At 40.9% G+C, this 288,358-nt stretch overlaps 1 protein-coding gene across 4 annotated transcripts; it reads left to right on the top strand.

Annotated features, from left to right (window-relative positions):
* The first annotated feature begins 50,137 nt into the window (after positions 1–50,137).
* On the top strand, positions 50,138–273,391 carry APP (amyloid beta precursor protein). 4 transcript variants are annotated; one of them, XM_065862653.2, is made up of 17 exons: positions 50,139–50,354; positions 92,648–92,815; positions 121,736–121,865; positions 151,390–151,502; positions 152,988–153,181; positions 171,051–171,253; positions 182,308–182,475; positions 196,310–196,443; positions 204,212–204,286; positions 205,386–205,544; positions 218,172–218,300; positions 220,291–220,390; positions 240,849–241,070; positions 247,934–247,987; positions 258,569–258,669; positions 264,324–264,470; positions 272,426–273,391. In XM_065862653.2, the coding sequence occupies exons 1-17, from the start codon at positions 50,298–50,300 to the stop codon at positions 272,525–272,527; spliced, it is 2,256 nt and encodes a 751-aa protein (XP_065718725.1). In that variant the 5' UTR covers positions 50,139–50,297; the 3' UTR covers positions 272,528–273,391. The 4 variants fall into 4 exon arrangements, with proteins under 4 accessions (XP_071666310.1, XP_071666313.1, XP_065718725.1 ...); XM_071810209.1 differs by lacking the exon at positions 247,934–247,987 and having other exon boundaries at positions 50,138–50,354; XM_065862654.2 differs by lacking the exon at positions 182,308–182,475.
* Positions 273,392–288,358: the final 14,967 nt, after the last annotated feature.

The raw sequence follows: 288,358 nt of genomic DNA, 5'->3' as shown, positions 1-288,358 counted from the left end.
TTTATCTCATTTGTCATCTTGGAGCACATGCAGTGTCTGAGGTCTTTTTTGCTGCCTCATCCTCAGTTGTAGCCAACACGGAAAGTCTGAATACTGACGCAGATCTTGGGTAGCACCCAGCTGAGGCTTAGGGTGTGTAGAGTCTCCTGTTTCCCCAGCATACAGCTCTCTACCATTTGCACAACTGGATCCTCGTCTCTCTCAGGAAAATCTCACTGCTCTGTTTCCAGATGCTCCTGCAACAGCTCCCTCGCTGCTGCTGCAGATGCCCAGCTCTTGTGGGGAGCAGCCCCACCAGCACCAGGTGTCAATGCCAGCAGTCTTGGTCCTCTTCACCCCTGCAGCCTTTCTTTCAATGTGGTGGCCGGAGGGGCACTGAGCTTCACACCAGCCCCAGCGAGAAGTTTCTGGATATGACCACAGGAGTTAGGGTGGACCAGAAAGCTCATCTACAGCCTGGCAGCAGCCAGGGGCTCAGGGTGCTCTGTGGCTGCTGGCCCCAGCACCAGGGGACAGTCATGGATAGGTCTGAGTTTCTAGTACACCTCCAAGCTACATGTGTTGGTGCTGATTTCAAACATTGCCATAGATTTCAGGTCTGTAGCAGGCCTTTTCTCTGGTGTATATATGCAGTGGAGCAAAGAGGGACTTTCGTTTCTTTTCTTTGTTTGAAAATCTCCACAAAATTTGAGATTTATGTACGCAGGGATGTATGATCACAAAAATCTGATTTGATACTTGGTAGCAGAATAATTGGTTCCTGCCTTTTGTTCGGGCCACTGTCTATTTGCCACCTTGCTTTTTTTTTAAAAAAAAGCCAATGAAATAGCTTTCATGCAGGCAACTTGTCACTCTGATGTCATTAAAGTAAACAAGAAAACAAATAAAAGCTATATCTGTCAAGTTGCCTAAACTGTATTGATAAGAAGGGAAACCAGACCATAGACATGATTATGTGTACCAGATACCTGACAACCTGTGCTGTCATTGTTCTCTGACTTAAATACTTTGCTAGAAAGAGGACAATACTGCCTATAAAAAAGATTATCTGAAAAATAAGTATGCCCTGCTTTTTTGAGGGTCTGGGCTCTTTTGCTTAGGCATTTTTGTTCTTTTTTTCTTGTTACTATCTTTAAGGTAGAGAAATCTGAAATCTACTGATCCTTCATAGCAATAGCAACTATTGGCACGTCTCTTTTTAAAAATGCCTTATTTAGGTTGGCTGAGACTGAGCTCCTAAAGGAGCTACCCATTACAAAAGGGATGTTAGATAGCTGTTGAATTAGACCAATCACCTGCTGAAGACACCTCATTCTCTTCATTGCCTGCAGATGGATCCTATATAAAACATGTAATCTGAACATCTGGGACAGATTCAGCTGCTTAAATATTAGTCTTCATGTTATTTTAGTTTCTTCATGTGCCTTGGAAAGGCAGTATGAGGCTGGCAGAGGTGACCTGGAGCTGGTGGATCCATACATCTTCTGAAGTAGCAGATAGGTTAGGCTGAGGGCACCCAGATGATGTTGGATGTTTATGGTTTTGTTATGGAATTATACCTAGAGTGCCACAGTAGAGAGGAGTGTTCCCCTGGTTTCTCCCTGCATGCTGTTGGGTAATATGCCTTGATAAGAGAACTGCAGCTCTTGAAATTTCAAGTGAAAGACAAGAGAAGCAATGTAAATCTCTCTTGGCTATTTCAATGCAGAGAAAAGGCTTTCATTATGTGATAAAAAATAAGCTTTAAGCCACAAGGAATTATGGCAACTTCAGGAGACATTCTTAACACACCCTGTAACTCCGGGTAACATCCATTGAGCTCTACTGTTGTGACAGCATTGAAATCAGCTGAAGTCAGGGGGGACATATCTGTAAGTTGTGGGGGTTCTCTGGCATCATTTTAATGACAAGATTTTCAGACTAATGAAATTATTGAGTTCCCAGTCCTGTTTTAAAAAACCAACAAATTCTTTTTAAAGTCTGTCCCTTTGCTGGAGCAATGGTGCTAGGGGTATCCTGCCAATCCATACTTTTGTGTCTGGAGTTCCTCAGCCATATACCCTCTGGCTGCGGTATCCATTAAGATTTCTTATTTACACACTAGTATAGCACATCATTCATTTAGCTTTAGACCTAAAATTGCCTGCCAGGTTTTGTTTTTTGATATGTAACAGAATCTTCCTGCTTCAATGCCACAGGAACAAGACCTGCTTTGTGTGTGAGCACATATTTGTATACATGCATGTGAGCAAGCAGGTACCTCTGCGTATGAGTGGGTAAAAATCCTGCAGGGAGAATGGAGGGAAGGAGGAGAATAAATGATTCCCCATCGCAACACCCTAGTAATGCAAACAGAAAAATCCTTACAGCTGGGAGGTGAATTTCTCACCAGAACAATCCTCAGCCTGTAAGACACAGAACGTAATACAAAGTCTGCTCTCTCTCCAGCATGCAAGGGTAAGAAAAAGTTAAAGGTGTGGAGAAGATAAAGGTGTTTTGTTTTTTTTTTTTCGCTGTGTGCTGGTTTGACTGAAAATGAGTTAATTTTCTTCATGCAGTTAGAAACACTTCTTTTTCCTAGCTAGCATGTTTGTTGTTTGGGTTTAGTTTGAGAACAAGAAGATAACACCATGGGACAGAGTTCATGGTTTTAATTACTGTAGTCTGGGAGCCAAGGACACTCTGAGTGCTCTGCCTACAGGTGTGAGGCATTGAGGAAGGGGGGCATAGATGAGGCAGAGCTTGACTGACATCCAGACTGATCAATAAGAGTATTCCATCCCACTAGCATCATGCTTCATATTTAAGGAGAGCTGGGGTTCTCCAGCAAGCTCACACAGAAGTGCTGGAGCTGGGATGGAGACCTGTTCTGGGGAGTTCTGTTCAGGACTTCCTTTAGTTTGGCCTTTTGCCATCCTGCTGTTTTACAGAGACCTCTGGGCCTTTCTGCCTTTTTCTTTCTTCTCTCCCCAGGATAGGCTATTGGAGACCAGGGTGCTGCTGTTTAGTGCAGACGGAGTTCATGAGGAATTGCATTTAGTACCTTTTTATTTTATATTCTATTTCCATTTTATATATATTAGAAGTAGTATGTTAGTGTTACTTTGTTATTTTATCAAACTGTGTTTATCTCAGCCTATGAGTTCTTCCTTTCCTTTTGATTCTCTCCCCTATTCAGGGGTGTTGGGGCGAGTGAGCAAGCAGCTATTGTGGTTATATTGCTAGCTCAGGTGAAACCACGATATGCTGTCAGTACCTTTTCTTGCAATTTTTTTTCATGTTTTTGCATTTCTGATGTAAACAATGCTAGTGACAAAAAGAGCAAGCAAAAATCACAGGAAGGGATAACTGTGGGATAAATCCAGTACTATCTCAAAAAACACAGGGCAAGAAGATGTGTGCTGTGAGAATTCTTCCTCTCCCTCCTTCCTTAATTCTTCAACTGCCTAGTATTGCCCCTGAACATCCTTAATACACTCATAGCCCAATTTTCATAATTAAATATCTACTGTGTGGCAAAACTCTGACGACCTCCAGAGAGCTCAAGCACTGTGCCCCATTGCAGACAGGCAACGTGGATGTGAACAGGGACGAGTCCACAGCCATCATCGCTTTCTGCTTTATGGATCTCTGAAGTGCTGGGTAATTCAGTTCCCTTTCTGATAATCACATTTTGTTTGATGTAACTTCTTAATTATACCATGGATATGTGAGGAAACTGCTCATCTGTTCAAAGTATGGCGATTAAAATTAAAACTCTCAGTTTTCTCTGTTATTGTGTGGGTGTTGGTTCAACAAGTTAATATGGAGCAGACAACTATCAACTGAGATGTCAAAAAAGGCAGTCATTACAGCAGCTGGAAAGGCTGCTATTGACTTTATTGCTGAAGGAAACATTTGCTTAGTCTATGTCTGCAGGTAACAATGAATCTCTTAAAATAAACTCTGGATTAATTTCCTGGCACTTCATGTTTCTCAAATGCCTAATCTCTCTGTGGTAAACAGAATTATTGTTTGGATTTCAAGGATGAAACATGAATAGTTCTCCAATACATGTGTACTTTTAATATTATGTTTATTAACGGTGGCGATGATGGAAACCTTTCATCTTCCACTTAGTATTCTTCTGATGAGCCAGGAGGTCTAAGGTCTAAGGGCTGCAGATCTGTCATGTTTCAGGAAGCCAGTTAGTGCATGATAACTGCTGTTTTGTTGTTTCTGGTATGTGTGGGATGAAGAGGAAAAAACACTTCTTGGCTTTAATCGTTCAACCAGAGGCAACAGCATGTTAATTCAAGTAGAAAAGTCATAGATAATAATTTTATTCACCTGCTCATTAGAGCACAAACTGTTCTTCCACGGTGAGGTTTACCCCCATGAATAACAAAAAAAAGGGGCAATACAATAACTGTCGGTGTATTTTGAGGCATTGTCTGGAGGGTAAATAGGACATATCTTTGTGTCAGCTGCCATTCAGCACCACCAGTTTTAGTAATGCTTACTGATTAGTGTTTTGCACTTTATTTCATGTAAGAACGTGGCCTAATTATAAGATTGATTAGGAGAAATACCAAGTATTTTGTTAGAGATGCCAGATGTTCTTACTATAATTTGTCTTATAACTAGCCAAACCTCTTACTGCTAAAACTCTGAACTACCAGACTGTGCTTACTACGGTATATCTCAAGACCGTTCCTTTCCTCCCATGCTTGACAAACAGCTGTTTGTCCAGTGAGTTCTTCTAAATGACTACTGGAGTACATGAGTCTAGGTTATAGCTTGTATTACTAGAAGGTAAATCTTCCAGAGATGTGAAAATCATACTTATTGAGTTTTCTGTATTGGTGGCTATTCTGGAAAATGCATGAGCAGCCAAGAGCATCCATCTTATTCCTGTCAAAGTGCTGACTGCACCCTGAAGGTGCAGGGTCACAGTCCTGCGGGTGAAGGAGGAGGAGGCAGCCTCTGCTATTTTCTGGTCATCCTTCCAGGATGTTTTCTGGTTAAAGGTGGCCTTTTACTTCTGTGTGCCTGTGTTTGGCATTTCACTGTTTCAGCCCTTTATAATGACTAGTTTGGGTATTAAATTGGCAGCAAAAGTCTGGATTAGTCCAAAGGTATTTCTAATTTGAAATCATCTTGAAATGGGCTCTGATGCACAGATCATTAACCAGCTTTAAACACACGAAGTCCAGTCCAGGCCCTCACTTGCTGTAGGATGTATCTCATACATAGGCATAAAATACACAGGTACAGAGATCTCACTTCTAACAACTGTAGATCAAAAATTTTATGTGACTAGATGAAAGAGGCAAAGAAACTACTGCAATGCAAATAACCGTTGGAGTACTTAAATAAGTGGGAATACACCCTCTAAATACTACCTATACACAGTGCTGATAATCATGGCTAGATTTAAAAAGATGTGTATTGTGAGACTGAATTCTATCCTAGCACAAAAACTAAGGATTCTACTGTATGGCTGGAGGAAAAATCTGTTCTTCTCTAAAAATAAACTTCCAACTGTACATCTTGAAGTGTATGGCATCACAAGTTTGTGGTGGTTTGTTAGTTTGTTTATTTTTCAGGGTTTTTTCTTCTTTTGTGTGAGTGCGTGGGTGGCTCTTTTCCCAGACACTGGTTAAAGAAGTCACATGGATTCAGTTCTCACAATGCATGCAAAGAAGACTTTCTAAATCTATATCTCTTATGATGTACTGATCAAATGTACTTCATGACATGCTGTCTTAGAAGCAGAAGAGAAGCAGCCAATATGCTGGTTTGAAGGACTTAACTAGGAAATATTCTGAGCCATTATCTCTATACAGAGAAACAGACCTTAATGAGACTTAATAATCTACTCAAAGTATATGCTTGGATGTTGACCTGGCACTGTGGAAGGTTTCCCTATTTTTTCCCCATCCAACCATCAAGACTTTTGTTGTGGTTTAACCTGGCAGGCAGCTAAACATCACACACAACTGTTTGCTTGCTCCCTTTCAATGGAATGGGGAGAGAATCAGTGGAGGAAAAAAAAAAAAAAAGGGGGGGTGGGGAGGGGAAGGTAAAACTTGTGGGTTAAGGTAAAGATAGTTTAATAGGACAGAAAGGGAAAGTAAGAATAATAATGAAGGAATGTACAAAAAACAAGTGATGCACAATGCAATTGCTCACCACCTGCTGACCGATACCCAGCTAGTTCCTGAGCAGCAGTCCCTGGGCTGACTTTCCCCCTAGTTTGTATAGTGAGCATGATGCCATATGGTATGGAATATCCCTTTTGTCAGTTGGGGTCAGCTGTCCCAGCTGTGTCCCCTCCCAACTTCTTATGCACCCCCAGTCCTCCCACACAGGCAGGGCAGTATGAGAAGCTGAAAAGTTCTTGACCTGGTGTGAGTGCTGCTTGGCAACAATTATAACATCAATGTCTTAACAACATTATTCTCATACTAAATCCAAAACACTGTACCAGCTACTAGGAAGAAAATTAAGTTTATCCCAGCCAAAACCAGCATGACTTTGAATCTGAACTTGAAGCTTACCCTCCCAGTGCAAATGGGGCTTTGGAAAAAGAGGAAATATAAGATTAGGCTGAAAGGGCTATTAAATATTGAAGAAAACTTTGAATTGCATGTGCCTGGAGGAAAGCCCAACCCTTTAGTAGGACAGTCATTAGAGAAAATAACACATTACATCCAAGATAATAAATCACTCAAAATAATCTTAGAGGCTTGATCTTCTAGAAGCACATTAGAAGCAGGAGTTTAATTTAGACAATCTGAGTCCATCTTGGATGACAGATATATTTCTAAAGATAAAAGTTTGCTTTTGAATACTCCCAAATCAAGCTTTGGCATCATTGTGGTTATATTCCTTAACCTTGGTATAACTCTTCACTCAGGAATGCTACTGTTTTATTTGCTCCCAAGTTTCCAGTTGCTGGAAAGGAGATGGTGAATTTTGCTATTGTAACATCTGGGTTCTGGGTTAAAATATTCAGTAAATGGGGCAGAAATTGAGCATGGCATATGTGAGGCTTTGATACACAATTGAGCTGTTACCCCAGGCTTTCCCTGATGTTAGATGCTGTCTTTGGGAATGATAAAAGATGGCTAATTAATGTCTGATTTGCCTTCTCTCTCATTATGTGTACCGCAGTGCTACATTAAGTGTACTTGTATTTCATCTTAATCCACTTGGGATATTCATATTCTATGAAAAAAAAAAAAATGCTTCTGTCTGTCTACCACTATGACTTATTTTATTTTGCTCAGCCTTTTTTCTGTGGGAGTTGATAGTAGGAGGGGATTCTGTGACTTTGATGGGCTAACATATTTTTAACTAGAGGCAAATTAAATCTATGTTGATACAGTGGTACAGCTGTGCTCTGCAGTTCATCCTCAAGCCTTACTCCTCAAGCCGAATGGAAGGCTAGGGGGAGGTGAGGGAGCACAGAGCAGTTGTTCTGCCTGTCTTCTCAGTCATCTACACTGAGGTCTAACATATGTGATGAACATGGGATGTAAGTGGGGCGAGCATCCAAAGCCAGGGCTCAGCAGATGCTCTTGGTCCCTCCAACTTGGGTGTAGATCCAGCTGACAGGGCCTGTAGATCAACAGGTTCAGGGGGGTCCACAGGCATGTAAGTGTATTTAATACTGTTCTGAGACATTCTTCTCTTGAGATGTAGAACTATCTCCTCCCCACTTTTGGGTCCGTGTTACATCATCTCCCACATGGACTGCATGGGTGATATTAAAAGGCACAAGATACAGATAATGCACTTTGTGTTCTGTGAAAGTCAAACCAAATAGCCAAGTAAGGCTTGGAAAGGGACTGAAGAATAATTTCAAGTTAGAATAATTTGCCATAATTGCTGGTTTGACTTTGTAAAGTTATTTGGTCAACGCTTGCTTCTTACCCTAGGTAATTTACAGCCTCTCTACAAGCTCAGAGGAATCGCTACATCTGTTTTTACTATTCCATTTTAAGTTTACTTGACACCATATAGACAAGAAACGTAACTTAAAATTAAAGCCAGCTTGTGTACTACAGTGTATTCCTTTGGTAAGAAGTAAAATGGATTTTGTAGTAAATTTTACAAGCATGAAGTCTCATGATAACAGGCATTGAATATAGCATCCCCCCAGATTTGGTAACAAAGTGTGTTGTTGGGGAATGAAAAGGATACAATAGGTAGAACTCAGAAGATAAAAGCAGTTATAACTGTGTTTGGGGTTTTACTTTACAGGCAGGAGAGGAGGCAGAGCTGCTGGTTTTAATTCGTCCCTGAAAGATAAAATGTAGTAAATGTAAAATGGGGGTGGCTGGATGACTGTAAGAACAATAATGTGTAAGTGTTGAAATACATTAAGTATTGGGGTAAAACAGACTGAATCTTAGGAATAAATCAGGACACCAATTTCTTTTTTATGATCTTCCAGAGAATACTAAGCCAGTCTTAGTGATTTTTTTTTTTTGCCCCACATTCAAATGAATTCCTCTGTGTGTGTCCAAGTCCTGCCAAGCAGAAATGCAGGATTGCTGGTGACAGCTGTAAAGCTCCCCATCACCTCCTTTTCATGGGCCACTTGAAATGTTGTGCTACACATTTGCTGCCGTCCCTTTGGCTAATACCATGAGGAGCAGCTCTAGTGAAACAGGCATAAACAACAACAAATTGGCTTTCAAGTGGCTGTCAGTCACCTAAAAACCCACAGCTTCAGTTTAATGGAAGCACAAAGCCAACTGTGAAACCCTAAAGGCAGCTGGAGGTACAAATGTGACTGATGCAGATATTCCACTGAGATACAAAAACACTGTATTCAGAGCCAGGCTTACCATCAAACTCGCAGCAGAGCTTAGTGTTTCCAAGTTTTAATTCAGAGGATTTAATCCTCCTGAAGGAATATTTGCATGATCACAGAGAAGAGAACCTCTTACCTTCATTGCAAGATGTTATAAATAGCTCCCCAGAAAAATGAACCTTTGCTACATCCATGAAATCTAAGAAATGTAATATTTTAGTCTTTTTGACACAGCATGACTTCAGCCACTGATTAGATCTGTGTTCTGCATGTGCATGCATAGAAGGCAGTGACAGAGACGGATATGCTTTCTCTGTTGAAAAAAATCAAGTTTTCTTAACACTAAATTCTTCATTTGAAGCATATGGTGCAATAAGCTTTTGTTCAGTTTATCTTAATTGTTAAACCAAACAGATACAAAATGTGTGCCGGTATCTTGCCTTATTCCTTTTAAAAATAAGTCTCTTGGAACATTAATCTTCGCACTGACCATGTCTACAGCTTTCCTCCTGAGCTCAGCTGGAACGCGAGATGCCCGGTAAGGGCCTTGTAAGATCCAAACCTGCATGTTTTGAAAATGTCGGTTTTACTGAGAGCTTTCTCTTGTGAATTCTCATTGCAAATAAAATGATCCTGGGGAAAAGAGGAAACACCGAGGAGCTGGAAAATAACAAAATCATAATCCAGCTTTCCAGTGGTACACATAAAACTGAATAGAAGAGGAATTCTATAAAACAACACCTAAAAGAAGTATTTAATTACTGTGTTAACCCTTCTTACACTTTTTTTTTAATCTATTTGATTAAAATTTGATTAAAAAAATACTCAGAATGCCAAACAGTCTTACACAAGCTGATGTTACTTTATATAACACTTTATACCTGCTGTGTTGCACAGAAAACCTACTTTATAGGATAAATGTTTTACATTTAGCATTTCTGATTTGTTGACATCTCCCTGCTAAGGGCCAAAGACTTTTCAACCCATTATGTTTAAGGAAAAAAAACAAAACAAAACAAACAAACCCACAAAACAAACAAACACTAATTCAGAATAAGGGTGAATATATAGTGTTTTCACTAGTCTAACTGGACTAGTTTCAAGACCTACTTCGGCTTGATCCATGGCAATTTGCTCTCATAGCCTCAGATACCAACTATTTCTGGAAGTGATCAGGCAAGAATGTTTTCTTCAGGAAGGCATTGTATTTAATGGTCTGAAAATTATTCCTTCAAATATGCGTGCTCAGCCTCCTAAAAAATATGTTAAAAGATGTAATATACCCATAATAGTGTTATTCTTTCTCAGTGTTTGTTTCTCTTGGCTTAACTGTTAACTCTTTACAAGCTGCAGCAAAGAAAAATCTGATATGCATGGAATTAGGGTTGACACAAGCTGAGCAAAGTTGCTGGGTACTTTTGAGGGAGGAAAACTTCATAATACCCATTTTCAGCTTGCATGAACTAACTTGCCGCACATGTATGCCTTCTGTTCTGTGACTGAAAAAATCAGTTTAGTTTCTCACTGTTCTTGTGAGGTGGCAATTCTTGACAGCTTGTAGTGAATAAAGTTCAAGAACCAAGAGGATATGTGACTTAATGTTCCTGGAAATCTGTATTCATCAGCCATCAAAAAGAGACTCTCCAAACTTGTAGTCCTGTACCTTAAGAGAAACCTGACTGAACTTTTATGAACGTTACTTCATTGATCTTTTGTAACACTTGAGTAAAATATTTTTTCTTTATGGCCAGTCTGTGGGATGTTCGAATTTCCATGATGCTTTTATAGGACATCCCTGTATTAATATGTGAGCACGGAGTTAGGCTGATTCTGATGTTGTCCTAGTCTATACTGATGGGAGGACAAAGTTGGGTGAAACCTTGCATGTTCAAAAAATTCCTAGATTCCAAAGCTTTCCATGCCTTCGCTGAAGTTGGACATTTCACAACAAAGTACTCTAGTTCTTTGCATGATGGCATGGTTAATCTAGCTGTAGGGGGGCATAAGGCTTCCAAAATCCATAGGTTTTCTAAGTAGCAATAATGATTAGATAATCTCGATTTACCATATTGTAAAGCAGTATGGAATCCACAACATTCTGTGATACATTAATTCTCAGCCTACATAGTTTTTCTGTCACTGTTATAGCCAAGGAAACATCGTTCACATCTCTCTCATTCTGTAATTTCTCCCAGGCCTAAGAAAAAGGTAGTCATTAAAAACTGAATGGCAAACCGTGCTATAATTTTGCACGAGAACTTGATGGAGAAAACAGAGTAGCAGTCCTCACTCAAATTTTGAGAGACAGAGCTGTCTCTTACAAGAGTGAGATCTTCAGAGTTGTTGGAAGATTTACCTAAATGAAATCCCAGGTGAAATGGATAACTGAGGAATGCTACTTCCTGCTGGCAAGCAAAGCTGCTTCAGCATGTGGCCTGATGGAAGAAAGAAATGAGGAGAGAACCATGAAAGCTTCAAAGAAGGAATTTCAGTTTGGGCTTTGGAGGAGGGGCTGGGGAGAAGAAGCCAAAGCACATCAAAAAGCTGGTCTAGAACGGAAGTGTATTGTAGCAGTGTCTAATCTCTCGTCATATAGTATATAATTTTACCTATTAGTTATGTCACTAGTCCTGAAAGACAAGTCCTGGATGTGAACAGTGTCACTGAAGTGCAGTCAGGGACAACTGGAAGAAGCCCCTGCAGAACCTCAGCTTCCTCTGACACCCAGAGGTCTGCAGACTGAAGGAAATAACTTTGGTCAGTCTGCAGCTAGGATACCAAGATCCTTCATGGCTCTCACCTGCTGCTCAGATAGACCTGCTGCATGGCCCATCAGAGTGTTCATAAGAGATTTTATGGCATTTTATGCACCATTTATTTCCTGACTAGACCTCCCAAAGATGCTGCGATGCAGCCAAACATAAAACAAGGCTGGAAGAATGCTGATAGCTTGTCAAAAAGAAGAAAAGACAGATTCTGTGACTTGCCACAGGGAGAGCTCCTGGCTACTGAGATGCACCTTGCTGAGGGGAGGTTTGTCACAAGCATCATCTGTTCTTCCTGGGAGATGCTCAGGTTGTCACTCCAGGATGTTGCTGGCTGTTGATGCCTGGTCTGACACTGCCCTGCAGGAAATGCAGTAAATCCATCACTTGAAGCTGGGGATGAAAACTTCACTGCAGCCCACAAATACAGAGAACTGGCATGATCAGCCCCTCTGTGTTGGCTTTGGGAGCCTGCTTTTTTTAGCTGCTGAGATAGCAGCTGCTCTTTGACAGATGTATACTGAAAATGGAAGTATGATTAAGGAGACAGGATGTAGCCAGAGATGATAAAGGGCTTTATTTACTTCTCATCAGGTCTTATTTCATGAAGATTTTAATCTTCTCTTAGAGTAGATATATAAGAATTGAGACAGCCAGCCTACCTACAGCCTACAATTTTAAAAGGGCTATGAGAATGAACAGTTTTCTGATCAGTGCTTTTCCTTGCCACCCTTGAGCTTCTGGTGCATTGCTTACTTCTCTCATGAAGAAATCTAGAGCAAAATTTCTAGGCAAAGTTGGTGATCATGTTTGCTGAAGTGCCATTTGCTAATCAAGGGTAATTGCAAAGTTAGAAGGGTTTCACTGATAATTGGTTAAATGCTTTCACAGTCAGTTGATGTTCTGCAAGATCATTCTCATTAGGATGGGGGAAGCTCACTAAAAATGGAAATGTCAGACTTTCTGTAAAGTGTATTTGTTCTTTTTTATACAAACAATTTATCCTAATCCCAGAGCAGAAAACCCAACTCTTATGCAGAAAGAACGTCATTTATGTTGAACATTTGATGCTCAGTAATCAGATTGTTGATATTTGATGATGGGATTATGTACCAAGGGTATCTCTAAGTTAGAGCAAGAAAATTTCAAGTGGTGAATTTCCTGTTTTTCCTTCAGCTAACACTTTTGACATAGAAATTACTTCCAATATATCTGACTGCACAGAGGAACTAGGGCTGTTCCACAACTATTTTAGCCAATTATAGAATCATGGAATGATTTTGTTGGGAAGAGACCCTCAGGATCATTAAGTCCAACCATAACCTAAATTTGGCACTAAAGCATGTCCCTAAGAACCTCATCTACACGTCTTTTAAACACCTCCAGGGATGGTGACTCAGCCACTTCCCTGGGCAGCCTGTTCCAATGCTTCACAACTTTAAAACATGTAAGAAGCTTTTAATCAGATTTTACTGAAATAAATCAAAGAATTACAGGGTTATGATGTTTGAACATATTCCTGGCTTAACATATGTAACTTTGAGATTTGTTTGTAATTTGCCAATTTTTGTTGAAACCACCGCTTTAATCATTTTCAAATTTTTAAAAAAGGTAGCACTAGGAAAAAATGTAATTATTACAAGGGTGTGTTTTCTTACCATGTAAAGACCTAGCATATGTTTTTAACTTCTAGAAAATAATTAGGAAAAATATTACAAAACCTTTGCAACTCACCTTTGAAACATCAAGCTGCTAAGGTTCTCATTGGGATGAATGTTTCTGGGAGGGCAGAACAGTGGCCTAAGAGCATATTTGACATCAGACTCCACCTACGAAGGCATAGTATGGTTGGCTTCACAACGTGAAAATCACACTTGCTTCATAAGTGAAGCTCATTAGATTGCGTTTTTCCTCTTTTTTTTTTTCATGAAGCATAAGCATTACATCTTTTTAAAAAAGAAATTGCTTGCTTGGATGAATTCAAGTGAACTATTTTTCATTTTTTAATTCTGTTCAGTGCTTCCAGACTTCAGGCTGCAGGTTATTGTTATTCAGTGCTTTAAACTTGAGCTGCAGAGTTTAGCTGTGATTGATCTCCAGACTTTTCCCTTGTTTCCTGACTGACCAAACAATGCCATTTTATTTCATTTGCCAGCTGCTTGAGTACTGCTTCCTGTAGTCACAATGAGGATGCTGCTGCTGTGTTTCCATTGGGGAGAGTATCAGGTGATTAGAAATTCTTTTAAAATCGAAAATCACTTCCTTTGAACTCCCCCACGTCTTTTTTTCTGTGCAGGTTAGGCTACTTTAAGACTTTTTGGTTTGGGCACAAGTTTAAAATGTAAGCAGGGGTCTCGTCACATACAGATAAAGACCCTGGTGTGTGTGGAGGGGTGCCTGGAGGAATCCCCGGCTGTTTCGGGGAGCTGCTGTGGGGTTCTGGCAGGAGACCTGGGCTGAGTGTCCTCTGCAGCCAGTCATCCCTGGCTGAAAAACCCCTGCTGCCCCAGTCTGGCTTTGATTTTTCTGCAAGCATAATATGCAATTTATTAATAACAAAACTGACCAGTTTGCACTGCTTAGTGGAGGTAAGTCAGGAGGAGAAAAACAGCAAAAAGTCACCTATACATGAATTCCCAGATTTACTCTTTGGCAGACATAAGTGCCCACAAACATTCCTGATACTGGGATTACATTGACTAGGTTAAATGCACCCTCAATCACCTATTCTTACAAGACACAGTGAGGTGAAGAGCATCAAGCACAGGGTTTACTCTTATAGCACAGTCATGGGTCTGTAACTCCAGAAAGTCCCAGACACAAATATGACTCCTCCATCTCATGAACAGAGGATACCAAGCACTGGAGTCACAATAGTGCAACAAGAACCATGACAGTGCAACTTCCAGTGCCAGGTTTGTACCCTGAAACCTAATGACTTGTTTCTGTCTTCTGAAAACAGGCTTTTGTTCTTCAAAACCTTTTATTTAAATAGTGGAAAGTTGACACTACACTCTAACAGGTAAAGCACAAAGCACAATATATTGTCTCTGTCAGCAAGCTTAGAGTATTTCTCTTTCATCACAGAAAACAGTTGTCTCAACTTCAGTTGATCTTGGTGATATTTTGTTAGTATTTCCACAAGTTTATACATTTGGGAAACCATTTTGAGGCATGATATAGCTTAACACTACCAAGATTTCCTGCAGGTGTATTTCACATTGACATGGTTTTTAAGTCTTTATTGTGAAGTTGTTACCAGTTTAGTGGTCGGGGCTGCTTTGATAGCCCCATGTTCTTTTACAGCAAGTACTCAATGGATTTGTAGAGCAAATAAAAATAAGTATCATACATCAGGCATTCTCATAAAACCACCCCAAAATTGTTCTGCCTGCTAACCAAACTAAGGAGTGTCTCAATTACTTCCTCTTAATGCACTAGTTGTTCTTGCTGATTTTGCCTATCCTAATGTCACGCAGACATGGATTATCAAAGTTTATTCCAAGTTGTATTCGTTTGCAAAGCAGAGCAGTAGCCTGTCCACATTTGAACTACCATTCCTTGGAAAACTGCTGTATCTGACAGAACAACATCAGTGTTATGCAGCACCAAGAAATTTAAGAGGAAGGAAACAGCCATGCTAACAAAGCTTTGCAAAGTTGTTATAATTAGTTACAGCTTCCAGTTTCATTAACATTGTTAGACATTGCTGACCTCCTCTGTAGTCACCAGTTATTCAGTTGGGGAAGCTGGGTGTGCATGACAGCACAGCTGAGGTCAAATTCAAGGCTTACATTGATGCAGCGTCACTGACTTAACTAGATATGACTGCAAACAGCATGTGGCCAGCTAGGTGACTCAGAAGATAGGCCAGGCCCATTCTTTCAATGAATAATTGTAGACCTCTCCCTTCAGAAGCTGCTTGTGGATTATTAACAGAAGAAAGGGAGAAACCTCTCTGTAGTCACAATTCAGGGATGTGAAATCCAGAGGGGGACAGGAGTCAGGCACACAAAGGTTTTCTGCTCTGATCTTTAGACCACCTTTGAAGGTTCTAAGTTGCCAACAGGGCAATGTACATTGGATTGGCAGATGATTCATCTGTCCTCACTTCATGGAGGCTGTGCAGGCCTGAAACAGTTTGTGTGAAGGTTTTGTCATGTTTCCATCTGCAGTACCAGAAGCTCAGAGGCTTCATGAGCAGCTTGTCCTTCCCTGTAGTGGGAAAAAAGTGGAAACCTGTGAGAGAAGGGTATGTGGGCAGTTGGGGGCATCCATCTGACCCACTACTGCAACCATTGGTAGACTTGGTGCTTAGCTCTGGATCCTACTTTGGATAATAAGCTCCTAAAATCTGTGGGTATGGATATAGATGCTGGGCTCAACCAGTGATGATTAACAACAACAAAGGCAATACAGTATTATTTTTTTTTTTTTTAGAGATTTCTGTTCTTCTATAGCTTAGATAATAGAATGGCTTGCAAAATAATTAGGGTTTGTGACCTGAGTGTTACACTACTGTGAAACCTGTGTAGGATTAGAGGAAAACAAACAAAAAAAAAAAAGTATCTAAAATTGTGCAGGTACAGAATGCAATACACAAAGGCTGTGTGTGAAAATCTGTTTGCAGCACTGTACTGTTAATGCACCTGCTTGGGTTCTCAGGTTAAGTTTTCCAAGTTAAAGATGCCACAGTGATTGTAAAAGACATGCTGTGTTTTATATCATCATTTGTGGTTGTGGATTTCCTTCCATCTCTGAACTGCAATTAAATGTTCCTATCATCCTGTAAATTAGCCTTTCTCTTTTAAACATTCCATTTACAACTCTATGTTCATATAATCCTGTAATTATGTAACTATTTTCATTTCAGCACTGATTCAGCAATGTACTTAAGCATATGAATAATCTTATCGAACCCAATGGGACTCCTCACACGTTTAAAATTAGGTATGGTTTAATTACTTTGCTAAATCAGCAGCTATACTGGTATACAGAAATGGTGACAAAGGAGATGGCTTGCATCTACTGTAAACACCCTTACTGAAATGGACATTTCTAAACTCTAATTTTACCTTATTTTCAATGTTTTCAGCTGAATCATAGTATTGGAGACACTATATGTGAGGTATTCAGATTCAGTCACACCTTTTAAAACTCCATTTTCTCTGGAGGCAAAGCAGTTTGAAGAGGTTTAAGCTTTGCCTTGCCCTGTGTGCTTTCTTGAAGCTGACTGCCCTTTCAGGTATGCCATGGCAACCTGTTGGAGACCAGCATCAGAGATGGTTTTTTTCCATAAGAAATAGATTGCTGTGTCTGTCAGGATTACAACACAATCTTGTATTGCATAGCTATATCTGAGACAGTGGTAAACCATGATTCATGAACAGGAACTGATAGTGGAGATGAGAAGACTTGGGGCCACCTCAGACCACTACACTACTGAAGAAAATATATGTATATGTCTACATCCTGAGAAATTTCTACTGTGGTTTTTCTATACTAAAATTGCATGTTGTCTAGGACCTATAACATTAACAGTTTTAAACAAAGCATATCCATGAAGTTTCTAAATTTTAGCTTATGCTATATGAAGTAGGAAACTCGAAGCATAGCCACTGAGCTGGACTTACAATTCTTTCATATTTAGAAGAAATGGGACAGCAGGAAGTACCCTTGAAGGAAGTAGGAACATAAAAGAAATAAATGAAACATTGCAGACTGCCTTTTGTAACAGAACATGAAAGGCTGTACCAAGTATCTCCGGTTTTTACATTAGGAAACAGAGACACACAGGCTAAGTTCTTCAGAGTTAAGTACAAATGAATGATTATTATGAGGCCAAATGTTGTGGTAATTTTAAAGAATTTTTCTTACTGTCATAATGTCTCTTCCTAGCATTGAAGAGTTTTCAAAGAGCAATGGTCTTACCCTCAGTCAAAACAGGACTGATAAGTTTGATATCTTTGGTACTTACACAGTGATTGTTTTACAAAAATAACAAGGCACAATCAAAATTCTCTACAACAGGGCAGGCAAGGACAGAATTCTGTCCCACAACTATAACTTAATCTTAGCACACAAAAGTGTCAAAATATGCTAAGACTATTTTAGAGAAACAGAATCCATACAACAGTTGTTAAAGTTCCTGTTTGTGGCTTAGAAGCCACTAATGGAGATGGACTTACCTGAAGCTGTGAATAATGAGAGGTTGCTCAGGCAAACATTTATGGAACAAGGTGACAGTCTGCAGGGAGTCTGGATCTCAATTAAACAGCCAGCGCACAGCCCCATAAAATAGAAGACGAAAAGAAGAGGAGGGATATTTGTACTCCTTGGCTAGGAGATCTATTTAGAGATATTCATAGAGTGAATGTGAACGGACACCTTATGATGAAAAGAGGTTTTAGAAAGGATCAAACAGGAGGGGATTTGATCTATTTGTTTCACAGATTAGGTTCTGAAAAGCAGATCAGTCTGTGAAGAAAAGGCCTGGTTATTGGTTTCTAGTTGAAGGTCTGTTTCATGCGGGTTTTAATGGTAGGGGCCTGGTGGTGGTAACACTGCTGCTAGCAAAATGACTAATGCTCTGGACGGCATTACTGGAATAATTTGCCATCTTGCGGAGCTCAGTCCATAACTTTACGAAATGTTTTTATGTCAGACCCTTACCTTTTGCCTGAACATATCTTCTAAACATTTAATGTTGATTTACAGATTTGCATCTCACATCTAGTGAGATGTGGGGTTTTTTGGATGAATTTCTCTAGGTTCAGCTATCAGATGTGATATGAGTCTGTTAAATAGGTCTTTTTATATCTCATTCCACCAAAAAGATCACTGAGGGTACTATATATTATATAGAAAAACTGCTTTACCTTCTGATGTTCTAACAGCAGTCACCTCTGACTCCAGAGCTAGGCTGCTGTAGCACAGGGAATCCAATTAAACCGTACAGCCTCTGTATAAGCAAAACATTGCGATGTTTAGCACTTCAGAATGTAATTTAGCTGCCTAAAAGCTATTCTATGCAACCTAAAACTGGGATTATAAAGCTCCTGTTCTCATTTACCGATGCATACTAGAAATGAATAAATAAATGCTATTTTAAATTGAAGAATGTTTTTTGCAAGTGAGAGGAAGGAACAGACTGAGACTGCAGTTTCCTCACAACTTGGATACTACGACAAGGAATTTCCAGGCACTTGGCCCCAGTGGAGCAGTGGTGTGTGCTGTCTTTTCACATGATGCAGCAGGAAGAACTGGGTACCACGGAAAGGATCCAAAAACAATATAGTCTATATTCTGTCTAAATACAGCCTTTAAGAAGATGAGGACAGAGGCATCTCACATTCTGCCACTTCAGGACTCTGGAGTTTACTTGTGGCTCCATGTCTTCTTCCAGTGAGGATCCCAAGTCCAGTACCTGCATTTAATAGTAGTTTTCTTTGTTCCCTTGCAAGGATCGATCAAGAACTGGTTTCTCTTTAAAAACATCACTCAGGAACTGGTTTTGTTTATTCCATTCCAAGTTTTAATTGACGAGTGTAGGAAGTCTTTGGTAATGTACACACACTGGAATGTGAGTCTTCCTCATTCTCTGTGAGATGACTATTTTGAATGTATTATTTGCTTTCTCAGATCTTTCACAGTTTCCGCAAAACAGATATGGATTATGACTCTTTGTTCTTATGCTTCCTTTTTAATGGGATCTTTTGGGAGGGAAGGGCCTTCAGGACATCTCTGGTTCAACCTCCTGCTTAAAGTAGGACAGGCTCTGGGATCAGACCAGGCTGCTCAGTGATTTTTCCAGGCAGGTCTTGAAAATTCCCATGGAAGGTTTCTTTTCCTTTCTTCTGACATGGACAATAGCCATTATCCTGGTGGTCAGACCGTTCCCTTGAATTAGACAGGCAGAACAGGTCCTAAGAGAACTGGAGGCTTGATATTTCGTATGACAAAGGATGGTAGCAACGTCACCTCTTCTACCAAGCTTGCAGCCACTACTACAGTCTCTTAACACATCTAGATCTGCCAGTGTTTGTCTGGTGCCTTCTTAGAGTGTCTACTGGAGTATGGGTTTCAGAAGGTGCAAGTAACAATTGACTTCGTGTTGATTTAATGGCAGTAGGTAAAATAACTTGTATTGATATTTAACTGTGCTTTTATTTACAGAGAGACGTAGCACCTCTGTAACATGCTCTTCCCTTCTTGTCAATGGTCTCCTGATTCAGCTCTTTGGCATTCTCAAAACATCTTCAAAATTTGTACTCAAGTTACATTGGGGACAAAACTCTTTCTAGAAATTAAAGGACAAAAGGTTCATTAATATTGATGAATAATGAATCTAAGATATTGCCCTTTGATAAACCAGCTATGAGCATTAAATGCAAGTGACCTTTTACTATAAACACAAGTATGATGTTCTAATTCATTTTCTATTTCCTTTTATTTGCTAATTCATTGATTTATTAAATTGCTTAACTGGAAAAAAAAAAAGACTTTGCAAATAACTGTTTCATTTGTTACACACTTCTAAATGTTTAATATTAATAGCTTAGGAATTGAAGAGTGGAGGTCTATTGGAACGATGCTACCACCTGTGCAACATGATTTTTCCAGTTTGCCCTTACCTTCCCATTGCTCAGGATTTGCATCAGCACAGAGCTCATTATAATCTTGTGAGTACACTTGTTTGTACTCTATCTGTGCAGGACAAGGATGAAACAGCTCAGAGGAGCCTCCTACCTGCCATGTGTCCTACCATCTACATGAGTAACCAGTGTACTGAAGGAAAAAAAATACCTCAGGCCCCCTGTATGCTCTTGGACTAGCAGATAGGGTGAGACACAATAGTTTTAAGGGCTGTATACATCAGAATCTGTTTGTTCTGCTGAATTGTATGCTGTGCAAGGTACAGAAATGTTATGCTTGGTGCAGCTGTCGGATTCTTACTGGTATTGCTCTGATTTCTCACTGCTTATTAAGAAATTATTCACACGTGTGATGAGCACCATACAACAATGAGTCATACGATAGCTTTTTCATGCTACATCTTTCCAACGTTCACAAAGCTATTTGTTTTTGCTTTAAGAAAGGAAAGTGAGTCTGAGTAGCTGTTCAGCTCCTGACTTCCACTTTACTTAAATTTCTCACGATCTAAGTTTTCAGGTGTTGGGCATAAAATTATTGTGATGTAACTCATAATCAGTAACTCATGATCACATTACTGCAATGATTCATTATGGATTATAACCTTTGACAATAGGAGGATGCCTTCTAGCTGAGTAGATTCAGTGTAGCTAGACTCCAAGCAACCACCTCTGCTTTGCTCTGCTTTTGGAATACACTGGAGTGGAGAAGCTGCCTAATGAGAGCTCATCGAGGCTCCCCTGGACACAGGGTTTGTGAAGCATAAGGAAGCACATCGTACCAAGACCAGTTCCCAGAATTAATCTGTTTTCCTATTCGTTCAATAGAAAAGAAGCAATAAGCTTTTTCTGCTCTTAACTTCTTTATTCTGTTCATTCTTTACTTAGAATAGTCCACTTTTTTCTTTCATTAAAAAAAGTGACCTCATTTTTTCTCATAATTTCTGTTCAATTAACCACTCCGTGATATGACTCAGTTGATGTTAATAAAGTTATATTCATAATTCATTTGATCTAGTGAGTTTTAAAACAGTACACCACCCTTATTTTTTCCTACATGCACTTGTTTTGTCAATTTTTTTCCTTACAACTGGTGATAACATTCCTATTTTTGTATTATAAATACATGGGTATTTGTCTTAATGGGTGTTGAGGATGGTTTGTTTACCACATCCTAATAAACAGCCTGATTTCTTGCAAGAAAGATTGAGAGAGACTTTTTACCAGCATCTATGGTAGTAATGATTTCAAACAAAAAGAAGATAATTTCACATTAAATATAAGCAAGAAATTACTTACTATTAGGGTAGCAAGACACTTGAACAGGTTTTCCCTGAGCTGTGGATGCCCCATCCCTGAAAGTGTTCAAAGTCAGGTTGGATGGGGCTTTGATAAACCTGATCTAGTGGAAAATGTCCCTGCCCAAGGCTGGAGGTTGGACTAAGTGACCTTTTGTCCTGGTTTTGATAAAAACAAGACCAGTTTCTCTTTTAGTGAATTTTCCTTCCACCTAAGTTCTTCTAAGTAACTGCACTTTTCTGAAGTTGGATACATGTTTTGGTAGACGTCGCAATGTAATGCAAGGTCACTGATAAGAATGCATGTCCTGAAAGTGAGAGGGGCAAGGAGGAGCAAACTTAACAGGTGACTAAAACTGATCAACTAAGTATTCCATCCCATCCATGTCATAACAGCATATAAAATGGGAGATCACTTTCTTCAACTATGGCCGGTATCTGGGGAGGACCCTATCTGCTGTCCCTGCGATCTGAGGCCTAGTGACAGACCCTGCATCCCTGAATCCAGTTCTGATTTGCTGCAGAGTCCAACCCAGGACTTCTGAGTGGCTGCCCTGCAGCTGCCAGAGCAGTGCTGAGCTGTGCCGGCGAATTTGAGATTGGTTTTGTATATTTTGTATTATTTTCTCTATTTTATTAGTAGCATTAGCAAAACATTTTCAACTTTTTCCAATTTGCAAGTCCTCTCTCTCTTTGCTTCTCTTTGTCCCTCTTTGCCCTCCTATTGCCTTTCCTTAGTGGGGAGGGAGAGGGCTGAGGGGGGGGAAGGGGTGGGGGTTAACAGGTTCATTGTCACCCTGCAATGAAAAGGTGACACCTTTAAATGTCCTTTCCAATGCAAACCATTCTATGATTCTGTGAAAAGAGTCAATTCTTGTATTTCATACTACCTACAAGAGAGGCAAATGACTCCATCATTTATATAAATGCACTGGTATATGAAATCAAGGAAAATGTGACTGTTTACTTTTGTTCTTGTGTACTGTTTAATTCTTAACCTAAGAAAAACTTTTGGAAAATTCTATGCTAGTTAGCAGCTGCAAAACTTACCTTCCTACTTAAAATTTTGTTTTAATGAATTGAAACCTGCCTTTACAAAATTGTGGCTGCTGCTCAGGCCTTGTAAGTAATATTCTATTTACTGTCAACACTCCACTGAAGTTCAAAACTGCTGCCTTGTAGCATAGCCACAGGGGTCTGGGTTTTCAGACTAGGTATGCCATACATTTTCCATGAAAAATAATGGAAGTCTAGTGTCTTTTGCCTAGAAAATCTTAGCCAGAACATTTATTTCATAGACATACTCAGCAAAGCATTTTAGGCATGTAATCATCTGAGATGTCTCATAGACAAGAGATAAGTGCCTTTACACGCAAGTGCGTTGCTAATATTGATGGGCAGATACCAATCTCTTTACGATTACTGGTAGTGTGATGTAAACTTAGATATGCACCCAGAGAGCAGAAAGCAGGGAATTATGAATTTAGAAAGATAGTTTTGATAACATCTTTACTGTTCTATTAAATTATTAGGGGCTGACTCGGTTCGAGCACTCCAGGTGTCTGTCACACAGCCTCCAGGAAGCACCAGGTGTACTTCAGTGAAGTAATCTCAGGCCACCACCCCTGCCCCAAATCCCCCCACAGTTACCTCCAGGCAGGCTCCCCCTGCCTTCAGCTACTGCCCTTGGGTTTGCATTTCCCTGCCAGCCTGGCAGCCCCATGGTGAGGGCCCCACAAGGACCTGACTGCACCCCACTGCCCATGTACTGCAAATCTTTCTTGCTCTCCCTCCTCGCCTTCAAGCAGTTGGGGGTGAGGGGTCTAGTAGTGCCCAGGACCATGCTGTGGTATGTGCCCTGTACTGGTGGCCATCTCTCCTAAGTGGATAGGATACCCACAAAAAAAGTAGACACTCATTCCTTCAAAGCTGAGATACTCTGCCCTCCAAGCAGAGACCTGAGGCCTCAGAACAGCCCACTCCTGCCTTTGCTCAGGCTATGGTCTCCAGATGCCAGCTCATGGATCACTTAAAGCCTCATATCCTACCAGGATGGTTGTCAGAAAAAATATCAGGCAGAACAAGGAAAACCTCTCCTGAAGCTAGTGCTGTAGTAAGCATGGTCCTTCCTCCAGGATAGCACAGCCCTGGCATTGCTGAGCCACACGGCCACTGAGAGTGTTGAGATCCCATATCTCCATCCAAGCAGGGTGGCCACCTCTGCCAGTACTAGTGCTGAGGAGACCCAGACTGTCAGACAAAAGCCTAGAGCTGCCACATCTGTTCTGCACTGGGCTCAGATGGCAAGCAGGAACCAGATGATGTGGGCAGGAGGCCACAGAGAAGGATGCTCAGAAATAGTGAAGATGGAGGTACCCAATAGCCCTGCAGGCAGCGTTCTCCTTCTCTGCACAGACTATTTCCAGAAAACCTGTGCCGATGTCCTGCGGGAAACTCCTGTCTGAATCAGAGTCCTGCAGTGAAAATATCATAAACCTGTTTTAAAAGCACGGCTCATGTGAGAGAGGATGACTTTTTTTACATGAGCCCTTGCTCCCCCTGCCCTGGCAGGGGATTGCCATTCTTCCTAGGTACATAAATTTGTGCTGCTTCTTTCCCCTGATGGCAAACTCTGCCTGGATAAGTGTGGTGGGTGCACTCAACCCCCCCCAGCCCTTTGCACTGGCTGTCAGGCTGGCTGCCACACTCACTATTTTTTTTAACCAGTATTGGGAACACAAATTGAGGCATATGCTGCATCTGCTGTTTCCTGTTCCTCAAGCTGATCTGTAGCTGTAAAATCAAGGCATTTAGTATTTTTACTTCTGTATCCAAGCAAATGATGCTGAGTCTGTCTGACAAGGAGGCCCCTCTTGGCACACTGCTGTCCAGGAGATGCTGAATATTTTCCAGCGAAGAATGAATCTGGTGAAATACCTGGGTTTTGTTATCCCAAATGAACTGTGTGTTACAGCCAAATCAAAATAGTTTGCTTGTTGCAGGAAGAGGGAAGGGATAGAAATGGAAAACCGAGGAACTAAATTCACAGACCAGAGGGAAATAGCAGTGTTGCCTTTCCCTCCAGTGCCTCAAATTTCCTTCTGAATGTTCTAACCCTGTGCTTCTAGGTAATAGAGTCAGTGGTACCATCCACAGCTGTCTTGGGATTCAAGCAGAATCCAGTGGCATCTTTTAAATGAAATTAAATTTACTGCAGAAGATTTTCATTCCTGTAAAGCAAAGATCTAAAGATCTTAAATTTTATCTGAATTATATGTGCGTTCAACTTTTTGTTTTTCTCATTGTCCAACTGAAAATAAATCTAGCTTTTGAACATCTTTGCTATGGACTAAACAGAAGAGGGAGGTGTTGCTAGAAAGACCTTAGAACCTTGGACGCTTCCAATATATTTCAATACCAGACTCATGGTCTGTCTCTTCATGCAAATGTTTATGAAGTTATTTCAGTATAACTTCAGTAGGGCTTCTATAGATGTTTGGCTCAAAGGAAATCTTGTTGAAAACTGTTGCCTTCAAGCAGCATTCTAGTTGCCTTTATGTATGTAAGAGAAATACAGAAGAAGAAAATATGAAAAAAAAAAAAAATGGAAAAAAAAATCTAGTGTAAACACAGAGCTTTTGAGATCAGGATAAAAACACCAAGAAGGCATCTTCATGCTGAGTTTTCCGATCTTCATGCTAGAACTTTCAGAAGATACAGTCCCTCTCTTGCTGATTAAGTTCTGTTCAAAAAGAAAGAGGATTCAGTTTGTTCTTTGCAAAATAAACTGATGGTGGCCCATCAGTAAGGATGGACACAGACACTGGGCACCACACAGATGACAGCAAGTTTTCCCCTGTTCTAGAAGCATGATGATTTGAAGAAGGCTTCAGTGTTAGCCTTCTTTGCTCCCAAGAAAACAAGACTCTCTTTAATTATCAGACTGCACTTATAAAAACTAAACCACAAAAGTGTGGTAAAAGTGAATAACTTTAGATTATTCTCGACATTCAAACAAAAGCCTAAGCCAAATTTAGGAGTAAAAGTTCTGCCATTCCATTTAAATACACCATAAAAAGTTCCTTTTCACTTAAATAAATGGTTATGATCATTGCAGGTGCTACCTGTTCCCAGGTGTTGTGCCTTAGTACCTCTCTAACCTAAACCTGATGCTCTGGAGAGCAGGTGGCAGCAGGAGACCAAATGCTGAGTTTATTTCTAAGCATACACATGCAAACATGCTAGAACTGAACTGGCTGAAAATGTTGTTCATCCATGTGAAACACTGAGGAAGAAAGGGTTGCTTTTCACATGGATTTCATTTCTCCTTTGGGATTACTCTAGCAAATTGTTTCCAGTTCAGATGGAAAAATCTATCTGCCCTTCATTCTGGTGGTTTTTATTCCCCAATCACCTGCTGCTAGGAAAGTGGCAGATAGGTAGGGCCTGGTGAGGAACGGGAAGCAGAAGGCGAGGAAAACACTGGTTTTATCCGATACTACAATTGTTTCCCTAACCCTGTGCTTTGTGTGTGGATGATTGGTTTGGAAGGCACACCAGAGGGAAGAAAAATCAATAAAAGCTGTTTTCACATGTTTGAAATTAAATAAAGCACTGACTGATAGTAAGCAGGTTTTGTCTTTACATTTGTTCAGTAATCAAAATTCAGTGGAAATTTTCACGAGACTTTTTTCAACTTACTACGAAAGTTGGGGTTTTTTTAAACTTCTTTGTGGTTCTAGATATGACTTTCTAAATTTACCAACTATTTTGACTGAGGAAAGATTTTGATGTGCCTTCAGGGTAAGAGTTAAAGAATGATGAATTCCCATATTGTGAAGATCCAGATTTTTATTACTGTCACAAAGCAGATAATTTGATGATTGTTCTTTCTATGGGATAGAAAAAGTAATGTAGGCAATATAGCATTGGAATGCATTTCCTTTACCATCTGTTAAATGCCAATTAAAATGTTTTCATTAATGCAGTAACATCTTTTTATCATGTGAAATGTATTAAGTCTACTTCTGATTAACTTATGAAATATGGTCATTAACAAGAAATCTGAGGGCCTGAAGATGAGAAAATATTATTTGATAAGCTGTTCTTTGAGTCAATCACAATTATTCCATTGGCAAAAAGTGTTTCAAACCAGCAAAAAACAAATGTATAAAAGCCAAAGGATGGATGTTATTGTAATTACAGTTAATAAATCTGGACAAAAGGCCAGTTCCACAACTGCCTAGGTCTCTGTTACAGCTCACTTCTGCATGACACAAAGGGAGAGACATAGCTTTAGGCATCCCTGCCACAAGTCAGAATAACTTCCCTGAAAGAGAGCAAATTAAGAAGGCAGGGGTGTGAGGATAGCACTAAGTCTCAGGGTGTGAGCTCCAGGCTGTGCAGGAAATTATTTGTACCATGCACATGTTTGGCCAGCAAAAACTCCTCTGAAGGGAAGGCAAAGACACAGTGCTGAGCTTTCCTCTGGGCACTAAGGCTCCTGGTGTTATGCCATAATGATGTGTGAGGTGGAGTTGCCTGACCTGATCCCCAGCAAGGAAGCTGCAAGAGGGGAAGCATTAGCACCCCAAACCACGGAGAGGAGGGTCCCAGTGTTCTCCAGCTTGTCCTTGCTCTCCTCTCCCCAAGCCTGGTGTTTCTGTACTGTGCTACCTGAACTTTCTGTCTCTGTTGCTCCTGGCATTTGTGGCTCTCAGCTGATCATCTGCATGCTGAGTGTTTCTGCAAACCAGCTGGGCATGAGGGAGGAAGCACTGGTAAGAGAAGCAAAGGAAGAAAGGTGTCCTTCAGGGATGCTGCCTCCTGAATATGGTAAGGAAGCAGCCTAAATCAGACAAAAGGATATACAGCATAAACTGCTCTTGTCATCCAACATGCTACTCGCTGCCTCAAGGAGTCGAGTTGCTTTTATTTTGTTCCTGTTTTACAGAAAACATGGTGTTCAGTATGCCAAACTGAATTTGGGAGAATTTGGGCTAACAGTTGTTTTCTCAAAAAAAAACCCCTCTCATGCTATTTATTGAAGTTGAACTATCACACTTCTGAGGAGAACTGGCCGAAGAACAAGCATCTGAAAACGGGATATCCTAAGGCTGCCTTAGCAAAGAATAGCAATGCTTGGAGAAAGAAAGCCTGTGCTGGTTGTTTTTCCAGGAAAGGTACATTAAATATATGGTAGATGGGTAATAGTACAGTTACTGGCTGTAAAGAGATCTTAGATAGATCATCAGTTGATTTAATTCAGAACAACTGTAGCATTTTCATTTTCTTCTGTTTATTCCAGCTGAAGATCAGGTCTCTTGACCTTGCTAAGTGGATACAAATATATGTTTGCACAGCACCAATACTTTAAATTTTATTTTGACAACAGAAGTTATAAGTCATATCAGCATCAGGATGAAAAGCACTCTACTCAGGCTTGTTGATCAAAAAACAGATTTTCACTAGGTAACAAAGTACAAGATGAATCCTTGAGGCATCTGGTTACACATAAGAAAATAATGTCCTATGACTCAGTTCCTTTGACTTTCAAATATGCAGCCAGGTAAAAACATCCCCAAATTTACTTTCATTGGCTCTGCTGCTCTTGATGTTCTGATTCTAACGCTGCATATGCATTCGTTTAAAAATTGTATCTCCCCCTATTTAAAATTCAGCCTTGGGTTTGGGTGCAAACAGGTTGAAATTTGCTTACATTTAGGATACAGAAAACAGCTGTGGTAACAGATCTATTACAGTGTCTAAATATTAACTGTATAGACAAGTGAGGAAGAGCAGAGAAGATGAAGGGTTAAGTGATGATGTGAGCAGAAACAGAGCTCAAGATCGAAGCTACTATAAATCGAGAAAACAACATAGCTCCAAGGTGTTTTATGACTTGAAAAGCTATTCATTCTTTACATAACATTACCATTAGTTACCTGTGTAGGCTGTATTAAAATAAAGCCAAGAGTTAACTGAACCTTACATTTTATAGGTGCACGTTTAATTAAATTGTATGTTTTATCTGTAGCAATAAAATACGAGACTCATCTGAGTTAACACACAGTTTTACGGTTTTAAGGTCTGAAACATCTCCAGCATCTCCATTTAGGGCTGTTTGGTATATGAGCCATAACATCCATTGAGGGAAAGTTCTAATCTCCGAACCTTTTCATTTGCAGCTTGAAAGTTATCCTGCTCATCATGCTGATGCCGTATTAAGCAAGTAAATAAAACGGCTTCCTGTTCTGGAATGAAGTGAACCTACAAACTCAAAAGAAAATTGTCTTAATCCTTGTAGAGTACTCAACTTTGCATATGATTTAAATCTAAAAGCACCAACGCAGGGTAGTACTACAAAAATGTATTCAAGCCATGCTGAAGGACACAACTATTTCCTGTTCATGTTGGAGGACAAAGAAGGACACTTTTACATAAGGCAGCCTTACATGAGAAACCCTTATCTAACCATCTGCACTGTTATTGCAGTGTTTGTTTTGAGACTTTGACGACAGTGAATAATCTTTCACATTGCCCCCTATTACAACAGGCTTATAAGCACTTTATTTCAGGTATAACTCAGGAAAAGGTCTGATTCAGTATGTCTTGCTACTTCAGTTTTGTTTACAGAAGAACTGAACTTGCTCAATGTGTACTTCTGGACTATGATTTTGCAAACTGAATTTCCAAAACTTTAGAAGAAAAACTAGTGACCTGATCTGTCACTGCTCCCTTATGGTAGCAGAGTCACTTGTCCCTCACTCTTTTTGAAAACTAAAAAGCCTCCAACTCAGTTCCCACTCAAATCAGCACAGAACCCCCATCCAGAGGGGTGGCTAATGAGGTTATCTCCATTTGGCAAAGTTCTGCATTCAGCTCTACAAGCTGTCTAGTGGCGTTGCTGTGTTTAAAAGGAGGAGGCTGGAAGTTATGTGCTGTATCACAACCATGTTCCTCCTGCGTATTGGAGGAGGCTGAGCTGAGCAGACACCTGCCAGGCCCTGTCTACCATTCCTCAGGCACAACACCTGCTCCCACTGCCAAGAAAGGTTTAAAACTAGAATATCCACTAGTGGGCAGTTACAGCTTGTGGAGGCCAGTGCCAGGCCTTTTCTGTCCAGGCTGCGTGACAGAGAGGTGGGATGCACCACACGTACTGAATGTCTCTGTTTTAAGAGCATGCTGGAGTTTGACTTATTTTTGCTAGTACCTATGTAAGTCAGGATTCATGAATGGATTCAGATTGCTGTCAGTCCATCCTGGCAGATGACTCTGTGTGATGCATCTCCTGAGCTCTGGTAACAGAAACCGTGTGAAACTTATAAGGTAGAATCCGATACAGTTGAAAGTTATTTACCTTTGACTTAGCCAAACTTGTGTGAATACAGAATGATCTGGACAAAACAGACCAAGAAACATTTCTGCTGAGATTAGGCACAAAATTTATCTGCAGTAGTTTAGTGTCCATGGAAAGTCTGAAAGATTTTCATGTCCACTTCTGTTGTTGAGGTCCAAGATGATTTATAGGAACAAGTTGTTTAAAACAAATCTATCTCATTTTCTCTATGGGGTTTTCTGTGTTTTGGGTGGTCTCTGAGATGAGAAAGATGGAAATAACTTTTTTTGTTTCTTTGTTTTTATTGCTATCTTAAAATTAATTTTCTAACTGCGGTGGATTTGCAGTGGATCCTCAGCACTCGTGTAGGTGCTGAGTTCCCCAGAAGCCAATGGAGTCAACAAAAACCTCTGCAGAAAGCATCTCTACCCCTATGCTGGAGATTATTCTGATTAGTAATGGTAATGATTTGTGTTCATTAGAGGGCAGAATACATTTATCATATAGACAAACAATCTGTTCTTCTCTAAACACTGCTTGTAGGTGTGAGATCATTGAAGATTCTGTGTTTTGGAAAGCTTGGGCAAGCCTCTCTACCTGAAGCATAAGCCTTAGTCCCTCAAATATAAGTTGTTGTAGCCTAACAATATTTACTGCACAGGTATGTAAAAATGTATAATGCTACCCCCTTGATAGTAATATATGTTGGAAATGTAGCTTTTGATAATTCTTTCTAAGGTTATTACCTTCATGAATTCTTAGTTAAACAAAACTGTAAGCTGACTTTTAGATAGCTACCTTTTATTAGCAAGCAATGCCTTGCACAATCGTTCCCAAGAGAAATAGTATTACACTGGTAAAAAGAAATAAGAAGTCAATTATATTAAGGTTTGTTACTTGGCTGTAAGTTCTCTTTGAACAAAGACAGCATTGTTTTATGTCTCTGTAATAGCACCCTGGGTTTGAATTTGAGACTTTGGTTACAGGAGCATATGTCTGTAACAATGCATTGCATGCACATTTAGTGGGTAAATTTGCATCCAGGATTTGCATGTTTTTCTGTTTAGTTTACACCCTAGAAGAAGAGAAGAAGCAAAGATTATTTGAAGAAGAAATATTTTGTTATCATACCTGACCAGCCTGGCTGCTCTCTATGATGAGATCACTGGCTGTGTGATGAAAGAGAGAGCAGTGGGTGTTGTATACTTTAACTTTAGTTAGGTCTTTTATAGTGTTTCCTGCAGTATTCTTGCTGCCAAATTGGTGAGATCTGTAGTGGATAAGTGGACAATAAGTGGGTGGAAATTTGGCTGAACCAGTGGGCTCAAAGGATGGTGATCAGCAGTACAAAGTCCAGCTGGCAGCTGATTACTAGTGCCCTGCCTCAGGGATCAATACCATGGCCAAGGCTGTTAATGGCTTTATTTACAACATGGACAATTCAGCTGAGTGTGTGCTCAACACACCCCTTCCAGTGTAAATTATTCTATGGTTATTTTCATCTGGACATTCACAGAATAGGTAGGGTTGAATACAAGGCACAGTGAATGTGCTAGCTTTACTTGCTTATAAGGAGCACTTAGTTCAGAATAGTGCTTGACAGTGTAAATGTGGATTGAGTAACATGCTGGCTTCATCTGTACCACAGCACAAAGGAATTGGCATAGGACCATGCTGGAATATTGTGTCTTATGTTGGTGTTACCCTTTTCAGTTGAGTTACTACTCCTTTGCACTGACTCTTACATGCAAAAAAAAAAAAAAAAATCAGTAAATTGTGGTATTTTCTCTTTAATCTGAAGTAGTATGAGCAGACAAGGTGGATGGCCTTAATGTAGTTTCAGATGCTATCTTTCTGTGATTCAGCATCGCGTCCAGAGCTCTGCCTACTCTCTCACTGGCCAATGCATGTTTCTCTAGGATCTGCCCCAAAACCTAGATCTGCCATTCTTTCTCAGGACAAAAGTGGTATAAATACCACTGTTGTAGGCATTTGTATGAGAAAAAAATATTACCCTGTGGTAGACAAGAAGTATAGTATTCGGCTGGAGAAGAAAAACATTCAATGTCCAGGAGAGAGAGGGCAGCTGGTTTATGTTTTTAATGGTTTGAGGTTTGGAAATTTTTATCGGTCATTTTTGTGGACCTCTGTTACAAAATAGCTGTATTTTATGTAGTAAGCAATATATGATTTGAGGGGAAAAAAATCCCTTATCATTTTATCCATTGGCTAGTTATTTCTAGACACCTATTCCCACCTGCTGTTTTATAAACGACAGATTTAAAATGCTTCAAATAGACCACAAGACACTCATCTTCCTATTTTGCTGTTCCTATCTTCTGTTTTCAGTGTGCTGATGTACGTGATATGAGTCATCCCCGTCACTTTTACATTTCCCGACTACCAGCAGTTTGGGATGAGACACTATTTTTTTTCCCTCTCAGCTGACATTTTCTTTCAGAGTTAGGGGCACAGAAATATTTAAAGTAAATCTAGTGTTTTAAAAGATTGCCAAAATAGCATGGGAACTTCTCAGTGAAATCTGAAAAGGCACAAATTTCATCCATTTCCTGATGGAGTTCTATCCTGACCCCAAAGGAAAGCCTTAAGTAATAAGAGGGCTTTTCAGTCTCCATACCATCTGGGTTTCTCCATCCTACCTTTTCCTTGTCTTCACCCTTCCAGGTTTTATGACTGCTATTTCTATTTTTTGTATTTCTTACTCATTTCTTCCTCCCACTTATTTGCCTCCCTCATGTAACTTTCCCCCATCTGCATTCCATGCTCATGTCAATTTCTTAGCTTCCTTTTGATTTCAACCTTCTACATGCCTCTTTGAATATTTCTTTTCTGTCTTTCTTGGGTACTAAGGATCTAAATTATACACCAAGAGAAAGCAAACATCTCATCATATCTCATAACATTGTAGAACCATACAGTCCTTGATGACTACTGGCAAACAAAACAGAAACAAAAACAAAACCAACAACAAACAAACAAAACAAAACAAAACAAACTACAAAACCTCAAGTGCTTTTCTCTTTCATTTGGTTTTTGGTTCTATTTCTGGAAGGAGTTAAGAAAAAACAAACAAATATAATCTCCAATATAAAAAAATGTTACCACTACTGTAAAAATGCTACTGCCCCAGAGATACAAATCCACAGGGTCAAAACCTTGACTTCTTGTTGAGTTTTTCATGCTCACTTTCAAGAACAGCTGCCACTGAGACGAGATTAGAACACAAAACCCACAGCAAAGAACAAACACAACTCCAAACACCATAAGGCTGCCATGGTTGTAAATCTTTATGACAGACAGTAAAAAGTAATTTTTATCACCCCATACTTAGTCAGCCCTTTTGTTTCACTTCCAGAGACACAGTCCACAGCAAAGATCATCACTTGTGTGATTTCAGAGAGAGCACATTAAGTACAAACACTTAGCATCCACCTAAAGAAAATTATATCATAAGAAGCTTTGATTTACCACATCTAATAATGCCCAAGTCTTATCAGCTAGTTAAGTAATGCATAGTGTTATTTCAGAGCAACACTTTTTTTTCTGTAAAAACTCCTTCCTCATTCTTACATTAACACATATACATTTTTTAAAAGAGCAAGACTGGGGGTTTCTTTTTTTCCTTGAGTCATGATTTATATTCTCAGATTGGATTTTTTTTCTGAGTAATTTCTTCTTGTAGAGGCAGAAAATCAATAATCACCTTCAAAAAGAATGCATGTCAGAACCTGACAAAGTAAAATGTATCCCTACCATGCATATGCCTCTGATATAAGTGTCCCTTGTAAACTTACTTAAAAAAAAAAAAAAAAAAGAAAAGAAAAAGGTGAGAAAGATTGAAGTCCAGGGATTTTCACTCTGAATATTGGTCTTCTGATGTACTTGGAAGTCAGCAGCTCTTTAAGTTTGCCATTCTGGTACTGGAACAACCTATAAAATATTTACATTCTCTAGCAGCATTTGTCATGTATTGATAGGAACAATGAAATATGCTCATTTTTAGAATGCCCTAAAAGATCAGTTTCCACTTCAACACTCAACAACAGCAAAGTTTTATGATACTGATGGTCCTGACTCAAATAAGGACTTGCCAAATAGACAAAGATTTGTGACCAGACTGGATAAAGGATGATTTGATTTGCCGGGGTAGGAAGTTCGGGTTTTCAGCTGGACTTTGCAATTGATTATAAACACTCTGCAGGGTCATTTCAGTCATGCCACTGATCTAAAGAAATCCAATAGCTAGATAAGTTATGCAACCTCAAATGTTTTTATTGAGAGAGTTCCTTATGAAAACTTTTAAAATGTTAAATCTATTTTATTAACTGTGGGAGCTTTGGGGGACTTTTACTAAAACAGTTGTACTTTTACAAGCTTGGGAAGGGGATTTAACTGCCTCTCCTCCAACATACAGTCTTACTGAGCCCAGCAAAGCTCACTGTTCCATTTCTCAGAGATAGGTACTTTCTTGTGAGCAGATGCTGTTCTTTTTGGTGGGTTTATTCAAGTGCTTGGAGTTGTGCACTTCCTTAAATGTTTTCCTGAATCAAAACTCTGAGATGACATTCTTTTGGTTGACTCAGTCATTTCCTATTTGGCTGCACTCCTCCTCACAAAAATGATTGGACTTGCTCTCCAGTGTCTCAACAAGCAGTCAGAAATGTCTCCACAAATCTTCAGATGCCAATACAAATTCCAAAAGTGATGAAACAAGGGTACTCCATAGCACTTTAGATAGGCATTTTGACTTTCATTGTCAAAACTTTGTTCAACTGCATTTGTCCATTTTGACTTATTTTTATATACACAGCTTTTAGCATCACAACAAAATATGATTTACAAAGTTAGATCCAACTAGCTGTAGGTGGGAATATCTAGAAAGCAGGAGGATTGTTCAAAGCACTGATTTTAAAAGATTCATTAGCTGTGAAATATATTCATTCTTCTTGGCTTGTTTCTGTTCTGTCTGTTCGCTTCTGTTATTTAGCTCAACACCGCACCTGCTTCAGTGTGAACTCAGTCTGTCCTAAAGTAAAAAAAAAGTTTGATTGCTCTAAATCATATCTCAGTAACAGTAAGAGATAATATCTTCAGTTTGTTATGCCTTCAAAAATATCTGGGCCAGCAGGACTGCCAAGACTCATAAAACCCTTACGTCACTACTACTTTATTGGTATGAATCTACCATATCTTCCTTTGATGTTTGCTGGCTCATGCCAACATTAACTTCCTTTGATTTTAACTCTGTGCTTGGGTATTTTTGGTAGGGGATTTTTGTTTGTTTGTTTGCTATGTTTACACCTTTTTTTTGGTAAGGAAATTGATGTACAAGATTATATTCAAATGTGGTGTTCTCAGAAAGGGAGGGTCTGCTCAGGTTGATAAGCTCTTTTCTTTTTGAATATTGAGATTAATGTGGACTTGAGCCTAAAAAGATATGTTCCAATATTTTCTTACTTGACAAATAACGTTTAAATGTCATTACTTCAGACAGTCTTTTTTTTTCTTAAAAGGCACTGAATCTCCTGCTATGATGAGACCCAGCTCTTTATAGTACAAAATGTAATCAGCCACTTTCCATTATTACATTGTATGACAGCATGACTTCATTCCTAACGCAATTTACTTAAATTGAACATTTTGGCAGATGTTTGCATGAGACTAGAGAAGCAGAACTTCTATTAAATCGCATCCTGGACAATAACAGATTGTGCTGTAGATCTAGCTACATAGAAGTTTCCAGTTCTGCTCGTAACCTACCGCACATTACAGGAGATATTAGGAAAGAACACCCAGTACAAGACTGAAAAACACCCCATGATATGGCTAGAAATTACATGCATAGATAAACAATTTGATTTGTGATGAAGAGGTTTACATAGCACTGCTACCTAGTCAACAGAGATCAGTAAACGGGTCCCCTTGTAGTGAGTCCAGTGACACTGATGAGAGGAAAAGAGCAATTCTTTAGTGAAAGACACCTTTTTCTTCCATTCTGCTGTGCTCATATACTGTTTTCCTTAGGACAAGTTACAAACACAAAATGTGATTCTTTCTGCAGGCTGCAAACTGTGCAGGCACTGGAGAGCGTTTAGGAATGATTTGTGTGTGTGAATGCATTACTGGTTGCTTTATAGTAATGAAGACAGGTCAAAGAGATTTTTGGCAATTCTTAGCACTTGGAATAAAATCACATGAGTGTCTGAGGAATCTCCATTAACAAATTGAGAGCAGCCTCTGAGATCTGTGTCTCCTGCCTAAACACGGGGGTACTCAAATGGGAGAATGCTGTTGAGGCTGAAACAGGATTGTGAGCCACAGAATTCAACTACAACACCAAGGAACAGTGGGGTAACTTATAAGATATGTTGACTTGAGGGACAAGTTCTAGAACTGGAGAAAATATTCAGTGGAAAGTCAGAGTGACTAAAGTCTGCATCAATATTAATATTTCACCCTTGTACTTTCTTCTCCATTCTCTCAATGGAGTTGTGTGTTCGAGATCTAACAGCTTTGACTAGGATAGTTTCAACTTGAATTAAGTCAACTTTAGACTGATCACAGGGTAAAAATACTCCAAGTGAAGCATTAGATATGAGGCTTCCCATACTTGGTGGTAGATATCAATTATTAGGACTAACCTGAAAGCAGTATTGGTTCTTTACAGCACCAAAAAAAAAAAAAAAACAACAACAACAAACCAAAGTGAAAAAAGCCCATAACGAAACTAATTCCATTCTGCAGACGTTGACTTTGGAATGAGCTTCACTGATTTTCTGAGACCACAAATAGAACCCAATATGCTCAAAATGTGGGATCATCAAGCTCTGAGTGCCATGGGAAGATGCGCGTATCTTCTCTTAAGCACTGTTTCCTCTTTCCTTGACTTCCTGATTTTCTTTAAAAGACCTAGTCAAAGAAAAGAAAAACAAAAAACAAGACCAACCAAACAAACAAATAAAAAACTCCACATTGGATGTGCCACTTGGGTTGGCAAATCAGTAAAGGAATTGGGTAATATAACAAAGTACACCAAGGATTTCAAATCTCTGATCAGAAAAACAATTAAAACATTCCAGACTTTAATGACTTTGAATAATCTTGTGTTTAAATGCATGTTTGGATACTCGTGAAGTCAGAGGTAACACAGGGCAAAAAACAACTCCAAGTAAATTCAGAAAACGTCTTACCAAAACTGAACAGGAATTTGCATTGCAAATCTAAACAGAGAAAATATGACTTTTCTAAGTAGATAATAGTTAACCTGCAATAAATAACAAAATGGCTGCAAAAGCAATGGGCAATAACAATTACCGTCCTGCTTTGGGTGGAACAGAGACACGGTTTGACCTCCCAAATGTTGAATGTCACTGAGTAGCTTTGACTTTTTTCTTCCATCATTGGGATCCAATTAAAGCTTAAGGATGGATTCTTAGTCTCTGAGCTTCTCTCTCTTTTGCAAAAGATGAACTTCAACAGGCACTTCTCACTGACAAAACAAACAAACTCCCTCCAAACCAAAATCAACCAAACAAAAACCAAACAACCCCCCCCAGACCAAAAACAAACAGACAAAGCCCACAAAGCAATAATTAAATGTAAAGTTACGACTGAAAAAAAAAAAAGTAAAGGAGAAAGAAAACAAATAGAAGAAAGTGTTATTTCCTCTATTGCCTGGTGTATTTTAAGCTTAAGAATCAGAAATCAGGAGACTGTGACTGTACTTGGCTTTCGTTATTTAGGTATTACTGAGAAGATTTCCTGGGGCCGTCTTGCACTGACTTTGGAGTCTTTGTTTTAGAGTTTACTGCTTTGTCTACTCAGAATCTGAAAGCAAGAGAAAATAGCTTTGGTTGCAGGGCTGCACCAACCAGTCTCACTCCTTAGACAAGAGGGAGATGAAGAACCATCTCCCTTAGACACACCTTCTTCTTACTCCTTCCAGAGGTCCGTGTCGCATAGGTACTCCTTCCCACACCGCACTGCTCTTCAGAACAGAGCCTTCAAGACTTCAAGAGCTAACTTTGCAGCTAGTAAGGCTCCTGCTCCTCCTTTCCAATATATATCAGCTGAGCCTCTAGCCCACGGGATCTCTTGCACATAGTGGTACACAACAGAGCAAAAACCCAAGATGACCTTTCAATCAGGAAAACCCTCTGAAAGCACAGTGAGGTCAGAAAGACCTAAGGGGTCCAAAGTTCAGAGGACCTAAAATACCAAAAAGCAGTATTGCAACATCTCATCATGAACTTTGCTATTTCCTGCAGCAGTCAGGCCTTGAGCCAACGAAGTCTTTGTATAGCTGTTTAAATTAAAGCACACAAGCAGCTGTACCGCAGTCAGTAGGATCATTCATATGTTAAATATTGACTGCAGTAAATGTGCTGGATCGGAGCCAAGAGACATTTGTCACAAAGGGCTATTCCTTTAAAGAAGGCAACCACATCTAGCGAAAAAAAAAAGAAAAGAACAGGGGAAGTACAAGTCTACCTGAGTATAAGAAAGGGTGGGTTCTACTGCCTGGTCTGATACAATAATTTCTTCTAGGGGTGTTGACTACCCAGGAGTAACTTATGGACAATTCTATTACAGTCCTCATCTGCCCAATGGAAGCATGAAATGCCATTACTAAAGAGTTGATGGTGTCTAATGACCTCAGAAATCCTGGGGCTGTGTCACCTGGGGCAGTGGAACTATTTTCCATCCATTCCTGCCATAAATGAAAGAAAAAAAATGTTAAAGTTTTGTCTGGGTATTTCTTGTGGTTTAGTTTTCTGGTGTAGTAACCTATATTTAACTTTTAAAATTAAAAGCCTGATCTTTTCAGTTCCTATTTCTACTGACAGTCCCTATTCATTTAAATAAATATACAGATGGAAAGCTATTTTCAGAGGTGCTCAGCATTGGCTTATATTCCACGGAAGTCAGCAGTAAAACTCCTACTGATTTTTACTTGGGAGTAGAACTATGTCAACTCTGAACAGTTTTGAAAAGCACAACTTGAGCATCATTTTGACTAAATGCTGCCCAGGTATAATCTTGGAGAAATGAAGTCAAAACATGTAATTGAATATGTCACCATATTTTCCGTCCACATTTTCTCCTTAACATGGGTGCCTTGTCTGCACAGACAGAGACATACCACAGAATAGTCAAGTCCTTCCTAGGGATACTGCTGCTTTATTCAAGCTGCTATTATTACATGTTATATAGCTCACAAAAGTTACCTGAAAAGTGTTGGAAATATGCCAGCTATTTGCATCCTTGCTGCTACACATAACTCCTTTCCTTTATTTCTTTTTTTGAATGCATATAGTTAAAGAAATTTAGGTAATTTACATTTGAGCTTGAGCAGTACACCATTAACTAAAACAGTAGATGATGCAGTTCTGCCAGAATAGAAAAAAAAAAAACATCCTTAATCATGGTAATTCCTATTTATTCCTATATATTTACATCCATAGACACGTATATGGACATATGTATTTTGGTAATTTCAGCACGCTGATTTTTAATGCCCCTTTCACACTAGATTCAGGATGTTTCCTGAAGAATGAGGCGGTGCTTCCATTATAATTGAAGCCCATAGGCTTCAATAGGATAATTGGGCAATTGGGATAATTGCACAAACAAATCTTAGCAAAAAATGTGTACTTCAGCCAAGTCAGTTCTGAGTGGACTCACTATCTGGATACTGGTGCTGAAGTAAGACAGAAGGTAGAAAAGCCTGGCTGAAGGCAGAGGCACAGGCCACCCTCACACACATTGGTTTAAGTGGCTGTGGAATTGCACCAGAATATTTTCAGTATTCCTTGATGTGGACTGGAGAATGTAGGATGGTTCCCTTCAAATTCTGTCTCATATCTCCTAGTTAATAGAAGGGCTTTTGTTGATCACGATGAGACCTGGATCAGCCCATAATCATGTAAGAAGAACAGTAAATGTCCTGCTTTCTTAAGCATCTTTCATGAGATAAGTGATTAGTGATGGTTTGGTCAGTTTTGAATTGTTGACAATGCTGTTGCAACGCTAATGTGTTGCTTCCACCAGCTCACATGATTAATGGGAGTCAGGGCTGTTTTTCTTGCCTGGACATAAAGTTACATCAATAACTACCTTAATAATGTATACCTAAAAAATACACCATAGTGAGTGTACCATATTTTTAATATATATCTTTATATGTGTATATGATATGTATTTTTAAAAATAGTTATGTATAAAAATAATTTCTGGGTATAGATACAATGTTTAGGTGCCAGGTAAGAAATAGATACTTTCACATTGTGACAGTAAGAGGTCTACTACATTTGGCGTAAAAGGCATTAGAAACTGAATGAAATTACTTAGAAATTAGACCCACTAATGCTGCATTTATCGGCTTGATTTTCTGCTTTTTTTTTATTTTTTATTTTATTTGGCGCTTTAGAGGCAGAACATCACAATTTTAATCTGTTTATTATTTTCAATATATTTAGTTTAAAAGCCATGGTTTAGTAGATATACTGTACAGCTATTATGATAGAAACATTTGTCCATTATGTTTTGAGACGCTGCAAATTCCACTATAACTTTTCATTCATTTCCTCTGCCATAAGAATTTCTCCTTCTGCCTCTTAAAACTGAATTTGCTGAGGTTTTCTGAATGTATTATGTTCAAAATTCAGAGCAACTGACAGATATATTTGCCACCTCAGCTATGCTGTACAACCCCCTGCCACCTTCTCAAAAACATGGTTTTGGTTTTTTAATTTGAAAAACAATCGAGGCTTCATTTGGGGCAATGAATGTGTAAGTAAAATACGTGAGGTGATGTATTTGAAATAACTTCAGTGATTTCAGAGTCATTTCACACATTTTCAAAAGGGCCTTTAAACGGAATTAAGCCAACTTCAAACAAATCATTTTCAGAAGTAGGACTCTGTGAGCTTTAACTGGATATTAGATTTTCCAGCATGATCCGATTCCCCCTATGATTATGCAGTGCAGTAGCTCACAATAAACTGAACTGGGAGTTAGTTCCCAGGGAGGTCTTTCTTTTGTGAACAAAGATAGGCTTCCACATGCAGGTATTGGAATATCTTCTCTCTAGTGCACTGTGTTGATGTTTTGAAAAGAACAGATGGTTCTTCAAATATCTAACACAACACTGACCCTCTTCAACTCTGTGTATTTCCATGCTCTCATAAAAAAACAGCCACATCACTTTCAACGCTTCACTAACAGCTCATTAAAAATATGCAAAGAATAATGTCAGCATCTCTGTTACGCTGAATATTCTGATGTTCACACCTCTGCCGATGGGCACCTGAATGAACAGGCCGTGTGAGCTGGAGTGGTGCTGAGTGGGCTGGAGGGGTGCTGGGTGCCTGTGACCCAGCCCCAGCCCAAAGACAAGGAAAGGACAGCCCTGCATCTCTCTGGTCCCGTTGGGTGACGAAGCGGAGGGCACAGTGTGCACCAGCCTCCGTGCCCAGTGTGAGCAGGTTGTGATGCTGGATTTGTGTGGTAACAGCTGATGAGAGGAGTCTTGCTTTAGCTTGTCAGTATGCAAAGTCTAGTTTTATCGCCTTTTTCAATGAAGCCTGCTTTGTCTGTACCAGTGGGCGCCTTTCACAAATCCTGCTATGGGGGAAGGAAATTTCACCTACTCTCATTATGTTTTTGTGTCTCTGCTATAAGTCGAGGAAAGATATGTCCATTTTTGTGTGTGTGTAAAGGAATAAGGCAGATGTATGCCAAATCGACTTGAACAAATATTTTAAAATCTTTTTGTTGAGAGAAATTGCAGGGTGATTACAAAACACGGATGATCTAAGGATGGCATTATTCTTGTATACAGAACAGTCTGCAGTTCTTCATTGCAATCCCCCACCCCCACCCCCTTCTTCAGCACAAAAACATCCATTACAAGGCTCCTGCAGTCACTGATTTATGTGCTTGTGATCAAACTTTCCTGCTTCTAATACTGTGAGCATTTTATAAAAGATGGTTGCAATTCCTAGATGGACTGAGCATGTCTGTTCCTGTGCTGTTGTGCAGCTGCTTTATTATGCTCCTGGCCTCCCATCAGTGATTTCAGTCTTACTATGAGACTCTACAGAAATTAATCTCTTGGAAGAGTTCATTTATATTTTGATGATCACACAATCTGCATAGCTGCACTATGTACTATGCTTTGTGATAGCACAGTCCATGATCCCAAAATCCCAATGGCTAACCTTACAGCCAATTTTGGAGGCCACATGAGATGATACCTGTCCTTATCCCAGAACAGTATAAACTGTCTCACCAAGCAATCTGATCAGTACTTCCTCATGCATGCATATTAGCCTTCATGCATTATCTTGAGCACCAGCTAATACAGGAGAAAATGCCTCACATTCCATAGTTGTGTGCAAATTTCTGAGAAAGATACCAAGTTAGCTTGCCTGGCAAATGTGAATTAGAGCTGCGTGCAGATTTCATAATAGGAATCAACAAAGGATGTAATATTTTGAAGCTTCCTCCTCTTCCACGTTTTTACATTTTATTCTGTGAAATAAATTTACTTCTGGATGATAAGCATAGTAGACATTAGCAATCTCTGCAGCATGTAAAAATACAGGAAGCCAACAAGAAGCAGTACTTTTAAAATGAATGTTTCCTTTATTTTCAGGTCTACCACTTGATTTGAACTGCAGATCATGAGGACAAAACTACCAGATTTTGCCAAAAGAAATAAAGGAAGATTACATTTTTCTTTCCACATTAATAACAATCTTGCACATACAGGGACTGCACAGGCTGATCCATGACACTCTTTCACAGTCTCCCAACATGAATTTACAAACAGCAAGGTAAAAGAGTAACAGAGGCACACTTTAACCTCTGCCTCTCACTCCTCCCATCACAAATGCTGCTGCAGGGTGGCACTGGGAATGCAAATGTACCAGCACTGTGGAGGGTGACAGCAGTTGTCAGCATGAAAGCCCCAATCACTTCCAGAGAGAGCATCTGGGGCCGCAGCAGTGTCACCATTGTTTGTAGCTCCCATTTCTATCTTAGCAGCTGGAGCCACAGACTTCCAGCTAACCACAGAATCACAGAATGGTTGGGGCTGGAAGGGACCTGTGTAGATCATCTAGTCAAACCCACCTGCTAAAGCAGGTTCACCCAGAGCAGATCGCACAAGAATGTGTCCAGGTGGGTCTTGAATGTCTCCAGAGAATGAGACTCCACAACCTCTCTGGGCAGCCTGTTCCAGTGCTCTGGCACTCTCAAAGTAAAGAAGTTTCTCCTTGTGTTTAGATGGTACCTCCTGTGCTTCAGTCTGTGCCCATTGCCCCTCATCCTATTGTTGGGCACCACTGAAAGGAGTCTGGTCCCATCCTCTTGACACCCACCCTTGAGATATTTATAAACATTGATGAGATCCCCTCTCAGCCTTCTCTTCTCCAGGCTGAACAGACCCAGCTCTCTCAGTCTCTCCTCATAAAAAAGGTGCTCCAGACACCACAGTACTCCAGATGCAGCCTCAGATATCTGAAGGTACTTGTTCTGTCTCTCTTCCTTTGTCTTAATCAGTTTAATATTCTGTATCCACGGTTTCTAAAGACTACTACATATTCTCTGACTTAAGTACACATTAATGAGATGAAAGTATATTTTAACTTGCTTTTCTTAGTTCTTAGTCCAGAGGTCTGGAGACTGAACACAATGCTCTAGGTTTTGTATTCTTATCTACATCACATGCAGGTGGAAGGGTGCATAATGCTTTTAGTCCTTCAAATGGCTGTGTAGGGAGTGAAGAGACACAAACAGCCATCTGCTGCTGAAATCACCACACCCATGTAACAGTTTCTTGGATTGGGTGCTTTTTGTCCACATTTGAAGTGTGGGCTTTTGGCTCAAGAGACTTCCTTGTTGCCTGCTGAATATTGGTGGAGTTGTGTCCCTGCTGAATTTGTCATTTTATAACATAAAGCCCTCAGACTTCACTTCATCTGAACAGTCTCTGTTGACTGTTTCAGATTTTCACAGCCTTCAGAAAAGCTACTATTTTTTTCTCTCCAGGGACAGTTGAGGAAAGGCTAAATTATGTGGTGAGTTAAGCCTCCTATGAGCAAACTGAAGAATGAAGACGCTTTTGTTAAAGTTTCCTGACAAACAGCTGTCCTGTATTAAGTGGGGTCTGCTACAGTTGTTGAATTTATAAGTTTTAATTTCACTATTGCAAACTAGCTGGGACTTTCAAAATAGAGTCAAGCATTGTATTTCTAGCAACAGGTGGTAGGACAGGTCTTTGAGCATCTCAACCTGCTGTGTTAACAATTAAGCAGGTATTTTAAGATATGAGACACTATGCTGGAAGAATCAAAATAACAATGTATTTTCTTATTCTGTACAAAAGGTTTCAGTAAAATGAACTCAGAATCTATTATCTATGTTATGTATATACATACACACTATGTGCTAAATTTCCTGTTTCTATTTTTTATTTCAGTTCCAAGATAGTGTTGAAACAAAGCACCATGTCTAACTTTGTATAGACTGTTCCTCTTGCCCAGTTAGTAACCTTGTTTTATCTTGGGGTCTATTCAGGCTCCTCTATTCAGAAGGCTTGTGTGGCCTGAAAAAAAAAAAAGTGGAAGCTTATTCAAAAATACCAAGATTTTTGTTTAATAACTTCACTTCCTCAAAGTATAGATCATTCATTTATCGGCAGCACCCTTCTTTCGTGTACAAGTCTTTAAAAGAAATTAGGTGTGTATTAACATGTTGCATACTATAGAAGAGAAGGTGACAAGAGCCCAAAAACTGAGAGAGGTGTTTGTGGAGTTCTGGTCTTTGGGGTGGGCTGGGCAGATGTCAGACACAGGGCAGCTCTGGGCAAAGCTATAGAAAAGCCAGGTCCCATGGAGGGGAGCCTGATGTGAACAAAGCTCGAGAGCCATGTTTGTGGAGAGATGGGCAAAGCTTATGAGGGAAAAAAAAAAAAAAGGAGGGGGTAAAAAAGAAGCCAATATTAAACAGCAAAAAATATTACTTTATGACTTTTGAATAGTGCTGAAAAAACTTATTAGGGCATTCAGAGATTGAGAGAAATCAAAGGCATCCCATTAGTTGCCTCTATTTTTGTTAAATGTTAATGATTTTGGATATTCACACCACAAACTGCAATGTTGTTTTATCTGGGAGGACAAATCATACTAGAAAAAGGCTGAGAAGACTGTAACCATTTCATCTGGTGGCCTTCACAACATGTAAAAAACATATTACAACTTTCAGTTAGAAGGGTGCAAAAAGCTAAATGTCATTTGCATAGTTGCCCTGGAGTTCCTGTGGAGTTAGATGCTCTTAATGGTTTGCTTTAACCATTCAGAAATGCTGATTGTTCTCTGAGTAATGCCAAACATGACTTGCCTGAAAAGAAATTGGCCTGTTGTACTATAGGGTGACATTTTTATTTGTTGGGAGAAGCATGTTGGTATTGAGATGTTTGCATATAGGACAGTGAGAAAAAACGACATAATACTTTACTAACAAATTGACCACACAAGGCATGAGGCCAAAAATATCTAGGAGGATTCAGTACATGCAGTAGGAAAAAAAATAGAAAAAATGTTTAAACCTGATTCTGCTAGGAATATTTGCATTACGTAGTAATTGGGCAATCCAAATCAGGAGAATAGAATCACACAAAGAAGCAGCCATTCTGAAGATCTCTTCTCTGCTGGCACTATCAGCAAGCAACAACAGCTTCTGTCAACAAAGAGAGAAGCCATAATAATACCGGGTTTTTCTTGGTACAGAGTGATGTCCATGTGTGCTCACATCCTAATCACTGGAGCAATTACTGTTTTTCGCATCTCCATTTCCATTTCCTTGGCTGAGCACTCCGGGGATTTTGGACTGTGATTTCATTATTCACTTGGCTCTGCCGTTTGTATTGTGTACCTGCTCCAGTAGATATCATCAACTCTTAATACTCCTGTGCTATGCAGAACAAAACATTTGCATTTGAGAAGGTCGCTATGGCTACTGGCTACCTAACTGTGTACTGCATCTGTAAAAGCCCCAAACCGAAGGTGCTTCGCAGAATTCAGACAAGGATCAACTGTTCACTATTTGAAATCATATCCACACCCATTGTTGTTGCTAACAGCACGTACTTGTGTAGGGTTGATTAGGTACAATCTCCCTCTTCCTATTGTGGATTAATATTTAGAAAGTTTCTTTCTCAGGGCTGCAGGCTGACTCCAAAGGAAAAAAATATCTTTGGAGGACACTTGCATGACAGCGAACAGATTAATTATACCTGCAGTAGTTCAAGGTGTAGCATAAAACGTAAAGGTTTTCCATTAAAATTAATTATGTGCTATTCAAAAATACAAATTAATGCTGGAGTTGTCTGAAACAAATCTGGTAATTTACACCGTAGTAGTTTTCAGAGTACAGAAAAACTCCGTAACTGGGACTAACACAGAAGGTGCCAGCTCAGTAGGATCCAAGTCTTTAACTTGCAGAGGTTCATTCAGAAATACCAGCCCTAGTGCTTTGTTCTGAATCACAAAGGCAGGGAAACAGTATTATCCACGGTAAAGAAGAAAATGATGAACGGTGAAACGAAGCGACTCCAGAAGGAGACAGTGAGTCAGCATCAAAGTCTGGACCAAAACTTAAGTTTGCCAACTTGGAGACCTCTCCTCAGAGCTGAGAACAAACGGAGAAATCATCTCTGTGAAAGCACTGGGTGTAGAACTGTACCGAAAGAATCTGCCTGAAGAATCATTGTTAAGAACAACAAAATACAGCTGAGAATCGGACTAATAACAATAATTTTCTTGATGTGGATGAAATAAACCTCCTTGATCAGAAATTCAGTGAACATTGCATGTATTCTATAAAACCTCTTCCACATATTTGGAGACATCTGGCAGTGTCGTAATCGCGGCAGTGCTGTAATTGTGTCCATGCCACAGGTTGCCCACCCCCTTCAGAAACTATGTACTAACCCCATCACAACTCTCTGCTGCGATATTTACGGGAATAGCAAGGGAAAGTTTATTGCTTGAAATTAACTGAAGATTGTTCTAACTGCTGCAATTCAGCTTTTCCTCCCTCCTAGCAAACATCTTCAATTAGCTATTATTTTGGGAGGGGGGCTGGAGGATTAAAAAATTTCCCTCTCTCCTCCTCACCAGAAGAACAGACTCTTTTTGAAAACAAAATATACATCCGACTCAACAACATGCTGCTTTGGTAACATAGGTGGAGTGAAATATCTGTTCACTTATTTACCACTGAAATTTGTCAGGTTATGAAGAAAGCTGAGGTGTTTTATTGACTGTTGTAGAACAACATCAGCATTTCTGGATAAAGTCTACTTGCTTCATGAATGTTCAATGAGAAATTGTGTGGCTGAAAAATGCTTCCATATATGTAATATATTACAATGAAAAGGCTGTAAAATAATGATAGACATCGCTTGCGCACAAAGATACATAGGCGGAACACAAAAGCAGCTGAAAAATGAAACTGGACATGCATGCTTGGTTGTCACTTTGAAAGTTATCACATTAAGATGGAACAACGAAGCTCCGCAATTAAAGGGAAAATCACATCTGAACATAGTTTGGCATTATTTCCTTAAAGCATTTTATTAGATTCTAATGTCAGCCCTATCATTTTGTGATCCAACCTCCTTCTTTGGGAAGATGACTTCCATTATTCACTCTGTTGTGGGGTGGCAGTGGGCTTTGTTGTGTTCCAGCTATGACAGCTTCCTTTGGTAAGACTGAATTTCAGTACCAAGACAACAGGTAGAGAAAGCAAGGAAGAAAGAATTTCAGACCTTCTATACAGATCACAAAAGAAGATAGAGTGTGGAAAATAGGACACAATCAGTCTTTTTTTTTTTTTTTTTCCTAACAGCAGGACGTCTACAAATTTTGTAGACCTTACAAACATCTTCCAAAAGAGTCCATAGTTATGACTTTTCAGTATGGCTAACAATGAAATCTTAGCAAGTATTGTCACTGGTTTAGATTAACAGACAGGTTGTAAATGGAAACACCTACCTGACAGGTCCTTCTGTACCTTTGTCTTATCCCCTCCTTTTCAGTTTAACCTTCCCTGCTCTTCCTCAAGGTGTGTAATCCCATTGGTTTTAGCCACAGGTAAAAGGGGCCTCCTGCCTGCCCACCATCAGGAAGGAAGCCTGCTTGGCTCATCCAGAGAAGCAGCTGTTGAAATACTGTTAAATTTTAGCACTAGGAAGAAGTGATTACAAAGAACTACCAAGCCAACTTATAATAAAAGGGCTACATAAATCTATTTTGGTCTTCCATCCACCCCATCTGGAAGCCAAATTTTTTCTGGGAACTTGCAAAGAGCTTCCTTCTGATTGCCTCCATTGTTCCTGGAAAGAATTGTTTTTGAATGACCTCCATCAGCTTTAGCAGGAAGTTGCTTGTTTGCAGCCATCGCTGCTGAGTTTAGAAGCCAACTGGTTAGAAACATTTGCACAGCAAATCCTTCCCTAACCCCTCAGAGCTATGTGATCATTACCCTGACAAGCAGATGACAGTGTTAAATTATTGCAGCTAAGCCTACCATTGTTGCTGTTTAACTAATTTTAATTTACAGGTTGTGTTGTGTCATGGGTGTGTGTTTCTTAACAGCACTTACTAAGTGCACTTGTTGGATGTACTTCACATCTGTATTTTGAGGGAGAGGGAGGGGCCTCATCTGTTATCTGCCTGTCAAATTCTGCATCTGCCTGTCTCAAATTCAGTAAGTGTGACTCAAGTGATTCCCCAAAGCCTTCATACATTCATACATACATTTATTTGTTTAGGAAGATTCATGTTTGCATAAGGACGATGTTCTGGGGTCTGGCTGTTGGGGTGCAACGCACCGAGGTCTCTCACTACGTGTTACAGCCTGCCTGACCCAGCAGCAGCCCCGGTTGCTGTCACCCGGTAAGTGTCCCCCTGCGTGCCTTGGCCAAGTGTCTCAGTGGATTACGTTCTGACTTTGGAAGAAGATGAGGGTGAGAGCGGCAGGGAGGACAACACAGCCCAGGTGTCTGTTACCCAGCCGTATGGTGAAGAGATGTCCACCACTTGCCCCTGACAGGGCCTGGCTATGGGTCCCTGTTACAGGGTGGGTCTATTGACTGCCGTTTTGGGGGCCGTGATGGGTACAGAGACACTGCCACGGAGTCTGCAGGTCCGAGTCAGAATGGGTCAGGCTGTGTCACGCTGCATTTCAGCTGCAACAGCAGCTGTTTCATGATACTCTGTTAATGCTCATGTTTAGCTCTCCTTACAAGTTTACTATACCAATGATTACAATGCTACTGAGAAGACGAGAAAGTAAATTTGCTTCGGCCTCCTGATTACAAGCTATTTGACAAAGACCGACATTTTAATTTGATTTCTTCCTTGTTCAACTGTCACAAGCCTCAGCTCTGCCGATGCTCCTCCGTGCCTTTGCTATCAACAGCACTCACACAGATTTCGCATTCATCTTGCCATCAGCAGCGGGCAGAGCTGGACCGCGGGGGCCACGGCTGTCTCCCCAGGCTGGCGGCTGCCGCTTTGCCCGTGTGCACTGGTGTGCCCGGCACGGCCCCTGGGCCACGTGGCTGTGCTTACTCATCACCTTCCACCTGGAGAGAAACCGCAGGTCTCAGGTTGGCGTGCAACCTGCAAAGGCAGAATTTGTTAAGCAGCCTCTAAATCACACGTGTTTGGGTTCAGGGTGTTATTTGTGAACGCCTTTCAACGGTGGGGCTTGCATTTCTGTACACAACACCACAGAGAGGCAATGGCCCACCGAAGTCCCAGGGCTCCCGAGGGCGTGGGGGCCTCCTGCAGCGGCGGGCAGGGCGCCTTTTGGGAACGGCTACCCAGGGTGCCCGAGCGGCTGAGGGGGCAAGTGATGCAGCAGGGAAACACCCGCACAAGCGCAACCCCCTCCCCGCTCTAAGGCTGGCCGGGGTAGCCGAGTCCCCGAGCGGCCGGGACTGGGCCTGTGGAGCCGCCTCACAGCTCGAGCCTCCCCGGTGGCCAGGCCCAGAAGGAACCGGTGGGGTGGGCAGCGAGGAAAACGGGCGGGCCGGGCACGGCAGGACGCGGGCCGCGCTCGGGTCGCCGCCGCTGAGGCCGCCCGCCGGGGCTGCACCGCTCGGGCGCTGCCGCTAGGGGTCTCCGCCGGGCGGGGAGGCCGGGCCGGGCCGCACCGCCCGCTCGGGGGCGGGCCGGGCCATCAGCTGACCGGCCCCGCCGCGGCGCTCGGCTGGTGCCGCCGCAGTTCAGTCGCTCTCCCCGGCAGAGGTGCAGCCCCGCGGATTTACAGCCGGACCCCGCCGCGTCTCGCCGGCCGGCGTCCCTCTTTCCCTTCCTTCCTCCCTCCCCGTCCCCCGCGATGCTGCCCCACTTAGCCCTACTGCTGCTGGCCTCCAGCGCCGCCCGGGCTCTCGAGGTAAGCGGGGCAGGGGGCGGCCGGGAGGGGACTTCCCCGCCGTCCTCGTCCGCTTCCCCGAGGCTTTGTCTGCCCGCGGCCGCCCCTGTGGCGTGGGGTCGGCCGCGGCGGGGCGGTCGGGTGGGGGTCGTCGGCTCCTGTCACGCAGCCGGGCACAGCGGGGAGATCCTCGCCCGGCTGCCGTCGCCCTCCCGCCGCTGAACAATAGGGCCGCTCCCGCCGAGTGGGGCGATGAGGAGGAAGAGGGCTGGGAGCAGCCGGGGCGGGCGCCCCCGCTCCCGCCACGCGTGTCCGCGGCGGGCAGCCGGGACCGTCCCTGTCGCCGCGGCAGGCTCCCTTCGCGGATCCGCCTGTCGCCGGGGTATTTCCCCGTTAACTTCGGCCGCCGCCCGCGGAACTGTCTGGCGCGGCGGGGGGCGGTGGCGGGGGTCCGCGGGGAGGGGCGGCGGCGCCGCCAGCCGGCGGGCCGGGCAGGGCAGGGAAGGCTGAGTGCGTCCCGCGGGGGTGCCGGCCCCGCCACGGGGGTTCCTCTGGCGGGGGCTGGGAAACTTTCCCTGCGGGGGAGCGAGGGGCCCAGCAGCATCCCCCCACGGGGCGGCGGCTGGCGGTGCGACGCCGGGCTGCGGGTACCGTGCAGCCGGGGGCGGGCAGGGCAGTGCCGTGCCGTGCCTCCGCCGTCGCGAACACGCAGGTGTGTGGGGTGATGGTGCGGAGCTCCCCGCGCTCTGGCGCAGCAGCCCTGCGGGGGCGGGAAGGCGGTGCCCGCGGAGCTGCGTGGGGAGGGGGCGGCGGCCGTGCGGCCTTGGCCATGCCCCCTCGGGCGGGCCGGCGCCCAGCGGCGCGGAGGTGCGAGAAGATGGCGGCTCTGCAGTGCAGCAGCGAGGCGCCGCCGTGCGCGCTGCGGTCGCCAGCAGCCCGCGCCTCTCCGCGGCCGCCCCTGCCCTCCCCTCCCCTCCCGGGGCGGCTCCCCCCGGCCTGGCGGCACTTTCCGCCGGCCCCCCCCGCTGGGTGAGGCGCGGGGTGGGACGGGTCTCTCGTATCCCGCCTCTGGTTGGGGGTGTGAGCACACCGCGGCTCCTGCCGGGGTCGGGGAGAGCCGGGGGGACCCTGGCGGGGCAGCGCAACGCAAGCCCGGGCCTCGAAGGAGGAGCCGGCAAGGGTGGGTGTCGTTCCGCCCGCCCACCCGCTTTCTCCGAAAAGAAAAAAAATGTGTGGGAGGGGGGAGTTACCTCCCGGTCTCCCTTGGTCCCTGGTTGTCAAACCTCGGCCTTCAGAGCTTTTGTCCTCTCGTAATAACCATAACCTTCTGCCAAGGGGGCTCAGGAGGTGGGTGGGGGTGAGGTGTGTGACAGTGTTTGGTCTAAGGAGAGTGTGGAGCTTGTCACTCACTCTTGGGCATGGGGCTGCGGCTCAGGTGCTCTTCACAGGAGAGACCCTGGTACACGATAGTTGAGAGCAGACAACTCTGCATCCTGGCTCTCCATCCCCACCACCCAGGCAGCCGACCACCGGTTTGCACTGCCAGCAGCAGTCTTGCCAATGCTCAGTGGGGTATATCAAGCTGAGCAGTTGTAAAGGTGCTCAGAGGTTTAAAGCTTCCAGTTACAAAGCTCGTTTGGGTTTTAGCAGCTTAATGCGATGTTTTGTCTTCTAAATGCAATGTAAGGAAATCTCTGCCTTGGGTGCGTAGCTGAAGTAAAAAAATGAGGTTTTATGATTGAGACCATGTTTCAGGATGGACATTGCTGTTGGATCCCTGTAGCCCGGCCTTACCTATAGGTGCGTAGGTATTGCTGCTGTCCAGATGCTTCCAAGAAAGGGGGCTTGGATTTTGCACCAAAACTGTTTGAGGGAGTGTCTGTATTCAGAGACCTCTGCAATGGTGTCTGCCTTAGCGATATCCAGAATTTTCAGAGACGTTCTTTGCCTCAAAACGCTTGCTTAAATGGGCACTGTTGTTTCTGCAGAAGCCTTCAATCTTGTTCTGTCATTCCATATGAACATTTGAGGTTTTGAATTTATCATTTCTTTTGATGTTTGATAGCAAGGTAGGTTTTAACATCTGGTCTTCTTGTGATCAGACATTTATCAGTCTTGATACTCTAAGGTTGATGTTTTGAAGAAGTAACTACTTTTATAATACTAAAGTATTTCATAATAGGATTTGCATGCATGCATTTACTGCACTTGAACTGTCTTCATATGCTCAAGTGTGAAATTTTGATGTTTGAATTAGGCTCTCTTTAGATGTCTTATGAAATGAAACATTTTTCCTGCCATTTTAACAAATGGTTTCTGGAATGCAGCAAAGAACCTGTAGTTGCTTTCAGAGCAAACACTTTAAGGAAGAGGAAAAGCAGGAACAAAACAAATTCTTTCCGTATTACACATGGAGAATTCCTTTTTGAAATTACAGGTAGATGAATATTTATTTGTGGAGCTTTAAAGGAAATGTTCCATAGCAATGCTGTGGTGATGCCATAATTGCTTAGCATGTTGCTTCTGCTACTCAGGTGAATCATAGTTACTGGGGTTAGGAAATCCATTGGCCAAGAGCTCTCATAATCTGCAAAATCATTATATTCTTCAGTAGCTTATTTTCCTTTTAGTCTCTTTCCATTCATTTACTGATTTCAGAAGATAAATGCAACAGAGAGTAGCAGTCCTTGTGAATTTGTGTGAACAATCTTGGTTTATAAATTAAGATTTCTTCTAATTAGCACACTGAGGTTATCAGGACTTCAGCCGTGCTTGTTCTGCTTGCTGCTCTACTTCCATAAGAGACTCTTCACGCCACCTTACTGAAATTAAGTTGTTAAGACATTGACATCATATGCTGACCCTCAGAAGGTTAGTTGACAAAAAGTATGTTGCCTGACAACTTTTTTTTTTTAACTTGGTAATGTAGTGCTTTATAGGTGTTTTGTTTGTTTTTATTTTTTTTTAATGGAAGACCCCAAATACTTGTTTCTTTGCAATGTGAGATGGGGAAGGAAGCCTCTCCTTCACTTCCATTAGGGACTTTCATTTCCTTTTCCCATTAGTTCTGTTCCCAAATTTCTTTGGCAAAGGTTCAACATTTTTTCAGGGGTCTCTTTTGCATTTCCTATTTAAAATGCTGCTGTGTAGGGGTGGATAAGTGGGACAGGGCAGGTGCTGTGGGTACTGTTCCCTTGCCAGGATCCTTGGCAGTCAGGTGAACAAATTAGGGGAGTGAAAAAAGAACATCTTTCCAATTTTTCTTTTGTTTGATTAACAAAAAACATACAATTTTGAGACTCACGTTCTCTTCAGAAGCATTTTCTGGAGGGGAAAAAACTGATTAGCTGTTGTGCTTCTTCACAAAGTGAGTATGAAAACGTGAGGGTGATGACAAAATTTAGAGATCTTTTTCCGTGAGCTGTTCATGTGACAGACATAAGTGATTTTTCTTAATAATTTCTAATTGAGCAATATTGAGTTGCATGCAAACCTGCAAGAAGTATAGATCATCTTTGATGGCTTTTTATGGCTTTCTCTTTGCATGTGTTTAAACTGTGGAGGGTAAAACTTAAAACCAAATTGTTTTCTGTGAAGAACAGGTATGTTGATTTATTTTGATTGGCAGTTCTTTTCCAATACAAAGCTCAGCAAATACCTTCAAGCATAGTAACTTCATGTAACTGCCTGATGAATTTGCAGGTGGCTCTCTGGGCAAGAATCTTCCTTTTTTTTTAATGACTCAGTAAAATAATTAACACAAGTTGCTGGGTGTGGAGATGAGGTCAAGAAATTAGTAGATAGGATCACAGGATCCCTCATGAGGTCTGTGGTCTGCCCCCCCTGCCCAAAGCAGGGCCAGCTCTGGATTTTCTGCGGTTGAGTCTTGAAAATGCAGCTCCGAGGACAGAGCCTGCACAACCTTGCTTCACAGTCTGCTCCATCCACAGTTTGGTTGGTTCACCCTCTGACTTGAAGCAGGTCTCCAAGCTGTTATTTGCTTAAGGTGGTGTCTCTAGGCTTAACTTACATCCTCAATCCTGAATACTCTGAATGTCATTTTGACATGTCGCATCTTCAAAAAATGTGTGTAATAATGGGGAGTTGAAAAAAATGTATTTGGATTTAATTAAACAAGTATTTCCTGTCAAATGTCCATGCATATGTTTTAACGTGTGCATACACGTAAGGCATTAAAATCACCTAATGTGTCAATATAATGTATGCAAAATATTGAAATCTCCAATTTTATATGTGGCATTAAAATAATCACGTGTACATATGTGTATATACACTATATTCATGTATAGGCTATATTAAACACATAGTCACTTACCTCCTTATATCCAGGTAACAAAGAGGTGGAGTTTTTGACTGCTACTGATAAAAATATAATTGGGTTTACATATGGTAATAGATTCATTGAAGTTGTTAGGTGAGCTGTCTGGTGTGGTTTTAACACAAGTCTAGAGCTGTGTGTTATTGGATTTAAATTCTGAGGATTTTGAGAAAAAGAATCCTGTGGTGTAAGAAGATTAAAAGTAAAGCAAATTGAAAAAATACCGAATGACTTTCCATAAGCTTGGTTAACTGTTCAAGCGTGCTTTTGTGATGAGAGTTTACAACAGCTACTGCCAGGCTGAGGATTGCCAGGAGCAATGTTGATACCAAGCTTGAGCATGGAATAATTTGGAGACAAAGGACTTGTCTTCAGAGAAGTCAAAACTTTTGCTCTGACCTGTTTTTAGTTTTTGTTTAAAACTGAATGAAGTTGGTCTCGTGAGCCCTTGTTCTCACAGCTTGGTCTGGAATCTGCCCTCCTTCCCTGACTCGCCTTCAGAAATACCTACAGTTGAGGTTTTGAAAATGTGTTTTCTTCTCTTTTTGATGATACCAAACCACCTGGGAATATCAGCCACTAATGGCTGGTGTGAGGTTTTGAGTCTTCGGCCCTAGATAAGTCACTTGTCTGCCCTTGATTGTAACGTGACATTGGTTTTGAAACCTGGTTATTTGTCATCTTCTTTTATTAATTTTGATTAAAAACCTTTAGAGAGCTACCTGACTATTAAATCCTGCTGTGCTCTACTGTAGATTACAAAAGCTCTGGAGTTACCTCGTTACCAAAAATAGCTACGTTTCCTTGTGACAATTTAGCCGTATAACAAATGAGAAACAAAATAAATGGGGATAATGGCCTCTGTTCTAGGGGATCAGTTTGAATGACAGCCAGTTAGTACATGTGTATATACATGAGTGTTTATTTAAAAAATAAACATGATGCCTCAAGCACCTTGCTGTATAGAGGATATAGGATTGTTTTGATACTGCACTTTGTATTAGAACAAATACTTGAAAATTATTCAAGTTAATTACAAAACAAAATTTCACATGATGGAAATAATGGGTAAGGGGCAATACACTTTGCAGTGTGTAATTAATGCCAGTGTCTTGCAGTGGCCCATAAAATGGACCTTCTAGATGACAAGCACATGTTGATGTGTGAATGTAAAGATATTAAAATAAGTGATGCTTTTTAGAAGGGTGGAAAAGCTTAAACCAGCTACTGATGGTAGGGACACTGCTCTCCTACAATTGTGTGTTGCAGGTTTCTTGCCATGCAGTGACTAATAGAAACAGAAGTCTCATAGATTACGGGTATTGCTAGTTTCTTTACTTTAGCTTCCAATGTAACAGCATTGTAAGCACTGTGACTTCTTCAGCTGAGAAGCAGGACCTTTGACTTGCTGGGCTTCCAGCAAGTTCAGGAAAACTTGATCTTCTCTTGAGGACTTAATATTAAAGGATAAGTGAAGATTGCAGTGATTTACAAGGCTTTCCAAAAGGAGCAAACCTTCTGGTCAACTGATGGCATTCCATGGACTGGGACAGCCAAGCTTTCAACAGAGGAGCCAGCGTGCATTGTGGTTTTGTAATCTGGCTGCTTTTCTCAGGCGGTAGCTGAACGCTGCTGTTTGGCTGCAACCCGCCTAGCTTAGGAGCTGGCTGCCCAAAGCTGCTCTTGCTGCTTCTGCCAGTGGCCACACTCTGTAAAGTGAGCTTTTCAGCTCTCTTTGACACTTCTCTAGGTTGGTTTTGTGATCCTGTGCCTTATGAAAGGAAGGAGCTGTGCCATTTTTTCTAAGTGTCATCTCCTGGCAGATTCTTCAGAGACGTGAGTCAGAAAATGGCCACAAGCAGTCGAACTGGCCCAGCTAAAAGAGCAGGCAGCTGCTTTGAGGAAGAGCACCAACCTCTGAAACCACGTTTGCTGAAGTTTACCTTAATAGTGTTTAATTAAGGTGCTAGTCTCTTTGCCTCACTCTGGTGACCTGCAGCGCAGGGCGTGAACAGTCTTTTCACACCTGACTCCTTGGTTCTGGATTGTAAAAAGTTGGCATCTGGTCACTGCAAAAGGCAAAAATCCCCAAGGAGCTGCATTCAGGGATGGATAACTCCATTCAGTTCCCACTGACCCATTTTGAGCTAATCCAGGTAGGAATTCCTTGATCAGCCTTTACTGGTCTGTCTTCCCCTAGAGCAGAGCTTATCTATTCAACCACAGCAGATAACATATGACAGGAGTGGGGCAGAACTGGCTGCACCTGTTAGTAAAAGCATTTAAAATTACTCCTTTTCACAGCAGACTACTAATGTGATCCAGTATGGCAGTCCGTAAGATTTATGTAATTTCTATTTGGAGTTGCAATCAGTAAAACAGAGTTTAAGGTGAGGGTGAGAAAAAAAAACCATAGTTTGGGAGCTGTATTAGTTCAGGGCTTCAAGGCAGGAGTTTATGCATACACAGCTCAAATTCAGGTAATACAGTTACTTGGTGCTAATAGATTTGAAATACACCATTAATTTCTTTTTTCACAGTGAGGGTGAAAACTGCCTCCTCACTCATCTCCAAAACTTAGGAACAATATTTAATGGACACCCATTGGAAAAATAGCAATGGGGCAGGATTTTGGAGTTATTTCCAATCTGTTTGTCAAGTTATCACACTATATTTGTTCCTGCAGCAAACCACCTCTTACCTTATCAGCACATTTTTGAAGTAGAATTGTTCATTCTGAAGATGTGACCCTGTAAAATTGATTTTTCTCTAGATTATGGGCTCTGCAAAAGGGAGTTTTGCAGTTGGAGTTTTGAAGCTTTTTTGATATTCCACAGCTCTGCTATGTGTGCCTTGTCTCTCCTCTGCCCAGTTCTCTTAACTAAGAAGTGCAATAAAATTGCTTGTAATGACGTCTCTTTCAGCATCCTAATTTCATCGGTTTCCTTTTGCCAGTTCTGTCTTCAGTGCCATTAAATCTTGGAAGGGTAATATTGATCTGAAGTTGCTTAGCAGCAAACTTTTTAAAACAAGAGTTTTAGAATTCCAGCTTCTCCTTCTTTCAGAGTTGCTTTGCTCCTAGAACTTCATTGCAAGCAACTTGGTGGTGGGAGCTTGCCTGTAATCCCGGTGTCCAGAAGAATGTAATTTACCATGAGAAAGTCAGCTTTACATCATTTAAAAAAAATAGCAAGCCAAAACCCTCTCAAACTTAGCGTTTATTATTTAAATTTAATTCAAGAGAGTAAGGGGGATTGGAAAGCCTGAAAAGTCAAAGATCAAATAAGAGACTGACAATACATGTGAGTGGTTGAGAGAGTTTTGAGGACTTCTAAATGTTCCCAAGGGGACCTGGACACTGGCACTTGGTTTTATATTAGTTTTTACTTTGGTGTTGTGTTTTTCTGTTTCTCATAGTGGTAATACAAGCTGTGGGGAATTTTAAAATTTTTCCTGCTAGCTTTAATGCCTGAAAAGCCAGTTTCTTCTTTTCCATGTTCAGGATGTTGTTCTAATCGTGGTGCCGTCTCTGAGTTGTTGAGGTGAAGTGTTTCATCTTTGCTGCCCTGTCTGGCCTGTTTGAGTTCAGGCTGAGGTACGATCTCTGATAAAAATCAGCACTTGTTTGCTTGGGCCACAAACTGTGTTATTTTGGTGGACGGCCAAGATGAGATGGGTAGATGCCCATGATGGGCAGTTTCTGCTGTGCGGTCAGGGAGGGTTCTGGTAATTATCAATGTTGATAGCAAGCACTGGCACTGTGCACTGACCTGCTTCGTTAAGTCTCTGCTCTGATTATGGGGGGTCTTTCCTTTGGGCAGAGGAGCTGACACTTTTCTGAACGTATTTGCAAGACAACCCTGTGAACAGCTGAGCTTGGAGAGAAAATGTAATCTCTGATACAAACAGCACATTAAAATGAAATCAAAGCTTTTTACTTAGAAGTCACAGTCTAAACTATTTCTAAAAATGTATTTGCATGAGGTTTAGGTTTTGTCAAACAGCTTTAGATTTATGTAGAGCTATAATACAAATTAAAAACTACTAAGTTCCTTTTTAAACCAAACAAAAAAGTTTTGTGGGCAATGGGCAAAAAATACAGAAGAGCAAGACCAGGCCCTGAAAACTGAGGCTCATGTATGTTGTCCAGCTCATGTGAACCATCCTCCTTCATTTCAGTGGGGCTGCACATGCTTGAATATAAATGCATACCTAAGTGTTTGTAGTTTTAAGGAAATTGTGTCTCTTAACTGATAAGAGAAAGAAAGCTTTAATTAAGCTGTCATTTCAAAGAGAACTTCTGAGTTACAGTGCTGTTTTGTACTATTTAATAAGCAGAAGGACGAAATGTGATTTAAACAGTGCTGTTGACTTGTAAGACTCAACAGTAGTGGGCAGGAGGCTCAGTTGCTTTCTGCTGCTGTGAAATCAGGTGTTTAGGCTGGTCATTAAGTGCCCTCCTCACTTCAAAGAGGGATGTTGAGTCCTGGAGCCCATATGGAAAATGGGCCATGGGAAGGATTAGTCTTGGGTGAAGCCAGGGGCGCTGACCTTGTGCTCTGCGGGTCTTCCCCCCCGCCCTGGTCTGTTCCTCTGCCTGCACCTCCTGCCCCCTCCCCACTGAACAACTGGACTTTGTTGCACTGTGAGCTTTGGTAAACTCAGTGTGGGTTTGACGTTATCTTCTTGTGTTCTAGATGTGGCTTTGGGAAGCTGAGCCCATCCTTGAGAAGGGCTCAGGGAAGAAAGGGCCAGGACAGGAATTAGTACCTCTGATGGACAGAATCACAGATTCACACAGAATCACTGAATGTTAGAGATTGGAAGGGACCTCAAAAGATCACCTAATTCAATCTCCCTGCCGAAGCAGGAACACTTAGATGAGGCTACACAGGAAGGTGTCCAGGCGGGATTTGAATGTGTTCTGTTGCCCTTACTGAGAAGAAGTTTCTTCTCAAATTTAAGTAGAACCTCTTGTGTTCCATTTTATACCCATCACCCCTTGTCCTACCATTGGTTGTCACCAAGAAGAGCCTGGCTCCATCCTCGTGACACTCACCCTTTATATATTTGTAAACATTAATGAGGTCACCACTCAGTCTCCTCTTCTCCAAGCTAAAGAGCCCCCGCTCCCTCAGCCTTTCCTCATAAGGGGGATGCTCCGCTCCCTTCGTGATCTTTGTTGCCCTGTGCTGGACTCTCTCCAGCAGTTCCCTGTCCTTCTTGAACTGAGGGGCCCAGAACTGCACACAGTATTCCAGATGCGATCTCACCAGGGCAGAGGCAATTTGAAAAAAAAAAAAAAAGTTTTTTAATTCCAGCTCTGGAGGTAAAACCAGATGAGAAAACAACCTGTAATTTATCACAAGGAAGACTGAACACTGCCTTAGTTGCCTCCACAAAAAGAAAATACTGGCCATGGAAAAGCATGCCAAGTACTACTGTCTGGAAGGCATTCAGGTAGGAAACTAGGGATGTGTTTGTGACAGTGCAGGCTTGGGGCAAGCTGAGAAAGGAAGTAATTCTTTTTTCCCTCCAGATGTGAAGACTGTGCAACTATTTTTCCAAAGAGGTAAATATGAGATGTTGGGCTCTGGCATGGTAAACAGGAGAAATGTAATAGCCTGTGGTGTGCAGGAGGAGGTCAGATCAGATGTTCTCTGTTCAAATAATTGGATTTAAATTCTGTACCCACGGGGAACTTCAGGGCCTTTAAACACAAACCCCGAGGGGAATACAGCGGTGTCTGGTCATACAGTGTTTTGTAGACCATAGCAGTCTTTGCAAATGCAGCATAAGCTATTTGCTTGCTGATTTTAGGATATGAGTTTTGATATTATCAAAACATAATTAAGCCTTAAATTTTGTTTGTTTGTTTGTTTTGTTTGTGTTTTTTTTTGTTTTTTAATCTGTTGTGAGTTAGCATTTTCTGTCACAAGCTGCTTAGTATGGTTTGGGATTTCACAGATAAAAGTGCTTTAATATTTGCAGAACTATTCAAGGAAACAGTTGGAAAGTGTCTGTTCTTAGTGTTAAATTGTGATTAAAAAAAAAAAAAGAGAGTGCTAAGTTTTCTGAGCCCTTGAAAAGTCTTGTATTTTTTTTTATCAGTCATGCTGAAACAAAACACGCTGGAGCTGGCAGGCTGAGCTGTTTGGGTGTGTTTCCCATGCTGCTGGGTAGTGCCGAACATGTTTGGGTTGTATCTGCTTACAGTTGTCTTTGCTCCACGCATTCAATCCAGCTCCCTGGCTCTCTGAGACAGAAATTTTAAAGAAAGAAAGAAACAGTTTATGAGGAGTTGGCTCAAGTTGTAAATGACCTTAACAGATAAGGAGTCCTTATACATTTTTAAGTGTTCTCATTTTTTAAATGTTTGAGCCTGCAAAAGAAAAATCCTTGGGAGGATGATAACTAAATAATGTATCTTAGGAGCAAAGCGATAGCTCCCTGGTGTATCTGTAGCAGCTGAGGCTGGTGTAAAAGGCCACGTGAGCCTTCAGGGAATGCTGCATTTAAGCTGGAGCACAGGCTTGGTTTATGTTTCTTACTTACTGATTTTTTAATTACAGGGAATAATTTGGGCAAGGAAAATATTTTAGATTTGAGGAACTGGCCACATCAGAATTCTCCAAGTTAAATTTCAGTATGGTACTGTTGCCCTTGCTGCCAGCAGCTCTCCTTGGAATTAGGCTTCTTGCAAGGACTGAGCTCATCCTGGGAGGTGTAAGAAATCTTGAGAAATTGTGGGTCTCTTTGCTTGTCTCACCTCTCTAGCAGAGTATAATTTTTTGTTGTTGTTGTAATATGCTTGTCGGAAGTCTTAAGACTTGCTTTGACTTCTTGACTTTACGTTGCTATTTACAAAAGGTTGGGTGGGGAGACCTCTTGTGTGCTCCCTGCCCTTGCTAAACACAGTGATTCTGGTGCTGCTCCTCCGCAGCTCTCCAGCCACCCGGCTGATGGATGTTGTCAGGAGCCATCCCTCCGGGGCTTGAGGAGCTTTTGGGTGTTTTCCACACAAATGAAAATTCCTGTTCTTATTTACTGTGCAGTCAATAAACTCTTTTGTAATTCTAGGTTTGTCTTTGGGTCAGGGCTGCCTCTGCCAGAGCTTTTTTGATACTCAGCTGTTTTTGTCTTGCTCTAACAGTTTCAATTCTTGTTTCAGGGGAAACGGTGCAGTGTAAGGTTAACCTCAAAAAGGAAAAAAAAAATCAACAAAAGAAAACGAAAAAACACCCCAAAGAAACAGCTGCCCCCATCCCCCAGTTCTCACTCTAGCTGTCTGTCTTTGGGAAGCATATGGTGTCTCTGGCTTCCTAATTCAAAGACTGATTTTAATCATGTCAGCAGCCAAATTGCTGGTCTGCCTGCAGGTGATCTGCAAGGGAAGAAAAAAAAGATTACCTTTTATGCTTCTCTGTGGTTTATGTTGTGAAAAACAGACTAAATGGTTTTCCTGAGTTGCTGGAAAGAGGCAATAAACAACTTATTGAGTGTTTTTTGGAAAATTAATGAATCTCTCCCAAGAATCAAGTGGAAGACTAGGGAGAAAGCCTTAGAATTACTAATTAATCTTTGGTGGTTTAGTACTTCCTAATTAAAATGCCTATAAATTTTAGGTAACATGTACGTTGAAGATTCAACCTTCCACTGCTTTGTTTGAATGAACAGTATATGTTGTAGGGATACTAAGTCTTCTGTTTGAACCAGGTGATACAGAAATCCAGGACTGATGTTTTTGTTTATTTGTTTCTTTGTTTGTTTTACTCAGAATGTTCAGAAAAGAAAGGAGGAGTGTTTTCAGCCAACCATTCCCATGACTTCAATTGCATGTCATAAAAAAGCACATAAAAATTCCTTTGGGAAGTGTCTCTGGGTTTTTAGTCCTATGCAGTCAAATCATTGGGGGCATGTAAATTGGTACAATGTTGGGAACATCAAAGGCATTGAATCGTGTGTGCTATGTCCCCCTTGTCATTCTGCTTGTGCTTTGAAAGAAAAAAAACATATCTGGGACACAAACAGCAGGCAGGTTGTGCATAGCATGCCCAGCCTGTTGGGATGTGGCTCATTAAGTCAGGGAGAGATGCTTTGCTATGTATGATTTTTACTTTTCCTTTTAGGAAACCGGGGGAGGCACAGCTTTCTGAAGAACTTCCTTTAAAATAATGTTTGTTTCTAGAAATGTTATTTTGGAGAAGTTGTTTAAATTGGAGGTCGGGAAGGGGTGGATGTCACTAATTGCAAGTTAGGTATTCTGGATACACCTTTCTGTCTTTCAGAGAGAGTTTAAAGGGCAGAAGATGCAAAGAGAGTAGAAGTGAAATAGAGACTTAGCACCTACAGTTAAACTGAAATGTTTTATGTCTTTTAAAATGTATTTGTACAAATTTGTGCTAGTGTTTTGTTTCAGTCTGCTTAGAAACTTGCCTTTCCTCTCTATCTTTTCCTCTCAGACTTGAAACGATACCTTAAAAGTTTCTTAATTAAAAACAAACCCCAAACCAAAACAATGGCAAAAACCCCACAAACCCCAAACCAACCAGCCAAACCATGATTTTTTTATTTCCTGGGGTTCTTTTTGGATGTGGTGGTTTTTGTTTTGCTTTACTCAGCACTTGGTAGCTCCCTCTCTGACATACCTCAGAAATACTCTTGACAGTTCTCAGACTGATTCTCCCATCTTTGTTGAATCATGTGTATTGTACTAAAAAGTGTTTCTGATGCCCAGAATAGTAAATGTTGTTGGTCTTTTTGTTTTCAGTCTTAGGCAGATTTCCCTGTAACAAAAACGGGCAAGTGGCTTGTAAACCAACAGTTGACAAGTAAATTGCATGAGTTTCAATATACGTTTAAAAAAAATTTGAAAGGATATAATGGTGTTGTTTTCAAAAGCAGCACTCTGGTTATGAATTTCTGTTTGCAGAACAGAGTAAATAATGCAGTTCTACAGCTTGCATTGTTTTGATTAGGTGTTCAGAAATGCGTATCGTAATTGCTGGATCATTGGCACTTGCAACAGGCAGCTGGTAGTTTTTGAGAAATTGCTGCCTTACAGCATACCACAGGAGTTTTGGAAAAATGAAATTTCATTTTTTCATAGTTAAGAATGCAGTATTAATCAAGGAGAGCCTGTCATTTGCAATAAAAGGGCTTCATCTCAGTGAGGCTCTACTGTCCCCTCAATTTTCAGTACATTTTTAGGTTTTAGTTGGTGTCCATGTTAATGCAAGGGATGTTATGATTTATGTGAGGAAATAGGCTGCTTTAATTTTGTGGACGTGGGTATAGATACTGCAGTTGTCATACACATACGTTTATTTCTTTTTAATAAAATGGTATGTTTTTACGTAATGGTGGTGGGGTGTGGTTGTTTTGATTGTTTGGTTTTCTTCCCCTACATGAGTTGTTAGATCCATGTACATAAATCCTTAACACCTTCCCCCCACTGAGACACTTAGTAACTTGAGTTAACTGCAGAACTAATTCCGAGTTAGAGAATGGGTTTGGTTGCCTGAAACTGGTTGAAATATGCAGCCCAGTTGTACCTGAAGGTGCACATAGAACAAATATTTTATTAATGCTGGGTTAGTGGACACACCCATGTCTATGGGTGGATTTCTTTCTGTTCCTAGTTCTTAATCATGGGAGGAGATGGGAAAGATGCGTAAAAATTACATGCTTTGCTTGTAATAGTCGTGGTTATAAAAGGTGATGCTCAGTACATGCCTGCATTAGCTTTGGTGCTGGAAAGTCTTACTAACTTGTGTTGGTTCTGCTAGGCATGTCCCTTGCTCCGTCATTGCTACACCTGCCACTTCTGCTGCTTGGCTTCTGCCTCCCTTTGTTCCTCACCCTCAAAGGTGGGCTGTGGGCCATGGAATAGAATCATAGAATCATGTGGGTTGGAACAGACCCTCAGGATCATTGAGTCCAACCATAACCTCACTCTAGCACTAAACCGTGTCCCTAAGAACCTCATCTAAATGCCTTTTAAACACTTCCGGGGATGATGACTCCACCACTTCCCTGGGCAGCCTGCTCCAGTGCTTCACAGCCCTTTCTGTGAAGAATTTTTTCCTAATATCCAATCTAAACCTTCCCTGGTGTGACTTGAGGCCACTTCCTCTTGTCCTGTCACTTGCCACTTGGGAGAAGAGACCAACCCCCTCGATGCTACAACCTCCTTTCAGGCAGTTGTAGACAGCAATGAGGTCTCCCCTCAGCCGCCGTTTCTCCAGGCTGAACAGTCCCAGTTCCCTCCGCTGCTCCTCATCAGACTTGTGCTCCAGGCCCCCACCAGCTTTGTTGCCTCCCTCTGCACCCTGTCTGGGTTTCTGCTATGTGCTGTGACAGTCTCCAGGAGCGGCTCTCTTGAGCCCTCTGCAGGGCCAGTGTTCCTGCCATCTTGCTTTAATTTTTGGTTTGCGGTAGCATGTGGGTGTACTTGACTCGGATTGTTGTTTTCCTTTCTCCACGTGTGAGCACATACAGTTCCCACACAGATAATTTTTCTGAGATGTCAGAAGGAAACAATTTTCTCTGGATTAAACTTATTTCTTAGTATGATGTTCTTCTGAATTGGGGGTGAGCGAGTGTCTACCAATTCCGTTCTTCTGGGAAAGTGATGCCAGACCAAAGAGTAGGCTCTGGCAAATCACTGTTGTTCCCCTACTAGCTGCATCTTTTTGTCAGATTTCCCCATTCTTTTAGGAGGGAAGGCACTCCTGATAGTTGTGAACAGTTGTTATGGCTTTGAGGGCTTTTTTTCCCAATAGCGACCAGTTCTGAATGAATGGCAGTGGTTATCAGTTTGTCAGCAGGTCTCATAGGTCTGTGGACTGTTCCTGATAACTTTGCAAAAGTAAGCTAAGAGACCAGCTGCCATAAGCCTAACTGTTTTGGACTGGGATGGACATTTCCTCAACCTATTTTTAGAGCCTTTTAGGAGGCAGAAGCAATTGTGCTGAGCCTCGTCTGGCAATGTGGCACCTGCTGCTATCAGCTGATAAACCCCATTGAACAGGCATGTTAAGCCTCGAAGAGGAAAATGTTGTTACACTGAGCACAGAGGATGGAATAGGTTTGTGTTGAGGTACGGAGTGGTTTGGTGCAGTGCTTTGGTTTCAAGAAACCCAGTGAGTCAGATGTTGGTCTTCCCTTTTGATTAAAGCTGGTGACTTTGTGCTGTGCCTATATTAGCATTTATGTTCAAATCACAAGCACGTGCCAGGAGAAGGTGCAGATGGGCTGACTCACTGAGCTCAACGCTGCTGTGGGGTGGCCTTGGGGCAGAGGGGCTGGCTTCTTCCATGGTGGAACCCAACTGGAAGATGTTCTTCAGGGGCAATATGCCTGAAATGTGCAGGCACCCATGCCACGTAACTGATCGAGGTATGGTTGGAAGTGAAACGTGCCAAGGACTGGTGGAAACGCAGCTGTTCTGCTCTGCAGGTCCTCTCCATGTCTAACATAGTTGTAGCTGCAGAGGTGACAGGAAGGACAACATCTTCCAGCTGTGACAGCTTGTAGGGACACTCAATTTGTTTAAGGTAGCGTAGTCACTGAACCATAGTCAGAAATGTAACAGTGCATGCTGAAAAGAAAAATGTGAGTATCTAGCTGCTTTGGAAAGGTCCTTGTGACTGGCTGGTGCAATGCAAGGAGTTGCTGCTTCTCCTGTCTCCCAGTGTCACCTGTTTAATAAAGGCACTGGGGCCACTGTGTCCATGGCCAGAAGCTGAGGTTACACACCACTGTCCTTCTGTTTAAGGCTCCAAACAAAGGGGATGTGGGATATGATCTTAAATAGTGTTTGCAAAGAGAAAAGTTCAGCTTGAAGTTGATAGGTTTTTTTTACACCTCTCCTCCTTTTATAGGGGCAAAAAATGGTATGCAGCCATTTGGGAAAGACTGATGAAAGCAATCCATATCTCTTACAAAGCGCTTAGTGACTCCTTGGTGTAATCTACAAGCACATTCCTCTGAGAGCACAGTCACATCCGCTGTCATCAGCACTGCGGAAATGTGCTGAGCAGGCATGTGGCTGGGACCCAGGCTCCCCAGGCATCTCTTCCCAACCTCAAGGGGTTTGTTGTTGTGTTTGTCATTTAAATGAACAGTGCAAGGGCAAGAAATAGTTTCCTGCCTCCTTTTGGGGTAGCTGCTGCTGGTGTTTGGTTTTTTTTCTGAGTCATCTCCTGTGTTGCCTGTATTTGGTGAAGACATTAATAGTTTCATAGATAGGAAAATAAGACCCTTGTTTTAGGTAATGACCATAGGGTAGAAGTATAAAGCTTATTGTAGGTGAAATCCAGACAGTCTGAAATGACACTGCAGGCTGTAGGGGTTGCATATTTGTGCTTGTGTGTTGACGTGTGTATATACTAAAGATAACTAATGCTAATTATGGCTAGCTGTAGAGTGCCTATCTGAGGAAGGAGTCAGATGGACAGGGCTTATTAGTGTCTCAGAATTTATATTTGCTTGCTCAAGTAGAAAATATAAGCCTGGGGTTACCTTACCTGCCCCCTCCCATTCCTCCCAAATAAATAGTACGTTGCCTCTTATCCTATGAAGACGTTCCTTAAATTAATCCTGCTAGTAGTATCTTAAAATTTACCTCTAGAGTAATCAAATGTGGAGTGTAGCAGCTCAGATAATAGTGAGATGTGACTCTTGCTCTGATTGTGTTTACACATGTAAATGTAATATCAGCTCCATGGCATCAAGCAAAAGCATAAGGAGTGTGGCTGCACATGTGTAGGGTTAAATGCTCTGACTCTCAGTGGGAAACCGAACAAACAAAATGTTACCCAACTGGAAAAATAAATAAAACCTACCATGACTTTTTCTTTTATAGGTCTGTAAAGGTTTTCAAGAGTGTATCTGTATTTTCATACTCTTTTGCTGAAAGTTGTGATGCTGTTAAATTACTTTACTATCCAGTACTATGCTCTTATGCCTCCTTCACTGAGCACATGAATTATATTTCTGTTTTCATGTTTCAGTTCTTAAGAATAACATGGTTAGGTTTAGCAACACAGCTCAGATATTATGTTTAAGTTGAGGTAGTTCTTAATCATCTTTTATTAAAATTGCTCATGTATAATTAAATTAATTTATGGTTAGATCTCAGGTGGCTTGCAGAAAAATTGATGATAATGCTCTACCATCATATTTTTCAGAACTTTCAGCAAACTAATTAAAGTGCTACTTATCTGTTCTTGTGTTTTTCTTAAACTAACTGTTAATGGTTTCTAGCTGTCATTTAGTATTTTTTTAGATTTGCTTAATACCTAAAACTAAGAGGGAACATAGCTGTCATAGTTCTTGTAATTTCAAAAACTTTTAGTAAGCAGCTTCCTTGTGCCCCTTTACGAAAGTGTTTAGTAGCGTTACATAATTTGACAGTCAAAGGTCTTGAAAGGACGGATTTGGACAGAATTGCAGCATCAGTTGCTTCAGTGACTGCTGTAGGTATTTCCCAACATGATGCTTGGGAGTGCAAAAGTAATCAAGCTACACAATGTAAGATGAGTAAACGATGGTCAGTTTTTGTCACCTAGGTGATAGTCCCAGTTTGATGTTTCACTGGTGAGTATGAATTTTTTCTTAATCACCTAGAGACCTTCACTTTTTAGTCTGTTGTGAATAAGGTATAGATGTGCATTATGTACAATCTGTTCTCTCGATGCAGAATATTTCTCTGCTAATTATATATCAGGTGTAGCAATGGTAGACACTTAAAACAGTGAAGTTAAACAAGTGTCAGTTGTAAATCTGGTCTTGCAGATAGTATATTCTTCAGTTATACTTGGTCATTTATTCTGTGTTGACTATGTATGCATTGCATATCTTGACTCTGAACGCAGTTACAGAGACTGGGAATGTGTACAGCATGCACTTGTCTCTTATGCACTGTAGCACCGGTATCCAGCGTGTCTTCCTTGATCATTGTTATTGCTGGAAGAGATGTTCTGTCTTACCTGTAATTGCAAATAAATTGGTCTGACAGAGATGCTGCTAGGCTGGGCTCTGCTGTGTGTCAGGACCTTGGAAATGAGAAAAGACTGGAGCTGGAAGAATATGAAGAGGAACAGCTGGATGTGGCAGCTCGCATCTGAGTGGAAGGGTTTTCTTTTGCAGAAAGAAAGCAATGTTTTCAGAAGTATAATAAACCTTAATGAATGCAGTAATATTCTCATCTAAGCATTACTTTTGCTCACGGTTTTCAGACATTACGAGTTGCGGTTGTGGTGTGCTAGGTTGGCAGTGGAGGGGAAACTTGTGGAGGTGACTGACAAAAAGCAAATGTTGAGTTGCTGCTCTTGAATGAAGATGAAAAGTCAAATGTTCTGTCTGTCTTGGAGGGAAATGTCTTAACTCTTCAATTCTAAAAGCTGGGCTGCTGGCTTTGGTCTGGAGTTGGTTCTCTAGACGTGATCTTTTGTCTCTGTAAATTCATGGGAGCAGAAATTTTGCAAACCCAAGTTCATGTAGTTGCTGTTATGAGTAGTATGAAGTTACTAAGGTTCGATATTGATAGGCACTGATGTATTATTGCAGGGATTAAGAGGCTGAGGCAAGGGCTTCATGCAGTAGTCATGATCGGTTTATATGTAAGTTTGTGCCACTGTCCGTCTGCCCAAATTAGATTTTGTGTAGTCTAGTGAAACTTAGACTGAGGTTGTTTGTGATCCAGGATACAGAAAAACCAGATGTGAAATTTGATGACCTAGAGGAAATGTTTGACTAGATAGGTGGACTCCTAAATCTAAATACATTGGAATCTCAGCACTCTGAGATGAAAACACTTCCTATTTATATTTGATTTTAGTTTTGGATGCATCACACGAAGCTGTTTGCTCGCAACTTCAACCCTTTTGATTTAATGAGGGTATTGCTCCATATTTTATGATGTCAAGTGAGGCAAATGGCATCAGTCACGTGCTCTGATGGCACAGGCCTGGTGTCGGAGCAGGGTGTGTGGGGCTGAGGCAGCCCCAGCCCCTCTGACCTGCGCACGCTGCTTCAGAGCCTTCTGCTGCTCGAGAAGCATTCATGTCCACGCCATCAGGGATAGCAGTAGTCACAGCCGACTAGTTTTGGGGGTGTGGGATAAATAAGCATGTCAGCTTTGGAGAAAAGGGAGGGTCCTGCCAGCCTGGAAGTCGTCCTTCTTTTTCTGCACTTCTGCTGTGCCAAGTTCATCCTGAAATGGAAGGAAACTGCCCTGAAAATAAACAGCACATTTGCGTGTAAGGTTATATGCGGTGCTTAAGCTTGGGACTTTTGGGGTCCTGTGGGACGCAGTTATTCTGTAAGAAGTAAGAACTGAAGATGGTTTAAGTCTTGAGGTTTTAACTAGCAAAACTGGTACGGTAGGCACAACTAGTAATTTTATTTTTCTGCCATAGCTGAAGTTAAAATGTGTGTAAACAAGAGGTATTAAGAACATTTTGAAGTTTTCTGTCTGCCAGGCACTCAAAATTATCATCTTCCTAGAGGTGGATGGTGTTTTATATGGCTGCCTGGTGTTTATGAATCAGCTTGTTGGAAGAACATCTATTCTTGCTGCTGTGTCCTTATTTTTATCCCAGCTCAACAGAAATCATAATCTTAGAACCATATTTATAGTCAAGAGCAATAAAAAGAGCAGCCAAAATCCAGCTTTTTTCTGTCACTGACTTTGCTTTCAATGCTGTAGGTATAAAAAAAAGCAAAAAGTAGTTGTTTCCAGTTGTCATTTTTAGGGCGGTAGTCAGTGTTGCATCTGGACAAGAAGACAAAGAAGTTTCTTGTTTACTCTACTGTGAATTTCTGTGTATGCCTGCTAAAAGTCCCCGCAGAAATGGCTGACAATGTCACCATTATATGTTTCCCTGTGTTCGAGCAAGAAAGACCAGGAAAACATCCAGGTGAGAAGTGAGCCTTAAGTACATGTGAGAGACTGGGTGGCTTTAGTGCCTGTTTACTTGCTGCATGAGGATCATCTAATATAAGCGCTTATCATTTATACCAGTGTGTTAAGGGATGATGCCACAACCAGTTAGGTGTATCACTGTCCTGAAGCCTGTCCTTAGATTAATTTAGTGGATTTAATTAATTTCTCACACATTCCCTTTTCCATAGCAATATAAGAGTAGAGTCTGCATACTCGCCACCACTGTGTAAAACATTCCAGGTTTTTGAACACTTTGTTTGCTGAAACATGTTGAAACCTCAGGTGATAACACATGGGACCACTGCCAAAAAAAAATGCCTGGTTCAAGTGGAAATTTCAGCGCTGGAAACTTCATTGCAGCGGCTGCTTGGAGATGGACTCAGGCTCCTCTTGGTTCAGTTGTGGGGTGGCTGGGAAAGCCCCAGTTTGATGCTGGGGTGCTGCCTGTGCAGGCTGCAGTTGGGGGGGGGCGGGGAAGGCAGGATGGGGTGCAGTTACTAGGAGACACAGAGGTTTGCTTGATTCGTTGCCTCAGGTTTGGCTTTGGTTTTCAGATGCCTAATTATGTTTTCTCTGTGTGAGGCATACCTGTTTGTTTGGGTTTTTTCTTCCCTGTATTGTCCTCTCTGCAAGTTGGTGTTAATTAGGCCACTGCTCTATGCCACTTTTGCTGACAGACGGGTTTTGCAGAGGCTCTTGCAGCGTGTTGCTGTGCTGTGGCTGCTCCGTCTTGTGTAGTGCCACCTCAGGTGCTGGAGGATGCCTCTTAATCGATTTGGCCTCGGTGCGACCAGATCAGATATTGCTCTGCGTGATATTGTTACAGTTGCATGCTGTATCTTATGCTGAGCGTTCTGATGCCTGCCTGACCACAGACAAGTTTATTTTCTGCTCTTTCTAATTTGTTTGTGATAAACTGAGTGGAGAATCAGAAAACGGGATAACATTTCTGTAAAAAAAATCTCTGTGATCTGTATGCAAGTGTACGCAGTTAAGTTTGTGTGGTAGCTCAGAATTGGTTGTCTCAGCTCCGGCCCTGCGGGTGAAAGAAGAGCGGGCTTCTTGGTTGGGTTGGTGGCTCACTTCATCACTGGCCTGACCTGAAGAAGCTAGTGGTCCCTGAGAGTGTCTAATAGTCAACATTGTTCTTCAAAACAAGAAGTCAACAGAAAATCTGCTTGGAGTTGGTCTGTCTTGAGATGAGCATTTTGGTTTATAAGTGGTTTTGGTAGCTTCAGTGGCAGCTGGTTTCATGGGGAGCATCGTTCTACTGTGGGGAAGTGAGGGATGCTCCTCACCTGTGTGGTGATCTGGTCAGGCAAGGAACATTTCACGCATCACCTGTGGGTTTGTGTGGGACGCCTCTCCTGAGGTTACTGTTTGGTTTGTTTGTGAGAAAATAATAGCACCTTTTACCCTTTAATTTGCGTCCTTGGCAAAATGGCTAGAGGTCTGTGTGCCCCACTGGACTTAGGCTGGTGTATGAGTTGGAGCTGTCATTTCTGTGCCAGTGTGTACATTATAGCAGTCTTGTTTGTGCAGGAAGAATACAAGGTTGTCTTTTTTTCTTCCTTTTCTTATATGTCCCGTCTCCTCTGATTTTTTTTTTTTTTTTTTAAATGAGTAATATTGCCTTTGATTCTCCAAGTTTATTATTAATAAAAATAACAAACTTTCCTAGATCAGCTAAGATGGCTGTGGAGGGAGACTACAGATCCAAGAAAACAAATGTATATTTTGAATTCCTTTTTTTTTTCTGTGGCTATTTAGTAGACCTTTTGTGTGTGTTTTGTGCTTTTTCTTAAAACTTTAAAGCAAGGATATATTGCTGGGAATTTCAAAGTAGGTTCAGTTTCACATCCTCAATAAGTTTAAGTGCTCAGTTTGGGAGGGAAATTATTTTGGGTAATTGTATTAAAGTCAGGTTTGATAGTTGAATTAATGCAGAACCATGTCAGTATTGACAAAAATATGCTGTTCCGTTCTCATCTCTTGATTGTGAAGGTTGATTTGGGAGAAAAAAATTAAATGGAACATTTTTTTGCAATGTACTCCAATTACAGTTCCTGAAACTGGCTCTTGACAGCTACTTCATTCTAGATTTTGCATTTATTTCTGTATTCCTTGAAGCTTGATAGACAATTAAATTGATACTGTCTTTGTGTTTGCTCTGCCTCAGTATATTTGTCCATAATAAATGGTTTCTAAAACTGAATTCAGTATGTCATACTGCCTAGTAGCAAATGCTTTCCGTGATGATTTAATCATATATTTCCGCTTTTCCATAGTCAACAGAACTGCCTGGGTAAGGCTCGAAGGTGGGCTAAAAGGGGAAAAAACTGTTTTGTTGTTTTTTTTTTTTTTTTTCCCCTGTCCCCTCAGTCTTTTCTCCCTTTTCCTTATCACATTTTCTCTCTCAAGAGCCTGAATTGGTTTCTTCTGAAAGGACCTGTTGTTGCAGGGCGTACTTTTGTTGCAGCTGAGATGATTTTACTAATGGCAAGAAGAGAAACCTCCTGTCGAGGTTCAAAGGCTCCACTTTCCATCCATTGCAAACTGTCCTTTGCAAAGAGTGAGGAAGAACTTCCTGCATTTCCTTTGCATACATGCATTTTTTTTTAATATGATGATGCTGTGAACAAGTGATCCCTTCCAAGAATAAAAGCTTGGTTTTATTTGTATTGTGCTGGGATTCACAGAAGACTGAATGGCATCTGGGGAAATGCAGGCGTCATAGCCATGTACTGGTTCCAGTAGAATAAAGAATGAGAGAAGGAGTGCTTGAATGATGATCCAAAGAAGCGATTTTGTAAACAAAATTTATTTGGGGTGTTTGCTCTTAAAATAGTTTGCTGATAACTGTCGACTGTACTTCATATCGAATTTTAACAATAGTAAATTGTGTCGTAACTCTTTTTTTTTTTTTTTTTTTTTTTTCCGGCAGACTTCACAAACTGTTTAATAAATAGATAGTACAGTAGAAATAGTTCTATTTCCCCAAATCTAGATTTACAGAAAGAGTTTTATAAGTTGTGTAGTGGTGGTGTTTGGTTTTTTTTTTCCTCAACCCTGCTGATTAAAGTTTCTGTCTTCCTCAGCATATTTTGACTGAAATGCCGATATTGGGTGGGGCAAAGGAACCCATTGTTTTGTAACAAGCTTGTCGCCTTAATGCAGAAAGCAGAGTAAGGTACTTACTGTGCTGCGACATAATGTTTGAGCATTAACGCTGTCTGTTTGCATAGCCGCATCCCCAAGTGATGCCCGTCCTGGGAGGGAGGGTGCGCTAAGCCCTTCTGGGCACTGTGTCCCGCCCGCCTTTGCCATGGCCCTGACTCTATGCTGTCTGGACTACTTATTTTTTCTAGTAAAACACAGTGTTGTTTTGGGGGAGCACGAAAGACATCCTTTTGAGGAATCTTCCTGTGGGAACATTTATAAATCTGTCCACCTTGCAGCTCTCACCCAGATTTTCAGCATACTTTGGTAATACACAAGCACAGGAAGTATGATCTAAACTCTTGCAGGTCTTTAATTCACTCTTCTCTTCAATAGCAGTGGTGGATTTTCAGTGGTTCCGGAGTTTGTTTGGACATCTCTTATTAAAGCTTCTTGAGTTTCGCTCAGTGCAGAAACCAGTGGTCTGAATGGTCCTGAACCTGGAAAAGAAGCGTAATGGTGGTTTTGTCTGTCCCTTATAGCAGTTTCTGAAAACATCTTAATGTTGCTGGTCCTGTACTTCATTTACTTCTCACAAGCCCTAATGCAGGAGATCAGACAGGTTTTTTTAGTGCTTCAAATGTTGCTGTACATATAATCATATGTGTCCATTGTGTGATGTTTGAAATGGATTTATGGTCTCTGTTTATTCAGGCCAATTGGTTTTGACAGATTTTAAGAAATTTTTTTGAATCAAGAGTGGGTAGATGCATATTTGGACAGCTTTGTCTTAGAAACAAGAAAGTTGTCTGAGCTAGAGATAGAACGTAGTATCTGTGTGAAGAAGAGAGTTTTTACAAGTCCTGTGAAAACAGGCTGAAAAGGTCTGGTGGCACAGCCAACCTGAAACCTTGCAAAAATGGTATAAAATTCCTTACTTGTTTGAAAAGGCTAAGAACTGATGGTTTGACATTTAAAACAAGCTTGCATTTAATTCATTCTGCTATACAGTGTGGGAAGACATGTATGTTATGGATTCTAAATTTGTCAGGCAAACATATTGTGAAGATCTACCAAGACGGTGAAAGTCATGTATATGGAATCCAGTTCACTGTGAATATATAAGGTCATGCCTGGTGAAAACAATAACTCTCTTTTTCCTATTAAAAGCTGAGAAATTGTTGTAGAAGAACTAAAATTCTCACAGTGGTTTGCATTTGAAAACCAATAAGGTGAACAGATGTTTACCAAGAGATGGTGTGTGTGGGGAAATCTGTATGTGATAATTTACCAGTACTTCATGCTCTTTGGAGCTTGGGGTGAACTCATTGCTGTACTTTACTTCTGAAATGCAGTAAATGTTGTTTTATTGTGATTGGACACAACTGAGTTTGCTTTCCAAAAACATTTGGTTATGTTGATGTGGATTAAAACACTTGAGTACTGTCTGTATCGTGTGAAGAATTACTTGACTTCATATGCTTTTCATGTTTGAAAAAATAGGACGTTTTATGTAAAATCTGTATATGTTTTCAGTTGACAGTAAGTGAGGCTTTGCAGGTGCTGAGCATTCCTGCAGGCAGTGGGTCTGTGCAGAGGTCAGTACGTGAGACCGAGGGCTCTGCGCTGGAGGCTGCGAGGTCCCCAGGGAGCATGTCTGGAGAAAAGGACGTGCATCAAGTCATCGTTCTTATGGCTTGTCTGAAGTCTTAGCAGTCCTTGGCTGTTATCATACTGTCTCTTAACCTTATTTTATTAATTTAGATTTGATGCTTATTTTCTGCTTTTATGTAACAAAACAAAATAAAAGTATCTAAAACTAAGTATGTGTTCTTCTGATGATAATCTTGGTTACCCTGAAGCAACTTTAGCTCTCCTCATGGTTGTAATAGTGTGAGTAGAAAACAATGCTGGTGTTAATTGATAGTATTCCCTATTGCATTAGCAGAGGAAAAACCCACAGAATGTACACTGACTGACCCCAGAGTTGAGAATGAAGGAAAATGTGGCCATGCCAGCAAAATGGAAAGCTGTACTGTTGGTTGGAATGAGCTGAGGGACTCTTAAATTTTTTTCTGTTTTCAAAGTGATGTGGTTGTGGGTGATTTGCTGATATAGAACTATACCATCAATAAACGCCCATTCTTAACCAGGTACATACTGGGAATGTAATACAAAGTCTTGCCTTATTAATAAATCCTCAGTTTCGGGTTCTGCGTTGTGCGGGGTATCTCACCACTGCAGACTAAACATGATGATGAACTCTCAGCTTGGCTGAGCCTGCATTGAATGCAAGTAAGGCAGCTGCTGTATCCACTCATGAGTGTTGCCCAGGCTTCTGGACCCAAACACTGTTCAGCTTCTGTGCTGTTTTAAGCTGAACCCTCCTGACATCTCAGCAAATGTTGGGAAACTATGCCCGCCTTCCTGAGCTTGTGGGCAGGAAGGTGAGAGCTGGAGGAAAGCTGCTTGCTGATAGCTTGCTGTCAAGCTTGTCTCTTGCTGGCAGGGTGGTGGTTACCATCTGGAAGGAGAAGAACCCTAAACTCCAATGTAAGTCTCTGACCTTTTCAGCTAGCTTGGGTTGAAAGCACTAAGCAATTCTTGGTCACTTTCTGTATGAAGGTAGTGCTTGGTGTCAAGCAAGCTGGTCCCAAGGCTGACATTAAACTGGATACTACCCTGCTTGGACGTTTCAGCTCTGTGATGTGCTTTCAGGTCATCTTTTTACTGTTTTCTCACTTTCCCCTTGGCATGTGCAAGGAATTCTGCCAAAGTGTTATTGTGGCTGGTATTCAGAGCTGCTGCTTCCAGAGCTGAACAGGCCTGGAAATGGGAAGGAGAATGAGAAATGAGTTTTCCTATGGTGGGAAACAGGAAGGCAGCTGTAGACTGCTCTAGAATTTCATAGCCTGTACATGGAATTAGAGCGGAGTTTTAAGGTAATACCCAATGTTAGCTGTATTTTCTGCTGTATTTTTAGTGGTACAGTTTCTTTCAGCATCTCAGTATAACAAGTGAAGTGTAGTTGTGTAAGACATGTCAGATTTAAAGGTTTCTTGCCTTGAGATTGAGAGCGTGAAAATGAATGTGCACAACTTTCAGAGAGCACATTCTTCAGAACAGGGAGAAACATCCAGAGAAGAGACTGTGTTGCAGCTTGGGTCAACTGTTTTGTCAGTGTAGGTCAGAACCAATTCTTAATACCTGCAAATAAATCTGTGAGAAGAAATGATCTGTTATGTTGCAGCTCCATAGTGCTTGGATCATGGATAGCTTGTGTAGAGCTTGTGCTGCTACATCTACTACTCTGGTCATGTTCCTGGTGAGGGATCAGCATCCCTGCTTAGAGTCCTTAGGCACAGCATCAAGTGAAAGAAAATAGATGTTATTTCTACTTTCAATGCACATTGAGACCTAGCTAGTCTTAAATAAAAGTTGACAGCCGTCGTGCTTGTTTCTGTATTAGTGAACAGAAATAAGGTTTCCTGTACTCTCCTTACTAGGCATCATTAGTGCTCAGTGGGACTTTTTGTAGTAGAGCTCCAGGCTCAGTAACCAAATACGAATGTTTTTTTTCTTCCTCTGTGGTTGGAGAGTGTGTGAAATCTTTCATGGTGTAGCTTGTTCTTACTACATCTCAATAAAACAAGTGGGAGGTGGGAAAGAAAAGTATTGTTTCTTTGTGATGATGGTTATCAGGATGCTATAGGTAATTAGTTTTAAAAAGCAAGATGTTGTATTAATCTTCCAGATTATCCATTTAAAAGACAAAAAGCCCCCACAAGCCACTGTTTGAAGGATATATCTGTTCAAAATAGCAGTAATATTGTGGGGCTATTGGAAAAGGAGCACTTTTTGTCTTGAAGTATGTGGTTCCAACATGATTAAAAAAACTAGACATTTTTTTTCGTAGGAGAGGGCTAATGCTTTGGGTTTTTTTATACTTAATGATCTGTGGTGATTTTAGTCTACTTATTGCTAAGGAAACAGCACTTCATCTTTATTATGTCCTCTTATTTGGATCAGTTCTCTCATCTCTGATAACAATGGTTAACGATGAATAATCTCATTTATCTGCATCATTTGAGGATCTGAAAGTACCTCAAAGTTCATCTTAACCTCTTTCATTAAAGTCTGTTAAATTCAATTAGTATGCATTTGAAACAGTCTTTTTAAGGATGCTCCTTTTGAATGCGATACTTCTCAGGAGCCTTAACAGCAAATGCATGTGAGCATCTCCTCTTCTCACTCTTGGCAAGATTGAGAGCAGCTGCTGTTAGTGACTGGATGTAGCGGAGGACTCTGGGAGTCCTTAGTATAGTTAAAAAAACCAAAACCAAACAAAACATAGAAACCACCTAGACAAAACAAAAAAAGCCCAAAACAACAACAAAACCACCCACACTCCCATTCTGAATTTTGGCATCTATTTCACCTCTTTGATCAGTTGCTTTCTCCAGCCTTGTCTGAATGCGAGACGTTTGTGCAAGCACCATAATAGCAGTCTTCTCATGGAAGAGCAAGAGCTGCCAGGCACAATTTTTGTTGTGTTTCAAAGTTTTGCATAACTAAACTCATATGAGGCCAGACTTTCTTTCTAAAGTGCTACATGATTATTATGAAAAAAATCATGACACTTTAAATATTTATAATGAAAACCTGTACTGAACACAGAGTAGATGCTCAAAAAGAGCAACTGGGTGCAGAAGAAAGCTTGTGTCTAGTGGGATAGTAGGGTGTGCAGTGGTTTTCTTCGTTGTCTTTTTTAGTAGCAGATGACTCAAGTACCCTACAATCAGATCCAGGGCAGGATCTGTTTCAGCATGGGATGTCTAGTAATGCTGTAGTAATTCCCTTCCCATCACAGTATTGATGTTATGGAGAGGTAGAATCTAATACATTTTTAGAGAGGAAGGATTGGACCTTCAATTGAACTCAGAAAGAATCAAAACCTGTCAACCATCTATTTGACTCTGTCGCGTGGCAACTAGTATCAGGCTTCTGTACATCCAGGTAATTTGCTGTGTTGTTTAGTCCTAGGGCTGACAGAGTAATTCCTTTGAGTTTGCTCATATTGGTGTTTTTGTGAGCTAAAAAAAGGTTTGTCTAATTAGAGATGTGTTGGCATCTTGGGTAACACAACTAATGTCTCAGGAAGGATCTTATGGACGTGCTCTTCCTTGTAGCAGTCAATGAGTCCTCACCTTGCCAAATGCTAATGGTTAAAGTCAGTGAATGCCAGAAATATTCTGTTAATTCATCTTCACATTGTTTGTGGAGTGAAATTGTGAAATTGTTATTTTTATTAATAAAATAATTTTAGTAAGCCAACCAGTCGGACAACTTTCAGAGAAGACTGAGAGGCACAGAGAATAGTTCTGCATGAAATGAAGATTAAGACCTTTGATGTATGGAATGCTATAACAGTACAAAATAGCTGAAACACTTCATTTTAAAACTAGTGAGTTACATCAGACTTCTCACATGGCTCTGTTCAGATGTTTGTGGTTCACCCAAATGGCAGCAGAGGAGGATTCCATTCTGCATCGTTTGAAGCATAACATGAGCAAGGTAGTCTGTGGAGCAGTTGCTTTAGCAGCGTAGGTTGCGCCTCTGTGTTGAGCGCAGATAACGAACTGTATGCAAAATAAACAACGAGAATAAAATGTCAACCTCAGAGCTTCCTTTGAAATTGAGTTGATGCAGGATGGAGGTCTTGTTTGAGAAGCAAAATTTCAGCTCTTCTGGCCGTGGTGAGCAGATGGGTTGCAGCTTCTGTTCCTTCTTGGAGCAGCTTGCAAAGTGCACTGTGCATTTCTTCCACTGCAGTAATAATAATGTAGGCTTAGAGTAATTAGTTTAGTAGTTCAGTGTTGTCTTTCTGCGATAGGAAAACCTGTAAGTCTATGGGATTTTCCAAATCTGGTATGTATTTTTAGGGAAGTTTGTTTCAAGAAAGCTCAGATGCCTTGTATACTTTAGCTCACTTTGTCTAATTGCTATATTGTCAAAACCAGAGGATGTTAGTACTGTATAATAAATCAGCCATGTAAGAGTCATGCTTGGAAGTGCGGCGTGGGTGTTGTGATTTTTATACTGTTCTTAAAAATTTGTTGTTATTATTTATTTATTTATAAAGTTATAAATCCACACATTTAAACAGTGCTGTTAGTCATGTTTTCCTGTGTGTTGGGACTGTACTGTAAACAATGTCTGCTGATTTGCCCGTAAGAGCATCCTATATAGGATCTAAAAAGAATAAAAACAGTACTGAAGCAGTAATTTAAATAACTTGTTTCCTTCCTTTCTTCCTTCTTCAAAATGCTTCTAAATGAAAGATCTAATTCTGTGAGAGGTTGAGTATGAATACATTTTATGCAATGGAGGTAAGATGTAAGCATCCCTCAAATGGAACAGCATCCTCTTACAAACTATCCTTTTGCAGCCCAGTTTAAGCAGGAAAAGTTCAAAAAATAACATTAGAAAGGAGTGAAGATATTATATTCTTCTTCCATGAGATGTTTAAGAGAACAAGGTGCTGAAAACATGACAAATGAGATGTGAAGTTGTCTTAAAGTCAGCAGCTACTTCAAATGAATCCTTGAAAACTGAAGACGGCTATTCTGTTTAAAAATAAAGTCAATAAATTACAGAGCACTGACATTTGAGTAATACAGTTCATTTCAGAAACTGACATTGCTCAAATGTTAACCTGTTTATCAAATTTGTTGAACTAGGATTGTTCCTCAATTTTTGATTTGACAAATATAATTTCAGTTTGTTTCATTGTATGGAGTTGGGCTCTGCATATAGTAAATTTCCTTTTCACGTCCTTCTCAGATACACATGCATTGAAACAAGTTTAAAATATATCTTACAACAACTTGAGGTACCTTTTTTTGCAAGGAAAAAGTGCTTTTATATAAATGAAAACTAGACCTTATTTAGGGCTATTTTGTTTACTTTACCTTGTAGTTTCAGTTTTACAAGAGTGATTTTCAGGGGTGTAATGGGAACCAAAAGGTTACTACTGAGCTTGGAACAGTTCCGTAGTCTATGTTGCTGTGGAATATACTGGTTCTTAAACTTCATGTATTCATTTAAGATAAAATAAGCACTGGTGGTTCTGAGCATTGGAATAGAAAATAGTATTCTGGAATTACATGGATTACAATGAATGTATTTCAATGCAAAACTTCAATTTGATGCTGTAAAACAGTGTCTTATGTTTGTTTGGGGGTAATGAAAGGCTTCCAGGTGATGAGATTTAAGTGCAGTATCAATGCATTTCTGCACGTGTAGGTATACCAAAGCAAATTATAGCACTTGTCATATCTGTCGGTATCACTAAACACTTCTTTCATCGAACTTGCACACCTGCTCGGTTGCATCCTTTTTTTTCTTTTTTGCCAAATGAGACAGAGGATATTTGATGCTGATAGGAATTTTCTTGTTTCTTGTTTACCCTGCTGCTATTAGTCAACACATTATATAGCCATGTAAATGACCAAAGACTGTTTCAAAATCTAAATGAACAGCTTGGCAGCAAGACTGACTTTTTTTTTTACTTCCACCTTCTTAATGCACTTTTTATTCAGCCTGTGAAATCTTGATTTCCCCTGCCTTCCCCCCCAGCCCTTGTTAAGTGCTAGTTGCTGCTGCACTAGCTTTAATACTTCCTGAAAGTAATTCCAGTCACGGATAATTTTGCTCAACCCACTTGGCATCATTTTTCTTCCTGCCCAAGCAGCGGTTTTTATATTAAAATGTGACTAAACCAGGCGCAAGTATGTTCAGGCTGGTGTCATCTGGTAAGAATGAGTGTTTCCAGTTACTGTTATATTGATGGCTAACTGCAAAATCCCTAAATTTGACTATGGGCTCTTAAGTAACTCCAAAAGAGACGTGCTTGGGTCTGTCTGTGTTGTGCCCATTTCCCTCATTGTCCCCCCACCTTTGGTGTTACACGTAATTAAGCACATCAAACTGCTTCTGCTTGTGGTCTGGTTGTGACCAAAGTTAGGCAGGCATTAGAGTAGAGTAGAATATTTTGGTTGGAAGGGACCTACAATGATCACCTAGTCCAGCTGCCTGACCAATTCTGGGCTCACCGAAAGTCAATGGATGTTATTAAGGACATTATCCAAATGTTTCTTCAACACTGACAGGCATGGCAGATTGATAACCTCTCTAGGAAGCTGTTCCAGTGTTTGACCGCCCTCTTGGTAAAGAAATGCCTCCTAATGTCCAATCTAAATGTACCCCAGCACGGCTTTGAACCATTCCCATGTGTCCTGTCGCTGGATACCAAGGAGAAGAGCTCAGCTCCTCCCCTCTCCAGGTTCCCTCTTCAGGAAGATGTACAGAGCAATGAGGTCACCACTCAACCTTTTCTCCAAACTAGACAAACCCACAATCCTCAACTGCTTCTCATGGGTCATGCCTTCCAGTCCTTTAATCAGCTTTGTTGCCCTCCTCTGGATACATTCAAGGACCTTTACATCCTTCTTAAATTAAGGTACTCAATTTGAAGGTTGAGGGAGTGTGGGTTTTAGATTTTTTTTTGGAGGCCGCCATGTTGCTGGTAGGGGGCTGTCTAGTGTTGGCAGTGGGTGAGAAACTCTTGACCCTGCACTTAGTTTTAGGTAAGTGTTCATGTAGCTGACACAAAAATCTTACCTGACTTGCTAGGAATACTGCTCCCCCCACCTCCTCGCTTCCCCTGATACCTTCCTCACATTTATGACCATGTTCAGAGATGTTGATTTTTGTAGCTAAACTTTAGTTTTGAGTTTCTCTTGCAGGACCATTTTGGTGTGGTAAAGCTGGACAGGCTCTGCACGAGCCGGCCTTTTGCTGGCCCTCCTCTTTGCTTGTCCGTATTTCCAGGGGCCCTCGTTGGGGAAATCCCTCCTGTCTTGGGCGAGCGTTGGCATGTGTGTGTGCAGATCTGTTCTTCATTACAGATACGATAGCGAAATTCCTGCTGAAGTCTTGCAAATATCTCTGCTAAGCACTTGGTTGCTGGGTCGCTAGGCCCTTTGAAGGGGGGGAGCGTTTACCTCCCGGTTGCTCTGTGAGACAGCTGTGTAAAATCAGCGAATTTTTGGTTTGTTTTTGATACATTTAGGTAAAACAGGTTATAGCCAGGGTGAAATAAACATCTCTGATCTTCCAGAAGCTTTTCAGCAGAGGTTCTTACTCAAACAAATTTCAGGTGCTCCCTAGTTCACCTGAGTACTTGAGCTTCTCCATCGGTAATGACTTTTTGTAAAGGAGATGTGGGTCTTCCCAGGGTTTTCTGTAGTTTAGAGACGCAGCCCTTTTTGTTACTGTTTGCCATATACTTTTTTTTTTTTTTCCCCAGGAGGGAGCAGCTGTGCCGAGCAGTTTACTGAGCAATCCATGAAATGTTTTTTGACCTATTTCTGTAGGCTGTTGACAATGATAACTACTGCTGTTGTTTCTATATTAACATTATATTATAAACCACTGTTTCTAAATTATTCATGTTGATTTTGCCAACTTCTTACTCTTGTGACACTGTTTGTTTCTAAGAAGTTGGGAGATGGAGAATTTTCCTTGGTTTTGACAGACAGCCATCTTAAAGTTGTGGGGAGACAGTAATTTGTTATTTCATCCTTTTTAATTTGGGTGCTTTAATTTTTTTTCCCTGATTGCATTTATAAGAAAGGAAGGGATTTTTTTCATTGCTTATCTACGTGAGCCAGTTTTTAATTTTAAATGTTCTTTAAAGCATTTGTGGTGTGCATAGATACCTAATAAAACTAGGAGGAGGACTAGTATTTTATGGCTTAAATATGAAGTCTGGCAGTGTGTATTCTGTTACAGTCTGCTATAAAATTGACGGTTAACCAACGGGCAAGAAGCCATGGATTTGTCTGGTGACACAAGCCTATATTAGCATGGCATTTGCCCGATTTGAACCATAGACTTCTGGAATTGAGCAGTGGTCTTCACTTGTAGGGTTCAGCAGACCAGAGATAGACCAGTGGAAGAAACTCGATCTTTCCACGGAGAATAAGAAGGTTATCTCATGTTTTACTTGCTGAATGTGTAAGGCCAAGCAGAAGGTCCTTTTTACACTCATGTTATTTTTACCTCTGTTCTTTTTTTGGAGAAACGATCTATGAGCAGCCCCACTTCAAAAACAGAATTTATTTAATTTTGTTAATCGTCCTAGGGGAAGTAAACTGATTGCATGCAAATTGATGCTGCTTTAGTTAACAAGAAACCTCAAATTTCAACCTGAATGAGCTATAAAAGTTTGGAGGAAACACAGGCATGATTTGGAAGGATGACGTGCTACTTGGCTATGTTTAATTCTTCACAATATTTGAAACCTCTTTTCATTGTCAGCAGAAGTTGTTAAACCTTTAAACTGTTGTCATTGAATGGGAGGAACTCGTGTTAGCATGAAAAATGGAAAGCAGGGAGGGATTACGTTAATAATCTCCTAAAATAAAGAGGGCATTTGTTTTTCTTGATTAAGTTGTAGATATGGAGGCTGTTATTGATTGTCCTCTCCTTGAAACTAATTGCAAATGAAGCAATTAATACAAATAAAATGCACTTTGAAGGCATATTGTCACGGAGGCACCCCGAGGCTAATTTAAGGGACAACAGGGTCCAAAACAACTTTTATTAAACCGGTGAGAAACAGGGGTTTAGCACTCCAAAAGTGACTTAAATATAGGTTCGGGTATCAGTTGAGGAAAATTATTAAGGGGCAGCAACTGGTACAACAGCCGGTCCACAGAGTGCATGCACGTGGCTTCACCCAAAACAACGCCGGAACCACCCCCGAGTCCCAGAGGAGTACACACTTGCCTGAACACGGTGCGGGATTATTCTTAAAGAGATACAGGTAAAGCGTACGCTCGCGATTCCGCGAGGGTAAATTTATAATACACTCGCAATTCTGCGAGGGTTAATTTACTTACACGTGCAAATGTGCACGGAATACTACACGTGCTTATGTGGAAGCATGGGAGGAAAATACACTCGCGATTGTGCGAGGATAAATTTATAATACACTCGCAGTTGTGCAAGGAAATAAAGTTACACTCGCGATTGTGTGAGGAAATAATTTAAAGTACGCGTGCAAATGTGCACGGAATATAAATACACTCGCGATTGTGCGAGGAAATAATTTTATACGTGCTTGTATTAAGCACGGGAAGTTACACGTGCATATGTACATGGAAAAGATAAATACACTCGCAATTCTGCAACGGGTTTTACTCACACCCCTGGCGGCAAGGCAAGCGGGGTCTCTATCCCAGGGAGGGGGGTCTCGGCGGCAGCATCTTCCTCGTGCTCCGAGAGACCGGCGACAATGGGCGGAGTCTCGACGAGAGAGTCCTGTTTTTATACTGGCTGATCAGACCTGACTGTAGGCATTCTAGAAGCTTCTCTGCACCCCCACACCGTGTGTGGGGGGTGCCCCTGAAGCCTCCAAACATCCCCCACACTGGTCACAGGTGCCCAGCGGCTCACTGGCCCTTGGCAATCCCTTCTTCTAATGGCCCTGGCCAGGGTACTCTGGGCCAAACAAAAGAAGCTGTTAGCTTCAAGTAGCAGAGAGAGGGAGATGTGCCTACTCCCTCCATGATGAAGGAGAGGGGGGGAGAGAGGGGGGTTTGCATTCTGCCACAAATATGAAAGTGGCTTCAGGTTGGTGTTTGCAGAATAAAACAACCTAAATCATAGAAGTGACCTTAGGGACCTCTGAGGAATGTTTTTTGGTGCTTCAGTGTTTAATAATAGCACACATAAGGTCTGATGCTTATTTTCACATTAAGTTGTACTCTTTAATTATAAGTTAATAGCTGAGCTATCTGGAGTGGGGTTGTGTTACTTTTGTCCCGTGATGAAAAACCTTTAGAAAGTAAAACCTTGCAGCCTATGTGAACAAAGCCAACCCTTGTTGAAATAGGCATTATAAAGAACTGTTAGCAAATACACTAATTACTTTTGTAACTGCAGAAAGCAATGACAGAGAGAGTGGATGAGGAGAGGGCTGCGCTTTCTGTCTTAAATTATGGTGTTTGATAGGAAAAAGTCTTTTGATGTTAAGATTAAATGATAATGAGCTAAAAAACTCCAAACGCTTTTTTTCGTCAAGGTGAAGTATTCTTTTTTGAATTAGATAAGCTTCTTTTGGTCTTCTTGAGTGTCTCCAAAACCACATAAATGGTGTCCACCATGGCGTGTGGACATGGAGTGCACCTCTCCTCAAATAGATGTGTTAAATTGCCAGGGCTGGAAGAGGGGAAAGCAGAGGCATCTCTGTACTGCATCTTAACATGGGAAGGAAACAGATTCCCTGTGTCTTAGTGTTTTAATCCTTGTGTAACTTTATTTTTTTCTTTATTGTATTGACATTTTGACATCAAATAAATGCTTGGAATGACTGTTTCACCTCTCAAAACAATAGAAAAATAACATGGAATGCCAATTTTCAAAGACAGGCTCCAGTAATTAAATAATATCATTCAGGTGGCTTGGCCAGGACTTGCCTTGTTTTGTCCTGCTTTGACTAGGTTTGTAAATATTTCTTTGACACAGTCTGATGGGGAAACAACTGGATTATGTCCCTCTTCCTTTCCTTATCCAAAGCAGTTATAACCAGTAGGCCATTATCTACCCAATGGGCTTGCTCTTATGGAGTTGTCTTCTAATCTAAATCTTTAGTGTTGGCTGGATTTTCTATTTTTTTTTTTAATATCTCCAACTAAAGTATGAGTCCTTGCTATGCTTTCTCCTTGAGAGTCCGCAAAATACTGAAACCTATGCATGAAAGGTATATTAAATGTATTTACTGTCAAATAATATTTTAAGCACTTCAACAGTCAGCAGCTCGTAAGAAAGAAACATGGCAGGGGAGCACATGGGAAGATACAATGTGAAATGAAGTGTCTTGGGACTGGCAGACGTGTCTCTGAATTGCTGAACGTGCAATCAGCATTGAGTATTACCACAGCCTTGCACATCCTATCCTTTCTTTCAGAACTTGTACCTTTACTACGCTTTTGAAAGTTAATAATTAAAAAAAAAAAAATATGTAACAACTGAATATTTTGTTTTCTAGATGAAAAAAAATGTCAGGTTGGTGCTTGAACATTTTGTGACATTAGTCTAACGTATTTATACAGACCTCTAGATAGTGTATGATTGATTGAGGTAGTTTTTTTTTTCAGAATCATGTGGTTGCCATTTGCAAATATGATAATGCTTTATTTAGTCTTTGAAAAGTGGATGTACTGTGAAAGTTAGCTTGACGGTGTGCTAATTGGTCTAACTTATTTAATGATTCGCCAAGAGGTAGGAAAAAAAGCACATGATGCTTCTTCAAGGTCATGTGCAAAGTGGGCTCAACAATATGTGATTACAGTTTCATTAATGTGCTTAGAGTTTTTACTTTTGCAGAATACTAATAGAACAAATAATGCTGTTAATGTAGTTTGTGTTCTGTGAGTTATTCTTTGGGAAGCTAATCTACCTGAGAGCTTTAGGATTAGTCAAGGAGAGATTTGCCACTTCGGGCATTATTGTAGCAAACTGGACTGCAGCTTTATGTTATTCAGCATTACTGTATAGAAGCTGCTTATCTGTGTAGATTTGGATTCTAGACAATTTAATTACACTGTAATGCAGATAATATTGGGAATGAATGTAAATTAATTAAACCATTGGCTGTGAAGAAAACTTGAATGAAACACAAAATTCTTCACTCGTATTTTAGCTGGATATACCTTTGATGTGACAAGTGGTTCATTAATTCATGTGTTTTAAATGTCATGACAGCATGCATGGGACAAATCACTACTCACCTCATCTAGTTTTACTCTCGTTTCACTCTCCTGCCTTTTTTTGAGTTGTTTTAATCTCTTAAGTGTATGTGTTTTAAAAGAAGTCCTACTTTCCCCCCCTGCCTCGAAATAGTGCTGTTCAGTCTGCTTTGTATTGGAACTGCTGTCGGATATCTCTGTTAAAATTGGTAATAGTTCATTAGGTTTTACGTTATCAGTATCTTGCACAGACTAGAGACACTTGTGAAATCAGTTATCTTAGCTAAGTTTAGTCTTTTATTTTTGGGTTTGCTGTGATAGTGAAGCATCATCACAGTGCAGTCTCTGGGGAGAAAACCAGACTGCATTTCTTCCTGAAGTGCGATGATGCTTGAGGTCTTCAAGACCTTGATGGGGAGGGAGAGGGTCTGAAAAGAGAGTTGTTTCTTTCTGTTGGTGTGACATGCAATACACAAGTGATGTGTTTAGTCTCTCACCTGGAGATCTCAGGAAGGAGTCAGCAGCACTTTCCACCACACTTTTCATTGCCTGGAAGGCTTTTCTAGCGCAGTCCCAGTGAAATTAGAGTTGTGCTGGGTGGAGCTTGGTCTTCAAATGGCAGCATAGCCCAGCTGTACACTAAATACATCAGCTGGAAAGGTGTTTAATGTTTAGTACTCTGCACTGTTAATGTTGGGAGGGGCAAAAGTCCACGGCAGAGGCTGGAAGATCTGTGTAAACCCACAAGACACGCAGGGGAGTGTGTTGGAGGTGAACACTTCTGAATGTTTGCATGAGAGGTGAAATGATATGCAGGAATTTTGTTAGATTCTCCCTTCTTCAGTGGTTCTTGTGCTTTTTCCTACCAATAGATGCCATGCTAAATATGTGAGCAAAATTACAGTGCAAGACTGGCAGTTGGCGTGCAGGCCTGAGCAACATAAGGAGCTACTGAGGTGTTTATGAAAGTGAGGTTTGAGGAGGTACAGACAGTAAGTGCTGGAGACCCCTGCCAGTGCCAGTCCAGACCAAAGCGGCTTGAGAGGATTCATGTATCTCTATTTTTCTCCTCTCATATCAATCAGCCTTACAAAACTAAACAACGTTTTCTTGAATTAATTGCTTAACTTACTGTTGTTAATTTAGGAATGTGTCCTGGATTAAAATAGATCCCAAAAAAATCAAGGCTATGAGGACTGATCTCTTCCAGGCACCTTTTTGGCATGCACTTTGGGAATGCTATTGTGTTGAGTGGGGAAGGGAGTTGGAAAGAAACGAGAAAATGTACCATCAGAAATATTCTTCTTAATTATCTATCTCTTACTTAGCATAATTAGTTATTTTGGACCAAGAACGGATTTTTAGCTTTATGGATTTGAGCTTTTTCTGTTAATTTTGCTGTAATCTGAATGACTGCAGAGGAAAACAGTATGTAGAAGAGTGCAGTGTTTAGCTGAAGGCAGTAGCTCCAGGTTTTCGCCAGAGATCTGAAAAGTTTGTTTTCCTTTTTTTCATGTTAGAATCACCGTCAGTTGCTGTGTTTGATGTGTTCACTCTTGGGAAAATAGAAGTAACAATGCTGTGAAGCATATGCTTGCACAATGGAGTAAAGGGAAGTCTTCTAGTCGTATACTCGTATATACATACATAGGAATGTCTTGCTCAGGTGTTGTCGAAAGGCTCAGCAGAAGCTCTAAATCTAGGATGGGTAAGGCCAAGGTCAGATCTAGGAACACCTTCCTCCTTTGCCCTTGCATCAAAGAATGCTCCATGGCTTGATTGTTGTGTTTTGACCATCATCTTTGCAGAAAAGCCTCTATCAGTGACAGCTGTTTCTGTAGATTTTGCAGCAAGAGTGATTTCTTGACAAGCAGGAAGCTGCCAGTTTTCAATCAGAAAAGTGCCAGAGCAGACCAACTTCTGCTATCTGATATTTCATTTCTGAAGATCATAAGAAATCTTGGATTAGAGACGTATGATATCTATTGAAAGAGCAGGGAGGTGGCACAAAGCCTGTCTCAACAATGAGTCTGTTGTCCTGTTAAAACTTTGCAATGTTCCTGCAACTTTCATGGGTACCTTGCTGAAAATGCAATGTATAAAATTGCTGCTTGTTACTAGAGGTGGGAGGCTTTTAGTTTAAACACCAGGGCTACACAGTGGTAGCTAGTGTTTAACTTCAGATATTAAATGATTTAACGAGTCTTTAAAACAAAAGCAAAAATCCTAACATATTTTAAAAGGTGTTATTTCCACTCCAGCTGTTTACGAAAAGCTAATTTGAAAGCTCAGTGTTGCATCTTAGCTGTCGATGTAACAGACAAATCCATTAACCTACTACCCTTGCTTTAAGGACACTCTTAACAGAGTTCAGCTTGGCAAACTGTGTATTTGAATTATTCGTGATCATGATGTAAATGCTTTAGTTCTGTTTACAGTGTCTTTTAATTGCTCTGGTATTTCTTTATGATCAGAAGCATTTAGCTGTCCTAATCAATAAGATGAAGTGCTATGCTGAGCAGTTCATTAGCATGGTTCTGTCAGCTCCATGTAGAGAACACTAAATGTGATCATGGCTTGCTCTGGTAGTCTCATTAATCTGGAGATGTTATGTCTTTTCTGAAGGGAATGAGATTTTAAGTAGACAGTCATAGGTTGTCATGTTGCTAGAGTTAAATTGATAGCATTCGAAGTAAATGGCCACTTTTTTTTTCCGCAACTTCAGCTGTCTTCCTAGCCAAGGCAAAAAACCCTAAGAAGCTCCCTATTACAAAGTGACAAGTCCAGATCTCTGTAAATTACCAACTTACATTTTTGAGTGAAAAAAATTAAAATCTACCACAGTATGACTGCTGTGTGTTTTATTATTTCAATAGAGATCGCAATTGGAAGAGCTGACTGTGAATAGAGTTCACATTCACACATGTCACCTGAGAAATGAGTTGCTTCTGTTTTTATTGAAATTTTGGTAGGGTTGTGTTGCATCAATAAAGAAAAAAAATCATTAATTTGGACGATTTTTTGCAAGTTTTTGGTATGGATCTGTCACGTTTGAGGTGCTCACCAGAGTTTCTGATGATATTAGAAGGAGTAAGCATGTGATAGTTCTACTGATCAAGGCAAGGTGGACCAGGTGTCATCCCATCTCTAATTAGCCAGCGAAAGGAGAGTGATGGTTAACTGTTAAATTATACAGAACTTATTAGTTCCACATGAGAAATTGAGATGCTAGAGGGGAATCTCTGCCAGTAGAAGTGTTCCTGCTTTATTTGAGTTAAATTGTGTTAACATCTTAAAGAAGGCAGAAAAGTAAGTGTTCTTTCCTTTTCTTAAATTTATATATATATAAATTTATATAAATTTATATATATATAATTTTAGTTTCTGTGTTTTAACTTAAAGTGCTGAGCTAATGTGTTATGGTAGTTAGATGTTGACTCCTGTAATCTTTTTTGGTGTATTTTTTTTATTATTATTATTACTGGAGGCATATAAAATTCATGAAGTTTTTTTTTGTGTTTAAACAAAGAATGGAGGAACTAAGATACGGGATTTGCATAGCTCTTATAACACGGTAATTCTGTTTCTTCAGTTTTTCATGAATTTTTAAAATGTTTTTAATTTTCCCCTTGAGAAGCCTTCTAGCTAAAAGATTAAAAATATGTATTAGACATAATTGCATGCTCTCCTGTACCTCGAATGCAACGGGCTCGCCTTTGGAGTGTGAGGGGCAATGGAGAACCTTTGACTTCTCTTGAGGAACCAAACCCAAAGAGGAGACTTATCTTTGCCTTTTGTTACTCAGGTGGCAAAACTGAAGCGAGTACCTTCAGCTTCCACCTTTGGATGTTTGCTCCCTCAGGGCACAGAGGGCTCAAAGAGGGAGGTCTTGATTTGCCTTGGTGATGTGGTCCCACAGGAGGGATTGAAAACCATAGAATCATTTGGGTTGGAAAAGACCTTTAAGATGATTGACTCCAACTGGAAACCTAACACTGCGAAGTCCACCTCTAAACCATGTCCCTAAGAACCTCATCTACACACTTTTTTTTTAACATCTCCGGGGATGGTGTCTTCCCTGGGCAGCCTGTTCCAGTGTCTGGCAATGCTTTCCATGAAGGCATTTTTTGTGTTGAGGTTTGTGTGAAAGGAAGGTTGAGTTGGTGTATCAATGCAGGTAGGAAGCTCAGAGATGTTTTGGAATTGCTTTCAACTGGGAAATTGAGGGTAGCTCTGAAGTTTGGCTCTGTATCCCAGCAGCACTGGAATGTTCCAAGGTGTTTGGGGTGTTCTGGGCAGCCTGCCTGCTGGAGGCGAGGAGGAGCCCTGTGGTCAGCCTGTGCTAAGCTTGAACATCTTCATGCTTGGTCGGGTACAGGGTATTCCGTAGTACTTTGCTGTGAGCCGGACCTTTAGCAGTCCCACTGGGATACGACCCCAGCCACTGCATTTTAAGGTTCATTCAAAACAAAGCGTAGGTGGGAACTGCTGCTTTTAACCTGCTGTCTTTATAAGGCATGATGAAATACAGCCTGTGTGCTCGGCATCTAAATGAACTGGAGAGGGTCTTGAGAAAAGATACATATGTGAGTAGGTTTTGGGTGGGTTGGTTGGTGGTGGTTTTTGTTTTCATGTGATTTTTTGTTTTGTTTTTTTCTTTAGGAAACTCCTGAGGAAAACTTGTTACTTATTTGTTAATTGTTAGTGAACTACTCCCCCTCAGTATACCAAGTATGTTTGGAAGAATGAATTTCTGTAATTGCACCCCAAGTATGCTTGTTGTTTTGTGTTTAGCCCAAGTTGATAAGAAACAATTCTGGGCCACAAAAACAGTTTGCCTACAGCTTTACACTCTGTATTATACTATCCCATGCCTGGATATCTATGAAGACCACGTTTATGTTTTTCAAATCTTCCTGAATCAGTTTCAGTCTTTGCTACCATGGGTGGGTGAGCACAGAGTTTGGTTCAGGTTTACTTTAGCTATTCCTGCTTTGCATGGACTGAATTGTCAGATGTGAGATTAATATATTTTTTATTCTTCCAGGTGCCTGCTGATGGAAATGCTGGGTTGCTGGCAGAGCCTCAAATTGCCATGTTCTGTGGGAAACTCAACATGCACATGAACGTTCAGAATGGAAAATGGGAATCAGACCCCTCTGGCACCAAGACCTGCATCGGGACAAAGGAAGGGATTCTCCAGTACTGCCAGGAGGTAAGTACCGGCCTTACGGACAACTGTGGTGGCTCTTCTGAAGCACCAAAGTGCAGGTGCATGCTGGAGAACTCTGAGTCTGTATGGACCTTCCTTTGTTTGTTTGTTTGTTTTGTTTTGTGGGTTTCTTGGTTTGTTTTTTGTTGTTGTTTGTTTGTTTGTGGTTTTTGTTTGTTTGTTTGTTTCATTTTTCTTGTGTCTTGCTCCGTTGCCCTTTTCTCCTTTTTAAATAGGTTCTCTGCAGAGCCTGTTAAAACAGCTTCAAAACCTGGTTGCTCAGGGTCACTGAGGATGTTGGACAATTTTGTCCCTCTGTGTTCTGCCCTTGGGGGATAATTTTGTATCATAAATGCATGATGAACTTATTGCTTATGAAGTATTTTTAATGAAGCTGAGGTGACATTATTTTAAATGCCCTTGTTCCTTCTGGTCTGATCTTAAAAGAGTCAACTGTAACAGGTCTCCTGTCATCCTAAAATGATACTGAGACACACTAGGTCAGTCTGGAGTTATTGGTCTCTGCTGCACACTGAACCATTCAGAGTTTCTTAATGGAAAAAGCTTGCCCTACAGATGAAGTCACAATGACTGATTTCGTATTTGAGAGCAGAAACTTACAATCCAGTCATTTATGACCTAAAAACAGATTGGGGATTTAATTTCGTTTTGTCTCCATGCTGTGATAGCATGATAACCGTGTGCCAGCGTGTGACAATTTGAAAAGAAAATGGATATTTCATGCCATGAAACAAAAGGGCACGGCCTGAGTAGCTTTAGTCCTTATATCTTTCTGTACCATCTCTGCCTTTTTTTTGAAGCAGAGGCTATTGCTTGTTGCCATAGCAGTAGTTGTGTTACTTACTAAATGTCAAACCAATTCCTGTGAAAATGCCTCTTTAGAAAGCAAGATAATTTACTCTTCAGATCTCTGCTCTCTTAGCATCTTCATTCCTGTCCTTTCACCCATGGATTGTTCCTTCTGTTTCTTGCAGTGTTTTGTTCATTTTTTTTTTTCCTGAATTTGGGCTTTATGATCTAGAATATTAATTTTAAGGATGAACTTCTAATGGCTATTAAGATTGATTCTTCACCAGTAGCTTTGTCTTCTAACTAGAAGTGTTACTTTGTGAAATTAATCATATTTTTGTTTACCGAAATCATAAACCTGGCCTCCTACTAAGGTTTTAGAGGTTTCTTCTGGTTTCCCTTGTCTCCTTTGAGTTATGTAAATAAAGTTGATTTATGCATGATTATATTATTGGTGGAAGGAATAAGGAGATGGACTCAAACAATCATGAATAAAAGTCCACAACACCATAAGCCTTCCTAAATTTATAGAAAGAAATACTTGAATTTATGGGAAGTTGTTTTGAGGCATGAATAACTCAGGTTGGCAGTTCACATACAAATGCTGTAGGTAGGGAAGGATTCCAGAACAAAGACTCAGAGATGCAAGTATCAGCTGAATGCCAGGTGATTTTGGAATTCTAGGTGACATCTTACCAAAAAAAAAAAAAAAAAAAAAAAAAAAAAAAGCCTCTTAAAGTGAAGAGGAAAGCAAAAGCAGTCAAGGTGTAGTAGCTGTATGCTATTAGATGACAAAGAGAATAATGTGGAAAGCCGTGGCTGCACATAAGGTAAGTTCTTTGCCATGAGAGAGGCCATGTGGTGGCACAGGCTCCACAGGCTGTGGAGCATCCATCCTTGTAGACTGAGAGAACTTAACTGGGCAATGGCCCCAGCAACTTGGTCTGGCTTAGATGTGAGCCCTGGCTGGAGCAGAGGAAGGTCTAGATGACTTCTGTAGTTCCTGATTTAGCCTGGTATTTTAATTTTTATTTTATTTATTTATCTTTTTTTCTTTCCTTATGTCTGAAACTCTCTCCTGACTGGAGAAACAGAGAAGAGACAACCTGTTACTTGGGTTTTTAAGGCTGAGTATTTAAACTTCAGTGTTGCGGTAGCCTTGATTAGTGTGTGTTGACAGTTCATTAGCTTCATATTAGGTGATCTTGTCACAATTTTAGAGTGTCTCTTCAGCTACAGTTACAAGTGTAGTGTAGGGGGGGTTCTGCACTGGCAAGGTGCTCATGAGTCTGCTCCCTAAAAATGGGATGGGCATTTTACTGGTTTTAGTAAATCTATGTCACTATGGGTTTGGGATTAAGCAGTGTGCTCTTGTTAACTTCAAGTGAGCAATTCAGTTGTGGGGGTCTGGCTAAAAACCTTTTCCTTGCTGTGCTCACCAGTAGGCTTATCTGTTTGTGGGAAACTGCCAGTCTTCTCACTGTCACGCCCCATCCTTTCCCCCCACACACACCAGTATGACTGGCTGTAGGACACTGGTGGAGAAGGGACAAGCTGGTCTGGGGTGATAGAGCACGTGGCAGCACTGTGGCTCTCTGTCAGCAGCTTGTTTGGCAGTGGGGAGGAATAATGTGAGCCCCTATTTTTTCGTACTGGTAATAAATTCAGAAATAGACAGCAAATATTAGGTTGGTCAGATCTGCTGACAGCAAGTTAAAAACAAACAAAGAAAAAAAAAAAAGGCGTGACATGGAAGTTGATACAGCCTGGTAGGGTGGAAAGAAGCTCCCAGTTCTGTACAACTCTTCCCCACAGCCTTCCTTGTGCCCTGGCCTGTAGCATGGTGGGCTTTGGCCTGGAAAGGGCACTACTGCTTTGCTTCTGTTTAACTTTTCCATGTCCTGACAAGAGAAATAGAAGTGTCAGATAAAAAAACACCCACTTCTATTAAATAAAGGAATTTGTAGGGAAGTGCCAATAAATGCAACTCAAAATGGTTTTTTAGCTGTGGGGAACCCCTTGTTGCATGATGCTCCAAATATGCTTTAGTATCTTGGGGGGAACAAGTGAGGTGGTTTTCCTCTTGCCTTCTGCTGTTTACATTGGCTATGAGATCCAGGGGACAGGGTGAATTTGCATTTCCCCATTAATACGAAGCAATAGACATTAAGGCTGAGATGTGGTACCTCTTGCAGTGGAATAGCACAAATGGCACAAATCTACTTTTTCGATTACTTTTGCCAAATATGACCTTTTCCTTCTGTCCTTCCTTCCATCCTTGGGGTGCATTTTTTCTCAGTATAGGCACAGTCTGAGCATATTTGCTCTGCTGATCAAGCAGACGGGTACTCTGCCTGAATCTATGTTCTTCATGCTCCCAAGCACCATGGCAGCTTTTTTGGTTCCTTGGTCTTGCTGTAGCAGCAGCTGTTAGTACCACGCTGCTGAGGTGCTGGGTTTTTCCCCAGCTCTGAGCAGAGCCTTGGAATGACAGTGGGCAAGAGAAGGTAATTTTTTATTAATTTTTTTTCCCCTTCATCTCCCATGAGAAATCTGTCCATCCTGGTTTTTGTTGCAGATACCTTGTGTGGCTCTGCAACAGGCGTTGTGATTATGGATATAGTGCAAGAGATGGTGCTCTACTGTCGTAGGTCCTGTAGAGTTAGCATATGTGCCCAGTTCCTCCTACACCAGGGGCATATTGAGAGGAACCAACAGGGCAGAACTTCAGTGAGCAAGTGTAGTGGAGATCTTGCTCTATGGCTCCTTGGCTGTAAAATAATACAAGTTAGTAACTTTTACCAGGAAACTGGTTAATCCAGAATGATGCTCTATGTAGTCTCTGGCTTTGTTTCTTTCCATGGAAGATAACTTACCAAAAAGAAAAAAAAGAAACCACGTTTTCCAGCAAAACTTACAAGTCACATGTGTTCCTCTGCCTCCTTAAAAGCTGTTTGCGAAGAGCTTTTCCTGACATTGCCAGCCCAGATGCCTGGGTGGTGGGCAGAGCACTGGGCTGGAAGGTGCATGAAGTACAGAAGGGCTTCCATTTCCTGGGAGCCTTGTGTCTTTTCCTTGAGATTGTCATCATAGCCTCTTCTCGTCCACTGCCAGCGTAGGTGGGTTTTGAAGTCTTGATGCAGGAAGTAGCAGTAGAGGAGCGTCTCAGGGGCAGAAAGGAGGAAGGGAATAAGCAGAACCACCTACGTGTTTTAAAGATGTATGTCACTTGTTGCTTTGCTTCTTTTGAGTGGGAGTTCAGTGCAGCGCAGGAACTGTCTGGTTTTATATTTGGACAACACATCAGAGTTTGAAGATGACAAAGCTCAGAGTGTGCATTACTTATTTGAAAGGAAATGGGAGATACTTGGGTGCCATCTTCTACCTTCCTTGAGTTCAGGTAAACTCTGCTACTGAAGTCACAAGAAGTGGTTCTGGAAGCAGAGCACATCCATCTCCTCTGCATTCAAATCTGCACGTTATCCCTTTTTCAGCCTGAGCTGGTGGCTTTTCTTTTTTAAAATATAGCAAAATCGGCCTTTCTTGGATGGAATGAGATGCTGGTTAGAGAAGTACAATTTACTAGTGGTGTCTTTTAATCTCAAACTAGTTAGCATGCTGGTATGTTAATTGTACCTGTTATTCAAAAGTAGAACAGTATAGGCCTGATCTACAAACAGCCGTCACATGCGAGTGCTGCAGGTGCTAGAGCAATGTTGCATTAATGTAAGTGGGGTGATTACATTTGTATATGTGCCAAAATATTTAATGTGTTGTGAGTGTAGTAGCTGACACTACAAATCAAGCCATCGGTCAGTCTTGTCCTGCTGCTGACACTGCAGTACCAACTGTTTTGTAGGGATGTTGGGAAAACCCTGCCATACACAATTACTGGGTAACTAGCACCCTGGGGAAAGTTTCTTCCTATCAGTCCCTGGTGGGTGGTTAGCTGATGTCTTAAAACAGGTGGGGACCGCTGCTCCTGGGTTTCGCTTTTTGTTGTTCTGTGGAAGAAACCTGGTACCCCCACCCACACATTTTCCATCACAGGGGTGGCACAGTACTGCTGAAGGAAAGTGTGTTTGGGAGCTGACTGTGCTCTGCTGGAGACCACTCAGCTCCTCCTGCTGAAGAGTTTCCATAACACTGATCTGGAGCCTGCCCTTTGCCAAAGTGTGTGTTTTCAGAGCCAGATGAATATGCAGAGGAGGAAGTTAATTTAGGTGTGCTCAGTTCCCCGTTCAAACAGAATGAGTCTTCAGATGGAATACATTGCTGTATGTTTTATGATATTAGCAATTTTGAACAGCTACTGTGTGCTGAATTTTATGTCTAGTAATTAGGATACATTGTACAAGTTCCTTGAAGGACTGAAATTATTTTGCTGTCTGTGCTGAACTTGGTGTCCAAAATGGATTGTAAAAATAACACTTAGAGCTGACAAAAAACTAATTTTGTCTAATGCATGTTTTTTTTCTCCAGTTAGTTAAATTTTGGAAGTGCTCATCTACATTTTGAGTATGCAGGAGTTGAACAGAATGGGAAGGAATGGTTCTGAAAATTGTTTGTGTTTGTGGTTTTTGTTGTTTGTTTGTTTTGATTTTTTTTTTTTCCCCCCAAGACCAAACCAGAACTATAATGAAACTAATTCGGGTCTGGATAATCGCCCCACAATCTCTAGTTTCAAAGTAGTCCTCAAGTCCCTTGTTTTGTACATGAGCCGAAAGGGCCATCAGACGACTGCCTGATCTTCATTTTTATTTACTTGCTTAACTCTCTACTGCCTTTATCTCAGATAATCTTTCAGCACCAGGCAGAACCAGGCAGGTAGGACTGATGGCAGCACTTCCTTCCCTCTCTAGTCTTTGTCCTTGTTGAGAGCTTCCAGAGATTTGTTAAAGGGTTTGTTGAACTGGCAGGGATGCTGAAGATTTTAAAAAGAAAAAAAAAAAATAGTTTGGCCTTTTTTATTCCTGAGCAGAGAATTTAAGATGCAATGAAAATGGTCTTGCTGCTTTGATAATGGTTTCTCTCCATGTTACCTTGTCATTTTCATCCTAATATGAATTGTTGCTTTTATCTAGGCTGCATAATATGCTCCTTCTAGTTTCTCAAACCAAATAACCACTGCATTGAAGAAGAAAATGAAATTTAAACCTGTGCTACTCTAAATTCAGCAGCTTAAAAAGCCATACATTTTGCTCGGAGGAAAATGATCCATTTAATGAAACATTATGGAAAACATACAGATTTTTTGGCAGCACAGGCTGTCCTTAAAAGCAAATGACATTTTCAAGGCAAATGTATGTTGTTATATTCTAAGATGTGCACAGTCATGCTTAAAAGCTTGAGTGAACAGTACCTTAGCACTCTTCACATTGATTATTGAGGTCTTCTGTTTTACTTAGGTTGTGGTCCACAGCAAAAGTCGCATTAGTTCACTATGTCTGCTAGTACTTAGATCTCATTTGCCTCAATGAAGGCTTAGATTTTGGAAATGCAGGGTCTACTACTGATGTTATATTTGTCCTGCAGTTAAACTTGAGTAGACTCACCATATAACCTTCTTGAGAAAGAAGACTCAACTCTTTAGCCCAGACTGTAGTCTGCCATTTAAATGCATTTCAAATCAAGTCAAAAATTAAACTTGGAGCCTATGTTGCAATATAATGCCCGCCTTACTTCTGTTGATAATAAAAAGATCACTTCTCAGTTTTTCCCTATGCAGATATTTTTTTCATGTCTCAGAAATAAATAACATTAAAACCATCATGATCTCAGTATGTTGTTGCTTTTATGATAATTTTTCCAATGCTTTTTGAAGTAACATGCTTTTCTTGTGGAAGGAGGCTACTTCTGCTTTGAGGCTGAGGGAGGAAAAAGGATGAAAATGGAAGAGGATTGTCTGCATAAATATATATTTAGGTAAATGTGTACTGCAGCGTTTAATGAACCTGCGATGCTGCATTTTCCCCTAGATTAATTTTGGATTTCACAGATATAATGGAGTAGATAAATGACTCAACTTAATCGGCAGATTCCACCAGCATAGCATTTGTGCCAGGAATACAAATGTTCCTTCTGTCCTCTAAAATATATACATGCAATGGCTGAATGCAGGGTAGTCTTATTGCCTTTTTTGGTTCATAGTTGAACTAGCAGACAACCATTTAGCATGTGATCAAGATGTCAAAAGACATCTGCTAGATTGGAAACCTAAAAGACAAGAAGATGGTGTTTTACGTTATCATCAGTTCTTTGATCGTGGTTTGCACCTTAAGGTTACAGAAGGACTGTCTCACCATGCTTGCACGAGTTTCCCTGCATGCCTGGGAACCTTACTGAAGCCCAAGAAACTTCTAAGAGGCCTGTGTGATGTTGGATGTGGTCTGTAGAGATGTTACTTTTCCTTTGCCTGTGGTGCTGCATGGAAGATGTCCTGGGGGGGACAGCACAGCAGACCTTTACTGCTACATTTCACCATTCTTTTTTCCTTCTAACATACAAAGTTATTGTAGTAAGCTGTCTGCTGTTTTCATTACAGATAGATCTCCCAAACATCTTTCACTATGTAATTCTGAGATGGACTGGTAGCAGCTGTTCCTTTAATAAATAATATTGTAAGCCTAAGAGATACTAGGTGTAAAGTGTGATGATTACCCTAAGTGAAGAAAAATCTTTTATACAGTTGTTACATTTCAGCCCTTTTGAGGAGGAAATGTCCATGCTAATCCACTTCATTTTCTTCTAACTTTTCAGACCATTCTTGCGTGGACACTTTTGTCTGGCAAGGATCTGTCCCACTTTTGCTGAAGTCATCCTAGGTCCTCTTTAACTCCTGGCAGTTTCCCCTCTGATGCAGTTTTTATTCTTGAGGAGGGATGTTTTCAGAAGTAGGTCAGTTCCTTGATCTGGCTCCTCTGTTAGCGCTGGCTCATGGAGAGGTGTTAGCAGTTAGATGGCCAAGGGGTGGAAAAAGTCAGGAATCGTGCCCTGGCAGTATCAGGCTTGTATCCGGTTAAAGGCACTGAAACCACAGCCCTGGCATCTGTGAAGTGCCTCTGCAGATGGATGGGTGCAAGTGTGACTCCTTCTTGGGACTGGTGCTGCTGAGAGACTACCAGCAGGATTTGGGTGTTTGGGTGGTTTTTGAGTGTTCAGGGGCTTCAAGTCTTTTCAGTCTTCATTACCTCTCTGTGCATGACTGGGTGTGTACGTGAATTACTCATACGCTTGGTGGCATGCCCTAGTTTTTGGGTCATCTGCATCTCTTATGAATGGCTCTATGACTTTCCTGTGCTATATCTTATTGCTTTCTCGTAGGACCATTTTGATTGGAAGAAACCCTCAAGATCATCGAGTGCGACCATAACCTAACTCTAGCACTAGATCATGTCCCTAAGAACCTCATCACACATCTTTTAAACACTTCCAGGGATGGTGACTCCACCACTTCCCTGGGCAGCCTGTTTTCACATGATGGTAGCATTACCTTCCTCCCTCCCTCCCTCCCTCCCTCTTCTCGTTTCCCCCTCGCCACTCTTGTCCATCAACTTTGAAATGTATGGAAATCAGAAACATTGACTACAGCTGTGTTTATCTCACTATAACAGTGTGCACGAAGCTTATTAGTAGCAAACAGGGGGCTGATCTGTTTAGATCGATAGTACAGAATAGGTTCATGTTCAGAAGTCTGTCTATGCAAGTAAAAGATAATTATGCACATATTTTCAGTTGTCAGTTCTGCAGGCAAAAATTTTTAAAAAAGAGAAAGTTTCTGTCACTCAATAGCTTTGAAGCTGTTGGCAAGGTGATGCTTGCTTGAATTCATAGCAGGGCAATGCCTCAAGGTGGGATGGGGGAAATATTTCTTGATTTCTGAGACATTCAGTTTTTTCCCAAGCAGTTTATTACCACTGCTTTCTAATTCATACAGCGGCATTATCATCCAGTTAGTCTTTATCCAATTAAAATTATACTGTACTGAGTGCCTGCTTTAATCTTCTGAACACTGTATACCTCTGGCTAATAAAAAAAAATCCCTCTGATAATCTGCTTCTATAGATGTATGCTCCTTACAGAATATCGTTCTAGATGGTTGTGGATTAGTTACAATTTATAATCATGAAGAGGTTTCTGAATACCTGGCCAATTATTGCTGGCTTTATCCACCTTTTTCCTTTATATACATATAGTATGTGGTTTTTTAATAATTTAACCAGAATTTTACCTTTTTTTTTTTTTCTTACTTGAGTGGGGTGAGAATTTCACCCAAGGGGTGTTGTTGCAAATTGTTAATGAAAAAGTTGGAAAGGTGAGGATTTTAGATATTTAGATTTTTTTTTTTTTTTCAGACCTCTTGAGGTATCTGCCTTAACTTTGAGACTGAAAACAGCATTGAATTTAAGGTCCCTAAGACTACTGCAAATTGTTATGAGGCCTGAGAATTAATCCTTGCTAGGGAAATGGAGAGTGTCCTTTTTAGCTAAGACAGGAGTTTCTACTAGAAAGATACTTTGTGCTGTTTAGAAGATGCATCATAATATCTGTTAAAACATCAGCTTTCTTTTTTGTGGGTCCCAATAGCTGTTGCATATATCGATAAGAAAAAATTAATTTTACAGTAATGACAATACCGTGTTTGAGTTTTTTCTTCTGTCTGGGTGTATTGGAACATGCCTGCTGTCATTATGGATATGAGGAAATATCATCAGGTACAACTTCTTTTTCTGGCCAGCATAGTTTCTCTTTCTGTAAATATCACTCTAAGTCAGAAAAGTGCTGACCCTATGGAAATGTAACAATATGCAAGATGTCCTATTCCAGCTATTTGAAGAAACCATATAGTCTTTCTATTAGAATATAAACCAATGCAATTTAATTTAATTGGTTATTATCCTAGGTCATATGTCTTCTTGAAAAACAGTAGAAATTAAGCCTTTTTTTATGAGACACGTGATTTCCTTCATTTATAATTTGCTTCTTCCACTTAGCCTGGGAAGATAGCTCTGCCAGAGTTGCAGACTATAAACAGCTTCTTGTAAATTCAACTTCTGAGTTGCATATGGGAAATCATTGTTTTTTGAGGCACTATCAAGATCCTTTAATATATTTTGCTTTTCCTTCTCTGAACCAACTACAGACTTAAAAAAAAGATAAATTTGGTTTTGATGAGTATTCCTTTAAACATCTGTGTAGTGTTGGAGCTAACGTTGCTTGTCCAAGTTCCCACACAGCTTGGCAAGTCCGTATGCTCCATCTAAGAGGAAAAAAAAATAGAAGGCATCATCCAAGAAGCAGGAATTATATTTATGCTGCTAAGCAAGGAACCTAGGGGGATGTGATAAGACTGATCTTACTAAAGTTAAACTTGTAATACCATATAAGTTAATATGTGTATGTTTTTTAGTATGTTAGAGGAGATTGTCATAGAAGCTCTTGTTTTGAGCTATTGTGGAGAACATGTTGGTGCTAATATAGAATTACTTGCTGAAGTCTGGAAGACTGCTTGTAAGATTTTGGTGCCAGTACGTATCAGAGTCACTCTGCTGAGCACTGGTGTGATGCTTTCCTATCACCATTTAATTCCTCTGCCCCAGGTGTTTCACACAAGAGATATTTGTCACTTGGAGTGACACAGCAGACCGAGAAGTCTCCTGTATTCATCCGGGTTCAAAGTTCTGAATGTCCTCACTTTTACATACTTTTAATTTTGGCATCTTGAGCTGTTGTAGCTTAAGATCTGTAGCAAGAAGAAACAGTCTGTCCTATGAGATGGTCAGATTGTGTGAGCTAATTTTAGAGTTTCTTACCAAAATAACAGGAGTGCTGCCATGGAGCGGTTTAGCAGAAGTGTTGAGCTTAAGTGGTACATGCTGTTGCAGAAAGAGTCAAGTTTTGTTCCCCTCCTCCTCCTCGTTTCTGCGCTGCCAGATTTTAGCATATGTCTGATCTTGCGATGAGCAAATTTAGGGGACTGAACTGGCACAAAGCTAACCCCTGCAAACAAACAGAAAAAAGGATGAATTTCTCTCTCTGACCCAGTTCAGTGAGGGTCAGATGAGATGATCTGGAGTGATAACACAGGAGAGGTGGAAGGGGAGGGCAGGACTACCCTTTCCTATGGAAACTAACCAGTGGCTGGCTTTGCTATGGTGTTTGAACACCCTGTGAAGGAGAAGCTTTTTAGATGTTTCTGAAGGCACTATATATTTCTGTCTCTAGGTCCTATGTGGTTTCAGGAGAACATAGCCAGTTAATTAATACCTGAATTTCCCCAGCAAGTTTTTTTGCTGGTGATAGACAACACAAAGAATTTAAATGGTGGAAAAAATGGATGTTAGGGGGTCTAGAAGACACATGTCAAACCAAGCCTATAATGAAGAGCAGGCCACATGTTAATCACAGATGCAGATGTGGCTCCATGATTTCATTTTGGGCAGCGGCTGGAGCATAAGTGAAGAGTGAATAGATTCAAAATACCAGAATCTGTGCAGAAAATGAGAGAAAATAAGGCAGATCAAAATAAAGAAATGTGAACAAGACTGGTATTTTTAGACAGGATGATGACAGCAAGAAGGATGGAGGAGAACTGACAGATGAATGAAAGACTGAGAAATTTGATGTAATGCAGTATCCTTGTAGTGGTTATCTGATCTGAAATCTAGTTTTCTTGGGTCATTTCCTAAACTATTCTTCCACAAGCCTGCCATAAGTATTTTTAGAAAAAGGAAATGGATCCTTCATCACAAATGTAGAGTCCAAGCTGCTGCTGGTTTTGCTTCTGCCAGGTTTTGTGGCTGCACTCAGGAGCATCAGTTTCACATGCTCGTTTCTAAGATTAGCATTCTTTGTTGCTGCTGTTTGGCAAACTAAAATCCTGTCTTAAGCGTAATGCAGAAGTGGAGCAAATATTTGCAAATCAATGAAATGTGTTAATGTATCACATGGTGCAGCTGTGACATAGACTTTCTTGTGGGAGAACCGCTGGGCTCTCACAGGGTCAGCCTGGCATTTGTCCCAGGGCTGCACCAACAGGTTCTGTGCAAAACTGCTGACGCTGCGCTAGGAGTTTGGTACGGAGTTATTTGAAGTCTGTGCAAATCCTTACACAAACTTCCATGCTTAGATTAGTCTTTGGAGAAGGAACTTCAGTCTAGTTTAAAGTCTCACTTTCATGAGTACTAAAGAAATTAAAGCTTATCTCTGAAACAATTATCCTGCTAAACAACAGGAACTGCTAAGCCACAGAGTGCAGTAATAAAGTAGATTGCATCATAACATAATCCTGAAGATAAGAGCATTTAAAGCTTTGATCTGCTTTTTTCATTTTAACAGGAACGTAGGTGCGTTTCTGCAAGGCGAGAAGTAATCTCTCTCCTAGGATGAGCCAAGGCAGTATGGAGTGTTAGGGGTTTTTTTGTTTCTTCTTTCTTCATCAGTTCAAAAATCCTTTCCATCAAAAATACTTGATTGGAATGGTCCAACTTGATTTATTTATTTTTACTTCAGTCCAATTTAGTCAACTTAGTTCCTGTTGGAGGAAGAATGCCAAAGATGGTTTTAAATTAAATGTATTGTTTGCAGTTTTATTTGATTGTGTTACTGCCACGTGAGTTGCAATTACTATAATGACTGCAAATGTACCTGTTTCTGTAGCAATTAGTACAGAAATAAGTTTTTCTGCTTAGCTGCTATTCATGATGCCAGTCTGTTAAATACTGTTGTAGTAAATGTTTTTTATAATGAAGGGCAAGTCAATTTGATGCCAAAGGTTGAGTTTGTTAGTGCCTGTACAATGGTACTTGAAGACCATTTTATTTTTCCCTTGACACCTTCACTGGGCTTCCCTACACAGAATGTCTTGTTCTTGAGGTGCTTTGAGCTTGTTTAGTTGGATGCAGCTATAATAATTACATGTTAATTAGTTGCCTCCAGCAACTGGCTAATTGGGGAATTGTTACACAGCAAACAAGGAGAAATGATGGTAGACTCTATCAACACCTTTTATCAGTTGGTGTACTCAATATGTGGTATCATCTTCTGGGTGCTCATAGCTTCTGTTTCCTTAGCTTTAGAATTGAAAATGTTAATCTGCATCATACTAAAGCTTGCTTTTCCTCTTGCTTTTCCTGTACTGTTTTGTCTGTGAAAGGCGTTTGTGTATCTGCCTGGTAGCACTTTGTTAGATGATCTTGCTCTTCATCTGTGCGGAAGGCACTGATGTCCAGCATGGGAGTAAGTGAACACCTGGGCAGGAAAAGGACCGATGCTACACATCTGCTTTTGCAGTTGGCTTTTTTTAAAGAGTATTCTAACAGGGTCACACTTTCTTTCCTGATTTTAACATTACCATACCATTAGCCCAGCCTATCTTAAAAATAACAGTCAGCAAGACAGGAAACCAGCTTGAGAGTGCCAGCAGTCGGGAATGGCTGAATTGGCAGTCTGAAGCCTCAGTCTTCTTAACGCAGTGGAGCATTTTTTCTGGTCACGTCTTTGTATTTCTTTGGAGATCGTGCCTCAGTGAGAACAGGGTTCAAGCTTCAACAGAAATGAAATCTTACTGCAAACCTCATTGCTTTCCTGTTCAAGAGTAAAATATACTACAGGTTTGAGGTGTGTGAAGTTCAGAAATGTCTGTGGAGAATGTGCAAAGCTCTTCAAAACAATAGAAGTATTGACCTGTTCCCCCCCATGTATTTGGAGATGGTAGAAACCAGTTTTGTTACTTCGTTTTGGGACCACATTGCTGAGCTACTGTAGTTCAGATTTCAAGTAACAGCATTTCACCCATGGTAGTAGAAGTCAGAGCTTGGCAAGTAGTTGTGTCACACCATCAGCAAGGTGTTAATGCCCTTACTCACGTTAAGTAGACATTATTTTTTCATTTCATGTTGAAAGCCTCATTCATACAGTATGTGGACAAGAATGCGTGGTGATTATTTACCCTTTTGACCCTGTGACAGTATCTAGTTGAGCTGGGTGCTCTTTGCTCATGTCTGGGCTGTTATGCAAGCAGGTTTGGAGACTTGCTGGTGTGATGTGTGGTGCAGAGGGGCACGGGCATGTTCCAGCTGCGCAGTGTTCTGGATTGGAGAGCACATGGAGGATTACAGTCCTTCATACTCTGTTGTTTAAAATTCAAAATGGACACATCTCAGAAGATTCATAATCGCATGGACCTTTAAAATTTATTCTAAGGCGTCCTTTGCTCAGCATGCCTTTCAGTGCTTGGAAGTGCACATCCCATTTTTGCTTGAATAAGGTCTTAAATATTGGTGTTGAAATTTTGTTGGATATGATTTGACTTGATGTTATGCCACAACAGTGTTGTTCTCTAGGGATTAGCATCATTGTGGTCAGTTGAGTCATTGGGAGAAATTTGAAGTGGTTCTGGTTTCTCCATTTGGCAACCATCCTAATCCTTTTGAAATTGTTCTTTTTTAAGAGAAGGAAAAAAAAAAGGCTTTTCATTTTTCTGGCTTTCTTTGAGTTGGTGGATTGAGTCTTTCTGCTAGAGAAGTCGGTGTCAGGGTTCCCATTGACTTCAGTGGAGCATGCAGTACAAGGCCTCAAAAACTGTTTTGCCATCTGTGTGGGAACAGACTGCAGGAGGAAGAAGGCTGGCAAGAAAATGTTTAGCTTTTTTTGTGGGGGATGGAGCACTAAAACAGTATGTTCTTTGGTTTGCATGCTTTCGAGATGCTTCCGTTAAACTTACAGATGCCTATAGACAGCCCAATGACTGGGAGCTTTCTGCACATCCGTATTTGGTGCTTATACACCAATTTATGAGCAGCTTCTGTCAGAACCTTTGTGCTCCTGATCTCTGCAAGGTTCAGTAGCCAGCTCTGCAGCAATGTTCATTAGCTGCAAGTGAAAAAATTTACTCAAAAGCTTTTTCTCCTAACCTCTCCTGTGCTGTGTGAACAACTTGGAGCCTGTGAGTAGTAGGGCTTGCTGTGAATGTGCTATGGGGGAGTGTGGGTCTGAGGGGCTGTGAGCAGCACCTCCTGTGTTCTCGCTGCTGGAAAATAAACCAAGCCAACTACTTCTGCTACTGTGACACAGCAGCAGAGGAAGATTTTCTGCTACGTGGGTTTTCACTCTCAAAATGCAGTAATAAGGCATTATGATGTTACTACAAAAGAGTGCAAACCGAGTGATAAGCAGCTGAATTGCTCTGGGGGGTGCTGCGTGTGTCCTTCTGTTTCAGACCCAGGGCTAACTCAGCAGGCGTGGTGCCTGTGTGTGTGCAGTCCGGCAGACTTGGAAGTCTGTTGTAGAAAAAGGATGTTAGGGCTTGGCTTTGTGGCAAAGCACGGATGATGATGATGCCTGCTTCATTTCTTGCTTTGCTTTCGAACTGGCAGTCACCCGGGGACTCCAGGGCAGAGCTTCACCTGAGGGATCCTTGGCTGAGAGCCCTTGTTCTCAAAAGGGGAGGTGGCTGGGAGCTCCTCCTGTTAAATACCCACATGGACATCATTCACAAGGTCAGGATGATGGCTTATTTCTTTAGCAGCTACAGTATTTAGCAGAAAATTTGGATTAGTTGGGTTTTAAGTCCAATTTAGCAACTGGAAATGATGGTACAAACCAGTTTACTAAAATAAGTGAGAATTTTTATATCTTTCTTGGACAAATTTTCAAGCTTTTTTGCAAAGACATCTGCAGGGTACAGTTGTTAGAGACCTCTCCATACCCTTTTTATCTTCTGTCACTCCGGGGATTTGAAATGTTATGAAGCACACAATTAGAGAAAAAAATAAGTGCGTTTTATGAGTAAAAGTGAATTCTAAGTGGCCTGGGGAGCCATAATACTTTTAATAGTCAGTGAAGATTTCTTAGTATCCTCTTGGACATTAGCTTTCAGTAATGCTTTGTGAGTATTATGAAAGACACAAGCAGTAGGTCCTGTTCGAGATAAAGCAGAATTTTCGCCAGGTATGCATGAGCTGCTTGCTTGACAGATTTACTTTGTTGTGTGGCCTGCTGAGGCCTCCATTGCCTGGCACTCCCATTGCCCTTTACTGACTCTCCCCCCCTGTCCCTTTTCCACCAACATGATTTTCTGTGTTCCCTGGCCCAAAAGGAGCTGGTTGTGTGGGAGTTCACAAAAGACAACAGTAATTAAAGGAGGAATGAGGCTGAAAAAGCCCTGTTCTTTGAAAATATCCTTACTTCAAAGCTGAACACATGAAGCAAGTGAAAATGTTATGGAAGTTCTCTGGTCTCCTAAAGTGTGGTGTCTACATTTTTGAAATGTTTCCAATAGTTTGTTTCTTAGTGCCTTTTTTTTTTTTAGGAGTGCAGGAAGCATATAAGCATATCCTTGTACAAACATTTGTATCATAAGAGTTTTTCTGCATTTGAAAATTATTTCAGGTTAAAGCATAATGCAAGTTCAAGACAAAATCCTGAATAAGTCTGTGTGGGTCTAAACAGGCTGAAGTACATTTGTTTGTTTTAGTCAGCTTTTGTACTGGAATTTATTGCTGGTGTTTTGGAGCATTGTTGTTTTATAGCATCCTCTATTTGAAACACGGACACATGTGAAATGAAAAAGACTGAATCAACTTCTGTCTTGGTATCAGCTCCAAATTACAGTTCCCTTGAATATGTAGGGCTTCAGAAAATTCTTAGTGACAGTTTCTATAGATGAGCTTTGACAGTGAACTTCATTTTATCTGACATATAGTTAATATGGGTAATGGAAGTAAGAAATGCCTTATTTTTATCTTCAGTGATGTATTGTCCAGGTTACTGTCCTAAGAGAGCAGTCTGCAGGCAGAGGAACTGTATCTGTGCAAGACCGTAGTATGGCAGTTCTGATTACTCTGGACCAAATGTTATGAGAAAGACTTAAGAACTTAGAGAGAAACACAAATTCAGAAATATTTGTGAAGAAAGATATGATTTCTTTAGGAGGCAACTTACAGTGTTTTATACTGATACTAAATATTCTGTGTTTGTGTTTCAAAGCTATAATCTATATAATGTCTATCTCATGAAGAACAAGAATTGTTAAAAAACATTGCTGCTCAATTTAAAAGAAAAAAATACAGTGTCATCTTTGAGCCAGTGAAGTAAATACTGTAGATATCCTGCTTCAAAGGACCAGTCAAAGACATGGAAATATGAAACAATGAATGCATGTTCCTGTGCTATTCACAAACAAGGAATGTTACGGTTCTGAATCTTTTCTGAAGATGTGCTCACTATAGCTTCATTTCTCATGTTCAACTTAATTTTTTTTTCAGAGTCAAATGCTTTAGAACATCGGGTAGTCTGTTTCTGATTGACATGTTTCCCAAGCTTTTTCTGTATTCCTTTCACTGCAGGGCTAAATCATGCATGGATTTCTTGTATTCTGGATGGTGGAGTACAACCACTATTTCAGAATATACCATTATATTACCACTTCATGTTCTTGATACTAGAGCCTGAAGTTGATTTCATGAAAAGAGAAGTCACAGCCGCATTCGTCTCTCGGGGCATGCATGCAACTGAATCCAGGCTTTTAGATTAATAAATTGCCCTTTGGCTAGTTCCGCAGTAAACTCAAGAATGCATAAATTAATTAGATTATTAAAAATGAGTTCCCTGGCCTGTTACTTTGTGACAGTTCTTGCATGGCCCCGAGGACAATTTTGACATAAAGTAGGTCATTTTGTAAGCAGTGGAACTTGGAAGTAGTTGAATAGAGAACAGTTATATTTTTTCAAGTATATTTTCATAGATTTTATGCTACTTTTTAGGTACGTTTTGTACTGTGATTTACTCAACAAACGTAACTAACAACTTAGTTATAGTCACGTATGTTCCCATTTGACAGAAAAGTAGGAGGTTTCTTTAGGTGAAGCTTGTGAGACTAGTTCATGTAGGTAATTTGATAATTTAAAATGTGTATTATAGCCCACATACATTGATGATTCCTTTCAAAACCTGCAGAAAAGGAAATTGTAACTTTCCACATATAGTGATTTTCACAAAGCTATTAAATTGTTTTATTTCATGCCTTCAGAATCGTACCCCATCTTTGGGCAGAAATTGCTGTACAAGGTCTGGTTCTTTCCCTGTGGGCCCTTTTTGAAATGTATCGTGCATCTTCATAGTGATAATACAACAAAAAGAAAGATCAGGCTTTGTTTGTAGTTGTCTGTTTGGGTTTTTTTAATTCTTTTTTCTTTCAATGTTCGCATTTTTAAAAGAGTAGTCCTACCAAGGACTGTTCCTGAATATGTAAGTCAGGTGGCTTGTTGTCCCTTGGATGCTAGTGCTGTAGCCAACACAGTTTCATTAAACACTCTTCTTTCATATTAGTTGTCTTATACAGATCACTGACACTCTGTGTATTGATGTGATCAAGGAAGGAGCTGCTGCCCAGAGAGCACTGTGTCTCACTTTCCTCCCACTGACATGTGCTGTCGGAGGGATGGCAGCCTGCAAGAGGATCCAGAAAACCAGAACTGGCCTCTCTGGCTGCTTATTCTGTCCCACCTTCCTTGATATGGTGACAGAGTGTTTCAGGCAACCCTTAAAGAGGGAATGGGATGGATGAAATCTTGTATTGTGCCTGAAGGAGGTTTGTTTTGTTTTGTTTTTTTAACTTAATTCTGGCTGCCTGTTTTTTCCCTCTTGGGAGGACAACAGTCCTCATCCTTTGCACGTGCTATGTTACTTTGAGTTAAAAATAACCTGTTAACTTGATTAGGTAGTATAGCATCTAATACTTAACCTGATTCCTGCAGAAATTTAATTAAAAGAAACAAACAACAAAAACAAAAAGCCAAGAATTCACCCTCCCCGGTAAAACCAGTCATTGCTTAATTGCTTCTAGCAGCGCTGTAGAGTAACAGGCAGATGTAGTTTCATCTTCTGTGTTTGTACTTGAGCAGAGTAAAACTGTGAAAGGGTTTATGGTGGCATGAATAAGTGGACTTTGCTGTGTCTGTGAATAGCAATTTCTGCCTACAGAGAAATAGAAGTGCTTGTTGAATTTAAAGCAGTCAGTGCTTAAGATGGACAGGGAAGTAGCTTAGAAGAGACCATAAGTCCAACCCTGTTTATTCTGAGGTTTTACAGTATTAGCAGCTGGAAATCCTCTGTAATTAGATGAGAGAGACTTTAGGGACCTAGTGTGGTAAACAGAGTTTGCCTAACAGGGCTCAGATTTTTGGTTTGGTTTTCTTATTGCATGCAAACATATTTGTGTCATAAAGTCATGGACTTGAAAGGCAGTGAGGAGAATGTGGTTGACTGTGCACCCATATTTCTGCTTACATAGGCTTCTGCTTTTCTGGTGTTGAGAGGAAAGCACTCAGAGGAAGCCAGTGTGTGAGGGCTCGGTTAAGTCTGTGCTAATGGTCGGAGAGCCGTGTGTGCGAATTGATGTTGAGCAGGCTGCCTCACATCGGGCACCTTTTCTGATTGCTTCAATTACAAGATAAGCGGCGGTCTTCCATAAAATTCCAGATAAAAAGCACGTTGGGGGGTTTCAAGAGAGGAGATTGTGTATATATGAAGCTTCTTGTGGGCAAACCAGCCCAACTAGCCACTGTTCTAAAACCAGCTCATGTTTCTACCACTCTCAATACCAAAAGCACTTGGGATGCTGTACCGGGATTTTGTACATACCCTCATCATGGTGAAAAGCAGCAGGTGTGTGTCCTCATGACCAGGAGTGAAACCGCAGCAACGTCTTGATCTCTTCTCCATCTCTGCTCCCATGTTCTCTCCTCATCTGTGGATAATACCTAGAAGATAAATGATCTACTCACACACACACCCCTGTTCTTTGTTGTTTTGTTTTTGTTTCTGTTTTGTTTTTTTTTCCATGGCCTAGGATCAATAATGAAGGAAACTATTTGAGTGTTGAAATGTATGCTGGCTTTGCATGCTCGCAGGAAAAAAATAAAGAGGTTTAAAAGATGCTTAAGAGAAGAGGAAAGAGGATTTGCCTCTTAGCACAGGACTTAAGAGTCACAGGTTAGGCAGACAGTTTAGAAACGGGAACCAAGAGGGTGCCAGAATAGGTGACTGAAGCAGCAAGAGCTGGGGTGCGAGGAGTGGGAATAGAGGGTGAGTTTCATGGCAGGAAACTCTTGAACAGCAGCTCTGTGTGTAATAGTGAAGCAGCTGAGTTACTGGAAGAGAGGAGGATGATTTCTCAGATGAGTCCTTAAAAACAGTTTTAAGAGCAATATGTGAAACTCCTAGATAAGGGTTGATGAGCGAGGCTGTAGCCATTAAGAACTGAAGGATGTCAGGGATGGTTGCTAGGTGATGTGTCTGGAGATAAGAAGTATTATGTCTTTGGAAACTTGTCCTCAGGGTTGAATTAAAAGAAATAATTATCTGGCTGGTTTGGAAGACACTCAGCCTGGGATTATTTATTTACTGTAAGTAATAGGGTGTGGTTTTGCTTTTAAGGATTGATTACTTTTCTTTTAACTGCCAGGTTAAAAGGGTTCTCTATTCCCAAGTGGCAGCTGGCAACTACTGTGAACATTTGAGATGTTATGCTGATTAAGTTGCAGAAGCAGATACCTGGGACTTTGTGGGCAGAGCTATTCCTTCTTGGTCACCTTGCTTTTTGTCAGGTTGGCTCATGGCAGCGAATTTGGAAACTGCTCCAATGTATCTGGTGCTGGGTTTGACTTTCCTGTCATGATCCTCTTTGATTTTTGCTGAGGATAGGTTAGCCAGAAAGAACACAGCACTATTCCTGCGTAATAACTCTGAGAAAAAGTAGAAGAGACTAGGATGTGATGGTTGGGAGATGAGCCAATGTGGCAATATGCAGTTCACCTCTTGTGAAAAACAACAGCTGCTCTTTGGACCTCGGAGGCTCTCTGGAGTACTTTACTTGACCACACATTGCATGGTTTTTGTGTTGGTGTGTTAAAATCTTTCTAAAGCTTGCGCAGCTTCTTTTCTCTGCTTTACCTGTTGATTTGGTAGAGGGGTTGTGCCCATGCCTTTAACCATGTGAGAAGACTGCAGAGCTGATGCACCATAGGCTTGCTGTGCTGTATGGTTACGGTGAGTGTTGTTTCACCTGGTAAGCCTACACGTCTAATCAGGAGTTAGAGCTAGGGCAGAGGCACACAAAGCAAGGGTTAAAAACCTTAACTTGGGACAGCAGTTGCTGAAGAAACAGGCAAAAAAATTAGGACAGCTGGTTGAAGTGAGTGGGAGTGTAAAGGTAATAAGCATCCGTAGTTGCATGTTTTAAGTGCCTGCAATGTAATGTCTTTTTCCTTTATTTGTAAATAAGACAGTCAAGGGGCAGTCTTTGCACAAGAGTTTGAGGCTTATAGTCTTTTTTTCAATGATTTTTTTAGTTTGACATCATTTTTAGCCTTTAAGTTACATGACTTGGCAGCAGAAACTAAAAAAAAAAAGTAACCAGACTCTCAAAAATTCATACTTCTGAAGTCCAAATACTGAGTTTAGAATATTGATGAATATATAAAATTACATTATCCTAATATCCTCTATAGTCATATAGAGAAGTAGTTGTAAAAAACAGTATAAAGTAGAATATTTTGACATGAGATGTATAATAACTGCATGTGTAGAGCCGCTTGTTTTGCAGATACAGATTGCAGGATTGAGAACACAGGGTATTTAAGTCAGGGCTGGCTTTGCTTGTGTCATTGCTGCTCATGTGATGCCTCGACTTCTGCAGCTCATCTGGAACAGCTGGGACTCCGCAGTGTTGCTGCTTCCAAAGTCATAGATCAGAAAGTTTGCAGAGATATTGTGCATGGACACGCAGAAATAGTTATAGTATAATTCCTCTGAGGCGATGTACCAAACTCTTGACAAATGAGAGCAGTGTGTCTGCTTGTTACTGTTCTTCGTAACATATCTATGCGAAATACTGGGAAGCAACTGGTGTTTTGTTTTTCTGTGGTTTTAACATGTAGGTTGCTTTCTGCTCTCTGACAGGAAAATCCTCAAAAGGATTAAATATGTTTATTTAAAGTGATACTCTAAAAAGGAATAAAAATAGTTTTGACCCAACTGTCATTTGTTAATCTGGAACTGAAGGTTTGGGGTTTTTTTTTGTAGTTGAAGTGTTGTTTAGCTATCCTTCAGATACACTAGCTGTTAAAAGACATTTTCCACAAGCAGTATTAAGACCACAGTCTTCCTAGACACTGGTTATTAAATATGTGTATTCTTTTGTGCTTGCACTTTGCAGAGTACTTCACTGAAGTGATAAAAAAAGTCTTTGTCCATTTACATCACAGAGGTAGATAGTCACCTGTGTCACATCCATGATTTTTGTTTACAATTTTAAAAAGCAAATTGTCTGAACGTTTCTGTGAATGGCTCGCAATGTTAAAGTAACACAAATATTTTAAGTATAGAACATTCAAAGTACAAAGTTTCATGGTCCAGTTGGAAGGGAACTTGTCCACAGACAGACTTGCTTGGTTGCCTTTTTTCAGGGAATTGTGAGGAAGGAGAGCGGACATGGAGAGTCTGGATGTAATCAAACTGTATCCTAGTTTGAGTTATCATCACCTTTCTTTAAGTAAATCAAACCATTCAAACGATTCAAGTTGCTAAAGATGCAACTGCTGAATCCACCCTAATTTCTGTTCTGACTGTTTACAGCAGTATTTTTTTTAATTTCTTTTATCTGTATGAATATTCCTTTCTAACATTTCTATGGCCAGTCTTGCATTCAGTTTTTAATGCACATACTCTCACTGACTGCCTGGGACAGATTTCAAGCAGAATGCCAGCTCATAAATACCTGTCAGATCGGAGGCACAATAGCACCGGTTCTTCAGTGGCACATTGCAGGGAGACTGGACAAGGTGCTTTTGGAGCAACTGTGGAGCCTTTTCTTTTTGTGAGAGTAGAGAGTTGAGGCTTACATCTGAATTCAAGCTGGCATCAAAGTCCTGCTGTGCCAGGTGCTGAAGCTTAAGGTAAAAGGAAGATCTAGAAACCAAATGTCTGTTCTAATTGTTTTGATAAACCAAGACATCATGAGTAGGTACAGCAAACAACTGAAGGATTAACTAAAAAGAATAGAAGGAAATTATAATAAGAAAATGTGTCCACTCCAGACTGATGCAGCATTCGGTGGCAATTAAATTGATAGACATCTGGTATTTGGAACAGTCAGAATTCAAACTGATGTGGGATGCACTTTGGAGAAAAATACCAAGATGTTCAAATTAAAAAAAAGCAATTGATTACAAGTTAATTTTTGCACCTTAATTTTAAACAATTTTGCTTTTGCCTTTTGCCCAGGTTCTCTGCCATTACGAATTGCTGGTGAAGATCTACACCAATTCCAGATTACGCTTTATAGTTTTTAGTCTAAGATACTGGGTTTTTTTCCTTTGTTTTTTTTAAAATACATGTTAAAATATGCCGCCACCCTGCATTTTACAAGAGATGTGTGTCTATGTGTGTTATGTGCAAGTGTGTGCATATGTGTGTTCCATTGAATGGTTTCTGTGGTCAGAGAATACTCCATTACTAACTTGGACCATTTGTTACTCTAAAACTGAATCTTTTTCTCTTCCCTATGATGATTCTGCTTTTGGAATATGCAGGAAAAGATCCTTAATTTCAAGCAGAAGTAAGAATAAATCTGTGTCTCTTAATTCCAATCATATACATTATGGTAGTACTTCAAGATTTATATACTCTTATTTCTATTGCTGTTGGTGTTTTAATTGTGTAATAAAAAATGCAGAAGTAAAATGAAATAGCTCCACTAACCACCTAGTCGCCAGCTAACCTTGTAAACCTTTCAAAAATTTATTTGAAAACATGATAAAAGAAGCAATATTCTGAACGGTCAGAATTACTCTAGATGATGAGTGGCATAATGAATAATATCAAGAGGTTAAATACTATGCTTTTTAATCTAAATGTTTTTTTTTTTAGTGTCAGTGATGACTCTGTCTCATACGATTATGGTGAAGTATTACTTCAAGATTGCACCAAGATGTATAGAGTTTGTTTGCTTCTGCTGAGCGTGTATGCCTGGGTAGAGAAACCTATCTATATAATTATCTATCAGGGATTGATTTTAAAAAAAAAAAAAGTATATCTCTCAGAGATTTCAGTTGCATTTAATGCTGGTATTTGAGTGCTGGCAGGGGTTACCCATAGAGGCTATGGAGTCTCCATCCTTGAGATATTAAAAAGCCATCTGGACATAGTCCTGGCACCTGGCTCTGGGTGGCCCTGCTTGAGCAGGGGAGTGGGGCCAGATGACCCCAGAGATCCCTTCCCACCTCAGCCATGCTGTGATTCTGTATGAATCAGGGCGATCATCAAAGACAGCTAGCATGGTTCATAGGATGTGTTTCCAAGTATTATTGCAGTAGCTGAGGACTGTTCTTGTTAGGTAGGTGTTTCCTGTTTAAACAGAGAAACCTCTAGTAGTGGGTAGGCTACTTGGAGAAACACCCTCAGGGTCACAGTTGTTCAGTCTCAACACTCAGCAACTCCCTCTTCTTAGCTGTTTATGTGACAGGTTAAGACATTCAACAAATTTTAAATTTCTGGAGGGAATTGTAAACTGCAGCCAGGCTTGGCCATGCTAAATGGAGTTGAGCACTTTCTCCATGTGGAATATGTGGTGATCTCGTTGTTCTTCGATGACTCTTTGAACTCCTTCCAGTGTATCCAAGTCCTCCTGAACTGCTGGTCCTGGTGTTCCAGGAGGAGCCATGCCTGGCTCCTGCCTGCAGTGTGCCCTCAGCAGCTGACACTGGTCCCTGGCTGTCATTCCCTGCCCCAGCCATCCTTCCTCAAATGGCCTGTCGTGGTTGAGATGGACAAACGACATGGACCAAGTTCTTCCAGGATGAAAGTAGTAGATGCCATTTATTGCCACAAGTGCATTTTTATACAGTTTTACCAATTCATGTGTCTCTTCACTATTTGTTACAAGTTACAGCAGTAACATCTCATTGGCTAATTTTGCTATCATCAGTGTTACTCTTCTACTCCCTTCTCTCTCACGGGTACATCCTTAACATCTCCGGATACTCCTTTACTCCCATCTTTCTCACGGGTAGGCCTTCATATCTTCAAGGCTAATTTCTGTTCCCATGCCCTCCGTCAGGGAATCCACGGACCCACCGTAGTCCCACAATGGCATCCCCATCCTGTGCAAGGGGCCTGGGACTGGCTGTGCCAAAAGGCCTCTCAGCTGGTCTCCTTCCTTCTCACAGGCAGGAGTGATGGCTGTGGTGGTGGTGGCCCATCCAAGTCTTGGTTTAATTGTTTTCTCTGCCCCCTAACTTCATATCTTTTTTTTTTTCCCAGATTTGTTTCAAAATAATCCCAAATCTCCTGTTAGTTTACACATATTTGAGGTTGTCATAACACTGTCACCATTGTATCATCAACAGCTTTGTATGTAGACAGATCAAAAAGCCCTTTCTTTCATTAAGCACATGTACATTTTAGTCCTAAATCCATGTGTCATTGGACTTGGTAGTGATAAACACAAATGTAAACAAGATTACATTGAATTCTGAGTAGCCTGAGTGCAGAGGCTTTTTAGATTTTTTTGTTTCTGAAGTCCAAATGTAAGGAAACTTAGTAATGACAATGGGAGTAAATTAAGATCTACCACTAACTTCTGATTGCTGGTTAAAATTTTTAGAGTTTGTTGACCTCTGTTTCTTCCACTGCTGCTTTAAAATGTACTAAAAGAATTACTCTGCAGCAAGTTATGATAACACTGGAAGTTTGGATCTCCTGTAACTTTCTAGAGCTGCTTGCTCTGACTCTATAGAAGGATCAGTGGCTCATTAGGGACACTATAAATAAATACGGGGCTCATTTTTCTGTGCCACTAAGTAGGTCCCACTTCAGTTCAGAGCAAATACCTTATGTAAGTCTAGTGAGGGGAACTTTCCTCAGAGCATACATGTTGCTGGCGTAAGCCTATTGATAATGAAATTCAAAGCCTGTTTTCTCTTGTGAAGGGTGGATGGGGCTTTGTGTGAGCTGTCAAAGGAAATTAGGAGTTTAGTAACTGATGTAGAAACAGAAGAAGAGACTTCTTTGTATTTCTTTCTCCTTGTGTATTTCTGACAAATACTGTTAACTATTTAGAATTGGGTCCACTGTACTAACCAGAAGTTAAAAATATGGGTTTGGGCAATAGTGAAAATGAAAATAATATATTCATATCCATTCCCTCCCCCTTCATCTTATTGTTCCGATAAGGAATTACAGTAATAGTTTAGTCTTGCTCATTAGAAATTCACCTCAGGAAAGCAACTAAGTTTGTCTTTGTTCTCAAGGATCAGAATCCTACTTTCTATCATTTTAAAGCTGTGTACGTATTCCTGTGGGTGCATAAATTGGTTTGAAGCTTCTAAGTTTCTTTTTTAACATTGCAATCCAGCAATTGTGTAATTTTGTAGTTGTCTTTATTTAAGACATTTACATCCTCTGTACGTGACAAGTGACGCTTAACCCTGAGGAATGTTTAAAATGTGCCTGATGAGAATGTGTCAGTGACCCTGTGATACACAAGCGTGTGTTTCGTGACAGCATCTGGTATTACGTAACCATGGGCTGTAATTATTCAGATGTGGTGTCTGCAAACTGATGGAGCTTGGATGACGGTAGCATGATGATGCTAAAGGCAGTGTCCAGAGAAAATCAAATTGTTCTCTTGCACCTTGCCCTTTAGCTCTAGAGGCAGCTGCCGTGCCTTCTGATATAATATTTACACAGCAGTCGAGGTGTGAAATTGCGTGCCATGGTGACATCCTAATCTATTTTGGCAGTGTTGTGATAAGTCGAGAGCATGAACATGTACAGACCTGTTTGGTGAAACTGGGGGGGACCCAAGGGAAAAGATAAAGATATTGGAGAGGAAAGGGGAGCTTTCCTTGGATTTGCAACCTTGCTGTTACGGTTCAGAGTTCAGTCTTTGAAGCACTGGTGGGGGCGCAGCAAGTTCCTCTGAAGCTGCTTTCTGTGAGTAGTGTAAAAATAGTGGTACATTTGTAATCAGCCCTGGCCACCTGCTGACAAAAAGAACGAAGCAAAGCTACACGCTTCTGAGTGCAAGAAACTTTCACCCTTAAGTTTTCCGTTCTACTCTGTTAACTTCCCCTAAGTGGGTTGTGTCTCATCTGCTGGGTTAGCACAGAAGGCTGCATCTGAAGCCTCTGCACATGCTTTAACCATCCACTGCAGTGAGCTGAGGGTGCTGTCCAAGCTGACAAAAAAATGTATCAGATGGCTTCTATGATGTGCTTATGCAAAGCAGGAAGTATCTGAATAAAAAATGCTGGTTTGTGATATAAGGCAAGGTTGACGTTCAGTCTCTTCAGCATAAAGTGCATTGCTTAAGTAGTGTTTCTCTAGTTATTTTCTTGGCATTGTTATTGTACCTGGCCTTGTTTTGTGCATTAGCCTCTTAATATAGTTCAAATTTACAATTTGCTAGCCCGCTTTCTTGTCTTTTAATGAAAATGAGAAGTTCTTCCCAAGTCTTTCCAATCACGCTTTGATTACTTCCTGTTGCTACCGTGCCCGTGGACCAGGCCACAGTCATTCAGAGGCTACCGGTCTGAAATCTGAAAAGACCATACTCTTGTTCATTAGTGTCTTTTAAGGTTTGAAACTTTTACTTGAGCTGCATTTAAATAGCCTGCTTGCTTCATTTTTGCCACGATTATATTTTAAACCTTCGGTCAGGGGAGTGCCAGAAGGCACTGGCGCACTGAGATGCAGTGTGCTTGGGGGAAATACCAAGTTGAGACAAATCCTTTTTCCTCAGGGATCTTACAGTGGTTTTCCAGGCATCAGTTGTGCGTTCTCAGAATTCACCCAGTCTTGACCCAACCCTCTTTAGTTGGGATTATGTTCCTTTTCTGCAGGGTGTTTTTGGACCATCTCCAATTACTTATTTTTCCTCGGGCTTGTTCCTATTTCTGCTTTTCTTTTCCACTGGTAGGTATGAGTAGCTTGTAGTTTTCAGTCCACTTAAATCCTCAGATCTGACATACTCAGAAGTTGGTAAGGATTGCTTGAGGAAAGGCAAAGGAAGACTAGTCCTTTCTGAATGTCATGTTAGGGCTGATAGATTGCCGATTTGAAAAATCCAAAGCGAGTGCCGTAGGCTGTGCTAGCGACTGGTGTGGTACAATCAGAGCTGAGAGTGCGGAGTGAAGCAGCTGGGGCTGAGCATCCATGCTGGAAGCATTTTGCAGTCTTTGCTTTGGTTAGCTCTAGCCTGGTGGTGTGGAGTAACCATCCATTAGGTGTGTGCCAGGAACACGTCTTCCCGTCTGGTTTTATCCACGAGGAATCTGGTTTGCATGACTGAAACTCCTCCACATCGTGAACTGCGGTGGGGTGTGAGATAAGATGATCCCGAGAGATTGAAATGTGCACGTGGATGCCTTTGTGGAAAGTGTTGGATAAAGACACTGAGTGGGATAAAAAGCCAAATATGTAGCTTGATCCAAGTTGTGGCTTGCCAATGAATCAGTCATCCAGTTTGCTGGTGGTATGGTTTTAGGTGAACTGCATTGCAGTATTAAGAGCAGACAGGACTTTGATCTCTGCAATTTAGGGAAGGTGGAAATAGGTTTGTATTGGTGGTGTAAACCTAAATCTGAATACCTGATTCAACAGGCTGTCAATACTGTGAAGACTGCAGTGGGAAAGAGCTATGATGGTGATGATGATACAGACAAATGTAAAAGCATGCTATTAATTCTAGATGTATGGAGATTAGGCCAAATATGCACAGTTTTGCAAGGAGAGTGGAAAAGACGGTATATTAGACAGCTGTTTAGCTGATCTTTAGTTTAGGCAAATGTAACTGGCCAAGTTACATTTTGACAGCTAGCTGTTACCATGAGCATTTTCTGAGTGGGCAACCACGTGTTTTTTCTGATGAACAAACATACCAGCTTTCCAGGTAAGTGCACATACTCATACTGTGAAGTAAATATAATACAGACTGAAAATATAAGAAAATGAGGATTGTATTGTGATATCCACATTACAAACATGTAACAATAGTGCATGACCCAGAGTGACTACTTGAGATGACATCTCTTTTTTTACTTTTAACACTAGGTCTACCCTGAATTACAAATCACCAATGTTGTCGAAGCCAACCAGCCAGTTACGATCCAGAACTGGTGCAAGAGGGGATGGAAGCAATGCAACGGCCACCCCCATATTGTGGTTCCCTACAGGTGTTTGGGTGAGTGACTGAGTTTCTGACTGTTTTTTCCTGATCTTTTTTTTTTTCAGTCCCTTCATTAAATAGAGAGAGAATCTACATAAGTATATTTTACGTCTCTGTATTCTGTGAGGTGGGGTTTGTCCTCTTTTTCAGTCCTTTAGAACTACATTAACTGGAGAGGAAATACTCCTGCTCTTCCTAATACTATTTTCATGAGTGACTGCAACTAGGCTTTTGCTTACTTCCCTGATTTCTGTCACTGTCTGTTCTATCCCCTCTTTTTCTCCCATGTAGACATACATGTATGTGCTCAGTTTACAGTTTTTCGATTATAAGCTATCCATCTTTTTCCCTAAATAAATACCTTTTCCCCCCATTGTATTTTGGATATCTAGTACTTGGTCTCTTGCTGTGAAAGACAACGAGAATCTGTTTTTATTGAAAGCAAGCAAAGGATAGGTTATAAAGTCCCGTGTTTCTTTCTGCAGCTTTATTTTTTAACAGTTGCTTGATATTCTCTCCTGTGTCCTTGGTGCTTTGAATTGATTCACCTATCTAAAAGGGAGATTCAGTCCTTCTTTTTTCTTTTTTTTTTTTTTTTTTACTCTGTTAGCTGTCTCTCTACACTCAGAAAACAGAATCTTATTAATGTGTTGTTTTCATTAACATTCTAGGCACAGCATTTTCTTGAGGTTGTTTTGTGAGCTATTTAAATATATTGCTTTACCCCTGCCATTTGAATTGTGATAAACTGGCTGCCTAGTTTCATGTTTAAATGCTGGAGTTCAGAGTTGGAACTTGCTTTTCTACTAAGCCAGAGCAGCTAAAATGTTGTATGGAAAGCAACTCAGGCCAGTTATGCCATGAAATAAATAACGAAAGAAATCCAGAAAACATGCAATCTTTCTAGAATTTTTGTTCATTTGTGTACCATAGGTAAAACACATGGCACACTCTGCCTGGTCCCCATCCAGTGAGTGTGACAACTTAACAAAGGCAGGACTGCAGAGTAACTCACAAGCATGCTTACCACTGTGGTCAAAGGTGCCAAAATATCATAGCAGAGGTGCAAAATCTATACTAAATAGTATCATGGAAATTTTATTGTTCAGTAAAGTTTCTAGATCTGATGTTTGTATGGATATGAAGTAGGTGTTTCTAGACCTGCAGTATATCATTTTTTGGTGCTACTGCAGGTAAGAATAACTAGTTTATTCTGAGTAAAAGTGTTCAAGAAGAACCCAAATTTCAAGATTTATGGTGGGAGGAAGGACCTGCCTTTACTAGTATGAATCCTGACACCGGGAAGCAACCTACTGCTTTTTGTGTGTTTTCCAGGCTTCTACATGAGTTGTGTTGGTTGCTTCCACCAAAATTTTGAATGCTAAAAGGGACATGCTCTTCTACCCATTTGTTGCTGTGTTTACTTTAGCTTTTCATGCTCAAGATAAAAACATCAGCTCATGATGTCGATACACTTGTAGAGCCAAATAAGCAACTTGTTAGAGGTGAGACAGAACTGCAGTCTCACTTAGCTTCATCATGATGTATTTGATCAGATTCCATGTGAGTGCACTTGCACTAATTGGAGATGTGGCAGAAGAAGATCAGACTAGTGCAACTATAAAAATTAATTTTTGTCATTTCTTGTCATTGTAAGCAAGCTATGAATTATAATCAGGGAACTATTATGCTCAGGACTCTCTGTACTTATGTGGATTTGGTCAGTGCCCTGCAGAACTCACAACCTGATTTAAGATAGGAGACAATGTCATCATAAGAGCAAATGAATATAAATTGGCCATGAATAAATTTAACCTGGAAATTATAAGGACGTTTCTGCAAGAGTAAGGAGCTCCAACAGTCTCTTGGTAAAAGGAATAAGAAGACAAGTAATATAGATGGAAGCTCATAAATTTATGAACAGGACTGTGCAGTTCCCTGCAGGAGTGAGGAACTGGACTTGAACTTTTAAGGTGTCTTTCCAGAACTGTGGTCTTGAATGAAAAATTAACAGGAGTTGAATATCTGTTGTCTTAGGTAGCAAGGTAGGCTTTCCTTGCTGGAGGCAAAAATTTTAAAGACATTTAAGCACCTCGTGCCCATTAATGCTATTTTGTATTTTAAAATATACTATTTTTTTTGGTCTGGTTTCCTTATAATTGAGGCTTATTCAGTTGTGTCTGCATTTATGTGTTTTATTATCCTTCCCCTATGCCACTCTTCATCTTTTGACTCTGAATAGAATAAAACTGATAGAAGCAAAAGCGTTGGATACTGATGTTCCCAAGAGTTTACTGGGGGAAGAGTGGCCATGCAGTTACTCTGACTGGAGGAAAAACAGTGAACGTGACTGTTATCTATAATTTCTCTGTTAAGCAGCCGTCCACTTGTTCTGTGTGGTTGATGTTGGGACTTTCTTGCATGAGGGGAGAAGGCAGGAGGAGCGGGTCATTGTCCCACATGTGAGGCTGGGGGTACAGCCCATCATGGGAAACTGGGCTTAGTACCAGCAACTCGCAGTGTCCTCTCCTGCTGGCTCGCTGCCTTTGTAGTGGTGAAGCTGGTCATAAGATGAACAGATCCTCTGACATGAGAGGAAGTCTTGAAAGAAAAAATAATGGGGTTTTTAACAAAGACTGTTCATTTACTTTCCCTGTTGGACAGTTACCCTTTTAATTTATTACTTTGATTTTTTTGTAGTCTAAAAGTTGTGGTCAAATACCTTGAATACACTTGCTGCCTTGTAGGCAGGGAGATGGTTGAATGCAGTCTGTCAGTGTATCGTGACTTCGATGAAAATTATCTTTTTAAATAACCTTATGCAATATCATGTTGGTTTTCCTTTATTTTGGTAACTAATCTTGTAGCCTGTCCAGACAGCTTAGTATGGGGATACTGATTTTATTTATCATCACCGTAAGCAGTACTATGTCTGTCTCAGAATACTTTTTTCTTTTTTTATTACTTCTTCAGTGTTAAAAGATATTTTTTTTTTTTTAAAGCTGGATCTTGCCTGTCAGCTCTCTGTGTGCTTCCACTGTCCTTGGGGTGGTAGCTGCTAGTGGGTAATTTCAGGAGTCAGGCGCTGACAGTGCCCATTCCTCAGTAATTTTAGTGTAAGTAGACCCTCTCTGTAGACCACCATTAAATCCATTGACTCTGGTAAGAATTAAGATGCCAAAAGAATGGCTGTGGACAGCTCACTGTAGGATTCAGTATTATAAATTTTACTTTGCTGTGAGAGTCACTTTCAGTATCTTGGGTCAGCTTGTAGTTTCTTCCATCTTGACATTTGTTTTCCACAGAGGTGAGAAACACTGAGTGACAGAAATGTGTCTGCTTTCAGGCCAGAGCATCTTCATGGTCCATTTCCTTTCAGTCTTCAGCCTAGGCTTTCTGAGACGTGTAGAGAGTGTGTTGCTACAGTGCTTGGCTGCTCCATTAGTTTTTCCTCTTTGAGACTCGTGCATGATAGTAGTTACTGCAGCTATTTGTAGCAGTATGCTTCAGTAATGCTGATCAGATTTATTAGATTACACAGCTTCGTGCTTTCTTTTCTTAAGTAGATGCAACTAAAACATGAAAGCAATAATTTAAGTAAGGCAAAATGAAAGCCCCTTATTTGAATCAGCCATGCGTCTTTGCAGTGAACACATAAATAGGCCCCCTAAAAATGTTCTAGTTGAACTCAAAGAAGAAAAGCACTACTGGTTTAATTTAATTTTAAGATACAATTTTGTGCCTGTGTGCAGGGCTTTGCGATGTTCTTACAACTGCAAGCTTTGAGAAAATGTTCTCATGCAATAAATCTGATTCACTGATGTATTCATTGCATGCCTCCAGGGCCACAGGGGATTAATGTACAGTTTCAGTTAGTTGAAGAGGGGACACTTATTGTGAAAAAAAAATTGAGTAAATTTTAGTTACCTTTCTGAACACACTGAAGGCATTTGCCTTAAAACTATCTTTATTTTTATCTTCCTGCTTTTAGAAGATGACCTCTACCAGTGTGTGCTTATTCTGGCTCAAAGCTCTGTTAGCCACCTGATGTCAGACATAGGAATAGAAATGGATATTTAGGTCTCTTGAATGATGGTGTCTGACTGCTGTCTTCAAGGGCAAAAAAAGTCTGGGGTTTGAGGAGAGTTTTTAAGCAATACAAGTATTAAAGGATTGAATTATAGTATTTGAGGAGTGTGTTGCTTGGCATGGAGCCATGAATGTGTTTTGGTGCTCGGGCAAAGACGATGAGCCGTGAGATGCGCTGGTAGAAGAGCATGGATCCGCAGCGCTTCCTTGGCGCAATGTGGGTTCTGTGTGCTGGTGTACTTGCACCTGCAGCACACAAAAAGTGGGTACTTTTAAGAAGCAGCCCTCCAAAATGGTGACTAAACTTGATGTGGGGACATGCCACAGGGTTTCATCAGGGCGTGCCAAGAAGCCCATGATTTCCACTTTGTTTTATGGAAACTGTTCTTGAAAAATAACCTGGCCGTGTTAACGTTGGAGTGAGGTTGGCCACTGGCTGCAGCTGGAGGGCAGGACTGGGCAATAAGCAGTTCTGGTTTGCTCTCTCCTCTCTCCTGTCCTGAGGAAAAAAAGCTGGCAAATTTGTGCAGCGTGGGCTCTGAAATTAGGTAGCTCACTCTGTGTTCACATTTGTTGGTGGGAGCGGGCATCCTTGTCCCAATGTCTTGATTCTTTGAATACCTTGGATAAATGTCATTTATTCAGAAAAGTATAGCCATACATTTCATTTACTGTTGGTGAAATATCCCCCAGCCTAGCTGCCCGTTGTGCACAGTAGCCCTGGAGAGGGAGAAGCTAAATGACACAGATGTTTGTGGATCAGTCTGTGGGCATGGTGGTCAAAAAACTGCGAGGTGGGGTAAAGGGGAATCACCAGGGCTCGGATTAGCTGAGCTGTGTGAAGTACTTGCTGGCTCATTCACATGTGACTCCATTTTGTTATCCCATCATGTATGCTGCTGAACACTATTCAGACAGTGTTTGAAGGATCCAGATGTAGTGGAATATCATTATGTATGTAGCCTCTGTCAATCAAAATGGGATTACTTGCAATCATTTGTTCATAAACAAGTGGATTAGTTCATATGACAAGTATATTTTGCTGTTTGGTTATGCAGTGAAAAGCTGGCTTCTGTTTCTGGTTTTAACAAAAAGAAATCTTGTAAAATATTTACTAACTTGTCATGCTTTATTACTCTTAACAGCTCATAAAGTTAACCATTTGTTGATGTCAGAAGAAAAGGTGTACGCAAGTTTCGATACTCATGCCTAGCAAATTATACCAAAGAAAACACCAAGGTTATGCATGCATTGAATCATTTAAAGAGAGATACATGTAATTGTCAGTTCTTTTGGTTCACCTGCTAGTTTACTTGCAATTCTAGCTGTGGGATTTTTTTTCACACAAGCCTATTAAACTCCTGTTTACTTCTGCTACGTGGCAGTACTTCTTTTTTTCTTCTTCAGCTCCCTGTTTAGAGCACCTATTTCTGTCTGCAGTGGCAAAGCTTCTCTTCCAGATACCCTGGAAGTGCTTTCCGCTAGCTTTTCCATGTGGTGCCTAATCAACAGATTGACATGAAATAATTGTCTCAGAGTTTTCCTGTCCCTGCTAGTTTAGCTATCCACCTCCAGCTTGCCTCAGTCTCCACTCAGCCACGTGAGTGATGCAGACAAGCCTCATGCCACACTCTTTTCCTAAAATATAAAAATGCACTTTGTTTCAGCCTACACGACTACATCATGTCTAGTTTTTCTGACAGCACTAGCTGACAGGAAGGAGAGGATCTCCATAAAGACTGACAATCTGAATTGCTTAGTGAGGAGACTATGGGTAGAGAAATCCCAGGCACACTGAAAGGCACAACTGTTCTTTGGGAGAAATACTTCAGCTTTCTCCTTTTCTCCCTTACAGACAATATTCCTACCTACTGGTGGTATTTCAGGTATAGTGATGGCGGGCAGATGAGAAAGCGCTGCCTGTGCAGACTAGGCCCATTTTTTTGTGAAACTGCAGGGATAACGAGGTGCCCTAACACACTGGCTTCCTTCCACTGCAGCAAAGTCTTGGCCAGAGCTCCCCAGCTGTGTCCAGCCCAGGCCCAGAGCCGTGCCGTGCTGCTCAGAGCAGCTCTTGGGCACTGTGCCAGCGGTCAGAGCTCTATCCTGTCTGCGTCCTTGCGGCTGAGCCAATTCCAGCAAGCTTTTAGGGCCCCGGTTCATCCAGTGTGTTCTTAAAAGTGCTTCTGTCACTGGTGTAATTAAGAGTGTGCCCTGACATGCTTCATTGAGCAGAAATGGTTTTCTATATATATCTGAACTCTGTTGGCCTGAATGTTGTGGTCAGCTTCGATTATAGAGAAGAAAGTGACTGTTAAGCATCAGTTGGGTTACTGATCATTCATACAAGTAATGAGCTTGTCTTTTAATTATAATTCTAAGCAGCTGTGATTTATAACTGTCTTTCCAAGTATTTTCTTCACAAAGCAGGACTATATAAACTGTATTTTTAAAAAAAGTATAAATTAAAGTGGCCTTTGGCATGTTTCAGGGAACCAAATATCATCAGCTGGAGGAAGAGGTGGGGAGTGGGCGGAGAAATGCTAAATGAGGTTTCCCACCAGTAGCACGAAAACTTCCTCAGGCAGTCACAGATCTGTTTCTGGAGGATTCCACCTCCTCACTCGAGCCAAACATCAGTTCAGTTGTTGGTTTAGCCAATCCTAGCTGAAGGCGTGGAAACCCTGAAGTGAAGAGATAAAGCAAAATTAGCATTCTGGTGGTGACCACAATGTACCCTTATGTATGACTAAGAGTAAATGTAAAACATTTGTGTATAATAAGCCCAGAAGAAATAAATCTGAACTTCTGTATTTCTGTGCATTTGTAGGGTGTATGCATGTTTTACTTGTTTGGTAGCTGCAGCAAGGTTTTAACAAGAAAAATAACAGATCAAAACACAAAAACTTCCTGAGGTCTTGAATGTAACAGCTCGGCAGATCTACTTACTCGTAAAGCAGTAAAAGAATTCCTTATAGGTAAACATAGAAAATGAGGGGCTTATTTGTCTTTTTACAATGGACAAAGGAAACCAGAACCAGGTGCTGCATACACTTGTGGAGCTCACAGGAAGCAGTCAGAGACACGTGAAAGTCTTCTTCATAACTTTCTAGTAAGGACAGCATTACCAATTGTAGTAAATACTGTGTTTTGTTTTTTCTGTGTTTAGGAGCTTGAAAAGATAAATCTGTTTTCTGCTCTAATGACCAAATGGACTAGATGATCTTTTGAGGTCCCTTCCAATCCGTAACATTCTGTGATTCTGTAACCAACGCTATCTGGACTAAGTTTTCTGTGTCTTGTAACTCTGTCCAGACTGTGTCAGGAATTAAAACCAGCATGTTCCTGTTTTTTCTGTGGTGCTGTATATAAAATGAGTTAACCACAAAAAGTAGTGCTGCAAGAGTATTAGTGAGGATAAAAAGAGCTCAAAAATTAGGAACAGGGGAAGCCAAGGTGGCCTTTTGATCATAGTTCGCTTGCTGTGCAAGCGGTACCAGGGAGACTGCAGTTGTGGGATGGCCCCTCATGCCTGAGCAAGCTCAGTCTCTCCCACAGCCTTAGTTGCTGCCTGGAGACAAAAGTAATTTTCCTCTCAGAAGTTTCTCCAACCTTACCTGAGCACTTTGGAGACACAGGCTGAGTTTCACAGAGGTCATGAGGTGAGGAGTGTCATCCCTAGTTCGTAGTTGGAAGGCTGGGGAGAAGTTTCAAAACCACACGTGTCGGTTCATAGTTGAGTTCCAAATGGTAAAGCATTTGAAAAATCATGTATGTGTATTTATGTGTATGTGCACGTGCATACAAGGATTCTTTATGAAGCATATGCCTATATTTGGCTTTGATAGTTGTGTACGTTCACACACACACACAACCTGCGAGTAATGCGTTAAACCACTGTGTGAGCTTCATAGCTTGTTCATTATATACATCCATTGTATGCATCATCTAACTGAAAGCAGTGGATAAGATCTCATCCTAAATACATTCTGGTCTCAGAGGAGGGTTGAATGTTGCCAACAGATTTGATGCAGTTGAGAACTGCAAAGGAAGAGTCAGTGGTGGGAGTCACTGGATATTTCTGAAAGATGCTATGGAAGATACTGGAAATGTATTTCAGTGAGCCTGTTGGGGGTGATGATGATGCTTTTTTAAATGCTGAAGACCTAGGAATATGGAACTTCTTAGTGAGTATGATATTGAGGAAGAGGCTCTTTCAGGTCTTTTTAAAGGAGTAGGTAGGCAAGTGGATAGTGTGTCTACTTCAATTTTTCAGAAGAAATTTAACAAGCTCCATTACCAGAAGCTATTAAAGAAATTAATCTACCATGGAATAGAAAACTCTTATGTGGCTAAATAAGAAGAAAGATAAAGGCAGGAATTAATGGTCCATCCTCAAGGTGGAGAAAGGTCACCAGTAGAATCTCAAGGGATCAGTTCTTGTGCCCGTTACATTCAAAATATTTGTGATTTGGAAAAAGAGCGTAAGTTGTGAGGTAACCCATTTGATGATGACGCTTAAGTTAGTCAGGGTAAAATTAATGAAGGCAAACTATGAAGAATTTCAGATGGGTCTTTGACGTTGATTGACTGGAGGTAAAGTGGTAGGCCAAAGCAGATGTAGTGAAAGCAGAGTACATGGGAGAAGCACAAAATGAATTAATCTTATCTTAGTGTGTATCTGGTGATACAGTGAGGAGTCTCTAACTTCTCAGGGCCGAGACCTAGGGTATTAATAGCTCTGTAAACAAAGGTTAGTTAGTGCCAAAGAAAGTGGTGTTAGGGATTATTAGGAAAGGAACCGGGGAACAAGACACAGGATATAACTGTACCACTTTGTCAGTTGTGGACTTAACCTGTATCTGTGAATACTGTGTGCCATTCTGGTCATCCTCATAAGTAGCATTATATATAGGAGAAATTGAAGAATTTAAAGAACGATGGTGAGTGCTTGCAGGGTGACACAGCCACTGCAGAGGAAATGGCACAGTTGAATGTGTCTTTTAGTGCTTCTGTAGTCCCGTTGTGCCTGGGAACAGCTGAACCACCTCTGATTGCATGAAATATAAATTAGCAATGCTTCCAGGGGATCAGCAGCCTCTGGACAAAAGCTGTTATTGTGCACTTGGTGTTGCACGTTATATCCATGTTGTTGTTTTTTTTTTTTGTTTTTTTTTTTTCATTATTTTCACAGTATTATTGTGCCCATGCAATTTAGAGTTGGCCTTGCATTTGAGCAGTATTGCTTTGAATGTAAGTTCTTCGGTGGTTTCTAGATTTGGTATTTTTTTGTGCTGCAACACTTTGACCAAGGCATCGGAGTTACTTTTCATAAAAAATGTTTGGTTGTTGTTTTGGTTTTTTTTTTTTAATAACACAGTAAAATAGTTCTTAATTTGTCAACCATAGCGATAAAATAGAAAAATATGTGTGTAATATAACCAACACGATATGTATTTGTTTTTTGTTGTCGGTGGTATGAATTATTCTCCATATTTACCTTTTTAGTTCAGGCAGGCAAAAACCCCTATGTTTAATGAATTAAGTGGTTTTCTGTGGGAGTTGTTTTGCCCTTCATTAAGAGACTTGAGACATTTGTTCATAAATTTGCTCTTACTTTACCATCCTTAGTAGATAATCTGGCTTTTGGGGAAGGTTTGTGTCAGAAGGCTCATCTGTAACCTTGGAAAAGTGTTTGCAAAATGACTTTCAGTAAGTGTGGGAAATAACTTGGCTAATTTTCAGTGCAGTATTTCTCATTTAGGGCACGTTGCCCTTCAGGCAGTGAGGCCTGATAAAGCTAGCACTTAGGATGTGACAGCACAGCACCTCAGCATTTGTCTGCCCTCAGAGGATAAATTGTCCGTAACTGGCAAGGAGAGGCATGACAGTATTACGAGCCTGTGCTGGAAGCTCAGATCTAGCACACGTTCATTCTTCAGACCTTGTTGCCGACAGCCTGGGGATGAAGGAGAGGTACGGCCTTGTGTCGACCAGGCTTGGACCCAGGAGTGTTCGGTGGCATGACAAGCTGGGATTCAAGGTCTGTGTCCACAGAGCAGTGCTGGGATGGCACCATGCATCTTCCCACCAGACCGATGGCTGATGTCTGTGCTCAGACTGTGTCCCTACGGAAAGAGTTATAGCACTTCATACCTATGTAAACTTCCAAAATCTTTGCTAGATGAACATGCTGACATTTGGAGGTCAAACACGTTTCAATACTTCCAGTCCCTTACCCACAAGCACAGGCATCTTTATCATGCGAGCAGAAATTCCCGTTGGGTTCCTTCCTCTTTCACATGAAAGCTTATACTTGGGGAGGATGCTAAAAACTACTGTGTAACAGCAGATATTTTGTCTTCAAATGTGGGGGTTTATTTTCTTGCAGAAAACTTCTGCAGTGGGAAATATAAATTGAGAATGGTTATATGCGATTCATAAGAACAAAGCATTCATTAACCACCTAGGAACTCAGGTTTTGATGAGTGCATGTAGACTAGGTTCTCTTTGAAATGGGAAAAGCAAGCTGCTTTTAGTATGCTTATCATGGAACCAGTGGCAACAGAAACCCAAGAGGTTTCTCATGGAGTTGGCTTTGATGTTTTGTTGGTGTTTTGCTGTAGGTTTTTGGTTGTGTGGTTGTTTGGTTGTGGTTTTTTTTGTTTGTTTGTTTTTTCCTTGGTGTTTTGTTTTGGTTTTTTCTTTTTTTAGCAGCCCTTAATCTGACCCCTCTTCCAAAATCAGTGAAACAGTAGTGTATTATTTTTAAGGAACCATTTTGACTGTGTGTGAGAAGACTGCTGGGAAAGCTGCACAGAGGTCAGGTGCGGGGTGAGTGATCAAGATGGGGGTGGATGGTCCAAGGAGCCGCCAGCTTGGCCCCATGAGGCCAGGGGGCTGCTGCTGGGTAGTCACTCTGTCCCCTTTGAGCAAGCTTTTGCTTCCCCCCACCCCGCCAGTCTTGTCTGGCTTGTTAGCGTAGGGGTTGTCGTGGGTTTCTGTAGTTTACTCATCCCTGTTGTTACAGGAGGCTAAAAGAAGAACAGCTACAGAGCCCAGGGGTAGGAATGCACTGGCATTCGCTTACCAAAGCAAGCACCTGATGGGATTGTCTGTGTGGTTTTTTAATCCTGTGCTTGCATTTCTTTATTTATTCTCCACGAGAAGACTTGCATTCATTTTATTTCAAAGGGACTGTACTCTTCTCTACTTGTGCCTTTGTAGGGTTAAAAATGAAGAAACATGTAAGTGTGGGGGAGTTGCAAAGTGATGGAAGCAAAAAAATCTGCTTCCGCAGAGCGGTTATGCATGGCCAGTTTGGTTTTAAACTTCCTAGACTTGATCTATTTGTGCATAGATCATACCAGCATAATACTTAATAATACCCACAACCTGCTTGTTAACAAAAATAAAGCTAATGCCTTTAATACTTCATTAGCTTGAAGAATTGCTGCTGATTTACTGATTACTGTATGGTCTTTCTTCATGAGTGGTTTCATGTGTATTGGTGAATGTATGATTAGTCCTGCATTTTGCTTTTGCTGTGGATTTAAACTTTATTCAGACATTTTTAACTTTCTTACCGACCTCCAGGTTCAGAAATAACAGTAGGGTTTTTTAGTTTGTTTAGAATTGTGTTAATATTTTTCTTAATAATCACTAAGGGAACTTAAAGGGTAATGTTCCAGTTAAATATGTGAACCTGAAGCTAATACAAAATACTTCAGTTTTAGTAGAATGTAAGAGTATTCTTAAAAATTGTAGTAATAACCTTTCATCTTCTTAAATTTTTGTTATTGTTTTTGACCCAGGAATTTTTTTGTATTTACCTAAAAAATGCCAAATTGATAGATAAGAGTTGTATCTTTGTTCTGTTCTCAAACTGATGTATTTAACTTGGCCATTAAAAATGCTTCCTAATTGTTCAGTTTGAAATACTGAAAGATAGCAAAAACTTGTACCTAGGGATGATGAATGAGGATCATGAGTATTGGAAGTTATTTACTTTCTGCATTAATATGTTTGATCTTTGACTCCCAGTGGCTTTGTCAGTAAGTTCTTGATGTATAAGATATTTAAATTACCCCATTTTTTTTATTAGATCATTGCAACTAGGTCAACAGAAAATTGAATCATAACAACTTGGTATCAAAGTTAATTTTGGTAACAAAATTAATTTTGGCTCTGTAGTAATACTGGCTTCTGCTGCTTTTCCCAGAAGGTAGTCAAGTGAATACATAAGCAGTGTCTGCTGCTTAGGAAGTGTGATCCTCCATGCTTTGAGGGAGACTGGGTTTTATTTTAGGTTTTCTCTTAGCTGATACCCATCAAGCTGATCTTATATATGATGTGTTTCATACCTTTTAATTATAGTTTAACCTAGGACACAATTTCTGAGTATCTGGTACTTTGTCAAGTCATTGTCTTTCCCTTATGACTATTCTTAATCTGTTACAAGATTATTGATTCTTTACAATCAGCTCCCTGTGACTACAGCTGTTTGGAACCAGTCCACTCAAGAGAGATTACAAACTCTCTGGGAAAAGGGCTGCCTTACTGTTTTTATGTTACTTAACACAGGAGCATCCTGCCCTATGCCTGAAAAGCCCATATTTCACCTTATAGTTCAAATGAGAAATGATCAAGAGCATACACATGAGCCCACAGCAGGAACTGTTTCCTTTTACCTGTTTTCTGGGAGTCTTTTATTCATTCTGTACTGAGTATGTGATAGGCAAAGCCATTTGCATACCATGGACTTTTTTGTATGCGTAGTTTTCTGTTTGGGTAACAGCCTTCAGGAATATTTCCTTCTTACCGTGAAATCCCTTGTAAGTTCTGTAATTGATCTCAAATTTTGCTCCCTGTGTACCAGCCAATTTGTGTTACATCTATTTCATAAACTGGCTAAGCTTGGATTGAATTATGTATTTTTTCTTTAGTCTGAGAAGAAATTGAAGTCTTCTGGGAAGGGTTTTCATCCGATGGTGCTGACACTGCCACAGAGAGACCAATAGCCATCTATGGATGCTTTGCTGAATCAGAGTTGAAAGACATATTCAGATGTTGTTGAATCTGGATCCATCTTTCTGCTGTCTGTCCTCCAGCCTTCCACTTGAGCTCATCTTCAGTTCAGCAAAGATCAGCTGGCAAACAGTTTTGGTGCAAAGTGGGCCAAGCTGACTAAATAAATCATCCCAAAATTGCTATTTGGTAAGGGGTGTTTAAAAACCCCCTGTCTTTGGTCTTACTGATGGCATGGTCACAGGTGTGGAGTGCTGACAGGAGGCCAGGCGGAGGAAGGGGAGAACATGGAGACACCGTCTTTTGAGAGAAACGTTGACCCAGGCTGGCGTGGGCCAGTCTGAAACAACATTTACAGCATTCACTACTTTTTGAAAATGCTACCTCCCATGCTCAATAGCCCATGAAATATTTGGCTGTCCAGTGTATTTTTTTGCTTGTAATCTTCGGTTTTATACCATTAAATATTAGGTTGGCTTTGAAAATAGAAAACATACCCTGTGTAAATCACAGTCATCATTGTATTGTTGTTGTAGGGCATTGAAGTGATAAATCTTTCATGTTTCTTTTCCTGTTTCAAATTTTGGAGGAAAAAAAAAAAAGTCAAACTTCAGACTAGTTACAGTGTGAACTTCCTTTCCACGTGCTCTTTTGCTTCATTCTGTGAATCATAAACGTTTTGGTATGTCACTTTGTTCTCAGTTAGTGTGGGAAACAAGATTTTAGATTAAAACTTGATTGACTCCTAATATATATATTTTTTTTCCTGTAGCTTACCCAGAACCTTTTTAGTACTTAATTTGCTCTTCTTTATTAACTAACAATGATCCCTCAAGGTAATTTAATATATCATAAAGAAGTAATACTGAAGTCTCATACATTTCCTTTTTGCTAAACTCTCTAAAATGATAGGCGGCTGTGAAGTTTTATTTCAATTTTCACTTATGTAACTGCCTTCAAAATTTACAAATTGTCTCCTGTGTCAAGGTGTTTCAAGAGGAACTTTTAAATTCTAATAAAAATTTAAGATGTAATTTCGAGTTAAACTCTAATACCATTTTTACTATGTATGAGCAGTTGGCTGTGTACAATTGCTGTTATCTGGTCTGTTACAACAGGATCCATTTACAGCAGGTTTTTGTGCATTGTCAGAGGCAAAGCTCTTAAGGAAAATGTACTCTAAAATAGCCTGTGCTCTGCTGAGGACAGTAAGAGCATTGAAGAAGCGGGGGGATGTTTTTCTGAGCCTCCCAGGTGCTTTGAGGTGCCACTTCTTTCCCGTTGTCCCCCTCCCCTCTTCCAGCAACATGGCTTGCAAGGTGTCTCTGAGATTGCTCATTGCTCAAAAATGCTGCTACTGTCAACTGCATGTCCAGAGGACAAAGTTTGAGTGATGTCTTCACTGTGTTTTGGCCTGTGTGCTACACCAGGAGATGTAACCTAAGTCATGCCCAAGCATTCAAGTCCTCTTTGAAGTTGGTTATCAGGAGACAATACCTTCTTGGGACACTGATGCCTAGAAGTACCCACCCCCCCTTTTTTTTTTTTTTTAGTAGAATTTCCAATTACTTTCTCAATATTTCTGTTTATCATATGACAACTATAGCTGGGATGAAATGGGGTAAAATAGCACCTTTGGGGAAGACCTGCTAAAGAACTCATTGACATTGTCTCTCATCTGGCAAAACTGATTTTTTTTTTTTTTTTTTGAAGTATTACTTGCAACCAAGTGCTGGTTCTGTTGGATTGGGACATCAGCTCAGTTGACCCTGTTACCTGACATGGCAGGTTTTGATCTCTGAGTGAGAACGGCCATGCTGTGTGAAGTTCTTGAGCACCTTCCCTCCCCAGCAGAACCCTCTGAATGGGGCCCACTTTGAACCTCTTCCCCATATGAGGCAGCCGTGGTCTGCAGCTTTGGCTAGACAATAGGGTCCAAGCAATTTATCCAAGAAAAAGAGTTTTTGACCATGACAGTCTGTACTAAAGTCTTATCTGAATAATTAAGTCCTAATTAGGTGAAATTTTTGTTGTTTGTGATTTGAGTTCAAAAGCAAGCAAGCAAGGAGTCACTTGCTGTCCTGTTTGGTCAGTCCTGCCTTGAGTACATTGTAAGTTTATTGATGAGGTGTCCAATCTGCTGGACTTTGAGAGGAGCACTGAGGAATGGGATCGGCTTCCTGGGCAATTGTAGCAGAGACGCTTGGTTGGGAAGGGACACCACCACCAGCAGTCATTGTGCTTGTGCACTCTTCTGTGTATATTCTCCAATTTTAGTTACCAAAACTGGTGGTGAGCTATCAGGAATACTGCCTTACTGCTGACATTAGAGGTGCTGCACAGAGTAACATCAATTTTCATCTGATGCTTTGAAAATTTTTGCTGCTGACTGATTACTAACCTGCCCTTTAAAGTTGTTTCCATCCTGCTGTCGTGTGTAACTCCATCCTACAGCCCAGGAAACACTTCAATCAGCTTACTCCTAGTTCTCTCTGTGTTGAAGCTTGTTAAGATGTGTTGCAGCTTATATATTCATATACATGTTGTCAAATATGTAGATAAAAATATATAATGTACTGACTGTGATTTATTTAATATCATACTTGTATTGTTTTACACACTTGGGACAGATGCTTTGCCCTTAAATTTTTTTCAGTAGTGGTTCAGTTAGATGCTTTTGACTAGGGGCAAAAATCTGCAAATAATCTAATTTTGAAAAAAAAGCTTTTATAGACCTTTCAGATGCATTACAAAATGTTCCATCCCACTGGTTGGTCTTGATTTATTCAGTCTAATTTGTCGTCCTTGCTGTAGGCCTACAATATGCTATATTTGCTGTTCTTGTTGAGTTTAATGTCTTCCTTACTGTTGCTCATCTTGCTCTGAAATCCATTTACTCTGAATTTTTTAATCTGGTGATGTGATACAGGCTATTTGAATAAGAAATCCTCATTCTGATACTGTGAATTAGACTTAGACAGTAGACAGTGTTTCTGATCATAAAGTCTGTGTAAATAGCAAATATTATTTTATCATATTGCCCTCAGTATTTGCATGTAACATACTGTTTATGTTAGTCCTTCAGGACAGGATTCAGTTCTCAATAGAACATGATCTTGCATGTTAATCCTGACTTGGTTTCTGTCCACAATGACTCATGTATGAGGAAGAGAAAATAAATAAACCAAGTAGGAATTAATTACTTGGTAAAATATGACCATTTTCTACCAACTCTTTGTATAATAACTACTGCTGTGTTCACTGAGTTTAATTCTTGCAATGAGAACTAGAGAGGAATGATTTTGTTATAAAGTAGGGTTTTTTGTAGATAAAAACTACACTGACTTCTGGGTCATTCAGTGCTCTCATGGGGAGGTGAGTGACAATACAGAGCTTTTGCCTTTTACTTAATTAGAGCAACTCGGCCCCATCATTAGTAGCAGTCATTACTTTCACATCCTGTTGTATCTTGATGAGCAGGATCCTGTACCCTTTCTGTTGTCAGTCTGTTTCATGTTAGAAGCCAGAAATTACATTTGCTTTTTGAAGCATCTTTCTTGCAATGTGATAGCAGCTTCTGCCTTTCTTCAGACATCGGGAACCTCCCCCAGACTCTATGATGCCTCAAAGATAGGTAAATCAGTCAGGTTTTGCTTTGAATCTTGTATTGCAATCTGGTTTATAAGTCAAACATCTTGAAGCTTCTGACCATGAATACTTTACTAGGAAGAACCAGTGTATGATAGCTGTACAGAAGTTCCAGGGAGTTCTCTGTTGCCCTGATACTTAAAAACATGGGTTACTAGCCTTTCGGAACTGTCCTTACCTGAAGAAATGACAGTTTTTATCAGTGATCTGTTGCTTATAATTAGTGTTCTATTTCTAAAAAGTGATGCTCACTGGATGCAGAATGTGATGTTGCATTTAGCCTACCTGACAGCGTATCTTTTAGCTTCCTTGAGTTACTGTGCCTGGGTCAGCTCTTCTCTTTCTCCCAAGCTGTCCCATCCCAGCTGCCTTGTAGCTGAGCTGCCAGACCATGCTGCCATCCCTCCTGCAAGACGAGTTACGGCTTTGCTTTGTGCAGAGCAAAATCACATTTTGTCACATGATTGTTAATCTGGTTACCTGTTAACTTTGCAGGGAATGAAAGTGGTTTCTTGTTTTCCCACATTGCCATTGATACAGTGAAGGCCTTTACCCACAGGCAGTAACAATTTGAGTGGAAGTTTGATCTCAGTAGATAGAATATTCAGGGCTCAGTGATGTTATGGCAAGTGATTGCTTAGGTTGTTAGTAATCAGCAAGGTATTTCTGCGAAGTTGATCTTCAGCTGCTGCTTATGAAGTTATTTATTCACTCATCAGAGCCTTTGCACAGGATGGTATCGCAGAAACAATTACTGCCTGCACTTGATTTCATAGTGATTTCTGTTCAATGCCAGAAGAGAAAGAGCAACAAATGAATTAAATTACTGCTGAAGTAAAAAGAATTCATTTTTTTATAAAGAAAAATGCAGTATGAAGTTGCTTAGGAGAGGAAAAACCCTGAAATCTTCCTGAAGTAAATGTTTCCTTGTTTAAGATGTGGTATATTCCTTATTTGAATCCTGACATTTGAAATGGCTTTTGATGGCCAAGCCTTAAAGGTGTCTGTACCATTTTCATTCTTGCAACCAATCTATAGGCTTATGGTCATTACTCCCTCTAGACATCGGTGGACTAATGGGGCTTTCTCTAGCCTTATGCGTAATGCCAGATGCTGTACTCCAATTACTATAATAAGAATGACCCATGAGAAATCATCTCATCATATAACAATGTATAGCATTAGTGGGATTACTGGTCCTAGGTGTGCTGAATTGTTTTGAAGCATCCTGTCTTTGTGCCATCTTAACATTTGATTGGTGTCTTTAGGAAGTCACTAGTACGAATGCATAGGGTATTCATGAATTAAGTAATCCAATTACATCTTATTGTATGCTGTTTCCACTTCAGGGTCCATTTCCAAGTACATGTTGAGAGCATTAAGAGCATTAAGTGTCACTTCAGCCAGAAGGAAGGCACAAAATTTTAAACCTCTTGCTTGGAGATTGGCACTTGCAGATCTTGCTGCAGAACATCTCTGCTGCCTGCAGTGAGCTGGGGGGAGGGAACAGTAACAACCAACGTGCAGCTTGTTGTGCATCTCACAGCAGCAGCAGAATGTGATGTTAATAGCTGGAGTGTTAAAATTCCTGCATTTGGAAGCATTTATGAAGCATAATCTGTTTTGAAGTTCAGATATATTATAGCTTGTAAAAACCTGAAGGCAGCTGGGGGAAAAATAATATTCACAAAGATGTGATTCCTTAAGATTTGGAATGTATCCACTTTTGAGAAATATCATTAAGTTATATTTGGTATTTATATTTAAATATCAAGAAGAACATTAAAATGGGTCCTGCAGTATCCGTCATCTTTATCAAATGATGGTATGCAATTTTGTTAAAAATTTCCAAAAAGGTTCTTAGAAATGTTTTTATTTTTAAAAACATGCTAGCCTTTGTTTCCTGGACATTTTTGGAAATCCAACTTTGTTAAAATCTTAGTACGGGAAAGAGTGAATTTTGCTTTGAATAGGCGTGGGAACAGTTAGTGAATTTTTTACTTTAGATAAACTATATAACATACAGATTGAAAACACTTAAAACTGAATAAGGAGAATTTCTCTTTATTTGTTGTCTAACTAGTGCTGACTGGTGTTTGCTGGTGGGAAAACTCTAGGCTTGAAGAGGTCCAACACTCACACTTGAAACTAAAATACTTCCCTATTTTAAGTAGTACTTTGCTGGGAAAGGGGATATGTTGAATTTGTGTCATAAAATGAGATCACGCCTCCTCAGTTTTTCCTTACCATTCTTTTTTCCATGTTGTGATTGCCAAATGCACGCCCTGGCACACGTTTCCAGCTCTCCTTCTGAATTTAGAACGTGGGAAGGGCAGGTGATTCCCCCTCCAGTGGCAGAGGCTGGGAGGACCAGTTGATGGGAAATATCACCGAGTGGTGTCCAGTCTGGTTTCTCTGCTGGTTTCTGCCACCTGCTGTGGGAACTAAGGGCACTTGACAAGGATCTGCGAGTGACCTGCGCTGACTTCCCACAGGCGACTTCTCCCTCGACAGGCTTTTTCGATATTTGGTGCTTGACTAGTGCCCTGCTCTGCTCTTGAATGTCTCACCTGGCAGTTGTGTGAGCAGAACTGTAAAGGAGCTCATCAGTCAGGAAGAGTTGCATAACTGGGAGAGGATTTAAGTACATGAGTACAAGGAATAAAGCAAATATCTGAAAAGTCAGAAGACTACCAGGCAGGAGGCAATTAATATTTTGAGATGTGAAAAAAAAATCAAAATATTCTTTATATAAAAAGCCTGAAAATGATTAAAAGAATGTATTTCAGCAAATTATTCTCCCCACTTGAGGCTTTTTCTTAGTATAACTTTTTTTTTTTTTATTTGCAATATCTCAACACTGGCCTGATGATTCTGATATAAAGACTATTGCGACCGTGTACCAATGACCTTTTTCTGCCCTGAATGAAATAGGTCCTTTCTTGAGGTGATAGGTGGGCGTTTACTAAGAATATGTGCAGGATCCCTGTGGATGGTGAGGCCAGAATAGTGTTTCTGTTTCCTTCTCTTGGGGGTTAGTGAGTCCAGATAGTGTTGGTTTTTTGACTTCTGGTGAGGGGATTCTTGAAAAAGTGTCCCTTTAAGAAGAAAACCTTTGTTTCAGCCAGTTCCTCAAATACGTTTATTGTCCATGGTGGTATACCTTATGTTTTACCTGGTTTATTCAGCAGCTAATGACTTCGAGATCCTGGGACATGCTCAGTGATGGCTTTTATGAAATAAACACTACAAAAAGAAGTGGATGTAAAGAACAAAAGGGCTTCATGCACAATGGGTTTAACCACTGAGTGATGGAGAATTGTTCTGTATACAGCACCCTCTCAAAACGTGGAATGGAACCAGGGGAATCTATACTCAGAGTATTTTCTGCTGTTCCATTCTGGTAATAGGAGGTCCTCAGTATATGAGGTTGGATTCAGGAAACTTTTTTGTTTTCTTTCCTTTCGTTTCTCATTCCTTGTACCCCTACACCTCACACATTGTATTTCACTCTAAGTACTTGACAGGAATGTGTACATTGAGTGTGGAAGAAAAAGAATTCAGCTGTTGTGGAGGAGAAGAGACCTTTGTAAAGAAAACATTTTAGGTTTTATGGTTTTGTTTTCCATGGCAGCTTTTGTGGGCACAGAAGGTCAAGATACTCTAATCTCTTTTCCCTTGCACTTCCTTTCCAGACTGAGTTGGTCAGTGCTCGGAGGAACATCATCTCTACGTTTCTTTTATTGCAGCTCGCTGTAGTAAAAAAGCTACACAGGGACAGGATGGTTTTCATATGGAATGGCAGCAGGCATGTAATAGCAGGCCTATAACTGCATTTTGCAGACAGTACTGTGTAGACAGCCTGAGCGGAGTAAAAGTGCTGTTATTTTTGAAGGTACCACTGTCCTCTTTCCCTCCTGATTTTTCTGCTAACTTGGTTGTGGCTCAGGACACTTCAAGTAATTTTCAGAGTCCCAGGATTCTACTTTGAGAATCCTCACAAAAAGCTTACTGAATCTTCACAAAATGGTCTCATGATGCCTTTCACATCTCATTTCTTTTCTTCAGAGTTTTCTTGTACTGTTTCTTTCAGGCTTTTTCTTTTCTGTGAAGTCTACCGACTGTTTTCAAACAGTTTCCAGTAAATTCTTGGGTTGTTCTGTTCTCCTGTTTGATGGACGCAGTAGTTCCCTCAGGTATGCTGTATGCAGGATTGAACAGTATTTTCTAACTTACCTCGGTTTCCATCACCTTCCAGCTTTTTCATTGCTTGCTCTTTTTATAGCACTGCAGATCTGTTCTGACTGACATATTGCTGTCAGTTTAGGATGGGACCTGGAATCCCCCAGAAGCCACACATCCCCTGCTCCAAAAACTATGGGGAAAACAAACAAACAAACAAACCCACAACACCACCAAATTACTCCTCAGCAAGCACCTGCAAGTGATATCCTTCACATGATTATCTTTTTTTCACTGTAGGCAGCTAGGCTGCAATGCCCAATGCATTCACCAGCCCTCCAGAGCAGTTCACCATGTCCTGCTGCAGTTTTATCAAACAGGACTACTCTGATAATGGAGCGAAAAGTAAAAAGTGGATCTGAAAAGTCTGTTGAGGCTGCAGAAAAGAGAGGAAAGGGAAGCAATAAGCAATTAAGCATGGTGTGGAAGAAAGAGCAAAGATTTTTGCTTGGGCTGCATCACATAGGAGCTCTGTGACTGAAGCAGGATGGAGTCAAGCTATCCAGAGTTACATCCCTAGACTTTATTACTCCTGCTGTTTCCTAACTCACTATCTCCAAGAAAATAGGCAGGATTACATAATGTGGTGAGAGGGGGCTGTGTCTGCAACAAGTGTGCTCGTTTGTGGCAGAAGCTTTGCAGGTGTAACCAATGCACTGAGGAACTGGAAGGGAGAGCAACTCAATCCTGAAATTTCTCAACTTCCCAAGCTGAACTTTGCAGCCCACTTTTGGGCCTGTTGCTCCGTAAATCATGCTTGAGAAGCAGCATTTTGATTTGTGGTGCAGGATGAGAAAGTTCAGTAGTGTGAGCGGCTGGTGCCTAGAGAAAGCAAACAATGGGGAAACCCTTCAGATAGCCTCTTGGGGGAAACCTGTGCTGCTGGTCATGCTGATAACAAGTTCTGGGAGGGAGTTTTTTCTCTTTGTGGGCCTTTTAGGATGTTGGGGCAGGAGGTGGGATCCCAACAGGTGACATAACCCATGATGCTGGAGTTAGTGGGCTTTAGCACACTTACGTTACATTGCATTAATGAGAAAGAGAAGGACAGAAAAGGCATCTTACTGTGCTCCCAGCAAGACTTTTCCTTGAAGATGGAGGAGACAAGTGGAAAAAAAGGAGAATAGTAAATTAGCGTAATGCTTCAATGAACCATTGAGGTGCTGCAGACTTTTAAGGAATGTTTATAAGCTTCATCTATAAAGATGCCTGAGTGTGATGATGTGTATATGAATCTTCTTGTGTGTAAACAGATGTATCCATTATTGGCATAGTGCTTCAAATCTGAATGACACTTGTGTTCTATCTGGAACGTAAGACAATTTTATCAGAAAATGCAATCAGGCAAAAAAGCAGCAAAGTGAGCAGAAATTCCATTTATGTGTGTTGTGGTTTAACCCTAGCTGGCAACTAAGCCCCAAACAGTAACTTGGTCACTCCCTCCTGGTGGGATGAGGGAGAGAATCAAAAGAGTAAGAGTGAGAAAACTCGTGGGTCGATATCAAGACAGTTTAATAAGTAAAGCAAAAGCCACACGTGCAAGCACAGGAAAACAAAGAATTTATTCACTACTTCCCCTGGGCAGGCAGAACAGCAGAGCTCTGTTACATGTAATGGTTACTTGGGAAGACAGATGCTGTAAATCCCAACAATCCCCTCCTTCCTTCTTCCTCCAGTTTACATGGTGAGCATGACATCATATGGTGTGGAATATCCCTTTGGTCAGTTGGGGTCAGCTGTCCCAGCTGTGTCCTCTCCAGACTTCTTGTGCACCCCCAGCCCACTCGCTGGTGGGGCGGTGTGAGAAGCAGAACAGACCTTGGCTCTGTGTGAACAGTGCTGAGTGACAACTCAAACATCTCTGTGTTATCAATACTGTTTTCAGCACAAATCCAAAATGTAGCCCCATACTAGCTATTGTGAGGAAAATTAACTCTGTCCCAACCCAAGGGAATGTCAGGAAGGTGTGCCAGGGGAGGTTTAGGTTGGGCATGAGGAAAAGGTTCTTCCCCCAGAGGGTGGTGGAGCACTGGAACAGGCTCCCCAGGGAGGTGTCACGGCCCCAAGCCTGACAGTGTTCAAGAAGAGACTGGACAACGTCCTCAGACACATGGTGTGAACTGTGGGCTTGTCATGCAGGGACAGGAGTTGGACTCGATGATCCTTGTGGGTCCCTTCCAACTCAGGATATTCTTTGATTCTGTGAAACCAGGAAAATGTGTGTGCTCAAAGGGGTAGGACAAAGAAGGTTTGAGAATAACCTTTTCTGTGTACGGTACTTTATGAAGACATAATAACCACCATGAAATACTTACAGGTATATTTCTTAGTATATGGTTCATTATTTTTATCCAGACAAGTGGACTTTGGTGGATTGTACCTAAAGGATTTTAGCCCTTTGACTCCAGAATTTCGGGTGTCCTATTTGGACTTCCCAAAAATCACGGTGGAACACATGATGTATCAAGACTGGAGCTCCTTGTTATGATGCATGCATGGATATTTAGATGTCAGTGAATTCCTTACACTGGATTTTCTTTTACTTGGATCTTGTACCCCAAGTATGGTCATATGCTGTGTGCCACCACAGTGTTTCTGAAAAATACCTTAATTGTGATTTCTCAAAATTGTTTTAAGAGCATCAAGGCACTAAGATGTAGTACAGCTGGAATTACCAGTCAGTTTTTATTCTAATAGAAGGCTTTGTTCATCCCCAATTGTTGCCTTTTGTAGCAAAACAAATGGATAAATGTTGTGAATAGTGAAGGTGGTTTACTTGAGAGTTGGTGCGTCAGGGTGTATTTGTTGTTACAAATGCTAAATAACAGAACAATAAACCACTTTTTAGTGGGTGTACTCTCTTTACCTTTTCAAGTTTCATTGAAAGCAGGAATACAGAAGCATTCAAGGACTTCTTTGAAGCAGAAAAAAATACTAAAGCAATAGACGTGTTTGATGCTGTGAAAATATCTGTTGGAGAACCACTGGCCTTACTTTTAGATGCTTAAAACATAGTGGATGGGTTTGCTCAAAAAGTAATAAAAAACTTAAGCTATTGTTATGGGAAATAACTTCTTGGAACTTTATGAGGACGAAAGGGACAATACAGAGGTGTGTTGATGGAGTGAGTGTTGGTTTTGGCCGAGCCCCTGGAAGGCCGAAGAGCTGCAGCTGTTCCCACATCACACCCCAGAGGTGGCTGCGCAGGTTGTGCTGTCACTTTTCCTGCCCCTCAAATTCAGGTCTGCATTGCGGTCCATCTGCCATGCCCTAGGACTCTTACTGAAATTCATGCCGTAGGTTACAGATAAAATGGTGGGGACAGTCTTCCTACAGAGCTGTTTTGTGGGGGCAGTTTTCTGCACAGGTAGTAAGCCTGTTACTCATCAGAAAACTACAGATGGTCCAAGCTGCTGGGACACCAGGCAGCATGTTTTATCAGCACCACCTTACCTTTCTGTCAGCTGATGATGGGTTTTAGGGAAAGGCCTCTAATTTTGGCATTCAGGATGGGGTTGAGGGAGGTGATTTTGAGCTTCTAAGGCCAGCGGGATCATGTTGTAGTGCCAGACTCGCTGGGGTCGCAGTCTGCCCATCACAAGCCACTGCCCAGGGGCTTCAGTGTTCTTCAGTGCTGCTCTCAATGCTTACAGGTTACTGGGGTAGGAGGCACAGTAGGGTGGTATTTGATACATGACTGGGTACTGGTATTAATATTGGTAATCCTTAATAGGTAACAGTCTAGATAGAAATTGTCTTTTATGTGGGTTTTAACATGCTTTCTAAACAGTGCTTCTTTTTAACTTCCATTTAAAATGAGACTTGGAATTGGAGACATCTACAAATGCCTTTTTTACTATAGGCTGTTAAAATCTTTTAAACTCAAGATCTTTAACAGTCCAGCTTAATATGTCTGGCACCTGAGTTCAGAGTAAAGCTGGGCTGTGGCTCAGCATGGCAGCCAACCCTCCTTCAAACCAGGTTTTGACAGGCACAACCTCTCCATCTGTAGATACTGAGTCTGAAACACTGGAGTACACTATGGCTACTTGTGTATATTGCTAGGTAATTGTTCTTACTGTATCATTTTACGGAAAAAAAGAATGTTTTTTGAAGTATCTAGGTGCTTTGCATCTTCTCTGCTTTTCTGGACTTCTGAAGAAAAGAAAAAGCATTTTCAATGAAGTGTGGATTCTTTGTATTTGAGCCCACTGTGTTTGGCTTGCGCTGTGATGCAGATTGCAGCTAACCTTTAATTACTGACTTTATAAATAAGAGAAAGCATCACACATCAAGACTTACATAAACTTCACCCTTAATAAAAGCACTTAAAGTTATATGGCTGCTTAAATAAATGTAACAACGTATGTGTAAAGCAATGCGTAATAAATAAAGGTACCTGGGTAGGCAGAGGTGGTGCAGGGCAGAGCAAAGCCCCGCGACAGCGGGATGGAGAACAATGCAGAGTTGATCTGCTCCTCGCTGCACCATACTGAGTGTGTTGTGGTTTGGGATAATATCTGTGAAGTGACAGAGAAATGACATGTTTCTCTGAGTGTTTGTAAATACGTATGGTGCAAGCACCTGATCTTGTAAATTCATTTTAGCAAGGCTTTTGTTCTCATCAGTGACACGGAAAGTGAAGTCTTGAGTCTCAGAGCCTCAGCATGTGTGCTGCCTCCTCATGCAAAATTTAGCACAGGCTTTGTTTGAAAGTACTCCTCTGAACGTAATTTGAACATGCTTATTCTTTGGTTGGGATCCTAACCATCTGCAGCAATCTGCTAGCAGGTGTTTGGTTTTGTCACGGTTTTTGTTTTATTACCCTCATCATCTTTGCTCTATTTCTGTGCAATGTTGGATGAATCCTCACATCCCATCTGGTTTATGCAGTGGATGGAAGATCTGCTGCTCAGGACCGTGTCTCACACAGGGTATAGTATTTCAATTTTGAATTACTTTACCCTGATATATCTCCCATTAAGCAGATAGGGTAGTCATCTTCTTACAAGCATGCCCACTTGCTGGGCCCTTTTCTTCCTAAGGAAGATTTAAATGTGTGTGATCGGTTACCTTCACTACAATCTTATTTCTTTTCTTAGATGTTGATTCTTAATGCTCTTTCTTAGTCTTTGCTGGGTTGAAAAATGAAATTTCTGAACCAGAACTTCTGATCTTACAGCACAAAATCTGTTGTTCCAAAAGTACTTTTCAGAAAATAGGATGTGCTTGACTGAAGTAAAATAATTTAATAGTAAAACGTGGCATCATAGCTTTTGGCAAAACTGTCTTTGAAAAATGTGAACCACTAACACATTGTGATACCAGGATGGGGCAATATGAAGAAGTCTGCTACAAACACTATAGAGAATTAGGCATCAGAAATGGGATTACTGACATTAGAAAAAAACTGAAATTTTAAAAATGTGATTTACTACATTGACACAGTCCATGTTCTAGTGACATGCAGACAGTTAAAAGACATAGGTTTGAGTTAGTAAGAAGCAACTTATTCTTACAAGGGTGAGATTTTCAGCCTTTAGCTAAAGAAATTCTAGGCACAGGCTCTTTGGTTTTTACCATGGTAAATCATCATCTCTGCCCAGAATTCCCCTTCCAGGCTGTTTTCTCCAGATGAGTCAGAAGCCCACAAGCCAGGGGGATCTGGTTTTGTCCAGCTTTTCCCTGCAAGAGCGAGTAAGCAGCTACCGCAAAGCAAGTAGTTGCTACACTTGTGTTTTGGATCGCTTGAGGGAGTTCAGTGATTTATGAGCTCACCAATAGATAAATTGTGCCATTATGGTTTAGTATTAGAGTACCTCAGCAGAGCACAGATGTACAGCTGTAATCAAAATACAAGAGATGCAGAAGAAATAAGAATAATACAGGAAAAAGCCATAAATGTAAGCCTGAAAAAGACAGCGCAGGTGCTGGCTATAACAACAACCACATGTGGTATGGAGTTGGTGCAGATTTTGCAAGCCCTTCTGTCCGTGGCATGGTTGTGGTTTAGTCGTGGCTTGCTGGGCTTCTTTCTGGTGGATTTGTGTTTCTGTTAGACTAGCACAGGCAAAATAAACATTGCAGTTGTCAAGTGAACTTAGTTTAGTTCACCAAACTGCCACTTGAACATTTATTTAAAAGAACAGGAACAAAAATAGAACAAAAATTCAGAGCTTTGTATTTAAACTTCAGTAATAATTATAATGAAACAAATGAAAAAAGTTTCCAGTGCAGAAGTTCTGTGTGTGTCTAAATAATGGGCAGAATTGAAGTTTATTTGAAATAAAAAAGTTGAAGGCAATAGGAATCACATGCAAAGCTGCAAATGATTGTTATTGCCCAGATTTTCACAACCCTAATTAATTTATTATAATTCCCTATCATGAAGGAGTGCTAGGTTAAATAACAACTCTTCTCCCCAGCTACTTATTTCATTCCGAAAATGAGGGAGTAGCTTGTTCCAATGGATTTCTGTGAAATTCAGCAATTGGTTGCAAAATGGAGCCTCATTTGAAATGAGAATTTGGGTTACCAGAAGGATGCTACCTTATTTTCAAAAAAATCTGATTTTATAAAGCAGATACATGTGTTTTGTATAAAAGTTAGATCTGTTACTGTACTTTCAATTATATCCATATCCGTCAGATCTGGTTTGCCAGAGTAACATGCACTCCAGGTTTTGGTTGGGGTTTTTTTGGTGTTCATTTGTTTTTTCTTTGGTTTTATAGAAATGCCATAAAGGCTGCTCTGAATGTTTCGTGTGCTTGAACAACCAGAAAAGTAAAACTGTAGTTCTGTATGAAGTTGTATGTCCTAGGAGAGCAAAGTCTACGTACTCCGTGAGACTTCAGCAAAACACCCATGTGCTTCCTTAGTGCTCAGGTACTTGGCTAAATTGAAGCATTAGAAATTATTTGGGTTCTGAGTGGCTTTGGATGTGTGGCAGGATGATCCCCTACAAAGACAAGTGTGGCTAAAAACAAGGTACCAATTTATTCACATCTCAGTGTAAGATTAGGCTGTGATACCACTGGGAGCAGAGACTTCATTAACAGAAGCTGAAGATTTTATATTTTGGGTTACCTGAAAGTGTTTTAACTCATTACTTTTGCAGGTTTATTTTTGGATGCCTCTAGAAGGTATTTATGTTAATAATTTTCAGGCATTAGAGTATGTCACTGAAGGAAAAAGATAACGAAATTTCTTTTTTCCTAGTAAACTAACTGACTGTGTTCTAAAGGTGTCAGATCAAAAGCACTGAAATGTGGCAAGGAAATTTACGTGAAGTAGACATCTTGGTGATTAGCAAAGATATGTGCATCTATTTGCTGAACTCTGATTTCCCCCAATGCATTGAGTGTTGATTATTTTTAAAAATGACTTTTAAGTTGTAAGCCTCAAGAGCCGCATCGTCAGCTCCCTGAGACAACCCTCTACTGCACGGTAAACTTGTAGTCATCTCATTTTGATTAATTAACTTGTTATTAGATCCATGCAGCCATTGAGCCACCTTGGTTCATTCATTAATATGCAGAGGCTGTAGATTTTTGGAGGTTACAGACAAGCGTGCTTCAGGGAGCTGATTTATGCCAGTGGAATCATGTGCTGTACTCATCAGTAGATCAGCTCCTCAAAAGTACTTTCTAATTTTTCCTTTAAAAAAATATCATTGACAGGTCTTGGGGTTATTTAATTGCAATGCCAGAATTGTACACAATTACAGTGATTTTTAATCTAATAAATCATGTTACTTAACAGTTGAATTTCTTCTTATTTTTAAGTACTGAAGCTGTGAGCATTGTTCATTTCAGTAGCGTGTGAATTTTTGTCTTACTGCTGTAGACTGTACAATCTCTCTGGTCAGTTATCTCCTTGGTAAAGAGCCATTTTTTTCCACTTCAATGTGACGAGGGACTCAGGTGATCCATGAATCATCTTGTTCCCTGGCTGGTGAGCTCCACTTGCTCATCAGCCTTCTGGGCTAACCTGAATTCCTCTGGATGATGAAACACTGTTGCGATAAAGAGGCTGCATCAAGAAAAATATTGAAGTGTATGATGTTGGTGTTTGTGCTTTAATTCAGTAGAAATACCCTGGAATTGTACTAAGAATTTCTAAACACTTCAAACCCTCTCCCTACTGCTGCTTAAATGTAAAATGTAGTTGTCCCTCCTGGAGCCCCAACTCCCAGGAGATGGGTGCACCAAGTTTGGGCTTCAGGTTGCACCACACACATCTTAGATAGGTCCTGCAAGTCTCACACGAGGTAAATGGAAGTTAGCATATTATACAAAAGTCTTCATAATCTAGTATGTCTCCAAGATTGAAGACAGGGGCTACTTTCAAATGGAAAGTTTGAAGAGGAGGCTAAAGGAAGCACCATTTGGAAACTGTTTCATTCTCTGCAAACAGCTCCTGCCACTTATTGACAAAATCTGCCCTGTGCCTAGCTAAAGGTTTCTAAGGATGAGGTACTGAAAGCAAAATTAACATTTCTCGGGGTTTTTATGTTTTTGTTTTTTTCTTTCAGTGGGCGAATTTGTGAGTGATGCCCTTCTGGTACCAGACAAGTGCAAGTTCCTTCACCAGGAAAGGATGGATGTGTGTGAAACTCACCTGCACTGGCATACTGTTGCTAAAGAGGTATATTCATCTGTCTTAAAATTTCCTGCCTTCCTTTGTTAGAGCTGTATCACTCTTCTGAGGATGAATTTAAACATAGCAGTGACATGGAAAACAAAAAACAGTACTTATGTATGTTTGACTGAATGGCTTTTTGTTCTGCCGAAATGGGGAGTCACTCTGCTGAGCACATCAGAGTCCACTGTTGGATACTTAATATTGACCTTTGAACATTGACCCTGTTTCATAGCAGTGTTTTTTTCCCCACGTCAACTCACACACCCACCATGTTTTCGGCTTCCCCCAACGTGATGTGTTAGTGCTGGTCTGGAACTAAAGGTTGATCACTAATGCTGAGGTGTTGCCTTTATTATCATCATCCTTAATGTGTTTGTGTGTCAGGCACTTCACAAAGCTCACACAGGCCTCAAAGAACACGGTATGTGAAATTCAGTGAAAAGGGTAGGAGAGCTGGTAAGACATAGGAGTAGCCAAAGACATTTTGCAGTCAAACAGAGTTTTTACAATTTTCCAGTGCTTTACGGAGAACAGAAAAAACCCTGACGTTATAACTGGTAATGAATTTTGGACGTTTTTGTCCTTATGTAGAGAGAATTTAGGAATAAAAACTGAGATGAGCTTCAGGAAGATTTCTGGCTGCTATTTTCTTCGGAACCTCTTAGTTTGTGTGTTATCCCACCTTCTGGAGATTAAAATTGAAATGCGCTTAGCAGCTTTTCAGATTTTCAGTTCTTGCTTGAATCACACTGTTACCCCTCAAATGAAGCATTTAAGGCACCAGCCTTCACACAGGCAAGTTCTAGTCCATTGTAAGTACTTGCAAACTTGGAATGCCATAGCCTAGAAAAATATCATCACTGTGCGTCATTGAACTATTTTCCTTTTTTTACCTCTCCTACATCACTATATATTTCTGAACTACATTGCTGTATCTTTAAGGTATAATTATGCATGACTGACTGTTTTCCACACAAGGCCAGGAAGCACTGTAGTGGCAAAGGTGTCAGACCAGGTACAGTGTGTTTCCAGTATATCACATCTTTAAAATGTTAATCTGTCTTGCAGTGAACTCCTTTAATAGCATGAATACATCAGGATCGGGATTAATACATGAAATTATCATTCTGCCGTTGGACTTTCTGTTTAGGAGGCAGAGCCTGTGAGGATTTTAGGCAAGAGGTTATGGAGTCGTCAAGTATATTGAAAGTGACAAGTCTTGCCATACTGACAGAGACTAAAGGGCATGGGAGGGGAGAGCTTGTTGTCACAGTGGTCATGTAGACACAGGCAGGGAGGTACCTACAGTGCAGGTAGTGAATGTACATGTGGCCACTCTAAATTGTGCTTCAAAATTCAGAAATCATGCAGTTCACCAGCTTCAACCTCCTAAGGCAGTATGCAGCCCCTCATGTTTTCTTGAGGTCTGTGACTTTTTTTTCAGCTTCCGCCATGACATTGTTGCTGTTTTCTTTCTCTTTCCTGTAGTCCTGCAGTGAGAAGAGTATGAATCTGCACGACTATGGCATGCTGCTGCCCTGTGGAATCGACAAGTTCCGCGGTGTGGAGTTTGTTTGCTGCCCCTTAGCAGAGGAAAGTGACAATCTCGATTCAGCTGATGCTGAAGATGATGATTCAGATGTCTGGTGGGGAGGCGCAGATGCAGACTATGCAGATGGAAGGTAAGAGTGACTTTCTACCCTTCAGCTTCTTATTATCATCTCCTGTAAGATGCCAGAAATCTGTCTAAAAGACCTCAGTGTGGAAGAGTCACTGCTCCTTATAGGGGAACTTGCAGCTACAGTGATTGAAAACATCGGTGTTCTACTCATTTATTTTTAACTTTCTACAGAAAAGCTTATTGTTAATACAGTTACTGTGCTTTTAGTGCCTTCATCTTTTCTTCAATGAGAAGCATTGCTGTATTTATAGCAAAAATGCTTGAATCCATACTTTTTGACAGCTAGATGATACATACTGTACTCGGAGATGCTCCATGTGCAGTCTGGCGTACTGCAGCAGATATTCAGCCAACCTAACCACTGGAGGTGTTGAAATGTCTTCATTCATAATAGGCATTAGCTATGTGCCATTATTACCTAAAGAATATTTCTTCTGCTGACAATTACTTTCTAAATGTGATCTAAAAGAAAAACTGCTTTAATATCTAGCCTTTGACAGATTTATTAATATGTTACTGTTAGGTTGGAGTATGGAGGTTTCCTTTGTGAGAGAGCAGTGGATGGGATGATACCATGCTTGTCTTTACCCTTTAACATCCCTTGTGCATGTAGGCTGATTTTGAGCCACATATGGGTTATGACTGTGTTGTAACTGAGTGGTCCGGTGCTGTCAGAGCCTTTTCGTGTCACTGTCCTGAGCGTGTTAAGCAGCAGTTGTGAGAACAGAGTACAATTATGTCCTTGCAACTGAATTCAAATATCTCTAACATGGCTTCATAAAACTAAAATCTACGTTTTAATTCTGTCTGTGTTCCCTAGATTTCCATCATTTCATGCTATGCTAATGCCGTGTTTCTGCTTCTTAGGTGATGATGTTGCATCTTTTACAAATAATATACAAATGCAAAAACTTGGAGCAGATTACTAGTTGTTTAGAGGAGAACCCTGAAAACAAATGGGAACTGAATGAGTAAGGTGAATAATGTGGAAAGTTAATAGTTCTGAATTGTGTAAAGTTTGGGGGTTTTAATAATTCAGATGGAAACAAGTTCAAGAACAGTGTAGAGATGAAGGACAGAGATTGAATTGCTGAAATTTGGTGCAAAGAGATGACATGAAGACAGTGAAAAATTAGAAACCATGTCATGGTGGGCATCTAAATCTTCCTTGACAAAGCATTGTGAAGGGTTGCAGGGAAAAGTTCTTTGTGAATAATGGAATACATTTAATTAAAATATTTCATCCTGGTGATTTCCAGTTTTCTTTTATAAATAGCACTGAATGGTCAGAGCTGCTTGATGCAAGAAATCTGTGTCAAGCAACAGTGCATCTTCCACCTTGACACCTTCAGGCTTTTTCTGGCTTGTGACACTTTGACAGATGTTGGGAGTAAAATTTGTAACCCTTTCAGTGGGATTTGTTAACCACCCTTTGGACTGTTGCTGTGTCGCTTCTCTATATCTTTTTTTTTAAAAGAGTTTGATTGGAATATGTTCTCTTAAAATAAGGCGTGAGTACAGACCTTCTAATTGACACAAATTTGGACACACACAAGATAGATACATAGATCTGTCTTATGCACATATTACCTGACTTATGTGTATTTCTTATATTTATTATATATTTCTACATATAAAATATGTAGATGTAAAACTTCTCATGTATCTGATAAAAGATTCCTAAAATATTTTAAATAGAAGAGCTCACGGGTTTATATAGAGTAGTTCCATTTCTAAAAGAGATATCCCTTTTCTTTGTCATTTTCATGTTTGTCACTGAACATTCAATTTACTATTCTAGTCTGTTTTGTTCCTCATAAAGCAGTACAATATCTGAAGAGATGAGTTCAAGAATAACTTCATAAATTTTGTATCCGTCAGGAATAGGAGCTGTAATTGAACTTGGATCCATTCAGAAGTTCCAGGCAAATACTGTTATTTTTTTCCTCCCCACCCATAGAAGTGCATGAACAAGGAAATGCAAATGATCCTTTTATGGGGCACTTGTACTTCAGCTGCAGATGAAGAGCTAAGCAATTTGTAGTTCTTTTACACTGACTCACTCATATTTCTTGCTGCCTTTTCAGCTTCCCAACTGCATTTAAACTGTGCATGCTGGAGCAAGAAATACTCTCAAAATTTAGTCATATAAAAAACAAAACAAACCCCACCTCATTTCTCATGCAACAGTAGGTGGTAATTCAAATTGTGTGTGTGTGTATGTGTATATTCATACATATATGAGCATATGTTTGTGTGTATACAAATATATGTGTGCCACAGCCCTTCAGCTTACCTGGGTGATCTCACACTGGCAATGTTTGCTTTGTCTTGTAGCCTTCCAAAAAGTTTAAAATCCTTTTGTATGTAGGTACATCCGTGGCGTGACACTCCCTGAAGGGAAGGGGCTGGTAGCTCTTGGACCAGCTGATGCCAACCAACCTCACTGCTTGGCAGCTCTGAAGCAAAACCCTCTGTCAGAGGAGGTCTGAGTTCTTTGTGGAGCCCCTCTCTGGGCGGGAAAGGGGGGTAGCTGTTCGCAGATCAGGTGGGCGAAGAATCCATCCAAGTATTTTCCTCACTCAGTAATCGTGACAGCTGTTACTTGGGGCACATCAACTGAGTGCACATTGTTGGTATCTTCCAGTTGGTGGTTTTGCACGCATGCTCATGCTGCACTCCAGATGGTGAGATGCGTGCTGTGTATTTAGAGATGGGGAACTATTCTGGGGAATTTTTTGTGTTTGCTTCACTGGTCATTTTTGTGGCTGCTGCTACAAATACTTTGTGCAAAGGCATGAAACTGAGAAGATAGGAGCCAGTTCCTTAGAAGAAGGATTTTGTGCTGTTATCTGCTGTGGGTTTGTGGCAGGAATTCCACAGCATTCCTCTTGCAGTGGTTACTGGGTTGACTTTTTTTGTACATTTCTACCCAGAAGTTAAGATTTCTGAATAAAATTAGTTACCAGTAGCACATGAGTGCTTCAGTAATTGCTCTTCTATTTCTTTGTTTCATTAAGATCTGGGTTTCGTTCTGTTGTACAAATAAGGCCTTTTAGATGCTTTGGCCATGCATATCTCAGTGTCTTCAGTATTTAGAATTGCTAAGTGGTCCAGCTGGAACATAACCCCCTGCTTAAACCTAGGCAGTCACAAGTCTGCTGTAAATGACCCAGCTGCAGGATTTCATATTCCTTGTTTCTCACATCTGGCTGTGGGACCTTCTGCTGAGTAGCTGCTGATTGGTCTCTCCCTGCCTATGCTTGGTACCTCTCCTGGGGAGTGAAACCCCCAGTCTGGCTGCTTCACGCTCCCATCTTTGTAAAACAACAGGGAAAAATGTTGGGCACGGACCCACCCCCAGTCCCCTGTCAGCAGAAAGTGGCATGGTGACTGCATGTACCTTGGCCCGTGGGCCTTCGGAAGGGCTGTAGCTCCTTTAAAATGTGCAAGTGAAAGTGAAGGCACCATGTTTGAGAAGCAAATGACTGTGGCCTCCTTTCTCAGAACTGTCATGACAAAGCAGAATCCAACAAATGTAGGTGATGTACCTACATTTTAAAGTGACTTTATGTCTCATACTAGTCAGATCTAATTTTTAATATATTTGCATTTATGATTCTGGATACTTAGAAGAAACCACATTGCAGTTGTTGATTTTGTGAACACCTTTTTTCAGACTATTGTATATTTTTACTCCCAACAGTTGTCTCTGGAAGACTGTGTTGTTTTTTTTGTTTTGTCGTGGGTGTTTCCTTACACACAGGAGAAGGCACATGGAGGCAGCTTGGGCTGTGGTGCTGTCACAGGTGGTGGTTCTTCCTACCTCGTGTCTGACCACCACCTGGGTCTGGGCATGAAAGGAGGTGGCTTGTTGGCAACGCTTGGGGAAAGGAGGGACAATGTATTTTTGTGACAGGTGTGATGTACCCACTCCTTGTTCATAAGGCCGAGAGTGGGGATCTACCCATACTTTTGAAAGTGTATCATGTCATGCTCGTCCTCAAGTAGCGTATAACTCTTACTAAGAGGTCACGAGCATTTTTCAGCAGTGGTGTTCCTTACTGCTATCTGCACCTTTAATTAAAATTTACCTTCAAGACTGCCTGAGGGACAGCCAGATGCAGGTGCTGGCTTTCAATGGAGCTGCATAGCTAGAACTCAGTCAAGTGACCTGCAGGCTCTGGCTGCCCTTGAGACTCGGCACAGCCTCGTGGCCCTCCTGCCTGTGCCTGGGCACTTGCTGGGAGCTTTCGTGTCCTTGATGTCCAAGGTTGAACATCTTTAAGACTGATGATTAAGCTGGAAACTTCTAGGTTTTCTCTCTCTGCTTCTGTCTCACACTTGCCTCCTTATCTTCCTGTCACTGCATGAGACCTTCCAGGCTGCTGTCATTTTCCTTCTTTCACAGCAGGGAAACTGAGGCATGATAATTTGAGTTGTCAAGGGTTATATAGAAAGCTTTTTCTTAAGTCCCGTGGCTCAGGAGCAGAAGATGGTGCTTTAACTTCAGCCAAGTCTTGTTTTTTCTATACAATCTGAATCTATTTTCAAGCTTGAAAATAGGAGATTCAATTTCTCAACAGGTTAGGCCAAATTAGTTTTGTCTTTTTGGTGTACAAAACATGTATTCGAGCTGATGTAACGACTGGACAGTGTTGCAGATGTTACATTGTAGGAATTAGTGTATTTTATAAGGATTTGGTTTACAGTTTCTCATAACTTCTGCAAAATGAAGTTTTGTGGTTTGTTCATACTTGCCATTAGGATGGTTAATACAGTAGGTTTTTTTACTACAATGAATAATCCAAAAGGGTGCATTCGACTTTGGGCTGATATTAGGTATCTGTGAAGTAGAAGTAAAACTAAAATAAATTTGTGTTATACAGCGTAGTAATCATGTTCTTTGGTTCTGCAAACCTGTACTGGGCTGAGCTGAAGGATGAGTGCTCATCTCCCAGATACTGCAAAAAAAATAGTTAGTGCTGTATCCTTTTTGATTCCTTCAAGAGCTTTTTTTTTGGTCAATGTTATGTGGAAAAACTGACTTTTTTCTTAATTGCCTTCTCTAACTCTAATCCAAGAAATCCTGAAAGGCCTTTAAAACTTTTCAGTTTTTTCTGATAGTAAAATCAGCATTGTATACGTGCCTGTTATGCTGAAGTGCGAGTCTTTATGCTTTTAACTATCACTCTTGTTCTAGCATTTGGGGAAGAGGAGTCACAGGGGCCTAACAGAATTACTTTGCTGAGTAATTCGTTAGAGATCTCCACTTGACATGGAGGAAATGTACATTTCATTTCTCTGGCTTTCTAGCTCATTTTATGTTTTTATCTATGACTTAAGTGGTACAAAGATGTCAACACGCATTTTACCTACTGTCTTCCCTTCAGAAATGTCTGTGAGTTAACTTCAACATCGAATTAGTTACAGTCAGCATTCCCCGGAGTGCTGTCATTAAATCACAAGGTGTGTTTAAACTAGCCATGGTCATATAGTGGCCTGTATAACAACACACCGAGTCCTGGTGGTGTGTCACGCTACTGCCTTGGCACAAATGTGGCAGACAGGTAGCTGGGGTGTCTGCCACTGCCACGTATTTATGAAGAATGCTGAAGTCTAAATAGTGACACATAGGCAAATAAATGTATTAGTATACAAGCATCAGTATAAGAATATTTAATGGGGTTTAGTTATTTCTATACTTGGGAAATTCATTTTCCTTTTGCAAGTGTAGCTTTGACTAGATACTGCTTAATTACCTTTCTTTGGGTCTGTGTGTGCCAGAGCAGTGGGAGATAGTGTGCAGGCAAGAGTTGGGAAGCTGTTGATGTTTTGATGTGAAAGCAGGTAAATGCTACAACTGGCATGGCTGCTCTTTAGTGTTCTCTGTGCTCACAGCATTCACTGGCAAGGGCTATGCCCTGTTTCTCCCCATTACACCTCCCCATGTTCCTCTCACCCTTATTTTCCCCCATGTATCTCTTCATCCACCCCCAGAAAATTTATTTGGAAATTACGGCATGAAAGAAGAGCCTTTAGGGGATTGTTTGACTCAGACATATTTCTGGCCATTGCATATTAACTGACCAGGGAGGTTATAATAAAGTAACCAAATTGATCTAATCTACCTTATCTGTTGCTCTGATAGGTACTTTAGTCTCTTTGACGTTTGAACTACAACTGGAAGAAACAAACAAGGATGAATGTGGAGAAAAATATGGGTAAAACTAGGACAATGAAGGTGGGGGTGCCCTTGGCGTCAGAGGCCCCACGTGATGGGAAATGCTGCACAGCTGAGGAAGAGTCAGGCCCTGAACAGTGTCTGGATATGGAGCATAGTTGGCCCAGAAGTCAATGCCAGAGCAGATTATTCCAAGATTCTTATTGCTTCTTAAATCCTTCAATTTCTACCTGTTTCCTCATACTCGCATCTAGTGTTCTAGTATGTAGTGACAATGTGTTGGCTGACCATCCTTAGCGCCTCCTCCTTCTCTCCCATGGTTTTTTTACCGTTAATATTGTCTTACAGCACTGAGTCAAAAATCTGAGGTTTAATTGGAAGTCCAGCTTTTAGTCCAAAAGATGTCTGAAGAGTGCAGAAATGGGGTATCTGGAATCCTTTTGACGTTTTTGCTATTCTAAAGCTAGAAAAGTGTTATTGATCAAGAAAAAGGAAAGTACCAAGGCTAAATTCTTCACTGGAAACGTGCTTACTGGAGAAAAAAGAAAATTAACATTTTGTCTCTGTTGAGTATTTTATCTGTTTTCAAGCCATCTTGGCACTCGTGTTAACACAAACAACAAATTCTCGTTGATATAAGACTTTTTTTCATTAAATTGGGAAGTCAGTTTCCAAAATGTCAGTGAGAAATGCTCCAGTGGAAATGTCCTAAATGATCCTTTAAAAAAAGGAAGACATTAAAAACAAAATCTATCCCCTAATCCGCAGGCTCTTGAGCTTGTAAAACTGAACCAGATGTGAAGCTGGCCGAAGGGTCTGTTCTGCAGGTTCTGAATTAGAAGCAGCAAATGATTCGTGTTTGGATGGATAGAGAGATTTCCATTTTTCCATACTGTGCAGACTGAGCTGTAGGCTGTTCATACCCCTGAAATTAAGGAAAACTGTGTACCAGCAGGGGGATGCCTGTTGCAGGAGTTCAGTCTGTGACACAGGAGCAGGCAGGGGTGCAGCTGGAGGTGATATTCTCATCAGCTGTCCTAATACAAATTGTTCATAATTGGGAGTCAGTGCCCTAAAATGAACACTAGGAATTACAGACTTGCTTAGTTTTTCTTGCTTTTTTTCTCTTCCTCCGCAGTTTGCCATCAGTATAGGTTAATACCCATTATTGAAGTAGGTGAATTTTGAATCATGTCAATTGTCCATCACTAAATTGGTAGAGAAACAGAATTCATTTGGGTAGATAGTGTGGAAGGTGTTTGATATTTGCAGTATTGTATTTTGGTTAATTCATCAGCAGTTTATATCTTCTTGATTTTTGTATTACAACTCTTAGAAACTGAAATAGAAAAATATCTTTCCTACCTGTTCTAAATACCTGTTCTAAACCAATATTATTGGTACAGCTTATCTAAGAACTTCTGTGTTTTTATAAGTATTTTAATGATAAACCCCAGTTGGTTTCTTTATAAATTAAACTAAGGCATCACCAAATTGTAGGCATAATGTTAACTGCCTATGTCGAATAATTCTAGAAGTATTTTGTCTTATTTACATATTTTATATGCTATTAGCGTATTCTGTGTCTCACATTCCTACATTAATTGGGTTTGTCTCTCGTGTTGGCTGTTACTTAATATTCAGGTAACTCATCATATATTTGTAATAACCATTTTTTTTCCTTTTTAACATGGAGGTTGTTAAAATTCAGAAAGCATAGAAACAGCAGAGCATTAATGACTAGAAAGACCAGTAAGAGTTGGATTTCTTCTTAGGACAAATAAAGTTAGAGTGGAATTGATGAAACAGCACGTTGCATTGAGAGGTAATTACCGCGATGCTGAGCTGGCAAATCCAATCACCATTTGAGTATAAAACATTAACTGAAGTGATGGATGAGGCTATGGGTGGAGAGAATTAATCTAATTGAGGAAGTGATGAGTAGAAGATAGCCAGGCTTTCATGACCCCTGATGAAAGCAGTTTGCTAGCTGTGCAGGCTACCTCTGTGGCTTAAGTGAATGTTGAGCTTGTATCAGGAGGTTAATAGCATCAAACTTTCACATTTAGTAGAAAGCTGACTTGCAGAGAAGGGTTACATTTTTTTTTGGCCTCACAAAACCGAACCATGAGCAGGCATGTTTTCCTTAAGTAACAGATAAAAATTTTATAAGCAAAATTTTGAGTTGTCACTTGTGGTGACTGAAATGTGGGAGAGAAATGTTCTCTATATATGTTCATGTAGTAACCAGCTCAAGAAACCCTTCTGATCTGCCTGTGAGGTGTTCTGAGGAGTTCTTGTGACACTGTGATATGTAGCACCCCGTTTCAAGTGCTGTGCTATTTATAATGCATGAGAAAAACGGGAAGTGAGAAATCTACAGCTGGGTTTTTCAACACGCGCTGTCACGCCAGCATGACTGTGTGCTGGTGCATGCGTAGCTGGATACCTCTCCATAAAGTTATCCAGCAGTGCCTGCTCTATTTTACCGTTCAGGGATAATGTGGAACAGGATTTTTTCTGGTCCATCCTAGAAATAAGAGCTCAGCATTGGGGTGATTTGTGGAAATTAAAGAATCCCACCTCTGATCTTGAACGCAAATCTTTTTGCTTTGACTACATGACGACAAGCTATTTCTTCACATGGGATCTCTATTTTGATCACTGGTAAGGAAAAAATAACACTCAAATTGTGAACTGAGTGAAGGTAAAAACAGTAAAATGTTGACCTGGACAACTGGATCTATGCTTGTGTCCCTCATCAAAGTCTTCTGCTGGGCTTGGCATGCTGTGGCCACCATGAAAAGCTTGGTACAAAAGGTGCTGGTTTTTCTTCTAGCTGCATTGAGCGGAGGTGATCTGCTCTGCAGAGGCCCTGGCCTCTTGCAGCTGCTGCTGGTGGCAGCTGTATTTAAAAAGTTTAAAGTAGCACAGTCACCGAAAAATATTAGTGTCCTAAATTGAACATCCAGAGTTGTTACATGCTTCTGGTATTTTCTTGCTTGCTTTACTAGTTGTAAACCAAAGCTATTCTTCCAGTTTTACTATGTTGTTGTTGTGTGAGGGTACAAAGATGATGAATTCCACAAACAGAGCAAGTACTTGGTTTGGTACAGAGTTCACCCAGCGTCCCTCAGATAAGCTGTAGGACAGCAGGCTGGACAAAGAGGCACTGAATAGTCCATTCTGAGTATGACAGATGTTTTGTGGAAACTAACGTTTGTACCAGATCCAGATTTTTCTGCTGATTCCAAGACTACCCTCTTCCATCATATTCAGTCTTACTGCATTTCTGACGTCTGGATTTTGAACGTAATATTTATTCATTGTCCTCAAGCTCAGAACCTGATTTTGTGTGTTTGCTGATGTTTACTTTTCTTGTTTTTAAGTTTAGCAAAAATAATCAAAGTGAGAAAGAATATGGGTTAAATATATAATTACTCTGTCCTCTAAAAATGACATTTTTTTTCCTGAATCCTCCTTCTTCCATAGAAAACTGTCACAACAGTAACACCAGCAAAGGCTTTGTTTTAGAGAGCAAACTCGGTCAGTTTTGAAAAAGTATTCTGCATATTGGTCAACAGGTACCATCTGAGAGTGTACAAGATCAAATGTTGCATGCTAGCTCGTATGCCTTCTTTTTAAGCAGGTCATCTGTGGAAAGAAATTTCTAATATTATGAAGTGTACCTTCGTTTTTACTTACAGGGAAAAAGATAAATGTATCTGTCAGAGGCAGTAGGACAAGGAATGTGTGTTTGGTTTTTATAGATCTTCTGTTTAAAAATTAGATTAAAAGAATGTTATTGGAATGGCTCTTGTTTTCTATTAAAGTTAATGAAACCAGGCACATTTTGGAATTGTTTTTGTATAAAAGGTTAAAAAAAATACAGTAAAAGGAGAAAGTCTGAAGCACACACTTAAGTTGTTTGGGAAGGTCTAAGAACTCAAAAGCAACCTGTGTGACAAGTCTTGAAATAGCTTATGTCAGGTTTTTTTTTCCTGTTAGGAAATGTGAGAATTAAGATAATTGCAGTCTCTTAAGAAAAAGAAAACAAGAAGGAAGGTAATTAGAAGTGACAATATGCATGTCTTATAAACACTAGGCAGTATGAATTGCTCATCCCAACTTGTTCTGCTAGGTTCTTAATAGTTGTCTGTCTCTTAATAGGTGTTTATATATGTCTGAATATCACATTGTTTCTTCTTCTTGTGAGAAACCTGATTTACTAACCTAGTATAATCCAACCTTCATGAAAATAACCAGAGCAGTTTTTAAGCAGTTTGTGCTTTTGTGGTCACTTAACAGACCAGAAGCATTACCGCTGAGGTACCTTGTAGGTCACACTTTCATTCTGTAAATCACTGCAGTTTTCCAGACTGTGATGCCAATAAGCCATTTAAAAGATCAGTTGCATAGACTAGAGGTCTGGCATAACCCTGTTCTTTCCTGGCTCTGTGCCTAATCTCACAGCTGCAGTGCAGTTTCATTCTTGCCCTGCTGCCCATTCCCACATCCCCATATTTCAGTAAAATAGACCTTTCTGGTAGAACTCCCTACTCTTAGACTTTCAATGCTGAAATTTCATTTCACACTTGGTTTTGACATCCTTTCCTCTCTTCTACCACATACAAAAGTATTTCAGTGGTTTTTGTTTAAATTTGCTACCTGGATGTTCAGTTTCACACGGTAGGTATACTCAACTTAGCCTTGAAGTCGACTGGTGTGTATCAAAGCCAAAGTTAAATAACAGAAGGTACAGTGAGGTGGGTGTTGATGTGCCAAAGTGCACTGTTGGCTTAGATTTTAGCTTTAAGTAGTTGCTCTCTTGTCTCGTGTCTTTAATTAATTGCACCATTCAGAGGAGTGCAATGGTGGGATCAAACACAGTTGGTGAGAAATCTCATCCTATAGTCAGAAGAAGATTTTCTAGCCTGAAAGCTTTGGAATAATGTGAGTTGGAAAATAAGCAGGTCTGTGATGTGCAGGTTTGTTGAGGGAGAATTTAGTTCCTTGCCTATTAACTTTCTGATTTACTTTTAACCAAAAGCCTGGTAATCAGACCATCTCAAGCACACTCATCTTCTTGTTTGGATTCCATGCACGTGTCCTACTCTTGTAATTTGCTTTGTGTTTCTGTTTTGTGCTTTCTGTTAAGGCATTAACTCTAAGGCATGTAGAAGTTCACAGTTGGATCTCTGTTTCCTCTCCCACAGTTAAAGACCTTTGTGCTCTGGAGCTTTCCTAAATACAGGGATAAATATGTATCTGTGCTCAGCATTAATATGGAAGCAAAGCCAGACCCAGGCTGGATGCTTGACAGTCCAGTCCTATCACATGTTTCCTGGAGTTCATTTGGAAGAGGTGTAGAGGAGTGGGGTTTTTCATGCTTTTGGGAACCTGAAGCACAAGATGCTGGAAACTGAGATGATGGCACCTACAGCAGCAGAGGCTATGCTTGCATAAGTTACCATCAGCTTGGCCTGTTAGGCTGAAAGAGCACAGACTGGAAGTTATGTGCAGCAATTACTTCTCTTCTGTTAATTCCCACAGCTGTCCAGAACTAACGTACATGGCCTTGCTCTCTAGGAGGATGGTGGCTTGTTGCTGCTGCTGCTTCGGTTCCTCTCCTGGAACTGGCTTTTCCCCAGCTATTTGCTCAGGTTTGGTGGCTGCTAAAAGCCACAGTCCAGATGCAATCTATTTGCAGTTGTGAAGTGTAGTGAGCGCTAATTTTACCAGCTATTAAAACATCTGCCTTGAACACCTTTTCATTCTTTTTCACCCATTGATGGAGTATATGTTTTTGTTCAAGTTACTTAGCAAAATCGTGATTTCAGTGCATCTGTATGGATGAGCATTTCTTGCAGACAAACATAAGCCTCTTCACAAAACCAGTAATTAGTCCATACTTGTTTGTTACCCTAAACTGAAAGCTTTGCCACATTTTTGTCTGAAGTTCATAGCTGTAGCCAGAAACCTTTTCTTAAAACACAGCTTATGCTGCAGCCCCATGAGTTCTGAAACATTGTTAGAAAGAAAACTCGCTGTCTTCATCATCTGTGTTCTGCCTCTGTTGCAGGTTATTGGAATACAGAAAGGAGACTTCCATTTACTACCATTTTCTTATTTCTTGAACAGCAAAAAGTAGCACAGTTCGCTGACCTTCACTCTCCTTTACCTTTCCTTCAGTTTTAACTTCACAAAGTAATAGGATGATGCACGCTTCTGAGTGAAGTGGATAAATAATACGTTGGTGCCAGCTCTTACTGCAGTGATGGATTGAGAAAAGGAAGTTATTAGATATACATTACAGATCCATGGTTCAAACATTGCTGTGCTTAAGTGCATACTAGCACGAGTTGTGTGGTGGTATGTGCTTTAAAACCATTTTTAAAACCACCCATTGAAGCAGTCAGTATGTTTCTGTTTGGGTCAATGGAACCAATTACTGCTTAGGCTGCCTGGAACCCCAGTCTGTCTGAAGCATCAGAAATAAGAGCTGAAACCACCAAACTTCGAATAACCTGTTTCACCACACATAGGAGCATATGTGATTTGTATTAATGACCCAGGATGCTAGCTGGGTACTTGAGGGAAGCCTTATTTCCTGGATAGGGAGAATGGATTTTAATAACTTTATATGAGCAGGTTGAAGCAGAAGGTTCAAAGCCCTGATGATCTCCACATCCACCATGAAAGGAAAGTGCCAGCCCAGCTTGCCGAATGTCTTCACTGATAGGAGATACACTAATGTTGTAGGGAGAAGTTCGCAAATATTTTCACGGCTGTGTTCAAGCCTAACAATTTACCTCTGTTGCCTACTGCCGAACTGTTAAATTCAAATGATGATAATACGATTTTACAGATCTGTGAATTTGTCAGTGTATCAGGTAATTTTTTGAGTAGCTTTTGAAAAATCCTGTCACTGGTACCACTAAGCTAAGGCAGAATGTCAGGGATTTCTTGCAGACAAGACACTGCAGTCTGTGGTGCTAATAAAACCCTGTCTGGGACAGTATTGAGGGAATATACAGAAAAAACTGTCAAGGTATCATGGTTTCAGGGGAAACAAGACTGAGTCATACTTGTTTACTGAAGAACATAAAATGTAATAACAATACAGAGAAGCACACCTGCAACATATATTAAATAATACTCTTAAGACTTCTGAGAAAAATACCAGTATTCACATTCACTTGGTAGTAATACTTCAGTTTAAATCCGCTGTCTCTAAACGATTACTGTGAAAGGTGTGCAGAAGTTAGACACGCTGTCTAGGAAACAGCACTGTGGTGGTGCTGAGAAACATGAAATGGTACCGGAGCATGTAGCATGACAGGGGGTGACAGAGCTTTGCAGGCTGTGCCACAGGGAGGATTTTACACCCATTTGAAGAGCTGATGCTTTATTGCAAATGTTGGAGAAGAGAAAGAACTTATACTTCCTTGTTCTCTATCATCCCTCTCCCATGCATACTCTTTGAAGAAGACCTAGGATGATAACAGTGGCTAAACCCAAGGAAACAAAAGCAGGCATATTTTTTTGTGTTTCCTACAAGATGTGGTACTTTTGCTAATAACAATAATATATGAAGTCCACCCACTGTCTTTGTTTACAGCAGAAGCACATCAAGATGTTTGTGCTAAACCTGCGTCTTCAAGCATGGGGCTCAAAGTTCCCCAGTGACCAACAAATACTGGGGGACCCGCTCTTTCTCCTTGGCTCTGGGCTCCTGAGGAGCACTGCTAAGGGACCACTTGGCAGTGTTGATTTCCTCATGTCTGTCATGACCACAGCCTCTTGAGAAGGTGGGGTCATCTTCTGCTTGCACTGCTAAACATTGTGACTGTGAGGGACTTGATGAGTAGCGTGGGCATCTAATGTCACACACTTGTTGTTGCTGTTGGGGCTTGCCAGGGCACTGTCCCTGCCCCTGGTCTGTGATGCCGTGTGTTACAGCTGAGTATGATTCAACCACCAGAATAGCACCAGTCCAGTTGGTTTCTGGTATTTGGCTTCATTCAAGAAGAAACTTGTTAAGAGGGCATGAAGCGCTTCATCTTCCCATCCCCTCCTCTTTGGAAAACAGTGCTAATAGGGGAAGAGACTACCTCATATTTGTATAAATAAAAATAAAATCAAGTAGACAGCTGGGAAAATAATTACTTTTAGAGAAAGCCTGGAGTGCTTATTTGGTAGAACCTGTCTGTAGCTTCACACTTCTGTACATTGACAGCTTTTAAAACTTGTTAAATAGGGAAATGGCTTTCTAAAACCGAATTTCAGGCATCTTAATTCTGTGAGTGTATAGCTAGGCTCTCGCTTCTTTAGATATCTAAATCTAAAGCAAAACCACTTCATTTTCATTGTTCCTCTTTTTTTTTTAAACTTGCAATAAAATATAATCCTGTGAAATGCTACCCTTGTGGTTGAGTCTTGAAGAATACGTTGCTAGCAGAAATGTGATTTTTCTAGGAGTGATCAAAATAGAGGGTGTTTCAAAAAGATGGACCCAATTTCAAAGCAGTACTGCTTGGGTCCATCTTTTTGAAATACCCTGTAGTATAAGGAATATTCCAGTACATTTTTGTGCAAGCTGTTTATCATGTTTTCAGGAGCCTGATCCTGTAAACTGTTGTATTTTTCCGTTATTTTTGGTTTTTTTTTTACCTACTCAAATGTCTAGTTCTTCAGCAAGTAGCAACTCATAAAGGGGGTGCAGGTGGGGGCTGCCGTTAAGCGTGTAATTCTGGTAAGTTAGTGGAGAGGAAACCGGGGCTCACCAGAATTGTGGGCACAGCCAACCAATACACACAGAGAATTGCCTTCTTTCATCCTGCCCCCTTCACCATCACACTCTTTAAAAATTTTTTAAAAAAATAGTTTCAAAAAGTACAGGAAAACCAAAAAGCTTGGCCTTACTGCTCAAAATTTCCCAACAAAATGCTGTGGACTGACATAGCTGAGTTGATTGGTTTTGTGTAGCTAAAAACAGATGAATATTGGACGTACACATAGAAGTTATTTTTGAAGTGGCTTTCCATGTCACTAATTGACTTTCGTTTGATTGTTTCATTAGGTTGTTTTTGTTGTCCTTTTTTAAGTTTATGAGCTTACCAGTACCTGAGAGTGATCATTCATGTGAAAAGAAGAGGAAAAATAATTGCAGTTTTTTAAAACCATGCTGTGTTTGTAGCTTAGGTGAGAGAAGGACAGAGAGCAGCTTTCTTTAATGTTGAAAGGCACACGATGTCTGATGCTCTTGATCAAAATCTGCATATTTTGTACTCAGCATGCCTAGTGTAAAGGTCTATAGCTAGCCAAGACTAGAAGCCCCTTAACCTGGAGATAATAAACAGATGCTGGTCTTTTATAAATCAACCTCTGTCTTGCAGTTGAATGCTGATGGTATACATGTAGCATTTATTTCATGCTCATAAAAGGGTGAACAGGCTTCCTAGGGAAGTGGTTGAATCACTGACCCTGGAGGTATTTAAAAGATGTGTAGATGAAGTTCTTAGGGACATGGTTTATACAAGGACTTGGCAGTGCTGGGTTAACAGTTGGACTCAATGATGTTAAAGGTCTTTTCCAACCAAAATGATTCTATGATACTACTTGGTGAGAAAACTAAACACTGAAGAAATCTGTTGTTCAGAAAGGAGTTCCTAAAAATGAAGCAGAAAATTTCAGACCTGCTGAAAACTGAGTGGCAGGAGAAAACCAAACAGTGGAGATGATGAAATTTATGAGCCACTTCTTTGAAATTAAGAAGAGAAGAGCCCGATGGCTTTGTGCCCCTTTTCAGTCTTCCCCCCATATAAATGGAACCAGGTCATCCCTTTTTCAGATTCCTCTGAAAGTTAGCTGTTACCTCATCCATTTGTATAACCTACCTGGGCTTGAAAGCTTCATTGTTACTTAAAGTCTCTCTTGTGTTTCTGGAGGCCAAATATTGTAGTGAGGAAACAACAGGCGATCTGCTCTTGTTTGTATAGAGACTTAACTTTCTCCTAGTACAGTCAGGCTTGTGGCATACGAGATGTTTATCAGTAAGTTTTTTAACTACTTCTTAATACCCTATTAAGAAAAATCATACCATCCTACTTTTTTATGTGAGTTCACTTTCAAAATCGTAATAGGCGATCTACTGTAAGTGAAATATTACAGCTTGACCTCTGAAATGAGATGAAGGAGAGAAGTTGCTGACTTCATGTAAAAGGCTGTTCAGGCATATGCGATCCCATGAAAAAGGTGCAAAACCACTTGTGTATGAAGGTGACAAGTAGTCATTGCATGTTTAAATATTTAAGGATCATTTACTCATTAGTAGTGAATTTCAAGTAGGTGATCAGATTAACAAACCTGAGACCTTGTGACAGCTGGGCACTCAGTTAGGAAGCCTTCCAAAAGCAACAGTAGCAGTACCTGAGCGTGCATGTTTTGGCCTATTGGCCTGTGTATCATCCAGAATCAAGAATGATCTTAGAAAATTCTTGGCGTATTAAGCCACCAAATGCATTTGATAGTCAAATGCTGTATTCCCTTCTGTCGTTTAAGATTGATTAAATCTTGAGGATTTTAGGCAGGTATATGAATTTAAAGCACTATAGTGAATAATGATATTTAGCCCAATAGTTTGGGGTTTTTTTGAGAGCACAGGACTGCTTGTGTTGGCACCTGAATATGCATTGATACAGCAGGTCTTTTAGGGAGGCCTTACAGATCAGCTGTGTTGGTGGTGCAGAGCATCTGAGCAGAGCTTTCCATGCTGAACAGCTGCGCACCTTGGCCAAGACAGCAGCCTCATTGGCAAAACCATGTGGCTTTTCACTTCTACATCAGTGCTGCTGGGTCCTCTCGTTCTCTGAGCCTTAGATCCTGAAAGGCAGTGTCATGGCCACTCTCTGCTTTCAGGCACCAGAAGGACGTAAAACCTCAAAGACAAAAGCTATCAACAGCTAAGCAGGAGTGGAAGTGTCACATGTCAATTGTCTCTGTCCTGTCCTACATGAGAACAGAGACATCTGTGCGCAATTCCTGTAGAAGTGGCTCTTCCATTCACACAGTACTACTTAACCAACAGAACAAAAATCTCAGCAGTCAGTGTAGACAATTCCAGGCCAGTTCAACACTTGGTAGTCCTTGGTGAATGGCATGCAAGGTAGTCAAGAGTAAGCCTCTGGGTATGGTGTCTCTTGGGTGAGAAAGTCCCAAAGAACTCTCTTACTTCCATGTGTGTATCAACTGAGTGCATTTTGAACTAAATGCAGCTTTTTTCAAAATAAAGATTGATTTGTTGATGGCAGCATGGAGCAAGCATGTTTGGAGTGTTATTCAGCTGTCAAAATATGGTATTACTGATGGGGATTCTTTTTCTATCACTCTACAAAAGGAGGAGCCCGTCTGGCATCTTGCCACTTTTCTCACTGCATTGCTAATGTTTACTTTTTTTGGTTTTTTAGCATTTCTGATTTCTCACTCATCGAGATGTTCCAGAGTCCCTGATTCTTTCTTTCTTTCTTTCTTTTTTTTTTTTTTTTTTTTTTTTTTTTAATGTAAAGCTGGGGGGAGATGGAGAAACAAGTAACTTGTCCTTGGAGATATTCTAAATAAAGTGTTCTCTCTGGTTATCTTGGGATAATTTTGTTGATGACACATCATTATCATTTTCTTTTTTTAGTGAGGATAAGGTAGTAGAAGAACAACCAGAGGAAGACGAGGAGCTAACCGTTGTGGAAGATGAAGATGCTGATGATGACGATGATGATGGTGATGAAATTGAAGAAGAGACAGAGGAAGAGTATGAGGAGGCAACTGAAAGAACTACCAGTATTGCTACCACTACTACCACAACTACAGAGTCTGTGGAAGAGGTTGTCAGAGGTAAATTCATGGGCATTTAGCTTGGGGCTGGAAAACAGGTCTTGCTGCTTTGTGTGTTCGCCCTTTAAAACAAAAAATGTTCCAAACAGCAAAATATCTTAAGTTGCAACATCATTATGCTTTGGCTTCTGTAATTTGTGAGTTGAATCCCCTCCCAATTCCCTTTCCCATTACAAATGTTCTTTGTAAGTTTCTGTCTACGAAGTGTGGTCATTCTGTATGATGTGGGTGAAAGCAGAGAGATTAGTTAAATTTTAAAGGAACATTAAATAAAATTTGACTGCCATATGTAGCAAATAACACAGAAAAGGTGGGGAGGAGGGGTTATCATGTCCATTTGTTGCAAAAGGATAGGGAGTGTTGGTTCAAAGCAGGAGGTAGCACTAGCTGCTTTGGTCTCTTACAGTAACAGCAATTATTAGTTATTTTGTGTGATTCCTGTTAGATAACTGTTTCCAGTATTTCTCCATGATCTAGTTAATCAGTTAATTTAGAAATAACTATGCAGAAAAGTGAACCTAACTAGCAAGTTGCAGGAGGAGGGATGGGGAGGAGACAGCAATGCATTGCCCAAAGAAGAAAATGTGGAGTGAGAAAGAATTCTTCATTTCTAAATTTTGTTTTTCATGATACTTTGTAGTTACTAATATAACTGCATTTTAGAGTTTGAGTTTTACCCTAGTCCATGGACAACATAGCAACATAAAATTTTTACATGCCCCATTTTTTCTATGATACACGTTTGAATTAATTTGCCTTATATTTCTATTTTAAGAAGTACAATTCCATATGATATGAATCTCTGTAAGGTAGATGTTGATTTTCCTACAGTGCTTACATCTTTACTAATAAGCGCTGGAGATGATGGCAGAAAATTAAAGGCTACAGTTGAAAAGAAAGAAGTTGGGACTTGCCAGAAGCAGAGGCAAAATGGCAGCAATTGACACAGTTGTGAAATGAGGCAAAAAACATTTGGCCTGGCTCCTTTACTTTCCCCTTGCTCTCCCACACCAGCTTCTGGGGATGCTTGGAACTGAAGTGCTGGTAGAGTCCCCCATTGTGTGTGTGGCAGTGGCCTGTTCTCCTGAATATGGTGCTGCCATTGGCAGGAGCGGGTCTGGAGCAGAGAGTTCCCACCGACGGTTCACTGATGTTGCGAGGACTGCTTTGGAAAAAGCAGTTATTTCTTTTAGGTTTTTCAGTTAGGTCTACGTGCAAATAAGCTCAGTAATCAAAAGCGCAAATGCTTTGCTGAAATCACTTGCAAATGTTTCTTCCTAAGGCTGGCAATGCAGTCTTGTGCATTTCTGTCTCACAGAACTGTGTTGAATGTTTTGCTCAGTTATTGGAGAGCCATTTCAGAGAGGAGGGAGCAGGAGAAGATTATGTTTAAATCTTTAAACCAATTAAATATATTTCCATATGTGAGCTTTCACCACCTGGGGATAAAACGCCTTGTTCTCACTGTTATGTGAATATTGAGAAGGGCATAAAAAAACCCACTTGACTTTAATGGGATTTTGGATGAGTGGAAATGAGGACAAATTAGGTAGAACATGTTTCTTTACAAAGGTTGACATTTCAAAGAGGTGAAGATGTTTAGCCTTCAGGAAAATAGTATGTAATAATATCAGTGTAAAATACAAAAGAGATGAGGCAAACTGTTGAAGCCACCTTTTAAAAATCCTTTAGAAAAGTATACACTTGGAATGAAACGCTGTTGTCCTGTTTTTCCTAAGTCTAAACTTTTCCACTTTGGATGACTATGAGTAAAATATGTGTTGCTGCAATGAGGTGAGGATAATCCATCCCTGATACAAGTTTTTGGTGCGGTTCTGCCACAGCCCTTTGGGCTTTCTGACCTCCACTGCTCTTGGGACACAGAGGATGCTGAGACTGTCCCTGAGTGTGTAACTGGTATCTGACAGAGCTGGCTTATTTCTACATGTAGCAGTGCCCAAATTGCTTTGAACCTTGGAGCACAAGTCATATGAAGAGACACTCAGAGAACTGGGGTTGTTTGTAGAAAAGGAGGCTGAGAGGGGAGACCATATCGTTCTCTACAACTATCTGAAAGGAGGTTGTAGTGTGGAGGGTGTTGGTCTTTTCTCCAAAGTAAAAAGCAATAGGACAAGAGGAAATGTCCTCAAGTTGCATGAGGGAGGGTTCAGATTGGATATTAGGAAACAAATTTTCACAGAAAGGGTTGTCAGGCATTGGAACAGGCTGCCCAGGGAAGTGGTGGAGTCACCATCCCTGGAGGTGTTTAAAAGACGCGTAGATGAGGTTCTTAGGGACATGCTTTAGAAGTGGACTTGATAGGGTTGAGTTAACGGTTGGACTTGAGGACTTTAAAGGTCTTTTCCAACCGAAATGATTCAATGATTCTACTTCACTTAAGCGAAAGCTTCCTTCAGGACCTCCATCCTCCTGGTACAGACAGCAGATCTGGCATAGGAGCTTTGGTGCCGAGCATCTGCTGTTGTCTTGCTGTTACAAACAGAAAAGTTTGTTGCTGTAAAAAAGTTAGAGGTGCTTTGTAGGCAATGTACATACTAAGAAGTGGTCCATACTATGGGGGCACCTTGACAGCCTCTCCAGATGGGTTTACGTGTCGGAGCTTCATTCTTGTGGATGTGAGCTCTGTTCAGGCTACTTTTCCCAAGCATTAGTCGGTGCAGTTCATAAAATGTATCATAGGATGTTCTTCACAGATACTTTACTGCCAGTTTTATGTGTGCTTTATGAAGCTGTAACTAATAATATGTCATTAGCATTAAAGAGCACAGAGAGTGGGTTTGTCCAATTTGAGAGGAGTTCCTTTTTGTATGTGAAATCAATGAAGACTAAATGTTCTAAAACCATACATTAGGAGCCAATTGTGGGCTGGTACTGAGCCCTTTCTCCCCCAAATCAATGGAATGATTGCCATCAACCATAAATAATTCAAAAGCATAAATGTAATGTTATACTTTAAAGATACTCGAGCTACTGTAGAACCAGTTTATCAGACAATTTTATTTGTATGCATATTTTAATGAATCGTGATTAAAATAGCAATAGTAGAAACACTTCAGACTTATTTTCAGTGAAAAAGGAACTTAGTCTTGCCTAGAGAATGGGAGAGGTCAGTGGCAGGAGGACAGTCTCTTCATTTTCTGCAGCAACCTTATTTTTATGAGCTTTACTGTTTGTGAAAAAATGTGAAAAAACTTTCCTAGCTTTTGTGAGAGATGATGTTTACTCTCAGTTCGTATGGAGTAGGGCAGCAGACCCAGTTCAAACTTGCCAACATAGTCTTGCTGGGCTTCAGATGTTAAATCCAGCTGATTGCGGGTCTGAGGTTGCAGGGATCCAAAGAGAGAAATTAATGTCAGGTCCACGTTTTTCGCTTTTAATCACTAGGAGATGTTATTATTTGGGCTCCTCATCTTAAGGAAGGCGTTGAAGTTCTAGAGAGAATGCAGAGGAGGGTGATGAAGCTGGTGAGTGCTCTGGAGCACAAGTCTAATGAGGAGTGGCTGAGGGAGCTCGGGCTTTTCAGCCTGGAGAAAAGGAGGCTGAGGAGAGACCTTATTGCTGTCTACAACTACTTGGAAGGAGGTTGTAGCATGGAGGGTGTTGGTCTCTTCTCTCAAGTAGCAAGTGACAGGACAAGAGGAAGTGGCCTCAAGTTGGACCAGGGGGGAGGTTCAAATTGGATATTAGGAAAAAATTCTTCACGGGAAGGGTTGCGAAGCATTGAAACAGGCTGCCCAGGGAAGTGGTGGAGTCACCATCCCTGGAGATGTTTGAAAGGTGTTTAGATGAGGTTCTTGGGACTTGATTTATTACTAGAGTTGGGTTATGGTTGTTCTTGCTGATCCTGAGGGTTTCTTCCAACTGAAATGATTCTATGAATTTGTGCTGAAGAAAGTATGACTTGTTTATGAAGCCCTGTAAGAAAACTGTGCCTCTTGGCTTCTGTCTCTGTATGAAGCAAGGGAGGTGACTCTCAGCTGGCTGAGATTTGAGCAAGGGGGTGGTTTGATTTCTCGTGCCCTCCCCACAGCATCACAGCTGCTGCTGAGGCCTCTGGGCTCCAGGTGGTTCTTCCAGTGCCTGAGCGAAAGCGGCAGGAGCGCTGTTCCCCCATCACGTGCAGTTCTTTGTGGTTTCATTTCTGCTGTCCTTCAGCACAGTAGGTGACAAGGAAAATCAACCTTTCTTGGCGTACAATAAAGAATAAGCAACTTCAGCTTAGTGCTTCCCATCAACATAGCAGTCAATCACATCTCATTTAAGGAGAGCAGCGGGGTCAGCACAGCAGCCTGGAAGAAAACACTTGGCAGCTTCCTCGCATACCTATCAGCAGATGCAGGGGGCTTTGCAGCATAAGCCTGACCTGCCTCATCTAGCATATAATGTTGCCCTTTAGCAATTGGTTTTGCATTCTCTAATTCAGCTGGGTTTCCTTAAACAGTTAGGAAAGAATTTACATGGTGCTGCTTGAGGTGGCATTTTAACTATGTTTACAATCTGGAACTGCAAACGAGAGACCATATGCTGGTTTCCTAACAAGAAAAAAGTAGCCTGATGTTTGTATGGTAGCTCTTTTTATTGATCTAGCATGTTAGGTTTTTCTGCTGAAGATTTTTATGTCTAAAAGACTTTAAATCCATTCAGTGACAGTTACCATCTATTCTAAGGCAAGGGAGGTTAACCCTGATTGCTAGACCTGTCAACTATAAATTTGGGGATAATATTAGTAGTGTATGCTAGATTGATTGGGCTTTTTTCACCCTCGGTAGCTTTGCTCCACTTTCCTCCTTGCAAGGTTATTATTTTTCTTTTGAAGTAGTAGTTCCTTGTTCTTCTTTTGCTTCAAGACTACACAGTATGCTTTAGTTGGGAAGTGGTAATGCGTAGTTGTATTCCCCATTAAGAAAACAGGGATAGGTACACATTGATAGGTACACATGAATAGTACATATTATGATAACTCTTATTTTTTTTGTTAGATATTCATTAAGAATGATAATTTACTCTAATATATGAACAAAAGCTGGTAAAATTAACCTAATGGATTTGCGTTAAAATAACTGACAGCTTTTAATTAGACATAATTTAAAGCACAGCTATTCCGCCATAATATAATACTTCAAGATACATTGCAATTAGAAGAAATCTTTTTTTGTGATATTGTAATCTTGTTTACAGAAAAGCAATGCATTATTACCATTTGGAGTTAAGGGCAAATGTACTGAAATACGTCACACGATGTGGTTTCACGTAAGGTTGGAGAATGGAGAGTGGTTTCATTTGGAGTTTATCCTGCCACAGGCAATCCCCCAAGAATGTGTTTTGCTAGAGAAAATGTGATTTTACTATATTTAAGCAATAATTAATTGAATATTTTGTTTTCCTGTGTAAAAAAACTGGAATGCATTTGGGGCTAATTCTCATATTTGCTCTCTTGCCCCACATTAGCATAATCATGAAATTGTGTGGCAACTATACCTTTTAAAAATACACATGAATTCAAGACATTTTATTGACCTACATTTAAAATCAAGCTGGATTTTTTTTTGTGTTCTAGTCATTGGTAGTAACTATATGGCATCTTTGTTCAAAATGTGTTGGGCACAAGTAAGTAGAAAATGTATTTTTGCATATTTGTCCCATTTCAGAATTGTAAAGCTTTGTATTCCAGCCAAGTATACAATAACCTTTTTTTAATATGCCAAATATCTCCCTCCAGAATAAACATGAAGAGAAATTCAAGCTTAATTGTGCAGAATGGAAATTACAATTTTAAGGGGTTTAACAGTTTTAGAAGAGCTGTTATTCAGTATTGCATTTAGAACTCATAATTTTGGTTTTTTTCTGTTAACTTCCTCTGTAGAAAGTACTTTAGTGATTGTGTATCTTGTGCACCAACTTTTCCTAGAGTATGTGCCAGCTTCACAGCTGTCTCCTCCTAATTCCAAAAACGTCTTTTGAAATTAGCTTTTGTCTTTGAATATTCAAACTAAAATTTGACCGCCTTTTGTAACCATATATTCATAATTAGGAAGTTTTGCTTAAATAAAATTATCTTTAAATATTCCCTTTTGATTAATTCACTGAGTAAAACAGTTTTGTGCCTTTCTGGAACAGGAACAGCATAACTAAGAGTACAGTTAATCTTTAACTTGCCTAGTTTTTCTCGGCTAGAAAAAATATGTAGACTAGTACAAATACAGGTGTATTAATATCCTCAAACTATATTTCTCAGTTCCTGAAGACACAGAAACAAAAATTACTCCAACTGTAATATTATATATACTAGCGCATATTAAAGAGGAGCATATACCACATGATACGTATTTGAGAGGTTCAGTCCTCTGGCCTCTCTTGTATTAAGTGGATTGCTCTGCTGTTCAGTGAAATGAAAGTGGTGAAATGTAAGATTGTGCTTCCATATACCTAAGCAGCTAAATGCATTTCTTGTTTGGGTCTGACGTGATTACGATGCAGTTTGAACGGATGGCAGCACAGACGAAGCAAATATGTACCAGTGCTAGTGACTTGACTCGTAACACCAGTACTTATTTATATGTGCTTGACAATATCCAATTCAAATTTGAATGACTGGTAGCGCAGAGTCATAAATACATCATTATTTCCATTAACATGGCTAAATTAAAGAACTTGTAATATTTGTAAGACAACATGATTGTGTCTCTCTGATGTACTATTAAGGTAAAGAAGTTTTTCAGAGGTCCTATATGGGACCAAGGTTGCTTGGAGATGGTTGTCTAACTCCTGTTGTTTGTACTTTTTTCTTAAATTCTACTCAAATTTCGTTTCTGTTTAAAATTCTGAACTGACTGAGCCAGCATTTAAATGAGCTTAGTTCTGAGGATCATGTAAATAAATTAAATCCTGAAGAAAATACTGAGTAACCTTCAGTAGTAGAAGTATGTAAATGTAGCTTTAATTTTTTTTTTCCCTTATTAGAAGTTCAAATTTTATTTCCGATTTCTCAGTTGAAAAAGTTGATGTTCACAGAGCGGTAGTCCCATGTGGGGAAAAAAAAAAAAAAGCACGGAGTTGAGAGTTTGACATAAAGCAATTATAATTTCACTTTGATTTAAAATCATTTTTCTTCCAAGCAACAGAAAAAAAACGATTTCTATGGTAATGAAAAATTTTGAAATGCCATTCAGTACGTATTTTATATTTCCTTCGGTAAAAACTGATCTTCAAGAGTGTCTAAAATGTTTGCACATAAATTCTAATTAGTTCTACTAACAGCATTTTGGTAAATGAGTGTTTATGGGAAGTACTTTGTGTAAAGCCACTATAAATCAATGTCCATATACTTGAAAACTGTATTTCCTAGAATGCTGAAGCCTGTGCTTTTCAAAGGAAAAATAACACAGTCAATGCTGATGTTTACTGTAACTAATTTGTTTTCGCTATAGCAGTTTAACTATTGATTTAAAAGCAAATCAAAAAGCTTTGCCACAGTAGTGTCTTTCAGGGAATGATCTACCTGCTTGGTTAGAAACAACTTTTCTTGCATTAAGAGGCTTGGAATAACTATAAGAAGTTTAGAATAAGGAAAGTTGAATTATACTTTCCCGATTATCTCAAAAATAATTTGCCAGCTCTAAGGTTTTGGTGAGGGGAAGCATTGGCAACTTTCCTCTTTGGTTTAAGGCCCAGAGAAGTTGAGATAATTTTTTCTGTTAAAGAAGGAGGGTGTGAAAACTGAAAGTGTCTGAAAAGAGAGTTAGAATTTAGACCGCTTATGAACCTGGATTGTGGCAAAGGCTGCTCCTCTTCAATTTTATCCAGCGCTATGGAGCCCAAGGCAAAAATGCATCTTTGAAGGGGGAAGAGTGAGCGAGTTCCTTAAACAAAGCAAAGCTCACTGGTAATACTGTACTTCATACAAATTATTTGTGTCAAGTGAAATTGAATTATACAGTGTTAAAAAGTAACTCCTAATCGGTTTTAGCAACAAGATTGATGTATGAAGGAAAGACAGCTTTTAATTTTTTGACGAATCATTTAGCAGTATGTGTTGCCTGCCTGTTGCTAATATCTGTGAAAATACCATAGCTCATCCATCACAGGCATTAGTAGTGGTGGAAGGGGAAAGAATGTTTGGCTTAATAGAGCAAGATGATGGGTTAAATTTCCCATCTTTGTACTTCATTTCCCCATCTCCTTAGTTGTGGTGGTGATCCTCAGTTGCAGCTGAGGATCAAACGTTGTGGCTTTTTTATATGAAGCCAAGTGAGGGGGATATGGAGAGGCATGAGAGGAGCAACTGGTACAGCAGTAGGAGGGACAGGACCATTTCCTGGGCATTGAAGGTGGTTTAAAAATGTATCTTTGCACTGAACAAGAGGTGAAGGAGTGCTACTCTGAGTCCTCCACAGAGAACAGGCAATGGCGGAGGCATCACTGGGAAAGGGGTGGCAACAGCAAGTAGTTTTGTAGACTGGAGGAGCAACATGCCTCCTTCAAACAGTGCAGCTGTAAAACAGCAACCCAGAGCATTTGCTCCCCTCCTTGTTCATCTACATTTAGGTCATAAACTGTTGGCACAGTAGGCTATTTCTCTCTGCGATGAAATAATTACCATTGAGGTCTCACCAAAGCAGTACAGTTGTGCAGGCTGGTGTGCAGGATGTCCCCCCACTGCCCTGTAGTGTCACCACCAGCCTGGTGGGTGATGACAGGTCGGGTGGGTGTCAGACCGCTGGCCACAATGCTGGGCTGTGGTTCTTCAGGCTCGCTCTTTCTGACGTGCTGCCCTGTGATTTCTTGAATGATTGTTCAAGCACATTTCATGTGTATAAATGACTTTAGTTTCCAAAGAGCCAATTCCTTGTTATCACTGGCATCAAGTATTTGATGGAAAATTGCCATCACTTTTGCACATTATTTGCACCTGCAAGAAAACCTTGCTGCCGTTTCTGCGAGAGAGGTACCTGTGGGAAATTTCGGATTAAATCTGTGAATTGTTCCCATCCTGATAGCCCTTAACACTGCAAAATGAAATAAATCAGACTTCATAGCAAAACTAATATTTTAAGGGAAACGTAGGTGCTTATTTTATGGGGTAGATGTCAGCACCTCATCAACATTAACTAAGAAAGACTGAGTTGAGACCTTTGTGGTTTTTTTAAATGACATTTCATGTCAGCAAAAATTCTCTTGATTATACCTGTCTCTTTAATGTCAAGAGTCACTATTCATTTTTAATTGACATGTGGCAGCTCTTCCAAGGCTGCGCAAAGTTAGCTTTGTGTGAAGATTTGACTGTATAATTGGATGGCAGGGCTGGGTTTGGTTTTAAAATACATCAGAAGCACCTGTATACTAAATCTGGTCTATAATTGATTGTATGATAGTAAACAATTAATTGTAATTAATGTGTTTTACAATTAAATACACTTATTTTGTTTTTTCTTACAGAAAAAGCCTAAATATTTCTTTACCCCCCACTATTCCTTTCTCCTAATTGCTTGGGACAGAGCTGTGACAGTTGTAACACATCCTTGATGATTTGCATAGGTGGATCTGTTTTTCTTAGACCAAATGAGTGTTCCCTAACTTTGACTCTTGACATTATTTACAGGTACTGTATATGATTATGTTAAATACGTGTGAAATTATACCGATGTTAAATATGTAAGGAAATGTAGATAGACACTGATTATCAATTACAATTAAATATAAAATCTGTTTATAAGTATCAGTGCTCCCAGGGAGAATGAAGTGATGGATTAGGACAGATTCTGAAAGGCAAGGTTCTTTGTAGCCAGCATCCGAGAGGTAATGAGCGTGAGGGGGATTTTCAGTGCTAATGCACTGATAGTTCTTCGTACTTTGCAACCCTTAGGGATGTGCCTTCCACAAAATTCAAATATATGCAGAGAATTTAGAAGCCTCTAGTTGAACTTACCAGTTTGTCTGCCAATGCAGAGTGTGGGATGAAAGCAAATGAGGGGCGTATTGGTGTTTAAACGTGATGTAGATTTGAAATTACTTATGCAGCACATTGAAAGACAGAACTGGTTTTGTCTGTTTGGAACATTATTGGTAAAGGGCTATACATTTACATGTGTAATTGGCAGAATTCCAAATTGTGGGCATAATTTGCTTTGTCTTCCTTGAATTTGTGTGGTTTGGTTCTTCCCTCAGGTTTTCTTGTGTTGCAGGATGTAGGCAGAGACTGTGGCAGCTCACAGTGAACACAAACACAAACCGTTTTAATTTTTTCCTATATATATTCACTGGGGAGATTTCCTCCCATGGATGGGATAAAGCTATGGCAGTAATTTTATATATGTGAACCCTCGAACTATGAATTATAAACCCTGTGCTGGGTGGATTGCAAGAGGGAGTTTCTTCAGCAGTGAATGTACATAAACAGGTGTCTGAAGAGAATTTGTTTTCCTGTATAACTCATAAATATTTTCATTTTGTTTTGTTTTTGTTTTTGTTTTTTCCTTTTTTATAACCTAGGAAAGCTGCTCAGCTGGTGGGGGGGGGGGAGTAGGTAGGGGCGAGGAGGTTTTGGGGAGGATGTACAGCTAAAAAAAAATAGAAAGTGGAACCTTCTGCTTTCAGATGTTCCCCTTCCAGAGAGGTGCCAAGTGGGAACCTGCCAGGGACCATCAGCAAAGCCCCATGGGCAGGAACTGGGGGGTGGTTGTACCCCCCCAGCCTGGAAACAGATGAAACTTCACACTTGCACCATTACCACCATCCTGGAGTTTGTTTCAGGGCAGCACCTCTCAGTGTGTGTGGGTAGAGTAGCTAAAAACATAAACCAATAGGCAGGCTGAGGAGACTTAGTGGCAGAAATCAAAGATTCAAGTCAGTTCAAAATGTACCTTGGTTGTCTCCGGGGTGGTTTTCCAAGTAAGGGTTTCCCGTTCCCCGAAACACCCTCTTGGTGCAACTCCCTCCTCACTGGCACACGTGGACGTCGAGAGGCACCTAATTAAGAAACCGAGACAAGACAATTTCCATGCTAAATGTGGTTCCTCTGGGTCTTCCGTGACTAGAGGTGTGCTCTGAGCAAGCTGAGACGGGTCCCTGCCGCGCCATGATCTCCCGCTGGTACTTTGACGTGGCCGAAGGAAAGTGTGCGCCCTTCTTTTACGGCGGCTGCGGTGGGAACCGGAACAACTTTGACTCGGAGGAGTACTGCATGGCGGTCTGTGGCAGCCTCAGTAAGTCCTCTCTACACCCCGATGGGACGGGGCTCATACTAACCCCCCGGCTGCGGGCTGTCCGCTCACCGCTAGGCCCTCTTTAGTCTCTCTTCTCGCTAACCTGGTGTAGCAGTGGGCAACTTCTGGGTGCTGTAGACGGGGTTCTGCAGGGAGGTGGCTCACAGCCTAACGCTGCCTTAGACGAGGCCTTCGCACTCACTTTCTCTTCCTAATCTCCTGTCTAACACGTACTGATATTCTGCGTGGCTCTGGGGGTGTGTGTGTGTGTACAGTGCATGTGCAGGAACAAAGCACAAACTCTAGGGGAGCTTCAGGTAAGTTTGAGAATAGCTCACCGTTTTTATTTTCATTTATTTTTTCATGTATTATTTCTGTGTAATTTCATGTGTGATTTCTGACCTTTCTTAATCAAAGCAATAATAACAGAATGTTTATTTCCATTTTTTCATTTTTCATTTTGCCTGTTTGTTTTTAGTTTCTTTGTTTGTTTTTGCGACGGAAAGGGGAGAAATGACATTTGATTTTTTTAGGTTTCCCTGAAGGCTGCTATATGAATGGATGTGAATCACCTCCCACTTACTTTGTTTAACACACCTCATATTTTAATTATCACTTTGCCTGAAGAAAGAGTGTTTTCATTGTGATTTTTTTGGTTTGAGAAGGATGGGTTTCTCCATCACAGAATACTAAAGCTGATGAATCAGACACTGGATTTACCAGCTGGGTTTTGTTTTGGGAGCCTCTGGTATGCTCCTCTCCCAACTGCCTCGCCAGCACATACTCTTTGGGGAGAATGTTGCCTCCTGTTTGCATCTGTCACAGTAAAGAGTGAGTAGGTATCTCACTGCACTGCCTGCTTACCAGGCATGGAGGAGCAGGCCAGTAACGAGTTAAATTAGGACAACAGTGGAGAAAAAAAAGAGTGTTTTAAAGAAGAAATAATTATACAGTGAAAAATGTAGGGGGTGTGACATTGAGGAGCAGTAGATATTGAAGTTGATATTGATGTTGAAGGTAGCTGGCTTGTGCAGATCAGAAGTGAAGCAGAAAACGGCAGTGAGAGAGATGTTGAACAATAATTCTAAAAAAACCACTTGAGCTGTTGTACATTTAGTTTCAGATAGCTGAGTTGAGGCTGTGTTTATTCTTTACTGCCTTGACTAATAGGGAATTTGTGAAGGGCAGTTACCATTTTCAGTTGCGTATGGGTAAGTATAATGCTGAAGTGGTGACTTGATCCCAGACAAGATGACGGCTGTCAAAACTAATAATGGAAATAGCTGAGAAACTGAATCTTTTGCTACCTTGCATCTGGAAGTAGTCCCAGTTAGCAAGGGAAAAATGACAGGTCTGAACATGATTTACTTGCACACAGCTCTGGATACTTCAGGCATTTGCCTGATCTATAAGAGGCAAATGAAAGTCACCTGCCACTGATCTTACACCTCTTCTGACAGTACCCATTCCTTTCCCCAGAAATTAAAAATATTTTTAAAAATGGGAGAGTGTGTCTTCATCCTTACATTTCACGTCCAACAAGGTAGGATTAAATGAAAAATAGCAGTTAGCCTTTTGTGCTGAACATTTTACTCTTATGGTCAGTAGAAGAGTTTCTAAAAGCTACATATGCTGGTTCTTGTTGGAAAAAGTCAACCTTTTCACATACCTGGTAAGAATTAAGAATTATTACAGCCTTTGTCAGCATTATTAAAAAATCTAGAATATTTTGTGAAGGCTGGGCAACAGCATAAATAAGGACTTGTAGTAGATCCTGATTCTTGCAAGATTTTTTTTTGTTGAATGTACTTTTTTTTCAGGTTTGTTTTGGTTCCTGCCCTTTAAGCGTAGCCATATGGATACATTTTTTTGTCCAAATTCTCCAGTGGCGCTCTTTGCAGACTCAGAGATCTCCTAACATTGTGCATCTTGCATGCAGAGCTGCAGTTACCCAGCGCTGCAGTCTGAGAGTTTCATTTCTGCCTTTCATAGTGCTGCAAATTATTACACGGAGGCAAGGGTGTTGCTAAAGAGCTGTCACGTCGCAGAACAGACTTCATGAAACTTACTCTTACACAGTAAAACTTGGAGGGATGAGACTCTGATTTGTCAAACTGATAATGCAGTGCTGTTGCCTTCCATACACTGTTTATAGGTGAAATCATAGCACCAACTGCTTGTAAAAGTAAACAGCAGAGTTTATTCTGTGATGAAAGTGAGGTGAGACTGCTCGGATCCATTTCCCAACAACTAGTGATCTTTTTGCAGGAAATCTTCTGCTACAAGAGATGGCCTCAGTTATGGTCTTAAAAAGAATATTATGGGTTTAATGAAACTTAGAAATTACAGAATCACAGAATGTTAGGGATTGGAAGGGACCTCGAAAGATCATCTAGTCCAATTAGATTGTCTTCCTTCTTCAAACTTGTCTCTTGGCAGCAGAAGTTGTACCATTTGTGCTCATGCTGTTTAGGAGGATAAACGATCTTTAAAGACTGGGATTTCTTATGCAGCATGTAAAATCAAAAATGGAGAGAAAAACAACTTCTAAAATTGCTGTGTAATATATCCATTAGGATATTCAGATAAGCCCCGGAGATTCCTCTCTGTCTCATGGAAGTTGTTTTGGGGTTTCTTTTAGGTTCAGTTCAATAAAACAATGCCAAGAGCATTACCATTTGTGTTCTTCCCATAGATATCTTGGTTTACTTTGGTATTCACGGTTTTTGATCCAAGTCATTTTCTTTTTAAGGAAAATGGAGTTAGGTTGAGTACTTGAGCTGTGTGGCTTCATTTGCACAACTGGCAGTAAGGAAAAATAGAGCTGGTCTTTTCTTTTAAAATAGATCTCCCAGAGGGCTTTTTTCTGGGTTTCTTCAATATTTTCTCAAACAGCAATTGAGCCTATAGGGTACACTTTCCAAGCTACTTTAGTTATCTTTTTGTTCCTGTATTTTCATGTTATTTCAGTGTGCTCTATACCCTGGTGTATACACCTGTATAGATTCCTTTATGTTCATCTGGGCTCATCTACAGTATCTAGGCCACCTTTGTTCTGTCCTGTCTTTCCCCCCCCCCCCATCACCCTTAATAGTTCTTAGTTCTATCTGACTTTTGTGCCCCACTCCCCACACTCCCCTGCCTCTCTTATTTATTTACTTTGTTCTTATTCCTTTTCTCTCCAATATTTGCATTATTGTTGCTCCCTTGTGAGCCTCTCTTAGAGAGGAGACAAGATGGACATTGAAAGCAAGACTTTTCTTGGTCTAACTGCAGTTTGCAGGAAAAACTAAGTTAGATTTTAAAGAGAGTAATACTAAATATTAGATAGTGGTTGGGTTTCTCTTGAATAGTGGGCAAAAGATGAGATAGTGGGATATGAGGTTATTTTTTCTCATAATGCATCAAAATTCGAGTGAAACAAAACCTGAGGATGTTCTGTTGTCAAAAATACTTATATACTGTGAATACTGAAAGTACAAATACTGAGTACTAATATCCCGAACACATTGTCTACAGAGAAAAAAATATATCATGTTTTGTTCTGCTTCCTTGCTGAACTCTCTTCATCTTGATGTGAAAAGGTGAGTCTGTCCTGTCATGCAAAGACTTAGAATCTCTCCATTATCAATGAATTTGGCCAGTGCTCCGAGGTCTGACAGAAATGATTTGTCTGTTGAGTAGGAGCTACTGCTGTCAAATTTTTTCATTCATCACCCAGCTACATGGGAATTGATGTATAATTGCCCTAGAAGTAGGTGGCTTTAAGGATCTTGTTACCAGTTCCTTTAGCCTGCTCTCTAGTGATTTTTAATAAGGATGTTCAATACTGTCTACGTTTTCTCTTCAATATAAAGACTCAGACTTCTACTGTGTGACTGGCCATAATGGCTCCTTTGATGTCATTAGGCTCTATCAGGCGGTTAATTCAGGTTTAATGACCTCAGGATGGATGTGTATTGATGAGAATAAGCAGAAGACGATAAATTGCTGTTATTAAAGGAATTATTTCTGCCTTATTGTCATACTAAAAAGTAATCTATTACACAATTTTTTTTCACTTGTCTCTTAATTGTTTCTTGTTAAACATCCTTTAAGCTACAGGAAATACGTATTTTTAATAAGAACTATTTTGAAATTAAGTTAATGCTCAGGGAACTGCTGGAGAGGGTCCAGCGTAGGGCAACAAAGATGATTAAGGGAGTGGAGCATCTCCCTTATGAAGAAAGGCTGAGGGAGCTGGGGCTCTTTAGTTTGGAGAAGAGGAGACTGAGGGGTGACCTTATTAATGTTTATAAATATATAAAGGGTGAGTGCCACGAGGATGGAGTCAGGCTCTTCTCAGTGGCAAACAATGATAGGACAAGGGGCAATGGGATCAAGCTGGAACACAAGAGGTTCCACTTAAATTTGAGAAAGAACTTCTTCTCAGTGAGGGTAACAGAGCACTGGAACAGGCTACCCAGGGAGGTTGTGGAGTCTCCTTCCCTGGAGACATTCAAAGCCCGCCTGGACACATTCCTGTGCGACCTCACCTAGGCGTTCCTGCTCCAGCAGGGGGATTGGACTAGATGATCTTCTGAGGTCCCTTCCAATCCCAAACATACTGTGATACTGTGAAGTCTTAACTTGGGGACAGACGGTGCTTCAAAGCTGAGAAAATTAGTTCTCTTAAATGTGTTTTGTTTGTCAGCCGTTGCACAGGAGAGGGCTCTACCAGCAGCTCCTGCAGCTGCAGCGTGCTACGTTCAGAGGGGAGTGGAATTTGTGCTGCCTGAAGCTGGAGTGAACTGCTCTCTGGTGGCACAGTCAGATTCTCAACACTTTGACATAACATTAAAATGACCTTTTGTAAAATGGGGGTTTTATCATTGTACTGAATTCCTATGGCTAACAACAGAAGGAACCAACAGGGTTCAGTGTTGTCAGTTGCCTCCTTCTTACTGTAAACCCTGAGACCTCATAATAAGTTTAATCACCACGCACTGCTTCATTTTCGATCTTTCTAAGGCCTGATCACAAATTTTAGGTGAATTTAGGTAGAGTAGTATTTATTCTCTAGGCTAAATGTTGTAAACTTACAAACTTGCTAAATCTGTTGGTGATTTTTAAGTGGCAGATACTTTATTTCCATTTCAAATGGAAGATACGAAAATAAATACACTAAAAGCTACAATTCTGTAATGTACATGGAATGTCAAACCCTCCTAAATATAGATCAAAACATTTGCACAAGACTAAGACTAATATGGGAGATCCACTCTTCCTGCTTTTCATGTAGGCTAGCTTCAGCTTGCCTACAGATTAGTATCAGTCTGTCCCTGATAATTGATGAAATCGATCTTAGTGTATTTCCATTTCATGCTTGTAAGTGAGAAGAAAATTCATGACCTCTAGTGTTTTGCTGTGTCCAGTTTAGTTTCTCTTCAGAGGTACTGCAAATAACAATCTGTACCTTCTAACAGCAAAGACTTAGCAGGTGATACTCCTATTGTCAGAATTTCCTTCATCCATTTGTTACTTGTTTGGGGTCTTGACATCTCCCCAGGTAGCAGTAAGTGCAGTGTTTTGGCAGTTACACTTGGCATGCCAACTTCCAGAGCGTGTCTAAGGCATTAAAGAACTGCTGTGGATTCCTGGAAGCAGAATGGGAAAGTGTACCCACATTTTAATCCTCTGTCTTATTTTGTGGGTGGTTGCTCATTTTATGTGTACAACTACAGAGACTGCTTGAGCTTGAGGTCAGTTAGGAGGCTCAAAGACAGAAATTGAGGCCACATCTGGAGTATGGTCATCATGATGCTGCCCTTTCACCACTGTCTATGAAAGCAGCAGAGCTTGCAAGTTGCTTCATGCCATGGATGTTTTGTGGGTTTTTTTTGACAGTACACTTAGCACTGGAAACTCTTTATCGCAGCAGCTAGCTACAGCACTAATTAGTCATGGCACTACAGGAGAGAGAGAGAATTTAATATACAGACGTCTAGTGATAACATTTCAAATCCTAAAAATCTGTCTTTATAAGTAGTGGTACTGCAAGGAAGCATTTCACGTAAGTACAGAGTCTTCTATTTGAATGAATGAAAACCCCTTAGTTATTACAAATTGACTAAGTCAATCACTCTAAGACAACCTGTTGCTTCATCACTAGGGCTCTTTATAATCAATTGTCTAACTGCTTCCCAAATTAGCAGTAAAGAGGACATTACCTCTCAAGACTTCACTTAAATGTGTCCCTCTCCCACCATCTCTGGCGTGAATTGCCTTTATCTGCTGGTTTTATTTTCTCTGGCATGAGTCATGTGTCTTGGTGGAGATAAGGCAAATTTCAAATAGTGTAGGTGAAATCTTAAGAAAAACCTATTTTTGCAATTTGTCAGTCATTGTGAGTGTTTGACACTTACCATTCAGTGCCTAGAAGCTGTAATGGGGTGCGTTCTAATAGAACCTATTTAAATCGTTGATTTTGACTATCACCTTTAGTGGATGCAAGTGACTAATCTATTTTTCCTGGTTTCTTTATCTACGTAACTTTACACTATATTGCACTCTTGAACAACACATGGAGCCAATGTTGGAGTGAACCTTTTTTAAAAACCAATTGAGTAAAGTTTAGGATTCAAAAGGGAAATTATGCAAATGTTTTCATGTACGAGAGTTAGACTACTTATAATTTCAAGCACTAGGAATTTTTTTAATGTAATCTGTTATTGTAGACACTGGTTTTGCTGTAATTTGTTTTCATGAGTCTAACCAAAGGTCTTTTTTTTTACTCTCTGGAACCTGATGACTTGGCAGCAGTCATGTTCAGGAGAATACTTCTGGCTTGTATTTGTTCACAGCAGTCTCATAGTCTCATTTGATGTAGCAGGTGAAGAATTTAGTAGTTTTTTTTTCCCTCATAAATATTTAAATTTATGGTGACGAATCAAAAGATAATGACCTTGAAGCAGAGTATGGCAAAGATGCTTGAAGAAAGTTTGCTTTGGGGACCTCCTCCCAAACACTAAATGAAACTAAGAACTCAGAAGGAGTGATCTGAGCAATTAATGGCTGAGATGAGTGTTGAATGGGTATGAGCAAGGCAAAATTGGATTTGTCAGAGCTGGTGAAAAGGAAGAAGCATTCATGGAGATGCATTGAAAGCATGATTGCCAAATTCTACCTTTGCATGGGTAGGAAGTGTATCTTGGAAGTTGTTACACAAGGGATTGTTATATGAGAAAATTTAACTTAAACCTAGTTTAGCTGTCAAGTCTCAACTATAATTACAGCAATAGATGAGGAATAATACAAGTATGGTATGGTTTTTCTCTCCAAGCAGTCTCACTGAGGGATTTCGCTAAACTGTCTTTCAAGCTGCCTATTGTTTTGATATCGTACCAATTATTTTAACTATAACACATCAAATGAAGATTGGATCAGTCTTTGCAAAGTAAAGTTCAAGAAGGAATGTAACATTTAAGTATGTGATTTCCCTATCTCCAGACAATTGTATTTTCAGGCCATTGACCTGTAGTTGTTGTTTGAATACTAATGCGAGTTACAAAATATTCAAGGACCTACAGGCAGTCTTTTATGATGAAGTAGTTTAGCCTTGAGGGGTAATAAAACACTGAGATAACCCAGCTACTAAGAAAGGGAGGAGCATCGCTCTGGAACACTGGGTTCTCTTTCATGTGTTAACTCTCTTCATGTCACCTGTGCATGGAATCTCTTTCAATTAAATTAGTAGACATTTTTAAACAATGTGCCTTCTAATCCACTTTAGGAACACTAATTTAACAAATTTTTGGAAGCTAAGAAGCAGCTTGAAATGAAAGGTTGACAAGTCAAGTCTCAGACGTGATGGTTCTTTTTACTATATCAGATATGATCCCTGTGTGTGCAACCACCACTGGTAGAGGGGGCTTTTTTTTCTTAATTCAGTACCAATGTGCATATATTTTTTTCTGGCAGAAGAATATATTTCTTTTTCTATAGTCTGTTAGTCCATGTTTTTTGCTTTCTGAGTCCCAACTGTTGCAGTCAGAATCCCTCAGTTTTATGAAGAAAACTTTACTTTCAAACACTTTTGCGTGTCTTAAAGATAATTGTCAAAACATGAAGATAAAGCAAGCATGAAGGATAAATAAAACCCAGCTGAATGGTTTTGTGATCAGACTGAGTCATAAATATGTATTTGAAATGGATGAGCCTTATCATCAGTGAATAACTTAATGGGAGTTTGCAGTTTTGGGCATCTTTGTGAAAACTGTAAGACTGAGCAGCTGGAGTTGAGTGGCCAGAAGGACGGGAGCCTCAGGCTCTGCAGGTGATCAGCGCAGGTCAGTGCTCTGCACTTGGCTTCCAGGCTGAGAGATGTGCTGATGAGCCACCGGGTGAAAGATCTGCCTCCCAGAGCTCCTGCCAGCACTGGAAGCACAGCAGTGCTGTCTTTCCCCCCCCCAAAACCCTAGAGAGAAACCAGCAGCAGCAACCCGCCGCTTACAGGTAAAATGGTAAAACTGGGCATATATCTGGTTTTCATTCTCACCAGGTCTCCCTTGTGTTATTGACTGTGGGAGGAACTCTGCCCTCCCTTTTGTTTTTTAGTTTTAGACAGGGTTCAGAAAGTGGTCTTGGTGAAAGCATGTATAAAGTAATTAAAAGGTAAAAGGAATGACACTTTGCTTGTCCTCCAGCTTACAGTGCTAAGAATGAGAATAGTTGTCTCTATAATGCAGTAGATTATAATTTATATATAGTATGTAAATACACTTACTGTTCTGTGCCCCTGTATTGCTCTCTACTAGAAAGTATACCAATTTGGCACACACTTTCCTCCAAATAATTCATTTGTATTAAATTTAACCATTTCTTATGTAAAAGCTCATCCTTGTACATCTTTTTCCCTATGTTTAAAATAATGGTAATCTGCTACAACATTTCCCAGCCCTCATTTGTCTTGTCTCATTCAGTCCGTAATGTGTCTGTTTTGTAATAAAAAGGTAATCGTTGTTTTCCTTCCCTGTTGTTTAGATTCTGTTCATTGTTTTTGCCACCCTGCTGTAAGCAGAGTAGCTTATTCACAAAAGAATGGGGATACCACCTTGTAAAAACAGCTCGTTTCGCAAGGTAGCAGTAGCAATAATAGAAACCCTTCTCGCTAAAGATACTCCACATGCACTTGTGATTGTCAGAAGTGCTAGAATTAGTTGTGGTCTTAGTCAGCAACTGAAAGCTTTGATCTTAATCCTTCATTAATGAGGCAGCTGCATATGTGGAATTCGTAGGCAATGAATGCATCCACTGAACACTACATTGTAGCTGGATAATGCTCTCATTTCAAATGTTTTCCTATCTTATGTGCAACAGCCAATGTCATTCAGAGAAGGGGCATCTGCTAATCCTTTCACTGTGAGTGACTGTTCTTTCTTCCACTGGAGAGGCTGATATGGATTATTTATTTGTATGTGAAATAATAAAGCAAGATCTGGGGGAATATGGTCCCGCTTTTTTTTTTTTCTTTTCCTGCTCTTCTGTTATGTAAGAATTGTTGTTAAATAGCAAAATGTGTCTCCAGGAAGGTTGGGATTTTCAAGGATTTTAGAATTGTAAAGGATTTTGGGGATTTTAAAGTCTAACAAAAATTAAAAAATATATATATGTGGGAATTGACAGGTAAAATGAGTGTGCAAGTGTGAAGAAAATGTCATCTGATGCTACATTTCTTCCACACCTGTCAACACACACTTTTTGATCAGTCTTCATGCAGTAGTAGAATGAGTTACCTTATAAGAGCAGATGTGGTCAAAAAATGAGATCAGACTGAAGATTTTTAAGGAATCCTTACATGTAACTGATGTCTGACCAGCTGTTCTGAATTAACTATGAGAAAACATGCAATACATCCCTAGAAACAAAGTTCCCAAAGATACTGGCGTGCAAAGGATAGGTTTTGTGCCAGTAGCAGTGAAGAGATTTTAAAATGTTTCTGCTTTATGCAGAAGGGAGGCTCAGTATTTTTGTAACCATCTCTTTTTTTTGTGGGGGGGCAGCTGCTGGTTACTGTTATGTTGGAATCACAAGGGGTTTTTTAACATACTGTTGATAATTTTTTTTTTTTTTTTAATACTGGATGGAGAAGTTGTCACAAAATCGTTTGCAGGCTTTATACATACAGGGAGTGAAATCTTGTAGAGCTACTTAATTTTAAGCAGACTGGTTATTTTATGTCAGAGAAACACCTGTGATTTCAAATTAATCGCATAGCTAACCACTCACTAAAAAAGCTGCTGAATCTCAGTTGTAACAGAAAACAACATATATGACCATTTCAACCCACCTTTGAGTATTTTCCTAAACATACACACCGAACTTTTTTTTAATGAAGCTTATCCCCTTTTTTTTAAGAGTTCACACAGTACCTGTTTGCGGAGTGGGATGTGGTTGGTGCTGTTACATTGGTTGGCCTCTTTGGCCACCAACAGCTGAATCAAGGTTACAGGGTTTTGGGCAAATCTGCGTATCTTTGCATAAGTTGTTCAAATAATTAATTGCACTTACTGCTGAAAGTGTGTGGCTTGTTTCTGGTCTGGATTTCCAGCCTTATTTCTGCCTAGCTTTGGCTTCCAACCGTCAGACCTCAGTTACTTCTTTCTGATAGGACTGTCATCAGAAATCTTTTATCTGTAGAGATTTTCTAAATCAAATTAGTAGTCTGCTCCCTGGTTGGGTAAGTGTAACTGATTCAGCTTCTTACTGCAAGACAGACCCCCCAAGCTCCCTTTAGCCCACATGCCCATTCCCAAGCCCTCTTTTTTTTTTGGGAGTGCACAGCAGAGAGCCCCGTGTGGTGTTGCACCAGCCCTATGCCTTTTGTACAAGGTCAGGTATAGCAACTTTCTCCTCCCGTGCATTATTGCACTTTGTTAGCTTTACCCTCTATAGCAGTAACTACTCCTACATTTATATAGTCCTAAAATTACATTCAGCCCTTTGAAGGCAGCCACGAGACTGATGTGTCCTCCGGTGAAAATGAGTGTGACACCCCTGCTCCATAGCACCAGCTTGAGAGTGCAGCTTGCAGTCAGGTATCCGTACACTGTCTGCATCCTTTCCCCTGCCCCTGGGACAGCCTGGCTGTCTCAGTCATCCCAGTGGAAAGTGCATTGTACAGAAACCTGGACCATAAATGCCATGTGTGAGACGGGAACTTTTGCAAGTCAGACGTTGAATGTACAGGTGGCTTAACTGATCTCAGTGCGAATGCTGGTGACCTTTTTTCCTGTTAAATAAGTTAAAGGTTAAATTTACATAATTTATTGGACAGTTACTTTAATCATCACTTCTTTCCACTCACATTTGTACAGGCTTAAGTTCAGTTTAAAAACAAAAAAGCCAAAGCTATTAAAAAATGGAGAAGGATGGCAAATACCCCACTGGATCTTCCCGTGCTAAATCCTGCTGTGTCCTCCAGAGGCAGCGATGGAGGGTGTAGAGAGAGGAGAAACCGTGGAACTCATTGCCATACCATATTGTGAATGTTAAATCTCATGCAAGTTTTTTTTTTGGGGTGGGGGAGAATGCAATTTGACTCCTGGAAGGAAAATCCAACAAGGTTAGTTAAACATTGCAAAGGAGTATTTACTGCTCTTGCCTGGGGGTGTTTGATCACCTTGTCAGGAAACAGGAGCTTGGAAAGAGTGGACTTTGCTTGTTCTGACACTCTTCAATTTCTTCCTGCTTTGAAATAAAATTTCATTTTATAATGGAACTAAAATGTACTGTACTTAACTTCAGCTTCTAGAAAGGTAAAGATTAATTTAATTTGGTGCTAGAGAGATTAAAAAGCAAAGATATTTATAAATAATTCTGAGCATTACAGAAATGTTTTCACTCAATCTGAGCTTTGGGTGATTTGTTTCTGGAATTTGTTTACACTGGCTGTAGCCTTTTGGGCAGGCAGCACTACACCCCCAGCACAAACCACAGTATCGTTGAAGACGGGTTGCTGTCTTCAAGAGTTTAAAATGGAAGACAATGTTTATGCTTTTGTAACAGTATGAGAGACTAAATTGTCAGAAGCTGTAGGAGTACCCACTGAAAATATTTGGAGTTGCATTCTATTTTTGTAATTTTTGTGGCTAGTTGGGAAGCTTATTTGTTCCTGTCTGTTATATATATACACACACAATAATTTAGTAACAAAGTTTAAAACGTTAGCTTTTGTAAACTTGTAATTAAATATTTATGAAACAAAGAGAAAAATGGTGAAAAGTTGGGAGGAGTGATAATTTGCACTGCATATTACTTTTCAGTTGGATTTTTTTTGATGGCTTGTAGATTTTTTTTATTGTTGTTTAGAGCCAAGCAATGCCTTTTATTTGGTCCAGGAAGTAACTTAGATGATCTCTTGAGCAATTTATACAAACAGCAGCCAAAATAATTCCTTCCTATTGCAGAGAAAATTTAGAGGTATCTCAAATGCAGCCAAAGGCTTTGTGTTCATTTTGGGGCTTTTTGTTTGTTTTGCTTTTGGGGTTATATATCTAAGGTGAAATACGAGGAAATGTTTGGATTTTGCTTTGAGTTTCTCTTAAAATTTGAGGGTGTATTTCATTGGGACCAACATGTTATACTTCTGTTTGGAGTTTATTTAATAATTTAATATAGATATGTTTATATTTCAACTTTTTTGCGGGAAAGTAGTAATAAATAAATAATGGTTCTTATTACTCAGCCTGATCATAAAATTAAGGTTTGCTTCGGTTGAAGACATTGAGGAATGCTTGGGGTCTGCGGGGGTCCTGGCTTTCTCACTACCTGTATTAGTCTGTTGACTAAAACGTAGTACCCCTGTAAGTGAAGTTAACTATGGTGCATGTAGTCAAACAAATTTTAAAAGAAATCCTGCACAAACTGTCTATATAGTCTTTGTTTGTTTGTTAGAATTCTTAAAACAGCTTTGCAATTGTTGGACTAAATGGGACCAGGGAAATTAAAACAATTCTATACTAAAATATTTAGGGACAATATAGTTGAAATGAAGTAGTTGGTCACCATTGGAGAGCTTTTTAAAGTGCTGTTATGTCCCTAGCACAGAAATGTTACTGTACTTACTGCAGGGGTTGTTGGATGTTACTGTATAGCCACGGAACTCTTTCTCAGTTTGCTTGAATTAACCCACACGCAAATCTTTCTGCTACCGGTGTGCTTATCCAAAAGGAATGACTGGCATTTAGTGCATGCTTAGTGATTATTTCCTGCATCCATGAGGGCTTCTCTTAATCAAAGTCATTTCAAATAAAGTAAATATCTGTGAGACCAAACTGTCGCTAAGGGAAGGATTTGAGGTATTTCGTTAGGCTTCTGTGGGGTCCATAGGTGCTTTAGAAGATACTTGCATTGGCACTTGTGTGTGTTATAGTTTACCTTTTAAAAATAAACTAATATACAAAGCATGTAACTTTGCAAAGGGCTTTCTGCTGGTTTATGTACATAAGTTATTACCAAGCTTGCTTTTTTTTCTCCTTGGAATTATTCCTTTGGTGGCAGTTTCTAACCTTTTTGAATAACATTGCTTTGTTCACTCTGAAGAGTTTCTCCTGGTTTATAAAATGAAGCAAGGGGGAGAAATCCCTGTATATTTATATGTATTTGCTGTATGTAATATGTGCATCTAACCAACATTTTTATATCCTCATCTGAGGTTAAATGAATGGCTTTGTTCTGATGGAAATTAGACCAGATGTTTCTTGCTTGGTCCAACTAAATTTTACCTGTATTGAAGTAGATGTTCTGCTTTTCTTCCCTTTCCTTCTCTCTCCACTCCCTCAAAATTTTACCTCAGTTCCTACCACTGCCGCTAGCACTCCTGATGCTGTTGACAAGTACTTGGAGACGCCTGGAGATGAGAATGAACATGCCCATTTCCAGAAAGCCAAGGAGAGACTTGAAGCTAAACATCGTGAAAGGATGTCTCAGGTAAGGGCAGATTTCTTTATTCCTAAATGCGGGAGTTTTGTCTGTCAAGTCATAAAATGCTCAGGATCCCCATCATCATCTTATTTCCCAAGGCTTTAGCCAGCTGCCCTGCTTATTTGTGGTGTTGTAAATATACCATTTACTGCCTTTCTGACTCTGCCTAATAATTCAGCTGCCTGGGACATATACTTCTTGTGAGGTTGCAGCTGCAGTCATAAGTTGCTACAGTTATTTATGCTGGTAAACAGGAAAAAAAAAAAAAAAGTCTGTTAAAAATTGCTCTCATCTTTGTGGAAGAATGTTTAGTTTGTGAGATTATTCTTATTTCTAAATGTAAAACTGGACCAGTGTATTAGTCATCCTTCCTTTGTAGCAGCTGAGGGAGGTTGCTTGTGATGAGCTTTGTTATCTGTGTGTAAGCATACATGGCCATGCCCTGGGGTAACATAAGCTTGCATTGTCTTGAGCCTCAAGGTAACATGAAATGTGTCTGTAGCCAAAGAAAAGAGGAAAAATTAGTGCTTTTGAACTGAACCAAAATCCAACTGAATGAATGCTTTTCTTTCCTTGAACTGGAAAGATTTCTGTAGCCTGAAACTGTACACTGTTTTTAATTCTGTTGAACACTAAGAGATGAGCTATCCAATCTCTCAGAAATAGTTTATAATAGTGATGCCAATAAAAAATTGGCACAGTTCTGTGCTAATAACAATGAAAAAATGTGAGAGGTTTAAAGGAAAGACTGTGGTGCATATTTTTTTATGATGGAACAACCACAAAAATGAATGTAGTATAATTCAGATGCACTGCATAGATCTGTGTAGCTATTTCACTATAATTTTTCTTTGTAACTTTGTTCCGCTGTTGTATTTTCAGTGTTTCTGTGTATTACTGACACAATAACCTTTAGCTCTATGCTAAAATGTTTGAGTAAGCCTGAAATTCAGTTCTTGGAATAAGTCTCTGTCAACTGGCACTGTAGCTATGCCTCACACTTTTCTCATGAACAGGGCAGGGCATCTTACCTGGAACAGTCACCGATGGGTGCAAACCATGTGCTGTGAATATGATAATAGAATCATAGAAGCATAGAATACCAGGTTGGAAGGGACAAGAAGGATCATCTGGTCCAACTTTTCTTGGCAAAAGCACAGTCCAATGTTGGGGAATCCACCACTTCCCTGGGGAGATTGTTCCAATGGCTGTTCTCATCATGAAAAATTCCCCTTTTGTGTCCAGTGGGAACAGGAAGATGTGTGTTCCTCAGTCTTGGGGAGTGTTGTAGCACAAACAAGCCATCTCCTTAAAGAGAGAAAATAGTCCTCGTTTAATTCCTTTTAAAGTGTTATCATTTCCTTTCCTCTGGATGATGAAAAACTGCATGAAACTGACCTGAGGCTGAGGTGTGAGCATGGGTGTGAGCAGCACCCAGCAGGGACCGGCCTGGAGCCCCCGGGGGAGCTTGGGGAGGTGGGCAAGGGCTGGCCGGACACCTGTGTGCTCCCGCCCACAGAGCCACTTGTCCTGCTTCTCTTCCTGATAAAACTTGTGTGTGGCTCCAGTGCCCAGGCTGGAGATGACGGGCTGGGAATCGGGAGAACAGAAAAGGAGAGAGTCCCTGCCCCAGGCAGGCGGAGGGTCAGGTCAATAGGTAACACAGGCCTCACCTCCTTATTGCCTCTTCTTGTGTGAAACAGCCCCAGTTAACAAACACCACCGGAGCGGGTGTCCTGAAAGCCAACAGCATTGGTGTGAAAGGCGGGTTTCCCTGGAACAGTCCCCAGATCCTCACCGTGGTTTCGGGTTTGTCTCCAAAATCCCATGTGCAGTGCCAAGGTTAAGCTGAGTAATTAGGGGCAGTATTTGGGTGGACTGTGTATTTTCTCTTTTCTACAAAGCTGATGGTTTGTGGAAAAGAGGTAATTGAATGCACAGGCACTCAGAAAGCACCAGCAAAATTAACTGGGAAAAGCACTGAACCATGGCATCAGAAAACTTCTGGGCAAATGCACAGCACATTTTACTGTGCGCATTTGGGGCAGCCTCACAAACACAGTTCAAGGGTTTGACTGAAGATGACGCTGGTACTGCCCGTGCTCTGCCCTCGTTAGCATGTTCCCAGCCATCCTTTCTGTCAGCGCTAATGAGCCTACAGCTGCAGGGTCAGGCAGGTCAGCTCCCTCATCTCCCTGCCATGTCACTCTTGAAAAACAAAAAATAAAAGGTAAGATGACCGACCCTGGCCAGTTCAAGCCAAGTCAGACCTGGGAAACAGCAACACAATAGTACATCAACAAGAAAGGATCTTTGTTCTTTAATTTGCTTAAGCTGCTTATGAAATCACAGCTTAAAGTATGTATGTCTTGAAGCACACAAAACCTCTGCAGAGCTTTCAAGAAGAGAGATAACTTACTTCAGTTTTTAAAAAATCGTTTTCCTTTCTCTAAATAATGTCTTATACAGCATTGATCTAGCCCCTCCCAATTAATACTTCGAATGTTTAAAAAGTATAAGATCTTATGGAGAGGTAGAAAAGCCGTGTACCATTCTGTGTTTTGTTCCTCATGTAAACTGTGATGTGTCTGTGTCCCGTACCACTGGTCTGCTTTCCTGGCAATTTTTTTTATAAATTTTTTTTTTATAAATTTTTTTTTACAAATTTTTTTTTACATTTTCTTTAAAATCTGGTAGATTCTTAATATATATTTAACTAAAATTAATTTGAAGCTATTCATTGTTTTAAACTATGCTAAACTATGCTAAAAAACATGCTAAATAAATTAATTTAGTAAAATTTTGCTGTCAATATTTTATTATTTTAAAAAAAAAAGTTAGTGAATAAGAGTCACTAGCTAAGTTCTCCAGCAGCACCAAACATATTCATTTTTATTTACCCAAGCAATAGCTCAAAATCCAGCTCTTTCAAAGCTCAGAAATTGGGGCTTATATAGGAGCAGAAATGCCCATTTTTCTTGTATTAAAATAAAGAGGAAATGATCAAATGATCAAATCATTCTTTAATCTTGATAAATGTCATAATCAGAACTATATCAGCTTGTTGACTAAAACCAGATATTTTTTTAATAAAGCAGGTAGTTGTAAAGCAGTACTTGATTTGATGCACACATTGCAGTAGCCAATCAACTAATAAAAATACTAATGCATTCTAGTTCACATAAAACATAATCATCTAAGGAGCAGGGAAGTTTGTCATGAAAAAAATAAATTGAGATGAAATATTTTAATAAAAACATCATGAGGGCTCATGCAGATTTTCTGTATATCCTCTTACTGAGATTTCCCTTTGTTCACCATGAAATTATGACAACTCGTGTTTCTTTTTTCTCTTGCATAAAGATATTCACAAAGGCAGAGACCCAGCTTCTGTCGGTGGATGTGTCAGTTCATTATTCACAGCTCCAAAAAGATTCTCTCTCTTTGCTCTTTTTGTACGATGACCTGATGCACCTCTGGTTCAGACTGTTTTAATCCCTGTGCTCTTAAGTGTCGATCCCTTTAGACTATAGACCATGAATATTTTTCTGCCGTTATATCTTGCATGGCACCTGGAGCAATGAGGCTTATAAGCATTCCTAGGCAGTCATGTAAAGAGAATTATATTAGCTCTTCCCAAGAATTATTGATGCTGCCCCAAATAACAACAAAGCTACATTCCCACGCGAACAGGACAGCCATTCAGCAATGCATGTGTATGTAACCTTTAAATGCTTCCTGTTCTCTGACGTATAACAGGGTGAGATTGCGCTGATTGCAGGATGTTTTAGTTCTTGTTTCTGCTTTGGGACAATTTGTCTTTTCCTCTCTCTCTCTTCCCAATTTGTTGACTCCTGTACAGCTCCATCGCTTAAATAGTTGCTGCTAAATAGCCAGATAGAACCAGATATTGAACCTTACTTAAGGGAGCAATATATTTATACATTTCTTTCCTCAAACACCTTATGGCATCCTTGTGTCTATAATTTACTGTAACCCTCTGGCTGTTTACAACATTTTAGGAATCACAGTGTGTGCAGTGCTTATGATAGAAACTTAATGATACCTTGTCTCCAAGAATAGTCTTGCTTCTTGAAAGTTCATTTCCAAAACAAGCATCTGAAAATACTGCAGTCCTCAACCATCCTGAACAGGACTGGTGTTATGTTGAAGATTCTTTCAGGTCATTGCATGCCACTAGTTCAAACATCCTGAAGAGATCTTCAACTGGTTCTAAGTGCCAGTGGCACCACAGAATCACAGAAGGGACCTTATAGATCATCTATTCCAACCCCTCTGCCATGGGCAAGAACACCTTCCACTAGCCCAAGTTGACCTTCTAACTAGGCAAACCTTCAGGCAAGCACTTGTGCTGGTCTGAATGCTGTAACTCAAATGTCTGTCATAAATTCTGCTCTTGCAGATACACTTCTGTGCCCCAGTGTAAAAAAATTTGAGTACATTCTACCGTTGTCCGTAAGAGATTTTTGCGTTTAGCATCTCTCTTACTAATGAATGATGCTTTCTGTACTTCCTTTTTCCCACTTGCTGTCCCCTGCAGCCCAATTTCAAAAGGAGACTGCCAGGCACTAAGTCCTGAGTTCTGAAGAAGTTTGACTTGGAAATGGCTTGCTTCTTAAATCTCAACCAGGAGTTGTCCTTTTTTCCTGCACAAAGCCACCCAGCCTTGAAGAGCCATAAATCTGTCTGGCTTTGATAGGTCTATGTTTTGGTGGGTAGGTTTTTAAGTGAAGGTTTGGTTTATAAGTGAAGGTGAAGGAGAGCAGGTTTATAAGGCCAAGTTCAGCCTTTTTCTGCAGGTCTGTACCTGGGGAATTTTTTTTCCCTTCCTGTCTTTGGTTTCCTGCAGTGTGCTACGGCATATTTCTTAGTCACTCATAATTCCCTAAAGCGATGACCTTTGGTGAGTGCAGGAGTTTTCTCTGGCAGCGTGGCTGCCCATAGCTGCAGGGCAGCTGTATCTTCAGTTAGTTAGCATGCACATAGAGATGCTTTCAACCACTGAAGTCTTCTCAGTTGCGAAAATTGGCATTCAAAGCCCAACTACTGCGGTCTTTACATTGAATATTGTTTCTTCAAACAGCCATGTCATTCTTGTTGCACCAGAATGGAACTCTGAAGCCCATAATTTACATCCCTCCCAACTAGCTGTGTAGGCTGTCAGTTTATCATCCTGCCTTCCATGCCTTAAAAGGTTTAGAGAAATAAAGCAGGCAGAGACCTGGTCTAGCCAAAGGTCTCTTTATCACATTATCCACAATACTTGTTTTCATCATATGGATTAGCAGAGGGTTAGTTTGGGGGATAAAGATGGCAAGGAAACTGTTGTTCTGAAAGCCCATGAACTGCTCATTCAGAATGAAAGAGTATTAAGCAGATGTCAGAGATGTGATTTGGAAACATAAAAGGAGAGGAGGGAGAAGAAAATAATAAAGTTGCTAACCTAGACCAGTGCTCAAGCTTGAGCACATCATTGTACTTTGTGACTTGAATTAATGCAGTAATTTCTGGGTCTTCTGGAATGTTCACATCTCAACACCAGTGACATTTCAGGTCTCTAGAAAGGTGCTACCTGTGTACATGAATTAAGTTTTCTCAACCACCACAATCATATGGCCTAAGCATACAATTAAGAGGTGAATACCTAACGTGCACTCAATACACAGCAGCACTCTGAGCATTAATAAGTTTTTTCCAGAACACATCACAGTGCTCTGAGTTGTGGTGTCGGTTCATGTCCTCTAGTCCTGCTTTGCCAGAGAAGCAGTAACATCTGTGCCCAAGTACTGGGAAAGTAACTGGTGGAGGGGCGACCTGTGACTTCAGTGCACTGCGCATCATGTTCTCTGTTGTCAGCTGCTTATTGCAGCCCCTTGCAGATGAATTGTCTTTTCTCCCTGTGAACTTTGGTTTCCTGCCTCCCTAGGTCTTGGCTGCAATTTGCACATCAGTGCATATTTGTCTGATGAGAAGATAATGTAAGTTGAAGAGGTACTTTTAGGCTGCCAGTTTGTGTAGGCTGTAGTACAATTCTTGAGACTGAAGTTTCAGCTCACAGTTCCCAGTAAAAAAGTGGAGTGAAATTAAGACTGTGATTTCTAAGTACTTAACTTCAGGTCTTTGTGCTTACAACTTGTGTCTAACTGTGACCCTGCTGAAGCCATGAAGCTGACCAAAAAACAAACAAACAAACAAAAACAACAACAAAAAAATTTCTGCTCTAAAGTTTTTAGCATTGCCTTGGTTTCCCAAAATATATGTCTCCGCTCTCCTGGGCTGTTATTGAGACCAGAAACTCTTACAGCTAAATAATCTCACTGAGTTGGTCTGTTATTACTGTGACTGATTTATTGCTGTCTTGAAATACATTCCCAGTCTTTGGGTTAAAACAAAGATGAAAAATTGAAAAGAAAATCCCATACATTGAGTCAGTCTTGAGTGCAGGTGTCTCCGTGCTGGTTAATCGTTAGGTCTGCAGCCCTACATAGGGATTCTGTTTCAAGGACTAGGACTTGTGCCTGTGGCCTTTGAGCCCAGGTTTGGTTGCTTGGTGTTTTTTTCAAAGGCACAGGCTCAACCAGATAGCCTGAGGCACCAGCAATGCTCTCCAGTCTGTCGATCAGGAGCCTGATAAGCAATGTCCAGCACGTGGGAAAACTCAGGAACCTGAGACAGGAGCTGAGTGGTGGAAGCTTCACTTCCAGATATGAGACACAGCAGGTTTAATTTGTCCTGCCTTTGGCATTGGTCTTTGTAAAATTTCGGTCATGTATGTGGACTCCGAGCTTTTCTGAAATCACCTTTGGAAACCTTATGTTTTACTATTTCTGTTAAATGGTATGACGATGTGGTTTTTGTTCAGAAAGAAAGGAACGGAATTGCACATTTTGAGTAATTGCTTCTAGGTGTTTCTTCTGTCGACTTCTGACATTGTGCTAATCCTGCAAATAAGTCACTTGTGTGCATCGCATTCAGTCAGAGCAATTGTTCCTGCATAAAATGTGTTACTTGAGGAGATTGCTGTCTAGGTGTGAAATAAGTCCCTGGGTAAGACCACAAGAAGGTTTCAGATGTCATAGACAGCAAGTTAAGACTAACTCATTCCTTGAGTATTGAAATACTGCCCTGTGTTACAGGAGGAGGTGGCCTCTCACATTGCTGAAATGAATGGTACCAAAAGTTCTCCTACATCATTTTTTTGTCAGTCTTCTACTTGAGTTATAAATATATTCAATTCTTGAAGCGTTGGACACCTGTTTCTGGACAGACTGGCAGAAATTGCATTTTAATTCTTGATCCCTCCAGCTCAAAGGCCAGCAACATAGTCTGAATAAATCTGAAAATTTTTGTGGTGCCAAAAAAAGCATCAGTTAGAATGTGTTGAAATTCACTCATTTTGACCAAGGACATGCAGTAGATGGAAGTGGTTTCCTTTGTGTCTGAGATGAAAAGGGGTTGGTATACTCACCCCTAGAGACCTCCACGTCCCTTGCTTGGGCTGGTTCACAGCTGTATGGCTTCACAGCGGAGTTGTGAGGGCTTGACATGATGTTCAGACACAGAAGTACCATCTTTGTTTAATGTAATAACAGGATCCCACCTTTGTTAAATGTTGTAACTGCTTTTTAAATTGAGATAAAAGAAGGAGAGGAATGTAAAAAGGCGACTGTCAGAGCTGCAGTGCTTGGCTGTTGCTAAGCCCTGAGACAAGAGAGGAAAATATGAAAGTCACGCTCCTTGTTTTTTTCCTTAGGTCATGAGAGAGTGGGAAGAGGCAGAGCGTCAAGCAAAGAATTTGCCAAAGGCCGACAAGAAAGCTGTTATCCAGGTAGAGGAGAACGCAGCCATATCCTTGCCATCTGAGGCCACAGTTAAAATACAAGGGGTGCTGGGTGTGATATAATTTTAAAACGTACTTCCATGGGGATTTAATGTTAGTCTCTGCTGTTTCCGTTTTTGTTCCCAGCTGCTAGTGGCTGCTGGGTGTCTCTGTACTTTGTGGCTGGTCCCTGGAACAACAGTGCAGGATGTTGCTCTTGGCTGCATGGAGGGGTAGAATTTTGCTTGAATATAGATTTGCCTTCAGTGAGAATTGAAAACTCAGTTCCCATGGGTCCCTTGTAAAATTTAGGCTGTGATGAACCAATACAAGCTGCAGGACCTAAGCTCAAAGCAGAGATGGAAAATGTGATTTAAGGAAGGAATCACCATCAGTTTTATCTGAAAGAAACCCTCAGCCAGAAATACTTTTATCCGAAATTATACTATAATTCAAAAATTCTGGCGAGCCAGACACTCCTTGAATCCCACTGTGGCCATGTCAGGTATTATTTAATACTGCTAGAAGGATTTCAATGCAAAACTATAAAAAGGTAGCATTCAGAACCAGATTGCTCTGCACATGAGATCCCACAGCTTCGCTCTCTGTGCACTTTACCCAGTCAATCTTTTCCTTTATTGGAATAAGTTTAGGGTCAATTTTTCTTCCTGGTGGCCAGTTTATAAGAAATTTTGCCGACTCTGTTCAGGTTGGAATTTTTTTCACCCATGTAGGCTTGCTTGCGAAGTCATGTGAATGACTCGTGGTGGCAGGGGACGTATGTTTTCCAAACTCCACCCCACTCTAGGCACGATTTGCTAGTGCTGAACCACTGTCTCAGGGGGTAAATGAAGGATTCACTGGTGGTTGTGCTGAATGTGTCAGGAATATTTGATTAGATTAATAAAATACGGCCAGGCGTTCAGGAATTCAGGGCATCAGGAGTTCCCACTGAAAGCAGTAAAAGGTGCATTCAGTGCAGATTTCCTGGCAACCAAGTCAGACTGACATGAGGAAAGATTTTGGTGATTTGCAGACAGAGATGTTCATGTCCCACTAGTCTTTGCTGATGTCTTTGTGTTCCTGTTGTGATGGATGTTTTTTTCAGCATTTCCAGGAGAAAGTGGAATCACTGGAACAAGAAGCAGCGAATGAAAGGCAGCAGCTGGTGGAGACTCATATGGCACGGGTGGAAGCCATGCTGAATGACCGTCGCCGCATTGCTCTGGAGAACTATATCACAGCCCTGCAGACTGTCCCGCCTAGGGTAAGCACAATACCACAAGCTCTACCAGCTGTGTCAAAATCACTGGAGTTGTCCTGGGGAAGAAGCTCTCAGATAGTTTGAAAGTTAAAAGTTTAGGCTTTGTATGTACAGAAACGTAGGCACAAACACAGACGCCCTCTACATACCTATGGATAGATACATACGTAATGATACTTAAGCGAAAAATGTGAAAGTTATTTGGTTGTCAGAAATTGTAGCCCTTCACAGATCCTGCAGAAGGATGATGAAGCATCCCTCCAAGTGATGGACAGTAGGATACTTCATCATGTCAAGATGGAGCTTAAGGATGAGGGTAGTTGTGATTTTCGGTTTTGTTTGCTAAAGTGTCAAAATGTTTGATGAAGGATCTTGTGAAGGTTGTTGGATGGCTTGAAGATAGCACACTAGCAATTTGAAGTTGTCTGTGTTGGATGTGGTGGCTATTGGTGGGTGTAAAAACTAAGTTCAGAATGTGGATTGAATACACTTTTTAATGACTGCGTATCTGTGATATCTGTATTCAGTACCAAAATAACCGGTCTGTGATGTCCAGAAAATGAGAATCTGCACAAACACTGTGGGAAAAAGAGTCAAATGTTGTATATACCTCTTGCCCCTTTCACACTTACTAGATGAAAAAAACAGTATGTTACTAAAAGGCTTTGGGGTCAGCAGTGTAAGATGTAGCCATTAGATCCGGAATTGGCCTCACAGGGAGTTAAATCAGTACAGGCAACCTGGCAAAATTACATGTTTTAAGTGAATTTCCTTCTGCAGAGAAGCCTGCATGTTTAGTGAGCATGGAAAAGTGATCATCATCTTAGTTCTTCATCATTATCGAACTTTTTTCTCCACCCCATGGTGCAAAACTCTTGTTTTTACTGTATGCCAGCTAAAAGAAAAGTGTTTTACTTAGGTAAAAGTGTCCTAGGGGAGACTTCAGGGTTGTTGTATTAAGAGTTAATCTGTGTTTTGCAACATAGTAATTTGTGGAAAATTAAGTTAATCTGTATTAAATTGGTAGAACATGTTGTTTGGTCTGAGTGTGAGGATGCATATTGTAACCTCTGACTGTCCTGAGGGTAGTGAAGGGGTTGAACTAGAGTTTCTCCTTAGGAGGCAGATGAGTGAGTTACAGGCTGGGATGCAGCTTTCTTTGGGAAAATGGAGTCTGCAGCTCAGAACCGGGGTTGAGATGAGGTGAGTGCACACACTGACTGCAGGTGTTTCATGTTTGACTTCAGCCAATCAATCAGCTGTTGCTGTGAAGTTGAGCCTCATGGAAATGTAATCCTATCTGAAAAGTACCCCAGAAAAATGGTTTGTTTTCAAGTTGTGTGTGGATCAGGCTGACAGCTTGGTTCTGCAGGTATCTGATGGTGTGGAAGGTGAAGATGGGGACCACACATGAGAGTAGAATGGTCTTCAGAGCTGTCAAAATGTGCAACTTTATTCTTAGCACAAGTGAACTTGACCTTTCATGTTTGTGGACCACAGATGACTTCTTCACTAAAAAAATTTTTAAAAAGTTCAAGTGCAGAACACTGAAGGAGTAAAAATGTTAACACTACTGTGGGACAAAAAAAAAACCTGCATTATATGTTTGGGTTGCTTGTAGTCAGCTCCCAGAACATCTAAACTAATAATACATCTACTGTCTTAGTGGGAGAATATCAGACCTGAAAGACTGTGTTAAAGAACACCGTTTGATGCAGGACTCCAGTAGAAATAGATGTTAAAGGTACTGTTAAAAGTTCGAGGTACATCCTTTATTGTATGCTAACAAAAGCTAAGCATTCTGAAAGGAACAGGCAGCAAGCATGGAGGACATCAGCTGAAGGTGCTACCAAACAGCGACTCATCTCAAAACTAATGAGGGTGAATGGTTTGAAGGATAAGGTCTTTAAACAATTCCTTTGCCATTCTTGTGGATGGTAGTGCCCTTGCTGCAGCATCTTTTGGTTGTGTGCTCTGTAGTTACTGACAGTTCTGGCACATGCCTCAGAACTACTGACCAGATGTTTGCCAAAGTGCGTGAAAAAAAAATGACCTTGAATTCAGCAGGAGGATTTATCTGGTTTTATTGTGGGGCATAGGGTGAAACCTGAGAGAGTGATTGATGATAGCTGCACAGCCTAATGAATTAATCCAGTCCACTAACTGCTTTGCAGGATATGGAGCCAGAAATCTGGATACACTGTGAACCCAAACTTTGGCTAGCTAGACAAAGAGAAAATGGGATTAATGGAGAATTCAACTCTGATACCCTAGATACGTTCTTGTCTGGTGGTTCCCTAATAAAGTAAAAGTACACTTGATGCAATTGGGTTGTCTTTGTGAGAGTAAGTCATAAGCTTACTGGTGATTTGTTAAGTAATCTTACAAAAGGGAGGTTTTTCTTGACTTCTCCAAAAATATTTGTAAGAACCCCCTTCCACCACCTGTTTCAGATTAGAATCACAGATAGTTTGGGTTGGAAGAGACCTTCAAAGGTCACCTAGTCCAACCCCCCTGCAATGAGCAGGGACATCTTAAACTAGATCAAGTTGCTCAGAGCCCCATCCAGGCTGGCCTGGGATGTCTCCAGGGATGGAACATCTACCAGCTCTGTGGGCAAACCTGTGCCAGTGTTTTAACACCCTCATTGTAAAAAATTTCTTCCTCATGTCTAGCCTGAATCTCCCCTGTTTTAATTTAAAACCATTACCATTTGTCCTGTTGTAACAGACCCCGCTAAAAAGTCTGTCCCCATCTTTCTTATAGGCCCCTTTTAAGTACTGAAAGACTGCAATAAGATCTCCCTGGAGCAGAACAAACCCAACTCTTCCAGCCTGTCCTCACAGCAGAGGTGTTCCAGCCCTCCGATTGTCATGGTGGCCTCCTTTGGACCTTCTCCAACAGGTCCATGTCTTTCCTGTGCTGAGGGCTCCAGAGCTGGGTGCGGGACTCCAGGTGGTGTCTCACCAGAGCACAGCAGAGGGGCAGAATCACCTCGCTTGACCTGCTGGCCATGTTCCTTTTGATGCACCTCAAGATACAACTGGCCTTCTGGGGTGCAAGTGTGCATTGTCAGCTCATGTCCAGTCTTTCATCTACCAATACCCTCAGGTCCTTCTTGGCAGGGCTGCTCTCAATCTCTTCATACCCCAGCCTGTATTGATACTGGGAGTTGCCCTGACCCAGCTGCAGAACCTTGCACCTCATGAGATTTGCATGGGCCCACTTCTCAAGGTTGTCCAGGTCTCTCTGGATGGCATCCTGTCCCTCAGGTGTGTCAACTGCGCCACTCAGCTTGGTATCATCCATGAACTTGGTGAGGGTGCACTCAACCCTACTGTCTGTGTTATTGATGAAGATATTAATGATACTGGTTCTAGTACGGACCCCTGGGGAACACCATTTGTCACCAGTGTACATCCAGACATTGAGCCATTGACCACTACCCTCTGGATGTGACCATCCATCCAGTTCCTGACCCACTGAACAGTCCGCCCATCAAATCCAAATCTCTCCAATTGAGAGGGAAGGATTTTGTGGGGAACCCTGTCAAAGGCATTACATAAGATCAGATAGATTGCATCCATAGCCCTTCCCTTGTCCACTGATGTAGTTACTCCATTCTATAAGGCAAATAGGTTGGTCAGACAGGACTTGCCCTTGGTCAAGCCGTGCTGACTGTCTCAAATCACCTCCCTGTCTTCCATGTGCTTTAGCACAGCTTCCAGGAGGATCTGTTCCATATCTTCCCAGGCTCAGAGGTGAGGCTGACAGGCCTCCCAGAGTCCTCTTTCTGCCCTTTTTAAAAATGGCTACATTGTTTCCCTTTTTCCAGTCACCAGGGGCTTCACCTGACTGCCATGACTTCTCAAATACCATGGAGAGTGGCTTGGCAACTACATCAGCCAATTCCCTCAGGGTTCTGGGATGCATCTCATCAGGTCCCATAGACTTACATGTGTTCGGATTCCTTAGGTTGTCATGAACCAGATCCTCACTTAGAGTAGGACTTTGCTCCCCCGGTCCCTGTCTTACAGTTCATTTTCCACTTGAGAAGTGTGGGAAGAGAACTTGCAAGTGAAGACTGAGGCAAAGAAGTGGTTGAGTTCCTCAGCTTTCTCCAAAGTTATAAGGACAGAATTCGGGTTTAAATTGAAAAAAAATATTTAGGATTTTTATTGAAGCACATGTCTTCTCATGTCTCCTGCAGCCAGCAGGGTTACCGTAAATCTGGTTTCTGTATATAATGTATATGGACATGTGTGTGTGTTTGCATAAAATTATTTTCCATGTGCTGTTTAATCACTTGGACGTATTGCCTTGTACTTGAACATTTCCCAAGATTATTTAGTCTTCTGGCAAAGCACTTGAAGCAGCAGGATTTCGTTTTGCTTTTGGATGTCTGGAAGTCTATGACCAGTCTGTGCCTGCAGATCATTTATCATAGGAACACAGTGAGTCTGGCATACGTCAGACTGATCATGGATGTGGTACAAGGTTCTCTGTGGGTGACAAAATCATAATCCACTTGGAACTCCTGTTTCCTGTATGTGTACAGATTTTGTAGTGCTGTGTTCAAGGGGCAGCCTCCTCATGGAAGCTGGAGAGAAACTTCCTCTAGCTCGGAAAGTCCTTGAACTATGGGCAGGGGCAAGCTAGAAGGTTATGTGAGAAGTACCACCATCGTTTACTTGCTCTTTTGGAGGAGGCTTTCCTTGTAGGCTAGCAAGATACAGGATATGGGGAACCTTTGGTCTGGGCCAGTAGCACAGTCATTACATTCTTATATGCATGCCTAGAAAATGGATGATTTTCAGTGCCATCTACGTAAAACTACAAAATTCTGGGAATCTTTTATGAATAGCTTCTGCACAAGACCAAAAACTTAAACAGCAGATTTTTTTCAGGTGTTAGGCAGATGATTGCCCAGTGCCGGTGTCAGAGGAGTGCTTCATTGTGCCGCTCTGGACAGCAAGGGGGTCAGGGAATGTACAGAGATGAAATCGCATAGCTTTGTGGTCTGCTAGAAAACAAATCTGAGCAAAACTAAACATTAATACTGTTGTTCTGTTCTCAGAAGCGATGTCATGCAGGCTGCCCAGAAACTTAAAATTTGATCCACATCCCAGATTCCTGATACTGCTTAGCTGTGCTGCTATACTTTGTTGCCTTGGAAAATGGGGTGCAGCTGTTCAGTATCCAATGTCAAAATATACTGTATTGTTTCAGCCTGCTTGATGGCCTTACTACAAAAAGAAGGATTAGTGGCAGCTGGAACCAATATGCCTCTAGTTTTTAAAACAGTTGGAAATTTTCCCCTTCATTTTGCAAGCTAAATAGAGGAATTCAAATCCATCATTCTCCCTGAGCAGGTTGATTCTATAATTTGTTTATATTCCATCTTTCACGTGCATATCAAATTTTGCTGGATTTATGTCTCCCTGTTTAATCTTCATTGGTAAGAGATGCACATTCTCTGTGGGAAGCCAATGGTGGGGGTACAAAGAAAAGCAGAAAAGAAATCCAACTCCTAGTGGTGAAATAAAGGGTTTCAGAGCAAGGAAATGTACAGGAAAACTTTGAAAGGTAACTGCCTTTCTTTGTGTACAAACTGGGCATATAATGATTAAAATCAGTTTTAAATGCTTCTCTTCTAGTTTAGCACAATGTTACTGAAATGTAGATTATTTCTAAATAGAGAATCAACTCTAGCATCCATCTGACATTTTTGCCATGTTTTTTTTCTTCTTGTCCTCAGCACTTGCTCTGGTACTTTTTGTGCTATGGAAACAGTGTCCGTTCAAATGGAGGGAGCACACTGCAGGTTGAAACTGGTTGAGTGTGGCTATTTGGGCATAAAGGAGGGTATCTCCGGAGGGGCCCTTACTCAGTGCCTCTGCGTTCAGGAAGCTCGAAGCCTTTCCTGAGTCCAAGGAGGTTTCTGTGGAAAAATGCAGTTGGCGGCAGGCCAGAGCATCACTGCTGATCTGGTGATAAAAATCCCCCTGCGCAGGAGGAAAGAGCCATCCAGCTCCAGTACTCCACCCTCTAGCTCTACTCCTCTAACCCCATAAATTTACAACTGTGGAATTTCACACATGCACTTAATTTGGTAGGATTTTGTGAAATAGGCGGCATGGATTTCAGCTCTGCTTTCAAACCAGGTCAGACCTCGAGAAATGTGGTCATCTAACTCTGTTTTCCTGCAGCTTTTGTGTCTTTAATGTGAATAAAACCAGACTGTCTTGTTTTCTTCTCCAGTCTGGGGGCTTAAGCATATGGTATAGTCGTACACCTAAGCTTGCTGTAGGTTTTTTGTAAAAGCAAACTAAAAACAGAAGAGGCAATTCCAGATGGGTATTAAGTTCTGCAAAACCATGGCAGTTTCATTATATCTAAAATGCAAAGTTTGAAAACAATGAGCAGAAACAAAATTTATCTTAATTTGTCAAAGTTGAGTAAGTTCAGGTCCTGAAAAGAAAATGATGAGATGGAATCAAATACTGTTTTCATTTTCATTTTATTCTACCCCAAGAAAGGTCCTTGGGAGGGTAAGCAAAGGGTATTTTTGGGTACTATTATAGTGATGTGTGGGGTTTTCTTATAAAGTAGCAGAAATTACGAGAAGGCATCTTTAACTCCGTATGAAAGGTATTATTGAGGTTTGATTGCAGGGTGACAATAAAACCGTGGCAGATGTATTGTTAACTCCCTCTCCCCCTTCTTCCCCCTTCAGCCCCTCCCTCTTCACCCTTCCCACCTAGGACAGGTGATTGAGAGGGAAAGAAGGACAGAGAGAAGAGAGTTGGAAAAACTAGAAGTGTTTTACTAATGCTACTAATAAAAATAGAGAAAATAGTGCAAAATATACAAAACCAATCTTGAAAGTCCCAGCAACTGCTCGGACAGATATACGGCCAGCACCTGAAGTCCTGGACTGGACTCTGCAGCCAACTGGAACTGGATTCAGTCTGTCACTAGGCCTCAGTTCATGGGGACGACTCGCAAGGTCCTCTCCTAATGTCAGCCGTAAGGAAAAGGGAAAAAAGAGGGACGAGATACTCACATCTCCCACTTTTATATGAAGTATCACATGAATGGGATGGAATACTCAGTTGGTCAGTTTTTGGTCACCTGTTTCTCGTTGCCCCTCTCGCGGGATGTACATCCATCCTTATCAGCAACCTCGTGCTCCATTGCTATGTGTACCAAAACATGTATCTAGCTTTTCAGGAAAATGCAGCTAATAAGAAGGCTTTAGCTGACAGGCAAATTCACTGAAAGAGAAACTTGTTTTTAACAAAACTAGGACGGGTATCTAGACAGGGAGTTAGTTCTGTATCACTCATGAGTTAAAAGTCATGCATTCATCCTAGCCAGCCTGTCTTGAATACTCACGAAATGAACTACTATGCCTGAGTCAAACATGACCTGCAAGTTAGTAACAGCAGGTAAAATATATACCTAGTGTGGTATACTAGGCATTCCTAATAAGTGAGTGAAAAGAAGCGATTGTTGTACATTTCAAGAGCAGTAACCAGAAAGGCCTGGTGATTGATTTTTCTCTAAAGGCAAGATTAAATAGCACAATACAGCATTGTGAAACTTTCCTCTCTGATTTAGAGAGAATTTTGATCAAAATGACAGGCCAGCTCAGAATTTCCCCTGGAAGTTCCATGGCACAGAGCCAGGAAGTTTTATTTTAAATACACAGAAATGCTTTGATATGATTTTTGTACTAAGTATTTTGGATTTCCATGGGGAGAGTGTAAGTTATATTCGTAGCAGTCCAAACTACATTTGATGTTTTCATTTTCCAAACTCAATGAAATTGCACTGTTTCATCACTCCCTTCAAATCTGAAATAGTAGGCTAGAATCAATATAGAGTTCATGGGGGATGCATCTGCCTGCATATATATTCATATATATGTATTTATGTTTGTGTATTTCATTTATTAGACGTTTTTTGGGCATTTTCGATCTCATATATGATTCCTGTATGGGAGTAACCTTATCTTGACACTGATGCCACCTGAAATAAAGGCACTTGATTCCAGAGTCAGCGGAGCTGGAACTCACCACCAGCTAGCCAGGGAGCCATCAGCAGTTTCTGCTTCATTGGGGCTTATGTCTTGTACAGCTGTCAGGGCTACCAAGTTAAGCTTTCAAACCAGAGCATTGCAGTACAGGTTCTTAACTCTGCCCTCTTGCATATTTATATTCACAAAACTATCTTCCAAATAAGAGAGTAAGCGTGTACCCTACAGTTTGGGTAGAAAGCCTAGATTAGGGGTATCAAACTCATTTTCACTGGGAGCCACGTCAGCCTGACAGTTGCCTTCAAAGGGCCAAATGTAATTTTAGGACTCTATAAATGTAACTACTCCTGCATTTATACAGTCCTAAAATTACATTTGGACCTTTGAAGGCAACAGCGAGGCTAATATGGCCCCTGGTGAAAATTAGTTTCACACCCTTGGCCTAGGTAGTCTACATAGACCACATACATAGTCTGTGAATCTGTCTGCTGTGTACCAGATGAATGCATGCAAATCCCAATATGCTCACAAAAATCTATAAAATAATACTTTGACAACATTCTTCAGCATAAACAGGATTTTAAATTACTGATAACCAACAGTGCTTCACCCCGCTTTGCCCACTGTGCGCCTTACTAGATGCGTTCTATCTTTTTTCCTGCATTTACCTCAACAGTGAAAGTGCACTGTGAGACTGAGGACTCATGAAATAATACACGTTCTGAGTTTGGTCCTGGATCCTGTTCCTTAGGAAGCCACTGGCCATTCTTGTCATGGGATAAATGACAATTGCCAGCAGCATCGGCCAGGGTGACTAAAAACATGGGAATAACAAAAGCCATGTTGAGAGTATCCTGGTGGCTTTCAGGGGAAGGTCAAAAAAAAGCCAACAAAATAAGTACAGACACTGCAAATAGTGGAATTATTTCATGAAGCTTAGGTAGCCCCTGGTGGCTGATACAAGTTAGTTATTCTGCAAGGTGTTTTTTTATTAGATGACTACAGATATGAATACATTGAGTTTTCCCTGGCAAGACACGCAGCAGAATTTCAAGCACCAAACCCCAAATTTTTTAATGAAGTTTGGTGGTTGGTACATTACTTGTAAAGAAGAGAGACTTACCAAGCTGGCCGTGGGATGTGTCAGCCCTTTGTTTTTCTGTTGTAAACAGTGCCAGAGCTCAGGCCTCAGGACCTTAATTTATCTGATAATAGCACCACTTTCATTTATAATTTAATATGAAGGTTCCTGCCTAGGGTCCAGGTAATAGATGGCTGCAGATATACTTGATTCAGACACAGGGTCTGGTTGTATCTCTTCAGCCTGTGGAGGTCTCCTTCTCCTCAGTGCTTGACCATTCGTTTTGGTCCCTCTGCTCCACCATCACAAGAGTTCATATCACTGCTCATTATGCTAAATTTGAGGGGAACCCTGCTGGAAGTACCTCTGCAAAAAGTGCTTGTATGGGTGGGATTTTTAAGCAGAACCATTTCACTACATAATGCCATTTAAAGGATAATGTGTGTGTGATGCATTAGAGAGGTGGGACTTGAGGGTGAGAGGTAATTTTGCGGATACAGAAATTTATTAAAACTTTGCAAGCAGTAGGTCTACAGTTCTAGGCATTGAAGAGAAAATGTTCATTCTTTGTTTTCTTTTCTTGTTTTTACTGTTGAAGTTGCATTTAGCTATAAGACTTGATCCTTATTTATGGTAGCCACCCCAGTCGGGTACACAAAGCACAGTGGAGAGCTGCTGTCATTGCATGTCAACAGCTCCAGTAGTTTAGGCCTTCAGCCACGGCCCTGAAGCTGTGAGGCAGTAGCGCTGCAAAGCTGTTGAGAAGGTTGGAGGTCTGACCTGACCCATTGAGACTGGGACTTTGAACAGTTAACGTCTACCTACGTCGAGTTTCTACTGGTTCGTTTGCTTGTTTGTTTTCTTGAGAAAAAGCAATGTCACAGCCCCTGTAAGGAAACACCTTGCACTTAATATTTTTTCTGCATTGCCCTGTATTTGAATTATGCTTTTCTGCTGCTGTCACAGAAAGATTTCTTGGCCAGACAAGGCAGAGGCATGTGTATCTGTTTTTCCTTTGTAGTGATAAGTTTGGGGCATTTCACGGTGTTGTAAAAGGCACAAAAGGTGAACCAGTTTACCCAAGTGCTCACATGAATAAATGCTCAAATGTAGAATGTCCTGAGTTGGAAGGGACCCACAAGGATCATCGAGTCCAATTCCTGTCCCTGCACAGGACAACCCCCGCAGTTCACACCATGTGTCTGAGGGCATTCATTGTCCAGTCTCTTCCTGAACACTGTCAGGCTTGGGGCCGTGACACCTCCCTGGGGAGCCTGTTCCAGTGCTCCACCACCCTCTGGGGGGAGAACCTTTTCCTCGTGTCCAACCCAAACCTACCCAGCACATCTTCCCGCCATTCCTTCAGTTCTGTCACTGTTCACCAGAGAGAAGAGATCAGTGCCTGCCCCTCCTCCTCCCCTTGTGAGGGAGCTGTAGCTGCCATAAGGTCTCCCCTCAGTCTCCTCCAGGCTGAACAAAGTGACTACTGCTGTTAGTGGTATTTGACAGGTATTTTTAAGGTTGTTATCCTATTAACAAATCTGCTTGTGACTCTTGATGTAAAAGTTTCATTGACATACTGCAGTGACTACAAACATACTGGAGGAAAACAAAATATATGTCCTTCTGGTGTTAGACATGACACTTAAATTGGAAAATCTCTTGAAGAAACAGAAATTAATCCTTTTCTCTCCAATCTGCCCAAAGCTGCTATCTTGATGTGTCTTGGGGGCAAGGAAAGATAACATTTTCTGCCTCCAAAATTTTCTTGTTGTTAAGCTTTCTGGTCTTCTAGCATTTGTTCCTACAAAGCTTTACGGTTGACATTTCAGTTTGTTTTGCCATTACCATAATGTTATGAGGATTACTTACTTTCCAACACTTGACCACAGTTCCTTGCAGTTAGATCCAGGAGTTACCACTAAGTTTAATCCTTTGGTAGGGAATGGCTTCACATGTATTTCTATCTGACAAATCTTCTTCAAATAACCTTTGTTTTACTGTCTTTGGACATTTTTAAATCTGTTCTTTCTCTTGATCTGAAGAGATTCTTAAATCTTTGAGCTATGTAGCTTAGTTATTAATCTCTTGCATAAATGTTAAATTAGTTTAGGCTCTATATTTGTCCATGAATCTAAGTCTTCTTAAAGCTTCAGTTTCACCCACGGTTCTTCCTGCTTCAGAAATCTGTGCATGAAGCCTCTGATGCTTATTTTGTCACTTCCCCACCCTGTCCCCTGTATCTTGGCCAGGGTGCAGACCAGCTGTTTACCACTTCTGCTCATTCTTTACTGCACAGTAAGGTCACCTTGCCCTTTCTTCTCACCTGCCTTAACTTCATGGCTATCACTGCTCTCCAGCTTCAGGTGGGATGCACAAGCACAACAGCACATGAAGAGTTGGAGTGGATTTCCAGAATCCATTGTAAACACAGAGTTAAAAGTTGAATGTCTTAGCTGAATGCTAGAGAACACTTCCCTGTTTTGGCACTGTATTATTGTATGGAGTACAAAAGTACATGAAAATACCGATTTCTTGGTCTTCACTGCTCTACCATTTGTCTGTGTATGTTTTCTTGTTTGCTTCAGCTATGGACCTTTCCTTTGTTCATATTCAGTTTTATGCCTTAAGGCGTATGTTTAGTAGTTTTTACTAGTTAAAATCACTTGCAATATATACATACACTAAGATTTTTACAAGATCTGTCATCAAAGCTGAGTACCTTCAGAAGAACCAAGTGGGTTACCCTTTTATTAAGTTTTGCAGTCAAGTCTGTTGATTATTCCTTGGCTTAGATTAAGTAGTGCTTTTGCATGGTCTTCTGTGCAGCTGTTGGACAGGTTACCTTCTGATTTGAATCTGATTATGTGCATTCAGTTTACTGGGGATAAAACTTAGCAGTTGTAATCTTTCCTGTTGCTAAAGTTTAACTGAAGTTGACGGATGTTGATACTGGTTGAGTATTCGGCATAATAGAGCATATATGGGGAATCTTTGAAATGCTTCCAGTGGAGTCCAGGTTTCAGGAAATCTTTTGGGAGGGATTTGCTTGGTGGTGAAGACTGCAAAGCTGGGAGCATGGGGGCTGCCTGAGTTAGGTGAGAGGAGGAGTGGAGCGATGGGGAGAACGGAAGCAAAGGCCAAGGCAAATTTAAGTTGGGTGTCCAGTAACTGGCATGCTGAGGTGGCATTTGCTGTCTTGTTGGGGCGATAGTACAGCACTTAGACAAGGAAATGCAATAACTAAGCTTACGCTTGTGGTCAGAGACGAAATCTGAACACCCTCTCCAGGGACCATACCTACTCCCTACAGCTACTATTCAGTGGTGCATCCTGCTGAATGGCTTGAGTGGGTGGATGTTCTTTGTAGTAGTCAGACCTGCCTTCAAAAGGCAGCTGCAGACACCAACTGGCCAAGTGCTTTTGGTTTCGGTTACATCTTCAATGCAAGGAGCTAAACCATGTTGTTGTAAACTAAACTGATTTTTTTCCTCTTTTTTCCCTATAGCCTCGTCACGTATTCAACATGCTGAAGAAGTACGTGCGTGCTGAGCAGAAGGACAGACAGCATACTCTCAAACACTTTGAGCATGTCCGCATGGTAGACCCAAAGAAAGCTGCCCAAATCAGATCTCAGGTAATCTCCGCTGATGATTAATGGGGTCGTGTTTGTTCATAACCGTTGTGAAACTTCTGTCGCCCTATTTTTTTAAAAATACCTGACTCCCTTCTGTGGACAGCTACACGCAATAAAAAATGGTTTGCTTTCCGGCAGAAGATTAGGGCAAAGTTATGTAGGAGTAGGGTGGTTATAATTTGTCTTCTGAGAAAAACTGAAAAGCAAGTTTTATGTCTATCCAGACAGTGAGTCAGTCGTGAGCATTTCCTGAGGAGCCCTCTAGCGCATTAATGCCCAGAGCCTTTATTAGTGCTTTGGTAAATAATATGTCTGGGAAAATGTCAGTAATAGATTTAGCGACCACATGTGATGCTGCTTCCCTCAGCTGAAATGGCAGAACCAGAATGGTTTAGCCATCTGACTGCAACCAACCTTCCTATCATCCTTGCAAAGGTACTTGTAGAGTCTATAAATGTGATTACTGCGAGGCACTTGAGTTTAACGTGTTCTTTCAAAATAGGCACTGTAGTTCATGGCATTTTAACTGCTGAATGTTACTGCAGTCCTCAACGCATATGTTTTGGAAGAGCTTTTATGTTGCCTTTGTGAATCATGGAGGGTGAAAAAGAAAAGAAAAAAAAAAAAAGACTGAGAAAAGGCTTACAGAAAGGCAATTAAAATTGTAGGCATAATGGATAAGCTGTAAAAAACCATGCCATAATCTGCAGAATCAGCCACTGATCCATCTGCAGGATGCAATGGGAAACACTGTGTTCCATCCAGTTTTTGAACTGACTGGCATCACGAAAAACCAAATCAAACCCATATACCTCTCTGAATGACACGATTTGCATATTAGACTTCTCAAACATCTGTTCCAGCCATACTTGTACATTGAGGTCATGCTGTCTTGAAAACAAGAGTTTTAGTTTTTAAAACACTGGATTATTTAATAACAAAAAGCAGTGAAATTTTGCAGGCTACAGCTTGTGTGGCAACACAGATGAAAAATAAACACTGATGTTTAGGTAGGAGAAGTGCAGTGTGTTGCTTATTGTATCATCATAGGAATGGGTATTTCTACAGTACCTTTGCTTCTTGAATTGACCAGAAGCTTGGGAGAATGTAGGTTGGAGGATCTGATGGGAATTTTTTTTCAGTGGAAAATGGAAAACAAAATATTTTATTCAAAAGCATAAATACTGTATTTCAATTTGAAGAAATTTTACTGTTTTATTCCATAAAAGTGCTCTCCACAAGTCATTTTCCTCTTCAGGCCTAACTGCCCTGTCAGTCTTCTAAGATGGCACCTCAGTTTCTGTTTCTACTGAAGAGAGGTGACACCTGTGAAGGGCACTCTGGGGGAGTGTATATCATGGGATGTCGTGACTGAATCCATAGCAGTGTGCAGGAGCCTGAGGCAATAGTCTTGTAATCACATGAGACAGTACACTAATGCTTCTAGGTGGAACTATTTCTGTTTTCAGCTGAAAATGTTTGCAAATGTTTTTACCTGGGAAATCGGAGCTTTTTTTTTTTTTCAGAAAGGGCTGCTTCTTTTTGCAATATTAGGTTAACAGGGGAAAAAAAAAAGCTGACACATTTTGATGCAACAGTCATTGTGCCTCACTGGGTTTGTGTGTTACGTGGAAACTTATGGGTATGGGCAAATGTAAATGTTATTGAAGGGTAAATGAGGCTGTGGATTTCTGCCACAATAGCTGCTTGTGTACATACTCTACCTCACAGCACATGTAAACTCTACTTTAAATTACTGCATTCCCATGGGATTTCAGGTAGTTACTATGAAAGAACATCTAGAACACCATTTTTGTAGCAGCTGTAGGAGAGAGGTGAATTTTGCAATGGATTTTACAGTTTCAGTCCCTAGAGCATACTGAAATTTTATCCCCAGCACAAGTGAAAACTGTCTTGCTCCCTATAACATAGAAAATTTGTAATAATTAGCAGTAGTCTTTCCCACCTTAAAATACTTTTGTTTCCGTAGGTTATGACGCATCTACGTGTGATATATGAACGCATGAACCAGTCTCTCTCCTTCCTCTACAATGTGCCTGCTGTGGCAGAGGAAATCCAGGATGAAGTTGGTATGTAAAGTATTAGTGTAGTAAAAGGGAAATATTTCTGTGATGATTTACCAACAAAAGCAAAAATACAGCATCTTACTTCTCCTATTGATATACTATCCCAGCTGAAAAATAGAAGGGTAAACTTACTGATGTTCTTAGATTATAAATTAAATTATAATGATTATTTGGAAGACAAATCTTACATAATTCATGCAGCAGCATCATATTGTTGTTAATGTTTTCCCTGAAATATGATAATTTGCATTTGAAGCCTCCAAGCTATATGGAAGCAGCTATTGACAATGGTATTTAGCAAATCCTTCCCAAGTTTGGATATTTAATTCATATGGTAAGTATTTATGTTATCTGATATAGACATTTTGGAAATCCCACGGCTAAAAAGTTAGTTGCAGATGCAAACATCTGAAAAAAGTGTAAGTATCAGCTGGAAGTTGCTAAGTGCACCTTGGCAGTATCTTACTGGTCATTTAGTTCTTAGTTAGTTGGTCAAATGTGTGTTTCCTCTGCTCCCATTATTTCCAGTGCACAGGCTGGGCTGTGGACCAGTTGGGTAGCAACAGTCCCATGTTTGCATCTTCCTCAAGCACTGTCCCAGCAGAGAGCTGTGAGAGAGAATGGTCTTTCCTCTCATTTGGGTTTTGCTCTTGGCTGTGGCACTGCTGCAACAGAGACATCTCCATCACAGCATTAGAACTCTGCTGTGTGATGCAACTGCAGATAGGAAAGTTCTCTTAGCCTGTGTTAACTTCAGATATATCCACAGCCCTGGACATCATGATGCTAATGTGCTTCTTTAAGAAAAATAATGCATGGATGAATGCAAATGCTGGAGATGGGATGGTCATTGTCTTTGGAACAGCTTTTTTTTTCACAAGGTGTAATACTCTGCCAAATGGCAGTTAATGGGCTAGTTTCACAAATAACCAGCTTCAGCTGACTAAATAAATTTTTGATGTCTTTAAAGCATGAGAGAGGGAGGCGTGCTGTTGCGGTAAGAATTAGGATGCCTTAGGACACAGGGAGGGGATGGACAGAGAGGAGTGTGGGATTCATTTGTCCAAAGCACACATTAGGGAGGAGAAGTGCTTCTGCTTGTGAGATAGCTTGAAGGGGATGGGAGTGAGATCAGGAAGTTGGAAGAGTTTGGGAGGAAACAAAAGATAGCTGAATTAGTCATTATCCTTCACCATGTGCTTCTGTGCTCCACAGTTACAAGGCATAATCAGCAGTCTCAGTATGTAGCTGTAGAGAGCTGTTCAGGGAAGAAAAATCAACACCTTATTGATCATTTGAAAGCATATCATTTCTGTAGCGAAGGAGATGCCAATATTGTTAGGTCTTCAAGATGCTCAACTTGTTTTCTTTCTGCAGCACTATCATTCCCTTGGTTTTCTTGCTTGAAGTTTCAGTTTCTTCTGTTATTGATAATGGTAGTGCTTGTTGGTGAGGACATTCTTCTAAATTTTGTTCTCCCTCCTAAATATGGAAGTGGAATGGGAATATCAGAGGCTTTGAAGTGGCATGGGACCAGAAGTCTATTAACTGCTAAGTGGTTTACAAAAATCTGACTCCTAATCTCAAATGTAATACTAATTGTTAGGGGGAAAAAAAATAGCCTAAAATTAGTAGGATATTATTTCATAATAAGATGAGAGAAGCTAAAATATCTCAAAAGAAGTAATATATCAGTCTCTCAAGTACGTTTCCGTACCTTGATTCTTTTGTGGGTTTGGTTATACTAAAAATTCTTCAAAGCATTGCAAAGTTTAAAGCGATGAAAAATAATTCTCATACTGGGAGTTACCAGGCAGCAGAAATTGAAGAAAGCACTATCAGACCTGGGCTGTACTAGATAAAATAGTTTTCAGTAATGAGAAGAAAGTCTGTTCTCTTTCAGTATCAACATTCTCCCTGTTCCTAACATTGGCTGTAAACTTGGGTTTGCATGTCAGTTTTAATGAAAGTTAGTTGAGGTCATTCCTGTCTGTTAAAGGAGACAATGTCCTTCTAACTTGGAGCACTGATCAGTCTGTTTCAAATTCTTTTCTGAAATTATTGAATTTCTTAGTCTCTGTACTCTTCATAAACTCATGGAAAAGGAAATCTATTGCAGCTGCAGAATCTGTGGAGAAGTAACATACTAACAAAGTTGCACTTTGTAACGGTCCCAAGAAACATTACAACTCTCATTAAAAAGATAAATGTTTCATTAAATACCTTTGGTTAGAACCATTGACTTAGAAAGTCTGAGTCAGTGGAAAAGTCGAAAAATAACCTAGATAAGAACATCTCACACGCACAGTGCCTGAATAATAAATGACATGTAAGGAAGCATAGTTGAAAATAGTTCTTCTCTTAGGCTGGGATGCAAGTTAGATGGCTCATGGTTTAGGTCAGATTTTTTTGTTCGTTATGCCTTCATTTTCTAGTTCTGTGCTTTACTGCAGAGTTCTTCTTGAACAGTTTTCACCTTGAGGGATGAATAATCTTTGCTTTAGAAGACGCAGCTCTGCCAAAGATAGTTTTTCCTTGAATTGAGCAAGTAGTTCTGCGAGCAGCAACATGAATGAGATCTAGTTTCCTGTGAATTTGTACCATGGATTTAATTCATCTAATATCTAATAACGTGCTGGGTTTTAAGTAGATTTTCTCATTGCGAGAAATATGCCCTCTTCTGCACAGTTTCTCCATTACTGTTATAGCTGTTGACAGATTTGAATCTCGGGTCTTGGGTTTTCATTATATTTTTAGAAACTAAACAATAAATACATTTAAATTTCCCTTATGTCTTCCTGACAGTCTACTACCAAAGGTTCATCCGTGAGAAACAGGTAGTGTTCTGTCGTTGAAAATTATATGTGCCTGAAGATAAAGTGCACACTTCTAATTTCTGTCTGTTAATTTTGAAGTCTTTTTGCTGAGCAGTGAATTGGAATTTTATGAAATAGAATCAAGGGGCATAGCAGCTGCATAGAGAATGCTTTCTTCAACAATCTGAAGATTTTTTTTTAATTAATGCTTGGTGATTAGATGAATCACAATCCAGCAGTTTGGACATATGAAGTTCCTTTAAAATACAGGATATGTTTGAAGTTCGTATCTCAAGAGGCAAGTTTACAGCCATAGTTTTAAGGTGCAGAATCCGAAATATGAAATCCAGCTTCTACACTAAGAGCAGCCTTTTGAAACTCCTGGTTGTATTCAGACCTCCGGCAGAGACAGTAGCAAGAGGTTAGGGTAAAATTTAAGAGAGTTATAGTCCTCATCTGCAGGTGTTCATTGCCGGTTGATGTTCGTTGACTTAAAGAGAAGATGCCTTGATTTGAGTATATAGATAAAGGAGAAGACCCACAGCACTCCAAAGGGTAGGAAGCAGCACTTACACAAAGGGAGGATTTTTTTGCTGAGCATTTGACCGCGGTGTAATGTGCAAACACCCCATTAAGGTGACAGGCGCATATTGCCACAGCAGATTCCAGATGTGTAAGGAAGAATACTGCTGGCTGGCTGTTCTTCACAGTGTGGCGGGGGAAAAAGGATCAGTTGTAAGAGTTGCAGAAGGTCTGTCTGACCATGATTGTTAAGGACAAAGCTTGGAAAGCATAAGGAGGTCACTTGTGTAGGAGACCATTTGGCATTCCAGCTGCAAATGATTTCTCAGGGGGCAGTAACGCAAATGTGCTACAAACCAGGTCACTCTCAGCATCTGATGTAGTTGTTGGTGCTAAGTGCTGTTTCTTGTGGAAAGGAGTATGCCCCATGAATAGGAGAGTGGCACAAAAACCTGAAAAGATATATTTATTTGCACACTGTAGGTGAGCAGATTATTTGGTTGCCCTTGGTGTTTGTAGTCACCTTTTTCCTCTGATAAATCTCATATGCTGTTTATGTACAAAAAGCTCAGAGAGAGCAATGGCAGGCTCCAAGAGAAATCAACAGCTCCTTTGAGCACATCCTGCATTAAATCCTTATTTGATTAGACTGCTTATCCATGTATGTAAAAGGCAATTTATTGTTGGGAGTGACACAGCAGGCACAGCTTCTGGATCAGAAGCTACGTCAGAGCTTTGTGCATCAGTTAAATGGGCAGGCAGTGAGCTGAATTTTTAATTCTGTCTTTGCTGCTGTATTTCCGAACTGATGTCCTCAACTCCATGTTTTCTAGCCCACCACTGATGAAATATTCAGCACTGCCTGCTGCAGTAGTATGGTAACTAAGCTCTGAAACATTCCGTGATGAGCAATAAGTAGAAGAGTATGATTTCATCTGTCCCTTGACAAATAAAAATCAAGCTATTGTTATTTTATTATTCTGTTCGCTGTGCCTACCCCATTCTTCTGCAGCATGTTCTGGATGCCACACTCACATTATATAGCTGGAAAACAGGACAAACACAAGCAGACCCCAGGTCGCTGCTTGTGTTCAAATGCATACTCTGTGCTGTGGGTCATGTGCTATGTCAAATGTTTATGTGCTTCAGCTTAGCATGACAAAATTCAAGCGAGTTTTGCTTCTTGACATTTGGTTCACAACTTCCTCTGATGTTTTTTTTAAGTATTTTTAGAAAAAGCTGTAAATATACGATGAGCTTCGGAGTTGTAACCATTAGGTCCCTATACCTCTCAGTCTGTATCTGTGGAGGGCAAAGTTAGTGCTACCTCAGCTGGCTCTGGTCATTCAGCATTTATAAGACTAATCGTTGATTTATTGTTTCTAGCTGGTAATTTTGACCTGCAGTCAATCCACAGTCTTGCTGCATTTCTTACCATGAATTGAATTAGGATGCTGTTCTCCATTCATTCTATGCTATCCTTCTTAAGAAGTTTTGGGGGCATTAGCTGCTTGGCACTGACTGGCAGTCCAAAATGACAACCATTGTGGTTTGGGGATTTATATTGCAAAACCAAAACACACCTGTGGGGGCTTTGCAAAAGCAAATTCTGTGTCTGTCCTGTTTGGTGCCATTTGTGATTTTCTTTGTCCTCCCCCTTAAACCGTTATGTTTTGAATATGTAATTAGTAACGTCTTTCAGACTGTAGTGGGACCTCTCAGTGTCTCTTTTTTCTATAACTCTTCCTTGTACTTTCTCTCTTAAGATTTAGCTGAAGGGAAGAGCTCTGCTTTCAAAAATGTATAAAATCATGAAGCAATGCATAGTATCTCTGCACCTTTATTTGAAGCTGAGTTGCCATATTGAGGTACCAGAATAACAGAGGGAAGTTGACATACATTAAATGTGTCAATAGCTTGTTGTAAGGTGTCATTCATTCCAAGAAAGAACAGTAATTACCTTATAGCTCAATTTCAGTACATCGCACTAGAAAATTATTGAAATTGCTTATTGGTCATGGAGGTGCCAGTTCTGGTCCACTCCATGGGAACCAGTTCTGCTCTCCCTCTCGGACTAGGGGCAAAAGTACTGGTAGCAATTACTTGATGCAGTTCATATCATGTATCAGAGTGGTTATAATACCTTAATTATTTTTTTTTTATGGTGAAGGAAAACAGGGATGTTGAAGCATGGGTAAATGAATAAGCAGTCTAGGATTTATCTGTACTGGAACAAACCAAGGTCAGTGAGCCTGAATAGAGAAAGATGAGGAATTGTCATCAGTGGTGTTCATTCTTGGGTCAGCTGGGTTTTGCACCAGTTGACAAACCTGCTTAATCCAGTTGATATAAATCCTTCTGGGTCTGTGTACAACAGCATTTTAGCTCACATAGGAGCGAGCATGTTTGGTAACGGAAGTCTCGATTGTTCGTATTTACTGTGGTGTTTCACTTCACAACTTGCTAGTGTAAGCATGGGCTCTGACTGTTCTTGAGAGCAGACACTGGGGAGGTCCACTTGCTGCTTAAGTACAGGCACTTTATAGCAGGAGATGGAGGTGCAGAGGAGCATGCTGAGGACAGGGAAACGGAAGATGTTCTTGCTGAAGAAAAGCAGCTCCTCTCTGGTTTTGGTTAGCCATACTTTCCAGTTAGGTTTTTTTGTTGTGGTTTTTGGGTTTTGTTGCTCTTGTGGGGGTTTTAGTTAGTGGGGTTTTTTGTTATTGTTTTTGTGGGTTTGTTGTTGTTTTTGTTTTTTCTTTTTGAAGGAGTCAAATGGAGTTCACCTTTTTACCCAGGCTAAAATAAACATCCATAAATCCAGTGTACAGGTGCAGTAGTTATAAAAATCTGTAGTTGAGGAAGGTTGGACAATTCATGTTAAATTTTATGCTTTCTGCCATTCTGGAGGTCAATGGAATTGTTGTTTCTAAATTGCCCCAGGCACTTGGCTTGTACTTGAGAGGGAGTGTCTTCAGTTTTGGTCACAGAGGAGTCATCTTTGCCAAACTGTGAGCGCTGAATTTCTACTCTCATCTCTTTTAAACCAGCACATTGTTCCATGGCAGCAATTCTTTCATTCAGATTCAATGGGTATATCTACACCATACAGAAATTTCTCTGTAACCTTTAAACAAATTTTCTGGAAGTAGTACAATTACGTGCAGGCCTTACCCTAAGGTACTGTAAAACCTTCCTTCTAGTTTCCAAGAGACTGTTGTATCTGTGCTGTACCATGCAGGCTTCCTGTTCTTCCCTGGCTGCTCTGCCCTTTTTGCCCGTAAGGATAATGCAACTGGAACATGTAGTCGAAAGCAGCCTTCGGAGAATATGTATCTGTACAGGTACCCTGGAGTGACTTCCAGCACTATGTGCTTTCTCCCCATAATAGACTTGGCAATTTGTGCATATCCAGCAACCTTAGTTTTCCAAAGAAAAATTTGAATTTTCTGTGAAATGGTTATTTACCTTTAATCTTCTCCCTTGAAGCCCTATAGCTTTCAGTTGAATAAATGATTTATTAGAACTGTTGCAAAAACTGTATTGCTGGGTCAGTGGTTAAAAATAGCAGAGTTCTTCCACAAAAGCAAATGAATTCTGTGTTAAGCTTTGCACGGCAGCATTTAGATAGGGTTTTGTTATGCTTAAAAACTGACATATGACTGAGCTGGACTGCCTGTGAGCAATTAAGACCTCTTCCACCCAAGGACATAATTTTTTAAAGCACACTTGGCTTTTTTTTACCTATATAAATACACACACCCTTCCATTTTTTTTTTTAATCATCACAAGTTTGTGGTCTTTATTAAGCCATCAGTTTTGTCACTTCATTACCTATATAAAATATTTTTAGTTATTTAAATGCCATAAATAGCTCAATAAGATACCATTGAGCTATTTGTTATAGCAAGGTGATGTATTTTTTTTATGTGGGGAATCAACCAGTGTCACGGAATCACAGAGTGACTGAGGTTGGAAGAGGCCTCTGGAGGTCATCTGGTGCAGGACCCCCAGCTCTAGCATGACCACCCAGAGCAGGTTGCCCATGATGATCTCCAGATGGCTTTTGAATATCTCCAAGGATGGAGACTCCACAGCCTCCCTGGGCAACCTGTCCCAGTGGTTCGTCACTCTCACGGTAAAACAGTGTTTCCTGAGGTTCAGAGGGAACCTCCTGTGTTTCAGTTTGTGCCCCTTTCCTCTGGTCTTGCCAGTGGTCACCACTGACAAGAGCCTGGCTCCATCCCCTTTGGATCCTCCCTTCAGGTATTTTTATACACATTGATGAGATCCTCCCCAAGCCTTCTCCAGGCTGAACAGTCCCAGCTTTCCCAACCTTTCTTTGTGAGAGAGATGCTCCAACCCTTTCTTCATCTCTGTGGCCTTTCATTGGACTCTCTCCAGTGTGTCCATGTCTTTCTTGTAGTGTGGCCTCAGCAGTGCTGAGTGGAGAACAAGGATCACCTCCCTTCACCTGCTGGCAATGCTTTGTCTCATGCAGCCCAGGTCACCATTTGCCTTCTTTGCAGCATGAGCACATCACTGTCTCATGTTCAACTTGGTGTCCATCAGGACCCCCAGGTTCTTTTCTGCTAAGCTGCATTCCAACTGGTCAGTCCCCAGGATGAATTTGTGCATAGAGTGGTTCTTCTCTAGGTGCAGGAATTTTCATTCCTTGTTGAACTAACTGTCCTCCCTTTGTGTGTTACATTTTAGTAGGCAAAGGTGATTGCCAGCTGAAATGACAGTTCTGTGTTGCTGATGCTTTGTAAATTCTGCACGCCATTCAGGAGCTTGGAAGAGCTGAAGTGCCTCAGTTACTTCTCCAGGTTGGAGGCTCAGCTCTGTCTGCTAGTAAAATACATCCTTTACTGCAGCTTAGGATAGAAGGAAAAAAATCCTGGAAATAGATCGAACATTTTCCTCTTCTAAGCATCTCTTATTTTCTGTCCAGATTATTTAACTGTCATAGAAAATTGGGCAGAGAATAGCAGATGATTAAAATAGATATAAATGTACTTCACTGACATTGATGTTCTCAAATGCTTTCATTAGTAGCATACTGTATCCTCCCCGTCTTTTGTAGCTAAATGTTCTATTGTATCTTGTCTTGGGCACTAATATTCTTCAGAAAATACATGAATCCCGGTTTTTGTGTGCACAAGCCCTCTTTTAATCTCATAAATATTGTGAACATGACTTTAGTCAGTAAAAGAATCAACTTCTTCCAGATCTTACAGATAATGTCAAAAGGATAAATGGCTTCACCTGACTTCTGATTGGGATGGGTTCTTCATCAGGGAAAATATGGGACATCTTGTTTTCCATTTGCTTTTCAGACACTTCATCAGAATAAAAAGCTCTTATGATGTTCATTAAGAGCATGTTTTTCCAGTGGTTTGAAAAACACTGTTCTGTTTCACTTGCACCTCTAAGGAAATCTGGTCTCATGATCCAAGTGTTAGAATGAAGACCAGGAACTTCTGATAATAATTATGGACTTGCAGATTTTAAACTAAGTAATTTTAAAATTTTCTGGTCATCTGCTATTTCAGTGGGTATTTGAATCTTTCGTTCAAAACAATTCATCCTTTAGCAGCGGAGGTTTAAAGGTGTTGCCTTCCTTTTTTCTAAGGAGCTGATGGAACCCTCTGCCCTGCATTGGTACGTTCTTCTTGAAGTCTCTATTCTCTTGTCTTTTGTGTTCCTATATTCTGAAGTATTTTTTCATGGACACTTATCTTTAAATAGCAAGTTATCATCCTCACCACAAGTCCCACAGGAAATTTATGACCAAGAGACCACTCCGGACTCATAGTGGCAGCAGGTTGAGGCTGGTATCATGTCTATTTCGCATGTTTGTTTTTCTAAATACCTCTCCGGAGCAGTCTACAGGTGACCTTTTTTCATCCTAGAATTGAGAAAAAATGCACTGAGCTTTAAATAACTGCCCAGTGGTTGGTTGTATTCGCTCCTATTTTTTCTTGTTTGATTGGGTGCATGGAAACGTGTGGATCTGATGAGCCTTTTCTTCTAACTCTCCAGACATTTCACGTGTCATTTTCTGGTGATGTGGAGACAACAGGCTGAGAAATTCTTTCTTGGAGGGCATTGTTTGTGCTGGTAGAGGGGCTACAGTTGTTTGAAAATGTTGAACATGTAGGAGTGTAGGTATTATTTTAAATCAGTATATTAAAGTCTGATTCTACTGTGTTCTGAAGCAGGATGGTTTCTTTTGGCCTTTCTCTTTTGTATTTCCTGATAATTTTTTCTACCATTCTACTTTAAGGAATTAAGAAGTTTGTTCATCATGTGTCAAATTTAAGATGCCATTCTTTTATTGGATGGATAACAAAAGTCTGAAAAAATCTTGCAGTTGTCCAGTTCACAAATAGGATCTGAGAGCAGGTTGGCTCAGATGAGATTGACTCTGAGTGCTTCCATTCAGATGGGGAGGCGGCGGCTTGGAGAAACAGAAATGTCATTATGCTTAGTTATCGAAAAATTTCTTGATGCACCAAATATATGTGTAATTTAATTCATAAATATGTCTTATTCCTGTCCTCTTAATTCAAGTTAATGATGTCGGTGTCTGTGACTACTGAAGCAGCCCGAAGTTGTGGGAGCACAAGCACTCCAACAACAGCTTTCTCTCAGTACTTGCTGTTGAATGATGGATTTTCTTTTCCCAATTACTTGCTTTGGAAATACAGTTGTGTCATTCTGTGTAATTCACTCTAAGTTCATATTCCTAATAGGAACTGTTAGATTGTGAAAGAAGGTAATTAATCATCTTAATTCTTTCATGCCAGCAAATTAGAGGTGTCCAGTGAGAATCAGTTACAGACTGTCTGCACAAGCTATATATCATAGCTTTATATATTATAAATTACAGAGCTACTGTGTCAGTTGTTGATCTCAGAATGCTCTCTGGATTTGTTGTCTGGAAAAATTATGACACCAAAGTGTGAAATGCATCGCTATGGCCAGATATCCTGAGGAGGAGGGCTGAATATGCCTCTAATGTCAACTATGTACTCAGTTTTGCTTTATTCAGGCATAACTTTCTCTTCAGGTGTGCAGAGTGAAGATTCATAGGTGCTTATTATGGCCAAGAATACCTGATATATTCTTGCTAGACAAACTCTTACTATTGGGATGAAAAGGGAAGAGAATTAGTGAGGGTATGTGATTTTACAGGACAGCTGTATTGATGGAAGTGTTGCAGTAATCTCCCAACAGTGAGTTCCCATGCACGTGGCCTTAAAAATGAAGCAATCTTTCATCAGTGCATCTTTCTCCTGCTACTTGGTTCTCGTATGCCCAATTTAATTGAAAAATTCATTTTCCTGAGTAGTGCTGCCTGGATGGGGTTCCAGTCCTTTCACTGCTCTGCTTCCTGCTCTTACATCATCCATATAAAAAATGGCATAAGAGCCGTCAGAATAGGTCATATCCCATTTAATGGATATATTTTCAAAGTTAATAAATGGGTCTCTTTAGAATACTCAGACAACCCAGGATACATTTGACCTATCAAGTGCTAAAAATGCAGTTAATGAACAGGCAAAATATATTTTATCTGGAAGAGTGCTGCACAATTCAGTTTGGGTAAATTCTGATTTAAACTATTTTAAGTGAAATCAAAAATGTTCTCTTTTGATCAAGGGAATCAGGTGCAATACATTAATTTTCAGATTTATATGTTTTTATGAATTATTTAATGATTTACAAGATGCCTCAGAGTTCAGTACACATCAAAAATTGTCATGAGATTCGTAACTCTGACTTCTAGAAGTGTTTCTATAAAATGACTGACTTTTCAGGTGTTACAAACTGATAGAGTTATAGGTTTTATTGCAGTTTTGGGTTTTACGGTGAATTATAAGGTCAGGAAATAAATTGTTTTTACTAGTAAATAAGACCGTGAAGTAATTTATAAACAAATAAAATAAATAATTATTAGGGGGAAGTAAGACAGTAAAATTCCGTAGCAGTTTTTCATGTAAATGTTATTTTTGCAGGGCAGTTTCACTTCTAAGTCCTATAACCTACTTATTTAGAATGGAAATGTACTTGGCTTTTTCTGCTTCATCCAAGACTGAAGGAGCATAATGAATGCTGATTCATCTGGCAGAAATGTCAGTGACGTTGGGGGGAGGGCTGTTTATTTGTTGTAATTTAGACTCTCCAGTCTATTTGAAGTACTTAATGATATGTTAATTTGGAATTAAATGTGGAGTTAAATTTAAACCTCGGGAATTTGTTACCATGCCTTATGTGGATCAGGATAATAACACAGAGTGTATGTTCTTGATTATGGTATAGAGTTTCAATTCATTTTTTCACCAAGCGTTTTTTAATATTTGCCTGTCTACCTTGATATTAGGTTGCCATCGTCTTACATGGAGAGAGAGTTTACATGTTAGTAAGGAAAAACTGTTTTATTTAGAATTTTTACCCAAAAGGGTACCATTATATGCATGTGGGATTTTTCTGTATTTTCCAGAGCTTTTGAGGCTGTGAATGGTGAACTATTTTTCTGAGACAATATTCTTAATTTAACCAAATTGAATGAGGAGAGGGTGAGAGAAGAGAAGGAGACCACAGAAATGGATAAAAAGGCTTGAAGTTGTGAAAGGGAAGAGCAGTGTCTTTAATTTCTATTTAATAACTCTTTTTCAGAGATAAAGACAAGCTTCTGGCTTGGACTTATTTTATCCCACAAACTTCCTTGAATATTCTCTGCTTTGAGCTGAAGGGGAAATGCAACCATTATTCAGTTGACTGGCTGTTAAATATTGAAAAATTATAAATGTGCACACATCTGTAGCCTTATATTGATATTTAATTTGAGTTAATAACTAATTTATGTAGCTGTCAGGTAGCTAAGGATCTGTAGTAATTACAATATTCTTTCACTAAAGGTGGAGTGTCATAGCAACCTTCTTACAAAATTAGACAAAATTTCAAGACCACGAGTTTCACAACAGACTGTAAAAATGGGAGAGAATTATTCTGGTTCTTCCTTGATGAAGTGGTATGGAAATTCTCATAGACCTTTGCTCAAAGCTCTCTGCAATTGCATAGCCATGTACAAAACCGCATTTGCATTGAAATCCATCCTTAACGAAAAAACCACCTTGGTCATGTTGAAATTAATCATTACATGGAAATAAATGTTTCCCTGAATTGGATCTTCCAAGCTTTCTCATGCTTTTGAACACTGTTTACTACCAGAAAGCTTGATGTAATCTGGTCTACATCCAAAAGAAGAACAATTGCATTCTAAGTTACACATATTTTGGGGTTTTTTTTATAATTTAAGTCAAATAATCTGCAAGGGGAATCTAACTGCAACATTATTACATGTACCTGCTTACAGGAGGAGACTCGCTTGGGTTGTTTCTAAGGTGTGATTTGGGAAACATTGAAATCCGTATATGCTGAAAGAGAAGAAGCAGCAAGAAATGGGAAAGAAATGAAAGTGATAAAGTTGTTACTTAAAAAAAATATATTAGAAGCACGTTCTTTTTAGTATGGTTCTAAATATTGCAGCTATTTTTAAGTTCAAAGGTGTATTTCTTCTAAAGCTTGGTTCTTAGGCAACAGGATGTTGTCTAAGACTATGGAATGGTTATTATATTACTGACTTCTAGGAAAAATTTATTAGGTCAGCTGTTTCATGATACCTTAAATATTCATTTTCTGAGAATGTGAAAAAGGAAAAGTTCTTTTTCTCTTACTGAACAAGCTTTTATACACTTAAGAAATTTCTGAAATCTGGAAAACTACTGCTGCTATTTACTCTTGCTCTAATGCTGATGTCTCTAAAAGACAGAAAATAAGAACTATAAAATACTGTTTTCTATGGTTCTTGCTCTTTCGGCTTCAGTATAACCCTGAGAGAGATACATATTGCACTGTGAAGGTTTCCATATAAGAAGACCTGTGGTGTAATTTCACAGGCTAACCAGAAGAGAAGAAGGTTAAATCTGATGCCATGGTCATGTTTGTCTGTCAGTATGGATGTGAGCATTGCAGGTTGGGCTCATTTCCAGAATTTCAGTGTAATGACCCAGCATATTGCACTTTCATCATAATCTTCAAAGCGTGCAGACAACAAAGCCACTCTCGCACCTGCCAGTGGGCAGGTCACTGCCAAAAAAGTTCTTATCAGAGTTGCTCTCTGAATTAAATTTGACTTGTACTGTACAAATGAATTAGTTCAACACTGAATACCACAAAATCGTGTTTTGCAGTTTGATAACGTTGTAATTATGACACCTAGTAATATCACAGAATCACAGAATGGTTAGGATCAGAAGGGACCTCTGGAGATCTGTTGAGGGTTGGATTGCAGAGTGTCAATAAAACCGTGGCAAGTGTATTGTTAACCCCCTCTCCCCTTCCTTTCCCCTTCAGCCCCTCCCTCTCCCCCCTTCCCACTCAGGACAGGTGATCAGGAGGGAAAGAAGGACAGAGAGAAGAGAGTTGGAAAAATTAATGTTTTACTAATGCTACTAATAAGAATAGAGAAAATAATACAAAATATACAAAACCAATCTTGAAAGTTCCGGCAACTGCTCCAGCAGATGTAGGGCTGGCACCCAAAGTCCTGGACTGGACTCTCTAGCCAACTGGAGCTGGATTCAGTCTGTCACTAGGCCTCAGTTCACAGGGATGACTAACAAGGTCCTCTCCTAATGTTGACCATAAGGAAAAGGGACGAGATCCTCATGATCTCCCACTTTTATATGAAGTATGACATGAATGGGATGTTATACTCAGTTGATCAGTTCCTTGGTCACCTGTTTCTCATTGCCCCTCTCACGAGATGTCCATCCATTATCAATAACCCCGCATTCCATTGCTATGTTTACCAAAACATGTATCTGTTTTTCCAGGAAAATGCAGCTAATAAGAAAGCTTTAGCTGACAGGCAAGTTCAATAAAAGATAAATTTGTTTTCAACAAAACCAGGACAAGATCATCTAGTCCAACCCACCTGCTAAAGCAGGTTCACCCAGAGCAGACCGCACAGCAATATGTCCAGGCAGGTCTTGAATGTCTCCAGAGAAGGAGACTCCACAGCCTCTCTGGGCAACCTGTTCCAGTGCTCTGGCACCCTCAAAGTAAAGAAGTTTCTCCTCAGATTCAGATGGAATCTCCCGTGCTTCAGTCTGTGCCCGTTGCACCTCATCTTATCATTGGGCACCACCATGTAACATTATAATCTTATAATACATCTTAGAATAACAATATGCTTGAAATTCAGTGCACAGACTCTTTAACTCTTTAGGCACAGACTTCAGTGTGATTACATTTAAGCACGTGCTCGAAATTTCCGCTGACTTGGGCAGAGGCTGGTGGACATACCCATGATGTTTTCTGGTGTATTTGCTCCTTTCACCTCAGGTGAGAAACTCCTGCTTGATGCAATAAGTTACGTATATGAAAGCCACAGAATATACCAGTGACTTAACTACCTTTCTGACAGTAGAATTTACATTCATCGCAGGAAATCCTTTGAACAATAAGTATTGCCTCTCTAAACTGTGCTGCTAATATTGTATTTAGGAGTATTGTATTTAGGAGTTACTTACATCAACTCCTTATTCACAGCCTGTCTCAGTAGAAGTAGCTTGTAAGGGGAAATGGATGTGCTTTCTCAATGTGAAATACATCTGTTCATTTGCATGAAGTTTGTGGAAGTGCTACTGATGTAACTGTGCGTTACAAGTATGCTGTCAGTTTGTGTAAGAGATCTAATGTGAGTGCAGATACACAGGTAAATAATGTTTTGGTTTTGGAAGGTTTTTGTTTGTTTGTTCATTTCTGAAGTATGCACCAAAGCAAAGTCTTTAAGGAGGTCTTGTTTTCATGTTTACTGGTTTGAGGGAGTTTTGATTCATACAGCTGACAAGATGCAGACATGCTAATTTAGTTAAAACCTGACTGCATTACACCAGTGCAACTCCTTTAGGCACATGCTTTTGTTGAAGATTATGAACTGTGACACATAGAATTAGCCCATAAAGTAGGTGTACAACTGAAAGCTGCAGCTGAACGTTACCTCTTACCAAGTGCCCTGTAATAAATGATTGTGTAAATGTTCTTATTGAATCCTAATTGTGACGTACAGCATTTGTATGATCTAAACTGCCTTAAAACTGCTATGAGATAATTAGTGCGCACGTGCAGATGAAGCAACCGCTATGACTCAAGCACTCTGTAATTTCTGCCATTAAGAAGAATACGGAGATTGCTGATGCTTTTTAATTTTGTCATTTTGAAAACACATGCTCAAAAGAAACCATAACTTTGGAAAAAAAAAACAAATGTTCAGTTCAGACTGAATAGTGATTGATAAGATGATGAGTATGAGGCAATAAGACGCTGTATTTATTTGAGCTGCCTCCCAAACCTGTATTTGTTGAGTCAATATATATTCTATCACATAGATGTCATTTTACGAAGAAAGTGTGTTATTGGGTCAGAACTATGACATTTAATTTGATGTTTTTGATCTAGTTTAAGACTTTAAATTGCTTTATAAAACTTCCAAAATTACAATCGCCAGTTTTAAAGCTCCTTTCCAAGTAAATTCAAAACTTTTGCACATAGTGATTGTAGAGCTTTTCATGAGGTAGACAGGTTCCTTGAAAAGACAACGATCAAATTTATAATTACTTTGGGAAATTTGGAATAGGGGACCATGAACTAACTAAAATTGATGTTTTCAAAGATAACTAATGGATTGCTGCCATTCCAGGACAGCAAGTGTAGCTGTTCCATGTGAAACTCGTCTTTATAGCTATTGGGGTTAAGGGCTAGGGTAAGTATGCCCTAGAGTCCAACACTGGAAACAATGTTGTATGCCAGTAAAAAAGGAGATGAAGTTACAAAATAGCATAGTTTTTTGCCACTCAAGACACCATCACCTCTGCTGGGATCTTTCAGGGTGTCTATGCTAGTACTGTGCTCTTTGCAAAGCCTTTCAAGTTGAAATGTGGTCTGGGGCATTGTGGACAAATGGCTTCTAACAATCCAGTGTCCACCAGAAGATTTTGTAATAGATTTTATTTCTTTTGCTCTGCTCCTTCTTTGCTTTTGACTCTGTGTCTCTGCAGGATAGGAGAATGGTCTTGAAAGGAGATTGTTGTGGTAGTGCCATTCTGTTTAGTTTCCCGAGCTTATTTCACTTCAATTTTTCTAGATGCCGTTGTTGACTAGTAATGACCCACGGGAAAATGCCTACAGTGAGCCCAAGAATGAGTGAAACTTCCTTAGAGATGATGATAAGTCTGAGAATCATTTTACTGAAGTACCAGAAGTGAGCCTGTCACTCATCTTGCGAAAGAGAAAGGGTTTGGGTACTTGAAGGAGAAACGGTGGGTTCTGTGCCCTCACACCAAATCCAGAGCTGCTGGGAGGTTTGCAGTCCCAGCTGAGTGTGGGTTTTTTCAAGGTCATTGTTGCTTTTGAGCAGATAGTCTCAGAGGGACAAAAAGTTTCAACATCATCCTTATTCTTCTTTATGGCAGGACTTTGCAGAATGCTGCAAGGAGATAATGAGCCGAGCAACAAAAAGTTTATTATAGGAACACTGTCATGGAGTTATTGGCCTGCTAGTTTGACTGGAGACAAAATTTTGAAGAGCAGCCTAGAATCTCTCTATTTTCAGCACCTAAAAATGAAGATATTCACCACACAAAGAAAACCTCTGAAACAGTTTTGAATGCATATCCTAGCCTCCAGCTGTGTCTGTACTCCCTGCTTATTTAGGGAATTGTCTTTTGCAGAGTGGGGGAATTGAGTTGGCAGCTGTGGAGAAGAGACAGACTACTGTATTGATGTGTAACAGAGAGGCTGTATGGCTTTCCATTAGCGTAACTGATGATTCAACTAGCCATCGATACTTAGAACAAAATCAACACTGAAAAATTGATCTTGGACTTCGCCAGCTAGTGTCAGTAACTGGAAATCCTAGGGCAAACTTTTTTGACAGTTCAGAGATTGAAACAATTGTTTGCAAATCATTTACTCATTGCAGACACAGCTGCCTCACTCTGATGGACTCCAGCACAGTTTCTAAGCCAGGCACTTCCAATTTCTCCCTGTCATTCAGTGTCTGATTCATCATGTCAGATGGGCTTGATTCATTTTGGCCATTGTTTTCCCATTTGTAAAATGGATGTGATCATAATCTGCTGGTTGTAATATCTCTCCGCCTCACTTGAGCTATTGTGGCTGTCAGTTAATGTCCGTACTGTGCGCTGCAGCTGAACGGGAAACAATGGAGCCTGCGAGCGCTGGTGACAACGTGCTCCTGGTTGGGTAGTGCTGAGGGAGAGGCTTTGTGTGCACATCCCTCCCAGCCCCTGGGGACTGGGATACCAGCGCGGTATCGTGACGGTAGTCGGATGCACCTCGCTGTCAGCCTGGCGGACTCAACGATGCCTGCACCGTGGCCTCCCCCCAAGTGCGGTGCCAGCCCCGGTGCCTTTCCTCTGCTGCTGGAGCCACGTCCTTCTCCCTCTGCTCCTTCCTCTCTGTGCAGTGTTTGTCCCTTTTCAAGGACAGGAGCTGTCTGCAGGTAACACAGAGCACATCAGGAGTGGGGAACAGACAGGAGTTGTGGAGAATTGGCACCGCTCAGAGACAAGGGGTGACTGGGACACAGCACCTCAACACCGCTCTGTGCCACTGCTGCACAGGCTGCAGCTCTCTGCAGCTGCCCCACAGGGATGGGGAGGACAGTGGGAACAAGGGGAGCTGCACCCCAAAACTCTTCAGGTTCCTGGGAACGAAAGGCTTGCAGGCACTAAGATAATAGAATCGTTTGGGTTGGAAGGGACCTTCAAAGCTCATCAAGTCCAACCCCATGCAGTGAGCAGGGACATCTTCAACTAGGTCAGGATGCTCAGAGCCCTGTCCAGCCTGGCCTTGAATGTTTCCAGGGATGGGGCATCTGCCGCCTCTCTGGGCAACCTGTGCCAGTGTTTCACCTCCCTCATTGTAGAAGATGCTCAGCAGTACTGTAATGCTCACTTTTCTGTGATCCATGATGACTTGGTATTATAACATGCTCAGCTGGTACTGCCTGTGGCTTCCTGCAAGGCACTTGAACACCAGACTTCTCACTAAGACCACTAACATCCAGCTCCTTTTTTGTCAAGTTTTTGTCCCTAGCTAATGAAAGTTAATATTGTCACATGATATGATGTCTGCTCAGAATATTGAGGTTCCTCACCTGTCTCTCCACTAATACAAGGAGACACTTTAATTTGATAAAGGATTTGTGTAAGTGCAGTGAGGAGATAAAAATCATATTGCCTTCTATGCTGAAGATTTATTATGTATCTTATAAAATAAGATTGTTTTCAATAAAATGAACATGAAGGGAAAAACAATTCAGTGTTATATAGGCTTTCTGTACTGTCTAGTATGTCATTCTAATGAACAAATTAAATCACAGAATTAAATTTTGTATACACAGTAGGCTTACTGTCTACTAAAGCAATTGCTGTTTAAACAGGAAGATTTGTTTTAAAACATCATTTTACAAGATTCAAGACCCATATTTGCCCCAGGACTGGAATTACAACTTTTTGTTTAGTTTCGATGTACCGAATTTAGTGTAGTAATGGGGTGGGAGAGAACTGCATCACTAAGAGGTGCTCTTTAAAGAGATGTATTGTGGAGCAGAGCCCTACAACATCATCGCTGACAGAGGCACTGAAGTGGTGGTGCCAGCTCTAATACTCCTGACTCACTGGGGATCCTTTCTGAAGAGCTGCTGCATGGGTGCAGTGCACTGCTGTGGTGGTACAGCACAGTGCAAGGCTGGGAGGGAAAAACATTCAAAAGATTTTGCTGAAGGCTATAAAGCTCTGGTGTGTATAGATACATAGATGCATTTTTGCACTGGTGATACTGGGAAATAAGTGAGTCCCTATGGAGTAACATAAAGGGCCTGTCAAGTAGAGTGGTGATTTCTGTCCCTGAATTGCTGCAGGTTTCAGATGTGGCTGTGAAGCAGTGACCATCAGGGTTCCTTAACAAAGTGAAGAGAGAAACCAGTCTTAATAAAAGCTTTTGTATCATCAGCAGTCATGTGAATGCAAGCACTTGCGTAACCTTTATGGTCTTTGGTTCTGAACTATTTAGCTCTGCAATATCTGCGTACTAATTGCATCAGTATATTATTAACAGTTATCTTCTTCATTGCAGTTGCTTCCTTTAATGTGCTTTGTGCACTGAGTTCTCTCAGAGTACTTGGAAGTATTGTGTTGCTCCTACAAAAGAAAAGGCAGTGGAAGGGAAGATGAAGAGTAGATGAACTAATGAAAAGGGAATTGAAATTTTAATAATGAAGCACACAGTACCTCTGAGCTTACTTTTAACACTGAGTTGGACAGTCTGTTCTATACACCTGATGGAGCTGAAAGTGCTTTGATGGTTCTCACTGTTGTTAAGTCCAAAAAAAACCCAACCTAGATAATAATGCGCAGCTTTCGGTTGTGGTGGCTTGTAAAATAATTTACCTGTAGACACCTATTACTACTTAAGATTTTCAGCAAAGAACTACTGCAATATTTTGCAAAAGTTATGTGTGTTAAAAGAATTAATGTTTGTTCAGATTTAATGTGTTACAGTAAGCCCAATTTAATACAGTAACTGTTGTGGTGATGTAGGATTTAAGAACCATCATGAGCTTTGATAGTGAGCATTTAAGAGGAAGGGGAAATAAAAAAGACATTCCTTCCTTTAGACCTCTTGACTCACGGAAACATCTTGAGTTGAAGGGAATTGATTTGTACTTCTTAGAAAAGTGGTGGGGAAGAGTCCAGGAACTTGTAAAGCACAGACCTGTGATCTGTTAAGTGGTGGAAATGTGGATAGGAAATGCTATTGAACAATTCTGGCTGATGTTTAAAAAAAATGCCTTACTTACAGCAGTGCTTATCAGAGTTTTGACCATTCCAAGCCTTTATGTTTTCTTTATCATAAGAAAACAGAATCTCATAACAGTAAATTATTAGTTTAATAGCATTGGAATTAGCTTCTCAGAAATGCAGGCTGCTTCAGATAATTTCTGTGTTGAAATTTCCTTGCAGATGAATTACTTCAGAAAGAGCAAAACTATTCTGATGATGTCTTGGCTAACATGATCAGCGAACCCAGAATCAGCTACGGAAATGATGCTCTCATGCCTTCACTGACGGAAACTAAGACCACAGTTGAACTTCTTCCAGTGGATGGAGAGTTCAGCCTAGATGACCTTCAGCCATGGCATCCCTTCGGTGTTGATTCTGTTCCAGCTAATACTGAAAATGAAGGTATGTACAATAGTGGAAGAAGCCACAGAATATTCTGAGTTGAGCTTTGGATCACTCTTCATGTTGTTCCCTGAAAATTGACGTCTTTCTGACATAAGCAGGATAAAGGTTTTCAAATCTAAGTTTAGAACTGGTCTGCCATGTCAGCTGTGTCTCTTTGATGGAACAGAAAATCCTGACTAAAATTTGGAATTTAGACACACAGTGTTGAGCTTACTTTCCTTTAAAAACAAACTAAAATAAATTCCAGGAAATTATGAGTGACAGTCATATAAAATGCATGATGACAAGCTAAGGGAGACAGAGAAGTTGTTAGATTTTGTGCCATGATGAAATTAGTGTTTTAGTGAAGGAAGAGCTTTTTATTTGCTGGCATGAACATGATTACATATCCAGCACAGTCCTAACATGAGAGTTGATTATATTTCCCCCCGCACTGGTTTTCTGGAATGTACTACAGATATGTTCCTGGATACTAGGCAATCCAGCTGTCTAGTGAAAACCTTTTTCCTGAGAAGTATTTTATGTTGCTCATGGACTAATTTGTTGAAGTGACTGTATAATACTTTAATAATTTATGTATAATCTGGCATTGGTGGTTTACTTAGGTGCTGGAGCCAATTAATCGAAAACCCGAGGGACTTAGATCATGTCATTCCAGTTCCTCCTATTGTGTTTGTTTTCCTTTATCAGTTCAACTCAGTGCTAAGTTAATCACAATAGTGGAAGTTTGTTACTGTAAAGCAGGCGTAGATTCATAGGGGCTGGAGCTACTGGATCTGGATCTGTGATGTGTAGCTGAACTGCACAGACTTTAACGTCCTCCAGAAGTCTTTTGAAATTGCTGTCTTAGGCTATACCTGCTCTCAGAGTGGGTTTTGGGGACCCACCTGACACAGTCTCACTACAGCGTGATGTGTGAGTGACTGTGGGCAGCTGGATGCTTGGGTGTGAACATCGATTTGCCAGGTCTGCTGTTGGTACCAGGTGAAGTCAGGGGAGTCAGAACCAGTTTTGTGATCAAAGTGGGTCATCCCCAGGAGACAGAAGCCTAAGATTAAGTGAAAAAAGGACATGGCTAGGATCTGAGCAAAGGTCAACAAACCCATGAGGCAAAAGAATACCAGGTTTGAGGGGAAGCAGAGAAGGCTGGTCAGGAGCAGGGCTAAAAAATCAGACCACCAGAGTGTCAGCAGTAGAGATAGGGACCAAGAAAAAGAGCAGAGAGAGCTGGAGCAAAGTCAGTAGACTGGCCAGCATCAAGAATCAGAAGACAGGAGGTGGTGACAAGGACTCCAGGTGTGTCTGGAGGGCACTCGCAGCCAAGTGGCGTGCTGAGTGGCCGAGAGCAGCTGGTGGGATTGCGTCAGGTGCTGGCCGGTGGTGCGGGTGGCTGAACAGGGCCAGGCTGAACTTCACTTTCCAGGGGAATCAGCTGCAGCTTGCTGTAGCATCTGTGTCAAGGTGTCTGCCACAACTGCGCCACTGTCTGGATGGTGGTGTCTGTCCTGCAGGAATTTTCCAATACAGTTCTCACTGCAGTTTTCCCAATGGCTGAGGCACACAGGGCATCAACTTCTATACCCACTGCCTGCTTTCATTAAACTTGGCAGGGGGAATTAATTACTTTTGAAGTCTGTCTTCCCAGTTTTCAAAACATACTGATCTCAGTCACCAAGTTCAAAAGTTATTAGGTAGACAGGTGCACCCAGACATAATCACACAAGCCCTTTTTTCCTTCAGAAACTTGGTTAAGCCCAGAATTTAATAATGAAGGATATATCCTTCAATGTGACACTGAATTCCCATAGGCAAGTATATTGAGGGTGGATCTCCTTTTAAAATATATGACAGCAAATAAGAAACAAAAACTCTCCTGCTTGAATAACATACTGTTTAATTATGAATCCTGTGTATTTTAATGCACTACATAGTTTGTTGCAGCACTTCTTAATGTTTGCTGTGGGAACATCTTTTAACTTTCATGCCTTAAATTGGTTAGGGTTTGTCCTTTTTTTATATCAGGCTTGTATTTGTCTGAAGTTACTGTGACAAACAATTCTCCTTGGTCAGCCATTATTAGCGTTAAGTTGGCACAGTTAGAAATTATTTAATGATTTAAACCTCTTTAAATCCTTCTTGTTTCCCATTGTATTTCTCTGTCAGCAATCCAAACCACAATATTATTAATGTGATCATACCTACAACACCTTCTTTCTCTCTTTAGATACTCTCTGTACCTTTGCCTGTAGTATCAAAGGGGGATTTCAAAGCCTCATGTTTTTCCTTTGTGTTTGTCTCCCACATCTTTTTTTTCCAGAAACCCAGGACTAACTGTGCCATTTGTCCTCACTTCCCATGCCTGTGTTCTTCCCTGGCCATGGTCTAATCCCAGACTTTGTCTAAATTTCTTCCAAAAGCATGTGTCTGTCTTGTTGTAATATGCTTTATTATAGAAAAAAGGAAATAATAATTGATACAATCTTTCTTCCCTTTTTTTTTTCTCTACCTCTCTATTGAAGGTCTTTTTGCATAGTCTGTTTCTCACAGAATAAATTATGCAGAAAGGGTTTTGTATTTTATGCATTGCTGAGCAAGTCATTGCTTTTTCTTAACAGACAACCACTGATCAGAAAAGGTCTAAGTTCAAAAATCGTATGCTAGAGAAACCTCAGATACTGTAGAGTGGCTAACCATTGCAGCATTAGTGACAGTCAGCACCTCTTGCTGTTGGGAGATGTTGATCGTGCCAGCAAAAATCAGAGAACTGAGCATCTCAGCTTCCATTTACTTGGGTGAGAGCTGAGGGTACTCAACACCATCAAGAAAATCACAGCATGTTCCGTGTGAATAGCCTGGTATGTGGGAAATCTGCTGAGTGACCGGTCCAGCAAATTTAACACAGACCACCAGAGAAGTTTCAGATAGCAAGCAAGTTGCAAGCTCAGTTGTTGATACTAGTCTAGTTTGAAAACGGAAGTCAACTTTTCTAAAACTGCCGGACACAAAACCGGAGTGCTATTAATAACAGCTTGACGTATGAAGTGGGTTTCTAGGTAGAAGGAGAGTCTTGGCTTCTTCACTGCAAAGAACTGTTGCATTACATGAGCAATAGTTTTCTTCAGTCCTGGGCAGGCACACCAGGTAAATCATTCACCTCATTGCAAATTTACATTTCTGTCAAAACAAATTTCTAATGGGACCATTGGCATCTGAGAGGCAACTAAACAGATCCCGGAGCTGACTGGGTTAGGACCTGGGATGCCACCCCCTCCAGCACAGTCACAGCGACAGGACTTGTTTTTAATGAACCGTTTAATGAAGCAAATTGTGACTGTGGAAAAAATTGAAGGAAATGCCGCCATTAAATCTTAGTTTCAAAGTATCCAGTGTTTTGCATATAAGTGCTGACGTTAAAATACTACAAAAAAACACCTCAAATTTGTCATTAGTTCCCATGCCTGTTTTCTTCCATAGCCGTGATCTAATCCCAGGTTTCTCCCAGAGATATTCATCATGTATTGGGTTGTTACGTTGCCATGTAATCTCAAGGTTTCATAACTCCATTTGAAATTTTCCCAATCTAAACTGTATGTTTAGGTAAAAGGATTGGTTTTATGCAACCAGTTTATTTTACTAAAATTGCTTTTTCTGATGAGTGAGTGAAAAATAGTCTACAAATAAAAAGACCTTGAAAGCTCAGTATTTTCCGAAATTATTTCCTTCCTTGTTGTTTCCCTGAGGTAGTTTTCCCAGTAAAGGTCCAAAGAAATGAATCTGAAGCACCAGGTAATACACTACACAACTTGAATGACTGAACATGTGTCTAGCATATTGCGATACAAATTAGGTTAATGAAAAATGCTCCCCTGAGGACACTGCAAAAGGCACCACCAAACTGTCATGAAATTGGATTTTAACAATGAAAAAACGCACCTTCAGAGGTGGGGGTAGAACCCCAACAGCTTGAAGCTCTGACGCTGCCAAGGTCCCTGGGCATTTTGCCAATGACTGGCTGGGTTTAGCGTTTTACCCTTTGTATTTTGCCATGCAGTTACAGTTAGCCTTAGTGACAAAGTATTTAATTAAAAGTGAGATTTTTTGTGAAAGTACCATGTTACCTTTATGACTTGGCCAGTTACTCCCTTCAACACTGTTTTTGGTAGGTGAAACGTAGCTCTCCTCGCCTGCTGGTTTGTACCAGCTTTTGAGTTTCTTGATCCACCTTTTATTTTTGAAAAGAGAAGCAACCACGTTCTCTCTTGTTCTTCTGAGATGTATTAGCGTTAGATAGAAGGTGGGATGTGTACCCTGTATGAAGCCTGAGTAAGTCAGCGTAAGCAGTTACCTACCAATTTAGTTTCATAAACCTAATTGGAAAATAAATTTTCAGTCTCAATTCTGTGTACTTCTGTGCACGTGGAAGCGTGTCCAAGAGAAATATGATTCTGGAGCATCAAAAGGAATGCATTTTTTTATAATAATAAACAGTACCTGTTAGAATTTTGAGCATTGATAAATACTATAATAGATTTAAACTTCTCCCCCTATATCAATTGTGAGGCAGTGTGGTCCAGTGGGGCAGGCAATGAGGAAGCACATGGATAAGATTTTCGAGAGGTAACTGCTGTTTGTGTGTGCATCAATACCAGGGCAAGAGCAAGCAGGTTTTAAAATGCAGCTGAAATTCAAAAGCTGGCAGTTCTGGGCTGTCAGAAACCAGCCTTTCTTCATGTTGTGCTGCCCAAGGCACGCTGCCCTCAGTTGCCTGGAATCACGATCTGCTTTGGAAGACCCTTGGCTCTGAGCTTTGGCCTCCGGTTTTTGCAGCCTGCAGCTGGTGTGTGACCTTGAGCAGGTTGTTTCACGTTTGTGTCTGTTACGAAATGTGCCAGTAATGTTTGCCTTTTCCCCTGTAAACTGCTTCTAAAACTATAGATGACAAGAAGAATTATTCATCACTAGTATCTTCACCTAGTGCCACAGATACTGCATTACCTGAGGTCAGGTCCATGCAGCTGTACAACAGAAGCTTCCTCCATCCTCTTTTCGCTTCACCTACTCTCATTTTTATTGCTACCAACAACCTGTTCCCTCTCAGTTCACCATAGCTATGGGTGTGTAGGGTTAGAGAGTGCTGAGTGAGAGCGAAATAAAACCCCCTCAGCCTTCTAGGGAGGAAGTGGGGGCCACGGCAGTGGAGGAGGGTTCTGTAGGTACAGTTTGGGTAGTATATGTTCTTGGTTGTTTCTTCCCTTTGGTCCTTTCCACTGAGAGTTACTGCTGACCTACCTGCAGGTTGGTGCCGACAGTATTGCAAAACCTTACAGAAGGCTTAAATAGGAGAATACTCAAAACAGTAGTTTTTAGTTAAGGATGGAAATTGGTTTTTGTATAGCACTGTGTAAGGAAAGCAATTACATGGTCTGGTGGTGCCACGCTGCACTGCTGTGAAAGCAGGGGGTTTGATGGCCTGTCTCTGCAGCACCAGACCAATGAGGTCTGTGAAAATTTTGTCATTCTGGAAACACAAACAAGTCAGACGTGCAGATGCATTTATAGTCTGCAGCTACTGTAAAGCTGACTTACTGCTTTTTTACAGAGGCAGGAACTATTGCAGTCATTTCCAGTGAACAGAGGGCATGGCTGTCACACAGCCTCTCACTTACAAGCACCATAGGTTGCTTGTCGAACCCATAGCCACTCAGCAACTGATACAGACTTCTCAAGCAGATGGGCAGTCCCCTTGCTTAAGTCAGCGGTATCATCAGGCTAGTGTGATTTCCTGATGCCAAATACAGCAAGCAGTTCATGATTGAAACTGTACTCTTGTCAGGTTTCCTATGTTATTGTTGCTCCCTTACTGCTGATTAGAAGGTTCATACTTGAATGGTGAAATCCAAATGTATGAGAATACCTTGTTTAAAAAATACTAAATTCCAAGCTACAATGTAAAATTTTATTTCTGACTTTAATGTCTGACAGTGGCACGTGGGTAGATAAGGAAGGTAACAGTATTGCAGCAAGAGAGAAACAGAAAAAAAAAAAAAAAGGAGGGGAAAAAATCTGAATGTTTTAGTGAACTTCTTCAATATGTTCAGTTTGGACTGAACTGAGGCAGTAGGTAATGACTCAAACAGCATTAAAAGTTTTGCACATCCTGTCTGCTGTTAATGGCAGTGAACTCCATCAGCCTTAGGTTTCAGCTGATAAAGCCTTAGTACAGTAATACAAGAGCTATAAAATTGTGTATGACACACAATTGGGTAGAAAGTGGTCTGTCTCCTTTGCTTCCCTTTCAAATATTGGAAGACAAATTTGCTGTCTACAAATCACAGCATATCAGAATGAAATATTGATTGTATTTTCAAAATGTGCTTTACTTTTTCCAACCTCATAGCTGATGCTGTAAAGAATCTCTATTGAAAGGAAAAAGGCGTCAGGATTCAGTGGGTTTGTCAGTCAGCATTGATCAAGACTGGCTGCAAGAACTTACTCATCATATCTGTTCTTGCTGCCAATTCTGATGAGGCAACTGGTTGCATGTAATGAATATCGTTTCACCTTATAGACGGGAAGTTCTGTGATCTTGATGGCTTCTCACTTTAAGCAGTAACCAGAATATGATTTAAATTGACACATCAGCAGTGAAGCTTTCCTTTTGAAGTTGTGCCTGTCCCTTGCCTTTATTTCCAGGATTACCTGAAGGCAGATCTTTTCTAGCTGTTGCTTTGTTAACTTTGTTTATGCAGTATGTCTTTCCTGCACTGTCCCAATGGAAGAGCAGTTGACTTTATAGTTTTGGGGGATTTTGTTTATTTTTTGTGTGCTTTTTTTTTTGTTTCTTTTCTGCATATGCCCAGTTGAGCCCGTTGACGCCCGCCCAGCTGCAGACAGAGGACTCACCACACGACCAGGTATATAATGTGCATGGCTTTTACCTAACCTGTGTTTTCCCAGTGTGCATGTGGTCTCCTTGAGCTGAAATGGTCACCTTTGCTTTGGTTTAATGCTCTCTTAAAATTTAATGCTCTGCCACAAACCAGGGGAGCATTCCCACACCAGCCCCATCAGCCTGTGTGAGTGCTGTCTGTCACGGGTGCTGGGGATGGGCACTGGTGGAGGGAGTGGGACCCACAGACCCAGAACTGATACTCCATTCAAGTTGTCTTCAGTCGATGATGCTTCGGCAGGTGCAGCGGGCAGTACCATTCAGGGCAGAGAGTACTCTTCATTTGAGAATATATGATAAAAATGTTGATACTTTTATATAGAGTATACAGTTTCTTGTAAGTTGAGGCTAATAAAGAATTCGTGCATGTGATTTTAGAATTGCAAGGGACATTAGGATTTTTTGCTGTGATATTTATCTTGGCTAACTCCAAACATCTAAAAATTGATACATATATTCTCCCTCTTGGATTCACTGAGGACACCTCTGTACAGCTATTCATTCCATTCTAGAATAGACAAGGGTGATTATTTGCCTTCTGTAGGTACTTGTGTCTTCCTGTTCATTTCAGAGGAATATCAGATGACTAGTTTGAGTTATGCTGCAAATGTTTAGAAAGCCGAAATGGGACAAATCCAGTATTCAAAAGTAAAAGATTGCTTTTCGTACTAACTTCTTTTGCTTTGTAGGTTGTTTTTTTTCCTCCTCATTTTTATTTAGGATTATCTAGAAATGGCTGATTCCATGGAGAGCAAACAGCCTTTTATTTCAGAAGAGATTATTCTTCCACACATAGTGAGATTAGATGGGTATATTTTAGGTTAGAATTATTTCCGTGTCACATCGTCATTGCAGTTTTTTTCCTTCAGATCAGATCAAACTGATCAGTTTGTCTTCTTTTTCCTTTCATCTCTTCCTCCAAACTTCCATTAGAAGGTTTGCTGACTACAGAAAATTGTACACTGGGAAGTAAAATGAACTCCTGTGCTAGGGCAACTGAGATACAGGTCAAGGCTGGCCAGGTGATTTACTCCCAGCACTGTTTGGGGAGTCTGAGATCTTGACTTGTGTTTAGAATCTTAATTCACTCTGTGAAGAGAGCCTTGAAACAGGTGCAGAGCTATCTCCACAACCATGCCAAAAATCATGAGATCAAGTAGCATTCCCCCAGTACTGGATTGTCTCTGCCTTCTGGATTAGATTTCTTGCCCAAGAGCACTACAACAGAAATAGCATCACAAATGAAACATAAATGTGTTGAATCCAAATTTTGTAATGTCAATTCAATCCAGGAATTTTCTTGTAATTAAGTTAGTGATTGTTAACTATTTTAATGTCATTGTGAAAAATCTGTTATGAGGTTCCTGTTATTACTAAAGATACACACACACGTAGGCACACACACAGTGACAGAAATTGCTGGTGTCCCTTCCCAAGATAGGATTTTCTCACACTGCTGCGCTCCAGTTTCAGAGAGAAATTATTTCAGTTCAGGGTATCAGAGCACTTCGGTGGTTGGGATGATATAAATAGTACTGAAAGTACAGCTAGCACAGGTCATGAGAGATCTTTGTGAATGTACAATAGACTACTAAGAAGAGGTAAGAAGACTACTAAGAAGGGGCCTGTGTAGCTTTTGCCACCTTTAGTGCAGAATTCATGTGCTGAGAAGACCCCTGTTCTGCTTTTGACACGGAGAGGGAACCCCTGCAGCCCAGCAGGGACACACGTCATGTTCCTCCAGGTAGAGGGATGGTTGTTTCACCAGAGAGACTGAGATCTCTCACTGCCGTGCCTGCATTCTGAATTTCACAGCATAAAGTGTCTTACATGTGCACGTGAAATAGAGATTTTGCCCCTTTACAGTAGCGCTAAATGTATCGTAACACTAAGCACAACGTGTTCTCTTCGGCATTCCTGATAGACCTTAAGTTCCTTAAGTCTTCAGTTAGCATGTCCAGACTTCTGCAGATTTGCCATTACTGATAAAAATTCTGGCAATAAATGGCCACCTGATTTTTCATCATCCCTTGAATACAATTTGTCTGTGATAAAATTTCAATTTAACAAAAAACTGATACCAGTCTGAGTAACTTCATAAACTAGGAATAGAGTAAAGCAAATGGATGCTTAGTTAACCTGTGAAATAAAAGAGAGATTGTCAGTTAAAAACTGTGTACTCTAAAATTTGTTTACTTGCTAATTGTAAATAAAATTTCTATGTTAGAGGTTTAAAGAGGAAAAGAGACACTTTTTTTGTAGTCACTGTCCTTTTGGGATAGTTAATGTTTACAGTTTGAAGCTGTTTTTTACGTCAAAAAACAATCTGAAAAACAAGGATATTATTCTAGAATGAGAAAGTATTAACAAGGGACCTGGAGGCAGGTTAGCACATGCAGCTGCTTGTAACTTTTTGTTTTGTTTTAGTTGCCTAGAGTCCTGCTGATTTCGAGAAAGGTTTGCCATTCTCACAGCCCTGACTTTTCAGTTAGTGCCTCTGCTTGTTTTGCTCAAGCGAACAAGGCGATCGCTGCTGCAGGGTGAAGACACAGGTGTCCAGTCTGGCCGTCCAAGCTGAGGGATAAGAACAAGCAAACATTTTGCCAGTGTTCAAAATCCCTGAAGAAAATCAACACTGAAAGGACTAAGACAAGCTTAGAAACACGTGTCCTTTTTTCTCTTTTCCATTTTCTTTTTGCAACTTTTCACTACGTTTTTCATAAAAGCAGATCTTGCAGATGATCTTTGTCCCTCTCCTGCAAGAGAGGTCATTTGGTCACAGTACAAAAAAGAAGAGCAAGTACTTAGTTGTTTGTAGTATTTATGATAACTAGAATCTCATTACTTCACCACATTGTTCTCTCTTATTAATAAATAAAGTCTATGAGTCAAGTCAGGGAATGTGAAAAGTTGTCCAATCCATAGAGCGGGAAAGCTTTTGAGTGAAGACCAAGTTTAAACCATTTACTAAAATTTACGTCAGTTTTCCAAACCCCTGCCTCCGTAGCACTCCACCTTGACTGGCAGTGATTGAAGCTGGAATTTGAATCTGATTTACATGTGTCCCCAGGAGGAGAGTAGTGTTGGCGGGACCCTCATTTTCTAGTATAGATAGAACATCTGTGTGATCCACACCGGTGTTTGAAAAGGAGCCAAGTGCTTCAACACAATGTCCTTCCTCTTTGTAATTCACAAATGGAACAAAAATAAGAATTATGCCTCAGTTGCTTTCTTGACATGTCTTTCCTGGAAAGGAAGTAAACATAGATGGTAAAAGATCAAGGGGAAGAAAAATATCTAGATGTACTAAGCTATTTTTAATACAGCATGAAATGATTAGAGACTTAAGGCATGTTTCTTGGTATTTATAAGTTGCTTCATAGAGGGAGACATTAGAGGGATTCAATACAGCCTGAGAACTTCCACAGGAAGAACTTCAAATAGAAAGAACAACTCTTTCCTTGATAGCGTCCCTGTAACAGCTTTTTGAGTAGTGTTTCCTTCTCCCCCATGCCCCAGAGGTCACCTTTCCTTTATAAACATTGAATTTCTTGCAGCTGAATTTTGGGTATGTGTTAATGAATAACTTTTTTCTCTTTTTTTGTATGTGTGCTTGTGTATATAGATAGACACACACACACAAAGATACATATAAAAACATCTTTAGATACTCAAAAACGAGCTCCTTTTTCTTCATGTTAATTCACCAGGTCTGATCTGTGGTAACTGATTGAAGATGAGAAAACCTGCCATCAGAATGGGTGTTGCTTAGTATAATATCAGCAGATTTTCTGAAATTCAAGCTAATAAAGAAAATAACCACCTCTCTGTTCAAGGTAGACTGTATTCTCATCTGTTGCACAGTTGCAGCTGTAATTACACCACTAACAGCTGTAATTGTATCACTTGGGATGCCCGTAATTCACAATGCAAGGATTTTATTATATCAACTGAGTTATTTTTTCCATGTAGTATAGTTTGTGGTTTGGTTTGGGTTTTTGCATTCTCCCAGCTCTTTATCAGTTGATTGTTTTTGAAGTCAATAATTTTGAGGAGACATTGCACATAAAGCTGCTTCTGTGTCTCTACCCCTTCCGCTGATAAATCATGACTTGTCCATCTTTATTACATTATATAGAAACTGAGGGATTTTTTTCATGCACAGTTGCAGAGGCTCTGTAAGCCTAATGGCTCTTCTGCAGAATCATTAGCACATATGCTGCAGTCTGTATGAGGTGAGGGCAGAGAGCAACTTAGTGAATTATTGATGATTTTCTTGCCAGAAATTGCCAGGGCTTTTTCCTGTCTTAGTGATGTTGGTTCAGTACAGTTGTCTTATACCAACTGTCTGCAGCTACCAAATAAAAGTCACTAATAGAATTTTTTTCCTTTAGATTGTTTTATAAATCAGATAGTTACTGGCTGTATATGCGATTAAATGTGCATATGCACGGCATCTGCACTGACATGCCAGAAAGTTTACTGAATTTTACTTGGTTATTCATTTTAAACACATAAAATAATCTCTGTTATTCTGAGAAATAATTATTTCATACTAAGTTCCAATTAGATTATTTTTTAAAAAAACATAACTTTATTTTTTGCACTTATTTTCTGCTTTCTCCAATTTGAGAGCCCTATAGTCATCCATGAAGTAAAAGTGAACCGCCATTTCAATAACTTCCAAGGAGAGACCAGAAAGTTTGAGATCCCTACAGTCTTAAAAGTACTTACTCCTTGAAGATATTTGAATTGTCCTTACAAAACCGAGTATATAACATTCATTTTAGTCTTTATAAATTAGGATGCAAGCCTCATTATTCTTCTTTAATTTCAAAATTAAATGACCTGCACAAAGTCACAGAGTCATATGCAAGTAATAGTTGAACTTCTAGTAAGAACATGCAGCCACCTACCTGGGTAATTATTCAAACACAGCATTTCCTTTCAACCTGCCCTTTTCATTGTAGATGAAGCTTTACCCAGATAAAGCTGTTTACTACACTTGTAGCAGGCTTTGATTCAACAAATCTTCTCTTGTTCTTGCCATTACTCAAGTACAGTTCATGGACATGGAGTTACATGTTTTCTGGAATTGCAGTCATTGTGTCTGTTGCTTAAATATGCTAGTTTGGGGGGTTCTATGTAGAGACCACCCATATCTGGTAGTTTCAATTGTGCTTCACCTGGAAGTTTAATTTTTAACTCTAACTGGAAGACCACAGGCACATCTGATGCTCTTTCAGAACTTTGCAGAACAAAATCACAAAATCTTGCTAGATTGTTACTTAACCAGTAGAAGAAGCAATTACAGGCAGTGTAGTAGATGATGTTCACCGAACAGCATCCTTGGTGGAATTCATTGTATCCTTTTTCTTATCCTTCTTAAAGCCTAAATATATATTTACACAAACACAAAAGCTCATCTGTGTGAAGATCAAGTGTTCCCCAAAACAGCTACTTGGTTTGTATTCCATTTGAGTAGCTTTTAACTTCATATGATTCCCCCCTCCCTTTAAAAGACCAAGGAAGAATAAGGTTTGCGTAAGCTGCTGTGTGTACACACATGTGCATGTGTATGTATAAAAGTTAACATTCCTTTTTAGTAACAATACAATTAAAAGCCCATCATAGATAGCTCATTTTGTTGGATTTTACTAGATGCTTTTAAGCCCATGTTTTTGATGCCTGAATAGGCTTTTCAGTTTTTTCTAAGGAGTTGCGAATTAGTATCTTTACCAGTTGAATTGTAGAATTTTAAAATTGAAGTAACTAGGAATGCAGCTCCCTAAAGAGAATATGTAATTCGGAAGAAAAAGCACTAATAATTATCATTATTTGTGAATTTGCAGTGAGGCTGTTGCTCTCATTTTTATTCTTTTACATATGTGTATTTTAGACTTGGTAGTGAATAAAACATCATTTTGTGTCAGAGTTAAAGATCACATCATACAGAACTTTTCTTTGGATGTTTGTCTTCAATGCAAGAGCAGAGTGATATTAGGCATCCTTTGCTGTTTGCATCTTACCTGATTCACACACCTCTGAAGAAAGTTTTGGAAATATTCTAAAAGACCCTTTTTTCTTCTTCAGTTAGTTTTTCCTTCTACAGTTCTTACCTTTGAAAAATAAATCTTTGATTATAGCATGTAGGACTATATATATAGTCACCGGGATGGGAAAGCGAATGAACTGGAAATGAAAAGAAATCTGTTAAATAAAAAGTCTAAATTCTATAATGTAACATGGTGGAAAGGCATATATAACCCTGTGTCTATTTTTGTCTCATACTGGGTATTTAATGGATTCCAGTGCAGAGTCGTGCTTCTCTTACTATATGATTAATTATTTGCAGAAGACCACGTTTACCCTAGTTGTACTTTAGGAGTCTTTTTTCCTCACTTCCAAGGCAGATACAAGGAAGAAATAAATTTTCTATCAGGTTTTTTAGTACAAATGGAGATTTTTCTGTTTCTAACCTTTTTCCCGTGCTAGCTGCCAAAGACAAGTTTTACTAAGTCTAACACCATTAACTTCCTACTATCGGGTCCCACTTGGTAGTCAGATCCCATGGCATTTTTGGGGATCGGTAAGGCCACGTAGTCCACCAGACCTTGGTTGCATGGCCCAGAAAAAAAAATTCTGCCTGATCTCAAGGCTAAAGATTGTTTAACCTGCTGAATGCTGGAAATACAGCTCCAGCTTTCCTGTTTGGGAATAGGAGGGGGGAAGGGAACCCTCAAGGAAATGTGGCTTTAGGGAAGCCTGAGACTGCATTTTTCCAGCAGCTGTGACTACTGTGAATTCATGACCCTCTATTATTGCTCACTGATGTTAAGACTCCTGACCTGTTCTCCCCTTGAAATGCTGCTGTAATTCCTGGCTGGGGCATTTGGCTCTGCTTAACAGAAGCTAACGAAGACGCAGGATCTAAGCTGTCTAGCTGGCTTTCACTCTGACCAGAGCCCCAGAGCACAAGTGCCCAAGCCCATTATTATCCTGCCCCTAGCAGTGGTGCATAGAGGATGCCTGCAGACTGCACCTCTGCCTTGTGCTCCAGCACATCCACTGAGCGTCTGGCAACCAGCATTTGATAGACTTTCAGTACTAGAAACTGTATTTTCACCATTGTGTTTAGTAACCCTGGATGAAACTTGCTTCTTTGCATTTGTTCATTCATATTTTGAACATCCTCATGATTTGTGCCAATGAGTTCCGCAGTCCAGTTTTGCATTGTACCAAATTATATATACACTTCTGTTAGCTTTTAATCTGCTGTGTCATAGCCATGTTGATGTCCTGTACTTTCTTAGGAGAAATAATGAATAACTGTTTCTTGTAGACTTTCTCCTTGTCACTCATATAGACCTCTGTAGCGTTCCCCTTGTTGTCTCTTCCAGTCTGAAGACTGCCGATTTGTCTAGTCCTTCTCATGCAGAAACCATTCCGTACCAGTGATCGTCTGTCTCACCCTACTTTGTGTCTTTTCTAGTTCTTCTGCCATCATTTGAGGTGGGGTGACCAGAGTGCATAGCCAGATTTAAAATGAGGATACAACATCTATACAGTGGTGTAACAATGTTTTCTGTTTTCTCTGTTCCTTTGTAATTACTTCCAGCTTTCTCTTTGCTTTTTTGACTGCTACTGAGCCACCTGCCCAGAGAGAGTTATCTGCAGTGAGTGCAAGGTCTCTGTCTGTCCTGGGTGGAACAGACCTAATGTAGACCCTGTTCTGTATGTATAGTTAGGGCTGCATATCCCTGTGAGCACCAGTTTACATTATATCAACATTTAATACCATTTCCCTTTTATTATGCACTCAGAATCTGTAATATCCCTCTGCAGTTCTTTGCAGCCGGTTTTACTTTGACTATCCTCTTTTTTTCTTTTATTTTTCGTCAATAATCTTTGTCATGTCACTATTCACTCCCTGATCCAGCTCACTTTACAAACAGCACGGCACAGATCCTCTTGGGACCCTGCTGGTAACCTTCCTCCATTGTGAAAAATGGCTGTGTATTTACACTTTATTTCTTGTCTTTTTAATCAGTTGTGGAAAGTCATGTAGGACTTTCCCACTTAATCCTTGCTATCTTAGCTTCTGCCAGAGCTTTGGTCAGGGACCTTCTCAAAGGCTTTTTGGAAATGCAAATACACTCCAAGATGAATCAGTTTCCTGGGCACTTCCTAACTCTACCGGTGACCTCTAGGAGGTTTGGGAGGCAGGACTTCCCTCAGTAAAAGACAAGCTGATTCTTCGCAGGTGTATCTCATACATCTATTGATATGGATACTCAATATTTATAGTTGCAGTGAATTTGTCAGCTGTAGCAGCAGAGCTGTGCGATTCCCCAGGCCCTTGCCCTGGGGGAGTTTCCACATGATGGTTTTGCCAGCATGTCTGAGGGGCAGCAAGCGTGGCCATGGTGAGCAGATGGGAGCCAGCCACCTCTTCAGCCATTACAGCTGTGGGCATGAACCAAGTCCTGGGAAAACCCTTTCCCCTGGCTATTTAATTTACATGAAGCACTGCTATTCCACTGTTGTTTTTCCCCTTCCTCTTTTAATCCTAAAAACAAGAAGGTGAGGGGTTGAAAGAGGCAAGCCTCTGTGCCGCCTGATGCACCTTCTCGTTTTCTTTGCTTCCTATTGTTGCAGGTCTAGGGGGTATTTTGAGATGATACACAAAGGAGAGCAAATTAGATTATTATTTTAGTGTAGGAAACTAACCATAACTGCTTCAAAGATAGGAAGGCAAACCTCTTTGCAGGTACCGTGTAGGTTTTATTTCCTTCATCTCCATTTCCTCTTGCCTTTCATTAACAGAACATCATGGGTTTTTTTTTTTTTAAACTGCAGTTCCTTCAGTGTGTTACAGTTCTTGATTTTGGAAATGGTCTCTCATGTATAAATGTCATAATATACTTGTGTCATTAGTGTAACATGGCATCAAAAATCAGATGCTTAATAAATTTGAGATCTTTAGGTGCCTTATTCCTTTAAAAAAAGACATTAAGGTAGAATTAATGGAACAGTCAAACTATTCAAGAAAATACACATAAATACTTCACTGCACAAAGATAATTCTTGTTCTCTCCTTTGCGTGTTTTACTATGAGAAGAAAGATCAGAACCTTAGAATGGGATTGTCTGTACAGTCCAGAGATGTTCTTGGGAAGGTCTGTTCTTGCTGACTCATAGTACAAAAATAAATCCACATTTAATGAAAAAAGAAATTGCACATTCAAAGGCAATAAAAGGGCAATAATTCTTGCATTGAGTGCTGCTTTAGACTGTGGAACTCATTGGCACATGGAAGTTTTTGAGAATTTATTGAGAGTCCAGAGAGACAATGGAGCACAAGAACAGTCAGTAGTGTTGAGAATTTTCAAGAGTTTCTTCCTCTGCATTGGAGCTTAAGGTCAGCCCAAAATACTAAGAATCAGAATGAAGGCTTGGAGAGAGGAGTTGGAGTGATAAAATGCTAAAGTAAATAATAGACAAGGAATATGAACCAGTTTGTTCTGATCACGTTAGACAGGGTGAGGAAATAACTTCTCATAAACATCATGCTTCTGCAGTGTTTGTACCTCCAAGAAATATGAGTGTCAGTCAGTTGATACAGAGAAGGAAAATAACCAGCTACATGAATACTCATATGTACTCTATAAGCCAGAGCCAGCTTTTCAGGACAAAAACATTCATATATAGGATGCACTGCTCAGCTGTTTTAAGTCTGGCTCATTCTCCTGAGGGTGTTTTCCAGGAGGAAATCCTCTCTGCCTTTGCCATCAGACAAGTGCAGCATCTCCCTTTTGCACCCGTAAAGGGACAACAGGACTGCAAATCATCTACAATTAAAATCGCTGCAAGCTTTGCTTACTTGCTTTACTGTATGTTTCTAATCAAGAGGGACAGTTATTGTCTCTCAGACAGAAGTCAAAACTCAGATTAATTCTGAGCAGTCTGAAATGTGAAAACAAATACGAGCCATGTAAGCTTCACAAACATTTTAATAACTCTTACTTGTAAATGTTTGTGTAAAAGGTAGAGACTCAAAGGAAGCAAGAAAATATATCTGGGGTTCCCCACCTCACACCATGGATGTGTGTTTTTTCCTCACAGAAGCCTGATCTTAGGGAGCAGGAAGATTTTGGCCTAAACACCAAATTTTCTTGACGTTGCTAAAGAGTCTGTTAGAGTAGATCTGTCTGCACCTTGTGAGCCAATGCAGGAGACGGCTGTTGGTCCCTCGCAGCTTAGTACTTGCGGTATTTCATGCTGAAAGCCTTTGATGCTTGTACCAGCATAGCTGCAGTGGATTAAGAAATGTGTAACAGAGGAGAAATTTTACCAGCTCATTGTGTGTCACCTCAGTGGGACTGAAATATCAGACCTACCTCACTGTCCTCCCAGTTCCTTTTCACGTTGCATCACACCTCCTCTGCGTGAATGACGCTGTTGCCTTCTGCTCTTGTTTTGGTGGAGATAGACGGAGCATAATTGAGTCAATGACTTTAATGAATTTTCATTGTGGTGCGATGCAGGTTCTGGGTTGACCAATGTTAAAACAGAAGAGATATCTGAAGTGAAGATGGATGCAGAGTTCCGGCATGACTCAGGATATGAAGTTCATCATCAAAAGCTGGTGAGTGAACAAACTGTGCTTTCCGCACACGTGTTTCGAGTTACTGATAGATTCTTTGAACTAGTGGGTCAGTCATGGCCGTGTTTTCCCTGAGTGATGTGAATGCTGAAAGTGTGAACAAAAAGTATTAATGTGAACAGGTGATGATTTTTCAAACCTGGACTAATTTCAGCAGACAGGGTGGAAAGTCTCACATGAGAGGAAATTCTCACAGTTCCTGCCCTTGTACTGCCATGGGACTGGATGTGGTCATATGGACAATACTTGTCCCACAGTCCATCTGTTATGTTCACATAACTAAAGAGTAGGGATACAGAAGAAGGAAAATAAGTAAGCTTTTTTTAAATAATTTTTTTTAAAAAGTGTGCTGGAGACACGCAGCATGGCGCAGCAAGAAATAGAGTGACACTGTTTCAGGAATAGATTCCTTTTCTGTCAAAACAGATGGTGGTGGTGCGTGAAGGAGGCTGAACCCCATGGAGCATAACCTTTCATAAGATTGCCTGCTTGGGATAAGAGGAGATTCTGCACCGACCTTAATTTTAATTTGTACTTGGCTGTATTTGTGTGTTTTGTTCCTTTAGATCTAGTAAATCATTAACAGGTGAAGTTCAGGTAGGAGCAAAATATTGTTCCCCATTTGAACTACACGGCTTATGAATGCAAAAATAACAACCAAAAGCAATGTAAGAAAGAACAAGCATCTTCCAGAAGCTTTTTTCAGTCCCTTAATAAGTAATGAAGAACCTATAGAGCAGTGTTGGCTATAAACCTTTTCTGCTTCCTCTTTTGTAAAGATACATTACATGATGAGATTGCAGTTCTGTGGCTTTCAATATCCTGATATTAAACTTGAAAGCTTTTTCTCTTAATATATTCTTAAAGCTAAGTAGTGCTGAAAATTAAAATTAACATAGGACTCAAATTTGCATTTGAACTAGGCAATCACTGTGTGAAAAGATAATTCTACCATCTCTTTGATGCTGAGAACTGAGAATTCCCGGTCTGACGAGCTAATCCAAAATGCATTAGCACTAATTTGGGAAATTCTGACATGCTTAGCTCAGATGGGTTAAACATCCTGGTGGAGTGAAATCATGGGAGTTTACCGAAGGGAAGGAGCCTGGAGGAATGTGTTTTAAACACAGTAGTTATTAATCCTGTGTCACATGCACTTTCCAGAAGCAGCCTTTCATGTTTAAGTGCTTTACTACCATCCCAAGAGTTTGCTGCTGGAAACTACCCTTACCATGGTGGCTGGTAGGGAATGCGTTGCGATTCCTGCGCTTGCATAATCTGTGTGAGGCTTAAAATAGAACTTTTCACAGTATCACAGTATGTTTGGGATTGGAAGGGACCTCAGAAGATCATCTAGTCCAATCCCCCTGCTGGAGCAGGAACGCCTAGGTGAGGTCGCACAGGAATGTGTCCAGGCGGGCTTTGCATGTCTCCAGGGAAGGAGACTCCACAACCTCCCTGGGCAGCCTGTTCCAGTGCTCTGTTACCCTCACTGAGAAGTTCTTTCTCAAATTTAAGTGGAACCTCTTGTGTTCCAGCTTGATCCCATTGCCCCTTGTCCTATCATTGTTTGCCACTGAGAAGAGCCTGACTCCATCCTCGTGGCACTCACCCTTTATATATTTATAAACATTAATAAGGTCACCCCTCAGTCTCCTCTTCTCCAAACTAAAGAGCCCCAGCTCCCTCAGCCTTTCTTCATAAGGGAAGTGCTCCACTCCCTTAATCATCTTTGTTGCCCTACGCTGGACCCTCTCCAGCAGTTCCCTGTCCTTCTTGAACTGAGGGGCCCAGAACTGGACACAATATTCCAGATGGGGTCTCACCAGGGCGGAGTAGAGGGGAAGGAGGACCTCTCTCGATCTACTGACCACCCCCCTTGTAATACACCCAAGGATGCCATTAGCCTTCCTGGCCACAAGGGCACAGTGCTGGCTCGTGGTCATCCTGTTGTCCACCAGGACCCCCAGGTCCCTTTCCCCTACACTGCTCTCTAATAGGTCATTCCCCAACCTATACTGGAACCTGGGGTTGTTCCTGCCCAGATGCGGGACTCTACACTTTCCCTTGTTAAATTCCATCAGGTTATCCCCCGCCCAACTTTCCAGGCTGTCCAGGTCCCACTGGATGGCAGGCAGCACAGCCTTCTGACATGTCAGCCACTCCTCCCAGCTTAGCGTCATCAGCAAACTTGCTGATAGTACACTCAGTTCCCTCGTCTAAATCGTTAATGAATATATTGAATAATATTGGCCCCAGTACTGACCCCTGAGACACTCCACTAGATACTGGCCTCCAACTGGACTCCACACCATTGACCAACACTCTTTGGCTTCTCTCTTTAAGCCAGTTTGCAACCCACCTCACTACTCTGTTGTCTAGACCACACCTCCTCAACTTAGCTGTGAGGGTGCTGTGAGGGACTGTGTCAAAGGCTTTACTGAAGTCAAGGTAGACCACATCCACCGCTCTGCCATCATCCATCCACCTTGTTACATTCTCATAAAAGGCTATGAGGTTGGTCAAGCATGACTTACCCTTGGTAAAGCCATGCTGACTGCCCCTAATGACCCTCTTATCCCTGATGTGCCTTGAGATGACACCAAGGATAAGCTGTTCCATTACTTTCCCAGGGACAGAGGTGAGGCTGACCGGTCTATAATTACCCGGGTCCTCCTTCTTGCCCTTTTTGAAGACTGGAGTGACATTTGCTTTCCTCCAATCCTTGGACACCTCTCCCGTTTCCCAAGACTTGGCAAAAATGATGGAAAGCGATCCAGCAATGACTTCAGCCAGCTCCCTCAGCACCCGCGGATGCATCCCATCTGGACCCATGGATTTATGGATGTCCAGACTATTTAATTGCTCCCTAACCCAGTCCTCATCGACTAAAGCAAACTCCTCCATTGACCTGGCTTCATCTGGGGTCTCAGGGGTACAGGGTTCCCCAGGACAGCCTCCAGCGGAGTAGACAGAGACAAAGAAGGCATTCAGCAATTCTGCCTTCTCTGTGTCTTCTGCCACCAGGGCACCCACCTCATTCATCAGTGGGCCTACATTGCCTCTGGTATTAGTTTTATCTGCTATGTATTTGAAAAAGTTCTTCTTGCTGTCCTTGACCGCTCTCGCCAGCTGTAATTCTAAGGAGGCCTTGGCTACCCTAGCTGCCTTCCTACATCCTCTAACAGCAGCCTTATATTCCTCCCAAGTGGCCAGTCCCTGCTTCCATGACCTGTAAACTCACCTCTTGTGCTTGAGCATACCCAACAGATCCCTATTCAACCACGCAGGCCTTCTGGCTCCCTTCCTCGACTTCCTACGTGTGGGGATGCTCTGATCCTGAGCGTGGAAGAAGCAATCTCTGAATGCAATCCAGCTCTCTTGGGCCCCTTTTCCTTCAAGCAGTCTTGCCCATGGGATTTCCCCCAGCAATTGCTTGAAAAGGCCGAAATTAGCCCTGCCAAAGTCCAGGGTTGCAATTCTACTTGCTATTCTGTTCCTGCCACACGAGATGCTGAACTCCACCATCTCGTGGTCACTGCAACCCAGGCAGCCCTCAACCTTTACTGCTTCGACCAGACCCTCTTTGTTAGTGAGGATGAGATCCAGCAGTGCACCTCTCCTGGTCGGCTCCTCCACCATCTGCATGAGGAAGTTATCATCAATGCACTGGAGGAACCTCCTGGACTGTGGCTGGCTGGCTGAATGGTCCTTCCAGCAAACATCAGGGAAGTTAAAATCACCCACAACAGCCAGGGCCTGTGACTGTGAGGCCACTCTCAGCTGCGCATAGAAGGCCTCGTCAACTTCCTCAGCCTGATCTGGTGGCCTGTAATAGACACCTACAACCATATCACTCCTGCCAGCCTGTCCCTTGATCCTGACCCATACACTCTCAACTTTTCCAGCTTTTTAAAACATTTTATGCCATACTTCTTACTGATAGGTACAACCATTGTTTAAAAATTAGGAAGCTGTCCTCTAGGTTATCCTTTCAGTTGAGACAGAGTGAGGAGTCTGGTGTTGCTGAGAAGGTCCCGGGCTGATGCCCATCTCCCTTAGCTTTAATTCAAAAGCAGCCAGCAGAAAGTACTTTCATCTGTGTTTTCCTTCTCCTGTGCTCTGGAGGGATTTGCTGAAACAGTCTCCTTAGGATATTGCTTTGAATTCAGCTGCTCATTGTATTTTACATGCAAACTTCAGAATTGAGCTGAAATGGCAGTTATTTTCTCCTTTATGGGTGTTCACATTTTTACTGTACATTAAGTTGATTTTCATGGCTTGGAGTGCTTAAGGCTTTCCTCTGTTGCATATGTATATTAGCTGGGTCATTTCACAGTGCTCCAAAATAGCATGGTAACACAATTTCATTCCTGGGCAGGTAAAATTGACAGAAGAAATTATTATTTCACATCAGCTTATGCCAACTCTGCCCATTGTGTGTACTTTCTAGTGAATTCTTAACTTTGTTTAAACACATTTCTTGCTTATGACTAGGAACAACATAAATATTTATACTGCATGCTTTAATACCTCTCTGAGGAAGACTGTGTTTCTGAAGAGTGCAAATGTTATACAGCTCATTATAATTCTCAGCTGGTCTCCTGCTTCCCTCTGCATTTTTGTTAAATACTTGTCAAACTATTTAGTCTTTCAGAGTCAGATAGTCCTGCAATTCGGTGAATGTAATTTATTCTCTAATCCTTTTTGGCCATTTTGGTTAAAAATAATAATAATAATGGCCCACTATTGACAAGCAGACAAAAGGTTTGTGGAATTTGCATAGATGTAAATTAATTCAGCATACTCTTTGAATACAAAACAGGACAGTGAAAACAATTACCCACTTTTCATACCTGCTCCTGTTGTAAAAGCCTATCTTGTTAAATGCATAGTAAAGCATCTTGCTGTCCACTGTTTCACCTTATCACTACAAATAATTTAAGTGCATCTTCTGTGTTTTTCACACAACTGTTTCCTCCACTAGGTCTCATGTGAGTATTGTCATCATCCAGGTATAGCTCATTCTCCCTTTTCTCTGCAAAATCTTGAAGCATCACTTGGTGGTCACTTAAATCATCATGCTTGTTTTTGTTGGACTCTTGTCTCTTTGGTGGGAGAAGTTTCTCCCAGCTGGTTGCGTGCAAGTTTCACTTTTGTCCCACAGGTGTTCACTGCTCTCTTATTGCATAAATGCATCTTAGTCCAAACAAGCCACACATATAGATTTATGAACATTTTCATGATTAGCATTCTAAAAATAAAGAAATGTGCGTGCTCCCTGGTTACTCTTCTATAGGCTCATCAGTCATTTTGCAATTAGATTGACTCGCTTACTGAAGGAAGAAAAAAAAAAGCAGCTACTATCTAAGACCCATGTGAAGCAGAAACGTGGAGATGAGTCTTCCCCTTAGTCACAGCAGTGCTACACCAGAGGCAATACAGATTTCCCAAGTTGCTCTTCTCCAACTATGAGAGCTTTGTGCTACAGCAATCCAGTTTTGAATAATTAGGATGACATACAATGCTGTTTAATTACTGATACATCAATAGACTTTATATTGCTGTGGCAGCTGGACACATTAACCAAATAGTGAGCTTTTTATTAGCCACCTTGCTTTATTTTTCTTTTGCAGGTGTTCTTTGCTGAAGATGTGGGTTCAAATAAAGGTGCCATCATTGGACTAATGGTGGGAGGTGTTGTCATAGCAACAGTGATTGTCATTACTTTGGTGATGCTCAAGAAGAAGCAGTACACATCTATCCATCATGGGGTTGTGGAGGTAAGAAGAGACTGCCAAGCACAACTGGTGTCACACATGCAATGCAGTCAACACGCTGCTCAGTAAATGTATTTACAAATTAAGAAACCACGTTTTTGCCTAGCCCTATGTTTAGAGTTAGAGTGGTTGCACCTGGCAGAGTGGAATCAAATTGCCTTATTTTGTAAATCCAGACACAGTATAAACCATGTTAAGTTGGTTGTACAACCACAAGAATATCTCCTGGAACTATACCAGACCAATCACCTAACAATGTGAAAATTCATTTTACAGGGAATTTAACAAGAGCCAATGAGCAGACACTGCACAAGAGGAAAAATCTGGGTTTACTTTTGTTGGGAATGCATACACATGGATTTCTTTCTTTACCTTGCAAATAAACATTTGAGGCAGGTCTTCTGTGGATTGTGCTGGACACAAGGATTTTCCCTACACAGATACTTCATTACTTTTTGTTCTCTAAACAAGTTTTTTTTTTTGCCATTTGCTTTTGTTTTATGGCTAATCTGAAACTTATAGATTGGAGAAACAATAAAAGGAACAGATATAATATATAATACTCTCATATGGGATTTTCAAAATGAAAACCCATGTCTCTTCCCAATCTACCAAGTAAATTTGTGGTCAGTTTACAGTGACGTAAAATACCTCATCTGTTGCTTGGATTTAAGAAAGGATCTCTGTAAGTAGAAAAAACCTGGTCATGACAACTTGTGTATTGATATCTAGTCTCCTATGTGAGTGTCTGGTTTGCAGACAGTACGTATATTAGCCAACACTGGAAACATGTATATGCCTTCTAAAACTGGCATTTTAGATTTTTGATTGAAACTCTGTTCTGTTCAAGTCCACAGTTAGGCTGTTTTCACCTTGAGTCAAATGAGCCTTACTTTGGTCTTACTGGAGACGTACATGCTTCCTGATGCATGTATTCCACTGTCTGGGGCAAAGAAAGGTCTTAAAAATATTTGAGTAAGCTTTAGCCTTAAACCTGTGCTTGCCTGTCCCTCCGTCTGTGCTGTGATTGTCCGCGTGGTTTGAAAGTCTCCAAAGAGACATGGTCAGAAGTGCACCAAATTTGGGGTGAGATTTGAGCAAACAGCAGGCCGTGCAGAATTTGGACTGAGAGGCAGAAAATAGCAAACAAGAATCTCAGCTTCAACTTTCCATATGGAAGCTTCCAGTCCATCTCTTAGAAAATTAAAATAGGCTTTAGTTTTATTAAACCACCTAGTTAATAGCTGCTGCCAACAGTTACGCAACCTGAGAGCCTCCTTTGGCTGAATATAGGGACAGCAGAATAGGCCAGAAGCCTTGCCAGGCCAAAGCCCTGAGTCAGGTATTTGATGTGAGCATAACATTATTGCAGTCTGACCTTCAAATTTCAGGTGGGCTTCAACTGATAGAATGGTGTGGCAAAGGTAATCTTGAATTCCTCTGAGCTGTCTTCAGTGACAGTGAACTTGGAAACATTGGACTAGGAGTAACATGCACAAACTGAACAAGTAATTCATGTCAAAATGACAGCATCACTTAGGGAATAAAAATTTTTACAGATAAAAGCATGAATGTGTGGCATGTGGCTCTACCAAGAATATTAGTCGGTTTACAGTACCACGGTGTAGACGGTGCTGCATTGTGTCTGGCATTGGCAGGCAGGATTCCTTATTCTGCAAGACTTGCTCTGTGGTCTTGGCAGACTGCATAGCCTTGCTCTCTGAGCTTCTCTCCCACAAGAGAGGCATCACATCTATTTTTGTCCTAGATTGGTGAAAATTTTGTAGCACTTATTTTGGGGAAAAAAAAAATCCACCCGGAGATCCATATGCAATTGATGTTTAATATTAAAATTTCTTCAAAATTAAGCTGTTCCATTCTAAAGAGGATTAATTTATTTAGCAACAGCGTACCTTTAATGTGCTGTGCACAAAAAGCAGAGAAGAGCAAAATCACTTGATGTGAAAATAACCATACCTCAGCTCTAGGTTGGCCAAGTGTATTTTAACAGATTTTGCAACCTTTTTGTTGCATGTCTGAAGTTACTGTGAAAATTTAACTCTGTGGTAATGAGTGGAAGATTACAAAACAGGTCCTGTTCCACCTGTATTATTATCTTCCAAAAAGTGAACTCTGACTATAGTACTCTTTCTCATTTCAGTATTTCTTTAACAGAAGACATTATTAAAAATCCTGTTAGCCTTTTTTTGAAGCTCTGAGGAGCTATACTTGTCCTGTTTAGAAGAAATGTCATAATAATTTTCTTCCAAGTCTGAGAATATAAACGTTTCAAAGTGGTTCAGCCTTTCCAGGAGAAGGACTGCCACAGTTAAGTAAGTGACAGCGCGAATGAAAATTATGTATTTTGAAGGTGGTTTTGGCTAGTGCCGCCACCCCAGCTGCCTGCAGGAGGTTGCTTCCTCCATGGAAGAAGGTGGCAAAAGAGAAGTTCTCACCCTTCCTGTGCTCCAGAATACAACCGACTGTCTCAACCCCTCCTCTTTCCTGATCTGCGCTTTGAAGCTGATTTGCTTCAGCAGGAACATGTGGGGAGAGGTGACAACAGGGGGTTCACAGCAGTAGCAGAAAAACCATTAAAATTGCTGTACTATGCTGCAAAGTCCATCTGTCAAAGTCCAATCTGCAGACGTATGTTAGGCAGCATCGCTTTACCATCGTGTAAATAACAATGTTGTGTTTGGCGCATCTTCGAGGGCTGCTTTTGATCTGCCCCATAGATGTAGAGGCAGCACATGAAATTTTCTGCAGCATCACCATCTTCCTGACTCCGCATTAGGATTTTCTGTGTGAAAGGTCCATAGGCTGGAGTAGCAGGGGATAGATGGACAAATAGCCTGAAAAGAGGTTATCTGCCTGACCGGGCTGTTCTCCCAAGAGACATCACATCGTAGAAAAGAGTCTAGACTGCTTCCCAGTAGCGCCAGAGTACCCACGCCTTACATGCTGTGTTCAACCTCTGCCACCTCCATAATGGGTGCAAAAAGCTTCTTAAAACGGTAAAGGGCTTTAGGGATTTACTGACAAGGAGATAATCAGGTTCAAGGCATGTCGTTCAAGGCATGACAGAGCAATGCCCAGGGAAGGGGTTGTAAGGAACGAGAGGAACAGTTTGGCAGAGCTGAAATGGGTCAAAATGAGAAGACCTTCTGGATGAGTGATAGTGCACATAAGGTGGCAGGCAGTGAGATGGATTACCCTGCAGCAGAGAGCTACAGGAAAGAGAGGTGCTAGTGTACCAGCACTAGACATTTTAAAAGCTGGAGGGGAAATTAAAAAAAAAAATAATAATAATACTCAGACTGCAAGTAGAAGCCTCAATAAATCCCTTTCATCTATAAATGCCATATTTCAGAGGCTGTTGGACTTCCACTATAAACTAATTTTATCAAAGTGGGGCTTTTTCATATGGAATATTGTCCAGGGGCATAAAAAATCAGTCTGATTTTACTGTCCTTCATCATATTTTTTCATAATCTTTCTCCTGCCTGATTTTTTTCCAGTTTCTCTAGTTTCTTGTAAATTCTCTAGTCTCTTCTGCCTTGCACTTTTTTTTTTTTTTTTTTTAATGTTGTTCTCTTACCCTGTTTCTTTCCTGGAAGCAGGTTATGCTGTGTGCTTATCACGTCTTCTAGTCCTCAATAAGAAGTGCTGAGTGGGAGGCTTAAGCTAAAACAGGTGACAGAGTTCAATACCATGTTGTTTGGAGCTTAAATATGAAGGCGTACAGCACAGGTTCTGCCATACACCTCCTTTGCATCCCAGCCTAGTGAGGGGAGCCTCCTCGAAAGGAAGATGCTCTCATGCATGTATGGTAAACAGAGACCCCTGAACCCTCATCCCCAGAGCTTTATATTGTGCTTTAATTTCATGTTCAAAGAAGTTTTTTTACAGCTGTGAGTGGTTCAGTTGTAGAAACACCTGTAGTGTGTTGTTACTCTGCACAAGAACCAGGGCTGACTTGATGCCACAGCAGCCCCTTCAAGGACAAAAGGAATGGTGGCTTGTCCTCTGAGCTTGCTTTGTATTCCTATTTTTCTGTAACTGCTGAAAATGTTACAGGAACACCTGCCATTTCCCTACTTTGTTCTCTTCCATTCGCAGCCATGTTAGCAACAACTTTAGCAGCAGCGGCTGGCAGGTGTTGACATTGTCACAATGCAAATAGTTAATGCTCTTAAAATTGCATGTCCCTAAGGGCAGGGATTAGGCCTTTTACATGTTTGTACAAAATCTATATGGAATGGGTTTATTAGACCCTACTGTTATACTGATATCATATATATACTTATATCAGTTGTTATACTGATTACATATATTGACAACAAGCGCTCTGCCAAGCTGCAATAGTGTCAAGGAATTGACAGAAGCTGAGAGCCACCTGTGTCCTGGGTGCATCCAGCACAGCATTGCCAGCTGGGCCAGGGAGGTGATTGTCGCACTCTGCTCTGCACTGGTGCGGCCTCACCTGGAGCACTGTGTGCAGTTCTGGGCAACACAGGATAAAAAGGATGTAAAGCTACTGGAGAGTGTCCAGAGGAGGGCTACAAAGTTGGTGAAGGGTTTGGAGGTGAAGCCGTATGAGGAGCAGCTGAAGTCACTTGGTCTATTCAGCCTGGAGAAGAGGAGACTGAGGGGAGACCTCATGGGGCTACAGCTCCCTCACAAGGGGAGGAGGAGGGGCAGGCGCTGATCTTTTCTCTTTGGTGACCAGTGACAGAACTGAAGGAATGGTGGGAAGATGTGCTGGGGAGGTTTAGGTTGGACATGAGGAAAAGGTTCTTCCCCCAGAGGGTGGTGGAGCACTGGAACAGGCTCCCCAGGGAGGTGTCGCGGCCCCAAGCCTGACAGTGTTCAGGAAGAGACTGGACAACACCCTCAGACACATGGTGTGAACTGTGGGGTTGTCATATGCAGGGACAGGAGTTGGACTCTGACTGTTGTGGGTCCCTTCCAACTCAGGACATTCTGTGATTCACTCGATATGGGTATAGAAGGTGTGTCCTTGTGAAGGGAGAAGTCAGCAGCCCCTGGAGAAAGGACAGGCACAGCAGCAGGCACCAGCCCAGCTCCTGGAGATGCTGGCAGAGATGAATTTTAGGGCTTGTGTCAGTTCTCACTGCCTCTCACCCAGCCCCACCACTGCCCTCACTGCAGCGCCCAGGTGGGACTCGAGCAGCAGGCACAGATGAGTCTTTAAAATGCAAGTGCACAGTTGTACACTGACTGCTCGGCACATTGTTGTGCAGAAACATTGTGGGGATTTGGGGGCAGAGGTTGAAGAGGGGGGACAGGTTGTGAAATTCCCAGGAGTTGTCCTGATCTTGAGGGATGAAAATGATTGTTGACAGCCAAGCTGAGCGCTCTCTGCTCACATGGGCTGGCCAGGGGAAGCTGGCATCCTGCAGTAGAAAAGGAAACGTTTCTTTTGTCAGTTCTGGAGAGGAAGGAGGGCAGGGGAAGAAAAAGGGGGTTTTTTTCCCCTCCTAATTTCTAATACAAGCGAAATCTGGAAAGAGCAACTTAAAGCAAGAGCGCCATCTCTAAACAGGGTCTCACTGCCTGAAAGCATGTCATGGGAGGTGAAGAAATAAATGTATTTTGGGTTTGTTGCATAAGAGAATTACTCCATACAAATCCAACTTAACAAAATCAAACACAGAGACACAAAAAAAAAAAAAAAAAAGAAAAGAAAACCAGCCTTTGAATGTCAGTATTTTGACAGCAAAAAAAGGCCAAGTTATGTTGCAGAATCAGAAATGCGGGGAGCACGGTGTCAGCTGAGCCCAGTGACCCCTTCTGCGTGGCATCCCATACCCTGCCTGCAGGAGTCAAGGGCTTGCTGGAGTGCTCAGAGCTCCCAGCTATGGAGAGTCTCACAACAGCTTGTGAGCAAAAGCAGTATGTGGCCCTTGGGTGTTTCACAAAAATGTGCAGTTATTGCATAAGAAAAAGAGATTTGATGTAAGATACAGGATTGATTGAAAATGCAGTTTGAGAACTGGAACATGGACAGGGAATTGTAGAATGTGCAAATACGAAAATGTGTTGGATTTGGGTTAGCAGTTCATCGGAACAGTCCAATGCATGTCCCACGCACAGAACTCTTTCTTCTCTTAAGTAACAAGTAAAAGAACATCAAGACAGAAGATAGAGAGGACCCATTTTTTGGTGGTCCTGTGGTAAAACCTACCAAAATAAATGAACAGCTGCCAAAATCAGCTAAGCAACCTGCATTTGTCCCTGGTGTGGAATAACATACCTTTAGTCTTTCTCCAGGGTAGCAGGTAACAACTTACTAACGGTCATAGTCTGTCCTTGCTAGGCTGAGTTATTACCAGTATTGTAGAATAGATTGGAAATAAGTATATGACATAACTACTTCTCCTTTGTTTCTTTTATTAAAAGGTTAGAGTAAGCTTGCTGTAGAAGGCTTCTTGAGAGAATATACTTTTCCATTATTGGTTATTTTTATGCTAAAAATAAATGGATGTTTTTCCTAAAGGTCACTACTTATCAGAATCCATAGGAAAATGTCCATAACTAATACTTTAGTGTAGAGTTTTAGGCACCTTCCTGGTTTTAAATTTTTGATGATGTGAAATTAACTTTTTATCTCCTTTCTTAAGAGCTATCAGACTCTAGAAAGAACAGACAGCAAATGAAATAGCTGACAAACAGGCTTCTTAGTTCTGTTTTCATAGGTAGCTAGTAAGATAGCCAAGATACAGTACTTTTTGAATACACAACAGCTATTGAGCTCGTACAGCAGAGGTAAAATACCTAATTAACATTAAGAGACTACTCTCACCCGCTCTTAATTTGATGTGGTCTTTTATTTCTGTAATTGTTCAGTGAAGGAAGAAAATAATTTGTGGAGCTGCAGGTATTCAGTAGAGAAGTCTTGACTGAGCTGTCTTTATGCCTGTCTTCCAGGTAATCAAGAAAGGTCAATTTTTGTTAAGTAGAAATACTTAAACCAGTGCAGACATGTCAGGTTTTTTGTCACTAAATTGAATGAAACTCGACCTTGGAGCCAGTTCCATTTCTGTGAATGCAACGAGATTTTTTTTTTCTCACCTTGGAGCTGGCTACTCTGACATTTCCTTGCTACTCTCATTTTATTTTTTTCCAATTAATTTTTCTTGGTCTTGAGACCACAGTATCTGCAACAGATCTGAGAGCACAGTATAGGCAGAAGACAGCCTCAAGCCACTTCCTTCAGCTTTTTAGTGAGCTTTTTCTTTTCTTTTTGAGACTCAGTTGATTCCTAGTACAGATACCAATATACATCCTAGGAGGAAAAAACTAATAATGGGGGACTAGTGGGGAGGTGCAAAATATACCCCAGGGGTTTTCTTTAAGACTTGGAGAATTGTTGCTGTTGCTTTATCTTCTCTTGCATATTACTCTGTCCAAAAAGTGAACCATGACTGTTGGAGCTGGAAGGGCTGTCTCTTGCAAGTTACTCTTTAAAGCTGTTTGCTGGCTTCTCATTCATTGCTGGGTGCAGTTCTGCCTGTTTATTTTGTTCAAGACGCCACCGCAGTCCTGTGTAAATGGAGAGAAGAGTTTTCAGAGACAGTTGCCTCTTCAGACAGTGTTAGGGCCTCCAGGTACAAGGTTTAACACTGTTTAGTGAAGAAGTGTCCCTATCACTTCCCAGCCACCTTTCTTTTAGACTTTCTTATGAGATTTGGACTGAGATTGGAACCTAACTTACTTCTTCCTCTTCATTAAAAAAAAAGGGGGGGGATGGGGAGGGAGCCAGGGAAGAAGCTTTCAAATAAAACCCTGTCTTGTGTGTTTCAGAGGACACTTTCTGGCTGACTGCACAGGAGAGGGTACACAGTATGTTGGGTGGCCCTAAAGTGGGGAAATGTGGGGTGTGCTGTGAATTAAGCCAGAATCTGACCCCTGGTTGTTTCTTCTCCTGACAGGTGGATGCTGCAGTGACACCAGAGGAGCGCCACCTTTCCAAGATGCAGCAGAATGGCTACGAAAACCCCACCTACAAGTTCTTCGAACAGATGCAGAACTAGGACACCACAGCAGCCTCATGAGTTGGACAGCAGAATGATTGCTTCACTGCCCATCGGTGTTCAGTTATAGAGTAATGCGGAAAGAAAGAAAAACACTCTGTTTTATTATTTACTCATTCTCGCCTTTTGACAGCTGTGCTGTAACACAAGTAGATGCCTGAACTTGAATTAATAAAATCAGTAATGTATTTTCTCTCTCTTTCTCTTTACATTTCAGTCTTTACACTACATTATTAATGAATGTTTTTTGTGTATTGTAAAGAGGTTAGCTGTATTTAACTAGTGCATGGGTAGATTCTCTTTCCCAATTATTTATCATGTAGCTCCTTAGCCAGTTGTATATTATTCTTGTGATTTGTGACAAAAATTAAGTCCTAATTGAAATATGCTTTAAGAATTGATGGGGGATGCTTTCCGTGTCTGTGGGGTTTAGCTGCTTCTCTCTGCTGAGCATTTTTTTCTGATCACTATGCATTTTAAAGTAAAACAACATTTTTTAAAAAGTATTCCAGATGAGTTACTGAAATTCTTTTCCTCTGCAGCTGCATTTTATTGTACAGATTGTTGCTCCTGCTGTATTAGTGATGTAGAAATCATGGGAATACACATTCGTTTCTTTGTGCCTGTTTTATGTGCACACTTTAGGCATTGAAAGGTAAACTTTATTTTCTTTTCCATGTATCTTTTTGATCTTAAAAAAAATATTAAAAAGAATCCCTGTTAATTGTGAGCACTTCTTGGGGGGAAAAGTGCCTGCTGGTCGAAAATTAACAGGGATCCTCTGCAGGATGATTGTACAGAACCATTGCTTATGAATTGATAGCTTTCTACACTGTGTTACATAAATAAATTAAGAAAAAACCACTTGGGCAAGAGTTTTCTTTGGAAGCAGAGAACAGAGATTTCTGAAAGCCACTTACATGGAAAACAAGGATATTCACACTGAGAGAGGGTTGGGATTTTCCTGCGAGGATCACGGCACGTGCAGCCAGAAGCAGCGAGACAAGGGTGAGAGCGAGGGGCACCGACTGGCACATCTACCCCTCTTAGACGTCCTCTCTTTTTTTTTTTCCTTCTTTCATTTTGTATGATAGTGTTTCAGTGTAAATAAACACATTCCTGGAGGAGCCCTGTTCCAGTGGTGTGTTTTTGCGCCCACCGGCTGCCCTTGTGCAGAGGGGAGTGCTGTGCACGACAGGCCTCCCAGGCTGCAAAACCATCCAGCCTGGTGCTGTGGCACGACAGCGGGTGCCCAGGAAGGGTGAAACGGCACCACCAGCATTTTTTTCCCCTAAATCTGCAGGAAGCGGGTGAAGCCTTTGGTGAGCTGTGGTACATAAACCCCAGCCCAGCACCTTCTGCTCATTGCCAGCTGAGAGCTTCCTAGCCATGGGGAAAAAAAAGGCTTAGGGAGGCCTCACCACCATGGCCCAGTACTTTTAAAGGTGGCTGTAAAGAAGATGGAGACTCTCTTTTTACAAGGAATTGCAGGGAAACGAGGGGTAATGGGAACAAGTTACTCCTGAGGAGTTCCTGATTGGACATGGAAGAGGAATTTTTCTCAATGAGAACAGTCTCCCCAGGGAAGTGGTGGATTCCCCAACATTGGACACTTTTAAGATTGAGCTGTACAGGGGGCTCAGCCATCTTGTCTAGACTGCTTTTGCCAAGAAAGGTGGGAGCAGATGATCCTTGTGGTCCCATCCATCCTGGTGTTCTATGATTCAGCCCCTGGCCCTCTGGGGCCATGGCTGCAGCAGTAACCCACGCACAGGGGTCACTAGATCAGAGAGGTGAGACCACAGTGGGTGAGTAGACCCAGTGATCTTCAAGGTGGCCTCTGTACTCAGCTCACAGCATGGACCCCTCAGGTTGAGCTTAGAGGTCAGTTAATGGAGCTACAAGTTGGGTTATGGAGTAAAACTGGAGGTGCATGTTGCATGAAAAGGGAAGCTAATCACTGTTTCTATAGAGCAAACAGGTTAGATAAAGCAGGACTGAGGGAAGAGAGCTAGAAGTGGAAGAAAGCAAGATCTATCTGGGGAAAGCCTCCTCTTAACGCGGTTTGTCTGCAACCCACAGCAGCCTGCTCTCCAGCATCACCTGCAGCTTTTGTCTCCACAGCGAGACAAAGCGTGGCTGCCGTGGGGCTGCACAGCTCTGGTGAGGGGAGGAGTCGCTCCGGACCTCAACTAAGAGAAGACTACAGTTTCTAACCCTGTTGCACTGACTCGTCCTTCCCCATCCGTGACCTACAAAACCTCACCTGTTCAGCCAGTTCACCTGCTGGCCTGGGCCACGGGAGGTACCTTCATCCAGTGAGGGGACAGACAGGGCAGGTAGTTTCACAAGCCACATGTAAGGGTGCAGGGCGACAAAGAACTTGCAGGATGTCCCCAGAGGATTAACCATCTCTGGTTTTAAAAATGGACTGTTTGGGCCAGAATATTGGGTGATGGATATTTAGGCTTAGGGTCATGTATGTCTGAGTAAGTCTTGTTATACAGGTCACACAGACCCCCAGAAAGGAAAACATAAGACTCTTGTCTGTGCACATTTGCAATATCACAGAAAAAGATCCCACTTTGAGGGAAGGGAGGATCTAATTCAATTTAGCGCAGTCTCATTAAAGGAGCATTACCAAAATTCCTTTTAGGAGAAGCTGCAGTAATCCATAAGATACAGAGGACCACTGGCCTTTAGAGCAAATTCCATTTATAATACCATAATCCTATGCAATCCCCGTTATAGAAAAATGCAATTGCTTTGAACAGCAGTTCCCAGACAGTCAAGATTCCTGGTGTGGGGTTATTTGTCCGGTGAGACACCGATGCTGCTCTTGCTACTTGTGGACGAACTGTTAATCAATCACCTAGTTTTATGCACTGACTAAGTGATCAGTTTTTATGACTCCCTCCACACAGGCACATTCCTGATAGAAAGGCAATAAATGCGCACCGTGACATGCACGTAAAGCACAGGGGATGAACAAAGTTCCTGAAACTTCAAGAGCGACACTCCCACGGCTGCTGCAACCCCAAAAGCTGCCCAGCAGTTTATCACAGTTCCCAGGTATCAGCAGCAGCCTCCTGCCTGTCTCTAGCCATGCAAGCTCCTTATTGTGGAGAGATTATATTAGGTATGAATAAAAACAGTCTGACAGGTTCATAAAGTAGAAAAGCTGACAGAGGATGGTAGCTAAGCACCTGGCTTCTGCATGCAGGATTGATTGAGTATCACCCACTTTGACGATAAACCAAGTGGGATAGTGAAATGCAGCTATCGGCTGGAAGTTGTGGAGTTCCGTGTTAAAAGCCAGCCTCATTTAAAATAAACAAGGGTCAAAAGCTTCAACTGTATTTTATGAGCAGAGGATTAAACCTTGCACAGTTTCTGGAAGGAGGAGACATACAAACCTACTTTCTGGGGAAGGCTGATTGTCCTACTTTAAGAGGAAGCAGAGACAGAGCTGTGAAGCCCTGACAACGTGGAATAAACACCCATGTCCTCAGTTTTCTTACTAGTTTGCCCTCGCGGGCTTTCCAATCATTACCTTGACTGTAAGACTTCATCTGAGGCTTGGAAACCAAACAGGTTAAAAACAACCGACAAACAGCACAGCTTTTATGTACATCAGGTTTCTGTTGATCTGCCTAAATTCATGAGCCCTAGCATGTGGCTTTGGTAGCCATATGTGAGAACTGTAACAAGTGTAGCTGAAAGAAGGAATGTTCTACAGTATTAGCAGTACTATGCATTCAAAACATGTGCTTAGCAGTGCAAGATCCTCAGACTTGAATATACAATGCATTCTTATCTGCCTCCCGATTTCAGGACCTTGAAGATATACTCGCATCTCGCTTCCAAGCCCTCGGCTGCGGTCACGTGGACCGCAGCCTGCTTGTGGTGCTGTGGTCAGAGCACAAGGTGAGATACTTGTGAGATTAGTCCAGTCCATCATCAGCCCAGATGAAATCCCTAATGCTCCTGAGACTGACACCGAGCAAAACATCATGCCCTTTTGTGATTATAAAATTGCCCCTAAAAACACCCAAACAAACAAAAAAAAACCCAAACACTTCCATAGCAAGCTTGTGAAAGCAAGCAATTTTGTATCAGAATTCTTACTAAGTTAGCACGCCTAAAACATGTACTTTTTCCAAATGCAATGCCTGTAGGTAGGTAAGACATCAAGAGTCAGAGGTTGAGACTCAGAAGTGAGCATGAAGATTCTTTTTTTCCCCAGTAAAATCTCTTAGCTCAACAGTATGCAAAAACATAAACACAGCTAATATCTAATCAAACAATTCATCTTGATGGCTGGGAAGGAAGACAGAAAATGTTATTATTATTTCTGTTTTGAAATAATTAGGAGCTCTTCGAGGTCCACAGCTCTGTAGCTTTATAAAATACACAAGATTCTCATTAACACAGACTTTTATATTTAAAAGTTCAAATTTAAATTCACAACTCAGGAAATGTTGTAAGTCGAAGGCAATGATAAAAATAGGCCTCTATCACACAGTCAACTAACTACATTAAGAACACACACTTGTAGATGCAGCTCTGTGAACCTATAATTACAATAAACACTGAATATATGCACAGTGTAGGCAAGACAGTGTTAGCTGAATGGCATCTTAAATGGCTCCATATGCTTTTGACTAAACTACTTTGTTAATGTACACAACAAAGTCCTCAACATTTTGCTACTGCATAATGTTTCCTTCAGTTTTATAGCACTGCAGAATGTTACGCAACTCAAGAACAAACTCTGGCTCCATTAACACAAAACCGTAGATTTGTTTGTAAGTCTGCTCTGATTATTTTCCTCCCACCTGGCTGCAGCCTGCATAAGCTGTAAACTCCTTGGAAGTTTGGGGTTTTTTTTAATCTGTTTTGATGGCATTTAGCTGAAGGAAACTCTCGTCCAAAATCGGTGCTTCTTCAACAATAAATAATTAGACCTCAATAAGCACTGTTAGCCTTTTCTTACCTGTGAGCAATGGTCTTAATTAGTTTAAAAGGAGGCAAGGTATTGTCTGTGTAAACATGTAACGCTTTCCATTTTAGGTCGCTTCCAGCTTGGGGGCGTTTGGCTCAGGGCTTCATGAAAGTGAGGAGGGCACAGGTCTTGGTATTGCAAAAGAAATGCAAGTTCTTCCACGACTGAATTAGACAGAGCTGTTCAAGCAACTGGAAAAAGAGACCAGGGGAACCATGAAATATAAAAGCTGTTCTGCAGGAAATGAGTGCTGAGATGCATAGGAAACATCACGCTGCTGCTGCCTTTGATGGAGAAAAAGCTGGTGTGACATCTGGCTCAGCCTACCTTAGCAATTAATGCCGTGCAATAAGTGTGGCTCTGCTGATCAAAGCATTTCGTCCTGAGGCGTCTCACATCCCCGTTACGACCCAAGTTCAAGGTGTTTATTTCAAAGTATCTATAATCCAGCCTGCAGGGGTAAACAATTCGGCTGCACGTACAGTTTGGCACTTTCAGAAGCTGGGCGACCCTAGCAAGCGCTGCCACCCTCACTTGCCACTACTTCTAGAATGTACTGTGCTGTCCTTCTGTCTGTCCACTGCCCACATCAGCTTGTATGCACGTGATCTCCCTTTTAACGCTTAATGCCTCTATTTCTGTCTTTCCTGGTACCATTTGAATGGCACCATGAAGACGGCTTCTCCATCTACCTGCCTGTTTATGTTTGGACAATGTGACCATGGCCTGTGAGCTCAGGGTGGATACGTAGTCCTGAGTCCGTACTGGGAAAACACCTGATGTCTGTTGTCCTCATCTGGTTTTCTCCCAAAGGTTGAGGATGACAGGATTTCCTCCTGGGTGGCCACCATGTTTGGATTCCTCTCCCCAAGTGTGACGATGGTCCTGGGAACATGTGGAGCTTCTGGGAAATTATCCCTGGGATCAGAAGTGGAAGTACTGCCCAGGGACATCTCGCCACACAAGTCCTGCAAGTCATCCACTACCCATTTTGGGTAGGCAAGATTGCCAGGGTAAGGTGGTGCTTAGGGTCTGTGAGATGGTCTTCCAGGCTTGAGTCCTTTGAGCAGTGCAAGTAGGAGAAGCTGCTGAAAGAATACAGCTCTTCAGGCCCTCAATCCTCCTGGGAACCACAAACACACTGATCACCAGGTGAGGGAATGAGGGGGGTGAGGAATGTGCCTCATTGCTGATGCTTTTGCCATTGTAGTAAATGTAACTTCAATACGAAAAGACTCTCCATGTTTTTCTCTGTTTTGTTTCTCCACTCCCTTTCCTCAGAGATGGTTTATTCTTGCCTTCCTACATCCTCCTCTAAGATTTGCCTACTCCACTGTGTCGCTCCTGAGTAACACTCAATTTGCAAGCATGCAGCAACTATGGTTACATGGATTACAACTTCCCTGGATCTCTGTGATTCGGGCTTTTATATCCCCATCAGGCACAGGTGCCTATTTGAAACAGACCTTCCAGACTCATGTCCTCTGAAAGGGATATGTCCTATATACACTAAAACCTCTCCAAGAAACTAACACATCAACAGGGGAAATGAAATGGAGGGTGTTGTTTCAAACCACCACATGACGACTCCTAACCATACCTCTGGAGTCCACAGAGTGTTTATTTCTCAGGTGTGAGACACAGTCAGTCTTTCCTGTCTTCCCCTCCTCTCCCTTTCCACCCCTCCTTCTCACTTGTTAAGAAGTGTCAGCACCACACTCAAAATGCCAAGTGATTTTTCAGCTCTTCCCATCTTGAATCTGGAACATGCTAAAAGTAGTTGAACCTAAGTCAGCTCAGCAGGAATATACATCTGCTTTTGCCTGACAAACATTTACAGATTTTTTTACCCTTTTACCTGAGTTTACTTGTAATAACTACTTTCCCCATCTAACAAGTGTAGAGGGCCAATCTTTGAATTCACCAGACATGCCACCAAAAAGCAGAAGCTTCTTTAGGTCTTTTTATTGCTCTCCCTGTCATGTGAGTCCAGGCTACGCGGTCTGCCAACACTTCAGTGCTTTACACTGTGTATTACAGGCAGTGAGGAGACTGTCAGTGGAGTCAAGCAAATGACTCATCTCAACCCAAAATGTACACATTTGGTAAATGAATTACATGCTAAACTAGATCCCTGTTGACTGAAATGAGACAGGAGACAACTAGCATGGTAGGATGGGGGGGCTGTAGTTGTTGCAAACAGCTCTTGTGGCCGTACAAATGGTAAAAATCCTAGTCAAGGAACTATAAGCTTGGCCTGAACTGGAGAAAATTGTCTCTGTCTGGACTCCAGGCTCCTCTTGCTTCCTTCTATCTTTTTGCAGTGTAGGCGTCTGCTTCTAAGTGGCCTCTCCATTGACCATCATGGGTCTTCGGGACCCAGTCTGTGTTAACCACAGCTACGTGACAGAGATTTAAAATGAGGCAGGATGAAGTGGAGTGGTTAAGGATGCTATCTGAAGGGGTTACTAGGTCTACAGCGAGGACTCCGATTCAAAACTGGGAGCAAGAGTACCAAATTAGTGTGAAGTAGCTAGCAAAAACAGGCACTGTGTAGAACAATGATAAATGTATTATGTATTCACCACTTGGCCAAAAAGGAATGCCAGTAGGTAAGCTTACTGACAGGAGTCCATTTCCACGGTAGAAAATCCAGGAATTCCTACAGGCAGTATTTTAAGCCTCTTGCTCAAAATACCTGAACAGAGAGGACATTTTGTAAAGCTTTTGATGACTGCCTCAGAAAGCTTCATTTGACAATAAACATTTATTGGTGCAAAGCTGCAGCATTTTCCTCTTTCCCATTCTGACTATAAGGCACCACCTTCACCTCTGTGCCTACAAAGTATTCATTAGACAGCTGGTGTGTGGATGCTGCTTGTCACACCACAGGAGACACAGCAGCACACAAGGTTCGGGGTGTGAGCTGTGGGGCCAGCCGTCCCACGCTCACTCCATGGGCAAGGAGACAGAGCTCCTAGGGTCAGCCAGGGAAGGCGGACACCAGTGGCAACCCCTGTTCAGGGCTGGCTGCTGCAGAGGAGATCAGATCCGAAACTTTCCCGGGCAGGCAGAGTCTCTGCGCTAGCTGTCTGCAGGCACGGGGCATCACAGGCCCTGGCTCCATCAGAAATAGCTCAGTCGTAACTAAATAGAAGCTGCATTTCAGAAATGCAGAAAGAGAAGTACCAGCTTTTGCAGAGGTGATGTAAAGATATAAAATGTTAAGGCAGGAGGAAGAGGCAATCAAAACAAAAACTGAGAGCGCAAGCTGACTATTAGTGTGCTGCTGAAAGTGGTAGGAGAGGTTTTCCTCCTTTCCCAGGAACCCTGATTGTAGCTTTGTAGAGAGAAACAAAAGTGGAGAAGAAACCACTGAGACTGATTTGCAGTTCCCAAGACATCCCAGACAGCTGATGATCCACAATTTTGTTTTGTACTACAAAACTATTTTGTCTGCTGGTACCTGTCCTCAAATGAGCCAGGAGCAAACCATACACCCAACAGTGTGCTGTGTAGGCAGGGAGAGAAAGAGAAATGGGGAGACGTTCTTGTTTCACTCAAGCAGATCAAAACACAGCTATCTAAAGTCTATCTAAAACATTCACATTCTGCTGCCCAGTTCATTAGAGGAAGAGCTTCAGACTAAAGCACCTTTGCTTAACAGTAATACAGAACTAAACCAGAAATAGTCACATGTGGCAACTTATGGATACCTCAGTAAGGAGACAGACAAAAAAAATACATGTGATAATTTGCAAAACTCAAGATACCAGCATTTCAAGATCCTGTTTTTAACCTCCTAAAAATTCATTTACACATCCCACACATTAGCTACATAATCTGTTCCTAGCACGAACAAGCCAACAACCTTCCCCATCATATAGAATATAAAGAGCTCATCAACTGCTCGAAAAAAGCAAAGAAAGCAGCACTTGGAGAGGCCTGGAAGGGGGTGGGGAAGGAGGTGTGACCCAAGGTTTACCAAGTCATGATGTTGGATGCAGAGCTATCATCCACCACCTCGTCCACAGCCAGAGTTTGAGAGCACCTGCTGAACCTCACGGGCCATCAGTCCCAGGCAGGGAACAGCGAGTGCATCATTATACTGCAGGCGGTCAGCTTGCACTTGCTGCCTCAGGAGCCCAGAGGGGCAGACAGGATCATCAGGTCCAAAACAGGGCTAGAAAAATTAATCAACAACAAGTCCATAAATAAATATCAAAGCAACTGGGTACCCTCTAACAGCCCAAATACAGTGGCTGGGAACATGGGGAGAGTGAGGAGGAAGGACTACTGCTGGTAGCCAGACTCACATGCTCACCTGAAATGGCATCTCCTGCTGGCACTGTCAGATTTGAGATGCTGGGCAGACAAGATGGCCCATTAATCTGATTCAGGAGGGCATTTGTCATGTCAGAAATAACCTTCAAGGGAAAAGGGAAAAGAAAAAAAAAGCCCTTCCATGTGACTGCAGAAAGTGAGAGAGACACAGAGAGCATTTACACTCCTGGGAGATGCAGCAATGCTGGCCACCTCAGGAGCTGCCTGATTACACCATTAAGCCCATTCCTCCCCCAGGGCTCTCGGCAGCCAGTTAGCACTGGGGAAGTACCAGGGACAATATTTCAGAGGGATAGCAGAGATCACTGCCAGGGCCATTTTGCTGCTCTCTTCTCCTGCTCTATGTGCATTAGAAAATTAATATGAAAATTCAGATTATGGCAATTTGGAGTGGGAATGGGTACTGAAACAGAAGAAACCCTGCAGTGCTGCCATGGAATAAACTCTGACCAGGATTAGGTTAGGAGTATGTGTGGCTGGTGTTCCCTTTCATGATCAAATTTAAAGCAAGCAATGCAGGGAGTGAAGGAAGTCCAGGAGCACACCTAGCACTGCCACAGGGTGCAATGCCTCGATTTTTGCTGAGCTAATGGTTTGCTCTTCCCCTCTGTGCAGAGCTGTACTGTCTCAGTGAGCCACTGCAGCAGCCAAGATATGCATCACCAGGCAGGGTGACACAGAGCTGTGAGGAAGACAGGTGAGCTGCCATGGCTGGAACTACCTGGCCACCACTCAGTGGTGAGGAGTGCTTGTCTCTGTGCGCACTGAGGTGCAGGGGTGAAAGGTGGAGATCTCTGGGAGGGTGCTGGCTAACTTGCACCACTTGGTAGCACCAAAGGTTGAGGGCCATCTGCTGAGTACAGCCATTGCAGATGGGTTTTGTGATGTTACAATTTAGATCAGAGATTAACAAACCTGTCTCCAAGCAGCCACTAGGGATGTGGCAGGACAGAACTTGTTTCTTTTCTTGCACCCTTCCTGTTGAGCAGTCACCTGTGTGATGTGGCCCCCTACACTGCCACATTTGATTCACACCTGTGTGTGCATACTTGCCATCTCTCTACCCACAAGTGCCCTCTCAGACTAGAGGACATTCTGGACCTGGGAATACCTTTTTTACATCATTATTAAGGTACTGTGGCATTCAAATCCCAGTTAGGACACTTCTGCTCTAATAGGGTTTAAAGTCAACAGGACTAAGGCAGCTTTACAAAAAGAGCATGAAGAAAATAACTCGCTCTTTTTGATAGCCACAGATCTTTTGCAGGTGCTACCTAAAGGGAATGGGATGCTACACCTGCAGTTACCAGGCAACAGCCCACACTTATCTTCTCTTTGGGGCTTTACCCCATGCACTTCCTTCCTGAGGCTTTCTGGTCCTGAGAGGAGATGGGGAGGCTGGAAGCCTCCAGGAAGGAGGAGCAGACAGATGATAAATTCCTCACTGGTCTCTCAGATTTCTCTCCCTTTCTTGTCTCCACAAGAAGACATTAGCTGGTCCATTGTTAAGGATTCTGAAGCTGTGGGCTCAGACGTCACTGTGCTAGCCAGAGGTGGTCACTTAAATAAGCTTGTCAAACTAGCTGAAATCTCTCTCCCTCTGAAAAAAAATAAATACTCACTTCAAAATCCTGTAGCCAGCTCCTATGACTTAGCACAGTAAAATTCCTGTGATCTTTCCTGGGAGGAAGGACACAGAGGCTAAGCTGGGCTGTTCTCCCCTATCCTTTGTTCTGTGTTTTCTCCCCCACACTGGGCATGTAGCCAATACCCACTCCTTCCCTGCTTACACCGAGAGCCCGACCTTCCCTGGGGTTTAATTTATTTGTCTTTCGTGGCTCTTAGGATGCTGAAATAAAACCCTGCAACAACGTGAAAGCTATCATTTGTGTAATTCTTGACAGGAACAGCCTGTGCTGTGAGAACACACATCAGAGGATCTGCCAATGTGCTGGTGCTGTGCAGCCTCTCTGCTTCAGACAAGAACCCAACCTCGCCTTTGCCAAGCCCCTGGAGGTCTGAGCTTCTCCATCAGGCGGTCACAGCTCTGTTTCACAGGGAGCCAGAGCCCCTGCCCTTGCTGCTATCATCTGGGAGAGGCAGGAGACATTTCTGCATGCCTTTTCTCTTTGTGCCTTTCGTAACACTCCCTATAATTGCTTCATCAGCAATTGGCGGTCAGTGTTATATTAATAAAAACCTGCCACATCTGAGGCCCAAAGGGAGGAGGTACATGACGGAGCATCATGTCCTCTGTGGAGGGACGCAGCTCTGCCACCACTGCTGTGGAAGGACCACAGTTTGCTATGACTAGTTAAAAACATCACGGTAGCTCCTATACTTTTTTGAAAGAAGCTCCTCCAGAGCAGTTCGTAGCCTTGGAGGCCCTGCCTCGGGCTGCCCCATGACTGCCTTAGAGCAGTGGGCACAGCTCACCCAAACTCACACCTCAGAACAGCCGGGGTCTGCAGGCTCTCATGGGCTCTGGCACAGTCACAGCTTTGCTGCGCCCAAGACCATGACAGATGGTTTGGAAAAGAAAAGGCAGGCTGTTTGGTGTGGAGAGCAGTTCCCAGGCTGCCCTTAGCAGAAAGTACTGGCATAGTAGATTAGTCTTCATGCATCATGCAGTAAGGTGAAATCTGAGGTCAGGTGAACATTACTGTCTCTGTTAACAGCTGGCAGGCTCAGTACCCAGATACACCAGCAGTGCCCAGGCAGCACCACCCCACCTGAGCCATACTTACAGTGAGACTGTGGGAAACTTTGCCTGCAAATAATGTAAAGGGCAATTTCCTTTCCACAAAGCAAGGGTGTTTTCCCTTTCTTGAGTCTTCTCTCAAGGGCCACCTGTAACAGGCAGGGTGGCTGGTGGCTTACCTATGTGGTGGGATGAGCCTGGCTGGATGCCAGGTGCCCACAAAAGCTATTTTATCACTCCTCTCCTCATCTGGACAAGGGAGAGAAAATATAATGAAAGGCTCATGGGTCAAGATAAGGACAGGGAGATCACTGAGCAGTTATTGTCATGGGCAAAACAGACTCGACTTGGGGAAAATTTATTACCAATCAAATAAGAGTAGGATAAGGAGAAATAAAAACTAAATCTTACAACAGCTTCACCCCACCTCTCCCTTGTTTCCAGGCTCAGCTTTGCTTCGAATTTTCTCTACATCCTCCCCTGCAACAGTGCAGGGGGACAAGGAATGGGGGTTGTGGCCAATTCATCACATATTGTCTCTGCTGCTCCTTTCTCCTCAGAGGGAGGACTTCTCACTCTTCGCCTGCTCCAGTGTGTGGCCTTTCCCACAGGAGACAGTCCCCCATTAACTTCTTCAACATGAGTCCTTCCCATGAGCTGCAGTTCTTCATGAACTGCTCCAGTATGGGTCCCTTCTGCAGGGTGCAGTCCTACAGGAACAGACTGCTCCAGTATGGGTTTCCCACAGGGTCACAAGTCCTGTGAAAATATTAGCACGGGCTCCCTCTCTCCAGGGGTCCACAGGTCCTGCCAGGAGCCTGCTCCAACATAGGCTTTCCACAAGGTCACAGACTCAGTTGGGCCTATCCACCTGCTCCAGCACAGGGTCCACCACAGTTTGCAGGTGCATATCTGCTCCACCATGGACCTCCATGGGCTGCAGGGGGACAGCCGGCCTCACCACGATCTTCACCAGAAACTGCAGGGAACCTCTGGTCTGGTGCCTGAAGTACTTCCTGCCCTCCTTCTTCACAGACACTGGTGTCTGCAGGGCTGTTTCTCTCACATATTCTCACTCTTTTCTTCTGACTGCTGCTGGTGTTGTGCAGGTTTCCCCCCACTTAAATAAGTTGTCACAGAGCCACTACCACTTCTGCTGATGGGCTCAGCCTCTTGGAGCCAGCTGGCATTGGCTCTGCTGGACACAGGGAAAGGTTCTAGCAGCTTCTCACAGAAGCTACTCCTGTAGCCTCCCTGCTACCAAAGCTTTGCCAAGCAAACCCAATACAACCTGTCATCCTGTCACTCTCATCTGTAGGGAGGACAGCACAGTACTTTCAAGCAAATAGACCCCCTTAACATGGTTTGGTTTTAGGGTTTAAAAAAAGGAATTGAGTAGCAATAAGGCCAGGCTGTTGTCCCAAGAGAAGTGGGTAATTCTCTGACTAAAGAAAGACAGCAAGTCAAGGAAAATGTGTGGGCTGCAATGCATTATAGCTTTCCCTGATCCCGCCATTAGGATGACTCACTCTGAGAGGGTGTGAGGACAGACCTGCAGGGGGCTAATAAATCTCTTAAGCAAGCAGGGAGCACCTGAAAACAGAGTTTTCACTATACTGCTTGGGAGACGCAACATACTTCTAGGGATTGCATGCAAAAAAATAAACACACATAGGAGTGATTGCCTCTGGCAGCTGTGACAGAAAGAAGCTGTGTGTCCTCCCAGCCAGGGAATAGCGATTTATAGGCTGTGTGAAAAGCAGCAGTGACCCTCCTGTTCCTTAAAGGCCTGCATGTGCTCCTTCCTAGCAAACCATTGCTAGCAGCACTGGCAGACTTGTTGACTCTACAGAGAACTGATAGTTCCACAAAAAAAGAGAGGAGAGGAATGCAGTGGCTGGCTACCAGTTGCCCACCCAGCCGCTCTCTCACTCCCCCTCCTCAACAGGCCTGGGGAACAAAATGAGATGAAAAAGCTTGTGGGATGACAGGAAAATCATTTATGAATTACTGTCATGGGCAAGCATTTATTTAATTTACTGTCAACTAAAATACAGTTGAATGGTGAGAAACAAATTCAAAAATTAAAACACATCCAAGTTCAACTTCAGTCCTTCATCCCCAATTCCTCGGCCTCCTCCCCACTCCCCACCCCAAGCGGTACAGGGGTAATGGGGAGCGGGGGTTGCAGTCAGTCCATAATGGCTCTTCTTTGCCGTTGCTTCCTCTGCACACTCTTCCCCTGCTCTAGCGTGTGTACTCTCCATGGGCTGCTGTCCTTCAGGAAATACCCACCTGCTCCAGCATGAGTCCTCCATGGCTGCAGGGAATCCTTGTTTGGGTGTGTGGAGCACAGCAGATACACACCCCACCTCCCCAGGGATGCACCCTGGGCTCTCTGCAAACACAGCCCCAGGTGGTGGAACAGGCGGTGGCTTTTGTTATTTTACATTTCACTTCCCAATTTCATTCCAATCTTCTGGGTCATTTCCCTTTGCAATACCTCCTCCTTTGTCTTGGTTGTGCCTCCTAAGACAAAACATTTGAAAGATCAGTTCAAAACAAGTTTTCAGGATGGCTACCAACCCTCCTGCCCTAGTGCAGACCCCCTTCCCATCAGCCATCCCTGTCACCCTGTCCCCAGGATTCAGCTAGCCCGTGCCCTTGTCTCTCACACTGATCCTGGGTCTCTCCAGCTTTAGCTGATGATCTCCAGAATCAAATCACATCACAAGCTTTACTGAAGGGACAGACAGACGAGGGTGTGTGACTGCAGGGGCCACTTACAGGGACTTGGGACCAAGCCTGAGGTACCACCTGACTGCTACCCCTGATACTGAGTGAGGCATGCTATTTACCTATGTCTCAGAGCATCCTGGAGAGGTGGCAAAAGTTATAACAGAGTTGGTAGAAAGGCTCATCAGATTGAGTGAAGGCCTGAGGGAGGCAGGGAAGCTAGTCTCTAGGCCTATGTGAGTACTGTTTCTCTTCTTCTTTCCATAATCATATGAGATTAAAACAACAAGGAAGAAAAAAAGTTACTTTTTTGTCCTGGCAAAATGTTGATACATAAAATTCAAGCCTGCTGGTTGCAGCTTTGCAGCCAAAGGAATGTATTTATGCAGACTGGAAAGAAAATAAATCCCTTCAAATAATAAGCTTCAGAAAATACCTCCCTGGTAAGCCATCCATCACTTCCAATAGGCTGGTGATGCCGTATCAGGTATTGTCATCCTCCAGAAAAAAGAAATTCTTACAGCCAAGTGTAACACCCGAGGGAGAAAGTGAACTTGTCTGAGCTTCACTGGAGAAGGAGGTCCCACACACCAGAACCTGCACCCCAGGACTTTCTTCTAGCTGTGTTACCTATAAGTTTCAAATACATCCCCGCCTGCTCAGACATGGGGCAAACCTCCCCTATATCCTGCTGGTCTCTCATCAGATTTCCCATTTTCTTTCAGTGCCTGCTTTTTTGCTTAGACCAAATACACTTAGAAAACCCCACAGACAAGCCAAGCAGGCACAGCTTTCAGCATGGGCAAAGCTGCGAGCAGCCAAGCAGCCGCAGCCCAGGTCCCACTGAATGGTGGTACTGCAAGGAGCAGGATTTTCATCTTATCTTCTAGACAATGAAATTCATTGTTGCCCACTCTGTGAGGGCTTTGAGCTGCTTCTGTGTTTCCCATTGGCAATGTCCTTGCCACCCCAGCTGCTGCAGAGTGGGTTGAGGAGCAGGAGAGGTGGGCCCAGGATAGCTTCACCTCTCCAACAATGACTCACG

This window comes from Patagioenas fasciata, chromosome 1, assembly GCF_037038585.1.
Source record: "Patagioenas fasciata isolate bPatFas1 chromosome 1, bPatFas1.hap1, whole genome shotgun sequence".
NCBI classification, from domain to species: domain Eukaryota; kingdom Metazoa; phylum Chordata; class Aves; order Columbiformes; family Columbidae; genus Patagioenas; species Patagioenas fasciata.
The sequence above is the reverse complement of the archived record's forward strand: the minus strand, read 5'-3'. Positions and strand labels throughout refer to the sequence as shown.

Coding starts and splice junctions, on each gene's coding strand:
- APP (XM_065862653.2), top strand. CDS start 50,298: ATGCTGCCCCACTTAGCCCTACTGCTGCTGGCCTCCAGCGCCGCCCGG. Junction 92,816..121,735: donor TTCTCCAGTACTGCCAGGAG/GTAAGTACCGGC, acceptor TTTTAACACTAG/GTCTACCCTGAATTACAAAT. Junction 241,071..247,933: donor AGCTAATACTGAAAATGAAG/GTATGTACAATA, acceptor GCATATGCCCAG/TTGAGCCCGTTGACGCCCGC.